Raw genomic sequence first — 288,358 nt, forward strand, 5'->3', positions numbered from 1 at the left:
ATGAGCAACAAATTCCTAAATATAGATGTATTCTTTCACGTAGTGATGAAAGATTCCTCTAGTATGGCATTCAAATACATCAGTGGAAATATAAAACAAACATCTCTGTATGGGGGACATAGTATCATAATATTTGGGTAGGCCACCGAAAAATTAGAGTAAAAACGATTGAAAGTGCTGGATGGGTGCAGATATCGCACACAATGACCTGCCGTTTACGATATTTGTTAAGACAACAATGAACAGAGCAGCATATCTGTGCATAGCCCGGAGTAATATCTTCCTAGATGAGATCTGATATTCGTCTGTATGCACTACTACGGAAGGGCATATTAGCTAAGGAAGACTTGGACTGTGGTCCAAGATAGTTGGTACAAAAATGATGACATATTCTCTGTAGCGTCAGTGTTAGTAAATCTTTGTTTTTACAGTCTCGATCAAAATTAATTAATTTTAACGATCATCGGTTTCAGCTTAATCTAGCCATCTAGCAATATTTTCCAAGAAAACAAAATGCGCTATGTTCTTTCATAAATGAAGCGACGTGTAGCACAATACCAATGAGAAAGGTAGTGCAGTAGTAACGCACTGGACTAGAATTCGGGAGAATCCAAATCGCTTAAGGAAAACACAGAGATGATTCCATTGAAAAGGACGAGGCCGATTTCCTACCCGATTCTTCTCCAAACCGATCTCTTAGTCCATCCCTGATGATCTCGATTAGACGGTTCTTCTTCCTGTTGTTTGATGACGCAAATAGAGATGGAAGGAAGGCTGGGGTCTACCGTTTCGTCGATGATAAAATTATTAGAGACGGAGCACTCACTCGGATTGGGAAAGTGTTTCTAACGAACCGTCTGTGTATCTACCTTAACGGATTTAGGGAAAGAACAGAAAACCTAAATCAACATGACCTGATGGGCATTTGAATCGTCGTCCTCCTGAGTGCCAGTCCAGTGTCATACCACTGGGACTGCCTCACTAGGTTAGTGGTACCATGTTGGTGATAGGCATTACATTATCTACCCATCCTTTTCGTAAAAACTATTTTGAATAGAGCAAGTGAATGCCATGTTTTTATAGTGACCCAAGGAAAGACAAAGTAGCGTTCGAGGTGATTTACAATGACGAACGTGTTCTACGTGTTTAGACATAACGACGGAGTGCATATATTCGGAATTGAATAGCTATGGCTTCACTTTAATTTTCTCTGTAAATCGTTTCATACTGTAGTACATGGTTTTAATCACGCTGAGACTGTATTATAGGAGAACTTCTTTTATGTAATTATTGGATAGTTAGCTACACGCTTTACACGTCTCTCTTCCTCGGTATATATCTGATAATGACTACAATAAGCCGAAATGGAAACACCCCGCGAAATAATTTACTATACTCTAGACTGCAAAAATAAAACAGATGTAAATCAGTACAAAGACAATGTCCACGATGTACAATATGGAAACACAACTTCATTCATTTGGAACTTTAGGTTTAGAGGGTTACTTTTCTTCATTATCAACTAAAGTAGTTGTAGGCGTTTTTCTGCCCATGTTAGTATTTCACGCACGCTTTCAAAACATTGATCATAAATCAAAATGTAAAATTTCTGCTTTCTTACCCTTTCCAAGATACACTTCACGCTTTTCCATGGCAAACTTTTACGTTTCCATCCGTTTTTGTGGAATGTTTGCATACCGATCGTCATTATTTTCTATCTTTCTGTATCTCACCCATCACCGTAACACTAGCATGAGTCACTGGGCCAAGGATAGATAACTTGACCGTGGCAAGACTATTCTGCGACACATTCTTTTTTCTTAAGCAGCTGTTGCTGCTCAATTTCGGAAACGCTAGAAATCGACAGAAAGGATTTCAACAGATGGAAGCTTTATCCTCAAAGCATACTCTCATAACTGACACTGAAGCGCTCGGCCTTCTGCTATGAGCAATGGCGTCTACTTTTGGTTTACTTGAAAATTCTTTTACATTATCATTCATCTGTAGTAAGGTGCTATGTAAACTGTGAATACAATTTGTGTAATTATAATTTCTTTCCTATGCTATTGTGAAAGTGGTGTACAGTTATATTTCATATATTTGATTGTGTCCTGCCCCTACGTGTTAATGATCACAGAATAGTGTACAATACTTAGCGTCTTACACAAATATTTTCTATGTGCCGTATCTGTTTGATGTTTCTATGAAAAAATATCAATTAAAATTCTTCCCACACGTAAAGATCAAATATATGATTGTCGAGAATAGTGCCCAATGTGTAGTCGAGAACCTACATAGTGTGTTTATTCTCCAACTGGATTCATTGCATATCTGCGGCGAAAAAAGTTCACCATCACCGTCGTGTTTAACGAGAGGAATGAACTATGTACTGTAAGTTAGAAACAAAAGTCTTCTACATAAAGTTACACTTAATATTAGAATAAACGATGTTACTGAAAATCAACAAAATAAAATTGCTTCTCTGTGGGGTCTCAATATTAGGCAAACGCTATTCTCCATTGAAGTATATGTGGGTTGAAAGAATGTTACATATTTAAAATGGGTCGTAGACAGTAGCTAGTAGTTAAGCAACGTACGATTAACTGTCTATTGTCATAAATATAGTTAAAAAATTAGTATCTGTTTTTTCCTACAGAACAACAGGTTGACGTGAGCAAAGAATGATAGAATTTCTTATCAGTTTATTTGGAGAATTGCTTATCCCTTTGTTTGCTTGCTTGAAATGAAAGTAGGTTCTGTTTTTGTCTTTGATTTAACGACAAAAGAAGCAATTTCAAAACACACTGGTTCTTTTGTATCCCCATTTCCACATCGATCAGGAATTTGCAGCAATTTTGCAAAGAACATACATTCACATGATACGTAATTCCAAGAGATATGTGATTTCAGGTAAGATCTTTTGAAGTTAATCTCAGAACTGAGTGTAGAATAAAAGTGTTCTCTACTGAGTCAGAATGAAAGTCGAGTGATAGGATGAGAAACACGTGGCAGAAAGCTCTGGCGGTCAGAGATACATTATCTTCTGTCAAAAATAAAGGATTCACAATTACTTTCAACAAAGACTTACCTTAGTTACGTCGCAAAAGAAAGAAGCTTTCTTCTTTATAGTGCAAGAAGCACAGGTAACATTTTTCAATGTACATGGCAATTCTGGGATAAAAATCGGTACCATCTCCTTACCACCTTCTAGGCACGTGTATGTGAGTGAAGCCAAAATCTCGTTTTTTAACAATACACATCTATTCTCTGCGAACATTTCATCTTATCAGAATGTTAAGGATGAAAATAGGAAAGGCAAAGAAAACAACAACGAATTTTCTTAATTAAAGATGATTATTCGACTCTTCTGTTTTACACAACTCAACACGAAACGAGCGCAGTAATACTTATCGAACCCTTAACCAATGTTCACAACACACTCAATTCCATTTCTAAATTGCACGGAGGGATAACAAGGCGCTCAGGTGTTTACCTTGAACGTCATGTGCATTAAATAATCTAAACAATTAGATACATATATCTATGTAAATCTTAGTAAGTAGTTATACTTTTACAAAATATATTCAACAATATTAAACTCTCAGAACAACGTCTTGATGCACCTGCAATAGATTAACACACACATACTGATTTTCATCTCTTAACTCATGGGTGGAGTATGTATACGAAATTTTGTCATGGCGTCTCCTTTCATTTTTCAACAAAATCAGCAGCTTACGTTAATTTTTTGACATTAAAGTCTGCTACATTAAGCATGATGGTCACGATGTTTGAGTGTGTGGTTTACCATTCCATTCACAAAATAATTTTCTGCAGGTAATATGGATGCTCCTGAACAGGGTATATTCCTCCAGAGACAAATACAGAAGAGAAAGATAGTTTCCACTTCGTATTTCCTTAGACTAAAACTGTTATTTCAAATTCACTCTTATATTTTGAAAAGCATGATGGGGTAATAGCAGTGGTATGTTACTTACAGGTAGATTTAAGAACAAAATTTCGAAATGAATAGTGGGACTCCTTCCTTCAGTTTGTACACTTGAGCTGGCAGTAAACCTGCAGCAGGAAATCACTTAGAAAAAGGAGTACTACTAATGAATCCCAATTTTCATAAACAGTGAAATGTCTTACGAACTGTAAACCCATAAATAATTTTGTTTCTGTATTTAGTTTCTTTGTAAATATTTCAACCAATTCATATATCTGAAGCAAGCTTTTTCCATATCCGCCTTTAATTAATGTGTACTGAATTTCATTCCGGAAATCGTTTCAGGGAATATTGGAGACACCAAGGCACGATTGGAGGGTATACATGACCAGTTGTGTCGCTGTTTAGCCATCCACGTAAGCGCAGACAACGTTGAAGATATTCTTATTTCAATACACCTATTGTATTTATAGCTCCCGTTTCGTCCCGTACCGTTCTCTTGCCGTGCAAGCAACTCGTGACTGTGACGTCATCAGTCTACTGAAGAAGAGCTCTTGTACTGGCAAAAATCAGTAGGTGGGCTCCTCCGCTTCTCTAAAAAAGAAGTGGACCTGATATGCAAACACGGTTCGATACGTTACGTACAGTCAAGTGAGCGAGCCGGTTTGCATGTGAGCGCCTGCCGTCTTGTACGAGTGGTTTGTTCTGCAAGTATAATCGCACCCAAATAATTCACCTGCATTAATACACAAAGCACGGGGGCGTCATTCTGACACATAAAGTGTTGTTCGACGTCTCAGGAGAAGGGCTAGTAAGCTTTTTTTTCTTTACAGTTACAAACTCCGGGATTTCTTTTTACCACTGTTCGTATTTCACCTACAGTATAATCTTCCGCTCGTGTAATGTACAGCAACAAATGTGAAAGTTCAATTTTCCGAATGTAAAATTACGTCTATACACCTAATCTGTTTTGTGTTGAAGGTATTTAGAGACATCGAAAAAGTACGATTTGCTTATGGAAATACGTTAACTGACTTAAAAATATTAGCAGATTTTGTAGGGTAAAATAGAAAAGAAAGTGTGGGTAATGGTAGATCTGTAAAATTTCGTGAAACTCGCAAATAGGTGGACTGAACGGTTTAATTAAGTTTCACGTTAGTTAAACCCACAACATTTATTATAAAAATAAATATCCAGAAATACTCAACAAGAAGTGGAATAATAATCGTTTCACCATTTTAAATCGTTGTTGATAGTATGTCGAAAGATAAGAGCAGGAAAGAACAATAATATATAACGACATGGAAAGAAGTTACATCAGAAACTCTCTCTCCGTGGAATGTATTTGGACTGGTAAACATAATGATAAGAGAAGTCTGCTTCCTTAGCAGGTGAGGTAAGCAGAAGCTGATAAGAGCGTGCAAAGTGATCGGCGTGCGAGAGTGGAAGCGCGGCCGCCTGCGACTGTACAGGGACGCAGCCTTGGAGCTATGTGCCCGGTAAATCACGGATCGAGACACAACAAAACGCCGCACCACAACTGCGGTGGGAACAATGCCGACATATATAACCATATTACACCGCATATGACATCACAGTAGCGGAGAATCTTCCCCGGTGGCCTGCACCCCATGGGGTCCCTCGGTTCGACTCTCGTCGACGAACGTTTCAAGGACAAGCGGGGTCGCCGGCCATCCTTTACATTTTTTTTATTACATATTTTCTGCGCGACCACCGGCATGTCGACCTGGAAGTGTTATTGTAACCACAGACCTGTCGTTTCGGTCCAGAATAAAAGTCGGGGGGTCACAGACTGGTGCATGTAGTTGGGAGAAATGTAGGAGCTCTTGTTCTCCTTTTTGAGTAGCAGGCACTGAGACTTATGCGATGCCCCATTTCTTTCGTTACGCGACTCGGTTGCAGGAAGCAAGAGAGAGAGAGAGAGAGAGAGAGAGAGAGAGAGAGAGAGGAGAGAGAGACAAGAAGGACGAGAAGCTGAGTCAGCGTTGGACTTTTATTTTTGTTTTATGGTGAAATACACATAATAATTTTAAACGGGTCTTCTACGAAGTCTGTAGGGAATAGTATTCTTTTCTCTCCAGATCTAAGGAAGCTAAAAGAAAAACTTCCTAATTAAGCGGATTGTACTCTTATATAACGGTTTACCTGCACCTGTAGCATTGAGGATGTTACTTGATTATAATATACACACCGAGAAGTTAAAAGAAATTCTACAAGGTCTCTCTGAACGTAAGATATTTTTTGGTGTCCAGAAAGGACATTTCTCTGAAAATGAGGTATGAATACATCATAAGCACCCTAGAGAGGTTAGCGGTATCTACCAGTCAGTTAAGTAGAAAATAGATACGCCTCTAGATGTTGACCTTTGAAATAAAAACAACGGGATATTACATCGACTTCCAACGAACCTTACAAACGTTCTGCAAGAGCACAAATTATCCGTTTTCGATACGCTTTCGCTTTTGTGTCGGTTTTAGATAAACAAGAAAAAATTCTCCAAGCCTGACGAAATCAGTAATTCAATCGTGTAAGGTGAAAACTGAGATAAACAGATACCTCCTTAATCCATTAATGACTACGTAAGAATACAAAAAGTTTCCTTATGGTTGCTAATAGTGAGTTGAAAATATATCTTCCACAGGTGTGATTATTTGGGTGGAATCAGAAAATTTCTAGCATTCTGTCATCATCACCTTCTTCTTTTTCGAGGGACCTAATTTCTAATTTAACATTAACTGAGCGTCTGAGCATGGATGGATGAAATATCCAAACAGAGTAACATATGAACGTTTCTCTGACTTTCAGAGAGGTGATAGACAGGAACAATGAGGATTGACGAGCTGGATATATTAGAAAGAGATTACTGGAAGTCTAACATGTCACGAATGTTTCGCAGCGTGGGGATGGGGCTTTGATTTTTTTTCTTTTTGTTTAGTACTTCACAGGACAGCTCTGAAACATCTCCCGTTTAGAAACATTCTTTATGTGTTTACTTTTTATGGTGAAATATGGGGATAGTAAGGCAGAAATTGAAAGCAGAAGCAAAAAACAGTTTTGTTCTTGAGAGACTGCGTACTGAAGCATCTCTCACTACACGTGTGACACACACTTCGAAAATTACAGAGACAAAAGGAGTGAAGAAATGTGACGGATTCGAAGGTTAAAATAACATGCCGTCAGTGGACACGCGCCGCTTTTTGACATTACAACGGAGCCAAGCCTCTTCGTTTCTGGTAAAAAACTTAAAACCTAGCGATCTTGTTCAGAAAACTGTAACTGTAGGAATCATTTGCGGTAGACATTGTATGTGCGCAGTTAGACGATAATGAGAGTGTATGTTCGGCGAAGGAGACGATGTTGAACACTATCTTCCGTATAACAAGCTACTGAAGCTCAAGAATTGTAAAATCGACACAATACGTCACGCTTATGAATCATACTCGAGCAATACACTAGATACTTGAAATGGTGCCAGCAGGAAGATGACCCCCGCGGGACTAAGAAAACTACGTGTTGACCCTACGCGTTAGCAATAACTGCCCACAAACAAAACTTAGCTGGCGGAAATGGGGCCAAAATTTACCTATATCGAAAGTTCGGGTTGATATTACATTTCGACGTGTTACGTGTTTCTTTATGTCATCTGGTAGCTGAGTAAGAAACTCGTCAATAAGAAGATGCTACTTGGTTGATAACTAGAGATTTTTCAGTGAGACTCGCCGTGAATAGCATAGCTTGAGAACAGATTCTAGTGTACCAGAGTTAGCAAATAAGCAAGTGGACAAGGTGAAAATGTCAAAGGTTTTTTCCGGTCGAATGAAGAGGGGTATCGAGGGAAAGGGGGGCCTCAGTGCTAGCCGAGGAGTGTTGGAAGCGCGGTAAACACGCAGCGACTAGCGCGCTCGGCCGACCGTGAACGAGACGCGAGCTACGAGCCGCGTCGATGACTTATTTCCTTATTTGCACAAAACAGTCGGCGCGGCCATTGTTCCGGAGTTAGTGCCCGGGCCGCTGTTGCCATTGTCCATTATTGAAGGTCGAGATAGTAAGTGCATCGCAGTTAGGCGTGAATACAAAGCGCGCGCCATCAGTATGGGCCCTCGCGCTCGCCTCCCGTTAGCCTGGCGACGTGCCGCCTCTCGGTTTCGCCGCACGCAGGCGCCACTGCCCGCCCCCGCCCACGCCCCCACACCGCCGACGCTGTTATTCTCGTCTGAGGACAGAGCCGGCCCGTGACAGACCTGACAGCTCGCCGGGCCAAGCATTTCCACCGTTAAACTTACCTCAGAAAACTGCGCCATCTTTCTCCGTACGCCAATTTGCTATTTACCCGTCTCATTAAAGATAAGGCGTTCCAGGAATGGTTGTACACGAGGCAGAATTCTCACAAATCAGCGGGGGCAACAATTTTAGACACAGTGCCTACGGAAAAAACGACTAATTATCCAAAATTTAAAGACACTTGTTGCCAGTTTTGGTTAAAACGGAACTTAAAACCATATTGCCAAGATCCACGTTGACATTGTTTTAAATTCCAGTAGAAATAATGCATCTTTCCAATGATGCGTTTACTAAGATGGTATCTGTTGTTTCGAACATGTCCGAAAGAACAGATACCATCGGTGACCAAGCAGCTCGTTAGAATGAAATTACAATGAAATGAACACCCTTAGCTGCTTACAGGCGTTGACATACGTCAACGGGGACAGATGAAATGTGTACCCCGACTTGGACTCGAAGCCGGGATCTCCTGCTTACATGGCAGACGCTCTATCCATCTGAGCCACCGAGGACACAGAGGATAGCGCGACTGCAGGGATTTATCTCGGGCACGCCTCCCGCGAAACCCACATTCTCAGCGTTTTGTCCCGCACTACATTGGTAGTGCCCCCGCCCTTTATACTCATTACTCGCGGCGCGTTGCCGATTCCCGTAAGGGTTCGGGCACTGTTTGTGCATTCGCACAGAAGAAGAAGATGGTCAAGTGGCCGGTGAGCCTTAACTATATATTTACTAAAATGGTATCTGGTCCGAAAGAGCAACCCTCATAGTAAATATATAGTTAAGGCTCACCGGCCACTTGACCATCTTCTTCTTCTGTGCGAATGCACAGTGCTCGAACTCTTACGGGAATGGGCAACGCGCCGCGAGTAATGAGTACAATGGGCGGGGGCACTACGAATATAGTGCGGGACAATACGTTGAAAATGTGGGTTTCGCGGGAGGCATGCCAGAGATAAATCCCTGCAATCGCGCTATTCTCTGTGTCCTCGGTGGCTCAGATGGATAGAGCGTCTGCCATGTAAGCAGGAGATCCCGGCTTCGAGTTCCGGTCGGGGAACACATTTTCATCTGTCCCCGTTGACGTATGTCAACGCCTATAAGCAACTAAGGGTGTTCATTTCATTGTAATTCCAATGATGCGTGTTCCCACATACTACGATACGGCGTTCAGCATATAAGATTCATAAGCGGGACCGTACGTTGTGTATAGGCAAACTTCGCCACCGGCTACTCAGATTAAAATAAACGTTAAGACAAATCTGTGTTGAGGGGTTTTAGAGTCCGACGATGATTATTTAACCGAAAACAGTCACCAAAAGTAAGTAAAAATATACAACTGTCCAGCCCAGCTACGTAAATATAGCTTGGCTTTTTCGAAAATAACTGTACAGAATTAGCACAACATATAAAAGAAAGCAAAGAAACACACGGCATCGCGTCACGGGTCCTGCAAAGTCTAAGGGACTGAAGTTGCGACATCTTTGTATTGCGAAAAACATCCAAATGAAACCGTGGGACTCAGTCACGCGATTCTGAGACGAGCGCGATACGGAAGGAAATGTTGCATATTTTACAAGTATCTTATAAGTCCTCAGCTATCTCAATCTTCATTTGATCTTTACTGTACCGCCCATTTTCACACCGTACCCTAAGTGAGAATCGATCGATTTTTGAGAAAAATTAAGTGAATCTAATGTTTAGCTCAATTGCAGCTATAAGCACAGAACCTTTCATAAAACTCTGGGTGCCCTACGCTCAGTAATGTGGGAAAAGAACAACGAAGCAAAACCACTGACATTAAAATATCGAGATGTACTAGAACTTCTATGCAAAAAAAGCTATTAATAAATGGTATTTACACTATAGATAAAATACAGAAAATCACTAAATCTTGATTCCAGCAGTTTGTGGCTAATTGAAAATTATTCTACTTAACAGTTCACGTTTTGTTATTTGGCAAACATGCAGTAATTGTCGCTTCAGTACGAGCAAGCAATAAAAATGTGTCCGCTTCACTTCACAATGAAATGTACTTTTATCAAGTTACATCCTATGACTACCACAGCCAGTCTTTCAGCGCAGGTTCATGTGAGATAGTCCACCTCAATTAAATTCTTTAAGGTGTGTTACCGCTTCATTATTTAAATATATCACACAACTGCAATTGCCGAACAAAGTTCTGAGTGTCTGCAGAGCTTCCCCACTGCGCAGAATAGAAAACTTTCTACAACTGGGAAAAGGAAGAACTGACAGGTTCCCGGAGCTAATCACAAATGTGCAAGCACATGAATTACAACGAAAAAAACTTCCATTTCATCTGTAGATGAGAACTAACAAAATGAAAACCAAAATCTTTAAAAAGAAACAGGCACTATATCTCTCCTCCTCCAAAGAGAATCCCAAAACGACCTTTTGGTGTCTCTACTGGAGGGATAGGGACGTGATATCACATTTACATCTGCAACAACGTATCACTGACCTATACACTCTTCCTTCCCACACGCATCCTAAACTAGCTTTCCCAGTTCCAAAACCTTCTGCGCTTCCTGGACCACTTTCGAAGTCAGTACATTAACTGGTAAATTCAATACCGGCACACAATAATCTACCTTCTAATCACCAATCCAGGCACCCTGTTGTTTCACTACATCCGTAATTACCGTCAATTGCCTCTTAGGGTGTTTCATGGAACCATTATACCAATCATCCTACCTGCACCACGAACGTGATAGTTGTAATACACCACCAGCATCCCATTTAGCACAAATCATCAGCACGTCATAGTAGCATCAACAGCCTCATTTTAACGGTTGAACTGAAAGATCTGACCTCTAAACCTTTTAATGACCCATTAACGTTACTGATTCAGGACTAAATCAATGTCATCTCTGTATAGTTTTGAACTCATTACTGCCACCTCATTTGTTTGCTTTTGTAATGTAAAGGAATAATGGGCAACGCTGATTAAAGAGTGAATTTTTTGTCACGCTGCAACAGCGCACCACAGTAACGGTGGTGACACATTGCAAGTAATTACGGATGAAGGCCACCTGAAAAAGTAGCGGAAACTGTAGCAGATTTATTTAGACCACACGCACAACTGAATTGTACTGATATGTCAGTTCTGTCTACCCTTCTATTTATCTCGTACATGATGGTGACTATGGTGAAAGTAGTTGGTAGTTCAACGCCAAACGTTCACGATTTATTGTCTTGAAATATTTATTCCCTTCTCGATATGAAGTCGACAGTGCGTATAGTGGACATTTTAGATTCGAGTCCTGCGTCTGGCATGGTTCTGGATCTTAAATATGACGTTACTGTAGTTATATAATCACCAGTTGCTCGAATATTGAGAGATGGTCATATGCAATGGATGAGACTTCATAAAAACTTACAAAGGCTGAACGGCTGCCTTCCAGAAAACAGGAGAAAAACAGTATCCCACAAGTCAACATTCAAGAGAATACACTATTATCCTGTGAGTTAGATTTCGAACTTATTGCTGCATCCTGGTTCGTCATTAGACAATGACTTCTACTAAAAGATCATTTGGTGAACTTTGTGCAGATTGTAGCCAAAGCTGTAAGAATACCGCAGACGCTGAATGAATTTTAAGATAATGAACAAAAATTCACTATGACAATTTCCGTTACAACACATCACGATTATAGTATGCTGTGCTGTGCTATCCTGAGTCACAAAAAATATTGTATCAAAGTATCTTTTCACTCGAGACCTCAGAATTGCTCATAACTCTCTGGATTCTACCACACCGCTGCAGCCCTGACGACGATATGAATTTGATTTTCCCGAAAAACTGTCATCTAATGATTGTGCAGAAGCTTGAAAGATAGTTCACAGGAAATCAAGTATTTCCAGATAGCTAATCGCGGCTGTTTGTTGTTTCAGCCAGAATCATCCTCTATTTCTGACAAGTACTTTATAGTCATTACCAGGGAGATCATTTTAATAAGGACTATCATCTCTGAAACGATTTCCATACTGCTTGAAACTATGTACAGATTGTAAGTCAATACATGCAGTGAAAAATCGTGCCTCAAATTGTTATTTAAAACCAAGATTGTTTTATACGTATATAGATTCTTCAGAAAAGCCTTCTGGAGTTTTCTTTGACAAACAGGCTAGGTTTTTCTTGCAGATCTGTACGTTTCCTATGTGGTCACCCACTTTCTTGGAATCAGCAACACTGCAATTTCTAGAAATATCAAAATATTAATTTGGAAATTTAAAAGATAAAAATATTATACCCCACACGGGGTTGGTTGGAGGATATTGTGGAGAGACACGGGGAAGATCAGTCGGAACTTATTACCGAATGTTTATTTTTTGTTGAACTATTGGCCCATTAAATATATGTTCCCTTTAGTCTGGTGCCAAGAAGTCTTTATTTCCACAGATTCCCGAATGACTACGGTGACTCCTGCGTTATGCATGTTTCCCAACAAACTGTCGAAGTCAACGACCGTTAAAAACTTGTAGTCGAGAGGGGCCACTACACTGTGTCGCTATTGTTCATCACAGTCAAACGCAGATTTATTAAGCTTAAATATATCAAATTAGCGCAATATTTTAAATTCATAACAGCAGTAGCCTAGGCCACCATGGCAAAGTTTCCCTATTTATGGGCAAGTTAGCAAAGCACTTCACATCGCTGAATGTTTGCATTTGTGAATAAAAAAATTGAAATAAAATTAAATTAACTTGGTCACTGTTTTAATTAATTCCATGAGGTACTATCACGAGTTACTAATCACGTGACATTACACAACAGATGATTGATCAATGATTTTAAGAGAAATGTGAGATTGAGAACTTGGAAACGATATCTCGTAGCCTTACCTGACGCTGCCAGGACATTGACTGGCTCGTGTGGACGAAAGTAGCGACACTCCCGTAGAGATTAAAACCTTTAACCTTTTCACGCTCTGTATTCGAGGCTGAAGCTTAATCTACGTATCCGATCCTTTTCTTTTATAAGCAGTTACAGTTTCACGTTATTATTATTTGAAATACGGCCATGTTACGCAGATGGCAATTTGCTGTCCAACGTATTTGGGTCGTGTCTAAAATATTCCCGTGTGCGGGAATAATGGGAAGTTGCTAATCATAGCCGGAGCTGTGTACTTAAGCTGGGTGTGACCCCGGCACGAGATTAACGGGATTTTATGGACGCTGTTGGAATAATCGCTGCTTCGCAGTTGCTGGCTGTCACAGCGACGACACAAACAAAATCACTTCTAACACACCGCGCTCTTTACAAAAGCAGAGCAACGGTTCTCAGACACTATCACATTGTTTTCTTATGACTGTAACAATAACTTTTCTCTTGAATTGTCTAAACGAGACAAGAGGAACATTCCCTGTTGCATTTCCTTTACATAGTCTCATATACATTGCATCTACAATACCTGTATTGCCAGTAGTTAAGCTGCTGATTCGTTGAAAGTCAAGCCACACAATACTTTGTATTTTACAGGGCTACAGTTTTATTTGGCACTTTGATCGCTTCATAAGAGATTCATCTGAACAACATCACAATACAGTTGTCAATCATATTTCCTAAGTAGCTGTTCTGATTGGTGAATAATTTAAGACTGGAACGAGAAAAGGGCATGGCAACATTATAAATAAACTATAATTATCTAACACTATTAGATCGATAAAATAATGGTTTTTGTAATAATTTAACAGATAGTGATTGCTATGCATAACAATTTAAACTGTGCATTTACTGTGAAATGTACTTGCAACAAAATATATTACAGTAAATAGCTTTTTTTATGCTTAATTACTTTTGAATGATACACGTCAACTAGAACATGACAACATGAAAACTAGAACCGCCGTCCCTATGTGTACCGTTTGAAACGTAAATTTCATTGAAATACTTATTATAGGCCTTTCGAAGCAAGTACAGTTCACAACCAAAACATGCAACAGTTATTGCGATAAAGTAATCTTAAGTTTTGTCACACAAATAATTTACACATTGCACATGATGGTATGACACACACTGACGATTCTCCAAATAACTTTCACACAAGATCCATGTACACTGTAGTTGGCGCTGACAGTACATACCCAATAGTTTATTGTATACGTAACTATCAATGCGTGGATGCAGTTGTCTAAACTGTACTGTTACAGTAACCTATGACTAACGACAGATTATTGCACAAAACACGTGAGGTCTTGTGAAAGGAATAATAGTATTTGTACGATAATATGACAAGGCTCTTAGCCGTTACGAGTTGCAGCAGCACGGAAGCCGTGCTGTGCTATGGATGCACATCACTCAGTCACTCCCCTTAGCTTTGGTAAGGCACTTAATGAAGGGCGGACGACGTGAACGGACGGCACAAACGTGTCCACAAGTCTTGATAATAAATATAATTCATCAGTTTACTCATATTTTTTGTCCACACGCTCTTTACTTTGTCAGTGTAGTAAGATTTATTTTAAAATGGCCAGAACAACGGCGATTTGCGTAGAACAGGACGACAAACAGCCGAATACTGTTCCGCGTTCATTTTATGACAAACTGTGTCATATTTTTTCATACTAATGCGTATATACAGTCTGAGCATTTCCCCGATATGTTTTTTGGAAATGCTTAGTTTCATAAAAGCTTCAGTGACGATAGCTGAGATGTCAGACGTATTCGGAGCTGTCTTTTAACGCAGTTGGCTGACTATATATATGCGGGTCGTCCGTAGTGAGATACGGACGGTGTCGGGCAAAGCACGCCAATAAATGAGAGGAATCTCGTGATGGGATCTAGCGGAGCAATCCTGTGGGACAAATCGGGCGGGAGGGAGCGTGCCATGGCAGATAATCTGACGCGATTATCTCGGGCCGGCTGGTTCACACTTAAGGACGGCCTTCGCCGTTGCCTCGAGCCGTGCATCAACTTCCCACAACCCATTCCGTCCAGTCGGGACTGCTTGCCTTGGAAGTCGCTCATCTCTGTTTCTGTAAAAGTTTAAAATAGACTGTTCGTGATTTCACCTTATTGGGAGAGTCCCAAGTAAAATGTGTAGATTAAGTTCTGGTCGCAGAAGTGGGAAGTCAAAAACACAATAACGAAAGCTTGCGAGAGCTAAGAGCTTTGATAACCTGCCAGCCAAACTAGATTTACGAGAAGTTCCCAGATCTTCTCTGTTTCGATGGTTGGTGTATTAATCACAAAGAAATGTATGAAATTAAAAACATACGTTGTATCAATGAGCGGAAACTTTGGACACAACGGAACCTAATATCACGACAAAGAATGTGGAAAGGCGCCTGAAAGTGAATTGATAGGTACTTTTTTTTAGTGAAAATCGCTCCAGTTGTACGTCCTCGCTTTCAATAACGTTAAAAAATGTCAGATCAAGACTTGTGGAGAGATGCAAGTTTCATTGCTTCCTAGGAAGTTGTGGGACTCTGGACACAGATATACGTATCTACATTAATAGTCTCAGATATACTTTTCCTGGATTCTGATCATTACAAAGTAGGAAATTTCAGAATTGCATATTAAAATACTGATCTTAAAGTAAATTTCGTTAATTGTAGTGTACATGTTTTGAGGTAACAAATGCAGCCGCGTTTCACGCCATTACACTCTGTAGAGGCTTTTGCAACCTTTTCTACTTCTCCGATGGTAGCCGATCACCGACGACTAAAAAAATGTTTTTACTTCGCTCAGAAACACAAGCGCCGTTTCTGCACGGCAGTACCCAGACACTTTGGTGAGGTTTAAGTACATCAACACTCGTCCATGCTGGTCTTTCTACTGTATAACTCGCTGTTACTGTTACGTGTCACAGGCCTAGGGAACACTTCGGAAGATGAGTTGGGGGGGGGGGGGGGGAGGGATTAGCGATGAGGGGTCTTCCTCCAAGGTCTTCCCTAGTATCACTTCATTAATAACTGGATTGATTTCTTGAGTCCTGCATGACCAGTTACACTGGGAAGTGCTCCAGGATTCGGTCAGACAGCCAGCTACACCACGGAGATGGCACCTGCGGCAGGAGAAGGTGGGTTGCGTCGCTCGGGCCAGCTTTCGCGTTTACATCACAGTCGTTGCTGACAATATGTCATACTTAAATAGACGATGTTCTCTTCTTCAGAGGCTACCCGTGGAATCCCGAACATCTGAAACAGACAGGAACACATTCCACATTAAGCACGGAAACGAGTCGCACAAACAGTGAAACACTCAAAACCATATACAGCAGCGGAGCTCTAAAATAGACATCCAACTTTCTCGGGAATTTATTTTCCTGCCACCAGTCTGGTGCACTTCACTGGACCATGCACATTTATATAAATGATAATCCCTCTAGTATTACGGGTAACTCTAACATATTTCTGTATGCTGATGACACTAGCTTAGAAGTAAAGGATGTGTTGTGGAACAATGGCTCGGTTCCAAATAGTGCAGTTAATGACATAAGTTCATGGCTTGTAGAAAATAACCAACGCTAAATCACAGTGAGACTCAGTTTTTACAGTTTGTAATACATAATTCAACAAAACCTGACGTTTTAACTTCATAGAATGGGCATATGATTAGTGAAACTGAACAGCTGAAATTTCTAGGTGTTCAGATAGATAGTAAACTGTCGTGGAAAGCCCACGTTCAGGATCTTGTTCAATGACTTACTATTCGGATGGTATCTGAACTGAGTGACACGTAACTTAGTCTACTTTGCTTATTGTCATTCACTTATGTCGTATAGTATTATACTTTGGGGTAAGTCTTCCCATTCTAAAAGGATATTTTTGGCTCAGAAACGGGCGGTTCGGGCAATAAGCGGTGTAAGTTCACCAACCTCTTGAACAGGATTCTGGGTATTTTGACATTAGCCTCTCAATACATATATTGCTTACGGTCACTTCTTGTTAACAGTGTTAGCTTATTCCCGAGAATAAGCAGCTTTCACTCAGTTACTACTTGGCATAAATTAAACCTGTATTTGGATCGGACTTACTTAACCCTTTTGCAGAAAGGTGTGCAGTATACTGCTGCATCCATTTTCAATAAGCCACCACTCGAATTCAAAAACCTTAGCAGTAATCCATGCGTTTTCAAATCGAAATTGAAGAATTTCCTCATGGGTCCCTCCTTCTATTCTGTCGAGGAGTTCCTTGAATAATTAAGCTGATTCTTGTTGCATTATTGATTGCGTTTACTTAAACTTATGGCTTGACTTTTTTCGGGTTCATAAGCATTTTATTTATATCTGTTATTACTTTTATGTTGTCACTTCATGTACTGACACGTTCCATGACCTTGGAGATTTGTTCGTCAATTTGGTCCTACGGTACTTGAGGTGTAAATAAAAAAAAATTAAAAATAAAAACTCAACATCCCATATAAAACTATTGGAGCCATGTTTACTCCCTCTATTCTTTTTCTCACTGTGTCCAGGACAAACTGTATGCAATTTGGGAAGCTACGGAGTGCAGTAGTACCAGATTCCACACGTTTGTAGTATAAGAAAACAGTTTTTAACCACAATTTTTTTCTTTATTTTATGACCACTGCCGTTCTCTGAGATCATCATGCGCCTCTTTTCCTAAGCTAATAATAATCCACAAAACCTTCTGGCAAAGACAGGCACCTTCAAAAATGGAAAGAACATAATAAAACTGTGATAAAACACAATTCACCCGTAGTATAGGGTCCTGGTCAGCACTCACACGTTTGCTGGTCGGAAATGCGTGCTCAGGGTCGCATAATGGATCAACTTTTAGAAAATATTACAACTGATTATGAATCAAGACACAGTACAGGAATTTCACTGAAAACAATATCAAAGAATTTTGCCCATCATTTTTTTTAAATTCATTCATCAAACATACAATTACTGCGCAAATAAGGAAAATGTTATTTCAATATACACCGGAAAATGTCAGTGTAGTAATTTTCTACGGACATGAGTAGATAAATAAAAAACCAAAACACAAACGATGATGTGGTTTTGAACACTGGTCGCAAAAGTGTGAAACAGCGACGCTAGCTAATGTGCCATCTCTTCGGTTTAACTATCTGCTCTTTAAAAGGCACATAAAGTGTCTCGAAAACTTTCACCATAGTTTCTCACAACGGTCGAGTATCGACGTATACACCGAGACACGAGTTCGCTTATTTTGACCCCTCTTCCACTGAGCGAAGTTTCTGGGAGATCGAGCTATGGCACTTACCATGCTCTCCTCGTCACATGCATTGGAGTTATTACACTAGACACATCACTGTCTCACCGAACGCACTACCTTAATATTAAACATAATGTGTCAGCCCGAAACAACACCATTCGAAAAGCTAACACTATTAATTGGGGTGCCCAGTAAAGGTGGTCCCAACCTCCGCTACGGCATTCTGTTTCTCGCCTGGACAATAGCCTGCCCAATATGGTATAAATCCTCCCATATGAAAGAAATAGACGTAGCCAATAATGACACTGCAAGGTAAATTATTAGCTGTCTGAAACCAGCTCTTTTTGATAAAATGTACTGCGTGGCAGACATTGCTTCTCCAGACATACGCTGGGAAGTACCCGCAAATTCTGAAAGGAAGAAAGACGAAGAAAATGAGTTATACCCAGTAACGGACATGCTCCACCAAGACCCAAGTTGAAGTCTAGGAAGATCTTTTTACAGTCGTTATCTGCACTAAACACGTCAGCAAAGAAAGCCAGAGAAAAATCGTAGTTAGCCAAAATGGTCATCTCCAAGCAGTGGTGAAGTCAGCAGAATGTTTAATAGTACTGTACCACAGTGAGATCACTAAATTGGTTACGAAGGAGCGTTTGCAAATCTACGGACAACCTGATGAAATGGTGATAACACTGCGTGAATGAGAAGTTCAGACAACGAAACATCTGTGTCAGCGTTATTGTTGCCCTGATGCTTGCAACGAGGAGTTGTTCGTGGCAGTAGAAAACGCCGTAGCAGTTGCTCGTTTGTGGGCAAAGAATGTTTGATTTCAATTTTGTGTGTGTGTACACGTACGAATTCCTTTTATTTCCTTATCTTACATTTTAAGTTCGTAGAATTCTATGAGTACGTTCCTGACTCGAGTAAATAAATCAATAATGGACAAAATATTAATGAGCCCCTTAAAAGTCCACGCTGGTCACTTTGGAACGGTATAGATGGTTTAGAACGGGTACTACATCTACATCTACATCTATACTCCGCGAGCCACTTTACGGTGTGTGGCGGAGGGTACTTATTGTACCACTATCTGATCCCCCCTTCCCTGTTCCATTCACGAATTGTGCGTGGGAAGAACGACTGCTTGTAAGTCTCCGTATTTGCTCTAATTTCTCGGATCTTTTCGTTGTGATCATTACGCGAGATATATGTGGGCGGTAGTAATATGTTGCCCATCTCTTCCCGGAATGTGCTCTCTCGTAATTTCGATAATAAACCTCTCCGTATTGCGTAACGCCTTTCTTGAAGTGTCCGCCACTGGAGCTTGTTCAGCATCTCCGTAACGCTCTCGCGCTGACTAAATGTCCCCATGACGAATCGCGCTGCTTTTCGCTGGATCATGTCTATCTCTTCTATACTAAATAAACATGTGACCCTGACCGCTGACGTAAGCTATGGCCGTTATACAACAAATTAGTCAAGTGCAGTGGCGGGAAGAACAGCATTTCAGGTCAGTTGATTACAAGCAATAATGCAGAAGTTTGTCTAGCAGTTAACAAAAAAGTAAAACTGCAGGTCACCTACCCTGAACATTTGACACTGTATGCGATTCTGCTGAACAATAAATGATTTTAAAATGAAATATTGTCATTTGTGAATGCTTATACTGAGGCGGAGATGGCCGCTTAGTTTTCTCGGCCAGCCGCAGCCCAAGCAAATACGCGAGCGCCGAGTAATGACAGCTGCGGAGATTGCTGCGGCGGCTATTTAGGGCTGATGACAAGAGCGCACATCCGGCCGCGTAATCACAGTGATTGGATGCGCGTAATTGGAGGACTCCGCGACAGCGCGACACCGGCCGCTCACCGCTTCTACTATTGTTGCCAGAGAGTCTCGGCGCTGATACACAAGTCGAAGGCGACGTAGATTACCCAACGGGCTCTCGTGAGCGTTGGATATCGCTACGGTGCCAAAATGGGACAATTTACCATTTTTTCCAACGGAATTAAATCCGCTGACATGAAATGAATGCAATTAATGGGGATGAAGTCACTGACACGGAATGATATAAGTACAATACGTTCAGAAATGCTGAACCTGCAATATCAGGAGTTTCAGCAGTGTGTCAAGACAGTCATTTGTTTATACTTTTACATCACCTAATACGATTACAGATTTTCTTACATATAACGGATATCCGTTCAGTGTTAATATGACACTGTCCACATTACACGAGATGTTCGTAGTAATACTAAATCTAATAATGATAATACTAATAATTGTAGTAGTAATAGTAATAGAACAAACTGGCTTCCAAATATCTTTTGGAAAACAGAAGTAATGTCAAACATAAAGGATAGTGCCACCCAGTTAACAAAAGATACGGAACATTAAACTACGTGAACAGCTTAAATCTGAGCGAATGGGTTACAGTCGATGGGCTGGATAGAATTTACAACAATAGATACTTTTCACTAAATACCAAAATTCATCATCATTCATCATAATGTGTATGTATTCTGAGTACTTTACTTTCTCTGAGTTCTGCAAGGTTCGCAAGAGATCTTCTGTGAAGTTTGGAAGGTAGGAGACGAGATACTGGCAGAAGTAAGGCTGTGAGGACGGAGTGTGAGTCGTCCTTCGGTAGCTCAGCTGGTAGAGCACTTGCCCGCGAAAGGCAAAGGCCCCGAGTTCGAGTCTCGGTCTGGCACACGGTTTTAATCTGCCAGGGAGTTTCATATCAGCGCACACTCCACTGCAGAGTGAAAATCTCATTCTGGAAACATCCCCCAGGCTGTGGCTAAGCCATGTCTCCGCAATATCCTTTCTTCCAGGCGTGCTAGTTCTGCAAGGTTCGCAGGAGAGCTTCCGTGAAGTTTGGAAGGTAGGAGGCGAGATACTGGCAGAAGTAAGGCTGTGAGGACGGGGCGTGAGTTGTGGTTGGGTAGCTCAGGTGGTAGAGCACTTGCCCGCGAAAGATAACGGTCCCGAGTTCGAGTCTCGGTCCGGCACACGGTTTTAATCTGCCAGGAAGTTTCATATCAGGCTACATTCCGTTGCAGAGTGAAAACCTCATTCGGGAATATATTCAGAAGTTGGTACAACTGTGTCCGCCTGCTTAGCTGCGTGGTAACGTCCTTGCCTCCCGTGTAGCGAGCCCGGATTCGGTTCCCGGCCAGATTGGAGATTTTGCCAACAGCCTTGCCGCAGTAGTAACGCCGGTTCCCGTCAGATCACCGAAGTTAAGCGCTGCCGGGCTGGGCTAGCACTTGGATGAGTGACCATCAGGTCTGCCGAGCGCTGTTGGCAAGTGGGAGACACTCAGCCCTTGTGAGGCAAACTGTGGAGCTACTTGATTGGAAAGTAGCGGCTCCGGTCTCGTAAACTGACATACGACCGGGAGAGCGGTGTGCTCGTCACATGCCTCTACATCCGCATCCAGTGACGCCTGTGGGCTGAGGATGACACGGCGGCCGGTACGTACCGTTGCTTCTTCCAAGGCCTTTTCGGAGGGAGTTTAGTTCAGTTTTGGTCCAACTTCACAAATAATGAAAATTTTTGTTCGACGCTACAGACACGATCTTCTCGAAATTTACTGGAACCGAAGATTGATAATCAATTCAGTAATCCGTTACAAATGACGTGACGTTACAATGACCAATAAAGCTCAGCAAGTCATATGCCTTATACACATCGCTGTACCGAACATCGGTAATTTGCAAACGATCTGCAGTGAGAAGATCTGTCAGATATAGCAAAGGCCATGTGAAAACATAAGTTTGTACACATAATTCGTCTGGCAATATGTGACATCGATATTATCTCAAAATGGACTGTTAAAGACCTTGCAGTACCCTAAAGCTGTGTCCTTCACTTGGCGACAGCTGCAGAAGACGGTTTTACTAAACACCCGCTGAACAGTTCGACGAGTTCACACAGAATATTTCTAAGTTAGAGAAAATGTTCTGTTTAAGCCGTTAGCATTATATTAGTACTGTCTAAAAATGAGTGAGCAAAAAGAAAAAGTTGTAGTAGTTACTATACAGGATTACAGAAATATCCGCCTTATTAAAAATGTAAAAATGAATCACCTCTGTAGACGACGTCGGTTCGTTTAGAGAAGAACGAGAAATAATGCGAAAAATTATGTTTTGAGATGGACGAAATGAATAACAGAATAGGAATAATGAATCTGGGATAGCGATGAACATGATATAGAAATACTCTTCTGCAGCTGGACAGAAATAAGACGACTGAAATATACTGACAGGGAAGCTACATTGATGACAACAGTGCACAGTGGTTCTGGATCAGAGACTGTTTAGTGGCAAGTTTGTCCCAGAGTGTAATGGCTGAAACGGTGAATTAGGGGGAGAAAATAGGTCACTGCGTTCCATATCCATCAGTTCCACTCATATGTTTTCAGATAATTTAATTTAATAGCCTATGACAGCGTAAGACACAATCCTCCGCCATATACGTTCTTCTATAAGAACTGTTACCACCTACCTGTCACAGAAACGCTTATTTTAGTTATCGAAGCAGAAACTCCAATTAAAATGAAAATTTAAGTGCTCAGATAGCCTCAATCGTGGTGGTGGTGGTGGTGGTGGTGGTGGTGGTGAAGGAGGAGTAGGAGAAGGAGTAGCTACTAATATTGCAACTTACGTGTAGTTCTGTAAGTTCAGTATCTAACAGATAAGAATGATACTTACGGGAACTGCTTTCGATAAGCTGCATATCTGGCCACGAACCTCAACCCGACACAAACTTTCATATGCTAAGAAACATTCAGAATAACTTTTCTTTAACGTTTATCCCACTTAGTGCATCAATAAGTCATTTGTGCCCACTTCGCTATTTTTGCAGGGTTTTCTAAAGAAGTGTGGGCTCTGGATACGAATATTTCATTCGCGAGCATGATTCGAGCTTACTGCATCCGGTTCAGGTATCACTACAATGGAATGTGTCAGCTATAACGGCTACGAAGGCACATAAAACCACAAAATTATCTGTACTTTTAAGTCAAGTGAATCTGACTTCTCATTATTTTGAAGTAAATTATTTCACAAAGCAATTCTCATTAAGCTCTATTTCTGTATCAACAACAAGTAATTCTTAAATACGTAGCTACACGGTTCTAAGAACTGCTAAGAATAACTAAATGTAAGACATTCATGTCGAACATACATTTTCATTATTGGCTGCTGTCATGTTTTAAGTGTTTTCTCTTTAAAGTATATTCGTTATGAAGATTTTAACCACAAATGGTTTAAAAAAATTATTGCAGTAGTTTAGTGCATCGATTTATAACTACCATTTTTGTTTTCGGAGTTCAAGCGAAACATCGATGCTGATTCTCAATCGAAAATATATCTAATATTAAAAAATTGAAAAAAATGTGCTTTTCTGCGAGCTGTGAGATAGAAAAAGTGATACATTTGTGGCGTATGCTACTGAAAACTTGGTCATTTTGGACTTGTTAGTAACAGAGACGAAGAAGAAGGGAAAGGAGTGATACCACCTAGCGTTTGCGAAAGTTAAGGCACTGGTGGCAGAGGAATTTCGAATTGCATCAGAGTAAAGCAATATGCCCAAGTATGTAGGTGAACGTGCATCCTTTGAAAAGAAGTAGGTAATGTCGGACTCGAATTCTTTACTAATGGATTTACTCAACTTGTTCTAATAACGAGATGTTTTTACAGCAAAGATCGCGAAGATGGATGTAGGATTGCAGGCCACACGAGATATATGCAGAGACAAACTCCCACAATTCCCCATTATTACAGCAATGAAGCTAATAACTCTGTGTTTACGCAAGTGCCTGAAATTACGCGAGGAATGTTTGGTTGTGTACTTTGAACGGAAAGCGAGAACGATGTTGTCCAAACTATGTGCCTAAAACTACGAGGAGTATCACATACAGAATAAAACATCAAGAAACGTACTCCAAGACAGAAATATCAAAGATACAATTCTACAGATTCCTCGTTCGTGAATAACAAAAATGGTATGTCAAAAAGGGGCATAATACCAAGTTTTCAATAACAAGCCGTTATGAGCTTTGGCAATTTCAGAAACGACAAACGGCCAACTGGAGTGAAATGAATAATTATGCTAGGCCCAGCGAAAGCCGAACTGAATTGAAAGAAAAATGAACACATGTCAGAATGTATATGACGTTGGTCTTGATCCGCAGTTGTCTAATCACCGAACTAAAATAAATAAAAAACCTACTATCTATTTTCGGAACAAGGAGTACGACTCGTCAGAAATACGGCACGGGAGAGTCAAAGTTTGTAGTCTAGCATAAATAATAGTAATAGCTAAAAGAGCAATGTGCCACATGTCCGCTGTGGCTGTGGCGCTATAATTAGAGTGGTGCGCGTGGGCGTTAGGCAGCTCATAAGTAGCGCAGGCAGACGTGTAACACGCACACGCCCGCAGTCTGGGTACGCAGCGGCCACAGACGAGTGTTTGCCGCCCTTCTATCTGAAATGAGGCGAGGGCGTTCACTCTGTGCTCTCGTATTACCGAGTTACGACGCAGTGAACAAGGGACACACTATCAGATGAAATGGCTGCTCTCGTGACGCACGATAGCTTACGAATAAATAATGGAAGAATTAATATCGAGCTCTCATTATTTAAGGGATCTACATTGCTGTGAACTGTAAGGGGCACAATGATAGACTGCGAGTGGTTGACGCTTACGCCTACACGTGGTGACGCGTGGCGTACGTTGACAGCGCGCTAGCCACACCCATTGTTTCTTAACTTGGGCGATCTTGCAGGAACCAGTGTTTCACCACAGCCGGGTGGTCGGGCTACAGACATTAAGCTCTCGTTTTCTTGTCAAGTCACTGACCTCTATTACCTCCGTTCGGACGTACAAGATTTTACTTCTCGGAATCTTGCACAAACAAGTGTGAGGAATTCGCGGAGCGGAAACAAAATAAGCGCGAATTACACGCTGTGCAGGACTGGGGTCTTATCTTTGTGAGGAGTGACGTAGAGACATGGCGTGGCAGAAGGCCTAATGCTGCCTCTTCCAAAAGTTGGTGGCGGGGGAGAGGGGAGGAGGAAACAAGGAAGTTCGTTTACAAGACATAAAATGGTGCGAGAAAAGGAGAAAACAAACTCAACCTTTGATGTACAGGCCTCACAGAAATAAAGAAAGACTCGTATGCCATTGTTGCCTGGGAGACCCCGAGGAGTATACTTGGACGTCTAATTAGAAAAGGTTTCATTCCTCCTAGCGGAATGGCTTTCCTCCCGGTGTATGAAACTTATGGTTCAAATGGCTCTGAGCACTATGGGACTTAACATCTTAGGTCATCAGTCCCCTAGAACTTAGAACTACTTAAACCTAACTAACCTAAGGACATCATATACATCCATGCCCGAGGTAGGATTCCGACTAAATGATGTCTCGTCTGTATTATGCGGTGCGGTGCGATAAAGAGCAAGGGATTTACAGTTTTTCGCAGATGTCAGGGAGTCGCTAAGAATGATATATATCAGGCTGAACTAGGCACGGTACATTTCCTAACTTGATGTGGCTAGTATCTCATGTATCTAACACGCATGAATATCATACAGGAATCGGACTGCTCGTGTGGAGAACTAGGATCCCCTGAAGAGACTGTCATTTAATGTGTACTGTGCAGGCACCTAGGACAAATGACATGACGCACTTCATGAAAGGGTAAAATATAAAAACAAATGGACTAACTTCAAGGCATTTGGAGTCAAAGTATCGACCACATTACACGAACATTACAGGCAAACACGCCTGCATAGAATAACACAGGTAAGAACCCAAAAAAATGTTCAAATATGTGTTCAATCTTATGAGACTTAACTGCTAAGGTCATCAGTCCCTAAGCTTATACACTACTTAACCTAAATTATCCTAAGGACAAACACACACATCCATGCCCGAGGGAGGACTCGAACCTCCGCCGGGACCAGCGGCACTGTTCATGACTGCAGGGCCCCATACCGCTCTGCTAATCCCGCACGGTGGTAAGAACCCAACCTGATGGTACCAACGCAGATAGTGACTCTGACTACAACACGTAAACATATGAAAACCCGAGAATAAAAGCACTCAGACACATTCAATTATTCACCACACGTACGTAGAATAGACCGTGACTAGTTAGTGTGATGGTGCTAGGTCATGTTGAATGTGTAAAAAGTAAACATAGACATCGACTGGTAATTTAACCACATAGTTATGTAAAAGTATGAATGGTATACACTAATAATAATATAGAATAACCACAAATACACCGTTGAGCTAGTAACAGCGATTAACTCTAACACAGAACAGCACATAAATTACAAAAACAGCAGGACGTTTCCAGAATGGATGAGAATCCTGGACAATTGTAAAATCGCCAGGAACATGAAGAGCAGCTAAATTAAAACAAGAGGCTAGCAATGAAAAGTGTTGAACTCCAACACTCCATTCCCTTGTTTCAGTTTCCGGTTTGCGTTGGTGGAGAGTTCATCCAACATTATCTCACGTTTCTGTATCCTATTTTTCTTTCCTGTGTCATGTACAGTTAACGTCTTCCATCTCCTTTAACTAAATTGATTTGTTCAAGTCCATTCCTGGCGAAACTCCATCATTGGGCACATGAGCAAGTGATCAGTTGTCTGTGATTCTCCTCATTACAAAGCCTCTGTTAGCTTCCTTTCTATCTCTTCAAATGTCCCCCCGCTGCATGGTAATGGCGACGTCGTCTGCACATACGAATCTTTTTATTTCCGGCTGGTGTGGCTGGTCATTTGTGTGCATATTTTGCAGAATAGGGGTAAGAACGCTCCCTTGTGGTAATCCATCCTTTTGGTTTCTTTATTTATTTTCCTTCCTTGGAGGGCTATGTAGCATCTTCGTTTCTGCAGCACGCCTCTTGACATGAAAGTTAGTTGTATGTCCTTTGTTATTTTACAGACTTTCGCGTAGAGTCGTTGGTGTTTACCGTATCATATCCCACAGAAAGGTCGACAAAGAAAGTAGTACTTATTAATTTCCTTTCCAAACCATCTTCAACGTGTTGAGTCAGATTTAGTATTAGACACTTCCAAGACGTTAGCAATTCAGTACAAGAAATTGACGCAAAGGCTGGTGATCACGAATTTTGAGCCACTGTCTCTCCTCACGTTGCCAGTCAAATACTGGGGCGTGAAAAATTATACACAAACAGGATTCAAATTTGCTACCTTCTAGTTGGCCGTCTCGACTACTGGGCGAGTACCTCACACTAGACGACAGCTATCTAATCAACGCTGTAATATGGCAGGTTACAACATGTGGAGTACTGAAACGATGAATAGTACATACGGTCGCTGAAACAGCTGAAGTAGTACGACAACTTTGACGTTCGGTTGTGGTGCTGTAGTGGATTCTGTGTATTGGATGGTCTACGCCAGATCTGCTACTCCAAAGCTAATGAAACATACACGGTGACGTTCATTTTGATCGATGGATCCCGGGAGATGTTAAAGTTCACTCACATGCCCGTAAAGGGAAAATGGAAGAAACATTAATATTAGTGTATCATCCACGTCACTAGAGGCGGACTGGACGGTTATGAGGGAGGAAAAGAAAAATCAGGATGGACGGAAGGGTATTTGAAATCCACCCCATTTCGCGTTTTAAGCACCACCTTGATCGGGAATAGTTTGCATTTCGGTACTTTATATGTTCCCTTCATTTTATTTGTAATAGATTCTTGCAGAGTAACAAAAGGACCAAGGCAATACCACAGAATTGCGCCCCACACAATCACGTTTTACAACATACACGTAAGAGAGAGAGAGAGAGAGAGAGAGAGAGAGAGAGAGAGAAAGAGAGAGATCTTTTCCCCAGGAATTGTTTCCGTAGTTTCCCTAAAGCACGTAAGCCGAAAAACTGGATAGTGGGTTTGAAAAGACTTTTGCCTTTCTCCTTGCTTATCCTTATCCAGTCCTACCCTGTGCTGTGTTACGTACGAGCTTGTCATCGATGAATAGTAAGACTCAATCTTCCTGCATTTCCTATGAGAGAATCAGCTCGAAAGACCATCGTAGTTTCAATTATCACCTCCTTAATCCTTATAAAGTACTGTTTGACGTAAGCAAATTTTTATAGACAGTTTGATCCATGTTGAAGAACATACTGACATAAGCGGAATCGAAATTAAAATAGATCGTGAACTGCTCTGCGGAAGCTCCATACCTTTTGTTCTCTGTGCTGTGTTCGTGATAAACATGCCAACAGGGAATGAAGCGTATGATATTTCTCTGCAATGTTCTACAGTGGCTACTAAAATTACAAAGAAAACATGGTTTTAAAATTGAGGACACTCGTTCTAGAAAATACTATTTTTTTTATTATACTGCAATGCATTTCCTTTCTCGTATTACGCGTCAACTGGGAATCGATATGGATTTTCTGGTCATATGATCCTGCTTTGAGTGTGGCTGCACAGTCCTTTAAGAGTAATTACTGTTTGCAACACACTTAGAAAGGTGTAAATGAGACAGGGATGAAGAAAAAATGTTAGAATTCGCATCCCATGGAGGACGAAATTGTCAGAGACGGAGTTCTTGAATTAGAGTAGGATGGGATAATAAATTACCAGTAAATATAGTTGAAGAAGTCATCCGAGAACTCGCCTGAAAGAAAGAAGGAAGAAAAATTATCCACTGCGCACCCGTGTCGGCTATTCGGTTGAATGGGTCAAGAAAAACCACGGGAAACTACACGATAACGTGTTCACATTCACATCCCTCTGTCAGTTTCCTCATTGTTGTATCTATTTTCAGATAGTTATAGCTGTAAAACTTTTATTTACATCTTTCGCACTGTTTCACACACCCTCTATGGATGTTCGAAACATAAATAAATTACTATAACATGGAAAGTTGATCAGGAGCGTTCAGTCAGTTAACGCACTGGAGACGTATTCGTGAGAACAGAATTCAGATTCCCATCTTGCAACTGTTAATTAAGTTTGCCGTTGAAGTCTAAATCACTTGAGGTGAATGCTGGAACTGGTCCTTTGATAATGCCATTACCGTCCCCACCCCCAATCCTTCATCGACAGTGCTAGTGCACCGTTTCCACTGACTTGGCTGTCAACAACACGTTAATCTGTAAGATTTCTATTTTTTCCACAATCATGCCATAGTATCTATTCTACTTACACGACAGCACCTGACTCTAGATGTTGCTCCAACAGATTCTTAAACAACTCCGCTTGACATTATAAACTGGAGCCATCACGTCGGTCGCGTGCTTCTGCACAAACCCCTTCACTGGTATTTGTATTACAGCGAGAGTATCGCAAGCCATTTGCCTATCGCACGCCACACTTGCTGTTTTAGTTGCCAGCGGGCGCACTGCATCACTCGACTCACTGCCGTATAACACGCACACCATTTGCAGGCATGTGCCTGTCACTCAGCGACTTCACAGCTCACATCTACGTGTTCATCTACACACGTAGCTTTCGAATCTTTGTAGACAGCATGACGAGGCTACTTTTTATTCCATCATATGTTAGGCTTTCTCTGTTTCTACTGACACATAAGAGAGGTTATTTGTTGTGTGAGTGTGTTTGTTTATTAATCTAATTTTATTACGTTGCTCTTTACATGAGTATACAAATGACTGTTCGTAGGCGCCACTCTAAAAACCGGTTCTTATGCATTTGAAGTAATTTTCTCTAAGTTATTGTCCTCTTTCTGCGACTCTGGATCAATTTAAATTATTCAGTATCGACGTCATCCCCTCTTATCACGCATACAAGCCTCTGACCAATCATGTTGCTTTTCTTCGTACACGATCCGTTTTAACTGTCAGCTCGACCCGATATGGGTACTGCAAAGGGGAGCAGTAGTCTCAGAAGAAAGCTTTGCCTGACTTACAACTGTGCCTATTTGAGTGATCACTAATAGCCTCCCATACTCTCCTTCCCAGCTATTCATATCACTTGGATGAGCGCAGTTGTGAATCATTAACATACCAGTCAAAAGCTAATCCATTTTTATGTTTCGCGAAGGACAAAACATTCCATTTATCTACATCAAGGGCAAGTTGCCAGTCTGAGCACCATGCCGGTATTTTACGAGGTTCGTCTTTGTATTTGCTATAATTTGCATCGAACAAAACTTAACCCCACCATCAAAAGTTTGTGGTTGCAATTAATATCATCCACCCGATTCACTGATATATGCGGAGTGAATCGCATAAGAAGTATTACTGCTTCAATTTGGTGATGATTCAAAATGTCGAACGAGGATTTCGCCAAATGGTAGTACACCGAGGGACACAGTTTTATCACATGTTTTATCCTCTTAACTCTTGTATTAAGTGAAATATTGAAGCAAATATGGGTTTCTTTTTAGTGGAACGATATACATTTTAATAGCATTCGAAAGCACTTAAAAAGATAAGTATAGTGATATATAGGTTGTGCTGTTGGCGCTGAGACTTTTCACAAAGATATCCGATAAATATGATTGAAACTAAATGAGGTCATATCTGGCTATTGAGGTGTAAACAGCACCAAATGGGGACTTCATTTCAGCAGATAGCATTTTAAGTATGCTATTAGTTGGAAGGTGTAAGACTCAGTAACTCGTGTACAACTGGAAATCATTCTTGTACCAGTATAGTTAGATTTCTTGTAAGACCCTAGGTTAAACTCTCCTCTGACCATCTCTCATGCCATGTGTCCCAGTTGGATGTTTAAATGACACGATTCTGAAATCGTTGTATGTCTGAGACAGAAGCACGTAGTCGCTAACGTGACCGTAAGTAGTAATGGTCATGTTGTTCAGAATATCATTTCATTATCAAATATTATTTTGTTATCAATAATTCTCATAGATGTAATCGATTATACACCGACGAGTGTGACGTCCGTGTTATAGTGCCACAAATGGCAGACACTTTTTGTGGCTATTCGCTGACTTAAATATGATAATTTCCTACCCAAATTTTATTCAAATCACATCAAAATCTTTCGTTTGTGGAACCAACTGCGTAGATCGGATGCAACAACCTGCTTTCGATATCAGGCTGAACACCACCTAAAATTTTTAAAGATTGCGGAATTTTGCCCCAGTAAGTTATAACCGGAAATTCTTGACTTTCCTAACAAAGTGAATATTTAGCAATGTGAATACCATATATTTACCATGATTCTATATATCTATTCACATTTTAGTACAATAGGATTTCTCATCCGACAAAAAGTAATCGATGCGATTACTATGCTTTTGCCAGGTGTTCTTTCGAACGTAACTACCCGTTACATCATCCATGAAGAGTCACATAGGACTGAGTCAATGCAGTGATGCATCGCAGATCCTGCTCATGTGGTCAGCGTGATTCAGGCGTTTAAGCCTTGCAGGTATCGTAGTGGAGGTCGCTGAAGAGAACATTGATGTTTATTTTGGTTCCTTTAACACTTTCTTAAGCTAAATGAAGTACTTCTTGCAGCATGTCACGCAGTAGTACCACTTAAGTGACTCACAAGTAGATGAAAGAACCGTCGAAGTCTGGCCTTCAACTGACAGCTCGAGTTAGATGCAGCTATGGTTAAGGAACTAGACTTGCAATTTGGAGAAAGGGGCTTCAGATCCACATCCGGACGTCTTGATATAGGCTGTACGTGGTTTCCTTAAATCGCTTAAGGAGAGTGCAAGGTTACTGACATTGAAAAGGGAAAGGCATATTTACATCATTATCCAAAATTGTTTTTCTTTCGTCGACGACGGGGCGTTATGAATGAATTTTCCTACCACTTCCAAGAGATGGAGCAAGCACGAAATTCCACTATTAATGCACGTTTAACATGGAAAATTCCTGTAAGGTATATGTAAATGCAGAAGACTTTTCCAGTTATATTAATATTCGTAATTCATAAATTATTCTAAGTTGTATGTAAGAGAGGTGCCATTACAGCTAGCGTCAAGGGCCCTTCCTGTTCTATTAACGGATAGTGCCTGGCATTAGTGGTTGACTACATGCCTCTCGGTGAGTCGTAATTAATCTAATGTTATCTTTACTATTCCTACTTTTGACGTTTGCGGAAGATAGAGATTATTCCTGGATTGCTAATCGAGAATTTCTGTGTTGCATTTTGATGAGTGATTGTGCATTCTACATTTCCCTGAATACGCTCATTACCATCTGTTAGTCTAAACTGATGCAAGAGTTACGCATTCTCTATCGTAGACAATATGAATTTTTATAGCATCCTTCTATACGGCAATCGGTTTCCCAATGACTGGACGTATAAGTTTATTACATTTCATATATAAATATTAAAGAATTTTGCTTTCGAAATAGTATAGCACTACTGACTCTAGCTAAACTTCGGTAATGTTATAGCGAAAGGTTTCTGGATGTATCTATGGATATGGCCGGCTCTCTACGATCTGAATTGTTCCCGCGTCGAGTCACCAGGTAATCTACACCTTTCAAAGGACCTATGATAATTTACCGTTAATAACTGAATTAACTCTGCAGAAAACTTCATATACGACAAAAATGAGAATATCAAATAAATACCGTAGACCGTAACTAGGTCCCTTGGCTCACTGACAGATATCATGAGAAGTAGACTACAAAGTTGTCAAGTTCCCGGTCCGGCAGTTAAGGTTTATTTTCAGGTCAAAAGTCAAGTTTAGGGCAGTGCCCTATATTTAATATTCCTTTCCAGTGAATTGATTCCATCCCTGAAGTGTGACTCTAAAAAGTAGGCAAAATTTCTTCAAAAGTTGTCAAAATCTCTTCTTTAGACTCGAAACATCTCTCATACATGATTTCTTTTAGATGACGAAAGGTGGAAGTCATAGGGTTCCAAATTTGGTAAAGAGTGTGAAGTCTTATTTTTAAAGACCGAGTTTTCCCATTGTTAAAGGAAAATCGTGGACAGGTAATTTTTTAAAGTCTTTGAAGCTGTAACGTTGTGTTTGTTGCGTATTTCATATTCTCAACAGGAATTAATTTGAAGTTGTTGAGGGTTTATAAGAAGAGAGGTCTTTCATCTTCACCGGTTACGAAACGGCCAGCCGAATTCAACTCAGCCAAACTTATTTTTAAGATGTAAATGACGTGTGACTAGGGCCTCCCATCGGGTAGACCGTTCGCCGGGAGCAAGTCTTTCGATTTGACGCCACATCGGCGACTTGCGAGTTGATAGGGATGAAATGATGGTGATTAGGACAACACAACACCCAGCCCCTGAGTGGAGAAAATCTCCGACCCAGCTGGGAATCGAACCCAGGCCATTAGGATTGACATTCTGTCGCGCTGACCACTCAGCTACCGGGGGCGGACATTTTTAAGATGACACATGTGAAGAACGTGCAGAAACTGAACCACAGACGAAAGCTTCGAGAAAGCGCTAAACACGGAACTGGAGTATCAGTGACAGAGTGTCTGAAAGATCTGACGTCGGGTGGGTGACATGTTTGTTGAACGCTGACCAAAAAATTACAAGAACAACTTTATCAACAAGCGTTTGAAGACTTTTAGAAGTAATTCTACGAACGTTATTCTCCGAATCGTTACTGTGGAGGAGAAGGAGGTCTCCCACTACACACCACAAGTAAAACAATGGGCGGACGCCGGTGTCCCTACACTAAAAAAGCGATGTTACTCTCATCTATTAGAAAGAATGGCCAACGGTTTGTGGTACCCAGTGGTAACTCTTATTACTGATATCCATGGAAAGAGGAAAACAGAGAAGTGATGTTTTCTTTTGCTTCGCAACAAGTGCTAGTGCTCTTTTCACATTCACTGGGAACCATCATGAATCGCAAAGACTACAGTTTAATTATTGTCTTTGAATAAAAGTGTCATTTCGGTTCGTCTCCTTGCGTATTTGTATCATTTACATTCTTTACTGTGCTATAGTAGTTCTTTCAATGTTAGGTTCAAGTTTCGTCGAGTTATGATACTTTGCAGTTACACATCATGCGAAAGTTAGTTTCGTCCTTAAGTTTTGCACACTGGTGTATTATTTTACTCGCTTAGTAAAGAAGAAAATAAGTACATGTATAGCTCGTAACCTATTTCAGGCACTGAAAGGTTTTCTAAGGGTAGGTGGTTATATCCATGAAGAGAAAATCGAAACTCTGGACCTGGAAGTTGAAGTATCAGCCCTGGAAGTAAGTGAGAAACAATTCAAGGATGTGCTGGTCAGGATTAATCCCGTACAAGAAACGAAAAGAAACTTTTTAGTAAGCAGAGCTGAAACTAAGAACTCATTAGTATTCAAACTTAATATACTTGCATTGTTTGTCTATAATGTGGTAACAAGAGTTCGCTTTTTATGGGTCAGATGGTAGAAGTTTCACACACAGAGAAAGCAGCCACTGGAAATGTATTGACAAGAAGAAGAATAACGCTACACATGTGGGACACACTGGAAGAAGACGAGAAGCAAGTTGGAAATTAACCAGCAAGTGGCTTTATTACAGAAGTCGGAACTATAAATAATACAGTAATGGCGAGTGAGACTAGTTTCTGTTCTGGATCTCTTACTGTAGCTACAGTAGTGTGTTTCTTGAAATGCAACTAGCGGTACATACGGGATAAAATGTATAATACAATTTTTTATTGCCTACCATTGTTCTGGTTGATAGCTTGTCGTGAATTTGATGTCGGAAACTGTTACCTGGATAAATGCAATGTATCCATTTTTTCTAAACGCAACCTCTAGTTAAATGCAGGCAACAAAGTGCTCATGAGACGGCCCATTTACTCTCGCATTCCACACATACTGCGTCATCGGGGCAGAGCTCTGTCTTAAGACCGCAATTAAGGCAACACGAAGAGAATGCAAACATCGGAATCTATCACAGTGAAATGTTTCAGCGCAAGTCTCCTGGCAGTTTTATTTGCTCAGAGGAGACCAACACGTCGTAATTTTTCATCAGTATGGCGGTTTGTGTTGCAGTCTATAGAGGTTTCTCAACAATAATTCTATTCTTAAGTGAATGATGATGTTGGTGTTCTGCGTTTCATCATATGTAATGTGGCCGACCGACAACTCACATATCGCAGAACAGTTACTGAAAGATAAGATTTATTCGAAAGGCAGCATTATACCGAAATAGTTCGAAAAACTTATGTTCTGAATAAATCCGAAATTAAATAACAATTTTGACAAAAAACTATCCACACTATAACACAGTATCATAGTAATATTACTTTTTTAAGAGAAGAAAAAGAAAGAAATGGAAAGAAAAGAAAAGAAACGAGTTCGCATTAGCTTTGGATCAAGGGAGCCACGTCATCCAGCTCTAATAACTGCTTATACTAGATTCGTAGGTTCCGAAGATACAGTAGAATAATTGATTAATTTACGTTAGCTAACACGTTTTTATTCATTTGTTCAGAGTTTCCCCGTTCAGGGCTGCTAGTGCTCCGTGGGCACCTCCCCAGGTGGCGAAAGGGCAAAGCCTTCCACGTGTGGGTGGCTCCGGGTAAATGAAACACCCGGGCGGACTAAAACTAGCAACATGGACGGCGTCTCTATTCCAGTGGAACAACCTGTCAGAGGCGTCTCTTACCCCTTGTTATTGGCAGCTTCGAAAATTACGTCGCTAATCCGTTTTGAAGCATGTGTGGCGATTATGCTCCTCACCTACGAAGTATGATGTGCGGCAGCAAGGTAAAATGTTTCGGATTTAAATTAGTCTCACATTCGGATTTCCAGTTGGGAGCTGCTTTAAGGTCACAAAATTTTAATTTTACAGAACGATAAAAACAGTTCTTTCAAACACGCACATACAGTTGTCGGTCACTAATGGGAAATGACAGTTTGGCAGGAACAGAAGAGTAATTAGAGGAAATAAACTGCAGCATTGTTGGCTTAAATGAAATACGTTCTAAAGGTGAAAACTGCCTTCGCCTAAATTCAGGGAACCTCTTCATTAGTGTGGTTAATCAAATGGAAAACTAAAGGCAGTCGGATTTTTAGTAAACAAACCATTATAGATAAGACAGCAGTACTAGAAGGTACTTCAAGAATAACAACACGTGCTGTCCCAAAAAATATCAAAAAGTATAAAGCCCAAAGAGTTCAAGCATATGCACCTAGTCATTCTGATCACGAGATGAAATCCTTCTAGGAATGCATGAAAGAGGACTTTGAAAAAGGGAGAAATTGATTTTATAGATTCATAACTGATGACTTTAATGCCAAAGTTAAAACCCAGAAAGAAGTTGATTCAGTTTTTGGCAAATACAGACTAGATGAAAGATGACGGAGATAAGAGATTATTCAGTTTGCAGAATGCATGATACCACATACTGTGAATATGTGAATATGAATTTTAAAGATATCTCCGTGCTGAACAGGTTCAATACAAACAGTGACCATCGACTAATAAGAGCAAGATTTGAAGTGGATACAAAAGATGAATGAATGCAACTAACTGAAGGAAAAATAAAAATATTTTATCTCAAAACCCTCGAATAACTATAACAAGACTTTCAATAAAAAATTAAGGGAAACTTAAAAGAATGTAAAGCAGAAGACGTAACAAAGATACTAACCACGGCAACCAGAGAAATGGTTGGCTTATGTAATTCTCAAAACTAACCCAAGAAACACACAAATAAAACGATAATTTGAGGGAAAAAGAGAAGAAAAATTAAAGTGGAAACAACCTAAGATAAGATAGAATACACATAACTGTACAAGTCCCTGAGAAAGAGCATGAAAGAAGACCCACAGAAGTATGAAAAAGGTACACTGAAAACAAGTTTTAAAACTAAATCTGATTTAAAGATGGCCAAGCGGAAGTTTACGATTAAAAAGAATTAGCTGACAGCGTTGGACACAGATAGGGGCCAAATTACAGATAACAAATGAACACTCAACTACGCTGGAAATATTACAGTAGCACCACAATCCCAGTGACTAGCTTTACATGATATACAATACAAATTTAGTGTAAAGACACACCATCTCATGAGCATGCAGTGTATCGAAAGCTTAATAATGGGACAATAAAAAGTTTTAAAGCAATATAGAGTATCTGTTGATGGTTTACACATAAATCATACGCAATTTTGTCGTAGTCACGGTTTTCTATTAACTTGTAATAATAGACACTTACACTGGAGTAAAGCGTTCCAAAACTGCCTTTCTCAGTTTTTATGAGGTTCCATCTACAATCAGCAAATTATTGATTTAAATAGTGACTACAAATAGAAGACAATGAAAGCAAAACTATACAGACTTTTTCATAAAACATTAATTTGTACTGTGCATCATTTGATGTTGCCAAATGTTGATGTAGATAGGAAAGATAGACGGTAAATAAAAGATATGCATGCAAAGCAGAAAGTGGCAGAGTAGAGAACGTGGAAACGGAAGAGCTGAGCATTGGAATGGGTATAAGTGTAAAGATGCTCATTGTCACCAGAGCTGGTCAGCCAATATGGAGAAGTACGATAACTGCAGTGCCTGTGTTGTTAAAAAGAACGATGCAACGTGGTGACCACAGCCGTTATGAAATACGTGAAATGCTTCTGCAGTTGCCAACTGAACAACGACCAGCTCCATAAGGGAATGACGACTGTGAAAATTTTTTCCGGACTGGAACACGAGCCAGGATTTCTCGCTTTACGCGAGCGGTTGCCTTAACGCTAAACCGCTTTGGCTATCTATGCACGTCTCACGGCCAGGTACAGACTTTCATACGTCGTCGTTTCTGTGTCACAACCCGTACTCTTATGCACATTATGTAATTCCCGTACACTGGAGAACATTATAATTGAAAGGTGCTGCCTGGTATCGGCGGATAAATAGGATAATTGGAACTTCCTGGCAGATTAAAACTGTGTGCCCGACCGAGACTCGAACAGGCAAAGGTCCCGAGTTAGAGTCTCGGTCGGGCACACAGTTTTAATCTGCCAGGAAGTTCAAATGGTTCAAATGGCTCTGAGAACTATGGGACTTAACTACTGAGGTCATCAGTCCCCTAGAACTTAGAACTACTTGAACCTAACTAACCTAAGGACATCACACACATCCATGCCCGAGGCAGGATTCGAACCTGCGACCGTAGCGGTCACGTGGTTCCAAACTGGCGCGCTTAGAACCGCACGGCCACACCGGTCGGCAATCTGCCAGGAAGTTTCATATCAGCGCACACTCCGCTGCAGAGTGAAAATCTCATTCTGGATACCTCCCCCAGGCTGTGGCTAAGCCATGTCTCCGCAATATCCTTTCTTTCAGGAGTGCTAGTCCTGCAAGGTTCGCAGGAGAGCTTCTGTAAAGTTTGGAAGGTAGGGGACGAGATACTGGCAGAAGTAAAGCTGTGAGTACCGGGCGTGAGTCGTGCTTCGGTAGCTCAGGTGGTAGAGCACTTGCCCGTGAAAGGCAAAGGTCCCGAGTTCGAGTCTCGGTCGGGCACCAGTTTTAATCTGCCAGGAAGTTTCATATCAGCGCACACTCCGCTGCAGACTGAAAATCTCATTCAGGATAATTGGAGTTCGTGTGTTGTTACGAAGAACGGAGCAATGTTCCTTCGGACATGTGTGCATGGAGTCGTGCACGGATAGCCAAAGTGGTTCAGGCGGCCGCTCGCATAAAGCGGGAAATCTGGGTTCGAAGCCCGGTCCGGCACAAATTTTCACAGTCGCCACTCCCTTGTACAATTTATGGTAGTTCGTATTCGCAACTGCGAATACGTTTCATGTATTATATAATATGGAGAAGAATTGTTAGGCTAGGCCATAGATGACTCAAGAGACATTGTAACAGCTAGAAAAGTTCCCATGGGGCTAACAGAAAGATTTGCTGAATGTTATGTCGGGAGTATAGTGTTACACAACAGTGAATCACGGGCAGTTAAAAAGAAAGAGGAAACATATTAACAAAGTTTTAAAGTGTGGCTATGGAGGACAATGATTAAGGTAGAGGAAGAGGTGGGAAGAGAACTGGACTGATGGGCGACATTAAAAATGGATGACTATACAGACAGGTGAAGGAAGTTGTTCAGAACAGGACTCGATAGAGAGTCTACAGTTCCAACTTGGCGTAAGTCAGGTACAATAAAGAAGAAAAAAGGAAGTAGAATGAAGAAGCGCGCATAGCAGTGGCCAGTCCTGCGTCATATTATGCGGAGCACGCTGTTTGACCGTCATTGTAACTAAAAAAAATGTTCAAATGTGTGTGGAATCTAATGGGACTTAACTGCTAAGGTCATCAGTCCCTAAGCTTACATACTACTTAACCCAAATTATCCTAAGGACAAACACACACACACCCATGCCCAAGGGAGGACTCGAACCTCCGCCGGGACCAACCGCACAGTCCATAACTGCAGCGCCATAGACCGTTCGGCTAATCCCGCCCGGCTCATTGTAACTGAAGGATTGAGTTTGCAGAGATAGGAAGTAAGTGTCACACCTTTGGCGGGTGTCGTGTCGTCTGGCGAGTGCGCCGGCCGCTGCGGGTGCGGGGGCGGCTGCAGAGGGAAGAGGCGGTGGTGGTGCAGCTGGTGCGGTTGGTGCAGCTGGTGCCAGGGCGGCGGCTCCTCGTGAGGGGGTGGCGCGGGGGCGGCGGCCAGCGGCGGAAGCGCTCCCGCCCCCACGCTCGGCACGTACTGCTCGCCCGCCGCCGACCACTCGAACGTGAACGCGCTCGCCGACGGGTGCGCCGGGGTGCCGCTCGGCGTCGGCGGCGTGCACGTCGTGTACGGGCTCAGCTCCTGCCACACACCGCCACACCGCGCTCACAGCTCTGCCTCCTCCGAGCTTACGCTAAAGCTATGTTGGATAGCACTGGAAGATCGGCGGTGGCGCGGAGCAGAGTCCTGCGTTGCGGCCATTGCTTAGCGTACTGCAACTTGTTAGCTACAGATGAATGTTGACATAAGCAAAGTGCATTCTGCTTTGGAGGATTTGTCCTCCGAATATGAGTCCGGTTACAGAACACGTCCTGAGGATAATGGAAAGTTTTATTCAAGGCTGTAATATTAGTAGCTGTTGTATCATTTTTTAGGATCAATTTTATTATGGTTTATGAGTTTCGACTAATTACTTTGTCATCTTAAAAAGCCTAAAAGTGGCCTTACTATCAATAAATACACTACAGTCCCATTTATAGGTGACATTTCATATCGTATAGCCAATTTATCTAAAAAAATATGACATCATTGTGCCCTTTACCATCAATAATGCCAGCAAGTTGCTCTTTATACGTAATGAGATACTTCCAACTGACAAATTTCTCAACTATGAAGTATATAAACTATAATCTAACATATGTCCGAATTTTTATATAGGATAGACAGGGAGGGCATTTAAGAACCGCATTCGTGAGTACTTACTCAACAAAGATGGTGCGAATTCATGTAAGTCAATTTCTGCATCCTTGCTGAACATGGAAATTTGACGTATGGTTGACAAGGGCTACAAAATGAACATTTTACAAGAATTTGAAATATACTGACATTCTCTCCTAAATTCAAGAAAAAATTTTGAATGATAAACTTGCATTAAAAAACAGACGAAATTCTAATTGCATATCATCTCTTGTAAAATGTCAAAATTAGCCCATTGTATATTAGAACTGTGTGTGATATTTTCAAATGAATTATACATCACTTAATTACATATCTTTCTTATATTTTTATATATGATTTTATATGTATATATTCCTTACTGTAAATTGTCAACCAGAGTTTAAAGTAATCGCATACAATATGGACATACCACGGCATTATGCTTCTATCAAGAAGATACTGACTTCTTCTAAACTAGGACTAAGTACGTTTCTGTAATATACTTTTTATGCTTCACATAAATGTATAACCAACATCTAAGGATTTATAATATCCCTAATTTTCTAAGCTTCTGAAGACGCGAAATTAATTTGTTGAAACTGGGCAAGCATAATAAAATCTATTTACAACTGATGACTTAATTTTATCCTAAAAATGTTAATGGAAAGTATTACACCATATACACTTTGACCGAGCGCGAGCAAAATGATAATACAGAATTTCCATCTTCTTTTCCTTCGCATTAACGACACTGGAACGGCGTGTTAGATCTCATTTTGGCACCGTTAGTTTAGTGGTAGAGGGCGGTCGATGGTCGTCCCCCTCCTCCGCCCCGCTCCACGAGACCGAATTTCTGTACCCCACATGACTGCGTCTAGTCCCACACGTGTAAAAGTATGAGAAATTTTCACGAATCATAGTGGGACACGGGTAAAAGCCCGGTATCCACCAAAGTGGACGTGAGAAACCGCCTAAAAACCACAGCCAGGCTGTCCGACACACCAGTCCGCGTCGTCAATCTATGGGCGTATTTGTTACAGATCCAGCGCTCCTCCCCCAATCACGGAAGCGGTGTGCTAAATCGGGCGGCTATATGGGAGGGGGGGGGGGGGGAGGGAGGTTAATCCTGTATATCCATGAACGTGGAATATATTGATTTAAATTTTATCCTAAGGCGAAATTATTTTCACTACAGGAAAAAGCCATTCCTACTGATGAAGATTCTTGGCTATTGAGTGCGTGTAATGTTACTGCACATTTTACAGATGGAGAGCGAAACAGTATGATCAGATGACGTACTAGTGCAGCTTGTCGCAATCTTCTTTATTCTGAGATAGGTCGAATTATTAGCATAAGGGAGATGGGAGCACAATACCCACAGATCACACAAAAGGCTATAGTGCAATGACTGCAGACGGGTAGTGGCGAGATCGACTGAAGGCAACAGTGTGACGAGAAAAGTAGGTGCGAATCCTTCCTGAAGAACTACACCACGAGAAGGTCATAAAATTGCACGAATGACTGACGAAAAGACGGATGACGACAGCTGAAACCGAAGATGGATTACAGCCACGTTTCACCACGAACTGTCGGGAACAGATTACTGGAAGACGGGATCAGACTTCGAGTTCTCATTTGTGACAATAAAGACTTGCATGGTGCAGAGTCAGCTGGGACGTCAAGTTACATTCTGTGGTGTTGAGCGATAAGTCTCGCTTCAGTCTCTGGCGGTCTGGTCGATATTAACTTGTCCGTAGACTATCGGGTGATAACACATACGAAGCTGCGATTGTAGAGACCTACACCTTTCCAACTTCGTGGTTACTGCAAGGGGGCTGAATGCTTGTCGGCACGTAGCAGTAATGGTAAACTTTGTTGTCGTATCCTCCATAACCAGAGTACCAATGGCATTTTCCAGCAGGATAATCCAAGACTCCACTCTGGAGTTCACACTACAAACTCATTGAGTCATGCATGGATCCTTGAGTGGTCTGCTCGTTTCACTGCTTAAAGACCAACAGGGGACGTCTGGCATGCAATGGGAAGATGTACATTTATGTACGAGTCTGTACCTTCACGAACTGACACGGTGTTTCAGGCGTGGCAAAACGTTCCTCAGCATGACTTCTGAAGGCTGTTTACTTCCATGCCCAACGATTATTAAAGTGTGTTCATGCCCGCAGGGGTCACACCTGATACTGACGTCGACACTGGGTATCAGTTGCGAATAAAACGATAATTTATTCAATAATACTCATGATGTGAAAACATGTCCACAAAGTTCAGCAAATATAGGAGTGGTGATTCATAGTGTAACGTTTCCGTTACCGTCGGTGTAAATTCCATGTTTCGTATGGCGAGGGGCGATCCCTAAAAGTTGGTTACGCTGTTGCCAGCTTTCAACTTCAAAGTACAATCCTTTATCGCGACACGATGGAAATTCGTAGCTCCATTATAATGTGGCAACACTCAGACGTTGCTGTAAAAACGTATATAAAATCGTATAACGTGATTGGTTGTGGTAGACATGCGAATCAGTTGCGCCAAGTCCACGTTAATTGTCAGGCATTGTGCACGACGGCCGAAAACTGCTGCTTGTCTTTGTGTAAGGTACCGTTACAGCACAGCGGTACTGCTGGGACTTTATTTTCGATGGTGTCCGTCTGTTTAGGGTTGCGATGGGTAGCAACCTTCTGTTTTTGGACGACAATTTCCGCCCATACAGGACGGACGAAGAGTCGTTCAAAGGAAAGTGAAGATATTCAACGTATTGTATGGCCTCCATACTCAAAGACTTAATCCCTATAGAAAAGGCCAGGGATGCTCTTATCAGACGTGTTTCTCAACTAACTGCCCTCCCTGAACCGTGCAATAACTGAAAACCGCCTTGAGAGAGGAGTAGGGCAATATCGCCAAAGGACCGCTAAACAATTTGGTAGCCAACACGAATAACAGCTGCAAAATGTGCATTGGTGCCAGAGGAGGACATATTCAATATTGCGAGTCCGATATCGACCTTTATGTTGGGAGGCTGACTTCTGTAAAATGTGAACGTTGTTTATGTCTCTTATCCTGCTTCCCCACGTGGTGAAATCTGTACCAATTTTCATTATGAATATACCACTGCACCTGTACTACGTAAGTACTGCATTTCATGGCTTCCATCATTACCTATGATAATTCCTATCCTACAGTCTTTCTGCTGCTTAGAATTTTTTTAATCAGTATAGTTAAACGTACGGATAACTAGACTTACATTTCTCACACTCATATTGAATATTATCTCTCTGCAGCCAGTTCATTATTGTTACTTCTTTCCTGCAGCAATTATTTCTTTGTTTACTGCTTCACAAATAAATTCAGACTACATTTCACGCAGTTAGTCTGTAATCCCTTGCTGATCAATAATCTGGTACTTCTGCCCATACACCACAGCAACCCACCGAAAGAAGCACCATATTCATATTCATATTTTTCACGGGGTCGAAGGCCAAGATCACTCAATCCCATGAGCATCACCGAGTAATTTTTCACAGCGGTTAAGGAACTTTATTGATTGTCGGGAAGAACGTCCAGATAACTGGTTGACCATCCTCGGCCAGATTTTCCGTGCTCTTCTTAACTCACTTCAAGCAAATGAAGCGTTAGATAGTGTTATCTGATACAGAAATATCCAGCGAGAATCTCAGTGATGGCACGCGTTTCTATCGCCAGGAAGAGGGGAGTAATTGACCGCACACACAGCTTCTCATCATAATAATGTACAACAATATAATTGCATTTTCTCAGTTGCCTATAAAAAGGCACACATTTAAGAAGCACTCGTCCAGCAAATCGTCCACAGGCCACAAAAGAGCATGACTTGCCTTGAGTGCAGTGTTGCTTATCCAACGCTATGATTATTCATGTCATTGGGTACATGCTTTCTTGAATTTCAAGTTAAGCATCCTGCTGTCTTCATAAAAACATTTTCGCTCGTCACAATAGACAGGTAATTGTGTACTGGTTGCATCGCAGAGAGAGCACATTGCGTGACGTCCCCAATTGGTGTGGGGAATATACTAATATCCACTGACGCTTCTTATATTGAGCTCACTAAAACCTACGATATGTCTTTCTTGCCTCCTGTATACACGTTTACTAATTGGTAATAGTAGACTAACGACATTTACATAATGTGCTCTGTTCAGGGGAACAGTAACGATTTGAGTAGTCTTCTTAACTGTTTCCATTGCCCCATTTTATTTTCCTCAAGTCTCATTATTAAGATAATGCGTAACTCTTTACGTCAACGGCCTTGCTGCAGTAATAGCACCGGTTACCGGCAGATCACCAAGTTAAGCTGTGTCGGCCTTGGTTAACACTTGGATGGTTGACCGTCCGGGTCTGCCGAACGCTGTTGACAACCAGGGAGCACTTAGCCCTTAGGAGGTCAACTGAGGAGCTACTTGACTGGAAAGTAGCAGCCCCTGTCACGTAGCAGCTCCTGTCACGAAATCCGACAAAGACCCGGAGAGCGGTGTGCTGACCTCATTCCCCTCCATATACGCATCCAGTGACGCCTGTCGGGTGAGGGTGACGCGACGATCTGTCGGTACCGCTAGGGCTTTCGAAGCCTGTTCAAACGCGGACTGACTCTTTAGAGGTGTATATTTAACTGTGTAGGAAATCCAAGAAGTTCCGAGACCGGTTTTATTCTTGGCGTATGAGCGATGTGAACGCAGTATCTACGGTGGCAGCTTAAAATGACAACTGTACACCACATACGTGCACTCGACCACAAATTTGTGAGTAGGTAAGGATAAGTAGTGGACGTGCGTCAACGTTGAGTCACAAGTGGAATTGGAGCAAAATGTCTAAGTTAGGTGTTCAAGACATCACCCAGAATGTTTTGAAGAAGAGAAAAAAAAAATAGTTCAAATGGCTCTGAGCACTATGGGACTTAACATCTTAGGTCATCAGTCCCCTAGAACCTAGAACTACTTAAACCTAACTAACCTAAGGACATCACACACATCCATGCCCGAGGCAGGATTCGAACCTGCGACCGTAGCAGTCCCGCGGTTCCGGACTGCAGCGCCAGAACCGCACGGCCACCGCGGCCGGCGAAGAAGAGAAAAGTGTGTGCAAAGTTTATCCCGCACATCTCTACTCCAGAACAAAAACAACAACGAGTGGACGCCCGTCGCGGCTTCATTGAAATGCAAACGCGGCCTTTTTTTTGTCTGTAAAAATCGTCACGGGTGACGAGACCTGATGTTATCAAGACGAATCTACCACAGAACGTCAAAATTCAGAAAGTCACATGAAAGGTCAACTCTTTGACTATGTAACCGATATTCAAAACACTGTGACGCGCGGGTTAAACAACATCCCAAAGAAGGACTTTTCTGACGGTTTCAAATGGTTGTATGAACGTACTGTGTGTTGCAGTCAAGTGGCGAGAGACTAAGTGGAACGCCTGAAACAGTAAAGAAAAAAAAAGAAAAAATAGAAAAAGCCTTAACTTTTCTCAACGTTTTATTAATCCAATCTCTACACTTGTTAGGCTGACGGGGTGATATATTTTCACTTTAATGATATTTAAGTTATGCCCTTGCTTCTTAGTTCCTGGTTAATGAAATGCATGATATGAGTGAATGTCTCAGAATATATCACTAAAACAAAGAAATACTGGGATTTAACGTCCCGTTGACGACAAGCTCATTAGAGACGGAGTACAAGCTCGGACTGCGCAAATAGTTAAGAGTGTTCTTTGCAAAGGAATCATCCCTGTATTTGCCTCGAGAAATTTTGAGGAACAGTAGAAAACCTAGATAGAACAGCCGGATGAGAATTTGAATATGCTACCCCAGTAGCTTGTCAGTGCATCATCTGGCCTGGTATTTTTTTAAAACGAGGACGAAACATTTTCGACTTTTATTAAGATATTTAAACCCTGTGAGACCGAATAGGAAGTTACGACAGCATGATGTATGACCATATACTGAAAAAAAAAATACTAGATCTGCTTTCGAGTTACGATCTTCGGCATTCAGCGCTCCTTTCTTTTTCTCGGATACTATGCATCATTAAAGCTAGAAGGGAAATGTGTCATAACCACTCGTTGATTTGCCTTGGACATTCTCTCGCATAACCACACATGCAAAAATAGCTACAAGGATGTGAAGCGCCGCTTCTGTCCATGTTTTAGTATTTCCATCTTCTCTTTTCTTATTATTAATCTGACACATCCGTGTATTCTCCCCACAGTTTTCAAATTGTATATTTATCTCTATCAACTCAATTAGATTTATTTTTCTCAGGCAGCTGCTGATGTAAGCACTCGTATCTTGGTCTTCATCTAACACAGAAGTACAATTGTATGTCCCTAGGAGTGTTTTTAATACTGCATCCTCGCATTTACTGTGTAAGGCTATGTTAATTCTGACATTCGACGAAAGGAAAACTGAGACAACAAGAAATCTTTTCATTCAAGGACATTGTAATGCTACTTAACATAGTCGAAAGACACCTGTGTTGGTGCTGCAGACGTTCTCAACGCAGCTGAGTGATATTACTGTTTTATGGAGCTTCCGGGGTCAATGTTCATGGTGTAAACGAAAGAATAAATGTCTGATGCGTGAAAAATCAGTTGTGTTACCTTAAAATTTTGACCCCCTTCCAGAAACGTTTAGTTACACTTGCAGTAACTGCGAAAATATTCTTATCTAGTGTTCGGATCGGGCTGAAAATACAGGGGCAGGTAAACTGGCTATATGAGTGGACTGTGAAGGTTGGGCCGAAATAGGCAAAAGTTACGTTTTCGTTAATAACAATGCTTTCTCGCAGACAGCTGGCTTACTTATGAACTTTGTGTTAAACTATGTTTCGGCTGCATGTCAGACCAAAATTCAACCAAAAATCCATGTACAACTAAATACCGTACTTCATGCAGAATGGAAACTTCCAGTGGCACAAGAATTTAGTTGACAGCTTTGCCCATGAGTAAAAGCGGTAATAATAAAAGAGTCATTTACTGTATTATTTTGTTGAATGACGTCTTTGGAATGGATAACACCGAGAAAAGTTCTAGATATAACCTATACCACATGATACACCAATATTTTTAATGTTTCAAAAGATACAACAGAAAAAACTTTTAGAGGTCCACTCTCTGCAGAAGACTTCGATAACGTTGCGAAAGCAAATCTCTTGACACCACTATCTCATTACGACTAATTCGTATACGAACAGAGTGAAGTAAAGCAAACTCGTATGACGTTGTTGGCTAATTGGGAGCAAGTTTCCTTTCTCAGTTCAAGTTGGCATCTTTCCATAGCGAAATGTAACTGTTGTGTTGCAAGTATAGCAGACTGAGACGGGTGAGTATGGAGCTTTAGTGTCTTGCTTGTGTTGCTGATGAGGATGATAGAGAAGCTAGAGGGTGGAACCAGCCTCGGGAACATATCCTACTCCTCTTAAATAGCTCCTGCTACGTAAGACACGCGATTTGCATTTTACGAGGACGGTAGTTCAAATTCAATCCTTGTCAATCCGGTTTAGGTTTTCCGTTGTTTTTATGAATGCTTGATCAAATGCTGACATGATTCACTGGAAAGAGCACAGCAGATTTCCTTTTCCTTTCTTCCCAGTCCAACTACATTCTACGTCGACAATGACAACGTTGTCTAGTTTTTCTTTCATTATTTCTTTGTGTCTGAGAAAATCGCCAAAGGGCCCACCGAAATTAGTGTTCACGTCCGCAAATGTTCATCAAAGATAAGGGTATCGTCAGGAGTGCCTCACGGAAGTTTGATAGGACTGATGTTGTTTTCTATATACATAAATGACCTGGCAGACAGTGTAAGCAGCTGTGCTGCATGGGAAGGTGTCGTGGTTGAGTGACTGTAGGACAACACAAGAAGATTCAGTCAAACTTTCTAGTTGGAGTGATGAATGGCAGCTAGCTCTAAACATAGAAAAATGTAAGTTAATCCAGATGAGTAGGAAAAAAAACCATAATGTTCGATAGCAGCTTTAGTAGTGGGCTGCTTGACACTGAAGATGGAAGACCATCACAGTGTCAAACGCTGAATAAGGAGAGCAGAGGTTAATAATTTAACCCGAGCTATTGGCGCAGATTGCGGTGATCAGGAACTGATATCCACCACCACAGAGACTGTATAATGGCTAGCCGACAGAGCTAGTGGGACTGCGGAGGACGCTGACCTGGTGGCTGATGTCGGGCACCTTCTGCAGCGCCGTGTCGGACCAGGGCGGGCTGGGGTTCCACTGCTCCATGAGGTCCGCCGGGTCGGCGGCGGCCGCCTTGACGTGAGCGCGGGCACGCCCCGCCGCCGCCGCCAGCAGCGCCGCCCCCGCGCCGCCCCCGCCGCCGCCCCCGCCGCCCCGATCCAGCTCGACGGCCACCTCCGGCGAGACGGGCTTCAGCAGGCGCGGCAGCTTCCGCCGGTGCACGTCGTCTGCGGGCGGCGGCTCGTGGTGGGCGTGTCGCGAGTAGTCCACGGGCACCGGGCTCTCCACTGCAACACGCGCACTTCACTATCACTGCTGCACGCCGCAACCTGATCCAACATGGACAACCTTGCTTCAGCGGTTAGTAAAACTCCTACGTCCCATATCTGATGAATAATACGTACAGACCGAATCATAAATCACAGATGGGCAGAAATGTTTCGGTGCCAGGAAGACAGCTACTGTACCGAAATTATACAGGGTGTTACAAAAAGGTACGGCCAAACTTTCAGGAAACATTCCTCACACACAAATAAAGAAAAAATGTTATGTGGACATGTGTCCGGAAACGCTTAATTTCCATGTTAGAGCTCATTTTAGTTTCGTCAGTGTGTACTGTACTTCCTCGATTCACCGCCATGATTTCATACGGGATACTCTACCTGTGCTGCTAGAACATGTGCCTTTACAAGTACGACACAACAAGTGGTTCATGCACGATGGAGCTCCTGCACATTTCAGTCGAAGTGTTCGTACGCTTCTCAACAACAGATTCGGTGACCGATGGATTGGTAGAGGCGGAGCAATTCCATGGCCTCCACGCTCTCCTGACCTCAACCCTCTTGACTTTCATTTATGAGGGCATTTGAAAGCTCTTGTCTACGCAACCCCGGTACCAAATGTAGAGACTCTTCGTGCTCGTATTGTGGACGGCTGTGATACAATACGCCATTCTCCAGGGCTGCATCAGCGCATCAGGGATTCCATGCGACAGAGGGTGGATGCATGTATCCTCGCTAACGGAGGACATATTGAACATTTCCTGTAACAAAGTGTTTGAAGGCACGCTGGTACGTTCTGTTGCTGTGAGTTTCCATTCCATGATTAATGTGATTTGAAGAGAAATAATAAAATGAGCTCTAACATGGTTCAAATGGCTCTGAGCACTATGGGACTCAACTGCTGAGGTCATTAGTCCCCTAGAACTTAGAACTAGTTAAACCTAACTAACCTAAGGACATCACAAACATCCATGCCCGAGGCAGGATTCGAACCTGCGACCGTAGCGGTCTTGCGGTTCCAGACTGCAGCGCCTTTAACCGCACGGCCACTTCGGCCGGCCAGCTCTAACATGGAAAGTAAGCGTTTCCGGACACATGTCCACATAACGTATTTTCTTTCTTCGTGTGTGAGGAATGTTTCCTGAAAGTTTGGCCGTACCTTTTTGTAACACCCTGTATAGCAAGAGCTTTTCAAAGTTCCTAAGAATTTTTGTTAAAATACAAGGCGTGTTTTTTTTTAATACAGTTTTTATTATAAAAGAGCACAAATGCATTTTTCAAACCTAATTTTGTTATTACACGAGAGCCTATACCATAATATACTTTCCAACAAAATTTCAACCAGTATTAATGCATTAAGCGTACAATCATCTTCTGAATTTTACTCTCATAAAACTCTGCCACCTGGTTGGGCAGCCGTTTTCACGGCACCTTCATTTTCATAGCGCTAACACGGAATTTTTTGGGGGAGGGGTGAGTGTGGGGGGTGGAGGGGAAGGGACACTAGATGAGGACTACATGGAGGCTGATGAAGCTGTTCCCGCACATATGATGCGATAAGATATTCATTGTGTTGAGCAGTGCGTGGACCAAAGGTGTAACTACAGTCGTTGAGGACCCGCGGCAGGTAAGAGGAGTATTCAATAAGTAATGCAACACACTTTTTTAAAAAGAAGTTTGGTTTTAGTCAGCATTCCAAACCATCAAATTATTTCCCAACCTATTGCCTACAAAACCCCACTTCTCAACCTAATCTCCGTTCAATGTCACAGCCTTACACCAGCTTACTGGGAGGGCCTGTATGCCCACATGGTACCACTCTACTGGTCGACGTCGGAGCCAACGTTTTCCTACATCAATAACCCTCCCATCACCCACGCACTGCTTCCCGCGGAGTGCATCCTTCACTGTGCCAAAGAGATGGAAGCTCTTTATGGTGTTCTGTTAGGCGGCGAGGAAAACAGTGGGCTCACAACTCTGAGTGTTCCAGCTGGTGGACGAGTGTGTCAGCACTACCAACAGATACATCCAGTTTTGAAGCAAGGTGATTGATTACGATCTGTCGATCGCCTTCAATGAGAGTATTCGCTGTATACGGCCGGCAGGTTGGCGGGCGATCGGACATGTTTGCTCTATCTTGTTACGATGATGACAGACGCCTCACCCAACGATTCACCGTGCTTTTGTCCACTACCAGGTCTCCGTAGACATTATGGGAGCGCTTATAAATATCTGAGATACTCTGGTATTCTGCAAATAGAAACTAAATGCTCTCTGCTTGGAACGCACCTCCGTTACAGACACCATCTTGAAGGTTACCCATAGCGTCGCCAGCTACCGGAACTTCGTGAAACTATATGGGCTAACGCGGGAATATTCAAGAATGTCCCACAACAAACTCCTAATTTTTTCAACTGAAATTTTTCGAGAAAAATAAATTTGTTCCATCATTTCTTGAACGCCCCTCATACCTAAAGTGAGCTCCTCTCCCTCTCCGTAGAGACTGCTCCCTTTCTCAGCTCATTTAAACGTTGGCCTCATTGCGTCTCCCAGTCGTACACTTCCTCTCGCCCCCAAATAACCAGTCCATCGTTGCTCTAATCTGTTTGGGTCAGAATGTAAAAAAAATAAGGAAAAAGTGCGGAATTTGTTGAGAGACATTTTTTAATATTCCCGCTTCAGCCCGTATCGTTTCATGAAGTTACGATGGGTGGCGGCGCTATGCGAAACCTTCAAGACGGTGTCTCTAACGGAGGTGCGTTCCAAGCAGAGAGCTGTCATTGAGTTTTAGTTCTGATATTTCAGCAAAAAGATATATAATCTTAACTTTACCGCCTCTAATATAACAGTACCTGGAACAATTATTTGTCTCCCTACAGCACTGTAAATTACACGATAATTCATTTTTTGGTGAACGTCCGCTTTGTCGAAACCGTTTGGACGACGGGCTTCCTACCAAAATTACCCTTCCGGATAGCCGTGCGCGTTAAAGTGTCCGTATCCGGGACGGGGAGGTGCCGATGACCTGGTTCCAAAAAACCCGACGCATTAACGACGAGGGCCGCTGTGCGGCTAGCCGGGAAGTGGTTCTTAGGCTGGTACCCACATCCCTGTGGTCCACTGATTCCGTCACGGAGGACAGTTTGGAGACAGATGACCTCAGATGTTAAGTCTCTATTAACCTATAATTAGTAGACGCCTACCAGATTTCAAGAAGAATATAATAATTCCAATCCCAAAGAAAACAGGTATTGACAGATATGAAAATTACCGAACTATCAGTTTAATAAGTCACAGCTGCAAAATACTAACACGAATTCTTTACAGACGAATGGAAAAACTAGTAGAAGCCAACCTCGGGGAAGATCAGTTTGGATTCCGCAGAAACACTGGAACACGTGAGGCAATACTGAACTTACAACTTATCTTAGAAGATAAATTAAGGAAAGGCAAACCTACGTTTCTAGCATTTGTAGACTTAGAGAAAGCTTTTGACAATGTTGACTGGAATACTCTCTTTCAAATTCTAAAGGTGGCAGGGGTAAAATACAGGGAGCAAAAGGCTATTTACAATTTGTACAGAAACCAGATGGCAGTTATAAGAGTCGAGGGACATGAAAGGGAAGCAGTGGTTGGGAAGGGAGTAAGACAGGGTTGTAGCCTCTCCCCGATGTTGTTCAATCTGTATATTGAGCAAGCAGTAAAGGAAACAAAAGAAAAATTCCGAGTAGGTATTAAAATCCATGGAGAAGAAATAAAAACTTTGAGGTTCGCCGATGACATTGTAATTCTGTCAGAGACAGCAAAGGACTTGGAAGAGCAGTTGAATGGAATGGACAGTGTCTTGAAAGGAGGATATAAGATGAACATCAACAAAAGCAAAACGAGGATAATGGAATGTAGTCGAATTGCTGAGGGAATCAGATTAGGAAATGAGACACTTAAAGTAGTAAAGGAGTTTTGCTATTTGGGGAGCAAAATAACTGATGATGGTCGAAGTAGAGAGGATATAAAATGTAGACTGGCAATGGCAAGGAAAGCGTTTCTGAAGAAGAGAAATCTGTTAACATCGAGTATAGATTTAAGCGTCAGGAAGTCATTTCTGAAAGTATTTGTATGGAGTGTAGCCATGTATGGAAGTGAAACATGGACGAAAAATAGTTTAGACAAGAAGAGAATAGAAGCATTCGAAATGTGGTGTTACAGAAGAAAGATGAAGATTAGATGGGTAGATCACATAACTAATGAGGAAGTATTGAATAGGATTGGGGAGAAGAGACGTTTGTGGCACAACTTGACCAGAAGACGGGATCGGTTGGTAGGACATGTTCTGAGGCATCAAGGGATCACCAATTTAGTATTGGAGGGCAGCGTGGAGGGTAAAAATCGTAGAGGGAGACCAAGAGATGAATACACTAAGCAGATTCAGAAGGATGTAGATTGCAGTAGGTACTGGTAGATGAAGAAGTTTGCACAGGATAGAGTAGCATGGAGAGCTGCATCAAACCAGTCTCAGGACTGAAGACCACAACAACAATACCAGAGGTATTAGGAATTGACCAACTGATTCAAAATGGCTATGAGCACTATGCGACTTAACTTCTGAGGTCATCAGTCGCCTAGAACTTAGATCTAATTAAACCTAACTAACCTAAGGACATCACACACATCCATGCCCGAGGCAGGATTCCAACCTGCGACCGTAGCGGTCGCTCGGCTCCAGAATGGAGCGCCTAGAACCGCACGGCCACGTCGGCCGGCACCAACTGATTCATTAAGCCATTCCGTAAATACATAAAACTAAATGATGCTAGCAACTAACATAACCAACTCATGAATCGCACACAAGTAGAATCTACGTACACTACTACGGAAATTTCAATGACCTAACCTCGATCGCCGATGGCACTTCAGTTTACAGACAGACTGTACCAGCCCTGTTCCTTCCGTAAAGGGGAGTGCTTGTTTCCTATGGAGTGCTGCACAGGCGCAAGTCAGTCGTTTCGGGTATCTGTGAGCTATTAACACAGTCTGAAAGAACCGAAGTCTATTCTGATATGACTGGTTCCGGAGCATAACTGTTGTCTATGAACACATTGTGGACAACTGTGAACACACATCTATGCATCTATGTATAACATATCTTCTATTTTTCTACGTTCCCTTCCTATTTTAATGTTTCCTTGATATCCGCTCCTTTTTTTTCCTCACTGGATACCCACCTGGCTCAGACGGGCATTGTCAAGAGAAAAAAAAACCTTTCCTTTTCTGAGATTTCCATGCCTTTGATTTGTGTTCATTGATAGAGATTAGTTGGGGGTCTCAGTATATGTTTCTGAACTAAAATTACGCGCTATCTCCTTCAGTGACGCGGCCTTCCAGCTAACAGCGTCATACACGCAGTTTCCTTTTACCTTTTTCCCAACGCGAAGGTGTTTCTGATGCAGCTTCGTTAAACTCAAGCGTTCTCGGACGACTGCACTTGTCCAGTTGGGATTTTACTTCTTAGATACGCATTCCACACGTCGATGTAGGAATTCTAGTTCAGAAATAGGGCAGGCATTCATTAGACGAAAGTGGTTTATCCAAGAATATGAGTTTCCCAAGAGCTACTTTTCCTAGCACACAATGCAAATCGTAATGGTTTTCTTAGGTATAAAACTGAGTAAATTATTTATCAACGTTATGTAACATGCTTCTTTCGCTTTTCTGCTAGCGAGGTGAAGTTCATACACAGCTTGTTGAGCGCCTTGTATTGAAATTCTGCCACTGCTAAAGAATTATGTAAACGGAATCTCGCTTTGCTTAGCTACAATAGTTTTGAAGATGAAAAAGTGGGAACTCAGTGGTGTCTCTGTGAGTTAATATTTACGTTCGTTTCTGATACCCTCTATTCGTCGACTAGGATATGCTGTTAATTTTGATCTTGCTGAGCGGTGCAGTATATTAATTTTAAATTTGGCAGTGATTGTACACACCAGTAAGATACTCATAGCACAGTCACAACAAATAATGCCCTCATAAAAACGACAAAAATAATCTAGCGTACACCGTCTACCCCGTGGGTAAAGCTCATTGTACCGTGTACGGTAAGGTGTAGTGAGGACTAGATTCACCTTTATTTCTGTTCCAAGGCGTGATCGATAATAGCATTTATGTCACTGCCTGCAGATCCACGAAACAAAAAGCTAGAAGGAGAAGGCCATTTCAGTCTATTTAATTATGTATACTGTCGGCTGCTTCACAATGGTGAAGTCTCCTGTTGTTAGTTCAAAATTATTATACGTTACGCTTGTACAGGGCTTTACTGTGTATGCCGGATTGCCGGAATCTGTTCACGACTTCGTTTCAAACCAATTACTGAGAATAAATGAAATGTGTGGTGTGAAACGAGTTGTGGAGCCCAAATGAATATTAACATTAAATAAAACAAAAATTCATCATATCTCCATGTGATTTGTATACCAGAGATCGGTGTACATTATAAGAATTTTCTCGTAAATAAGATAATAATTTTTCAAACTTTAGTTTCTTTATTTCCCTCTTTTAACTTCACAATGATTTAAACAAAGTCGGCTTAATAATTAGTCTATTATGTATCTTTAATCAAATTTCTCAGTGTATTTCGTACAGTGAAGTTGCTTCCGTTCCTAATAAAGTCATGTTAAAATTAATGTCACGTATACGGATGGCTTATTGAAATAAAAGAATTTCACATTTTCAAATACATGTGATTCGTTGATCTCTGATTCTGAGAGAGGCGTAGGTGTCAGAAACTAATTTGTACAAATTACGTTCAGGAAGGTTTTAACTACACTCCTGGAAATTGAAATAAGAACACCGTGAATTCATTGTCCCAGGAAGGGGAAACTTTATTGACACATTCCTGGGGTCAGATACATCACATGATCACACTGACAGAACCACAGGCACATAAGCACAGGCAACAGAGCATGCACAATGTCGGCACTAGTACAGTGTATATCCACGTTTCGCAGCAATGCAGGCTGCTATTCTCCCATGGAGACGATCGTAGAGATGCTGGATGTAGTCCTGTGGAACGGCTTGCCATGCCATATCCACCTGGCGCCTCAGTTGGACCAGCGTTCGTGCTGGACGTGCAGACCGCGTGAGACGACGCTTCATCCAGTCCCAAACATGCTCAATGGGGGACAGATCCGGAGATCTTGCTGGCCAGGGTAGTTGACTTACACCTTCTAGAGCACGTTGGGTGGCACGGGATACATGCGGACGTGCATTGTCCTGTCGGAACAGCAAGTTCCCTTGCCGGTCTAGGAATGGTAGAACGATGGGTTCGATGACGGTTTGGATGTACCGTGCACTATTCAGTGTCCCCTCGACGATCACCAGTGGTGTACGGCCAGTGTAGGAGATCGCTCCCCACACCATGATGCCGGGTGTTGGCCCTGTGTGCCTCGGTCGTATGCAGTCCTGATTGTGGCGCTCACCTGCACGGCGTCAAACACGCATACGACCATCATTGGCACCAAGGCAGAAGCGACTCTCATCGCTGAAGACGACACGTCTCCATTCGTCCCTCCATTCACGCCTGTCGCGACACCACTGGAGGCGGGCTGCACGATGTTGGGGCGTGAGTGGAAGACGGCTTAACGGTGTGCGGGACCGTAGCCCAGCTTCATGGAGACGGTTGCGAATGGTCCTCGCCGATACCCCAGGAGCAACAGTGTCCCTAATTTGCTGGGAAGTGGCGGTGCGGTCCCCTACGGCACTGCGTAGGATCCTACGGTCTTGGCGTGCATCCGTGCGTCGCTGCAGTCCGGTCCCAGGTCGACGGGCACGTGCACCTTCCGCCGACCACTGGCGACAACATCGATGTACTGTGGAGACCTCACGCCCCACGTGTTGAGCAATTCGGCGGTACGTCCACCCGGCCTCCCGCATGCCCCCTATACGCCCTCGCTCAAAGTCCGTCAACTACACATACGGTTCACGTCCACGCTGGCGCTGCATGCTACCAGTGTTAAAGACTGCGATGGAGCTCCGTATGCCACGGCAAACTGACTGACACTGACGGCGGCGGTGCACAAATGCTGCGCAGCTAGCGCCATTCGACGGCCAACACCGCGGTTCCTGGTGTGTCCGCTGTGCCGTGCGTGTGATCATTGCTTGTACAGCCCTCTCGCAGTGTCCGGAGCAAGTATGGCGGGTCTGACACACCGGTGTCAATGTGTTCTTTTTTCCATTTCCAGGAGTGTATTTAACTCAAGATCTGTCCGCCATAATCTTCCACTACAGTTACTAAAAGCAGAGGAGCACTGATCATAAAACATTCTCCCACACGCTATTTGAAGATGCGTAAATACTTATAATGATTGATGGAAATTATTGTGAACGGTTATCTACGTTCTGGAACGTGCAGCCATCAACAGTGGCTTATACATTGTGCACAGCTAGTAAAAAACGCTTATGAAATATTTTGCTTTCATTATAGATCATACACGGTCGTAGTTCCCGTTAAAAAATTTGCTTTCTGCGTAGAAAGATTATTTCGTATTAGAATTAATACTGCTTATGCGAACAAGCGAGGTTGGAAATAATTCCATGTTTTCAATAAGCTGCCTGTTCATAAAACTTGGTGGAGAATTTAAGGATTTATTCCCTCGGTGGTTTCCACACCAGATTAAGGGAGTGTAGATATTCGTGACTCTTAGCGTCCTTAAAGTTTTACCATTACAGTTACAGTATTAAGAAAATTATACGGTAAACGCTGTATTTCAATTTTGCTTGGAACAAAATATATCCAGTGGTGTAACCAGAAAAAAAAATTTAATGCAAAATTCTGATGAAATTTAATGAAATAATGAGTGTTGTTCTTTAAATGAGTTTCTCCTTCATTACCGCGGTAAGTGAAGTACTTATACGATGTCTGGAAGATGAAAACTCGTGGCTGCTTTCACGAAGCACTGTGAAAGCTTTAAAAAAACGTAACGTATGATATATATAATATACTAATAAACGAAAAAGTCTTTGAAGTTCTGCTAATATTTTTGCATTTTAGTATTAAACTCTGTGCTCCGGTTGCTCGTTGTGAATGAAGTGTAATTTGCTCAATATCACCTTCTGGCTGATTGAATTGGGACTGCTACAAAACTACACATTTTTAGCTGTTAAGCAACATAAAATGAATGCACTGTAGTCATATCTTGGGTATTCAGACCCCTCGGAACGCTGACATTAACAGCCGCATAAAACACGATTTTCATAACAGCTAGGCTGAGAAAAAGCCTTCATTAGATTCGTATCTCGTGCCCTGTGAGCATTCCAAGACTGCAACGGCCGGTACAGCAGGGTCAGAGCTCAGCGCGTTTCTGAATAATTTGAAGGCATTCGCTAATGACCTGGATATCGCCCCCGCACCCATCTTCACGACACCCGGCTCGTTGCAGAGGGAGGAGACCGCGCACCACAAGAAAGCCAACTACCGCTAATCTACTTTCGGGATGGGAACCCTTGAAAGACGTTCCGTTCGTTAAATATATCTCAAACGCCATCAACGGCGATCTATCGTGGGCGGCCATATCGGTAACGTCGTTTGAACGGCAAATAAAAGAGCGTGTTTCGTGGAGCGTGTCCGCTAAAACCCAAGAGAGAGAGCAGGGGACGGCACCGCTTTGATGAGACGTTGCATCTCGCGTCGGTGTCAGCACACCGGTAATTACAAAGCCAAGCACGGCCTGATTTAAGGCACCGCTCACCTTTAAATATGACCGCCAGACAACGACAAACGAGAGAGCCGATCGTATTCGATGTCTTGATGGCTAAAATCAGAAACAAAGGTTAGAAATTGCTGCCGAAGGTTAATCTAGTGGGTGCTCACCGATCTATAATCGCCACAAGTTGCTACGTTTCATTCGTTTGTTCTTCACGTAGAATAAAGTAGGACACGTCCTGGGGACTAAAATCAGCTCGCAACTGCTTTACTTCTGAAATGCTGATAGTGATTGTGGAAAGCAGTATGGAGGGTACTACAATAGCTATTGTAAAGCCGGAATGAGGAGAGATTGCCAGAAAAAACTTATCTAACGGGTAGAACACGTCAAGTACCATCACCTGATTTCCCAGAAACTTCGCCAAGTGGAAGAGGAGTCAAAATAAGCAAACACGTGTCTCAGATTATCCGCAGCTACTCGACCGTTTCTTAGAAAACGAGGCTCAAAACTTTCGCCGTAATTTATATGCTTCTTAGCACTCAGTAAGCTGAACCGAAGCGGAGGCACAAAAGGTAGCGACGCACCTTCGCACTTTTGCGCCCTGTGTTCAAAACCCCATTCTTTTTTATTTTATTTTATTTTATTTTATTTATCTACCCATGTTCGCAGAGGGTTACTAGATAAATGTTTCATATCAAATTAGGGAATACAAGGGCGTAATAATAATTGTAAAATTACAACTAGGTTTCAAAATGACTGTCACACATTTATTACGAGGGTTGGAACTTTTAATAGCGGCAACTATTTATTTACAGCTCGTTCAAAAGAGATACGTGTTTCAAAGTTTTACTGACCTTCAAATTATTTACCAGCATTGTATATAACCCGTTGCCAGCGATGTGGAAGTCGTAGAATACTCTTAGCAGTGCCAGTTTTGTTGACAGCTCGAGCGGCGCGGTCTTATTGCCCGACGGATTAGTAGCAGTTCTGAAGCGAATGCCGTGAAGTGTTTCTTTCAGTTTAGAAATAAAGTTGAGCTTACGAGGGCTTAAGTCAGGGGTGTGCAGTAGGTTCGAATCCCGCCTCGGGCACGGATGTGTGTGATGTCCTTAGGTTAGTTAGGTTTAAGTAGTTCTAAGTCTAGGGGACTGATGACCTCAGATGTTAAGTTCCATAGGGCTTAGAGCCATTTGAACCATTTTGCAGTAGGTGGTATAGCACTTAGCAGCCCCATCAGTCAAAAAAATCAGTAAGAACTTGCACTGTACGTGCTTGAGCATTGTCCTGCAAAATGATGGTCAGGTCCTGCAGAAAGTGTCATCACTTCTGTCTCTAAGCTGGTCGTAGGTCGTGTTCCAAAAATGAACAGCAATGAATGTTACAAGGAGACAATTAGACACGGTTGTCCAGAAACTTGACGACGAGTATGTCTGCCTTTACGTCCGGATACGGTCCAACATCGGACCACTGTCACATCTGAGTACCACACAAATCCGTATATTAGACGATTCGAACAACCGAAGAAGTGGAGATCCACAATGAGGGCCCTAAGGTGCTAATAAAGCTGTCTCACACGACTACACGGAATCTCCGTGACCCCCACAGTGATCACTCAACACCTGACTGTTCACTCCACTTATATACCCAAGCAGGCCTGGTAACAATACAACACGAACAATACTAACGCACTCCGGTGGTGGCCACTCCACCTGTCACTGACAACTGCAACTTTAATCATTTAGATACCCGCCGACGGTGTCCACTTCTACGAAGTTACATTGACACCCGACCTTGTCTTACGGCATTTCACATTTTTATCTGGCAATGTATGTCACGTGGACTAGATATTCACCACTTATCTTGTAATCGGACACTAACGGGTTCTTTGTCTTTGGTTATGAGCTTTTCTTAAGTTTCACTACATTCTCTCCTTAATTATAAGGAAAAATTTAAAAATGATTCCGGTTATGATGAGAGAAGGTCGGATAATACAAATTCGAAATCTGTCCAGAAATCAAATTCTCCACAGTGCCAAAATACAATGTGTGATCAAAAGTATCCAGACATCTTGTTGAAAATTACTTACAAATTCATGGCGCCCTCCATTGGTAATGCTGAAATTCAATATCGTGTTGGCCCACCCTTAACCTTGATGACAGCTTCCGCTCTCGCAGGCATACGTTCAATCAGGTGCTGGAAGTTTTCTTGGGAATTGGCAGCCCATTCTTCAATGAGTGCTGCACTGAGGAGAGGTATCGATGTCGGTCGGTGAGGCCTGGCACGAGGTAGCGTTCAAAAACATCCCAAAGGCGTTCTGTAGGATTCAGGTCAGGACTCTGTGCAGGCCAGTCCATTACAGGGATGATACTGTCATGTAACCACTCTGCCACAGGCCGTGCATTACGAACAGGTGCTCGATCGTTTTGAGAGATGCAGTCGCGATCCCCGAATTGCTCTTCAACAGTGGGAAGCAAGAAAGTGCTTAAAACATCAATGTAGGCCTGTGTTGTGATAGTGCAACGCAAAACAAAATGAGGTGCAAGCCCCATCCATGAAAAACACGGCCACACCACAACACCACCGCCTCCGAATTTTACTGTTAGCACTACACACGCTGGCAGATGACGTTCACCCAGCATTCGCCATACCCACACCCTGCCATCGGATCGCCACATTGTGTACCGTGATTCGTCACTCCACAAACGTTTTTCCACTGTTCAATCATCCAATGTTTACGATTCTTACACCAAGCGAGGCGTCGTTTGGCATTTACCGGCGTGATGTGTGACTTATGACCATGAAATCCAAGTTTTCTCACCTCCCGCCTGGCCGTCATAGTACTTGCAGTGGATCCTGCAGCAGTTCGGATTTCCTATGTAATGGCTTGGATAGAGGTTTGCCTATTACACATTACAACCCTCTTCAATTGTCGGTTGTCTCTGTCAGTCATCGGAAACAGTGGACCTAGGGACGTTTAGTAATGTGGAAATCTTGTTTAGAGACGTACGACGCAAATGACACTTAATCACCTGACCACGTTGTAAGCTCGTGTGTTCCGCGGAGCGCCCCATTCTGCTCTCTCACGATGTCTAATGACTACTGAGGCCGCTAATATGGAGCACCCGGCAGTAGGTGACAGGACAGTGCACCTAATATGAAAAACTTAAGTTTTTGGGGGGTGTTCGGATACTTTTCATCACATAGCGTATAACAGCACTGCAGAAGAGTGTCTGCACATGAGAGGTGTAGAAACGTGCAGGCCTGTATCCTGCTATAATTACGATAACGATTTCGAATAGCTTGCATTGAAGTTTGTGAGGCTTCCTACAGTAGATTAATATTCTCATACTTATTTAGACACGATTCTGCGAGATGCAACGTTTGATTCTGATTGTAGATGATCGTCGACAATCCTCTCTCCCTCATTTTTCGAATCCCTCTCATTCAGCGATGACACTCCAGTGGCATTTTCTAGTTCACGTTGTAACTGATCATCTTTTGTATCCCCATGTTTCGCTGTAGGGATGGTTACAGTTATGTTATTGGAACTTTACGTCCCAAGATTATGATTTAGTATCAGCCGACAACGAGTAGACTGGAAACGATGCACAAACTTGGACAGATCAAAGATTGGATAGGTAGTCAGCGCAGTACTTTTCGAGGGAGCCAATCTGGGCATTCTCCTTGAAAGAAACGAAAGAAAAACTAAAATGGATGATCGGACAGGGACTTGAACCTCGTTCCTGCCAAATGGGAGACCATTGCTTTAAACTCTGGTCATATCGTTCTGTAGAAACCACTGAGAACAAGAGGCTCGGAATGACCAGTACTGGTGTTACGTTGATTCTCAACGCTCCCTCACACACTGCTCATCGCAGTACACATTGTCTACTAGGACGTGTTTAACTACGATTCCCTGTGCATGAATTTCACAAACTGATCCTATCACAGACTTTTACGTCACAACAGTACTAAAGTTGGACCCTTGGTGAGACTAGTATATTCTTCTAGTGAATATATTGAAAAGAAACCTAACAACGGCTTTACTATGTGTTCCAGCAAATGTTTACAGGTGACTGCGTTTGCTTACACAATCTATGAAAATTGACACTACTTTCTCAAATAAACCGCACATTTTAGTTCGACACTATGAATGTCAACTCCGTGTTGTAAACGATGGAAAAGGGTTTTGGGCCACATTAGCATCCTTCTGCTCCGGTAATGGTAAGAGCCTCAAGAAGTGTCAACTATTATTTGTCTGGCACCTGATACAGCCTATATTACAATACTGTTCTGACAATGTTTGCTGAAGCGCGTACTACAGTAGCATGTCCACACTCGGCAACGAGTGAGGAAAGGATGTTTATTGAACCTCGCGCGGTTAGTGACCTGCATATAGCGTCCAGGGAAGAAACTGAACGGACGAGCAAAATAATTTTCGGTACGAGCAAACGCCAAGGAGAAAAGAAATGGACAGAAGTAGAGAAGGGAGCGAGTGGAGCAGGAGGTTCGGGGTTAAACGTGCTTTCAACAATGAAATCAGCATAGTTAGGCCACATAGTAGGAAGATGGATGAGGATACGTGTGTGGTGCGCAGCACGCTGGCTCACCCCTGGTATCGGCGGACAAGTGGTGGTGGTGGTGATGGTGGTGGTGATGGTGGTGCAGGTAGGCGGCGTGCGGATGCGGCGGCGCCACCCCTGCCTCGTGCTGCTGCGGCGGCGGCTGATGCTGCACTGGCTGCTGGTACGGCGACACAACCTGCGTAAGCACACCCTCCTCACCATAGCATTCTCCATCTGCATAAGCACTATCTCCTCACCAAGCTAAGCAACATTCTACCTTCGCAAGCGGAGCCTACCCACAACTTTGGCAACCACGGCACCTCTACCAGGGTCTCCCCATCTACATAAGAGCTCTCTCATCACCACGGGCCATTGTCACAGTGCAAGTGCAGCTTTGTCATCAAAAGATACACCACCTGTTCGAGCACATCATCCTCACCACGAGACACTCCACTCTGCCCTCCGTCTAGGTTTCTAGTGCCCACATAATGTGCCAGTATTCACTTGGCTGTCTGTTAGCTACTTCTCAACCACACCAGACACAAGCGGCCAAAAGTGGAAAGGAGGAAAAGTGAGTAAAAGGAAAGAGGAGCAATCACTGTAAATGACTGTCAACATTTATTGGTAAATCGTAATTGTGCTGTCTCTCTAGAGAAACAGAGTTCCTTGCTTTGAAGGCGTACGCGATCCATAGCTAAAACCACGGAATTTAGGAACGCCTTGAAGTAGGTTCAACAGAGACTGCAGTCTCAGAAGCGTAGAATGTAACATACAACTTATTTTCAAGTGTTTGACAATTGTTCTTAGATACAGGATATTTTCGTCGTAGGCAGCACCAAGAATTACCGACATTAATCAGTTTACAAAAGGGGCGACATCTTGCTTTACATGGACGATGAAATCCTACGAACCCTGGTAGACTTTCATTTGTAAAGGTTACAACTACATCAAGAATTGTACTATCTCGACGGAGATAAATTCTGCCGAAATTTTTACAAAGGTACAGACGGTGTTTAGAAAGGATAGATTGCATGCAACCGGTGGTGGAGTGTTCGTCGCTGTTAGTAGTAGTTCATCCTGTAGTGAAATAGAAGTGGATAGTTCCTGTGAATTATTATGGGTGGAGGTTACACTCAACAACCGAGCTAGGTTAATAATTGGCTCCTTTTACCGACCTCCCGACTCAGCAGCAATAGTGGCAGAACAACTGAGAGAAAATTCGGAATACATTTCACATAAATTTTCTCAGCATGTTATAGTCTTAGGTGGAGATTTCAATTTACCAGATATAGACTCGGACACTCAGATGTTTAGGACGGGTGGTAGGGAAAGAGCATCGAGTGACATTATACTGAGTGCACTATCCGAAAATTACCTCGAGCAATTAAACAGAGAACCGACTCGTGGAGATAACATCTTGGACCTACTGATAACAAACAGACCCGAACTTTTCGACTCTGTATGTACAGAACAGGGAATCAGTGATCATAAGGCCGTTGCAGCATCCCTGAATATGGAAGTTAGTAGGAATTAAAAAAAAGGGAGGAAGGTTTATCTGTTTAGCAAGAGTAATAGAAGGTAGATTTCAGACTACCTAACAGATCAAAACGAAAATTTCTATTCCGACACTGACAATGTTGAGTGTTTATGGAAAAAGCTCAAGGCAATCGTAAAATGCGTTTTAGACAGGTACGCGCTGAGTAAAACTGTGAGGGACGGGAAAAACCCACCGTGGTACAACAACAAAGTTAGGAAACTACTGCGAAAGCAAAGAGAGCTTCACTCTAAGTTTAAACACAGCCAAATCCTCTCAGACAAACAGAAGCTAAACGATGTCAAAGTTAGCGTAAGGAGGGCTATGCGTGAAGCGTTCAGTGAATTCGAAAGCAAAATTCTATGTACCGACTTGACAGAAAATCCTACGAAGTTCTGGTCTACGTTAAATCAGTAAGTGGCTCGAAACAGCATATCCAAACACTCCGGGATGATGATGGCATTGAAACAGAGGATGACACGCGTAAAGCTTAAATACTAAACACCTTTTTCCAAAGCTGTTTCACAGAGGAAGACCGCACTGCAGTTCCTTCTCTAAATCCTCGCACAAACGAAAAAATGGCTGACATAGAAATAAGTGTCCAAGGAATAGAAAAGCAACTGGAATCACTCAACAGAGGAAAGTCCACTGGACCTGACGGGATACCAATTCGATTCTACGCAGAGTACGCGAAAGAACTTGCCCCCCTTTTAACAGCCGTGTACCGCAAGTCTCTAGAGGAACGGAAGGTTCCAAATGATTGGAAAAGAGCACAGGCAGTCCCAGTCTTCAAGAAGGGTCGTCGAGCAGATGCGCAAAACTATAAACCTATACCTCTGACGTCGATCTGTTGTAGAATTTTAGAACATGTTTTATGCTCGAGTATCATGTCGTTTTTGGAAACCCAGAATCTACTATGTAGGAATCAACATGGATTCCGGAAACAGCGATCGTGTGAGACCCAACTCGCTTTATTTGTTCATGAGACCCAGAAAATATTAGATACAGGCTCCCAGGTAGATGCTATTTTTCTTGACTCCCGGAAGGCGTTCGATACAGTTCCGCACTGTCGCCTGATAAACAAAGTAAGAGCCTACGGAATATCAGACCAGCTGTGTGGCTGGATTGAAGAGTTTTTAGCAAACAGAACACAGCATGTTGTTATCAATGGAGAGACGTCTACAGACGTTAAAGTAACCTCTGGCGTGCCACGGGGGAGTGTTATGGGACCATTGCTTTTCACAATATATATATATGACCTAGTAGATAGTGTCGGAATTCCCATGCGGCTTTTCGCGGATGATGCTGTAGTATACAGAGAAGTTGCAGCATTAGAAAATTGTAGCGAAATGCAGGAAGATCTGCAGCGGATAGGCACTTGGTGCAGGGAGTGGCAACTGACCCTTAACATAGACAAATGTAATGTATTGCGAATACATAGAAAGAAGGATCCTTTATTGTATGATTATATGATAGCGGAACAAACACTGGTAGCAGTTACTTCTGTAAAATATCTGGGAGTATGCGTGCGGAACGATTTGAAGTGGAATGATCATATAAAATTTATTGTTGGTAAGGCGGGTACCAGGTTGAGATACATTGGGAGAGGCCATAGAAAATGTAGTCCATCAACAAAGGAGGTGGCTTACAAAACACTCGTTCGACCTATACTTGAGTATTGCTCATCAGTGTGGGATCCGTACCAGATCGGGTTGACGGAGGAGATAGAGAAGATCCAAAGAAGAGCGGCGCGTTTCGTCACAGGCTTATTTGGTAGCCGTGATAGCGTTACGGAGATGTTTAACAACCTCAAGTGGCAGACTCTGCAAGAGAGGCGCTCTGCATCGCGGTGTAGCTTGCTCGCCAGTTTTCAAGAGGGTGCGTTTCTGGATGAGGTATCGAATATATTGCTTCCCCCTACTTATACCTCCCGAGGAGATCAAGAATGTAAAATTAGAGAGATTAGAGCGCGCACGGAGGCTTTCAGACAGTCGTTCTTCCCGCGAACCATACGCGACTGGAACAGGAAACGGAGGTAATGACAGTGGCACGTAAAGTGCCCTCCGCCACACACCGTTGGGTGGCTTGCGGAGTATAAATGTAGATGTAGATGTAGACCGCGTTCCAGGGGCTCAGAGCCTTGGTCTGGATGCCTGACGTTAAGAAGTACAGCTGCAGGCTTGTTTAATCTAAAGTGTTCTTTACAGGAGGATTCCACTTCAGTTTCCAGAATGATTAGAGGAAGTCGGTGTAGCCACAGGACCATGGTATGAAGAAACCAGAGTAGTGATGGTTGGATCCCTAAGTCGAGTGGCCGGCCGGGTTGGCCGAGCGGTTCTAGGCACTACAACCTGGAACCGCGCGACCGCTACGGTCGCAGGTTGGAATCCTGCCTCGGGCATGGCTGTGCGTGATGTCTTTAGGTTAGTTAGGTTTGAGTAGTTCTAAGTTCTAGGGAACCGATGACCACAGAAGTTAAGTCCCATAGTGCTCAGAGCCATTTGAACAATTTTTTTGAGTCGGGTGGCATGAATTTTTATTACTTATGGTGTTCCACATCTTTGCTGTAGGTCACTGGACTGCTGTTAACAGCTGTATGCGTCTACCAGAGATGCAGTCAGTCAGAACTTCTTCTTCTTCTTCATGGACGATAATACACTGTCGAGTCACATTAATGTGACCACCTGTCAAAAGCATGAATAACCACCTTTCGCAGCGCGGACGGTTGCTCGACGTGCAGGAAGAGAGTCAATAATGTACCGTCAGGGATGTCGAACCATGTCAACTCCATTGTCGAGGCCAGTTACGCTAGATGTCTCGGTTGAAGATCCGTGGCGCATACATCCCAATAGAGGTGGTCTCACAGATTCTGGATTGAGATTAGATCTGGAGAGTTTGCTGGCCAAGGCGGTACAGTAAACTCATTCTGGTGCTGCATTGTCGTGGTGGTGGACGCCATAGTGTCGAGGAATAACAAACTGCAAGCAAGGCTGAACATGGTCCCCAAGGGTAGATGCTCATTTGTGTTGAACCATTGTGCCTCTCAGAATGACGAGATCATCCACAAAATGCCACCGAAACATTCTCCAGACCATAACGCTCTCTCCTCCGGCCTGGAAACTTGCGACGATTGTTGCAGAGTGTTTGCTTTCAGACGTTTCACACCGTGCATGGCGACGGTCATCAGCCTGATGCCTGTTGCCACTCCAATTGCAGTATGGGCTTACAAACTCCAACATTCGTCGCCGATTAACAACAGTCAGCACGGGTGCATGAATCAGGCGCCTGTTGTGGTGGCCCATATGCAGCAATGTTTGGTGAACGGTAGTTGAGAACTCACTGTTTGTAGCTCCTTGGTTGGTCTGGGCGGTCAGTTGCTCAACAGTTGCAAGTCTGTTCGTCAGTACCCATCTCCACAGCCATCGTTCACCCTTATCATCTATGGTCTGTGGTGCACCATGGTTGTTTCGGCGCCCGTTTTGGATAGCTTCATTTTGGAACGCGCTTTATACTTTAATGACGGCGGCAGGCAAACAGCTCACAGACTTAGCCGGTTCGGAAATGGTTGTAGCCTTCGTCCGAAAGTCAATGATCATGCCCTTGTGGACGTCAGATAAATCATTCTGTTTCCGCATTATGACAATGACAGCACTGTCTTCCGCGTTCCTCCGACAAGGTTTGTATAACACCCCCCCTCCTCCCTGCTAGCGCTCCCACCTGCCGTCTGTAAGTGGCTACTGCACGTTGATGTCGAACATAGGTGGTGGTCACATTAATGTGGCTGGACCGTGTATCTGTCCGCTTTGAGTGGTTCTCGTGGTTAATTTTTTGTATACACTATGACATCCATCGTATGGTCTGCCCAGAGACAGATATAAATTTTAATTCCATGGAATGTGCTCTCTGCATCTTTGAGCGATCATCTGCTGTCTGTTGGACATCACCAATAACGATTCTCCACTTCCTCACAACCACGTTAACAGTGTCACTGTCAAATGAACTATATTGTGCAGAACGTGTAATATCGGTTTCTGAGTGTTTCGAATTGCATATTTTGGGCATTGTTGCGTGCTAAATGTTTTGTGATGCAGCCTTATCTTGTTCAGTAAACCTTCTACAAAGATTTTCAGGAAATTTGCTCACCAAACTTCTTGACAGTTCTATGTCGTTCTTTTAGGAATAGTTTGTTTACATGATTTTCAGGAAATTTGCTCACTAAACTTCTTGACAGTGTTATGTCGTTGTTTTAGGAATAGTTTGTTCAAATATGTTATAGATGTCAGGGAGCCAGAAGTAGGCTACCATAAGATGCACGTGGCGTGTGACCCGTACATGACTTCACTGTGCTGCTCGGGATGTAAATCATTTCTAAATCTTGTCGTTGTGAAGGAGGAATGGCTCATCTACTATATGACTCTCATAAACTCTCTCCGATGACTTGGTGTAAGAGCGCTGTTATGATACTGTCAGAAGGACTGATAGCAACAGTGACACATGCTACTGTAGATAGCTCTTCTCGTTACGCACTTTAATCGGGGATATCGATTTTAAACCACAGACAGCAGAATTGCAAGGAAGAGTAGGGTTTATGCAAGAGCATGATCTATATCAACAGCCTTTCTTCCACAAGTCTTGTTTCAGCATACCAAATTAAGTACATATTCAATGAAGGGAAAAAGGAGAAACTCCTAGAATCGAAGATCTGGAATAGTTATCCTTACTCCACGTTCGATCTTAATGTAGCATTCCTCTACGTTTGATGTTAATGTTATGCTAACATTAAGACACTTATTGGCCTATCCTGAAATGAAATAGCTTAACTCTAGTACGACCAACGATCTAGTAAATTAATTTATTCAAGCGTAGTTTAAATCTGATATAGTTCATGTTGGGCAAAGTTATAGGACAAGTGATCTGCTATGGCTTGCTACACTCCTATCTCGAATGATGCAATTGAGCTCTTGCGAATGCAGATGCAATAACGAGAGATTGTGAAACCAGGTGCCGACACGTTATCTACTCCATTCGAATAGCAGCAACAGCACTGCGAGCTTAACGTTAGTATCTTATGCTCAAACTCCATGAAATACTTCTATCACTATCAGTATAGTAACAGGCTACATCTTGGTCGTTAACTGTCTCCTTGAAGTGGTTTAGCGACCTCTGTCCCGCAGATTGGTAGCAATTAACAACGCATCAGAGATGTTTCGACGATAGAAACAGTACCCAGTTATCGATGGCTTCCGTAGATACAAGGGCCCCATTTGATTGCTTCTGTCAGCAAAACATGTATATGATTTGATACCACCAACCTGGGACCCTTGTCTCAGGATAATACCCAGTCAGTGACTCGAAATGGCGAGGATCTTGTGTGATACTGCTCGAGAGACTGAAAACAGAGGTTTTTCACAAACTTTTCTGTGGTTATGAAAACGCTCAGTCTACTACAGTATATTTATCTCCATAGTGAGCAGAATTCCGACGCTGTTTTTACTAAGGATTTTTCTGGCGCTTATCTAACAAACGAAGCAATAGCTGAAATGTGAGTTACTGCAGCTCGGAGATACGCACAGAAGATTCCTTACAAGAGAAAACAGAGTGTTTTAGATCCCCATCCATCATGATGAATGTGCTGTAGGAAAAAATGTGGCAGAGTGTGAAACACATCTTAAAATCAGCTAGTCTAATAACACGCGTGGCGAAATTTGGTTAGAAGTAGACAATGACAGCAGTGAGATAGTCTGGACTCACCTACCTAAGTGCTTACTGAAGATGGACGGGAGGTGGGTTATTCGTAACATTAAGCGATACACTTAAATTCACACAGGTTGGACGGAGTCAGCATGTGAAAGATTTAAACCAAGATTTAACATCTACATGTACTGTATCTGTCGGGTACTACATAATATAAGGGGTGATCAAAATGTTCCCGTTCGAAGGCTGTACAGTTCAGAATCAATATGCCAGTCAGGCAAAATCACAGAGAGCATTGAGGCAATTGCCCCGCCTACGCACCGGCTTGAAGATATTCGCTTGGTAAAACACCGTGTCCTGCTGCGTGATGAACTCCGTTGTAAACAAATTTACCCGTAACAGATACTTCTGATAAATCACAAAACTAAACTGTGTGTATGTTAATTGGCGGCAAACAATCCTGGCTTTTTTAATGGTATTCGTATAGAGACTGCGAACAGCGATTGTGAATTAGCTGTAGCAACAAGCTCACTAAGATGCAAGGAACGACATAAACAAGCAGAAACTTCACCATGCTCAGTAAATTTTATGAGCAGTAGACTGCCTCACTTCTCAGACAAGAATAAGAGTTCATCGATTAAGACAATTAACATGTAGAGGTCTCTGGACCAATTTCTAGCGAATAGCCGCTGAACGTCTACAAAAATATGTACCTAGCAGAATACTTAAAGGTAGCAGAGATTTCTTGTACTATACAAATCATACCGGAAAGTTTCATAAGAAACAGCGCTGCTGCGCAATACGTGCAAAACGAATCATTGAAGTGTAGAGAGGCTCGAATCGTAATTGCCTATCAGACAATGAATGCACAAAACGTTCGATAACTACAGTAGTAAAATTCTATCGTAGGACCACTCAAAAATCTCCCTTGTGCTCGCTTGTTAAAAATATCAAAGACGAGAAAATAAGTTGTTTTCTGAATGAACTAGCGCTCCCTCTAAATTATTTAGCTTTTGTTAATGTGTTAACAGTTATTCTCATTTATGTGACTCCAGATGCTCCTCTGTCTTGTCGGTACTGTTACTTCATAAATTCGGAGCTCCGTCAGTTTCCAGTGACCTCGTCGACGCCTGGACGTTAAACCTTCATCTTGTTATGTCCATGTCTAGTACCTTGGCCTGTTATGAGTGCAGTTTACTGCCTGGCTGTACAGCTGAAAGGCGGGAAGAAAGAGAAAGAGAGAGACGGAGAGAGGAGGGGGGAGGGAGGAAGGACAGAGAGAGATAGAGACAGAGAAAGAAAGAAAGAAAGAGCAGCTGTCCTCCGCGCACCGCATGGAAGAGGCGGATGGAGACATTCCTGGAAATATAATGAGGCTCAACAGGTCAGACTGTGCTTCATTTCGTAAATAAATGGGTGAAATTTAATTTGGTTACATGCGGCTGGTATCGCTAGGCGAAACGTTTCGGCCGGCGACCACTTTTGACTAACTGCACTCGTTGCCCTTGGATCGAGCGCCAGAATCTTTGGCAAGCAACACGTATTCCACTTCAACAATACTCGAGTTGATCGTCGTGAACGCTGTCTCTGGCTATGATTTAGAATGAAAGACCGACAACAGAGAAAATTTTACCCTAGGGTCTCGCCAACGGCTCAAAACGAATCGCTCCTACGAATTAACCAAGCAGCCTCATTAGCAGTCTCGTTGCACGTCCTTGTGTGACGCCTCTAGTGTCCGTTGCTAGCCATTTAGAATCCTGGCAATGGAAAAATTTACACTACAAGCATTTGTCTGACAATGGGATATAATATAATGGCGTGAACTTCCTGATCACCAAACAATTTATCAATGTCTTGAGGTACATTTCAAACCACTCCACGTTGTTTCATATACTGGGGGCATGCAATAGTGTTGAGGTGACCCATTCCTCGGATGGGACCAGGAGTTCCACCATTACCTTTTCTTTTATTATCATCAACAACATTACATTCTGCGGAGGATCATCACAGTCACGTGTAAGAAAAGTTATGTTTAGGACGCTACCCTCACATTTCAATCGAATACGCTCCCAAATTTTGTAAAAGAATTTCTAATATATGATTTATAGCTCGTCGGATACTAGCCTCAAGCGGTCCCCACAACACAACCAACTAAGGCTGCTTGCCATGTAGGGCCATGAATACGATCCAAGTCCGCCGATCTACAATCGCCACTATCCTGGAAGCGATTACCGTTGTTCAGAGTCTTATTTGTACTCATTGTTACCCGCTCACCTACGGTCACTGTTACCTTCACATGCCTCGTACCCATGTACGGATTTTATCCCAAATTTTACAGGGTGTTTTACGTACGATCCCACCGATCCTCACAACGTGTCTGGCATTCCGCAGGAACCAAAACCCTCGTAGACAGGCCGTTGCTCGGACTTCATGCTAGGTAGTGTATGTGCTAGCCGAGGAGGAGGAGGAAGAGAAGGAGGAGAAAGAGTAGGAGTAGGAAGAGGAAGAGGAATAAGAAGAAGAAGAAGGAAAATAGTAGTAGTAGTAGTAGTAGTAGTAGTAGTAGTAGTAGTGCCAAAAAAGAAAAAAAAGCCCGAATGTGTTAGTTCGTTACAGGTGACATAATTCCTATACAGCATTATGATAGGATACTTCGTATAAAGAAAAACAACTGCCCAGCTGCTCGACAGACGATGGCTTGTCCAAGAGGGGTTTAAACGTGGCTGCTCCCAGCTGCCTTTGCGTAAGTAATTTTATTCGTGTGTCACGCGGAAATGTTCTGGAACACAGGCAATGATGGAATGGGCAACGGTAATGCAGCACTCGGTCAACTCGTGGAAGTTTCTTGAGGACTGGGTCCAGTGCATTGACAAGCAAAACTCTGACGATTCGGGAGCGACAACTTTTGCTGCTGAGGGATGCCGAGCAGGCAGAGGCATCGACCGGAGATGGTCGATGTCTGTTTCCTGGTGCGCTGTTCTTGGCTCCAAGCTCTGTTACAGTCCCAAGACTGCTTATTTCTTACTTGGGCCGTGTTTTTAAAATAAGACGCAGCAGGGTTGGGTTGGGTTGTTAGGGGGGAAGAGACCAAATAGCGAGGTCATCGGTCTCATCGGACTAGGGAAGGGCGAGGAAGGAAGTCGGCCGTGCCCTTTCAATGGAACCATCCCGGCACATGCCTGGAGGGATTTAGGAAAATCACGGAAAACCTAAATCAGGAGGGCCGGACGCGGGATTGAGCCGTCGTCCTTCCGAATGCGAATCTAGTGTGCTAACCACTGCACCACCTCGTTCGGTGACGCAGCTGGGTCTCTAGGCTTCACTTTAGTTGGTGTCATGGAGCAGTCAACACGTAGTGACCGTGTTGGTCGCACAAGACCTTGTGGACATCCGGCACCCGCCGTCAGCACAGCACGATCAGATTTGGGCCTACAAGCTACGTAATCAGCCATCATGCGCCATTGTTGTTCCTCATTGCTAGCATTTCTCTCTCTCGCTCATCTCTACCTTATAGGAGATTCACTGCTTACATTTTTGTAACCTTTAATTGATCTGATGCTTGATAACACGTGAATTTCTCATTAAACACTAGTGTAATCTTTCCTCCCGATTTCAGAGCTTAATATTCGTTTCCAGTTGCTTTGTAAATCTTAAATGCAGAATATATCACAGGGAAGGAGTCTAATTTGGGATCTTCCCTGCTCTTGAGGTACTCTCATTTCACCCACATAATCATCATTAACTTCGGTTACTCAACGTTTGTAATCAAACAGTAATGAAGAAGTACTTGTATCTGCGATCTATCTTCTCCTGCCGCAGCTGCATCCATATTCAGCAGACAACATCGGCTGACACTCAACCATCCCTGACATCCAGTTACAATTACCGTCAAAAGTGGGTCTCCACCTCGGCCCTTGTTATAAGACTGTCAGGTTAGGCACTATTTTCTGTTGTCACCATATATGGCCATGTCTACGAAAAGCTATGACTGTCTTACCAGCGTGTTCTGAGGTAATTCTCCATACCTGTGATGTAGCTATTACTTGTCTGGTCATATTCGTCAACTGCCTCCCAGGAATGTGCCCTGCCGGCCGGGGTGGCCGAGGGGTTCTAGGCGCTACAGTCTGGAACCGCGCGACCGCTACGGTTGCAGGTTCGAATCATGCCTCGGGCATGGATGTGTGTGATGTCCTTAGGTTAGTTAGATTTAAGTAGTTCTAAGTTCTAGGAGACTGATGACCTTAGAAGTTAAGTCTCATAGTGCTCAGAGCCATTTGAATGTGCCCCTACACCCCTGGCATCCTTCTTCAAACCAAGAAGACTTGCTGTCGCCGACATCTTAGTGACCAGCCACAACTACAGTTTGCAAGGCGTTGCCCTAAAATTAACCTGACCCAAAATTATTCCTGTACAGAAGGGATAATGTTAAGTGATTTCTGTCATATTCTCGCCTCTTGGACACAGAAATTCGGCAGGCAGGGTTTGTTTCATTATAATACGTATCTTAATTTCTTTATAACATACACGTAGTCTCACATTCTCTGATAAAAGATTGTAGTATATTGTTCTCACACCCATCAGAAGCTATGTTTTGGTGGGAAAAGATCGATACAGCAATTAGTGTTGCAGTAATTGCACGTCATACGCCTGATTTTCATATCATGCAGAAGCTCTTGCTGTAGCTCTTGATGAGTTCTGCGCGTTCATCTGACTCCATAAATGCAGCTACCACAGACTGAAGTAGCCCGTTGCAGTATTGACGTCAAAAAACAGTATCTAAGTTGTTTTTTAGAGAGATTGTTTTGTAAGGCTTCAGTTTGAGTTTTCTGTGCCCACACAAGTTGCTACTAATGTACCAGCATCAGATGTTAAAATTCGCAACGATTTCTCGAACTTATTTCGGATGCCACATTGAACAGCGATACGCCACATCCCACACAGCACGATTTGCTGGGGTCTTCGACAGTCAGACGTCTCCAGCCACCTAGCCACATTTTCTGCTTGGAACCTCATTGTCTAGAGTAGAAATCGCTTCAGTGACGAGACCCGCTTTGAACTGAGCCTGGCCGGCCGGAGTGGCCGAGTGGTTCCAGGCGCTTCAGTCTGGAACCGCGCGACCGCTATGGTCGCAGGTTCGAATCCTGCCCGGGCGTGGATGTATGTGATGTCCTTAGGTTAGATAGGTTTAAGTAGTTCTAAGCTCTAGGGGACTGATGACCTCAGATGTTAAGTCCCATAGTGTTTAGAGTCATTTTTTTAACTGAGCCCCGATGACCGGCGAAGATGTATCTGGAGACGCCGCGGACAGCTGTGGGATACCAACCTGACTATCACCCTCCATATGGCCCGACAATCAGGACTTATGGTCATTTCTTTTCATACCGTGACTCCTTTTGTAGTTATCCAAGGGTATCCTTACGGCACAGCGGTACGATAACGATATTCTACGCCCCATTTTTAGCCCGTCATGGCAAGCAGTCCTGGGCTTACATTTCAGCAAGATAATGCTCCCCCACACATGGCCAGAGTTTCTGCTGTTTGTCTTCGCGCAAAGTCGTCGCATCTCTCTCCAACTGAGAACGTTCGGAGTATTATGGGCAGGGTCCACCAAGTAGCTCACTTCGATATCTCTCCGGAGGACACATGGTGTAGAGCCAGAGTCCAGTGGGATATTGAGTGGCATTCTGTGGTGTTCAGCGATGAAACTCGCTTCATTCTGTAGCATTCACATCGACGCCAACATGTCTGCTGACGACCTGATGAAAGATCAGAGGAACTTGCGATTCTCGAAACCTATTCCTTTCCAATTCCTAATATCATGGCGTGGGGAGCTACTGAATATGACAACATGATTGATTATGTCACTGTTGGAGAGAGGCTAAACGCTTGCCAATATGTGGCAAGAATTATAAACCCTGTTGTTATACTCTTCATTACCAACGTGCCAAATGTCATAGGCCGACAGGATACTGCAACATCCCAGACTACAGTTCAGACCACAAACACCTTCAGGATTCTACGGTTCCTTGACTGACTTGACCGAGTCCCCGATTTATCGCCCATAGATCATGTTGGGATACAATAGGAAGGCATATACTTTCATTTCAGCCTATAACCAGTAATAGCCATGAGTTGATACAGCGCGTGCCCCAGGACTGGTAAGAAATACCTCCAATATGACATTCGGAGGCTTCACACATCCACGCCATAACAAATGCAAGTGTATATTTGTGTCCATCTGGATCTCATCTCATAGTTATGTTGAGGATGGATACCATTTTCAGATGGTATGCAAGTTTAATCATTCAGTACTCGTTACACAGGCTGTATTGGGAATAAGTGCAGGTATTTCGGTTGTTGATTGAGGACAGTTTACTGAACAACATTACGTCAGTATTTACGTCATTTGCCGACGAATAATTATAGCTATTACAATTCGCATGTTTTTAGACTGGGTAGTACCTTCAAGTACATGTGGCTCACGGAAGCCATTAATTCTTATTTTCCCCTGTGCAATATTCCAGGTGTTGAAGTGTAGACATGAGGATGGATGCAAAACGGTGAGTCTATTCTGCCAGGCAGTATTCACATCGCAGTCCAGGTACGGCTGTGCAGAAAACGTCACTTCGTAAGGCTTGTGACGTGTTTGTGTCAAGACTGTGTGTACATATTAAGGTGCCACATATAAAAATATCTCCACTTATACCAGTTACACCCTGTATGTTATAAACATCTCCACAAAGTTTCATAAATATCGACCTAATCCCGTCGGTGAATTTGTTATATACTGATAAAAAAATTCCTTAACTGTGCTTAGAGAGTATTAAGTAGTACAGGAAGTTACCTGTGGTCCCGGCGCGGGCGGCGGCTGCGGGGCGCCGTGGTGGTAGTAGGCTGCGGCCGCCATGCGCGAAGCGGCGTGAGCCTCCAGCGCGAGGCCGTACTGCAGCTTGCTCTGCACCATGTAGTAGTGGTACAGCCAGCCGTTCGCGCGCATCACCGCCGCCTCACGGTCGCTGCAACATCACAACACTTCCTGTTCTCTCATTCCACCAAAGTCACCTATTAAAAACTTCTTTCACAGTTGCTAAGTAGCAACATTTCCACATCTGTCGCTGAGTACTACACACACTGGCAACGAACCTGGAGCACCTACATGTAGAGGAGCAAGTGAAATTAAAAATCGCGCGTTGCCGGTAATGCGCATTTATTTCAAAGAAGGGAACACGTCAACATTATTCAGAAGTGTGTCAAACGGGCATTGTCCTATTGCATGGTGGTAGGAGGATACTGCCTCATAAGAGATAACATATGAGGACGCGAGATGTCTACGACATACCGCTGTACCGATAGAGTTGCTTGAATGGCTAGCTGTGATACGGACCACAAAACATGACATCAGCGTGTCTCTCCTAAGCGTTGACAAAATGGGTCCTCTGTCCTCGACGCCACCTGTCTAACGAACAATGATCATAGTATTTAGTACAGAGCCGATATTTATCGCTGAAAATGATGAGACTTCACTCGCTAACGGTCCATACCTTTCAGCCAATGCATCTGTCAGACATTTCCCTCTCTTTTACGGAGAGGGATGTACGGAGCGGAGAAAGTGAGCCCCGCCCACACAGACTATCGTGTGATAGGGGTGTTAGAGCGTGAACAAACTCCACCTATCTCACGCAGAGTTGAAAGTGCATTTGTGCTGTTTTCGTATTTATCATTGATACGAAAGTAGAAGTGAAACCGTGTAATAATGAATGCCTCACTGACATGTTCATTTTCAGTAAAGGTACTTACTGCTACATATTCTGTAACAACTACAAAAAACAGCGTCTAGTGATAATGTTAATTATTTTTTTGGCACACTCAATATTCCAAGAAATTTTCTTTGAGGAGTCGTAGGTAGCTTCCACATTGAGGCCAGAACTGCTTCTTTGCACATCTTGAAACTAATTACACGAACAGCGCAATTTCTACTGTGATGCTTACTTCATCGTTACACAAGGTACTTTATTTCTTAGATCAGTAACGTTGACAGAGCGGGACACAAAATGCGGGTAACCTGAAGTCTTCCAACTACTACCGATTCAGGACGGAGAGCGTAGTGACTACGGAAAGACTGATAAAATTTAACAGTTGTGTACATTTACATGAACAAAGTTCCAGATATCACACGAAATGCTTCCCCGATAACATCTGGGTACTTAAGCGTGGACTAAAAGCATAAAATCACACATACGTTTTTTATAGGAATAGGGCTATTGACAGAATATAGTTACCTCAAATAAGACTTGGCTGTTTATTCAATTTTGCACCTGTGTTTACCCTGACCAGATAAGGAGCTTCATGTCCTCTCTTACATCAAATCAGACGCCCTATATTTTACAATGTAAACATACTTATTGATTTGTGATAATGAAATGTAGCAGCAATGGTAAATATTGCAATAACTACCTTGATTTCAACTTCAAAATATAGACAGAAACAAGAAGAACAGAAGAAAACGAAAGGGGAAAACGGAAATAAAAAGTTACTAAGTCTTCGGGTAACAATAGTGAGACTGGAGATCATGCTGTTCATGAACGCTGCATGAAAATGGAAGATATACCCTTATAAAAAATAATGTTTTACACGAAAGGACAATACAGCGATGAGAACAACACCACGAATCAAAAATTAGGAAAGGGAAATACAAGATTCGTCCGAAAAGTTCAGTGAAGGATCTCAGAAAATAAAGGAAACAAGAGTTCCGAACAAAATACCTGCCCATCAAAGTACTCACCATTTGCTACAATACACTTCTTTAGACGGTAGTGCAGCTGCTAGAATCTTTCAGCAGACATTTCTCGTGGAATCGTTCGAAGCACTGTGGTCACGCATTGTTGGATACCGGCATCATTACAGGAGCTGAGACCTGCTGCTACCAGGACGATCCGGAGACCAAGTGACAGCCAATGACACTGTGTTCATCGTTTTCTCGCCTCCCATAACACTCATCTGACAAAATTCAAGATTAAGACGATGCTGACTGTCTTTTTCGACAGCAAAGACGTGATCCATCACGAATTTCTGTCCGAAGGAAGTGACTAAAGCCACCCCATTGTCTGTCGCTTGGTCTCTGGATCGTTTCTGTAGCACTAGATCTCATCCCCTGTAACGGTGCGGATATCCAAAAAGTATGAGCACAGTGCTGCAAGCGATTCCACAAGAAGCTTTTACGGACAGTTTCCAACAGTTTTACAGCCGACGTCAGAAGTGTGTTGTAGCTAGTAGTGGTAACTTCATAGGACAATAAAGGTATTATGTTGGTAACGCTTCTTTGCTTTACTTTCCGAGACCATTCACCGAACGCATGAGACACACTTTGTATTATAGACAAATACAGCCTAATAATCCTTCTAACTTCTGGTTCCACTTAGTTAATCGAAATTTTTTATGAGTTCCATATTTCGGACCTGATTTAATCACGCATCATTTTCCATCGAATACACGTAAGAAATATCGGTTACTGTAAACAGATAAAATATAAGGTCTGCTGTGTTCAAAGTGTGATCGTTGTTCTGACCTGAGTGCAGGAAGAGTGCAACTTTTCGATCGCCGCGACGTTACGAGGAGGAGGATGGCAGTCCATTGCCCCGATTGCCTTTTACTCCCGGCACTCAATTTCATAACAGGGCGAGTTGACCGGGGCTTCCAGGGCCCCTAGTGAAGCGCTTTACCCGCTTGTCCAAACGTACTTTCCCATATGGTTTGCATGTAAATCGGCGAACGGGATTTATAGAGCATTTAATCATATATAATCAACATTAGCCAATGATATGACAGGCATTTATCCAATTCCATAAAACCTGCTGGATTGTGATAGATACTGCGCGTACATGTGCGACAGTCTGTATCAAGAACACTACTGGACACGCTTGAAGCAATGTCGACCACAAAACAATCCTAATCTTAAAAGAAAGAAAGTTTTCCATCATCAATTCTTGTCGTTGCATTGTAATGAATTAGATATATTCCATTTATGTTCACGTCGTTTATTGATGCTCCATTACACATGTTGACAAATAATTTCAAAATATGATTGTTACTTGCCAAGCAATGAATAGAGAGAAAGTGGTCAGGAAGTCAAAAGCCGAGTCACTATTGAGAATAGCCGACGTTAATTAACAGCTCGGTCACTTTTATTGCAGAACTGATGTCAAGTTCAGTTCATAATTACCTCTAACATTCACAATTAAGTATTTGGCGAACCACCTTCAAACTATTTCTCTACCGAACAATGAGCAGGAAAAATCAACACCTAAATCACTCCTTGCGAGCTCAGATGATGATGATAATTTCTCCCTATTTAGGTAGGGGTCAACAAAATATTTTCACAGTCTGAGGAGAAAGATGGTGATTGAAATTTCATAACAAGGGCCTGCCGCAATGAAAATGCCTTAGTTTTAATGATTGCCACCCCACTTCGCATATCATATCCGTGACACTCTCTCCCCGTCTTTGAACTTCTTCGATGTCCTCCGTCAATCCTATCTGATACGTATCCCAAGCCGCACAACAATACACCGGAAGAGGGTGCACAAACGCTGGGTAAACAGTCTCTACACCAAACCTATTGCATTTTCTAAGTACTCTGACAATAACTCTAAGTCTTTGGTTTGCTTTCCCCTCAATATTATCAATGTGATCGTCACATTTTAAGTTATTCGTAATTTTAATCCCTAAGTATTTGGTTGAATTTACAGCCTTTAGATTTGAATGATTTACAGTGTAACTAAAATTAAACGGATTCCTTTTAATACTCAAGTGAATGACTTCATACCCTTCATTATTTGGTCAATTGCCACTTTTCGCACCATACAGTTATCTTGTCTAAATCATTTTGCAATTGGATTTGATGTTCTGATGACTCCACAAGACAGAAAATGACAGGATCCTCTGCAGACAATCCAAGGGGGCTTCTCAGGTTATCCCCTAAATCGTTTATGTAGATGAGGAAGATCGGAGGGCCTGTAACACTTCCTTGCCTTGTGGAACGGCAGTTATTACTTCTGTTTTACTCGACTACTTTCCGTCAATTACTATGAACTGAGACTTTTCTGACAGGGAGTGACGAATATAGTCGTTCAACTGAGACGATACTCCATAGACACGCAGGTTGATTTGATGTCACTTGTGAGGAAATCTAAAAATAGGAAATCTATTCCACATTCCCTGTCGATAGCACATATTTCTTCGCGTGAATAAAGAGCTAATTGTGATTTACCACAACGATATTTTCTGAATCCGAGTTGACTATTTGTCAATAAATACTTTCCTTCGAGATAATTCATAATGTTTGAACACAATACGTTCCAAAATCCCACTACAAATCGACGTTAGTGGTAGGGGTTTGTAAATCAGTGGATTACTCCTATTTCTTTTCCCGTGAATAGTGGCTTCATCACAAGGTTCCTTTTGCTTGATACATGACATTTGTTTACGTCACGGAATTTCCATTTTTCCCAGGATAGAGTGCGATTTTGTCGCTTGTGACTTAGGCTCACCATTATTGAAAAACACTTGGCCACGTTCTAGTACGAGGGGCCCAGGGCCATATCGGCGGATCTCTTTGGCAACGGGGAGAGTCCGTTACAGTTAGCTAGCCATTCCCGAGACGCTGCATCATGATTCACGCTGTGGGTCGAGGCGCAAAGTTGATTGACTGGTCCCATAAATACTGGCGAGCCCTCCTCCACATCCCTCGCTGAGTCCCTTCCCTTCTCTTTTTAACCATTCTCGGTCCACTGGGTAACGTCTAACAGTCGCTGTTTTCTTTCCCGCTTTCCGAGGATCAGCAGAAAGGTCGAGAATGTTCCTCGAGGCGACTGGTGGCCTTCACTAGCGAGCTAGACGGATGTATTATTTCACTTCATACTCTAATGAAACGTAGTTCTCTATTTTCATTTGCTTGCATTCGACGGGCCACCAATAGAAAGACAAGAGATATTTTACCGAACGTTAGAACGTGTCATCTTAAGCATCGCATCATTTCTCAGTAGAATTTTATTTTTCTCTTTATCTAACGGGTCCGTCTCCGCAGCAGTGCAGTAAGCATATCTGCCTGCTCACGTGCAGGAGCCTTGTTTGATTCCCGGGTGTTCTCAGCCTTGTGGGGTCACCGACCATCTACTTGAAGGAGAAGTGATGGCTGTGGTTTGTGAGAGAGGTGAGTTGACCACCTGATCCTCCAGACTGACTTTCAGTGGCGCCATACGAAGATGACGACGCAATAGACGATTGGCATCACTTGGGCATCTGGGCCTGATCGCAGAGCTTAATTTTAATTCTGGTGAAAGCTTTAGTTATAAACTTGTTCTTTGTTCGCAGATTCTTAAATCACCCCTTTCCCTTACATTCCCAATAAGATCCATGCGTGATACTGACGGAATCTGGTTTCCTGTGTCCTGTTAATACTAGCTGCCTTTACGTCGTTTGCGTTTCTGTCATGACATTATGGTACCTTGTGGGTGACCTTCACTTATACCCTTTCACTCAACAACCACATGCTCTCTCTTACACTGAGTAAATGCGAAGCGAGCCGGCCGGAGTGGCCGAGCGGTTAAAGGCGCTACAGTCTGGAACCGCACGACCGCTACGGTCGCAGGTTCGAATCCTGCCTCGGGCATGGATGTGTGTGATGTCCTTAGGTTAGTTAGGTTTAAGTAGTTCTAAGTTCTAGGGGACTGATGACCTCAGAGCCATTTGAAGCATTTTTTGAACCATCTCTAACTCTTTCCTTTCTCTGGCCATTTACCCTCTCTCTGTCCATCTCCTCCATGCACCTCTTTGTACATCCCCTACCCATTCTCTCACCACGTTATCATCCCTACCCCAAAGTAGTGCGTATACCATGTTAAGCTGAAATCGATGGGGGGTTTAGGAGGAGCTTTTTACCCTTGGCTTTTCCCGCGTACGCACACTCACATATATTTCACAAATATTTAATATATTTCACAGATATTTGTATACATAGTTAACCTACATCTCTAGCGAATTTCTCATTGCAGTTTCGTTTTCACGCATCTCACTGTTAATGACGTCATATCTCGTGACATATGTGTGGTACAATGATACAAATTTGCTATTACATTCAGTGGTATATTTGAATACCGTCTGCAAAGTACACTGCGAATCCAGTTATTAGTAAAGAAGAAATACTTTAAAACATAATGCATGAAGCGACAGTTTAACTGCATGAGCACTGAAAATGTAGTAAGCGATAGATTTTTTACACTTAACAATTTTGTGGGGGTTGCCAGCGCGAAAAAAATTTCATAAGGGTTTGAAATTATGCGTAAAGTTCGTTACAACCAATTATGTTCTCTCATTCTCAAACACCCCTTGCAGTCTCTGGGTATTTGCGCGTCGTGGGCTACACTTCTTTTTCACATTCACCACTTCGATAATAGGTGTTTCTTACCCCCGTAGCGAGTATTTCTAGACAGTAGGTGACAAGTGTATCAAGCTTCATTGAAATCAGTCCAGTGGTTTAGGAGGAAATGTGAAACATACGTACATACGTACCTCAATTTTTATAATATGTATGGATGTCATAGTTGTAGTCTAGTTAATAGCGGCTAGGTTGCCAGGAACCCTAACTCTTCAAGATTATCCTGACAGACAGACTGGAAAATAGTTGTCAAATCTCAGAGATTAGTATCAAAATTGTAAAAGATCACGGTGTTCGAGTAATGTACAGTACATAGTAAATTGTGCAGCATGAGGAAGGGCAATTTTTTGTAAACTAGGTGATGAGCCATTTGTATATACTGCAGTGAATCACAGTTCATAGTTAAATTTGACGCGGGTGATATATGACGGCTTACGATAATAATAGAAAGGGTTCGCCACAATATTTCATCGGCGCAGCAGAGCGACATGTTTAGGCGTGACAGACTCACACCTTAGGTGCCGAATGAATCCTCCTGTTTATGCCAGTGCAAGCAGACAACTAGCAGGAAAGCACGCGCTAAATTCGGTCGCCAATGATGAATATTTCCTAATCGGTAGCGGAAAACACTGCTACGCTACCTGTCGGACGATGAATCAATAGCTTTGGGGCAAGCGCAAAGCACTATTCCGTACCGTGCGTTGCCGGCGGCCCCTACAGCTCCCTCTGTTGGGAGCCGCTCGTATTTGTCCGCGCTGGAGTGTGACCACCCTCGACGTTGACATGCGAATATCTTTGTCGACACCGAAACGTCGTTCCCTGTGTGACCACTAGTTTCCTCTTGTGCTCACTAAGATTTTAAGATGGCCAGTGCTGGATCCAAGGCTATGTTAAGCTGGCACCCTGTGTATCTGTGCATCAGATTTGTCGAGTTTGTCCCAGTGAGAAGACGTCTAGTATTTTAGTAGCCCGTATTGTCTCCCACACTAAGACAATATTCAGTCACTGCAAATTTTACTGACGTGTGTGTCATCGATGAAAAACGACACACCATGAAGGGTATTATTCGAAATGGACGGAAATCGGTAGATGTGACGCATATGTGCAGACAAACAAATAATTATAATTTCAGAAAAATTGGATGATTTCTTCAAGAAAAAGAACTTCACAAATTGAGTAATTCAATAACGTGTTGGTCCACTTCTGGGCCTCAAGCTGTTATTCGGCTTGACATTTATTGATAAAGTTGTTGAATGTCCTCCTGAATGATATCGTGCCAAATCCCGTCCAATTTGCGCATTACGTCGTCAAAATCCAAAGATGGTTATGGATTATGTCCATAATGCTCCAAACGTTCTCAATTGGGGAGAGATCCGGCGATCTTGCTGGCCAAGGTAAGGTTTGGCAAGCACGAATACAAGCAATAGAAGCTCTCGCCGTGTGTGGTCGTACATTATCTTGCTAAAATATAAACCTAGTGTGGTTTCCCAGGAAAGGCAATAAAACGTGGCGTAAAATATCGTCGATGTGCCGCTGTGCTGCAAGAGTGCCGTGGATAACAAGCAAAGGTTGGTATTCCATCACTGCCCGGAGCACCTCGAAACACGTCTTCGCTGGCCATCGGGACTAATTACTGAAGACAATTATATTCCAGTCAAGGCGCCCAGTATATCGGTGCGATACCAATCTGACTGCAGCCCGCCATACGGCCTGGAAACCAGGAGGGATGGTCTGCGGTGCCATTTCTCTTCATAACAGGACCCCTTACAACTCAGTGGTACGTCAACGATATTCTACGCCCCGTCGTTGCCCTTCATGGCAAGCCATCCTGAGCTTATATTTGAGCAATATAACCGCCACTCGCCTACAGCGAGAGTTTCTGCTGTTTGTCTTCGTGCTTGCCAAATCCTACCTTGGCCAGCACGTTCGCCGGATCTCTCTTCGATCGTGTACTTTTTGAGCATTATGGCCAGGTCACTCCACTCCTCTCGGGATTTTCACTTTCTAACGCGCCAGTTGGGCAGAATTTGTTCCTCAAGAATAGATCCAACAACTCTCTCAGTCAATGCCAAGGCGAATAACTACTTGCGTAAGCACCAGACGTGTACCAACGGGTTATTGAGTTGCTCAATTTGTGAAGCACTTTCTCTTGAATGAATCATTCAGTTTTTCTAAAACTCTAATCATTTGTACGTCTGTGCATGTACATCAAATCTTTCGATTTCGATCCCATTCGCATAATTCCTTGGTGATGCGCCTTATTTTCTTCCTATGGTGTACATTCGGTTGACAACGGCGACGATGGCCACTCGCCAATGTGGACGCGTATACTGGCATGCGGCTCCCGCGACATGGCGCTGGGGCGGCCGAAGGCAGCGCACACTATGAATGACGGCCATTGTAAGTGCGCCGAAGCTCTTGGTTCACCGTCCAATGGATGGCGTAGCTGCCTTTCCCGCTGCCGATCAGGAAATCCTCGTTATTGGCCGACGAATTTGGCGCCTTTTCGCCAGCAAGTTTTAAACAGGAGGCTTCAGTCACAGCTCAGCAGTCAGATAAGAACAGCATTGACGGTCATCTGTAATTATACCACACTCCTACCCGGCGACTGGAGGAACAACCTGCAAATTAAACTTTCGTCACACTACAGGCAGCAGTTTCCCACCAAGTCATCTCAGCAGCAGCAGCATCTCACAATCGTATTCGTCGCACCTGAAGATGAAATTGTGGGACTTTCACGAATACATCAGACACTCCTCCTGAGAACCGTCCCTACAATTAGTTAATTGGGAAAACATCGAGCAACAATTACAGTAACACAGGCAAAAATTTTCCAGTTACCATGGGTCCGCAAGGAAGCCATTTGCGAGAACGTTTGCAATGGTTGGCTATAAACCACCACTGACTTTAGTATAACGTTTTGTTTATTTGAAATGTAAACTTTTCTAAGACATCTTCATCTAATGCGTCTTAATTTTCACCAATGCCCACTGAGAAATGTTGGGGAATATAGAACATACATGGTGGGGCGTTGGCACACATTTTGTTGCTGATGTAGGACGACAGCTAACGACCCTCTGGATTTAACCACAGACCCGCCAATACGCTGTTCAAAAGAAATAGGGGAAACACGTGTATCAACGTCCGGTACGCTGAATCTACACACATCAACAAAAGTTTTGCATCACCTCGGTTCCGAGACTTCCGAAACCTGTACAGAAAATTGGAATAGAGATCAACATAAACATCATTTCCGTCCGTTTTATTGCTCATGAAAACCACACATTGCATGTTGTACCACCATACAGTGAAACCTTCAGAGGTGGTGGTCCAGATTTCTGTACACAGCGGTACCTCTAATACCCAGTAGCACGTCCTCTTGCATTGATGCATGCCTGTATTCTTCGTGGCATACTATCTACAAGTTCATCAAGGCATTGTTGGTCCAGATTGTCAAAACTCCTTAATGGCGATTTGGCATAGATCCCTCACAGTGGTTGGTGGGTCACGTCCTCCATAAACAGCCCTTTTCAATGTATCCCAGGCATGTTCGACAGGGTTCATGTTTGGAGAACATGCTGGTCACTCTAGTTGAGCGATGTCGTTATCTTGAAGGAAGACACTCATAAGATGTGCACAATGGGTGCGCAAATTGTCGTACATGAAAACGAATGCCTCGCTAATATGCTGCTGATGTGGTTGCACCATCGGTCATAGGATGGCATTCACGTATCGTACAGCCGTTACGGCGCCTTCCATGACTACCAGCGACGTAAGTCGGCCCCACATAATGCCACCCCAAAACAGCAGGGAACCTTCACCTTCATACACTCGCTGGACAGTGTGTCTAAGGCGTTCAGCCTGACCGGGTTGCCCCCAAACACGTCTCCGACGATTGTCTGGTTGAAGTCATATGTGACACTCATCGGTGAAGAGAATGTGATGCCAGTTCTTATCGGTCCATTCGGCATGTTGTTGGGCCCGTCTGTACCGCGCTGCATGGTGTCGTGGTTGCAGAGATGGACCTCGCCATGGGCGTCGGGAGTGAAGTTGCGCATCATGCAGCCTATTGCGCACAGTTCGAGTCGTAACACGACGTCCTGTGGCTGCACGAAAAGCATTATTCCAAATGGTGGCGTTGCTGTCAGGGTTTCTCCAAGCCATGATATGTAGGTAGCAGTCATCCACTGCAGTAGTAGCCATTGGGTGGGCTGAGCGAGGCATCTCATCGACAGTTCCTGCTCTCTGTATCTCCTCCATGTCCGAACAACATCAGTTTGATTCACTCCGAGACGCCTGGTCACTTCCATTGTTGAGAGCCCTCCCTGGCACAAATTAACAATGCAGACGCGATCGAACCGCGGTATTGACCGTCTAGGCACGGTTGAACTACAGACAACACGAGCCGTGTACCTCCTTCCTGTTGGAATGACTGGAACTGATTGGCTGTCGGACCCCTTCCGTCTGATAGGCGCTGCTCATGCATGGTTGTTTACATCTTGGGCGGGTTTAGTGACATCTCTCAACAGTCAAAGTGAGTGTGTCTGTGATACAGTATCAACAGTCAACGCCTATCTTCAGGAGTTCTGGTAACTGGGGTGATGCAAAACTTTTTTTTGATCTGTGTATTTTGATACAGGCAGTACCTGTGATTTTATTTCGTATCTTGAGATCTTCGCTTTTAATGTAGGCAGCAATTAAAACCATCCGCTATCTATTGGCTGTGTAATGCCTTACAGTGTTGGAGGAAAGTGAGTACTGGTGTCCGAATGTTTTTTATTCAGTTACACAGATGGCAGTTGTCATTTATGGACGTTGTATTCAACCGACCACATGCAGTACGACATCTCAATGCAGTGCAAGTTGCAAGGGCGGTCTGATGATCCAGAAACGAAGGACTTTCCGCCGTGTTGCTATAGGTGCCAACGCCACTCTCTGTGTCATCCATAGGTTGTGGATACGCTTCTGGGAAACTGGTCATAGAGAAGATGAGTTGGACAAGGTCGTCGACGCATTACAGCACCACATGAAGACCGATATCTGGCCATCTCTGTATTGCGGCGTCGTACTGATACCGCCAGACTGTTGCAGGACGATCTCAGAAGGGCCACTTGGAGTTGTTGTGTCCGAGCAGTATGTAATGAACAGGTTATGAAAAGGACCTTATGATCCAGGCGTCCTGTTTGGGTACCCTGCTTGACACTACATCTTGCAACCCACCTTTAGGTCTGCCACTCCCATGTCAACCGGCAACCTCGTCGCTGACGAAACGCATTATTCACAGACGAGTCCAGATATCCTCTGAAGGAAGATGATGATGGTGTTCGCGTACAGAGATACATGGTGAGTGGTACCTGCCAATTGTTGTTCAGGAAATCGAGTGGTTTCGAAAGTTTTGTGATGGTGTGGGGAGGCTGCAGTATTGTGAGCCATGCTGGTCTTGTCGTTGGTCATGTCGGCTTTCCGCCAGGCTGTACACCGAACAGGTCATGTTGGACCATGCCATGGCTGCTACAAACGGTGGTGGCCCTGAATTCCTTCTAATCCCAGGGCCTATGTGGAAGTCGTCAGCAGGGGTAGAAGTGTCTTGCGAAGTGTGAACATCTGTACTACTGTAGAATGGCCGGCGGTGAGTCCCGACCTGAACCGCATCGTTCATATGTGGGTCATGTTTGACAGACATGTTCGTGGCCTTCCTGTCCACCGCAGACGCTTCTAGAAGTCTCATGAGCTCTCATGAAGAATGAGAAAGGATGCCGCGGGATACATCCGTAGACTCGCACGGACCAGGTCACGTAGGTGTCAGGCAGTGACAAATGCCCGCTTAGGACATACATGTTGAAACTCTGAAGTCCAATGAAAAGCATCTAGCATGACGGAAGGAAAGATAGCTTCCACTTTGATTTCGACACCTGTCGGAAATTTCAGTTCTTTTTATTTAAATTTTCAGGGATGTAAAGCGGCAACTAATTCGTGAAAGGTAAAGGTATAATCTGGTAACGTACCCAACTCTCAATTATTGCTCAATGGGATGTGGCAGATGCCCAAGTTCATATTCCCCTAATTCTTTTGAGCACTGCATCTGGCAGAAGGCTCGTTTGCGGACCCATGCTTACATGAGCGTTTGTGCTTTTATTATCTTATACATTCACCTGTGTCTATTTTAAAAATTAATGAAGTTAAACCTTGCACAAATGCATAAATAGTAAGATGATACACGAATGCGATATGAGCATCATATAATCGACGACTGGTTTCATTTCAGTCTCTAAGGCGCGGACGGTTGTAATAAGGCGAGCAAGTCGCGATTGTAGGTACAGGACGTGCCTCCTGCGTGCGCAGCTAGGCGCTGCGAGCCAGGTCTGTGTAACAAGCCGGCCGGTGGAGCAGTACTCGGCAGATGTGTAATTATTTGTTCCGCGAGGTGGGTGGCGGGCTGCATGAACGCGTTTCGCGGGATTCCACAGCCAGCCTGTCAGACACAGCGCGCGCGCGGTCACACACACACACACACACACACGCACACACACACACATACACACTGCGCCACTTCTGTCTTGTCGGTATTTGGTATTTACGTTAAAACACATGCTTGTAGAATATTAGACCAGGCATAATACTAGATGGATAACCTCCTATACCACAGGTAGTATGTCGTTCTCACTAGGGAGACATCAGAAGAGAATAAGTGTCGGGATCACTATAGAGAAATACTAGTATTAGTCTCTCTACTCTGTTCGTCTAAGGATTACTTTACAAACAATGTTTGTCAGCTAAATACAAGGACAATCGCAACTCAAAAAAAAAAAAAAATGGTTCAAATGGCTCTGAGCACTATGGGACTTAACTGCTGTGGTCATCAGTCCCCTAGAACTTACAACTACTTAAACCTAACTAACCTAAGGACATCACAAACATCCATGCCCGAGGCAGGATTCGAACCTGCGACCGTAGCGGTAGCGCGGTTCCAGACTGTAGCGCCTAGAACCGCTCGGCCACCCCGGCCGGCCATCGCAACTCATCTATATACGGACATATGAATACTCACACTTGTTTAATGGGGAGAGGACAGCTGATAGGCCGTGACCTTGTTGATGGAAACATCCCTACGTTTGCTAGAAGTGATATCGGAAAACCACGGAAAACCTGAAGAGAATGACCGGACAGAGCACGAACATCCATCCTCCCGAAACTGAGACGAGTGTCTTAGCAAATGCACTACCACATTGCTTTCTACAGTACACTACCACTTCCGGTGTGATAGCACCATTCGTGTACGCCATATACAGAATGAGGTACCTATATTTCTCACTTCTAATAACCTTTGATTCGTTAACAATATTTGCAATCTTATTTTTAACATGACGAGTAGAGATCAAAGGCTCACGAAAGAGAAACTCATACCTTTCCGTAACTTTATTACCTAGGCTCATCCGCGCGGAGTGGCCGCGCGGTTAGAGGCTCCATGTCACGAAATGTGCGGCCCCTCGCGCCGGAGGTTCGAGACCTCCATCGGGCATGGGTGTGTGTGTTGTTCTTAGCATAAGGTAGTTTAAGTGGTGTGTAAGTCTAGGGACCGATGACCTCAGCAGTTTGGTCCCTTAGGAATTCACACACATTCGAACATTTTGAACTTAGGCTCAGACAATTACGATACTGTAAATGAAAAGCACAGTATTGTTTATTATATACAGAATTAATTTACACTAATGGTAAAAGATCGCGACACCGAAAAATAATTAATGTAGAATGATGAAATTCTGGGGATGCATTTGTCTAGGTAACATATTTAAATGATTAACAATGGGAGATCACAGGTTAATGTAAGCGCGGAATAAGCCATTGCATATGTTAACTGCTGGCGCATTTAATAACTAGTGTAGCCGCCAGAATGTTGAACGCAAGCGTGCAAACGTGCATGCATTGTGTTGTACAGGTGCCGGATATCAGTTTGTGGTGTAGTGTTCCACGCCGTTCCACTTGGTCAGTTAATACAGGGACAGTTAATCCTGATTTTGGAAGACACTGGATTTGTCGTCCGATCGTGCGCCAAATGTTCTCGATTGGAGACAGATCTGGTGATCGAGCAGGCTAAGGCAACAACTCGACACTCGGTAGATCATGTTGGGGTACAGCAGCGGTATAGGGGCGACTGTTATCCTGTTGCAGACCCTCGTCTGGTCTCCGTCTAACAAACACATGGCCATAAGTTGCACAGAGGCCGAACTAGCTTTCATCAGAAAACACAACACACCTCCACCCTGCTCTCCAATGAGCTCTCGCTTGTTATCACTGAAGTCACAAATGGCAGGGCTTCTGCATCGGTGCTGTCGTTGAAATAACCGATTTGCAACAGGTCTTTGCGTCACTGTGGTGTAAACTGCTGCTCAAATTGCTGCTGCAGATGCAGGACGACGCGCCAGAGTTATACGCCAAATATGATGGTCTTCCCTCTCGGTCGTCCCACATGGCCGTTCGGAGCCCAGTCTTCTTGCCACCGTACATTTCCGTGACCATCACTGCCAGCCGACATGTACAGTGACTACTTTCCTGCCAAGTCTTTCTGCCTTATCGCAGAAGGAATATATAGCTTCTCGTAGCCGCTATTACATGACCTCTTTCAAACTCAGTGAGGAGTTGATAACAGAGTACATCGAATACGAGATCTAGCATGATTTATTTTTGGCTGTTCAGATTTTTGCTCTACGGTTTTTTACGCCGGTCGCCAGGGAAACTAACCCCTCCGAGGCATGCGATATGCGATAATTACAGCACTCTCGGAAGAGAGCGATGTAAATTCCCGGGCGGCGCGTCATTCAAGTTGTCGAAGCTACAATCAATACATATTCTATGTATTTTACTCCAGAACTTTCAGTCAGACCTACAAAAGAATTATATCTTTGAATTTGTCTCATACCAATCTGCTATCCTCGCTCAAAAAGAAGTTGATGCACTTATCTCGGTGATTAATTTTGATGCACTAATCTCGGTGATTAACAAGGTTACGAAATAAACTAGTCTTTGTTTGATGAGCCCGAGGTCAGTATTCACCGAGGTGAAAAGAGGTTGTAAAATATTTTTAACGACTCAAAGGTGATTTGAGATGAGAAAGTTAGCCACTTCACCCAGTATACAGCGTTCGTCTAGAATCTTCGAATAATGGATAGATACGTACACACCAACGTAAGTTAAAAACGGACACGTGCACATAAAGAGGCATGTCGAAAAGCGTCTCATAGTGTTGTATACTGAGCTGAAACAGTTTTGTTTACCAGAACATCGAGTATAGTGATAGAGTAACCTCGTACCTCAGTGCATATCAATTAACGTTTGTTAAAAGTCATGCAAAATGGGTAAGGAGGTGTACGTCATACAGGTACAAGTGTACAGGATAGTAGCCGTGATTTGAAACTGGGTTTATGTCTTTTTCAAACAGTCTCGGGGTGGGAAGGATGTTGTTGATTTTTAGCTATCAGTATTATTCACGACAGACAACGTCGAGCAAATGCCACAGATGTTAGCACAAAAACTTGTAAATAGTGTAAAAACAGTATGGCAATATTGGCTGGTATCTCACCGAGCGCTTCATACGATTAAGTCTGAAAAGTTAACTTTATTGTCGCCCTAGTACCGTCTTTCCTCTGAGGAGCGTGAGTTTTGTGTTGTAAGTATAACTGTTTGGTGTAGGGGCCTTTGATGGGTGTGCATAGAGAATAGAGTGTTATATTTGTGTTATCTATGACGATAAAAGAGGAGATCAAGGGTAGATGCCTGTAGTGGTACAAAACCGATTCCTTTCGAGTAGCACAACTAGCTTAACGCCTGGATCATATCAACAGTGAGCAAACACGTGTCATTGCGGAAAAGCTTGGAAATTATTTGGAGACATTAACAGAAAGTCTGGCGACCAAAACTTTAAGGAACCGTCTCGTACTGACAGTGAAACTTTCGTCCGCGACTAGGGTTCATACCCATTACATCCCATCCCCCCTCCCCCCCGGCTCCAACAGGTTTCCCAGGCCTGCATTAACCACCCCCGTTACAGGGACGAGGATTCCCTCCAATATTTTACAAAAGAAATGGTGTCGTTAGACAAATATTCACAGCTTTTCCTTGTGTGTTTCGAAAATTATTGCGTGAAATAGCATTCAACTTATTCCAGTTCACAAAAAATATTAGTAATTTTGTCCTGTGTCATCAGGAGTTGAAGGAGTCCTTCCCGTGAAATTACCGTCGCTGAGAGACGTTAAGCAATGTCAGGATTCATTAGCGCTACTATTCTTATTTGTGTACGTGCTGACATGTATCGCACTTGTTTTTAAGACGCTCGGCACGCCATAAGTTTTCACTTTAATAGTTACACTAACATATTTTAATGTCTTATCCATACAGGCAGAATGGTAAAATTCGCATAACGGTTGCGGTTTTTCCATAATTCATACGGAAAACGTGTTTCGAATTGTTGTCCGTAACAGCTATTAAGGACACCATCACAGATGTGCGGAATATATAATGCTATACACATAACGAATTTTTGTTGTAATTTAGCTTGATAATGCTCAAGGGGGTAAAATTAGCTGATTTCGAACTAATGAAATAAACTCTTTATTTCAAAATAATGGAACACCTTATGCAGGAAAATGACTACCTTCAACTATTGCTACTACCCACAAAAAGGAAGTTCACATCGGTGTCCCAGCAGTTAATAAAGCAATGGTAGTAATCTCAACGTCCTTTGATGAAAACTTCGTTACTGTTCATCGAGGTAAAAACCACAAAATGATATCTTCAATGAGGCAGTAATGATTTGAGGTGAGCAGCGAAGATAAGTGACCGGTATACGGTGCCACGTACGTCGGCGCGGTAGTGTTGTGTAATGTGGCCCCAGCGCGTGGAGCAATGAACCGGTCGCTCATTGATATGCAGTGTCTTATCCAGTCCACGCTCTACGCACACGTGGAATGATTGACTAATTAATTGTCTCCGTACAGAGCCTACGGCTTGGCGTCCCGATGAGAGCAAAAGCTGAAAAACCGCAACTGTTTAGTTCAACACATGACTTACGCGAGACAGTACACGCGAATCCATGTTAATCGGATGGCGAACAGTCAGTGATATAAGTGATTCGGCTTCGACAAGTTGTTTCGGCCCTCCAGGCCACTGGGATTTGTACACACTACAGTTTCCTAAATGAACCCATGCACCAAAAAATTTGCACTTCTTTTGTAAATGTGTTACTCTGTAGAGTGCATTCCGCTTTTAAAATTTTCCTGCGTGTCCGTGCTTAGTAGATCACGTTCGTAACCACTTAAACGGGCTCTCAAATTAAGTTATTTCTGGTATCTCTAAGTTCACGAAATGTAATATTTTATATATAAAGTATTTTGGTTTTAAAGGAGCGTGAAAGAAACGAACGCTGGAAACCTTGGGGCGTTGCACCACATTTTAAAGTCTATTAATACTACTTTTTTCTTACTGTATTGCCTTCAGATTTTTTCCAGTTAAACAGAAACAGAAACTTAACCATACAACGCAGGCTCTCGCGGGCGAACGTCCTTGAACCACAGCCGGAAGCCAATAAAACAAAAATCCACCAGTGCGTAGAAATTTAAGATGTCCATATAATCTAATTCAGTTCATAAAGTTTTCCTTTCTGTACACGAGCCGTTTTACTCCTACCATGGAATATTTGTGACAATGATCTTATGAAAAATTAGTTTTTGTAGAAACGCAGCAATTGATTGTTATCTTCTTAAAACTGATCACCGAATTAAGAATCCCGAAGTTTCATTAAATACTGAGCGACAGATGTTTTGAAAAGGCTTCAAAACAGCTCTGTGACGTGGAATGCTGCTTTCATTTAATTATGTAACTTTCCTGAATTGAAATTACTTTCATGTACAGAGAGTAGACTTGTCCGAAAAATGGCTGACATTTGTAAAAAAAAAAGGAAAAACGACAAGTAGAAGAAATACGAGCTTTCTAAATAGTAAATTGTTGACAACTGTAGTACTAATTCTTTCATTTTTACGACTACGTGCTAACGAATCAATTTTTATAGCAATAGTGGTAGAACTGGAATAATATTGCAAATTAGTATTTCAAAGACAATAATACCGAAATCATTAAACTGTAATGTAATCAATTAGGTGTTGAATAGTGCGCTCCATTATTCTTGGCTTATTATGGATCTCTGTTGTAAAGAGATTATGTTTTGACCGAGTAAATTTTTACGGAAATTTTCTTATATAGTGCAGCACATGCAATTATTGTTAGTGTAACCACACTGCCACAGGCCGTGCATTATGAACAGATCGTGTTGAAAGATGCAATCGCCATCCCTGAATTGCTCTTCAACAGTGAGAAGCAAGAAGGTGCTTAAAACATCAAAGTAGTGTGCGGGGTGGGGGTGGGTCCACTGGGGGCCGAACCGCACAATAACCCTGGGTTCGGTGTGGGGTGGTTGTGGGGTGAGTGGACTGGTGCAGCCTGTTGTGGGGTAGTGTACCACTGAAGGCTACGGCGGGGACGAAGCCTCTCCGTCGTTTCTAGGTCCCCAGTTCAATACAAGACAATACAATGGTGTAGCCGGCCGAAGTGGCCGTGCGGTTAAAGGCGCTGCAGTCTGGAACCGCAAGACCGCTACGGTCGCAGGTTCGAATCCTGCCTCGGGCATGGATGTTTGTGATGTCCTTAGGTTAGTTAGGTTTAACTAGTTCTAAGTTCTAGGGGACTAATGACCTCAGCAGTTGAGTCCCATATTGCTCAGAGCCAATCATCTTTTAATACAATGGTGTCTGTTCACTAGGTGGCAATGGCATCGTTTTCACATCTTAACTTGAATTCATCATAATTCAGGCAATATGTACGATATATTTATAATGTTAATTATATGCAAAAATCTTCCGTGTGAATCAGTGTATCTATTATTTAGAACCAGATCAAAATCCCCACAAAAGTTTCTGACATTAGCCTTTATGTACAGTCCGACACAAGTAAGCGACCTCAATTTATTTAGATAAGTGATAGAGAAGATATGTAAAAGTAAGCCCTAGAACAGCTTAAACTACAACTATGTGAGACTGGGTACAGAAATGAGTCTTTGAGAATAGCGAGGAAGATTAGGATTTATTCATCCATGAATTATCGTAGCATTTGAGATGGAGCACTACTCGGTCTGGGATAAATGAGAGAGGAATTCGAACGTGTTCTTTCTCCTCACATATACGTTAATCGTGTTTTGGAGATCTCGGAAATCCTAAATCTGTAGACTTCGTAAAAGTTAGTAGACTTCTCGAAAGCGCTGCAGGCGCGAGATATTTTGAACCTGCGGCTGCACGTCATCATACTGGTAAAAGTCTGGTAAGTTGAAATGTATTGTGGCCTTTAAGGAGTCAGATCGGACCATACTGGTGCATACATACAGTATGTAACTGTGTTGTCTACACATTACAGTGAACATGAAGAACAATGGTGCAAATCTGTGCAGCATTTATTGACACGAATAATGCTTCAGTGATAGCACTTTCATTTTCAGAAGGGATACTGAACTGACTTTTTGCTTGTACTGGTGGACATGACACTCAAAACGTTTCATTCTGTGGTGCTGTGAAATACAGTAGCTCAGATGTTGGTGAGGACACCAAATTGTCATGTCATAGAATTCACCTGCATACTGCACATGGTACGAAACGGTAATAAAATAGTGTACCAATTATCGGAAAATCATTTGATCCTAAATACATTTCACTTAAAAAATTTGAAGCACTAAATAACAAATACACTCTCGTGCTAACGTAGTAAGCTGCATTTAGCTGTGAATGAACTGTTGTGGAAAATTTCACGCAGTACGTCAAAGAAACAAAACAAAAAATCGGTGTACAGTGACTGCTTGCCACTGATTCATAAATGAAATTGCTATCTTGTGGTTACGTGCTTAAATGAGACATTATTTTTGTGACAGAACTCAAAGGAAGCTGTGTTATAATCGATAGCACCTAAGTTTAACACCACAGTGGCCACCGAGGCGCTTTTCAAACTGTACGCTGTTCTCAGTAGCCACTTACGGGGTTATGGGGCCTTGGTACGGTCGCAGAGACGAGTGACGAATGTAGCTGCGATCCGCTGAGGCGACACATCCAGCTTTTAACGACACATTTACGTCTTTTTCAGTTGTTCTGTAAGAAGATTTCTACTTACGTCCAGTTGGAGATGTAGCTGTCCTCGTTAATTACTTGTAAGTGTGAAGACGGGCGAAGAGCGCTAAGCTCGCTTTGGCGGCAGTTGCCGAGATGTCAGATAGCGTCAGCGCTGATGGAAGCCTCCAGCTGCGGACGGCCGCCGTAATTATGCTGTAGGCGCTCAGGGCGTGACTTGGGCCACGCGCATCCAAATTGCCCGCATTAACGCAACAATACGTTGTTGATACAACAATTAAAAGCGGTAGAATTATTAACATAACTCCGATCGCTGCGGCCCATTATGCTGACTAGACGTGGTAATCGATTCGTCTCCGCATGCTCGTGCGGAGAGCAGGCCCGCCCAAGATGATCTACAATGGAGCGGCGGCAGGTGCATTTCTGCATTAGGCCTGCAACGGTCCAAGGGCCGGTCCCTCTAGCAGCGTCCCGATGCAGCAGACATCAGAAGCAACCAGCTGTTTGATTTTGAGGCCTGGACGATGGAAATGGAACTAACTTTTGTATTTGCTAAAAATTGAGGAGATAGTTTTCAGCACTGTTGAACAACCAGGATCCTATTCCCAGATTGGACAACGGGAGAAATATCTGAGGTCTAGTGGGAGAGGGTGTTGTACCTGGAAGATAGTGTACCTAGAAACACGTAATGATTTTTTATCGCTATTTCAGTCTACTTACACACACAAAGGAACGCGCACTAAAGATTGCCATAAGCAGTTTCCGATATTTTATACAGTTTTTGTTATTGCTAATCATGAGGTTGTGATTTGTGCAGCGTTTGTTAATTAATACTTCGAGTTCTAATATTTAAGTGCTGTATAATATATTAAAGCTACTTAGAATATATTTTTTATCCCTCAGTTACAGAATTTTATGGCAAGTAAAAGTCTATACAGTTTCAAAACTAGTTGTGTTACTGATATAATGCCTAAAAACCTCGTTGCAGCGTGAGAATTAAATACTCAACTTCTCAGCATCCAACCAATTTTTTGAACGATCCAGAAACGTGTATCATGCAATAGAGTGTGTGCAGAAACACAAACGAAGAGTAGTATTCCAAAATATTTTACTTCATATTTTTAACATGACGTGGCTTGCCGGTAATGTATAAGTTTCTTCTGCTTGAGATCGTTTACTTCTATGAGTACGAGTTTATTTCACTTTCCGGTAAAAATTTACAAGCTGTAACTTAAACATGATCGAGAAGTCTAAGGATAAGGAAGCAGGTCCCTTTTGACATAGTTATAACCAAATGATCTGATCTGCAGGCTTCCCTTCAGAAGAACAATGTTTTGTATGTTGGGGCTCCTTTCGGATATTTTGCTAATAACCTCTATGCAGGTTACATTAAGTTGTGATAATATCCCGAGACACTTTTTTGGATGGTTATATTTTGACTACCTCTTCCACAAACAATAATCTGACATTTTCTCTTATGTAAGTTACCATATAGTTGAGTGAGTATTTTAGGCACAACATACGAAATTTAGGCTGGTGAATCGGTACCATTCATCACAAACTGTACGCAGCTGCTGTGTGCGTGGACTGTTTATTATAATTCAAAATTTTACGAAATAACAACGTACTAGAACTTTGCAGAGCCGAGATTGAAGTAAACCTCGAAAATTGCTTCATTGTTTTTTGCAGTGTCCTGCGCGAACGTTACATTTTTATGCCGTGATGCGTAATGAGGCAGCCGTGAAATGGTACAAAACAAGGCCTAATGTACAACTGCCGCATCTGTCTCAGCCCGAGCGGGGAATACAATTTCAGCAATTACAAAGTCGACGCCCTTAACCCCAAAACAAATCGTGCCCACAGCGTGCTTAGCTTCTGCGGTTACCATTTCACACTCGGCTTGGCACACGTTGATGGAAATTCGCATTTTAATCTCTGTGGGACATTGTGGAGTGCAGCAGATGGAGAATGCCGTGTCATAATGAGCAGCTGGGCCGCAAGCTTTCGAGCCTGATTACATACACTCAAACAGCCCGCCACCTACTGTGCACTCGGTAATTACTGCTTTTAGTTTTGGCTCCAAATTGGTCCGAAGTTATTATCAGCACGGGGGAGGGGAACAGCACCATTTCCAAGTCGGAAACGACGGAGTGCTGGATGAAACCGGCACAACTCAAATTATATGGCCGGTCTTCCCGTCACGGAATGGAATCGTTGGCAGTCATTTGGCTTCCGCAGCCGGTGGCAACCTTGCCTAAGGTCGCGAGCTGCGTGCTACTAACACTGCTTTCGGGTACTCTCGGCTCCGTCATTCTGTGTTTATACCATCGCGAGTATCGATTCTTAAGATTTTCATTAAACATACAAACGGAAGATATCCATCCAATACTCCGCAATATACAGGGTGGTCCATTGATAGTGTCCGGGCCAAATATCTCATGAAATAAGCATCAAACGAAAAATCTACAACGAACGAAACTCGTCTAGCTTGTAGGGGGAAACCAGATGGCGCTATGGTTGGCCCGCTAGATGGCGCTGCCATTGGTCAAACGGATATCAACTGCGTTTTTTTTTAAATAGGTACCCCTATTTTTATTACATATTCGTGTAGTACGTAAAGAAACATGAATGTTTTAGTTGGACCACTTTTTTTCGCTTTGTGATAGATGGCGCTGTAATAATCACAAACGTATAAGTACGTGGTATCACGTAACATTCCGCCAATACGGACGGTATTTGCTTCGTGATACATTACCCGTGTTAAAATGGACTGTTTACCAACTGCGGAAAAGGTCGATATCTTGTTGATGTATGGCTATTGTGATCAAAATGCCCAACGCTCGTGTGCTATGTATGCTGCTTGGTATCCTGGACGACATCATCCAAGTGTCCGAATCGTTCACCGGATAGTTACATTATTTAAGGAAACAGGAAGTGTTCAGTAACATGTGAAACGTCAACCACGACGTGCAACAAATGATGATGCCCAAGTAGGTGTTTTAGCTGCTGTCAAGGCTAATCCACACATCAGTAGCAGGCAAATTGCGCGAGAATCGGGAACGTCAAAAACGTCGGTGTTGAGACTGCTACATCAACATCGATTGCACCCGTACAATATTTCTGTGCATCAGGAATTGCATGGCGACGACTTTTAACGTCGTGTACAGTTCTGCCACTGGGCACAAGAGAAATTACGGGACGATGACAGATTTTTTGCACGCGTTCTATTTAGCAACGAAGCGTCATTCACCAACAGCGGTAACATAACCGGCATAATATGCACTATTGGGCAATGGAAAATCCACGATGGCTGCGACATGTGGAACATCAGCGACTTTGGCGGGTTAATGTATGGTGCGGCATTATGGGAGGAAGGATAATTGGCCCCCATTTTATCGATGGAAATCTAAATGGTACAATATGTGCTGATTTCCTATGTAGTGTTCTACCGATGTTACTACAAGACGTTGCACTGCATGACAGAATGGCGATGTACTTCCAAGACGATGGATGTCCGGCACATAGCTCGCGTGCGGTTGAAGCGGTGTTGAATAGCATATTTCATGACAGGTGGATTAGTCATCGAAACACCATACCATGGCCCGAACGTTCACCGGATCTGACGTCCCCGGATTTCTTTCTGTGGGAAAATTTCAAGGATATTTGCTATCGTGATCCACCGACAACGCCTGACAGCATGCGTCAGCAAATTGTCAATGCATGTGCGAACATTACGGAAGGCGAACTACTCGCTGTTGAGAGGAATGTCGTTACACGTATTGCCAAATGCACTGAGGTTGACGGACATAATTTTGAGCATTTATTGCATTAATGTGGTATTTACAGGTAATCACGCTGTAACAGCATGCGTTCTCAGAAATGATAAGTTCACAAAGGTACATTTATCACATTGGAACAACCGAAATAAAATGTTTAAATGTACCTACGTTCTGTATTTTAATTTAAAAAACCTACCTGTTACCAACTGTTCGTCTAAAATTGTGAGCCATATGTTTGTGACTATTACAGCGCTATCTATCACAAAGCGAAAAAAGTGGTCCAACTAAAGCATTGACATTTCCTTAAGTACTAACGAATATGCAATAAAAAATGGGGGTTCCTATTTACAAAAAGCGCTGTTGATACCAGTTTTACCTAAGGCAGCGCCATCTAGCGGGCCAACCATAGCGCCATCTGGTTTCCCCCTTCAAGCTAGACAAGTTTCGTTCTTTGCAGTTTTTTGTTTGACGCTTATTTAGTGAGATATTTGGCCCGGTGACGATCAATGGACCACCCTGTATATATTTTTTCCCTTTCATTTACGCTAACATTTCTTTTCCTCTGGCCAGTAAAAAGAGGAGGCATTATTGACTTTTGCAAGGCCGAGTTTTTTTATATCACTCATCAGTCAACTACGGGAATTTTTACCTACCATGATACGAGCTTCTGTACTGTGGATGTACAATTTTTAATAAGTGTCAACGTGTCCCTAGTCTAAACTATCTTCAAGCGTCTGTTCAAAAAAATACATATTCTACCTACATATATCTATCTATTCTATAAACATATAAACGATAGCCGGCCGCTGTGGCCGAGCGGTTCTAGGTGCTTCAGTCCAGAACCGCGCTGCTGATACGATCGCAGGTTTGAATCCTGTCTTGGGCATGGATGTGTGTGACGTACTTAGGTTAGTCAGGTTTAAGTAGTTCTAAGACTAGGGGACTGATGACCTCAAATGTTAAGTCCCTTTGTGCTTAGAGCCATTTGAACCATTTTATATAAATGATAGTCCCCCGCTGCTTTTCTGTCTTTATGTTCACGCTAATCTCAGGAACTACCATATTGATTTTGAAGCGGTTTTCACTAATAGGCAGATTTCTTTACGAGAAGGTATGTGTATATAATTTACAAATATTTAGTGCAAACTGGCTGCACTATGATGAAATAAATTTCCCAGTCGCTGTGAAAATGGTGACAATGTTATCTGTCGGAGAACTATGTGTAATCGCAGTAGCTCGTGCGGCCTGGCGCTTCTGTCTCTCTTGGCAAAATGTTGTGTGGCGGGTTACCTCACGCTGTTCTCTGAATTTTTATCATAACTCTACTGTGCCGTGTTCAACATGATGATTTAGGCTGGCACTGGCTATTTGGGTTGGCCGGACTGCCCTGCCTGTGTACATGGAACTTCTCTGAGGTTGGAAGGGGTTTATTTGTGGAATGGGCAGGTTTCGAAAGGAGGAAGATCAATTGATGTGAGAAGAGAGGGTGGACCCTCGGAGACGGAAGGAAGCTGAGTTTGTGCGGAAAACGGGCGCCAAGCGAGTGCGCCGGTTTTACTTGATGGATGCTACGCTGCCAAGGGTGGTTAACTTCGTGCAGTCTATTTAGTTATGATTATTCTTGCCTCGTGAGTAAGTGTGGAAATAGGCTGCTGATTATTGGTTTATTTAAGAGTAACTGAAATTACTAAGGAAGAACCATAATTGAGAGACTTGCATAAAACGTCCAATTTCCTAAATTTTTTATTGTAAATATTATTATCGGAATTGGTATAGCAGTAATATGGTATTTAAGTATTGGTGTCCTTAAGGAAACAATTTCATTGAGATTGTTTACGCTTTATAGGATAACTGAATTGAGTACAGGTGTCGAGTTATCAGTGAGTAAGTTTAGTGCGTCTTCGTGATTTTAAATAAATGTTTAAAGTGTTAGGGTGGTACCTACTCAATCACTCTTTTCCATTCTGGCCCAGGTACCTGTAACGCTACGGACTGGTCCCTAAACATAATTACTGCTACAAAGGACACGTCGTCCGGCAGTAGTTATTTAGTGGTATCCGTGCGAGGTCCGAGCATGTTCCTAGTATAGCCAAATTAGCAGACTAAATTTGGGAAATTACTGATGATAACGACTTTGCTTGTGCGTCATTGAAATATTTGTCTTCGACACGACAATATGTTTAAAGAATAAATCTGGGAGCACTAATGCTGCATTATTAGTACGACGAGGGACGTCCAAAAAGTAATATGTAACACATTTTTTTTCTGAAACCAGGTTGGTTTTATTCACGATTCCAATAGACCACACTATTCTCCACTATTTTCGCTATAAAACCCTATTTTTGAACATAATCTCCTTCAATGCGACGGCCTTACGCCACCTTACACAGAGGGCCTGTATGCCCACATGGTACCGCCCCACTGGCCGACGACCGATATTGGTGGTAAGTTCCTATGGGACCAAACTGCTGAGGACGTCGGCCCTTAGGCTTACACACTACTTAATCTAACTTAAACTAACTTACGCCAAAGACAATACACACACCCATGCCCGAGCGAGGACTTGAACCTCCGACGGGGGGAGAGCCGCGCGAACCGTGGCAAGGCGCCTAAGACCGCGCTACTACAGCGCGCGGTCCGACGTCCAAGCCAACGTCTTGCTGCATCTACAACCCCCCCCCCCCCCCCTCCATCATCCATGTACTGCTTCCCACGGAGTGCATCCTTCATTGGGCCAAACGGAAGTCGGAGAGTGCGAGATTCAGGCTCTAGGGGGGAAGAGGAAGAACAGTCCAGTGAGGTTTTGTGGGCTCCTCTCGGGCGCGCAAACCTGTGTGAGGACTTGCGTTGTGATGGAGAAGGAGAAGTTTGTTTGGATTTTTGTGGCGACGAACACTCTGAACTCGTTTCTTCAAAGTTGATAAGACCTTTGATATGACTTTACCAGCTGAGGTTGCAGCTTTCCACATTTTGCTCGGAGAAGTGGTGTGGCGCCACCCCATCGACTGCCGGTCTGTCTCCGGTTGGAAGTAAAGAACCCACGCTTCCTGTGACGATGATCGACAAAAACTTGTCACAGTCAGCCTCATAAAGCTCAAGCAGTTCCACACAGATGGTCCGTTGTTGCTCTTTATGGTCTTCCGTTAGGCAACGCGGAATCCAGTGGACACACATCTTTGAGTATCCCAGCTGGTGAATGAGTATGTCAGTAGTACCAATAGAGATATCTAGTTGTGCAGCGAGGTGTTTGTCTGTGATCCGTCGAGCACCTCGAATTAGTATTTCCGCACGTTCCAGCACTGCAGAAGCCACACCTGAGTGAGGCCGGCCGGCACGAGAGAGATGGGACAGGTTTGCGTGATCTTGTTGCGATGATGACAGACAGCTTACCTTGCTTTTGTTCACTACCAGGCCTCCGAGACATTCTTTCAAAAAAATGGTTCAAATGGCTCTGAGCACTATGAGACTTAACATCCATGGTCATCAGTCCCCTAGAACTTAGAACTACTTAAACCTAACTAACCTAAGAGCATCACACAGCGCCCAGTCATCACGAGGCAGAGAAAATCCCTGACCCCGCCGGGAATCGAAACCGGGAACCTGGGCGTGGGAAGCGAGAACGCTACCGCACGACCACGAGCTGCGGAGCGAGACATTCTCCAAGCCCCTATGAATATATGTGACGCTCTATATTTCCGCTGAAAGAAACTTAATAACAGCTCTCTGCTTGGAACGCACCTCCATTACAGACGCCATTTTGACGGCAATGCATAGGGACGCCACCGATCAGAACTTCATGAAACTGCAGGACCTGAAGTAAGAATATTCCATGACGTCCCACAACAAATTCTGCATTTATTTTTTTTACCGACATTGGTCGAGACAAAAACGTGTTGCATTACTTATTGAACGCCCCTAGTATTTTCTCGATCATGAAGGAGCCAGTAGTTTCGTTCTTCACTGTGAGTGCGAGCTGTACGGTCATGTGGCTACAGGTTGCAATATATTCGAAAAGTACCAAATTCTGAATACGAACTGCCGATGCTGATTTGTACTGAGGGTCCTTTGTATTGTATTCTTGGTATCATTGAAATTGTGTTTGTAGGCATTTGGGCTCGAGAGAAAATATGCCGAAAGAGGATGTTCTATAGGACAAAATTCATATAAGTGTGGATAGAATAAACTTCCTACTCATATACACAATTTGATAACATTTCACTATCTATCTCGATACAGAATGTCAAGAGCTGCTCATAGACTTAAAAGGACAGCAGTGTTTGCTTTAAACTGAGTGCCCAAAGCCACGGAAAGTATTTTCCCGTTTGCACGTGTGCCGTTTTCGAGACCCGAATACCGCGACTAGTATCTCGATATCTGAGCAGGCTGTTACAGGCGACAGGTATTGAACAAGGCAGCATATCACAAGTTAACCGAGACTGAAAGTGAGATGATAACAGGAGAAGCATGGGTCAAAGTACAGTATGTCCGAGATTGCACTCTACTGCGTGCTTCCGAGGTCAACGGTGTCTAGGGTGTCACTTCAGTGTCGCACAGGACCACCACTAGTGTCTGACGAAGGGCTGTAACATCGCCTCCGCAGAGACGCACGGGACGATGACCGGTCCACTCAGAGACAGGTCGCCATCGATTTGAATATACGGCGTCAGGAACCCATTTCTACCAGAAGTGTACAGAATTAAGTATACCACATGAACTTCAGCAGCCAACATCCGACACCATATCCAGTGCTTTCCCTTGATTTTTAACCATCCAGCGTAATAGAAATGAACTCCGCCATTCTGGTCTCAGACAGGCCATTTGGAACCGATCGACCGCCGAGTCGTCCTCAGTCAATGGCGTCATTTGGATACCGTATGTAGGCGCATGGGGTCACCACAAGGCTCTCCAGGTCTTTGTCAGTTTTGGTAACGTTGGAGCCGCTGCTTCTTATTCAGGTAGCTCCTCTACTGGCATCACGAAGCTGAGTGGGCCCCGTTCGAGTCCTCCCACCGAGGAAAGTTCCCTGGCAGTACCGGGAACTAGTTCCGGGTCCTCCGCACAGTAGTAAGCTGTGCTGGCCACTCAGAAACAGAGGCGGAAGTTCTACGAATGAAATAAACTATTATTCACATGTCAGTGCCGTCCAAAAGAGAATTTCTTAAACAAGTGTCTATACAGGATGTCTGAAATTCCCGTTACAAACTTCTAGGACTTGTAGAGAGGAGTGACTACGTAATAATTTGTATAGAAATCCATGTCCGGAAACGTGCCGTTTCCGTTCTACGATGGTTCCAGTTCGGATGTGTAACGCGTCCACGTCTGTTGAGAGAAAGAGAAAAGTCTCAGAGCTGCTTGTCCTGATATCCTGATATGCAGTAGAGTAAACAGGGTGACGTGCACTACGTCAGACGGTCACCTGGTGTCATTTAAAGTATGCGAAATTTAATTTACCAGACTTCAGCAGAGACTGAGGAAGATTTGCTGGCACGAGTTCTGGCCGCTGCACAAGAAATTGGAGAGACACCAGGCGGCGATGGAGAGTGCGTACCAGCACATGCTTCTTAGGTACAATTTCTGTAACGACGTTAATGGTCGATCATCGAGCAGGTGTTGTACTGCATCTGTACTGTCCTGTACGTACAGTATGCTGGCTTTTCTATCGTTTTGGAATAATGTAAACACGTGATGTTTTAAGTGTTAATACAAACAAATTTGCTTAAGTGGTAAATGGATGTTTCGTTATGTTTCCTTTCGAATTGTTACCTAATAATTGTACTGCGACACGCCTACTTCAATTTCTCAAGTAGAAGTGGACGAGTTAAACATCTGAAATGAAACAGTCGTAGAACGGCACCGGTACGTTTCCGGACATGGGTCCCCATTCAAAATATTATGTACTCACATCCCTCTACAAGTTCTAGAAATTTGTAACGGGAATTTCCGGACACCGTGAATGACGACCAAGTGCGAAGCTAAAACTGATGTCTCTGCTGAACGTATATTGCAATTATATTTTAAGTGGTGAAAATTCTCTTTTCGTTTTGTCTGTGTATAATCAGGCCTCGTCTTGTGACCATGAGGGCTTCATTCTCTCCAGCGCAGTGAGACATAAATTTCAAGGTTTAGTTTCACTGGAGGACAGCTAACACTTATCTCCTAATGCGAATGTGTGGTAAGGGAGTGTTTGAGGCTACTTCTTGTGGTGCTCTGTTAACTGCATGGGATGAAAGTGCGCTCCTACCTGAGACGTTTTTCACACACTTTATTGCAAGAATACTGTTAGTACAAGTAAAATCCATCTGCCTGAATTACAAACAAATAAATTTTTGCTTAGACAGAAGCTATCTCGCTCCACTAAAGTGTTCAAGGTACACACATTTTTATTAACTAAAACTGATGTACAGACAGAAGTATATAGTGCTGTCAGTTATGTTTCACAAGAGTTTGAACTGATTTAAACGTAGAGAAAATTATATTTAAACACCTAGTTTTTATTCAATGCGATACTCTCTTAATAATGGTGTGGTATCCACCTTCATTTTTTTTACGTGCGTTGAAGAGGAAAATTAAACACATTGTCCTATCAACCGCGTAATTACAGACAGAGAACGCACTCGGATTTGTGAAGGACTCAGAAGGAAATTGACCGAATCCTTCCCAAAGGAAGCATCCTGGGATTTACCTCAAGCTTCTTGATGAACCACATATAACCTTAAGCTCGATGGCCGGATGGGGATTTGAACCGTTGTCCTCCTGAATGCGAGTTCATTATCTGAACACTGTGCCACCTCAATCAGTAAAATGATGAATTAGTAGCATATTACTCGTCTCTATTTGGTCACTGATTCACTTATTCTGCAATTAAACACAACAGAGCAGCACTAGTTACATAAATTCTGAAAAAGGCCTATAGCTTGCGTCTAATAAGAGAAATTCAATTTAATAACCTAGTTTTCTTTTCAAGTGGGCTCAGTCACGTTTAGTACGTGACTGTTGTAGATCTGAAGCTAGGTATGTACCCCACAGTTTCTGGTCACAGTATGTCGTAAGTTAATTTCTACCATTGCTTGTCATTTCCCTACTCACAAACGCAGCGAGGAAGAAATTATTGCATGTAAGCCTCTGTACTTGCCCCTCACACCCATATTACGCCATTATGGTCCTCAGGCTGCATGAAGGCTAGAGGCTGCAGAATCGTTCTGCAGTCTGCGACAAATGTAGAGTCTGGTAGTGGTACAAGGTACTTTCCGCCATGCACCATACGGTGGCTGTCGGAGTATGTATGTAGATATGTGTGTGCAGGGAGTGGAGAAAAATATGTAAACACCACGAACACAAAACATTACCATGCATGATACGGTATAGGGAAACCGTTGGCGTTCAAAACAGATTCCAGTCGTCTGGGACTGGATAAGTACACGTCCTATAGGGTTTTCAAGGGAATCTTATACCATACTTTCTGCAAAATAGTGGCAGGTTCACGTAACGATCATACTGGTGGATAGCAATCACGAACCATTCTCTCCAAAGCAGATCACAAAGGCCCAATAATATTGAGATCTGATGACTATGGCGGCCTGGGAGATGCGACGATTAATCCTCATTCTCACAAACCCAGTAATGGAAAAAGCAAACTGTGTTATTGGGGGCCGGCCGGAGTGGCCGTGCGGTTCTAGGCGCTACAGTCTGGAACCACGAGACCACTACGGTCGCAGGTTCCAATCCTGCCTCCGGCATGGATGTGTGTGATGTCCTTAGGTTAGTTAGGTTTAAGAAGTTCTAAGCTCTAGGGGACTGATGACCTCAGAAGTTGAGTCCCATAGTGCTCAGAGCCATTTGAACGACTTTGTAATTGGGGGCCCTGTAGTCTTGGAACAAAGCCTTGCCATCGGGGGACAAACACTGTACCACAGGATGGACCCGAACAATACAGTGGTCACATAATCCTTTGGTAGTAATGCGAACTTGCAGATTAACCATGCGCTCATGGAATGGCACGATACGGCCACCAGAATCATCACAGAACTGCCGCCATGTTTCACTCTTGGGACGTGGACTCTGGCAGAAACAGTGTGATAAAAAGACACGTCCGACCAAAGGACATTCTTCCTTTGGTCGACAGTCCAGGTTTTATGACTTCGTCACCACGTTTTCCTGTTACGAGCGTTTGCGTCACTGATGACCAGTTTTGTAATTCCAGCTCGCCCTGCAATTCCCTGCTTTTGGAGCTGCCTTTGTGCTGTTTTTGGTGTTGTCAGCGTTCGCAAGTGTGACATTCAGTTCTACAGTGACTATTCTTCGTCACAATCCTCTTCAATGACCACCCATCACTATCACTCTGCACACACTTTCGTGCTCGATGTGACTTACAAGGCAACGGTCGAATCTTTACTCTGGAAGTATACACTGAAAGAAACACAGTGTCAAAATTTTAGCTGTTAAGACGCAGTACAAGTATTTTTTGAAAAAGTTAAAATCGCCAAATTCGTAGCTATCCAGGCGGCCGGCGTAATGTACACCCCTATTGTAGCTGCAGCACGCGGTGCATGCGGAACACGTCAGGGACACATCGGTGATTGACGGCACATTGGTAAACAGATAACACGCCACAACGTGATCGTTATTTGTAAAAGAAATTTCAGTTTACATTGATAGTTTAATTGACACAGTTGTTAACAGATATTATTTGCTCGAATTTGCAGCTCATTTAATATCCACATCAACAGTTGTCTCTCCAATATCGCTAAGTTTTAAAAATGGACGAAAAACTGAATTAATTTCCATTGTAGTTTCTTTGTATATTCTTTCTAAATGGTTCAAATGGCTCTAAGCTGTATGATAATTAACAACTGAGGTCATCAGTCCCTGAGACTTAGATATACTTAAACCCAACTAACCTAAAGACATCACACACATCCATGCCCGAGACAGGATTCGAACCTGCGACCGTAGCAGCAGCGCGGTTCCGGACTGAGGCCCCTAGAACCGCTCGGTCACAGAGGCCGGCTATGTTTTCTAAAAGCATCTTTCTTTGCGTAGGTTCCTGAGTTTCACAGTATTAAGGTATCCAATTAATGTTGTCATCTTCGTATGAAAAAATGAGAAAAACGTAGTATGCATCTGAAATCACCTACTTCGCCTGAAGACCTTCATATATGCAATTTATTTGTTAATTTCTTGGACATTTATTCGAATAATGTCGACATATCGTTAGAAATTGCGGAAACATTGGAAGAAAGAGGAAGTAACTCTGACGAATCTACGAATTGTGGTTCGAACAGTCATTATTGTGCTAATCAAAGTACGGGGCAGAAATACAGTACCTTTCTAGCCCATAGAATACATGGAGAGCAGGAGTTTTCAGTAACAAAGAAAAGCCTGTAAATTTTTTTGGTCAAACGATGGAGGGAGAACGTGCGTAATGTTAAGCTGTCTGCAAAGCCGGTTACGTTCCGAAAAATCTGAACGTGAATTGTATATATGGGAGAAAGACTTGAACGCAGTACGAAATAGGCACAAAATGAAACTCCCGAAAGTGTGAAAGAAAAACTATTCGAAAGACTTAGAACTGCTCTTGAGAGTCAATGCACCATTACGGAGGGAAATCTACGACACTAGGGCCTCTGAATTGCAAAGGAGCTGAACATTACTGATTTCCTGGTTCTTCGACCTGGTGAAACATGTTCAGGAAATTTCGTAAAACTGCAACGTTTACTTCAAATAAAGGAGTATCATTAATAGCTAGGACTCTGGTCCAGTCTCCAGCGTCTTGTTATCTGTTAAAATTCTGTGTAGAAAGCCAGCCTGACAGGTTTTGAGCAAGAGCTGCATGCAAACCGCATTATATCATTTTGAGCGAAATAGGCAGTTGCTTGTGTAGTCGATGATTGCTGTGATATATTCGTATACAACAATGCCACTGGTAAGTATCAGTCGATAACGATTACCGCTACCTTATATCTGTCTTCAGAAACACCAAGGCAGATTAGAGCTAAAAATTAAAAAAAGGACCGTCTAATCTCAAAAATGTTGTAATCGACGTAGCAAAATCTGAAATAATGGGAGAGAATATTTTTCAGTACTACATCCGAAATGTCTTCTTACGAGTTGCAGAAAATAATGTTTGCTTTTACTGGACTCTCGGCCTGAACATAAAAACACCTCTGTCTTTAGGAGAAGACTGACTGATTGTTAATATAATTTGGATTTCACCAAGAATTAATAGTGTGTATCAGCCAGTCAATGAAGAAACTTTTCAACAGTGTGAAGCAGTTTCCAGCAATCTATCAGAGAAAAAAATTTGCGAAAGCTCTTTTTCATTTCAAGTTTATCAACGTAACAATATTGTTAAACTTCAGTCATTTGTGCATCGTCAGTTTGCATCATAACTTCCTCCGAATTTGATCATGTATGACTGGTATGCAACACAATATTTAGATGAACGGTCACGACCATTTCTTACCCCCATCCAAATTCTGTCTGAATAAAACTAGAACTTATTGTGAAACGCCTGAATGCACAAATCTTTATATCAAGTGTACCTTGTGTAAGGAAAACGTTTGTTTTCGTCATCCAATACACACGTCGCATTTTTGTGATGACTACGATAAATAAGCAAGGAAATGTTCCATTGTCAGTAAAAAACGCATTATTCAAAAATTATTGTAAGAACCACGCTAAAAGAATTTTTACAAAATGTTTCACTCTATCAAATGAAAGGCCCAATTGATGGAAGACGTGTGTAATGTAATATGATATACGCCTTGATTTTGTTTCCTCTTCCAGTCATTTGTGTAACAATTACATCGGCAACAGTTTAGCTGTCTATATGAACTGCAAGTCATTCAAAATATTAACGATTTGAGACATTTCTGGTATGGTTTAAGTACGTACAATTAGCATGTGCGCACTCTCGATTTCGCGTTATGCCGTGCAATGTTCTCTTGTCATCGCTCTGTCTTCTTATTCGGCGGGTCGCGCGCTAGGCAAGAATGGCTGTACAAACCATTGTTATATGGGAAGACTGAGTAACTTTAAATTTCTTATAAAAATACTTACCGCGCGCCTTGAAATCTAAAATTTTTACAGAGTATTTGTTTCTGTGCATTCTTCCTGAGCGAAAAATTTCAGAGTAGGCTTCGACATGTCAAACTGGACCACTCCCTGGTTAGGTAATGATATTCTTCCGCTATCCCTGTTCACAACATAAATACTCCATGTGATGCCTCTTGAAACACCAGACACTTCGGCTATCTCGGTTACGGAAGCACCCACCACACTAGTACCATCGATCTGCCCACATTCGAATTCACTTGGCTCCAACATAACGCACTCGTGACTACACATAACACTGTTCTGACCGAGGCGTCACCAAGTGTCACTTGGAGCGTATTGAAGACGCCATGCGTGGTCAAATACAACGGCATAACCTGCAGGCTTGGCTAGCATCCGCGTTTATGTTCAAGCGTGCATTTCTCGCGGTGTTTCCATATTATTGAGCAACCTCTGTAAATGAATGGCGTTTTCAAGTGGCGGAAGGCTGATGCTAGGACTAAAGCTAGTGCTGGCTTTACCTGAGGACCTGGTTGGTGCAGACGATGACGGGCTGCTGGCTGCTGTCGACGCTGTCCTTCACCTGCAGCACGCAGTGCACCCACAGCCAGTCGCCGGCGCGCCGCTGCAGCCGCAGCAGCAGGATGCACGACCGGTCCTGCTCCGACTGCGTGACTGCCGACACAACGCCACGCGTCACACACCACCACTCCCACCCTCCGTCCATACTTAGCTATTTGTGTCAGGCCCAAAGTCATATCTTCGTAAACCGATTTTACACTTATTAAAACACTACACATTAACTGAAAACATGTTATGTGTTTTACACATACCGACATAAGATGCTCAATAGAGTGAACTTCATATATTTTACTTTATTGATGGAATAATATAGAGCACAGGCTCATCTCTAACCGCATCCTATACATGTAGTTTATTTAGCACATGTCGAAGACATTTGCTGCTAACATTCATGTAATTATCCAAATGGCAATGGCAATCAGCATTATTCGTAAGTTGGTAATGACGATGTGCTTTACATCCATATATTATTACTATTAATATTACTATTTTAACACACGCGCCAAAGACCTTTGCCGATAACATATTTTGTGTTACTATACAACTGCACAACACCAAAATTTATATGCCGAGTACTATTGCCATACAATAGGATCATTACATGAATGTTATTAATAAATGTCTTTGCCATCACCTAAAATAACCATATATACGATTTTAAAAATATGTATAAGGTGTAATATGTTGAATACACAGGGTGTTCGTTTTAACTTGAGACAGTAAATATCTCCAAAACGATGCATCGAACGCAAAAAAATAAAAGGTTTAGGTGTAAAGTTAATATTAGTAAGGGGAACATCTGCCTGTTGTACAACTGGGCCCATCCTTACAACCTCAACCGTGCGGGGGGGAGCCAACTCTGTATTTTCAAACGGGAACCTACCCATTGTTATTGCATATTCGGATTCTACGCCACAAAATACGTACGTTTTACTGAAACAATTGTTTTCCATTAGTGGTACATAGCGCTGTTACTGACAAACGTCAAATGTGCCTGTTTTTGCAATCAAGAACCGACATATTTGATTGTACATTTCATTATGATGTAAATGTAAACGTTTGTTTTCTAACGGTTTATATTTGTGTTCGAAATTTACTTTAGTGTTGCAAATTTGATTGTACATTACAATATGATTAACCATTTCGGTGGTTCGTTAGAAACTATGTGAACTGAGAACAACGACGTGGATGTAGCAGTTTTCTCCTGCCGTCGGAATGCCTCTCACGATTGAAGTGTTTGATTTCGGTGGGTCCCCTTGCGTCTCCATATGGCGGGGCTAGATTTCGCCGAGTGTCCTTGACTGGTGCCCCTGTCACTATCACTTCATGGCTATTTCGCATTACTACAATGCATTACAGTGCTAGTGATTCGTATTCCGCCGGTAGCCATGCAGCGGCCAGCGCCAGCGTTACAGCGATTAGATACACCGAAATCAGTCAACTCGATGACGGGGTTCAAGGACGGCCATCGAAATCAAGTATTCCGATAATTTGGGGACCCATCACAATCAATCCAGCAGGGGACAGAAAACTATGTGTATTGTACAGGTGGCTTTTTGCCAGAAATGTTAATGTGTAGCCATATTATTTCCACTGTACAGTCATATTTATAACACTCAAGTAACGTTTGAACATCCATATGAGCCGTGAGAGCACAAAGGCTTACATTTACATCTTAAACGAAGTATCAAATTCGTCCGTTCTTAATTTCAAAAGCAGGCACACTTGTATTTGTCGATTACATCGCCATCTACCACGAATGGGAAAAATTGGTTAGAGTAAACAGAACGCATTTTTGGTGTAGGAACTGAATATGCAATAAAAAGAGGGGGGGCCTTCCTATTTGAAAATACAAAATTGACTCTTCCCACGCAGGAGGGATGTTTAGGAGGCGGCTAGTTGTAGCATAGACAGATGTCCCCTTTACCAATTTCAAATTTTCACCTACGACATTTTTCGTCTAATGCGTCGTTTCCAAGGCAGTTAGTTGCCTCAAGTTAAAACAAGCACCCTGTACATGGGATGCTGCTGAAGATAGTTATTTGTCCAACACTAGTCCAGCAATAACATAAAAACCAATGAATACGCACTACTGGGCAGTTTGCTTTATTGCATACAAAATAACAGGACATGTTTTCAATATCTGCAGTCTGCAGAGAAACACAGGAACAAGCTTACACATTAATGTGAAAACTATAAGCTATAACCCGTCTGATGATTATTTAACACGGAACAGTGACAGCAGCCATTGTTGATAATGGCTTAAAAATGCTGGTTAGGCGTTAACACGGTGGTATTTTTTCCCAGCAGTCCTTAGTAAATACTACATACATTCTTATATTTCTCTGTAACTGTTAATTTTGAAACAGTGTTCCCAGTGTGTCATATTCAATCTTGCAGTACATACAGACTATACTATTTGTCAAACTTATGTTGACTGCTAACAGGAGACAGCGCGTTATGTGGAGGAAGTTGGCTGCGCCCAGTGCATAGACTTCCATAAGGAGACGATATAACATTCTCTGCCTTCTTAACGGAATTCTGGAACTACCCCTGAAAACATGTGCTTCGTAACGAACAAACTGAGATAACGACACCCGAGGCGTCTGAGGAAGAAACTGACACCACAGTACAGCATTCACTACATCGAAGCTACTACAGTCCTTCGAACAATTTTGTTATTGTTGGATCTGTAAGATTGTTAGGCGCAAGAGATTATCTATCCCAAGCCTTCCAACTTCTATGAGCTCAGTTCTTGAGAACCAAGCGACCTACAAAAGTTCAACAAATAGTACCTACCACTCTCGGTACGTTGCCATTAGTAACGATTCGTCAGACGAATTATATTTGTTTAAAATCACCAGTAATAGTAACACCAACAGCGACAGAACTAAGATATAATGCAGACAAAAACCAACAAAAACGAAACTGGGGAAGAAGAGAATTTTAAAAACGTTTGATGGTTGCTTAACGAGTAAAGGAGAGATGCATGCTGGTAGTGGTTATCAGAGACAGAAAATCAAACAAATTGGTCAGCAACAATCTGGAGCGCCAGACGTAATGAAACCGAACTGAATGTGGGTAGGACGTGTAGGTAAGCAGAATGATGGTATACTGGCACCTGAGGACACTTACAGGGTGTTTCAAAAATGACCGGTATATTTGAAACGGCAGTAAAAACTAAACGAGCAGCGATATAAATACACCGTTTGTTGCAATATGCTTGGGACAACAGTACATTTTCAGGCAGACAAACTTTCGAAATTACAGTAGTTACAATTTTCAACAACAGATGGCGCTGCAAGAGATGTGAAAGATATAGAAGACAACACAGTCTGTGGGTGCGCCATTCTGTACGTCGTCTTTCTGCTGTAAGCGTGTGCTGTTCACAACGTGCAAGTGTGCTGTAGACAACATGGTTTATTCCTTAGAACAGAGGATTTTTCTGGTGTTGGAATTCCACCGCCTAGAACACAGTGTTGTTGCAACAAGACGAAGTTTTCAACGGAGGTTTAATGTAACCAAAGGACCGAAAAGCGATACAATAAAGGATCTGTTTGAAAAATTTCAACGGACTGGGAACGTGACGGATGAACGTGCTGGAAAGGTAGGGCGACCGCGTACGGCAACCACAGAGGGCAACGCGCAGCTAGTGGAGCAGGTGATCCAACAGCTGCCTCGGGTTTCCGTTCGTCGTGTTGCAGCTGCGGTCCAAATGACGCCAACGTCCACGTATCGTCTCATGCGCCAGAGTTTACACCTCTATCCATACAAAATTCAAACGCGGCAACCCCTCAGCGCCGCTACCATTGCTGCACGAGAGACATTCGCTAACGATATAGTGCACAGGATTGATGACGGCGATATGCATGTGGGCAGCATTTGGTTAACTGACGAAGCTTATTTTTACCTGGACGGCTTCGTCAATAAACAGAACTGGTGCATATGGGGAACCGAAAAGCCCCATGTTGCAGTCCCATCGTCCCTGCATCCTCAAAAAGTACTGGTCTGGGCCGCCATTTCTTCCAAAGGAATCATTGGCCCATTTTTCAGATCAGAAACGATTACTGCATCACGCTATCTGGACATTCTTCGTGAATTTGTGGCGGTACAAACTGCCTTAGACGACACTGCGAACACCTCGTGGTTTATGCAAGATGGTGCCCGGCCACATCGCACGGCCGACGTCTTTAATTTCCTGAATGAATATTTCGATGATCGTGTGATTGCTTTGGGCTATCCGAAACATACAGGAGGCGGCGTGGATTGGCCTCCCTATTCGCCAGACATGAACCCCTGTGACTTCTTTCTGTGGGGACACTTGAAAGACCAGGTGTACCGCCAGAATCCAGAAACAATTGAACAGCTGAAGCAGTACATCTCATCTGCATGTGAAGCCATTCCGCCAGACACGTTGTCAAAGGTTTCGGGTAATTTCATTCAGAGACTACGCCATATTATTGCTATACTATAGAGTTTCCCAGACCGCAGCGCCATCTGTTGTTGAAAATTGTAACTACTGTAATTTCGAAAGTTTGTCTGCCTGAAAATGTACTGTTGTCCCAAGCATATTGCAACAAACGGTGTATTTCTATCGCTGCTCGTTTAGTTTTTATTGCCGTTTCAAATATACCGGTCATTTGTGAAACACCCTGTAGATAGGTTCATAAATTTCTTAACAGAATTCCTAAATGCTCTTTATAAGGATACTGTAACAGAAGCAACTATTTTAGAATTAACAGGAGAAGGTGAGTCTGTTCGACCTCGAGATTAAGAGTTTACAGTTATTGTTGCGACTTCCATTCCCGATCATGATCCACAAGCGATGGGGGCAATCTATAAAGTGCTGCTGAGTGGGTATGAGATAGTCAAGTCTTCGATATAGAACAAAGTTGCTAACTAAGAGGCCTGTGCACCAACATTTTGTTTACATTTACTCCTGCAGGGAAAACAAAAAGTTGTTAACAATCAACTACTATGTAAAATTATATTAGAATAGGTTTTTAAATATTGTCTTATATAATTGGTATATTGTACAAATAATGTAGAAATGTTACTGTTTTATGCCGCAGAAAGGTTTATTTCAATTCCTTGTACAAGAAAAGACTCCAGTTGATAATGTGGGAACACGAGAAAATTAGCCAGTATTGAATAAAACGTGTATGTACGAGAAAAAACAAATGCTTCGTCTTGTCACGGCCCACACATTGCTACATCAATAACAGTAACGAAAACTCTCAGTGTAGTTTGCAGCAGTATTTTACATGATCGTATTTTCAGATACGTTTTTTATTGTATTTTCAGTAACTATTACTGCCAGTAGTATTTTCAAATGGGATTACTACATCTTTATTAATGTTTTGAGACATTTTAATTTTTTAATGTTATCCGGATGACGTATTTGGTATGCCCTATATCTATGATATTCGCTTTTACCCAAAGATTGAAACTCAGCTTGATGTAATCATATGATAACAGCTGTAACAGTAGCAGAAAACACAGTCATAACAACTGAAGAAAATTTACATGAAGTATTAACACAGTTTGCTTCCACCAAAAGGTAACCTGAGCCCCATTGATTGTATTCCTTTCAAAGATTTCTCATATCACCAAAGTGAAGAATTACATGTATTTCCTGCAACCGATAATACGAATCACTATAAATAATATCTTTGTTAACAGCGTGTTCCAAGCTACAATTCGTTACATTAATATTTAAAACATTCGTATTCGCGTAATCTGATATATCTCATTAAAACTGCACCACAGTTATCACAACAACCACAATTTATTTTAATATATTTCATGTTTTTATAATCACGTAAATGTATTTATACCTGTTGTATGGATAAGCTGTTGTTTCTTGAAACGCATTACTTTATTTTTCTGATTGTTGTCTATATTTGCAATTATTTTTTCAGGAAATATATTTTAACACATACTATCCGTAATGTTTTAAAGGGAAAACAAGTGGTAACATTAAAGTACGTCCAGCATATTCGAAAGTCTGCTGTAACTATAATATGAAGTCTACATCAAACGATAAATATAGAGGTGTTAAGCTGTAAGTGCGTTTAGTAGACCAGAATCTCTTTGGTTTTCTGGACTCTTCACGCGAACGTCTTGGCACGCTCTCTTAAGAAAGATGGAGACATTTACTTCGGCAATTTTTTTCAAGCCTGTGCAATCAAATATTGCGAAATTTGTCGTGTCTGAGAATAAACAGGAATAACCGGACATATAAGAAGACATCAAATAGCATTGCCATTGAACAGTCAGGCCTGTAGTGTCTAGTAATTGTTTGAATTTTTACTCTACCTATATTGCTCCACAAATGAAGAATGAGAACAAAGAATGAGTGTGCACTGATCCCGGATGCGTTCGCTGTACGCCAGTCTTCGCGTATTATCAAGAAAGGACATAGGAAGGCAACCCATCTAGGTGCGTGGTTGCATGCAGTAATAAGGCTTACTGTTTTACATTAAGATGTGTCATTGCGCCGAGAGGTGACTATTTTAGTTCGCAGTCATTCAGTTGTTGGTTTTAGAGAACTGTCTGTCAGCTTAGTTTTTTATACTTAGATCCTTTGTTAGGCAATCTGCGTGTAATTACTCCTTCAACAGCATCCCAGTTCCGCCAACTAGCTGGAACTAGTTGGTACATTCCGTAACCTATGGTTACATCTTCGATTAGGATCGACAACGGTGGTATTTAGTATTTTACAACGTAACATTTAAAGCAATTACTACTTGCAAATAATAGTATCGCTCTGACGGCACTGCAGAACCCACTCGTCACAACTTGTCGAAGGTGTAAGATGCTTTGGTGTCTTGCTTCCAGGTAGCCGCGATTTTTGTGAAAGAGTGTGCGCGCGCAAATAGGTACCCTTTGCTATAACTGGGTCACAGTCTGATTCACGCCGATCAATTTCATGGGCCAATGCTTCCCGTTGAATGGCTCAGTGTTTCTATTAAAGGAGTGCAGGCACACGCCATTCAAGCTTGTGAGCCAGTGAGATTAATTCGCGACCATAACTGTAACCAGAATCCCTTCAAAACATTTAGCTGCGTCCATTTCTTCTGAGGAATGTTTATTTACCCCGAAAACGTATATCCATAGATCACGATTCACGCATTACACTGCGGATACAATCCCAATGAGAATCAAGTACAACCGGGTGCTGCGATATCGTTTCAAATTTAATAAATAGTTTTTGCTGTCTTGCTATCAACACGCGCATTTCTTTCTTTCGTAATGGTAATTGGAGAAAAGGCCGACGCTTAGAGTTTCTCTCTACATTGACGTGATTCATACGACATTTACATCAGAAATACTGTTACAGCGAATAACGCAGCACTCTAGTTTGTGAGACTGGAGGTTAAACGGATCCGGCTTGAAGCAGAGCGCCAGACAACCAGGGTGGGGTTCTAAGGTCCACGGCAAGACAAATGCCATAAACATTCCCGATCTTAGACTCAGAAAACACGATGTAGACAGATGACACACACAACATACCACCATTTGGTCAACAGACTACTGTGGAAAAAGGAAGGGCGTCCAACTGCTGAATGACATAAAACGCTTACCAAAACGAATAGGCACTGTCTCGGCAAGGCAAGATCTGAATAAACAGAAGAGCAATTTGATATTTACAATTATAAGCAGAGGAGATGGCTTGTGATTCTTGCTATACAAACTCCATGTTTCTTATTTCTTTTTTTCTGGTTTATTGTCCGATAACCTTATACCCCTAGTAAGAACACATGGGTTATTTACATTTTCTGGAGTGGACAGCTGTTAATGTTGCCTCTTTGGTGTTTTTAATCACCCCTGAGGCTGCAAATACATGGAGTCCACTCCAGTGGATACTTCCTACTGGTGCTGTGCTTCCATGCATTTGCAGCCTCAGGACTGATTAAAAGCGCCAAAGAAGCGACATTAAGAGCTGTCGACTGTAGTGGACAACTACACTACATGGTTAATGAGCATTCGACGTAATTCATGTTCTGAACCGTCTGCGATCCGGTGTGCTCTTTGAGCACGTTTTTTAACGTATTCTTTGATGACTACTGAATCTTTACCATTATTCACGCTTGTAATTATTGGAAAGGAAACATTTTCAACATCAGGGTAAGTTTCCTGCTAGTATCTGCAGGAGTCACGTTGACACTCATGCCCGTACTATCCTCAGGACACTGGAGCGAACGAAATGTGATATTCGGACAAATCTTCTCAACTGCTCCGTTTCTTTCAGTGCCTTTGTGGTTCGGCATGGACTCAACAGAATAGACGCTGCATAAAAACAAAAAACCTCTCCACATACAAAACCGGCAAGGGAAGAAAGTATCATTCTGTTGAGTAACAATTCAATGAGCAAGCAGACCCAACCGAAAGGGGTTACCGGAATGGACAAAATGTACTACCATGTATTGGCCGTTTGAGGTTATCAGTTAGCTGTTGAGGAGAAATCTACTTGTCAGTGGGTGAATGAGTCGCTGGAGGCTCAAAATCAGCAACAGCAGTTTATTCCTACGTTCTGCCACAGTCGGCGTCTTTCCACTTACGCAGCTGGAGGGAGGCCGCTTTTTCATTTAAAGTACAGGTTTATAACACATGAATTGCTCAGGGTGCGTTACTTGTGGCGTACTAAATTCAGTACGTCAGCTTTTATTTCAGCCTAGTTCCTATTCCAAAACGACAGTAGCCTTAGGTCTAGCTACAGATACAGCCTCTGTTTGAGTTGACAAAGAGGCAATATGAAGTTCGTTAACTGAAACTGCACTTTGTTTTGATGGTCGTTTTCGGAGTTCTGAATATTATTTATGAATGAACATTGTTGCTCCAAAATATAATTCTGTCAAATATGATAGAAAGGATATAGGCAAAGGAAGCTTTTGCGATTCAGTGTCGGTGACAACGGGTATTATTTTTATAGTGAAGACACTGAATATAATAGTGTCAAGAAAGCTCATTAAGTAATATTCAGTAACATGAATTCAAAATCTTCGACTATGCTGGCTATGGGATCATTCTGTGACAGTGAAATGTCGTTTTTGGGAATGTTTTGAGTCGATATTTTGCGCATTGCGTTTTGTTACAGTTAAGCGATATCTTTCTCTCTGTGTGCTGAGATTACCAACTACCCTACTGCGCAAATCATTTAGATTACAATCTAATCCTTTCACAACGGCACCTCTTCTCCTAAAAAAAGATAAAATTTAGAATCATCTGTCACATTTCGCAATAGATCAATCACAGATATCAAGAAAACTAGTGGACCGAGAACAGGACCCAGTGGCACAACCCACTTTACAACACCTATTCACTTTCAAATTTGTTTCCTCTTTCTTGCCACAGAGGAGAAAAGTTCTGTTTCCTATTTTCAGCACGAGAAGTAGCTACGCTTTTCGTCCTATTATTTGACATAAAAGTTATGTTGTGTATCCATATAGTTCGGCCAATTTTGCCTACTATCTGAGCACAATACAGAACGATTTTATTATCCTTTGAAATCTCATTCAGTTTCCCTTCGTTTAAGGCACGATCTCTCATGTAAGTTCTCTTGTAAGGTCGACAGTAACGTTAACATCATTTTCGAAAAGGTTTACATATAACAAATGTTATCATGCTTTGAAGATTTTATCGCACGAAAAGTAGCCGCAGTTGGCAGTATCGTGGATCGGAGAACAAAGCGAGACTACCAACTGAGAGCTCTCAGCAGGCGTATCAATTTGTGCATGGCCGATACTTTAAGAGCCCTGTCGACGTAAGTCAGTTATTCTGGTCTTCCTGGACACTTAGAACCGTGGCTTCAGGTGTCTTTACAGTCTTCTTACGAGTTTCCCAGCGCCTTCCTTTTGTTTGTGAGGGACTTCTCGACAAGTTAGGGTCTACGTAGCCCATATCATCGTAATAGCGGGTGAGCTTCCGCTGTGGGGATATTTGTCGCCTTTGCAAGGGGACAGCACCGCTCTGTCGCAAGATTCACGCTTTATGGTCACCAGAGCTCTAAAACTCAGCGGAATTTCGCTTCTGATCCTTTTTCACCAGTTTATGAGCACTTACCGCATATGTTATTTACATGTTTCCGTCAGAAGACTGAACATAAACAGAAGTGATGCCCGTGAGACGGAGCCATGTTTGTCTTCCTTCCCACTTCACCGCTCTCAGCAGAGTTTATTGCCTTTTATAACTGGTCACTTGTTCGGTTTCACTGCCCCATTAGTAGTATATGATGCGTTCTTTGGAACAACTCGAAGCTTTAGGTAACGGATGGCTCCTTGTTTACACTTCAGGTCACTCACCCATGACCGTCCACGTGTGACAACATTTGATGATTGACCTTAGTCAGGTAGCTGAATTTCCATTATACTGAAACACCACTGCTACGACTGGAGAAGGGGATTGTTGCCCCCCCCCCCCTCCCTCTGATGTGTACTTCAACGGTCCCTGGGAAGAAGGAAGAATGGCGTAATCACAGACCAAGGGTTGTTTCCAGAGAGAAACCTTCATTCATATTTTCGTCATATTACTGGCATTGTTTATTGGAAACACTGAATGATATTACACGAAAACCCTGCTTCTCCAATAGATAACGGCAAGTATGGGTAACTATTTTTCCCAAAGCTCATAAACTACTCAAATAAAGGATATTTCTGTTGCAAAAGATGCCCCATTATCTCCATTTAAACTTAGCGCTACCCCTTAATAACTGTGGAAACTGTCCTTTTATTTATTCTTTACAAAATATTTTTCCTTCAAAATTTGTAACAGATCAGAGAAAGTGTTCATCAGTAATGACGTTACTCGGAATGAACGTGATTTTTTTTCTTTTTTCAGTTCTTAATCTCATCCAACTCAATCCTCCGAGCGATGTTAAAAAAATAAGTCGCTTCAAAACAATCGTGCAGCCGAAGATTCAAAGTGCCACAGACGGATCCTGTGCACGCTCCACTCCAAGACATGCAATGCATGGTCGTCCTTGAGCTAGTTGTTTGTTTCCACCCATCATATCTTGTGGAATGGAACAGCTGCGTGCCGTCATTTTTTTACCGGGTTTGTGTGTGTGTGTGTGTGTGTGTGTGTGTGTGTGTGTGTGTGTGTGTGTGAGAGAGAGAGAGAGAGAGAGAGACAGGTGCCTTGAGCTTTCCACCTAGGATATGGAATGGAACAGAGAATGAGCTGAGATTAATAACTGTATATTCATACGAACGGGAACCAACTCACGACGCCAGTAATAAAGAAGTGAAACACACATACTCGAAGACAGAAGCTACTTAGAGTGTGAATACTCACTGAGGCGGTGCTTGGTCTGCGCCTCCCGCATGCAGTCCCAGTGCAGCAGCTGATACCACGACGCTCCCTGCAGCTCGGCGCGTGGGTACCCCAGGTGGAACTCTCCGCTGCAAACCAACAAACCACTAATCGTTACAGGGTCAGAAACGCTTTACTCTTTATCATGTCAGAATCTTACTACTTCACCGACAGCATTAAGTTTGGCGACTGCATGATCTATACGAACAGTATGACAATTTGCATCCCTTCACGAAATACTGCACTATTAAATGGTCACATGGTGAAGCGCAAAATTCTGTCCGGTTGGTCGTAGTTTAATATGACGTCGGTACAGAAATTTCGAAAATGTTAACTGAAATTCAACTTTCAGCAGTTAATTTACTAAGAAAGATCTTGACATGCCTTTTCTGTTTTCCCACAAACGAGTGTAAGAAAGGTTTCTTGTCCCCACTGCAACTAAGCTAATGTTTATTATCTAATGAAATTAATATCTAAGGGACTTAGAATCGTTATATATTCTTTCTTCGTGATGATTACTGATTTCTATATCGTACAACGTCTCCTCAATCAGTTGTCATCGCCGGCCGGTGTGGCCGAGCGGTTCTAGGGGCTTCAGTCTGGAACCGCGCGACCACTACGGTCGCAGGTTCGAATCCTGCCTCTGGCATGGATGTGTGTGACGTCCTTAGGTTAGGTTCTAAGTTGTAGGAGACTGATGACCTCAGATGTTAAGTCCCATAGCGCTCAGAGCCATTTGGACAATTTTTTTTTCAATCGTCAACAAGCAGTAGCTGGTCCTTGTGTCCATGGCCCCATGTAATTACGCAGTTGGGCATAAAAATTCGTGTTTGGAGTGATATCACGACTCCTAGTCGTGAACTGCTAGAAAGTGGCATTACATAGCCCCGAATAAAGTCATTAATCCTGGAAATGCAGAATTAGTTTCTTTAATTTCATTCAGTGTCGTCGAAGTATCGATTTCGGTCCATAATGAGCGTCTTCATATCTGAATAATGTCCCGTTTCCTAAGAATTCAAGATACTAATCCATTTAATATTCGTATAAAATATAAAAGAGTCGTATTTAATTGTCCATGTGGCATATTTAGAGCGAAAATATATATTTACAATATTGTGCCAAGTATGCTTCTAGGACAATCAACTATGATTGTTTTGTATTTCTTATGAATATACAGGGTGACAATTATTGAACTATATGAAATAAAATCGTCACAACTTCTGAACGGTTTGCGCTAGGACTTTCAAACTGCAAGGTTGGCCGCTGGTTATGATGGCAATTAGTATGAGCAAGTGTGGTTTGGTTTAGCGAACCAGCCCACTATCATTTGGTGGGTTGGTCAATAAGCAAAATTTTCGCATTTGGGGGACTGAGAATCCCTATTTCGCGATCGGGAAGTCTCTTCATCCTCAACAGGTCACTGTGTGGTGTGCAATGTCCCTTCATGGAATAATCGGTGCGATATTCCTTAATGGTGCGGTGACTACCGAACGGTACGAGAAGGTTTTGGAAGATGATTTCATCCCCACTATCCAAAGTGACCCTAATTTCGACAAGATGTGGTTCATGCAAGACGGAGCTCGACCCCATCGAAGCAGGAGAGTGTTTGATGTCCTGGAGGAGCACTTTTGGGACTGCATTCTGGCTACGGGGTACCCAGAGGTCAGTGCATGGGCCTCGATTGGCCGCCATGTTTTCTGGATCTGAACACATGAGACTCCTTTTTGTGGGGCCATATTAAAGAAATGGTGTACAGCAATAATCCAAAAACCATTGCTGAGATGAAAACATCCATTCAGGAGGCCATCGACAGCATCGATGTTCCGATACTTCAGCGGGTCATGCAGAATTTCGCTATTCGTCTGCGCCACATCATTGCTAATGATGGCAGGCATATCGAACATGTCTTAACCTAAATTCGAATATCTGTAAAGACATTTAAATGTTGAATAAAGTGTGTGCATTCCGTAGTTTGCAACTAATTTACCTTTCTTTTCGTGTAGTTCAAAAATTGTCACCCTGTAGAATGTACCGGAAATCTAAATTCCTAGGAAACAGAACAGTATACTTTTGTTAATAATTTTGTATGGTTTTTACGATTAATGCATACTTGAGCTTCAACTGTTACAGACTTTATTACATTTTATACGTACACCAGTGTTCTCGTTTTATATATAAGCTTGTCCAATGCCATTCATGTCACCAGCATGTTAGTTGACTTTCGTAGCACATACTGTGTACGACTGGCTATTTGACAGTTCGTTGTTTGTAACTCATCGTACATATCATATACTTCTAGCAACGTCACTCAGTTTTATTGATTCTGTACCAAAGGTATGTTGTGGCTCTTAAGCTTAACTATTTCACTTTTATTTTAACAAACTTGTTTTATTTCTGCTGTTCAGTCCTTGTTAATTTGTTAGACTCGCAGTACGATTATGGGGAGGAAAACATTTCTATTCATCTCTTGTAGAGCTGTCTTTATCAGTATTCGTGCACAGTGTTGGAAACGGAACTGACTAAAAGCTATGGTTTCGATGTAGTCAAATACTTGTCACAACTAGTATAAGTATTGTGTATAGGGTAAATAGTTAATTATTTACATTTATGTCCTGTACAATAGTTTATATCTTTCTGTTTTAATTTCTTTGTTTATGAATATTCAGTTGGTTAATTTGTCCATGTATATTTTTCTATAGCCGGCCGGAGTGGCCGAGCTGTTCCAGGAGCTACAGTCTGGAACCGCAAGACCGCTACGATCGCAGGTTCGAATCCTGCCTCGGTCATGGATGTGTGTGATGTCCTTAGGTTAGTTAGGTTTAAGTAGTTCTCAGTTCTAGGGGACTGATGACCTCAGAAGTTAAGTCCCGTAGTGCTCAGAGTCATTTTTTTCTATACTTTATTCTCAACATCTATTTTGTTTGGTACTTCTGACATGAATAAAGAAAGAAGGCCGGAATCCATGTTTCAGAATGAGCCAGAAATATATTACTTCGTCTAACAAACAACTTGGATACATACTACGGCACTAGGATTAGAGAAATTCAGGCCTATAGGGTGATACAGAAAGTCATTCTTTCCCGGGTACCATTCGTGAATGGAATAGAAATGGGCAGTGGGGCTTGGGAAGGGAATGAGACTGATATACTGTATACCCTCCGCTCCACACGGTACGGTGTACAATCTACAGTTACCACATAGGACAGTGGTCGAATTATTATGCGCAAAAATGGAATCGGCCGGTACACTGGAAGCCAAAAATTTAATCTTCGGTAGGTTACGACGAAAAACACTAAAAAATGGCGTGATGAGCATTGTCATCCTTGCAGAGGGAACAATAAATACGGAAAAGTGGATCTGAAGAACTTCAGAAGCGGACCAGGCTAATGTGAACAAAACTCAGAATATTAATTAAAACCAAGGTGCATTTGGAAGGCGAATGGTTTGTTTACTGCAGCGAAATCGTATTTTAAGGGCAAGCCACATCATCGACGGCACAGAAGCTGTCCTCCGCCACGTCTGCAGCGGTACCGCACGCACTGTTGTGACGCCGAGTACCGCCCCGGCCCGACGGAGCGAACCATCTGCCACATACCGAAAACGGCCTCTCTGCATTATTCAAGGCGCCATTTGCCACGTGTACGTGCCGGACGGTTACAAACAGTTCGTCATGTTAAGCTGTCGCATGACTCACGGCCTGCGCAGCGCCACCGAGAGCCGCTATGTGCTATTTCACGAATTCCGTGATTAATACATACGGCCGGAGCTGCCGAGAATAAAAATTGCGACAGGGAGAGGAAGCTTACCAAAAAGGGGCAGTCCGCAGCCCGGCTCCGATATACAATGAGCTTCCCGCTCCACATAAGCGGTATTTGCATCGGAATTATGCGCATACCATTAAAGCTACTTCTGGCCGGTGGAAACGTATCCAGGAAAAATCTTAATTTTCGGAGCGGAGGAATTTACGATTAGCGCGAGCGCCCGGTGACAAGACAATGTGACGCGGGCTGTGAGGTAGTCTCTAATCGTGAGGGCGGGTGACTTATTCGGCTGTCATTGCGCTGGCAATTAGGTCGTTTGTAGCCGCAGCCCTCCACGCTTCATTAACTCCCATTGTTCTGCATCTCCCTGAGCACACTTCGCGTAAATCAAGCGTTATTCCTCAAATATTTCGCTGGCGTCATCTTCGGCGTTTGACTGAACGCCCAAAGTGAGCAAGATCGACTCGATGAGCCATCAGAGATGCACATCGTACGTCCAAAAGTTCCGAGACTGAATTTCTTCCTGGCGTGTAAGAGACGTAAGAGCAGTAACCACGGTGGCAATCTGAACTAACAACTGCAAACAATGTCCATTCCCCAGTATGCTGTGATCATGCAGTGTTAAGTAGCGCACAATTTCAGTGGAGCGACGTCTCTAAATCAAGTGTTAAAGACGTTCTCCAGGCTGTTTTCAAGACGAGAAAAGTGTATGCGAAGTTTTCCCCGCACACCTTGACGCTCGAAAAAAAAAAAAAAAAAAAAAAAAAAAATGACGCGTGGACGTGAACGGCGACTTTTCTGGAAAAAATTATCACGGATGACAAGACTTGGTGTTATCAATACGAACCTACCACAAAACAAAAATGTTCAGAACTTCACATAAATTGTCAACGTTTTGACGCCATTCAAGCCAACGTGATGCACGAGTTGAAAAATCTACCAAACAAGGACTTTTCTCACAGGTTAGATTGGATGGACATTCTGTCCATTTTACTCCAGCGGTGGCAGACTATGTAGAATACTTGAAACTTTAAAACTACCATCACAACTTTTCTGTCTCGCCGGCCGGTGTGGCCGTGCGGTTAAAGGCGCTTCAGTCTGGAACCGCGTGACCGCTACGGTCGCAGGTTCGAATCCTGCCTCGGGCATGGATGTGTGTGATGTCCTTAGGTTAGTTAGGTTTTATTAGTTCTAAGTTCTAGGCGACTGATGACCTCAGAAGTTAAGTCGCATAGTGCTCAGAGCCATTTGAACCATTTTCTGTCGCCTTTATTAGTCCAGTTTCGAAATTGTTTGGACTGACGGGTAAATTTTACACGGCAAAAGCTTGTCACAAATTTTATTCCTTCAGAGCAGCAGTAGTTTAAAATTTCACCTTAGCCGTCACTTTAATCTAAGCATGACCAGTTTTTAACGCATGGACTGAACGAACGAAGTCTTTTAATTAATTTAGTCTGTCTCTGGCATTTTTGAATACACGTCAGAAATAAACATTTTCTTGTTTTCACCAATACGTCTTGTTTGTCATAGGTCTGGAGGAACTGATTCAACATTCAGAAGATGGTTCAAATGGCTCTGAGTGCTATGGGGCTTAACATCTGAGGTCATCAGTCCCCTACAACTTAGAACTACTTAAACCTAACTAACCTAAGGACATCACACACATCCATGCCCGAGGCAAGACTCGAACCTGCGACCGTAGCGGTCGCGCGGTTCCAGACTGTAGCGCCTAGAACCGCTTGGCCACAAAGGCCTACCAACGAGAAGAAAGTAGGGACACAGTGCTACAATACAACCGCACCTTGTAAGACACTGTGATGAAGTTCAGCCCAACCTTCCCGGGTTTTTTCTTGACAGAATAACTTGTTTTTAAGAGTAAACATATTAATGGCTGTAAAACTGAATCGGGTTGAAATAATGACCAGAATGCGTAATAAACGGAGAATGACTACTACTGTCTATGAGTAATGAATTATTACAATCGCAGACTGATGGCATAGACAAAGAAACGTCTTCGCTCGACTAGCACCAGCCAAGGCGGTGCAGTGGTAAACAACGGGACATATTTGGGTGGATGGCTGTTGAAATCCACATTTGACAGTTCGGTTTCCCTTAATTTCCTGGAATCGCTTAACATAAATGCTGGGATGAAAGGGCACTGACGATTTCCGTTGCGCTGGGTTAGCCGAGCGGTCTATGGCGCTGCAGTCCTGGACTGTGCAGCTAGTCCCGGCGGAGGTTCAAGTCCTCCCTCTGGCATGGGAGTGTATATTGGTCTTTAGGATAATTTAGGTTAAGTAGTGTGTAAGCTTAGGGACTGATGACCTTAGCAGTTAAGTCCCATAAGTTTTCACACACATTTGAACATTTTTTTGACGATTTCCTTCCTCATCCTCCCGTTATGCCACTCTAACGCACCGAAGAGCTTTCAAAAACGATGTGGAAATGCCATATAACCTTCCTTGGCGTGAGTTTGATGGAGTTACAGTGGGACAAGAGTGTACTAGGCCATGCAGCATTATCACAATGCGATTTGACCGCCATCACGTACGAACGGACTTAAGGATCTCCAAACTTGGTGCACAGTAGTGGCCACTGTCCGCTGCGAGCTGGGCTGGTGGCTCACACGGCGTTGCGTCGGCTCCCACTGTTCAGGCAGTGACGGCTAGGAGGTCAAATGTGATGTTGTCTTACATATCCTCATTATCGTGCTAATGCCATCCAGGTAGTTTGTAACTGCTGAGCAACGTAGTGAATAAAAGAAAAGTGCGGAAATGAGGGGAAGAACTGAACAAGTTGCAACATGACGTGCCCGAGGTACAACCTTCCCTTCAAGCACCTCCAAGACCGTATTTCATCAGCATTTCTTTTTCTTTCCTATATTGTAATTTGGGCTGACAGTGTGTAAGGCTACCATTACCGATATCCTTATCAACGATTTACGAGGGGCGTTCGATAAGAAATGCAACACTTTTTTCTGAAAGCATGTTGGTTTTATTCTGGATTCCACTACGTCATGTTATTCCTCACTCTTTTGGCTACAAAACACTATTTTTCAACATACCCTCCGTTCAATGCGAGAGCCTTACGCCATGTTACAGGGAGGGCCTGTACCCCACATGGTACCATTCTACTGGTCGATGTCCGAGCCGACGTCTCGCTGTATAAATAACTTCCCCATCTTCCACGTACTGCTTCCCACGGACTGCATCCTTCATTAGGGCACAGAAATGGAAGTCGGGAAGTGGGTGATCCGGGATGTAGGGTGGATGATGAAGAGCATTTTGTGAGTTTCTCTCGGTTGCATGGACTTGTGTGAGACCAAGCGTTGCCATGGAGAAGGAGCAGTTAGTATTTCCTTTTTTTTATTTTTTTATTTATTTTTTATTTTTTTACGACAAACACGCTGATGTCCTTTCTTCAGTTTCCTGAGGATAGCACAGTAGAGTTTATGGTTGCACCATAAGGGAGTACATCAAACAGAAAAACCCCTTTGGAGCCCCAGAAGACTGGCGCCGTAACTTTACCGGCAGAGCGTGCGGCTTTTGACATTTTCTTCCGAGGAGAGATGGTGTGAGGCCACTCCGTGGATTGCCCTTTTTTCGGTTCGAAGTGACGAACCTATGTTTCATAGCACGTGGCGATCTTCGATAGAAAAACAGTCACGATCAGCCTCGTAACACGCAAGCAATTCCGCAAAGATGGCCCTTCGTTGCTCTTTATGGACTTCGTTAGGCGGAGAGGAACCAGCAGGCACACAATTTCGAGTACTCCAACTGGTGAACGAGTGTGTCAGCACTACCAAGAGAGACTTCCAGTCGTGCAGCGAAGTGTTTGATTGTGATCCGTTGATTACCTCGAGTAAGATTTTTTTTTTTTTTTTGTGGTTTTAGGGCGCACAACTTCAACGGTCATTAGCGCCCAGACTACGTTAGGAATGCACCGCGAGGCACAAGTTTAAAATAGCGACTAAAAGGGAAAACACGATAAAAGATCGACAGGCATAGGATTAAAAAAAAACAGCGTAATTAAATGTCCTTAGACAGGTTGATCAATTCGATAAAACGAAGAACGCGAGCAGCTGCTCCTGGGTCATCTGCTAAAATGGCATCGAGAGTACATGGCAGGCCAAGATCAAGACGCAGTGTAGTAAAATCCGGACAGGACGTTAAAATGTGGCGGACCGTCAGCAAGTGCCCACATGGGCAGAACGGCGCCGGCGCAGCCGTCAGCAGATGGCGATGGCTGAACCGGCAGTGTCGAATTCGTAACCGGGCCAAAACTACCTCCTCCCGCCGAGAGGGGTCCCTCGAGTAAGAGTGTCCGCACGTTCCAATATTGCAGAAGTCACAACTGTGTGCCGGCGGCCGGCACGCAGATAATCGGACATGTTTGCACGACCTTGTTGCAATGATGACAGACGCCTCGGCCAACGAGTCATGGTGGTTTTGTTCACTGCTAGATCTCCCTAGATATTCTGAAAGTAGCTACGAATAGCTGCGATGCTCTGGTTGTCCTTAGAAAGAAACTGAATGACGGCTGTCTGCTTGGAACGCACCTCGGTTACAGACCCCACTTTAAAGACTATTAGAGCGCCGTCACCTAACGGAACTTCAAGAAACTATAGGGACTGAAACTAAAATATTCCACGATGTCAAATGTGGTGTCACCGCCAGACACCACACTTGCTAGGTGGTAGCCTTTAAATCGGCCGCGGTCCGTTAGTATACGTCGGACCCGCGTGTCGCCACTATCAGTGATTGCAGACCGAGCGCCGCCACACGGTAGGTCTAGAGAGACTTCCTAGCACTCGCCCCAGTTGTACAGCCGACTTTGCTAGCGATGGTTCACTGACAAATTACGCTCTCATTTACCGAGACGATAGTTAGCATAGCCTTCAGCTACGTCATTTGCTACGACCTAGCAAAGCGCCATTACCAGTTACTATTGATGCTGTAAAACATGTACCGTCAAGAGCGATGTTCACCATTTACGGATTAAAGTTAAGTATTCCAACAGCTACGTCCTTTTTTGCTAAAGTCTAACTTCCTTATCCTGTTCCAGACCTCACGCCAGCCTGCGTGAGCTAAAACGCGTGCCTTTCGGCTTCCTCTCATAGTGGGTTGGCTCTCTTGCCAATCCACAACATCAAACTAAAAATTCCACCTTTTTCAACCGAAACTGGCTGAGAAAAAATATATTGTATTACTTATTGAACAGTGCTTATACCTAGCAGCATGTGCTTGCCGGTGATCCTTACTTTCCAGAATTTTCTGTCATTATGCGCCTTTTACTGGCGGGCGGTGGATTGTCGTGTCACTTCGACAATGTTTGCAGTAGCGTACGTGAGTCAGAAGTCGTTTCCGATCGAAATCTGCGTAAAGAGTCGCCGAAAATGTGCACGTGAAATTAAAGTGGGAAGTACTTAACAGTAGTGGCGAGGACTATATTTAGACGATATGTAAAGATGAATGAGGAGACGTGACTTACAGAGTGTTTCGAGTCGAACAAAAGTGGATTTACGGGACCAGATGTGACCTTACAAGATTCATGTGAACAGTCAATGTTAACGTACACATCGCCGCGCGGAATAAATTATAGACGAGCTAACGAGACTTATTATCAGGTTTGTGCTTCGCTAACACGAATGGACTGTGGCTTCTTCTGAATAAATGTACATTACAAGTGAATTATATCAGTGTGAATGAGTAGAACAGAGGCGTGTTGTATTGTTTGAAGTTCAATTAACCAAGTAAACGGACATCGTCTTCTGTTACAGAAGATTATCTCATCCTTTCTTTTATGTGACATTTAATTATGGACACGTCACGAACAGTTACGCGCTCTGTTTATTTTCTTTTTCAAAAGCCGTCTGTTGTAAGTAGTTCCTTTCGAAGGTCCGATCGTCAAACATGAAAAATACCATAATTTTAGCTACAACTTCTAAGGGACAGCCTATAAGTGTTACAGTTACTACTTTTCAGTTGAAATCATTTGTCAAATACACAAGAATAGTTTTAAAATTTTGAACGACCCAATAATTACATGTGTACTAAATTATTAAAATTGCAATTGTGCAACGAAGGTTTTTAAAACTGGTTGTTGTTTTTTAAAAACACAAATACTGAGGGCATTTTCTCGCTGAAATTCACTACACTGTAAGGTCCGCATTATAAAATAATAAACTGGGAGTAAGAAGGAATATTAGGGTTTTATTATTAGGTCCCATTGACCACCAAGTCATTAGAGGCGGAGCACCAACTGGGGAAGGGTAGGGAAGGAAATCAGTCGTCTTCTTTTCGAAGGAACCGTCCTGGAATATACCGTAGATGATTTGCGAAATCTCAGAAAACTAAACTTGGATGAATGTACTGGAATTGGAACCACCGTTCTCTCGAAAACGAGTCCAGTGTGTTACCACTGCACCTCGTTCGGTTTGAACGGGAGGATTAAGTTTTACTGAGGGAAGTAGGGTGATAATTGAGTTGATACTCAGGGGTGTGTAGTGTGAGTAAATAGGTGGATAGAGACATAGAATTCGAAATAAAGTTTTCTAGGATGATCATTTATACGTTTATGACCTATCCCTTTTTATCGTGTACCTAATCTTTGGCATTAAGTTCAATTCAGTTACACATATGTTTCCTAAAATTGAAATTTACACGTATGTTGATGTAGTAATACATATTTACCGAGGTCTTGTTCGTTAGTTCAGTGGAATTCAAGCTACGGGAAGTGCGCAGTATGGTCAAAATTTTATTTAAAGATGGATCGTCTAAATTTTGCAGAGAAGTTCAAGTCAGCTGAAGACAAGTTACTTACTACACTTCAGAAAGGCAAAACTCTCGCGCTACAGGTTGTGAAGCAAAACCTTTCCTTAGTCCAAACTATTTCCACGTGCAAACATTGTAGCAGGAACCATAATTTTGACAAATCTATCTCATGTCTCTGATATTTAATGCCCTTTAAAACGAAATTTTAGAGTTCTTAGAACAAGCACTACAATACCTTTCTCAATCTGCAATGAGGCCATATGTAGTGAATAGGAGTTACTACAATAATCTACTTCTTGCGTAATGCAAATAGTTTGGAAGGTAACTACGATACTGTCCAGATAGCATAATTTACAAAGCCATCATACACGAAATAGCATGGAACATATGTTAAGCATTTACATTTAAGACGTAACTAAGAATGACGAAGATATATGTCGTGTTTTAGTGTTTCAGGAGAATAAATAGTGGTACTGGAAATCATGGAATCACAAGTTGATACTACTTCTTTTCTTGTCTAATACTTGACGTGGCATTCGCCTGGACTAGAACTTTAATCACATGAAGAATTTCAAATCACACAGTGGCTGCAATTACTCTGTTAAGTGCATTTATAATAATTGGTTGACTGAGACTGTCCACACAGCGCGGAAAGCCAAGCCTATGACGCAGCTACAGCTACCCCGAGACTGTGTTAAATAAACAAAATTTCCAGTTAATAAGTGTTTTTTCTTACTCAAATGGCTCTAAGCACTATGGGACTTAACTTCTGAGGTCATCAGTCCCCTAGAACTTAGAACTACTTAAACCTAACTAACCTAAGGACATCACACACATCCATGCCCGAGGCAGGATTCCAACCTGCGACCGTAGCGGTCGAGCGGTTCCAGACTAGCGCCTAGAACGGCTCGGCCACTCCAGCCGGCTTTACTTACTCATGAAACGAAAATCAAATAACATCAAAGATGATCTTTCTCCATCACTCAGTTATATTTTACAAACAAATGTATTTTACTGTATTTTCGGGAAAATAAGTTATGAAAGCTCATTGTTATGCTATGTTATTCCATTGCTCAAGAAGAATAAGCCATAAAATATAAGGTTCCTACATACACACATAACAAACAAATAAATAAATTGTCCTACATAACAATACAAAACGTGTTAAAGCAATAAGAGCACCAATAATTACTGACAGAACGCAACAGAAATGGAGAAGGAAGAGACACTGAAAGCAAATGATTACTACGGAGTAGTAATCTAGTGTCTTGAAAAACACTTAACAACAAGACGCAAAGTGTGAGCGTGAGAGAATTTGTCACAGCAAACAAAAAAAAAATTTATTGAAACATTTTCAGCATCTATAGCGAACATAACGAAAATTATGATATATTAATCAGAACCAAGATGCAAGAACTATTATCTCCATTAGTCCAACAAGACAAGCTCAAATACTACGCTGTGAGAAGCAAAATTACATATTTGATGTGACCTACCTCACGAGAGGCCATATAGCTGGAACTTCCTCAAAGGAGGCACAAAAGAAAATAGGAAATACTTGAAAGTAAGGAACATAAAAAGTATCAGTATATCATATACAGATTTGAGTTAACATTTATTTGCATACATCGACAATATATTTAATCTCTGTATGTTAAACTGTGAAAAATATGCTTATCTCAAACTGTCTACAGACACACGGCAGAATACAAAAAGTATATATTAAATATTATCAGAAAAGAAGTAACGGAAGGTCAACTATTTTTTCCAAGTGAGAGCCTCATGCTGCGAATTGTATAGTAATTTCATAACTATAGAAAAGCACAATTTTCTGTATGTGCTACAGAATTAATTAATTTTGTTAAACGTTTTTCGACATACAAGGCCATCATTAGATTTTAACTACACTCCTGGAAATGGAAAAAAGAACACATTGACACCGGTGTGTCAGACCCACCATACTTGCTCCGGACACTGCGAGAGGGCTGTACAAGCAATGATCACACGCACGGCACAGCGGACACACCAGGAACCGCGGTGTTGGCCGTCGAATGGCGCTAGCTGCGCAGCATTTGTGCACCGCCGCCGTCAGTGTCAGCCAGTTTGCCGTGGCATACGGAGCTCCATCGCAGTCTTTAACACTGGTAGCATGCCGCGACAGCGTGGACGTGAACCGTATGTGCAGTTGATGGACTTTGAGCGAGGGCGTATAGTGGGCATGCGGGAGGCCGGGTGGACGTACCGCCGAATTGCTCAACACGTGGGGCGTGAGGTCTCCACAGTACATCGATGTTGTCGCCAGTGGTCGGCGGAAGGTGCACGTGTCCGTCGACCTGGGACCGGACCGCAGCGACGCACGGATGCACGCCAAGACCGTAGGATCCTACGCAGTGCCGTAGGGGACCGCACCGCCACTTCCCAGCAAATTAGGGACACTGTTGCTCCTGGGGTATCGGCGAGGACCATTCGCAACCGTCTCCATGAAGCTGGGCTACGGTCCCGCACACCGTTAGGCCGTCTTCCGCTAACGCCCCAACATCGTGCAGCCCGCCTCCAGTGGTGTCGCGACAGGCGTGAATGGAGGGACGAATGGAGACGTGTCGTCTTCAGCGATGAGAGTCGCTTCTGCCTTGGTGCCAATGATGGTCGTATGCGTGTTTGGCGCCGTGCAGGTGAGCGCCACAATCAGTACTGCATACGACCGAGGCACACAGGGCCAACACCCGGCATCATGGTGTGGGGAGCGATCTCCTACACTGGCCGTACACCACTGGTGATCGTCGAGGGGACACTGAATAGTGCACGGTACATCCAAACCGTCATCGAACCCATCGTTCTACCATTCCTAGACCGGCAAGGGAACTTGCTGTTCCAACAGGACAATGCACGTCCGCATGTATCCCGTGCCACCCAACGTGCTCTAGAAGGTGTAAGTCAACTACCCTGGCCAGCAAAACCTCCGGATCTGTCCCCCATTGATCATGTTTGGGACTGGATGAAGCGTCGTCTCACGCGGTCTGCACGTCCAGCACGAACGCTGGTCCAACTGAGGCGCCAGGTGGAAATGGCATGGCAAGCCGTTCCTCAGGACTACATCCAGCATCTCTACGATCGTCTCCATGGGAGAATAGCAGCCTGCATTGCTGCGAAAGGTGGATATACACTGTACTAGTGCCGACATTGTGCATGCTCTGCTGCCTGTGTCTATGTGCCTGTGGTTCTGTCAGTATGATCATGTGATGTATCTGACCCCAGGAATGTGTCAATAAAGTTTCCCCTTCCTGGAACAATGAATTCACGGTGATCTTATTTCAATTTCCAGGAGTGTATTATCGTCAAATAAAGTGCAATGTTGGTGAACAGCATTGAGAAAGATGGTACACATCAAGAGTGAGGTTCAAGCAAAGAGTAAATGTCACTTTTAACAATGCAGTGGTAATGAAATTAAAAACTTTAAAGTTAAACAGCAAATAAATATAAAGAGACCAACCATAAAAATATTAACACTAGACTCGAAAGAAAGTGCCTCTATAGTAAGTTAAATTAACACTCATAACAAAATAAATTTAATATCTGAGAACAGTTCTGAAGAGTAGCTTGAACTGGTATTACATTTACTGACATTTGTAACATTAGACTATATGGAGTATATAGACGATCACAACAAAATGTATAAATACAGGAGAAATGAGGAATAAACTGGAAGCGACATGGTGGGAAGAGAGTGAAGATTAGAATAGCGAGATATTGAGCTATGTTTGGTCATTTAATGTTAAATCAGAAGTGTGGGCCACATGCTTGCTGATTTCCAGGGCTTACAACAAATTAAGTTTTTGGTCTTTGTTTGCTATGTTGGAAACACTGGATTGTGGCTCAACACATGCTTAGCATATAAGTAATCATAATTCTGTAACCTCCAGCTACGTTCATGATCAGCAAACCTAGTTGTATGTGTGTGACTCATCAAAATAAACCTTATGACAAGCATGACAAGTAATTTAGTATACACCACTGCTGGCTACTAATTGGGTCTTATCCTTCTATTGAAAATGTGGTGTCACCGCGAGACACCACACTTGCTAGGTGGTAGCCTTTAAATCCGCCGCGGTCCGTCAGTATACGTCGGACCCGCGTGCCGCCACTATCAGTGATTGCAGACCGAGCGCCGCCACACGGCAGGTCTAGTCTAAAGAGACTCCCTAGCACTCGCCCAGTTGTACAGCCAACTTTGTTAACGATGGTTCACTGTCTACATACGCTCTCATTTGCAGAGACGACAGTTTAGCATAGACTTCAGCTACGTCATTTGCTACGACCTAGCAAGGCGCCATATTTAGTTACTATAATTACTATTGTCAAGAATGTATTCTGAACAGATAATATTGTGAATCATGTACCGTCAAGAGCGACGTTCATCATTAATGGGTTAAAGTTAAGTATCAAACTAATTACGTCCGCTTTCTGAATTCTCATTCCTTGTCATGTTCCAGACTCACGTCAGTATAGTTCTTCCCTGCGTGAGCTAAAACGCGTGCATTTCGGCCTCCACTCGTAGCACGGTGTTGGCACTTCTGCTAACACAAAAGAAAATACACTAAGCTATGATGTTACTGACATAGTAGGAAATCCTACAGTTTTAGAATTTCATTGTTTTGGATACACTCTCTGACACCTGTTCTTGGATTGTTTATTACTTCCTGTAGCATTGGAGGGAACAGTAGAGAGAGCATAGACGAGGGTATAATTCCAATTTTTGTTTCCTGTGTAACATACGGCCAGTCTGAACAAGATTATAGCTACTGGTTGAGGCAATAAATTTTATTACTTCAAAAAGTTTTTTCAAATCTTCGGACATGTGAACAGATTAAATATGTTAAGCCATTTAGAAGAATGTTGCATGTTTGTGGGTTACTGGGCGTTGTGAGCAAGAAGGCATTGCTGTGTATGTAGTTTCAGTTTGTCTATAAATTTAGAAACAACGTTTCTGTGTACTGGTTACAATGGTTAGATCTCCATTGTGGACAGGTATGTAGACGTTGTGTGTGAACGTGCATATGTGGACAGGCACTACAAGACAGCTCAACATTCTTTTTAATAACTTCAACAATCAACATGTTTATTGTTGCAGTTATTAAAAAGGATGTTGAGCTGTCTTTTAGTGCCTGTTCACATATACACATACACACTCAATATCTACATACCTGAAACAGTTTCTTAATGTTTATACTCAAAGATTATTTATTCAAGAAATGTTGCTCAAAACTCTTTATGAATATTTAAGCCAAAAGAACAATAAGAGGAGACCCCATAACTAAATCGAACTGTTTATATAGAGTTCCTTCGAGCTGAGAACAGTTTAGTGCCAAGCATGTCTGAGTGGCCAATCTCAAGTCATCCACTTTCAGATGGCTGATATTAGACCTGTACATCAGTATTGTTAGAAAATCAACACATTCTCCTTCTGGTATGCTGGAAAACAAGCTGTAGATGCCAGAAGATAGTAATTTAGTGCCGTGTGAGTTAATTAAACCTATTTTATTTTCAGTGTCAACTGAGTTTTAAACACATACTTTGGTTTCAGTTTTGTCTGATTTTTAATTAAAAGTCCAATTTACTTACTGGTTTGTAGGGTGGAGCCTTGAATGAGTATATAAATTGACAGATGGGTACACCTTGCTTACGTTGTTTTGGAAGCCCTAGGAGGCAGAGGGTTCATATTTGTTCATAGCGTTGTTTCAAAGTTTAAAAAAAACTATTATTTTGCCAGAATTAGTTAAAAATTTAGTCTCATCTTTGAAAAAATTAGCAGAGTCCTTCGGAAGGACTTGGAAGCAATTGGGAGTCAGAAAATCATTGACTTTTTTCAAATTATCAATCTTGTACAAAAGCATAACATTGCTCCCTTTATCTGATTTTGTCGCAAATGCATCTTACTGCTGATGTTGCTTTTTAAAGACCTTGAGGATCTGGAAATCCATACTCTTTAAGATGTAGCGCTCACCAAAACAATAAAATGAAAATTGTACTACATATCCATGTAATACGTACCTATGCATGTACCAGAAAGTGTAGCCAAATTAGTGAAATCCTAAAATTGTAGTATTTCCTATTATGTGAGAAACGCACAGTGCAGTGTATTTTCAATAGTAAAAGTAAGTCCCAACACAAGGCAATAGTTCGGTATACAAAATGACTTGCCCTTGTTGTAGTAAGTTTTATGTTGGTCAATCAGTCAAATACATAGCAACTAGGCTGCCTGAACATGAACGTAACTGGAGGTTTCAGAATTATGACCACCGAGCGTATTCTGAGCCACAGTCTCATGTCCTCTACACAGCAAACAAAGGCCAAAAATTTAATTTCTTGGAAGCCCTGAATATCGAAAATCATCTGGCCCACAGTCCCAATTTAGCATTAAATCACCAAATACATCTAAATAGTTCACCTCTCCTTAACTTCATATAATCCTCGAGGTTTTCAAATGCTTCCCACACTGACTGTTCCACTCTATTCCTCCATTTATCCTATATTTATACATTTTGTGGCGACTGTCTATGTACTCCATATATTCTGTTGATACAAGTGTCAATTCTTTTAATCTGTTTCTGTATCACCTTCCATATATAATGTCTCTTCTAGCTACTCTTCGATACTCTTCTCACATAGTAATTTTATTTTATCAGCACTGTTAATTTAGTTTAAATTGTTACATAGGCACTGTTTTTTCGAGTTTAGTGTTGATGCTTTCTGATTTGTTCGCTTTATATTTACTTAATATTTAATTTTTACACTTTTGGTAGCCTTATCACGTTAATGTCAAAGATGACATTTACCCTGTGTTTGAATCTCATTCTTAATGTGTACCGTCTTATCAATGCTGTTCACAAATATTGTACCTTCTTTGACGATGACAGTCAGTTAAAGTGTAATGATCATTGGTATGTCGAAAATCGGTTAACAAAATACATTAATTATGTAGGAGATACACAGTACTGTGCTTTTCCATTTGTAATTATGAAGTTGTTCTAGAAACAATCGATGGGAGAATCAGTTAACGTAACTTCTTAATATCTGGTTTCAGGACACCTACACATTTAATTTATTTACTTACAATGAAATATTGCGATAAGGCAGTGTCCGAAAATATTGCGTTAATGTCTGCAGTCAATGGCGTAGCACTGATGTTACGTCAGTACCATATAAAGGTGGATCGCACCCGCGGAAATGAGACCAGAGCGTAAAATTGAAAACGAAAGTCGCTTGCCTTCGTTAAATGACAAGGTATAAGATTTTTCACAAAGCGGAGGTTCCACTGCATCATCTGTTCATAGCCAATGATAAATAGGGAAGACCCGTGTGAATAACTGACGCTTAACATGGGCTTACTTTCATCGAGAAATCCGCACTGAATGAAAGAAATTTTTACATACTGAGTGATACAAATACTTCTGGCTACATTTTAATGTTTCTGGACCTTCTTATAAATTAGATATCTGTTGTTTTAATAAAACCGAGTAATATTTAAAACCAGGGTTGTGTCGACCAAAGAGTTATCTCTGTTGTGTTGCACAATGAATTGCTTAACCTGGACTGATCTATGAGAAAAACAGGAAATATAACTAAAAAATCCGTAACTGGTACTGGAATCCGGATTCCCGCCACAGTCATTAACTTCCGTTCACAGTTTGGTAACATAAATTACGAGCAGTTTGAGCGCATAAGTAAATACAGAGAACAAGTAGAATATTTACATTGTGCAATAGTGACGGGGAGATTTAAAATAATAAATGGATTACCATTACGAGTACTTTTCTCCACAAGAAATCGTTGACAAATGTGCTTGAACATATTTTGCAAAAGGCAGATGCTTGAAATGCAGCGTTCGCTGTCTGGCAGCGGCTCTGGGCAAGTTCCTTGAAAGCCGCTCCTGGTCGGCACGGGCTTATATCAAAACTCGCGCAGAAGCGCTACATTCGAATAACAATGAACGCGGGCCATTTCGCAGCGCTGTTTAAATTTCTACCGGCACTGAGTGGGCGGTGGCGACTTCTCGGAATTCCACTGCGCATCAATGTGCGCACGCTAAACTTCACCATAGATATATGCGTCCTTTCCGAATTCCCTAGAGTGCAAAACTATAAAAAGTCTTTCTTGAGCTGCTACAGTATTTTGGAACTTAAAATCGGTGGATTCTAAACAAAACAAAAAACTGTCTAGTTTGTTACGCTCATTTCCTCCTTCCAGTCTATGTATGAACAGTTCTCGGAACAATTTCCTGCAGTTCATTTCCAAAATTTTCCGAATGCTGGCCAAGTGAGCTGTGCTTGCTTACACACTCGTCCATAAAAAAGAGATAGTGCACACTTCTACCAATACTACGGTATATTTTTGGGAATAAAATTCCTAAGACGGTACTGACTCAATCCACTTTTTATTACTTAGTTTTACAAACAATGTTTTAATCTATCCAGAAATACACCACTCTTGGATGACAGAGAAAACATGTGACGAAGAACAGCATTATTATATGGCACACTGATCTTCATAAGCCAACTTACTAATTTATCATACCTATGCGAATCTTTGCTCATTAGCGACTCATTAATTAATTAAGTTTCCTTCTTGGTTCTTCGTGTGACGTAACTGTCTCGCGACAAAAGCTTACTAAGTTGTGAATACTAAATTTTGGTTCAGTTTGCCTAAAGTTTACAGGAAGTGACAGCAAAATATTTTGCTGCGCGGGATTAGCCGAGCGGTCTAGGGCGCTGCAGTCATGGACTGTGCAGCTGGTCCAGGCGGAGGTTCGAGATCTCCCTCGAGCATGGGTGTGTGTGTTTGTCCTTAGGATAATTTAAGTTAAGTACTGTGTAAGCTTAGGGACTGATGACCTTAGCAGTTAAGTCCCATAAGATTTCACACACATTTTAACATTTTTATCTACACACGAATGTTTTTCACTGTATACTGCAATATTGTTGTCATATTCGTCTACTAATTGTATGTCTGATGAATGGTTTTTTTAAATCGATAAATGAGTTAGAAAATTATTCGAAATTGCTTTCGGTATAAAGTCTTTAGTGTACCTCCCGGGTTTGCACCCCATGTTCTAAACCCGATTATTGAATTTATTTTTTTAATGTTTTATTGTGTTATTTATCTACTCCTGTCCGTAGAAGGTTACTACACGAATGTTTCACATCAAGTTAAGGGTTTCAAGGGCGTGGAATTACAACAAGATTTCACAGTGTTATACATTTATTATACTCATATACGACTGTATTGGTTCAAATAGCTCTGAGCACTATGGGACTTAACATCTATGGTCATCAGTCCCCTAGTACTTAGAACTACTTAAACCTAACTAACCTAAGGACATCACCCAACACCCAGTCATCACGAGGCAGAGAAAATCCCTGACCCCGCCGGGAATCGAACCCGGGAACCGACTGTATTGTATTTTGGGGATACAATCTTCTGAAATTCTCATATTCTTATATTTCACTCGTGTGTCATTTCTTATATTATTGCTCACGTTTTATTCTTATGTTCATTCTTCAGGAAGATTTGGTGCATTCCCTTGGACAATACCGATCGAACAAACATTGGAATCACAGAAATTCCGAATGACCACGAGCATCACGTGAAGACAGGTTTGTCACTGTGACATTTCTTCGAATGAATCTCACACGAAAAAGAAACGTTGTTAATATTGCTAAAAGAGTCAGATGTTGGCAAAAATCGAGGGGAACTGCGCATAACGGATCATTTTACCGAAAACTGGCGCTTGCAGTGGATTGTGTTCGAAAGGGCAACTAAATTACGCCGAAAATTTTCACCGCCATTTTTCTCAGAATCGGTCGAGTATCTATGGAGCAGCCGACACAAGTGTTTGCTTAGTTTGACTCCTCTTCCACTTGAAGTTTCTGGGAAATCGTGTTGTGGCACTTGCTGTGCTCTCCTCATGAGACAAATATCTGGATGTAACACTTGGTAGGAATATAAAATGGAATGGGATGATAGTATAAGAGGCGATCAGACAGTTTCCGTCCGAAGTCCACACGAATCCCTTTCCTACACGTCGTTGCTAATATACCCCCATCGGAGTCGCAGTAGGTTGCATGTACGCTGCAGCAACCCAGTTACCGCTCTCCCACCCCCCCTCCCCCCTACCAAACGGAAACTTTTTGATCGCCAGTTATATTATATGTACTCAGAGTCGTCGATAAAGCAAATTTCAGACTCTGATGAGGTAAGATACTCGGAAAATGCAGTTAGTCAACAAAGGAGATTTTTTTTACAAAACACTCGTGCGACACATCCTAGAATATTTCTCAAGTGGATGGCGCTCATAGCAGAGGGGAGATACTGGACGTATACAAAGAATGGCACAGATTTTTTTGCGCTGTTTGAGAGTGTAACGGCGATGCTGAAAAACCTGAAGTGGCAGACACTTGAAGATAGACGTCAACAATCTCATGACAGATTACTTAAAAGGATTCAGGAACTACTGTCAAGTTAGGAAACTACAGATATACTACAGTCCCCAACGAATGACTCCCGTATGATCCGTGAAGACGAGACTAGACTGATTACACTTGTCACAGAGGCGCTTAAGCCATCATTCTGTACGCGCTCCATGTTCGAATGGATTGGGAGAAGCCCTAAAAAGTGGTACAGGGAGAAGTTGCAACTGTCACAGTCTTCACAGTGGTTTGGAGAGCATATACACTACCGGGAAAAGAAATTAGAACACCATTTTAGAGATTTACAATTCAATCAAGGTTCATTCTCGCAACAGTGCATGTGGAGTACATGAGATGATTGTATTTAGAGATCAATAGCACATGTTCTGAGGTACTATGTATCTTGCCATGCTGAAACACGTGTAGTGTGACGTAGCCTCCATGTGCGCCAATGCTGCCGCTGCCTCTGACATCCAGTCGATCGGCGAGTATTGTCCTGGACACATTATTCATCTCTTGCGCGACCTATTCACGTAGATCTGTAACAGTTGTTGATTGATGAGTCGCATGAGTACTTTCTCAACCAGTCACATCCAACACGTGCTCGATTGGAGACAAGCCTGAAGATCGTGCAGGCCAGGGAAGTTCCTGCACCTCTTGCAGAGCACGTTGAGTTTCACATGAAGTGTGTGGGCGAGCGTTATCGTGTCGGAACAACACATCACCTTCCTGTTTCAAGAACGGCAAAAGAAAGAGTCAGACAGCATTCTGCAAGTACCGAGCGCTGGTTGGCGTCCTCTCCAGAAACACCAAAGGTGAACGAGAGCTGTAGCTTATCTCACCTCAGACCATGAAATCTGGAGTGGGGCAAGTGTGTCTCGGACGATTGCACTCTACGAGACAGCGCTCACCAGGTCTACACTACTGGCCATTAAAATTGCTACATCAAGAAGAAATGCAGATGATAAACGGGTATTCATTGGACAAATATATTATACTAGAACTGACATGTGGTTACATTTTCACGCAATTGGGGTGCACAGATCCTGAGAAATCAGTACCCAGAACAACCACCTCTGGCCGTGATAACGGCCTTGATACGCCTGGGCATTGAGTCAAACAAAGCTTGGATGGCGTGTAAAGGTACAGCTGCCCATGCAGCTTCAACACGATACCACAGTTCATCAACAGTAGTGACTGGCGTATTGTGACGAGCCAGTTGCTCGGCCACCATTGACCAGACGTTTTTAATTGTTGAGAGATCTGGAGAATGTGCTGGCCAGGGCAGCAGTCGAACATTTTCTGTATCCAGAAAGGCCCGTACAGGACCTGCAACATGCGGTCGTGCATTATCCTGCTTAAATGTAGGGTTTCGCAGGGATCGAATGAAGGGTAGAGCCACGGGTCGTAACATCTGAAATGTAACGTCCACTGTTCAAAGTGCTGTTAATGCGAACAAGAGGTGACCGAGACGTGTAACCAATGGCACCCTATACCATCAGGCAGGGTGATACGCCAGCATGGCGATGACGATTACACGCTTCCAATGTGCGTTCACCGCGATGTCGCCAAACACGGATGCGATCATCATGATGCTGTAAACAGAACCTGGATTCACACGAAAAAATGACGTTTTGCCATTCGTGCACCCAGGTTCGTCGTTGAGTACACTATCGCAGGCGCTCCTGTCTGAGATGCAGCGTCAAAGGTAACAGCAGCCATGGTCTCCGAGCTGATAGTCCATGCTGCTGCAACCGTCGCCGAACTGTTCGTGCAGATGGTTGTTGTCTTGCAAACGTCCCCATCTGTTGACTCAGGGATCGAGACGTGGCTCCACGATCCGATACAGCCTTGTGGATAAGATGCCTGTTATCTCGACTGCTAGTGATACGAGGCCGTTGGGATCCAGCACGGCGTTCCGTATTACCCTCCTGAACCCACCGATTCCATATTCTGCTAACAGGTACTGGATATCGACCAACGCGAGCAGCAATGTCGCGATACGATAAACGGCAATCGCGATAGACTACAGTCTGACCTTTATCAAAGTCGGAAACGTGATGGTATGCATTTCTCCTTCTTACACGAGGCATCACAACAACGTTTCACCAGGCAACGCCGGTCAACTGCTGTTTGTGTATGAGAAATCGGTTGGAAACTTTCCTCGTGTCAGCACGTTGTAGGTGTCGCCATCGGCGCCAAACTTGTGTGAATGGTCTGAAAAGCTAATCATTGCATATCACAGCATCTTCTTCCGGTCGGTTAAATTTCGAGGCTGTAGCACGCCATAATCGTGGTGTAGCAATTTTAATGGCCAGTAGTGCACATCACACATGACAATGACCATCACTTGCCTGAAGGCACAATCTGCTTTCATCGCTACAGACCGCAACGCGCTATTCCATTTTCCAAGTGATCCTCTGACGGCACCAGTCGAGCCGTGCACGTGGATGGTGGGTGTGAGTGCAGGACGGGCTAGACGTGTGCCTGTCTGTAAGCCCAATGCTAGAAACCATTTCGCAACAGTTCGTGCTGACACGACTAGGCTCACAAGCCCTCTTATCCGTGCTGTGTTAGCTGCCACTGCAGCCCTTACAGTACGACGATCCTGGTGGGCGTCCGTGCTGCGTGGACGTCCAGAACCTCTTGTACAGGTGTGAGAATGTTCACATGACCACTGATACCAGCATCGTTGCACAGCTGATGCAGCACGTCCGACTTGTGTGTAAATTCTCCGAAAGGATCATTCAGCCACTCGGAAGGCCACAATTTGATCTTTTCAAACTCGCTCAGTAGCCTCTAGGAAGCACGAGTACATCTCCATGCCATGGTTGCCCGCTTGCTTCACACGTTTCCACCACACTGAGCCTTCTGGCTGTGGGCATTCCAATCCACAGTAAAGGGTAGACACAGACGGCGCTCTGGTAGCTATGCCACTACACTAAAAGTTGGCGGACGACGTTTAAACCATTATCAGTACATCTACTATCCCCCAGGTATCACAAGCCATCATCGGGTCAAAATCGATATCGTCTTTCCAGGTGTACTATTTTTTTTCCGGCAGTGTATGTAGATATAGGTTGGCCTAATGTTCTCTAGTGCTACTTCCGTGGACCACAGAGGGTATCTGGTATTTGGTTCCGTCGCATTACCGCCCCTAAACATGCGACCGCACGCTGCCTTCGAGGCCTGATTACCTTCCTTGTAAGGACTTCAAATCGGCTCTCTCGTCTCCCTCGAGAATTGCTTAACTCGCGGCTAGATTCTACGGAATGTAAATATATAAGCGCGTGTGCGCTTCTCCGTGGCCTCGCGGTACTACCTTCACACATGTTACCACCGGCATCGTGTTGATCTGAAACGTTGTCTTTTATGATGTCAGAGCTTGTTAGTATCATGATTACGCGTAATGTGACCTCAGACCCTCGCTAATACACGGAATTTGGATAACTGGAGAGAATTTCTAAATATATTTTAAATAAAGCGCGATACAATCATTCAGGGTTACTAGTGTGTGTTTTTGAAGAATGCGTAACTTCACGGATAGAACCGAGGGCGAAGAAAAAGTTGGCTGGTTCAAATGGTTCAAATGGCTCTGAGCACTATGGGACTCAACTTCTGAGGTCATTAGTCCCCTATAACTTAGAACTAGTTAAACCTAACTAACCTAAGGACACCACACACATCCATGCGCAAGGCAGGATTCGAACCTGCGACCGTAGCGGTCTCGCGGTTCCAGACTGCAGTGATTGTTGCCTTTAAGATTTTGATGTTTCTAAAGGTCAGCGTTGCACTTGACTTCTACTCACTGTATAGTTTTTAGTGCTTCAGACGATTCCATCTGAAGTCAGGTGGTTTTAGAGGGGCTACATGCTACTAAGCCTACGCTCATTGCCTCCCTTACTTGAACGTCGCCTCTAGCCATGTGACCAACGTTATACCAACAGCCGCGCACTATTTTCCCACACTACATACCAGCGCGAATCTTGTAGGAGTGAAACTGATCAATGTTTGAATCGTAAACGTCTGTATTCTCTAGCAGAAAGCCACCTAATTAGTGGCGAGATGGCCATCTCCGCCTGCAGCTCATCAGCCCATTGACGAGGCTGTCCGCAGGCGGAGGGAAAATATGCCAGGACGAGCACGGCGCTGTGCGTTGCCGGTAGTCTTAACGGGACCGGCTGATAGCATCGCGCGAGCAGGCATACGCAGCCTGCCGCGCATCATTAGGCAACATTTTCTGCAGGCGGCGAAAATAAAGGCGCTCATACGCGGCTGGAGAATATCGACGAGGGGCGAAGAAGCCGGCAGCGAAGGTGATTTGAGGAAGAGAGAGTCCACTTCTGAAGGCCGGCGCGGCCCACGCTAACGAAGCGCCCTCAAGCGATGGGTGCCCAGATTCGCGGCCAGACACTTTATGTGGTTCCGTCGCATTACCGCCCCTAAACATGCGACCGCACGCTGCCTTCGAGGCCTGATTACCTTCCTTGTAAGGACTTCAAATCGGCTCTCTCGTCTCCCTCGAGAATTGCTTAACTCGCGGCTAGATTCTACGGAACGTAAATATATAGGCGCGTGTGCGCTTCTCCGTGGCCTCGCGGTACTACCTTCACACATGTTACCACCGGCATCGTGTTGATCTGAAACGATGTCTTTTATGATGTCAGAGCTTGTTAGTATCATGATTACGCGTAATGTGACCTCAGACCCTCGCTAATACACAGAATTTGGATAACTGGAGAGTCTTTCTAAATATATTTTAAATAAAGCGCGATACAATCATTCACGGTTACTAGTGTGTGTTTTTGAAGAATGCGTAACTTCACGGATAGAACCGAGGGCGAAGAAAAAGTTGGCTGGTTCAAATGGTTCAAATGGCTCTGAGCACTATGGGACTCAACTTCTGAGGTCATTAGTCCCCTATAACTTAGAACTAGTTAAACCTAACTAACCTAAGGACACCACACACATCCATGCCCAAGTCAGGATTCGAACCTGCGACCGTAGCGGTCTCGCGGTTCCAGACTGCAGCGCCTAGAACCACACGGCCACTTCGGCCGGCGAAGAAAAAGTGCTAATTCGTACTGGCACATTGCCCACATTTTCGAAGTAAAGAAGGGACATTATGGTTAATTGTCCTGTCGACTGCAAGGTCATTAGAGATGGTAAACAAGTTTGGACTGCGAAGGACGAGGGAATAATATTGGCCATATCCTTTCAGAAGGACCATTGTGGCATTTGCCTTAAGCAATTCTGAGAAATCACGAAAAACCTAAATGTGGATGGGACGGTGATTGAACCGCCATCCTGCTGGATGCGAGTCCAATGTCTCACCACTTCACCACCTGGCTCGGTCACTTATTGGAGGTACATCTTAAAATTATATACTGACTGCTGCCATAAACTGTCCTGCTAAAACACTGGTGGGCCGTGTGACTCTACAGTTGACGTGTTGATTAATTAAACGGCGTAAATAAAGGAGAATACTTGATGCTGTTCGATTACATCATTACCGATGTATCGCTAGATCTACGGAAAACCGCCAGATGTCCGGCTACATCCGTCCGGAGTTGTTTGATGTGGAACAACAGTATTATTAAAATTGTGGCGATGATAAATGATATATAGATTCACTGGAAGAATCCAGAGAAGATTACATACAAAACTGTCCACCGACCGATTCTAGAGCATTATGGTCAGTGGGGGAACCTTACCAGATCTGATTAACCTGAAAGATAGAGAGCAGTCACAAAAGAATTTCCCGTGTTTCGTCGGATTTGTTTAGTCAGTACGTCATAAAAATGCTCAACAGACTCCAGTCAGATACGTTACAAAAAAAAGAGTTATGTTTGTCGAGAATGTTTCTTCTTAAAATTTCCTGACGAAGACGGGAATATTTTGACGATTCAGGCTTATATCATAGGGTAAAGACAGTCATCCTCAACCTCTTGACGATTGTGACACAGGAGTATAAAATATAAAATGCGTCCGTCATACACGGTGGACTGTGATGTAAAATTGTACACGTTGAAGAAATAAGGAAGATTAACACTAACCACAGTGCCACCTAGGTGGGTGATATTGATCAGCATTTAAAAGTCACTGTTATTTCTACATTAAATTTATTCCCCCAAGTTAAAGAGGTTCCTTGTCTCGGAACTAAACGTTTTACAAGATAGCCCATTAACCATTTTGTTCCTCACTCTGATTTAGCTAAGATTTTGGAAGTACGAGAGTATTTGCACGAACTGTTTGAGTTTCCAAATATACCTGCTTCTTATTTTTAGTAGCAACCCCAGCAATACTAGAATATGTACTTGCATTCTCGCCATGAAAGAATCTGTTCATGTTTTAGTAGGTGCTGTACTAGAAAATTAGCTATATCTTTACGTCATTATGTACTGCAAATGCTGGTATACAGTCGGCTTTGTCGCGACCGTCTCATCATCACTTGGTCACACATTCTCTCCACTCTCGGTAGACATCTTGTTTGGTGATGCTCTCCGTACATATCGCACTATTTCCGAATGGCTGTTTGTCCTTGCATGTACGAGCATGTTAAATAAAAATGAAACAGGAAGGTATGAAAATACCTAATGCTCTCTAGACAAAAACATCACACACGGCCGACGTCTATCGTCTATTAGATTTCGAGTAATTTTAACGAAGACAGTGTAAGAGGAACGAATGAAAACCTTAACATGCAAAATGATATATAAACACCAAAAAAAAAAAAAGTTTGGCATCACCTCGGTCCCGAGAGTTCCGGAACCTGTACAGAAAATTAGAATAGAGATCAACACAAACATCATTTCCACCCTTTTTATTCCTCATGAAAACCAAACATTGCATGTTGTGCCACCACACAGCGAGACCTTCAGATGTGGTGGTCCAGATTGCTGTACACACCGGTACCTCTAATACCCAGTAGCACGTCCTCTGGCATTGCTGCATGTCTGTATTCGTCGTACCATACTATCCACAAGTTCATCAAGGCACTGTGGGTCCAGATTGTCCGACTCCTCAACGGCGATTCGGCGTAGATAACTCAGAGTGGTTGGTGGGTCTCGTCGTCCATAAACAGCCATTTTCAATCCAGGGTTCATGTCTGGAGAAAATGCTGGCCACTCTAGTTGAGCGATGTCGTTATCCTGAAGGAAGTCATTCATAAGATGTGCGCGATTGGGGAGCGAATTGTCGTCAATGAAGACTAATACCTGACCAATATGCTGCCGATATGGTATCACTATCGGTCGAAAGATGGTATTCACGTATCGTACAGCCGTTACGGCGCCTTCCATGATCACCAGCAGCGTACGTCGGCCCCACATAATGCCAACCCAAAACAGCAGGGACTTCCACCTTGCTGCACTCGCAGGACAGTGTGTCTAAGGAGTTTAGCCTCACTGGGTTGCCTCCAGACATGTCTGCGACGATTGTCTGGTTGAAGGCATATGCGACACTCATCAGTGTAGAGAACGTGATGCCAATCCTAAGTGGTCCAGTCGGCAAGTTGTTGGGCCCATATGTACCGCGCTGCATGGTGTCGTGGCTGCAAAGGTGGACTTCGCCATGGACGTCGGGAGTGAAGTTACGCATCATGCAGCCTATTGCGCACAGCTTGAGTCGTAACACGACGTCCTGTGGCTGCATGAAAAGTATTATTCAACATAGTGGCATTGCTGTCAGGGTTCCTGCGAGCCATAATCCGTAGGTAGCGGTCATCCACTGCAGTAGTAGCCCTTGAGCGGCCTGAGCGAGGAATGTCATCGACAGTTCCTGTCTCTCTGTATCTCCCTCATGTCCGAACAACATCGCTTTGGTTCATTCAGAGACACCTGGACGCTTCCCTTGTTGAGAGCCCTTCCTGACACAAAGTAACAATGCGGACGCGATTGAACCGTGGTATTGACCGTACAGACAGCACGAGCCGTGTACCTCCTTCCTGGTGGAATGACTGCAACTGATCGGCTTTCGGACCCCCTACGTCTAATAGGAGCTGCTCATGCGTGGTTGTTTACATCTTTGGGCAGGTTTAGCGGCACCTCTGAACCGTCAAAGGGACTGTGTCTGTGATACAATATCCACAGTCAACCTCTGTCTGCAGGAGTTCTGGGAACCGGAATGAAGCAAACCTTTTTTTGATGTGTGTATTATTTAGGGTACATTTACAATTCATTCACACAAGAAGTAAGTGGATGGAAGAAAAGTTGTTTGGCAAAACTGTTACTTTACCCACTACTGTGATGACTACTTACTGTTGGTATTCCACTATCTACTTCTTGAGCTCCTCTGTTTGTATAGTACTTTTGTTGGTCGTTCATCTGGATTAATTCCGTTGAATAACTTACTAGGAAGGGTTCTCTACTGAGTTATCACCTAATTCGTTTCCTAATGTTTGGAGGTTTTCTTTAGTGCTTATAAACTAGGATATCGTGGTTTTGGAGTTTTCTCTACAAACCTGACATCCCTTTAGTTAACTTGCTGCCGCCCATTTGTTTCAAACGACAGTGAAATTGTGTCCTTCTGTTGTGGATATTATTGTTGTGTTCTCTCTTTTATGCTGTCGCTACGGTATCTGTTGGTTAATCAGAAACTCATTGTAATTACTTCAGAGACTTTTTATCTCAAGTTAATCAGTTCTTGTTTTCATAATGAAAGAAATGGTCATCAGTTGGGGGTGTAGAAAACAGAATCCCACATCTACGATGATCAAAATATGTAGATGATCAAACGATATTTCAGTCATTACATGTAAACAAAGGGCGCAACAGGTGTAATTGCAGATATTTCTGTATGTAATACCTTAATATGTACACATATCGGTGTGTTGGTTGTTTCTTCTGTGCATCGAACAGTCTTCCCAAAAACATGCTACAAGCTTTACGATTTGACGTTTTCTGCACTGTCTTAACCGCACGACTAGGTGTACTATGCCTTTCAGTTTAGACTTACCGCTTTGCGCCCACGTGTCCACTTTTCAACATCTTACCTACTGCCAAGTGGAAAATAAGCATTGATGGCTTGTTCTTGCCACATGTACTTGGAGGTACTAACTAATCTGAAAACATACGACTTCTAATAGCTATAGTTACTAGTCTGCAAATGACGTAGGTAGTGTTGTAAAGTTGTTCATTACACTGTCCTCAGTCACCAGCAGAAATATCTGTACTCATACCTATTACACCTTGCATATGTTTAATCACTCCGAAAACATACCTGACAAGATGCCATTTCAGAGATAGTACAGTGTATTGGATTTAGCGATTTAGGAGTTCATTAATTACAGTGTAAATGGTCGAAGATAGGACGGGATAACTTTTGCACCAGTAAAGCTGTCATTACGATCGTTCCTCGATTAGATCAACGGTACTACAAGCAGTTACATCGTTTCTCCCCTTTGATTCTTTCATTCTTCTCAAACTGTCCTGCATTATATTACTCCATTTTTTTCTTGGACTGCCAGGCGGTCTCCTTCCATGTGGCATGAAAACTAGTACAGTAGAGCGTCGATTATCCGAACGTCGGTCAACCGAAGACCGCTTAACCGAACTGTGTACTCGCTCGCACCTGTTACTCTCTCACCTTTCCGTCCATCATCCCCCTCACTCCAAAACCAAGTTTCCCACAGTAGTCGCCGCACTGGGCCATAGCTGGCGGAACATTGCTTCTAAAGAGGCCTTCACAAGGCGCTGCTGACCGGCTAGGCCGCCAGTCGCTGTGTGTCAACAATCAGCACACTTCTGTCTGCTTGGCACTGGCAGTAGAAGTAGCGGCTGTATCAAAGCTGTTCACAGCAACAGCTGCGCCAGCTAGAGTTGAGGCGTGCCGCTCCGCGCAGTTTGCAGGATTGCGCGCCCCCAAGAAGAGCTTCTCACTGTGCAGTCACCTGTTCTCTGTTACTACCACTTGTGTGCTGCTGCGTGAAGAAGTGAACTTGACGATACAAAATGTTTAAACGTAAACGTGATGTCCTTTCTATGAAGGACAAGTACGAGATTATTAAAAGGTTAAAAGAAGGTGAATCTGCAACCACTTTATTAATTTTTATTTAATAAACTGTGCCACATACTATATGTGCCTTTGTATGTTACTTTGTAATACTAAAAGAGATGCCTATTTTTATGAATAAATTTACTGTACAGTACTTCTTTTTGGCAAATAAACATGTACGGTTCGATTAGCCGAACAAACCAGTTTTCCGAACACCCATGTCCTCCAATTACTTCGGATAATCGACGCTCTACTAGAGGCCAATGCAAGACAGTGATTGTAACGACATGACATGGCTACCTACAGCGTTTACTCCTCATTGGATCCACTGTGTCTGGTTCTTCATCTTGTTTCTCAAGTTCTTAATTATGCCCGATATACCATTCGGCCGTAATTATGTCCTGCACTGGTTCGAGTATTTGCTTTGAAATCTCCCGTTCAAATGTGAGTAGACGTTTATAGTCCAGTTTCAAATACATATAACACTACAGGTTGGATTATAGGCTTTCTAGTCGGAATTTGAATTGTCTCGTCACCCTGTGTCACTTTAGAATTTAGTTGAGAATGCAGTAACTATGGTTTCCTCATGGATCCTCACTTCTGTCTCTGTTGCGCATGAGACATCGTCACTGAAGCCTGTTCTTTTACGTCTCCCCGACTGACAACATCAGGAGCCACCCCACATCATTGTTTCGTCGGCGACTGACTGGGCGATACTCAGCCTTGGCTTCGTTAACAAGTAGCCAAATCTGGTCTTTCACACTCCCCTTTACTTCTCGCAGTTGTATTAACTTTACCTCCTTCTGCAAAGTAAGGTTACATCGTCAATATACGCCAAATGTACGACGTTTTCGTCTCCAATTTCCCTTCCAGCAAAATTTACATTATAGTTTTCTAGTATAATCTCCTTCATTGTATCATACGTGATACATGTCCTTGTCTCAGACCAGAAATTGTGACCAGTATGAACTTTAATTTATTTCCAAGTTTCATTTTACCCTTCGTCTGTATCACGCTGTCTTTCAGCTGGATGATCTGTTTCTTAGGCAATCCAAACTCATTTAGATAGTCTAAAAGGCTTCCCCGATGAATACTATCACTTACGTTTTTGTAACCTAATAACAAGTAGGAGTAAGTGATCTGTAAAGCAAAGCAGCCCTGAAAGCAAGGAGACAACGACGGCAAGTGTACCGTATTACAGTTTTTGGTCATTGTGTGTGTGTGTGTGTGTGTGTGTGTATAAGAGAGAGAGAGAGAGAGAGAGAGAGAGAGAGAGAGAGAGAGAGAGCAGATTTACACTCTACTGGTGTTATGGAAAGTATTGGCCCAGGTGCAGTGCGTCTCTCGAGCGAATCCCGAACGTGTTTCATGGGATTAAAGTTCAAAGGCAGTGTTTAGTCATTCCAGATTAGTATGTCTAAACTGAGCTCGATGGTAAATAAAGTTAATGAGTCACCAAAGTTCCTAGCATGAGGCACACTAGTAGATAGCAGGATCTCGTCACTATTCGTTCAAACAGTGTAGACCTATTTTAGACGACGTCGAAGACTGCACATTTGGCCGGCCGTAGTGGCCGAGCGGTTCTAGGCGCTACAGTCTGGAACCGCGCGACCACTACGGTCGCAGGTTCGAATCCTGCCTCGGGCATGGATGTGTGTGATGTCCTTAGGTTAGTTAGGTTTAAGTAGTTCTAAGTTCTAGGGGACTGATGACCTCAGTAGTTAAGTCCCATAGTGCTCAGAGCCATTTGAACCATTTGAACTGCACATTTGTCTGTACTTAATCCCGGTTTTCGAGTTAGATGCTCCTTCCAGATACAAACAAGAGGAATGTTAGACTTTATATTAATCACGACACGTCAGAGAACTAAATAGCAGTTGATGCATTTTGCGCCGTCCATGATATTCCTCCACTCCGCGTCTTCTTAATGGTCCCTTGTCAAAGGACCTTGCGGGTGACACCGCCTCACGAAGACGACTGCGGACAGTTTGCGTTGATGTTATGCACCCTGCTGCTGTTTTACGGCTCGCTACAGCTTTGTTGTATTCTGCCACCTACTTAGACTGTTTATGTGCAAATAATAGCAGTCCTGTATTGGTGTATATGCCCACACACGATCCTCCCTATCTTTTGAATGTCTATCATTGTCTGAAAGCTACGCCGCAGTTCACACACTTCACTGTTATTTGAAACACATTCGCATTTGTGAGAATGGACAACCATCGGCTGTATAATGGAATAACGACAGTGACAATTCGTAGCGGACAGGAAATCGAATCCGGATCTCCCGCTCGTGATAAGCGGTAAATCTGGGTTCGGGACCCTGTCCGGCACAAATTTTCGCTGTCGTCATTCTGTTATATAGTCTATGGTTGTCCATATACGGTACTAAGAGTACATTTCATGTATTTCATAACGGCTGGAATCGATGCAGTGCATGTATCTTCAGACATGCACGCACGTCCGAACGAAATTTGCATCGTCCATCTGAACACAACAGGCTCTGCAATTTTGTATCATTAGTATTTGCTACTTCACGCCGTGACTGACCACTTACAGTCACCTATGACTCGCTATACGCCGGATTACAATAACATTACCAAGAAAATGCAACCCTTTCACTCAAATTCGTACTGTTGAACACCGAAGAATCGTAGATCTCCATCGATTAATAGATTCTCTGCCGTCTAGTGGATTGCTATAGGCGAGCACGATTTTTCTCTTGTCGCTGCGATACTGAAGCGCTGCAGTGCATCTGCCTGTAAACGAGACTGTCCTCATTACGTATTATGGGATTTGGATTGATCTAACTCTACTTCCCAATGCAGTTCCTTCGCTGTCTCCGTTATTTACTGCATCGTCGTTGCAGAAAATTATAATGAACCCGTGGTAAACATCCCACAAAGCGCAACGGCTACACGCATTCCAATGCTAATCCGGTTCCAGTACAGGATTACGGAATACAAAAAATTATAAAACGTATTAAAACATAAGACTCCTGGTTTTCTGCTACGCCAGAGAGATTTTTGTCAGCGATAAATGCTCGTTTATGAATATTTTCCATCCGTGGTGCTATTCCGGCGCTATAATGGGTTATTTCTGAAGGGCATATTCTGTATATCTCTAAATTAACCAAAGTTGTTGACAGTGGACCGCTGTCGTAAGTGTTTTTTCCACGTTAAGCATACTTTTGAACTTGGTCATCATATCTTAGATATTTTCTCAGTGAATAAATTTTAACTTATTAACATATATTGCTTACGGCACGTACTTGAAATTCAAGGGTACTTGCAAGAAGGGTTTTATGAGCACTAAATTCTGTTTGCTGTGACATACTATAACAGAGTTCTGGTGCTAAACTTTGTTGAGTATCTCGTACAACATAAAATTTATGCTTTGGTAATAGTATCTAGCAGTTAAGGGGAAGAACGTACCTTACGCAACACGGTGTTCGTTTTCTGCGTTATGATTCGTTAGTCGATTGCGACTAGATTTGTGACGCAAAGCAAAATACGTGGGACGTCTTGTGTAAAAAGATGGCACGAATTTCAGGATGTAGATTTTATTAAGAGCTGCCGTTTATGAAGGGATGTTCCCCAAACGGTCACAGATATTTCGTTCAAGGATATTTCATTATTGACAGAGACAAGAAAAAAATTCTCAAGCTATAGGAGTCAGCAAATGTGGTTACAGATCTCATGACATTTGTAGACAAGTGGCAGTAAGTTTACCATCTTAGAGAACGAGAGGTACAGACCTCCTTGAACATTTATACTGTGAAATGACAATATGTGCTAGTAAACAAATTAATTTTCTGTGACATGATGGTTTATTTTGCCACACCGCTTCGGGATAAATCACAGCCTCAGATAGTATCATAAACGCTAAGATGTTTTAAGTGTGCCTTCTATCAAATGGAGCAAAGTAAAGAAGAATGTTTCAGCACATAATATTACAATTTATAAACGCTGGAAAAATTTTCCACGTTATACAACAGTACTGCATTACTGATTTCAATTCACTCATTCGTTTTTTAGTACTATGGGCTGTCTCCAGTGTTTCTTGTATGATTCTGCGTTACACACCCATATTAGCTATTTTGTGCAGCAATGTCACATTAAACATAATACCTTAAACAAGTTGCCATAATTTCTGACGCTATCGGCTTGTTTACTGTATTAGTAGATGTATTAATGATCCTACTTCGTTAACTATCGATTTTTTAATTATTACACCCACATTATTTTTCCTTGTATATGATGGCAGTTTTGTCCATTTTTCATGCAAGCATGTAAATTAAGAAGAACTACAATGTCAAAAGGTGATCATTAAGTATAGAATACATCTAAGAAAATGGTTCAAATGGCTCTGACAAGGGAACCTCCCCATCGCACCCCCCTCAGATTTAGTTATAAGTTGGCACAGTGGATAGGCCTTGAAAAACTGAACACAGATCAATTGAGAAAACAGGAAGAAGTTGTGTGGAACTGTGAAAAAATAAGCAAAATATACAAACCGAGTAGTTCATGGCAAGATAGGCAACATTAAGGGCACTGGGACCGCAGGAGCGCCGTGGTCTCGTGGTACCGTGAGCAGCTGCGGAACGAAAAGTCCTTGGTTCAAATCTTCCATCGAGTGAAAACTTTAATTTTTTATTTTCAGTTTATGTGACAAACTCTTATGTTTTCATCACTTTTTTGGGAGTGATTATCACATCCACAAGAAAACCTAAATCGGGCAAGGTAGAAGAATCTTTTTACCCATTCGCCAAGTGTACAAGTTAGGTGGGTCGACTACATATTCCTGTCATATGACGCACATGCCGTCACCAGTGTCGTATAGAATATATCAGATGTGTTTTCCTGTGGAGGAATCGGTTAACCTATGATCTTGCGATCAAATGTTTTCGGTTCCGATTGGAGAGGCACGTCCTTTCGTCTACTAATCGCACGGTTTTGCGATGCGGTCGCAAAAAACAGACACTAAACTTATTACAGTAAACAGAGACGTCAATGAACGAACGGACAGATAATAACTATGCAAAAATAAAGAAAGTAAAATTTTCGCTCGTGGGAAGACTTGAACCAAGGACCTCTCCTTCTACAGATGCTCACTCTACCACGGGACCACGGCGCGCCTGAGCTCACGTTCTCCTTTATGTTGCCTATGTGGCCAAGACTGATGACCAGTTTGTATATTTTGCTTATTTTTTCACAGTTCCACACAACTTCTTCCTGTTTTCTCAATTGATCTGTGTTAAGTTTATTAAGGCCTATTCACTGTGCCAAGTTATAACTAAATCTGAGGGGGGTGCGATGGGGAGGTTCCCTTGTGAGCACTATGGGACGTAACAGCTGAGGTCATCAGTCCCCTAGAACTTAGAACTACGTAAACCTAACTAACCTAAGGACATCACACACATCCATTTCCGAGGCAGGATTCGAACCTGTGACCGTAGCAATAGCGTGTTTCCGGGCTGAAGCGCCTAGAACCGCTAGGTCACCACGGCCGGAAATACATCTAAGAAACGAGGTAAGTAATCATATAGGAAAGTCTGCGTCCTATGTTAAACTCGTAATTTATATCTTCCGCCAACGAACTCAAATTAATATTGGTTAAAGAGAAATAAATCGATGCATCGAAGGAAAGTGACTGGTTCGATCCTTTCACAGCAAACGTATCGCTTATATCACTCCTGCATCGTAAAGGTAACTAGATAAACGACTAACGATCCGAAAGAGTAAATTCCTGCGCGAACTTCGCTCGTTTGCCATTAAAAAGTCATGAAACTGTGTGTTGGTATATTAAGAGAATATCATCAGTTCAGCTCCATTCTTAAGTTCCTTAAATGCCAAGATGTTAAGTTCCACAGCTTCGACTGAAGGGATTAACCGTCCCCAAATGTCAATGCCACAAGGACGTACATGTACTTTAGAGGTATGAACAGGCCGGCCGCGGTGGTCTCGCGGTTCAGGCGCTCAGTCCGGAACCGCGCGACTGCTACGGTCGCAGGTTCGAATCCTGCCTCAGGCATGGATGTGTGTGATGTCCTTAGGTTAGTTAGGTTTAAGTAGTTCTAAGTTCTAGGGGACTGATGACCATAGATGTTAAGTCCCATAGTGTTCAGAGCCATTTGAACCATTTTACCGATTAATATTCCAACCTATACAGTAACTTCCTTTACATCTGACGATATAGTTGTTCATATGATATAAACTGTAATCACTAACACGATAAATAAGAAAAGGAAGGACTGAGGGAGAATGGAGAAGCTCTTCGTCAGCATCCTTCTGAAAAGCTATCATCCTGGCACTTGTCTCAAACGATGTACGCATACAATGTCACCCAAATCTGGATAGCCGGACGGGTATTTGAAACGTCCTCCCGACTGCAAGTCTAGTGTTTTAGCAATGCGCCAACTCGTTTGCTGGTACAAATATTCGTCATCTTCGCTCAAAGATTAGGTTAGTTAACATGCTGCGTTGTCCATTATTTCTTCAGTTTTCTAAGTTCCAGCTGGTAGTTCCATTTCTTTACGTCCTCAAAATGAACTTGGCTTGACGCTCCGTGTTCTCTTTTACTTTACTCAGTACGTTGCAGACTTGAATTCCTTGCATACGTCTTCATTTGGGATCATTACTTCCCAAGTGTATCACTTTAAACCTCGAAAGAAACTAATTTCAGTGGACTGCAGTGTCGACGTTTATCTTTTTGTGAGATTCCACTTTCGCTTCCGTACTGCAGGATCTAAATAGCCATTGTTTTGTAAACCTTGATCTTTGTTTACTTTCTTGTCTTACTCCTACATAATTTTTATTTTTATTGACCTTAGAGCTTTAATGGTGCTAGTATGTCTATTAACAACTTTCCTAAATATTTGATGATGGTATTGTCTGAACTTGTGGTCTTCTAGTAGTAATTTTATTATACAGCGTCTGTACACAGGATCGCAAAACTTTCGTTTTACTTTAAGAAGTTGATTGTCCATAAGCTTGCCAGAGTAAATGTAATGTGTACACTTGGCTTTGCATGTCATTTTCAATTCCTTGTAAATTATGTCGTCGGCATGTAAAGCATAATTTAGGGTTCTGTCTGTATTCAAATAGAATCCGGTCGTTATTCGTTTCTTCGTCTCCCTGAAGGTCGCCATCATAAATATTAAAATGTGTGAGAGATAAATAACAACCTTGTCTCACTCTTTTGTTCGGCACGGTTTCGTTAGTCAACATCTATAGGTATTGATGTATTGTGGTAGACACGCCGATTTGTTTGTGTCCTTGTTTCTTCATTACCGCACATGAAGATCAAACAGTTTTATATGATTTCTCAGTGTAGTCGTAGGCTTCAACGAGTGCATTATATCAAGGGAAGACATCTGAGTGCAATTATGGGTCATTACAGAACGGAGCAACTATCAGAACACATCGTTGCCAAGTTCGATAATTAACAAGGATACACAGAGTTGCCCTTTAGGAGCGCGTGCTCATAGAGCTGACGAACTTTAGCATTTACACGATAGCTGCAAGTAATGCACTGTTCTGCAATTAGAGAGCTTAGCAAGAGCTAAACTAAACGTACGGCACTATATTGCTGAGATACTGACATGTCGCACATGAAACTTGTTCGTGTATTTTAATGTCTGTCTCTTAATGTTTCGCGATAGTTCATGGTTACGCATAGATGGTTAGTCAATAGAAGATATGTTACGAGACGCATCGCATTTTCATTCTGGATATCCCGTAACTCCTGATACGGCGCGCTCATTGCACAAACGTATTAAAGTAAAAAGTTATGACCTGGGCGAGAGAGATACAGAGTCAGGTAGCGTGTGTGGAGCAGAGTAAACAGAAAATAATATCAGTCGACATGAGAAAAATGTTTCTAGAACAATGCCACTAAATTATACCTTCGTCTCTCGCTCTCTCTTTCTCTCTTTCTGGCTTACTACAAGTTCACGAGTGAGTCATGAAACTGTATCAAATGGTACAACTGTGCTCTTGCCTCACATAAATCTCAGAATTTCAATGTCTCGGAACGTGAGATCCAGTTCCATTGTTAATTCGCCTTTGTGCCCGGTTCTAGTATCTGTAATTTTAACGCTACATAAGGAGGTGGAAATAAAAATTAATATCTGCCAGTGGTAGCTAGTTTCCACTTACGACTGGCAGTTACTTCAAGGGCCGTGCTGCTTGCGAGGTTACGCAACGGTCCAATTAAATTAACGGGTTGAGTAACACATGGGTCTAGAACTGAGTGTTAGGTTGCACAGTGGGAATTATATATTTGTAGTCGTGTTATGTATGTTGACACAAGGCATAAATGTTGCGTGAAGCGAGGAAAGAGAGTGCGGTTTACGTAATACGCGAAGATGCATCGCTTTTAATCCGAACAGATGATATCGCTCGTTATAAATGTAGTTTCGCTCTCTCTTTGCCGGGAACCTAACATATTGGACGAGTACGAATCGTGGCACTTCGTTGCCCTTCTTACACCGACTTCAACCCATTGCATCTCTGATCTGTTATCTCAATTCTGTCCTTCGCAAATCGTAGATATATTTTAAGCACAGGTCGGCAGTTAAACTACAATAGGAGCAGTCCGGTTTGAGGATAACCATTAATATTTCACTACACGGCGAGAGCGTATAGCGGGAGGGTAATTATAAAAAATAACAAATATGAGAGGCCGCAGAGCACCAGATTGAGGTGGAAGAAACGTATCCCAAGCAGTCTATAAAGCTGGCTATTATAAAAGTAGTGGAACAAAAAATCGTAAATCCGTGTTTTCTCAGATGGAAATGTTACTACGCAGATCTACGCTGGTTAGAGTAGCACGCTGCGAGGTGTAATAAATATTTGTGACTATTAATACTGCTAGAGATCAAGCTCAGCGGATGTGCCTGTAGTTATTACACAGAAGAAAAGCTGGCGTTGGTCCGACGTTTTCTGAAAACCTGGAATATTTGATCTAAGATAGCAAGAAGGATCTATAAGTTATTAGTTACGACAAAAATCTTCTGTGTGTTTTAACAAGATAATTATTGAGCTGGCACTTGGTGGTATAAAATGTCCTGATAATGGTCGAACCTGAGACACGATATCACTTTAAATTCGCCATTTTATCGCGCAAACTAATGAAGCATGATTTCTTGTGTGTTTCGTGGCCTATTATGCTTTGGAAGTTGTCGTGTCCGATACAGATTATATTGGTCATTTAGTCCTCGTTATCAGTAGTAGATTGGTGTCTTATATAACGCGCGCAATCCTCAGGAAGCGCCAAAGGGATACCAGTGGCTCGGAGAAGAGTAAGATAAAAATGAATATCAGAACGCCACTGCCCCAACCTTTTATAAACAACAAATCCTGAGGGACGTAAATCGTTATCCGTGTAATAGCATTGAAAAATATGCACCGATACACGTTCGTTTTACACTGGTGGATGAAAACCAACAACGTGGTGTGAAGAAGGAAGAGATATTGGTGTGCCGACCTTTAATTCGTTACTAAAACTTAAAAGAAATGGATAAAGCGATTGGAACTAGTTTCCTATTAATAGTATATATCGATTAGCGTTAAGTTTCATATCACATGTGAATTTATATACAGGAAAATTACGGTAAAATGTGAAGAGCACATTACGTGAAATTTAATTATAGAACTCTAAACAAATTACGTGACAAATTCATTCTCAGTCTATCTTTTTTATAAGATTAACATTCAAGAACTATTGCAACATAGAGAATCTAATGCACTTACGCAGGTAGTTCCTGTAATGTTTGAATAAGCGAAGGCACTTAAATCCCAGAGAAAGAAATCTATCTCCGCAAAAATAGTGTACAATATTTTCTTGAGGGAAAATTTAATTAAATCGTTGGAATTAATGCATCTTAATACTGTTAAATTACTGTAGGTTAAAAATAAAGGTACTTCCAGCTTTATTTCAAATGCCTTTCGTGAATAGTGTAGTCAGCATTGCCGTGACATGTCTTGCCTTGAAAACCAGGTAGGAGAATGCGGCAAAATATTTTGCTCATATTTTCGTCTGACTATGATTCCCAAAAATGTTTCTTGCGTTTGTGTAAAAACTCTCACTATTCAAGCTTCTGTAAATAATCGGAATGAAAATTTTAGCATGAAACCTACCTTTCTCTGGTACCATTATAACCACTACAGGTACTTTTCACGGGTTGCGAAGGAATTGGTTATAATGAAGTTGGCAACGCCATTCGCGACAGCCCTCACAGTTCTTGTAACTAGAATAAATCCTATTGCTATGTATATTATCATATATTACCTATTATAATACTGGAATGAGGATTCCAGAAGGACTGTACGTCTTAATTGCAATAATTTTTTTCCGGAAAAGGAATGGTTGGCTGAGGTCGAAACATTTCCTACTACACACAGTCCTTGAAATTATTTATCGGAGCTATAGTGGTATCACGTAATTTTGAAACCAGAAACCAATTTACTTATTTATTGGGCACTTGAATTCTCGTTGTTAGCTGCACACAAAACATATGATTGTTTTAATAACATTATGTAAAATAATTTACTGAAACTGGTGTCCGCCGGCAGCTATAGCTTTTTCCCACTTTTCGGGCAACGAATGGATCCGCGATAAAAATATTCAGGTTCTTTTCATGTGATCAAGTCATGGAACCAGTTTTCGCCATGGTGAAAAAATGTGACGTGTTGTTCAGAAAGGTCATATTGCATGGACTGAAACAAATGGTAACCGGAAGGGGCAATGTCTGGTGAACATGATGTGGGTGGTAATAGTATCCCATAGAAGTCCTTTCACGGTTTACGTCACTCATTTTGCAACATGTTGTTTGGCCCTGTCATAAAGCAGAACGGGTTTGTCATGTCTCTAGCATATTGCGGGCATTTGTCTTTAAGTGGGCGATTCAGATTTAGTAATAGTGCTTCACAGCGTTCAGTACTCACCGTCTGCAGCAGCTCATGGGACACCATATCGACCAGGACGCATTTTGTCACTCATCTCAAACTCTTTGTCTTTGAATTGTCAAAACCAAGCTGTGCACGTTGTTCAGACACAGCACGTTCTCACCATAACGGTGACTTTCCGCAGCAGATTTCTTGAGATGAAAGCAGTAGAGTAACACTTCCTGCAAATGCTGTTTCGTACTTGCAAAACTCGACATATTCAAGACACTAAATAGGTACTTTCGTTTAACTCCACTCGAAACTCATACACAGATCTGAAAGGGTAGTATTTTTACTGTTAAATATGTCTCGTGTCGCTATCCACTATGCTGAACTAGTACAACTACTGCCTCTCTTCGTCAATTGCAGGAATAAATTCACGCTTCCAATTATATATGCTGCAGCTGCCCAAGAAATAAGTATCCCCGCAAACATCCAACTTTTTATGTTGTGTGAAAAGTACAATTATTTTGTGACTATCCTCTCTGCTCCGAAAGGTACCAGTTTGATACTATAACTTTCACTCTTCCTAAATATCATTCAGATCGTGTACGTTTACGCTTATGATTACAGCCTTCATCTAGGTGGAGTCACGTGCTAAAACAAAGTACCGTACCCCGCAGTTTTCCTTTTTGTGTCGTTTGAAGTATTGTCGATAGGCAAATGGTATGACATGGAGCGTTAGTGCCATTTGAACAAGTTATTGGTCCGGAATTTGGCTAGGCTGTTGTAATGGCAGTAGAATAGAGTGGAGTGATTTAGCTGGTCCCCATGACAGTGAAAAATCCAAGGCTTCATATTCTCCGAACAGAATGTTCTGTGCCATACAGCTCAACATGATAGATACTCCTCGAATCCCATTGCGCAAGAGAGTACCAGTAAGTTATTCTGACTGTCCAATGAAACGCGTATTTTTAAGACAGTATTCAACAGAAGTCATGGTTCAATTCAACTATAAATATCCGCTTTTGTGCTGAATGTGCTTTCACGGACCCTACAATTGTGAATTGGGCAATATTTTACTTTCAAGACGAAAGCATTGCCTTTCGCCAATTTATCACTTTAAACGTGTTCGCCATCTGCTTGCGAACCGTATACATGCAGTGTTTCCGTACTTCTTCTGACCATGTTTTGAGTTTTTGAGACAGCGAGTGGTAAGCAGGCCGCAATTTCTTAAACGGTCGTGGAAACTGGCCTATACCACCCACACAGCTATTCGGGATACCAAACCAACGGTCGTTCAGCCGGCTCGATCATTCGAACCGGATACGGCTCATCTCCCTATTTCTCGCAGTAGAATTCTACGACCTAACCTATAGGAGTGGGCCAGCAACATTCGCTTACAACAGTTGAGAGAATGCTACTTCGTGGACTGACACTGAACCTCAATGATGCGGCAGCTATCAGCGTTTCCCTTTCACTAGTTGGTTCTGCATTTCTCTCCATACTCTCGGTTCGGGCCGTGTTTTGTACTTTGGGCAATGTGTCTGGGCCGCGCGGTGGACGCGTCGGCTCGGAATGCAGAGCGCAGGGTGCTGGGAAAGGGCGCACACGTGTGCGAGCGGGTTCATTACCCGGGCAGGCCGTGCGTACGTCAGGTTCCGGTAAGGCATCGGGAAGTGGAGCAGAGCTGCCTGCCGCGTGACCCGCCGCAAAAGGAAGTCAACCCTGACCCGCGCAACCAGAGCGCTGATGAGCTCACCTAATGTTTATTTAATTCGCCGTTTATCTTGACAGCGAGACGCTATTTACTGGCGGCGCATACGCGGAAGGGAAACACAGAGGCCTGGCGAGCAGACGAGCTGCGGCCTATCTGCGCGCCTGTATCGCCGACAGCTAGCCGAGCCTCGGACTATATTCTCAGCCGCTCTCTCAGCTCCCAGGCAGAGCCCGGCTCTGCATACGTCTCCCTCGCCCGCGTCTCTGCAGATAGTACTATTCTCACTGCAGTGGAAATTTATACTATCAAACAAATACCGAGGGTACCTAGACATACCCTGTATCCAGAAGGCTATAATACATTTTTGTGTGTCCCTGGGACACACCAAGAAATATTAACACATTCGCCACCGTAACTGAGTGGTAAGCGTGGGTGACTGAAAAATGGATGGCCCATAGAGGTAGAAAAAGTAGGATACGGCTTAACACTATTGACAACGAAATCATTAGATGGAACTATAAATTCGAAATGGACGAGGATGGAAAATAAATCATCTTGTCTAGGAAGGTATCAGCATATATACACCGTAGGAAATGTGATTCTGTTATTAACTATCTTGGGCAGGTTTAATTTCCTCACTTGTAGCGATTAGCGTCTGCATTTCACATTTTTATTGTGTTTAGAAGTTTTCTGTTTGACTTTATGTACATTGGATTTCGAAAAAGTATGACATGTAATATTGGTTTCATAAGCACCTATCTGACTATCGCGAACGTGGTCCTGGACCGAAACAGGTCGATAAATAAGCCGCATTAAAGTCAATATTTGTGATATTCCTTTCCTATAGGGAAAAAGATCCTCCACAAGGATCGCCGGACAGTGATTTAAACCCCACTCCTTCCGAATGCGAGTCCAGTGTCTCATACGCTACACCACTACCAACTATCTGGGTTAGCTCCCAGATAATTTTGTTTCTTCCATTTACCTTTTCTTCGATCTTACAATGTCTCGTACATCGCGGATCCATCTTGTTTTATATAACAAGACTGCGAACCTGAAGTATCAGTACACAGAAAGTTTGAATAAAAAGGCTTTAAGTCACAATTTTTTCATGTTTTATTAAATTTCATTATTTAATTTATGCACGGCGGAAATTGCAACTGGAGGCGTTTTTATTTAAACTTTCTGTGTTTTGAATACGATCACATTCATAGCTGCAAAGTATGTATAAAATTAAGTGGAGGTGTCAGTGCTTTTATAAGAACTAGTTATTAGCCACGATTTAGAGTGGGAATTTCTATCAAGGTTTCTCCCCAGACTTTTCGATTAGATCCCTACTGCGCAAGGCTGTTGTTCCTGGTTCTTTAAGTCCCACTGTTGTTGTCAATAGGACCCTCGACAGGTTGTCCTCTGTTGAGGAACATGTAAGAAAAGGGCATGATACTGAACAGTAGGGACAAATAAATGTTTGTTAAGAATAATAGTTAGATCATGATTCATCTCTAACGTAGGAGATGGGACAGTCCCAAATGTCACGTCGCCCAGTGGCTAAGTCCTTGACATTGGACTATCCTTCATCATAATTAGAATGGAGTTCCTATTCTCAAGTATTTTCCACGATGGAAGGCTTGAAAAGGAGTCCATTCAGTAAAGGTAATAGCAACTGATGGCCCACTTGAACGACAAGGAAAGGCAGCGGTTTGAAAGCTAACATCAACGGGCGCGAGATCGATGTACTCAGCACTTGCCCCTCTTTAATGTCAGGCAGAGGACGAAGCAGTGTCTTGACCTCTGGAGGCTAATAAAGCAGAAGTAACGGCTTCGAGTCCCGCTTCGAACACGAATGAGGATTTAACATGTGCCCTTTATTATTTGTCCCACATTCGTATGGGATACGAAAAACAATGAAATTAGTTGCAGTAAGAAATTACAATGTGTGTATGCATGAGCGGGTGTGTGAGTGTATTTAAAGATGGCTGCGTTCCAAACCCTATGAGATACCTGTTACGTTTAAGAAAAAGAAAATCTTGGACTTCTTTTTCCTCTTTTAAGTAGTGTGTATCTTTCTCGTGCACAATCTATTGCCTTGGAGCTGTAAATGATTTGAAAGATTGTGAAACCCTGTGCTGGCACATAGGTTCCACATCTGAAATTGAAACACGACGATTGACAAGTTTTAAGACTCATCTGATATACACAATAGTTACCTTAAATTATTTCAGGGTTATGTCCGGATTCTCTTTCAACAAGGACGCAAACATTTTCTTCTACCATTATTTACGTATTTTTGGCTCTGGTGTGTCTGTAATGAGCCTTGATGTCGATGTGAGGGTAAAATCAAGACTACTCTGCTTTCTTACTTTGACATTTGCGACCTATCTATCGAATAATCATCATCAGTCGTCGCTCATGTACACACTCTGCTGTTCTTTTTATCCGGTTATTAGTAAATGATATCAAACAAATACCGAAAAATACAATTTATCCAGAACTAAAATACCGGTATCGGTTTTAGCCGGTCGATTTTTCCCATCCCTACATGACGTTGCACTGAGTTCGTAGACGGCAACGGGGTGGATTCGAAAATTTTTTCATCCTGTTTTTCAATCAAAATAAGGAAATTATTCTATTCTCAGTGGACATTTTAAGAAGGGCATTTTCCACTAGGCTGTATTTTAAGTTAGATTATTGTGCGCTACCGGTTTCTCTCAAGTGCATCTGAGCCCTCGTCTCATCAAAAAGACACATGTCGTGTATCTGTGCATCGCACGATCGTCAACGTTCAGCATCTAAAACATAATAAGTATAATAAAAATTTCTAAGAATTTCTTTGTGTTATACTTCTTGGTACTTCTGGTTGCACTGCCACTGTTGTCGTAAGCACTGTCGTGGTATGCACCTTATATTTTAGATGATGAACACTGACGGAAATGCTATGTACGCATGGTACGTGATTTTTTGACGAGGCAAGGACGATGTAACCACATCTGTTGCAATACTTATTACTATGTGCGTAGCGCTATATCCAATATATTTGTGCTGTTTTTGATGCTATTACCCTCTTCTTTCACTATGGTGTGTTTTTATGTTTAAGACGTACTTGAGAATGAGTCGTGCTCAATAACGGTACTGCACAATAAAATAGTTTGAAATTCAGCTTGGTAGAACAACGTCCTTCTTCAAAATAAGGGAAGAAATAGATTTTCCCGTCAAACAACACAGAGGCGGACAATATGTTATTAGAAGCGTGTATATTGGTCCGATGAGTCGCGATATTGCCTCTTTTCAAACGATGCAAGCCCTCGAGTACACCGTTGACACAATGAAGCTTTTAACTTGCAATTTGTGGAGGTTGTTGGTCAAGCGGTAGGTGGTTCTACGATGTTTTTGGAGTGCTTTTCGTACGACATCTTTGATTACTCAGTCAGTTTTCCGTTAACATAAACCATACGTTTATATGGACATTCTCAGTGACAAAGTCCTGCCCTTTCTTCTATATTTTCATGACGAATGTGCTGTGGACATTCCCAATGTGCTGTGGACATTTACGTTAACATAAACCATACGTTTATATGGACATTCTCAGTGACAAAGTCCCGCCCTTTCTTCTATATTTTCATGACGAATGTGCTGTGGACATTCCCATCTTGTACGAAGACAAACAACCGCGTTGACAGGGCTGCCTGCATACGAGGCGTGGCTACAAAATAATAGGACTGATGCTGTCACAAAGTAAGTAGGCAAGCGTCAAAGATGAACGACCAGCAGCTGTGAAGCGTGAAGCCTCCTAAGTCGAATGCTGCATCGCTGATTTTGTAGTAAAGTCAATGTGGCCATGGCCTTCGTTTGTGTAAGAGCTGTTATTTTGTTTTGCCAGACAAATTGTAAGTTGTAACAATAGAGCAACGAACTGTCGTGGATTTTCACATGAAACTTGGAAAAGCGGTTACTGAAACCTATATTTTACTAAAAGAAGAAAATGGCTAAGACTGTTTACCTCGCACACGAGTTTTTGTGTGGTTCAAGCGTTTCCGAGATGGCCGAGAAGACGTTGAAGGTGACTCACGCCCGGGACGCCCTTTAATACCAAAAACGGATGAAAAATGTTTAAAAAGTAGGTAATCTGATTCGATTTGACCGTCGGTTGAGTATTCGATCCACTGCTGAAACTGTAAAAATTGACAAATAAAGCGTAAGGCAAATTTTACTTAAATAGTTTAACATGAGATCAGTGTGTGCGCAAATGGAGCAGAAAATTCTCAAGATCGAATAAAAAGAATCTTGTGAAAATGTTTATACGACACTTCGAATACCATTCGAAATCATCCTAATTTGCATTGCTTGACTATTCCGTCGGTTCTTGGTAGAATATTTTATGCATTATGAATGAAAACACACAATACTGGTATAATATTCTACAGTATTTATTATTTGTTACACAAAGCGATTTTCGGCTTTTATGACATCAACAGGTACAAAGATAAGTATGTGGTGCCGTGAAATTTTGTTGGCTCAAAGATTTTAAACTCGTACGTGTACAGAGTATCTCAATTTCCATTCATGAAAAATGATAATGTTAAAATTATGAATAAAACAAGAAGGTTCATTTCAGTATAAATGCGTTGTAAGATCATTTAACTAGTATAAAATACATGACACATTAACTAATGAACTCTGGACAAATTAAAACAGTTGAATGCAGAACATAATTGAACAATAAACTTTCACGACTTATTCCATAGATGTAGCTCAAGAAAATAATCATGTCTTTAATAGATACTAAGTTACAAACAGATAAGATATAATAGGGATATTAAGGAGGTGAGTGTAGCACCTGTGATTATACAAAATATAAATTTTTAATAAAACGAAAGCAATTACAATAACTTATACAGAGGAAATGAGGCATGTGAATAAGTGGGGTCTTTTACAACATGGCCTGGATGGGATCATGACTAATATCTACAGTCGTAAGTGGTGAGTAAGGGAATTGTGTCTAGTCGTTCAATGTTAATCTTGGGTTGATGGACATGTGTTTCTTAATTTCCGCTATTTCAAGACAGTTCACCTTTCTTTCTTTGTGGATGTGACTTAATTCTTCACATTCCTCCTTCTAACTATGGCCTTCTTTAATCAGCTGGTCTGCAAAAGTAGAGCCTCCTGCTCAAGGTTTCCATCTTCTGTAGTGTTCCTTCAAGTTCGTATATATTGCCCTGCAAGACTGATCTATATAGAATATTTTATAGTTACAAGTAATTTTATATATTCCATTGATTTCAGAAGTTGGAGTGTAGTCTTTACCATTGGGCAAAAAGTTCCCAACACTGTTGTGCACATAAAATGATTTTTACGTGGTTTGATTAAAGCGTTTTGGCTACATCCAGTGAGACTTTTCCTATTTATGGCATTGTGCACCATTTATTGCATTCTTGAGGTGGTGTGTCAAGGACTGGGTAAAGAAGAGAGTACACCTGTTGTTTCTGCCGCTTCTGCATTATGGAGTCCGCTAAGGTAGGAGGATAGCCATTGTTTGATGACATTTAATTCTAGTTGGAAATTATCTTCACTCATGGGAACGGATATTAGATGAAGAATCATAGAATTAAAGGCAGCATGTTTATGGGTCACTTGGTGTTAATAATTGGTCGGTATAACTATATCTGTGTTGGTAGGTTTCCTACAAATCTTGGAAGAATGAATACAGTTACTGATGTCTATGGTTAGATCTCAATAATGTATGCAGTTACCCCCAAACTCTACTGTGAATTTTACACTTGTGTTTAGAATTTAGTAGCTTGAAGAACTTTTGAAGTTTCTGGTCGTACCTGTCTCACTGGATGTAGCCAAAAAGCTTAAATCCACGAATGTAAAAACATCATTTTACGCGCAAAATATTGATGGACACTTTTTCCCAATGGTAATGACAACATTTCAGCCTTGCGAAAGAGTGGAATACATAAAATTGCTTGTAACAACGACAAATTCTGTATAGGTCAGTCTGGCAGGGCAATATGTACTCACTTGAAGGAACGCCACAAATGTTGGAAACTTAGAAAAGAAGACTCTACTTTTGTAGAATACCTGCTTGAAGAAAGCCATAGTTAAACGGTGATTCATGAAGTATTACATCACATCCACAAAGGATGGAAGATGTACTACCTTAAAAAATAGTGAAAATTAATAAATGCATGTCCATCAACCAAAGCTTAGTACTGAATGACCAGACAGTTCCCTTACTCACCACTTCCAACTGTAGATAGTAGTCATAATCACATCCAGGCTATGTTGTAAATTACCCCTCTTACTGACATGCCTTATCTGCTTTATTTCGTTTACTATAATTTCTTTCGTTGTGTTACAAAAATTTTACATTGTTTAATCACAGATTCATCTCTGACCTGCTTAATATCACTCTTATATCTTATCTGTTTGTAATTTAGGATATATTAAAACATGATTTTTTTTCAGCCACGTCTATGGAATATGTCGTGGAAGTTTATTGCTCAATTATGTTCTATGAACAACTGTCGTAATTTTCTATAGTTCATTAGTTAATGCGTCACGTATTTTATCTTAGTTAAATAATCTTACATCGCAAATATGAAACTTCCTGGCAGATTAAAACTGTGTGCCCGACCGAGACTCGAACTCGCGACCTTTGCCTTCCGCGGGCAAGTGCTCTACCAACTGAGCTACCGAAGCACGACTCACGGCCGGTGCTATCAGCTTTACTTCTGCCAGTATCTCGTCTCCTACTTTCCAAACTTTACAGAAGCTCTCCTGCGAAACTTGCAGGCAAAGGTCCCGAGCTCGAGTCTCGGTCGGGCACACAGTTTTAATCTGCCAGGAAGTTTCATATCAGCGCACACTCCGCTGCAGAGTGAAAATCTCATTCTGGAACCTTACATCGCATTTACACTGAAATAATCCCACTTGTTTTATTCCTAATTCTAACATTAACATTTTTCATCTCTGGAAATGGAGATACTCTGTACATGCACTAGTTTAAAATCTTTGATCCAACAAAATTTCACTGCACAGCATATTTACTTTTGTACCTGATGATGGCGTAACAGCCTAAAATCGGTTCATGTAACAAATATTGTGTAATACTAGACCAGAGCTTTGAGTGTTTCATTCATAATTATTCTAATCTCTTGGAAAGAGTGATAACATGTGACGTATCTTGGTTTCTCACCTATGGTCCAGAAACAAAGAGCCCATCCAGGCACTGGAAAAGTCCTAGAGCGAAAAATCTGGAATGAGCAAGTTTCAAAGCGATGATGTTTCGTTTTTTTTTTTTTTTTTTTTTTAATATTCATGCAGTTGTGTATTTTCACTGGGCTCGTGAAGGTCAAACTAATAATCAGCGTTACTGCCTTGAGATTTTTGCCCAACTCCATGACAAAATAAGAAAAAGAACTAACCGAATTTGGTTCTGCAACAAGACAACGCACTGACTCATACCGCATTGTCTGTTATGAGTTTTCTAGCAAAGTACAACCCCAGGTTTAGACCACCTACCTTTATCGCCTTACCTATCATGTTTTGGGCACAGCATTGTATGATAGTGAAACATGGACTGTGGGAAAACCGGAAAAGACGATAATCAAAGCATTTGAGATGTGGTGCTACAGAAAAATGTTGAAAATTTGATGGACTGATAAGGTAGGAAACGAGGAAATTCTCCAAAGAATCGGCGAGGACAGAAATAGAGTGTGTAAAATCTGTAGAGTAAGACAGAGACTCGAATAAATCCAGCAAATATTTGAGGACGTAGGTTGCAATTGCTACTCCGAGACGAAAACGTTGGCATAGGAGAGGAATTCTTGGCAGGCCACATCAAACAGTCTGAAGACACAACTCAAAAGACGAGGGGGAGTATGTTGAGGTTAACAAAACCTAAATATGTATGTTATTAAAGAAAAGGTTTTATGGCAATAGTCCCGTTATTTTATAGCTACACCTCGTACGTTACTGATTGACGAGCACTGAGGCTCCCTGTCACACCTCAAGTTGTCACTAAACCACTCAATCTTACTCTCACAGAAAATCTCAGGAACTAGTGGGAACAGCGGGGGAAATGTAGCAACATTCCCGCAGTTCGGCATCTCTGTCAGATTTAATCATTAATGAGTGGCTTCTGTTGGATAGGAAATACCTTAAGAAATTTGTGGACTCTCCTTTCTCGCCGAATTGAGCCCGTTGTCAAGTTCACAGGTGTGTTGCACGATATAAGAATTTTAGGAAAGAGCGGTTCACCTGTAAAGGAGTCCCCATGTAGGACACTGGTGTGACCTATTGTTGAGTACTGCTCCAGTGTTTGGGATCCGTAACAGGTTGGATTGAAAGAAGACATCGAAGCAATTCAGAGGCGGGATACTAGATTTGTTACCGGTAGGGTTGAAGAACACATAAGTGTTACAGAGGCGGTTCGGGAACTCAGATGTGAATCACTGCAGGGAAGGAGACGTTTCTTTTTATTTTTTATTTTTATTTATTTATTTATTTTTAGAAACACTTTCTAGAAAATTTAGACTATCGAACGATTCTACTGCCGCCAACATCCAATGTGCGTGAGGACCACGAAGATAAGGTACGAGAAATTAGGACTCATAAGGAGGAACATAAAGAGTCGTTTTTACCTCGCTCTATTTGCCAGTGGAACAGGAAAGGAAACGACTAGTAGAGGTACCCTCCGCCACGCACCGTATTGTGGCTATCGGAGTATCTATGTAGATGTAGATAACCGCCTTGGCTCCTGAGAGTGATTAATTTTGTGCCCTGAGTGCTTGGTTCATCACTCCGAACCAACGGTCAAGTTAACTGCAGCTGGACTTTATTCTTGGCGTCCGAGTTGACGGATGGGGGTGCAGAAACTGGAGGGGGGTGAGTGCGGACGGTGTGTGCAGTGATACAGGAAGCGGCAGCGTGCGGTGAAAGTTGCGGGAGCAACGGCGCTGACCTTTGAGAACAAGAGCCGGCGGACTGATGGAACTTTAACCCGCGGCCGCGGATGGCCGCCATTTACATTCCTCCGTGGGAATCGTATCGAGATCTCCCAGCTGCCGTTACCAGCCTATCATTACACTTATTATCATCTGTAATATTTATTTATTATCTCGGCCGATGCGGTAGGTTTATGAGCTAGAAAGCCAATCGCAAATTACCCTCTACGGCTGCATAATGACATTCTGCTCCATCTTGCCTCCTGCATTATTATATCTAAGAACATGAATAAAACATACTGCAATAGTAGAAGCCATATTTCGAACAGCAGAAAGTCTCTTATTACGTTAGCAAACCAATGGGCCAGTACCACCACGCGATGTCGTTTGTTGGTAATAGTTACTTTCGTAACAATTATTGGTCTTGAGCAGCCGGACTGTTAATAGACCCTTCTGCGCAATTGCACATAGGATAATGTGCTCTGAATGCTAGCGATCAGTTCTCGTAATTTGTTGACTCCCTTTAGAGGAGGCCGTAACGTTTATATAGAAGACAATGCGCTGCTCCGCGGTGTCATTCCAAGCGCATACTCTGCCGTCTGAATCTCCATTGCTCTTATCGAGACGTGACGCGGTAGATGTTTCGTTTTAAAAGCGGAGAGATCAATATGTAATTATTTAATGTAGTCTATTACTCCATCAGGATTTGGGCTTACTGCAACGTCGTCGAATTTAGCCACAAGTATCCAGACATCTACACAGAGGTGCTGATGACGTTTCTATTAGATAAAGCCAGAGATAATCAGTGACGTGCAGAAAGAGTGAGAATATTAGAGGAAAAAGAAATGACGATTAAAGGTGGGCTGCCGTCCTGCACGAACACAATATTTTAATTTGTTTAATACTCAAACATGTTTCATCACAGCTGTGGCATTTTCAGTGTTCTCTTTTTTTTGTCCATTTATTGTTTCTGAAATATTACCGTACAGATTTTATGTAGGTTGGAGATATTTTGGCATCAGATTTGTTGTTGATTAGCTAACGTACGTACTTAATCTTTATTCACAGTAACTGTGACCTGCGGCTGCCAACAGAAATCAGCCACAGGTCTAAATTAATACAGCGTGTTATCTACAAACCAGTGATGTTAGGGCGACGTCTGAATTCTATTTTTGTTTAAGAGATAACTTCTGAACCATTTATTTCCATAAAATAGTGGCATATGCACCATTTTGTCGCCAACCAATTCTGTAATTCTGAGCTGTACTTGGCTATAATTTGCCTGCTAAAGGAGTTACTGTATTTTTATTTTTAAAGTGACCTGTGGGCTTTGGTAGAATTTCGTGAGGTATGATTTGGAAAACTATTTTCTGTTGTTTGCTATTTATAGATAGTTTTGTTAATTTATAATAGCTATTACTGGCGTTTTCTCGTGCCCAGTAGCGAATTCTGAATGTCAATATGGCGGTGTGTCTTACTAGCACTTAACGTTACTTTTTTATGTTTCACGGTCACTGTTTTATTTTCAGTATGTGGACATGAAGTTTAAATTTCTTTAGATACGTTTTAAATTTTTTTTGTGTGTGTGTGTGTGTGTGTGTGTGTGTGTGAGAGAGAGAGAGAGAGAGAGAGAGAGAGAGAGAGCGAGCGTGAACGCGACAGCGACGTTATTGCGTCTTGTTTGGTAGTTCGCTTAGGACGTTGAAGTGCTGATGCTGCTGGATATGGGTTTAAAGACTATATATCTAAGGTCATTGGTCTCCTTTTCAGCCCCTCCCCCCCCCCCCCCCCCCCCCACCACAGGACGGAATCAGTGCAACCAGTCTGTTTGCTTTTAGAGGAAAACTTATGTGCAAGGGTTCTGTTGCTGAGTACTGTCTCATGATTGATGACCTTTTTTCCTATATGCAGGTGCAGTGAAAAATCTATGTAAGCCACATCAGCATAGTAATATCCACAATTAGGCAATGAGTACGATAAAAAGTAAGTAATCGCTGTTACAAATCCACAACAGAAACTCTGAATAACAGACCGCACCAATTAGTTCAGCATATGAAATTACACCGATGCAACTGGTAACTTTTAAAGTAAAAACAATAACAACACATTCAGACTGGAAGTAATAACTACGTACAGTTCAGGACAGGTCAACTACAGCAATGGTAGGCATCAAAATGGTACATATGCTACTATTTTATCGGAATACATTGTTTAGAGATTATGTTCTAAACAAAACTTGAATTCAGGCGTTGTTCCATCACTGCAGTGTTGCAAATTTCACGCTGTATTAATAGAGACTTGCGCTAAGGACAACACACACACCCACGCCTGAGGCAGGAATCGAACCTCCGACGGGGAGAGCCGCGCGAACCGTGGCAAGGCACCCTGGACCGCGCGGCTACCCCACGCGGCATTTCTGTTGGGCATATTGTTAAAGAAGGTGTAGTAAATATGCAATCTAAGCAACAAGAAAACCTGATATCAACATATTCCTAAACTACACAAAATTTGTGTGTACATATTCCAGAAATAATAAAAGACACAACCCAATGAAGCTGCCAGAACTGTGGTGAAACATGTTTAGAATCACACGAAATATAATACTGTGTTCTTGCAAGAAAACAGATACTTCTTGAATCATTGCTGTTTTATGAAAGCACATGAAAAAGCTTACAATTCCATTGTGAAAAAATAAAGATGTTACGTTTTATCGCAGATATATCAGCTCTCGTTGTAAGTGAAAGAAACCTAACAGGAACGTTGAGTGCAACGTACCTGATGTCAGCACTAATTACAACATGAAAACATGACGAAAGTTACATTTTACTTGTAGGGAGTAATTTTGACAAAAGACTGATACAGCTGTAGACTTAGAGCAGCTGGATAATGCAGAGGGTTTCTCCTTTTTCGGAAGGAGAGCAATTTTAAAATCGAGTCATAGGCGTGGTAGCGTTGCCGTGTAACTGAAATAATTTGCAGGTGAGTGTGCGGTATATATGGTGTGTGCTGTCATATGTCTTCAGAGACGTAGCGAAGAATATTTAATTATTTTTCATGTTATCAAGCCACCTTGTGCAAATGATGTTTAAACAAAAGAGTATCGTACACTAGACATAAACCAAATGGGCAATTCATTTGTTAGAACACTGAACTCAAATTAAGAAATGTGAAGGTTTACGCTCTGTTAGGCCATCCTGATTTAGTTTTTTCGTGATTTTCGTAAATCATTTCAGGCAATATATATATATATATATATTAAATCGAGGATAGAGCTCGTGGTCTCCAGTGGCAATGTTGAAGCAACTAACGCGGCGTTTGCCTGAAACGATTTACGAAAATCACGAAAAATCTAAATTATATATATATATATATATATAATATATATATGACTACGTTTTTCCTTGTATTAACCTGAGAAATCCCAGATCAATGTAAAACTGATGCCTGGACGATTACTTTATCATAACATTCTCTACTAAAGATGAACGCAGTCTGAAATCCGAACTACAGATTAAACAATTAAACAAGGTGAAGACAGCTTTCAACACAAGGACGAGTATGTTGAACTCAAACAACATTAATATGGAGTTAAGGAAACAGCTTATTATAAATTGTGTATAAACTGTTTTGGTTATCGGAGGCGAAACATGAAAAATAATGCAAGAGTGATAAAGAAGAACGGATCATTTTGCCATGTTGTATTTTTGCCGAATAGTTAACATTAATAGCGAAAAGAACGAATAAAAAGATCCTTCAGCGAACAGAGAGCTGCTAATTCACATGGAACATTGGTAAGTGGATTTTGGTATGGGGGTCTATTAAAGGCAGTATTAGAGAGGTTTTCAAATGTCAACAATGCAACAGGAAGGCTGGAAACGACGCATACTAGCCTAGTTAAGGGAGACGGTGTCCAAAACGGAACTCAAAAGAATAAAGTAGGGTACGGGATGGAAAAAGTATGCTGCAAACACTTTCAAATTGAAAACGACATAAAAAATGTAGAGATCGAGGACGAGAGTACAGAAGCTCAGTTTGATAAGAATCCGGTATGAAACTGGCTATGGGCATTTGGAAGGAACCATTGGCCTAAACTTTCATATGGTACCGGCGAAAAACCCGAATCAGATAGTTAGGACAGGGATTAGTATTCCATTCTGATTTATGACGACTTCATTGTATTAAACTTATCCGTACATGATTTGTGGGGCACTTAACAGAATTTCAGTCCCCCTTTTCCTTAATTTCAGCTTCCATAGTCGAAAACATTAAAACTACCACTTTGAAAAATAATTTTTGTTTGGCAGGTGTTCATAATTAGCAGCGTTCTGGTGTAAAGGCAGACGCTAATGAGACACTTTGCTATCTGGTGTGAATTTGGAGTTTATAACTGTTCGATAAGTATTTCATCGGTTTCAAATCGGTCTTGAAACTATTCCGATTCATATAATGCATAAAGGAAAAATGAGTGTGCTAATGTTGATTTCGGAAAAGTTCGATGTTAGCCAATGAGGAAGTGGTCAGGTATAAAATTAAACCTCGTCATGCAGAAATGGGTGTTTCAACTGTTCCACGATGATGTAGGACACAGTCATATTACACTGCTGGCTTTGAGACACCGAACAGTTATCAGCGCCATGTTGACAACTACTACTTCCTTCGCACGTACCGTGTGAGAGCAGCTATGAAGTATAGGCAACTGTGATAACTATGTGCAGATTATACCATTTTAATAATGTGGAGAGAATGGAAACCCAAGTGTCAGACTTAGTGGCAAGGGATTCGTAAAGTCTGACGTACGTTCGTGAAGTACGAGTTACCCTAAAGTGCAACATGCCCTCTCTTCCAGAGACACTGATGCGACCGTTGCAATTTAGCCACGCTAACCGCGCTGCTGCTACTGTCGCAGGTTCGAGTCCTGCCTCGGGAATGGATGTGTGTGATGTCCTTAGGTTAGTTAGGTTTAAGTAGTTCTAAGTCTAGGGGACTGATGACCTCAGATGTTAAGTCCCATAGTGCTTAGAGCCATTTGAACCATTTAGCCCCGCATAGCGTACAATCTGGTGCTCACGACCTAACCGCCACAAAGTATTCTGCCTTTACTGAGGTCTTCCATCAGGGCCATTTGAGCCAGCTACTTCTTTGTCGACCGCCACCAATCAAGGTTAGATTGCAGGAGTGAACACAATTGCGGAGGCGGACAACGGTCCAGTACCATTGCATCGTATCTCACGTACGGCATGGCTTGGAGTTTGTCAGCATTGAATTGTTACGTTGACATGAGACACAGCTTCCGGGTCACGAAAACCGAATTTTGGAAACCGTTTTTGGCGGTCGTATTTAGATGTTAAGACACGAAGCGGTTTTGCTAGGCAGGTGAAAGATCAGTTTTCTGATCGTCAGTTGTTTTGCACAAATGGCGTCTGGAAATTAGTTGTAGCCGTTTCCGATTTAATCAGCGCAATGGTTGTTTCTCTTCAGTCAAACATCGGAGGTAGACAACTTCGTCCTCAGTTTAATATTTCTACTTCTTGTTCACAGCACAAATGGTTTTAAAAACAAGACGTAATCTGATAACTCACGTACGTTTCAAAACCCGTTGTGCGTTATTATGGGCCGTAGTCGAGTGTGGAAGAATAAACCCGGAAGGTACAAGCACATTTCCAGAATCGATATTGGAATGTTTACACGACAAACCAGAAGCGGTATTAGGAAATTGGGTTAAGAAATCCACTTTAGGGAGCCCCACGTAAGGGTTATGTCGTGAATAATGAAAATTTGAGTCACATCAGGACGAAAGGTGGAACTGGCTGATTTTCACGAGCAGTCAGTTTAACGATTCGGCTATATTAGTTTCGTATCCAGGCCTGACTCAACTCAGTTTTATTAATGATGTTTGCACCACTGATTTCTGAACAATACTACCAGAGGTTCTTCCACGAATGGTGCGGGAACGGCGTCGGTTGAGGATCTTGTATAGCCTTGCCACAAGGGATGTTTATCAACGCAATTAGAGCCGCTGAAATGAACTGAACACATTATGGGGATTACATCAGTGAAGATGCATTAACATGAAATAATATCAACAGAAACCGGTCAGGCCTGGAGGTATGCTCAGATGGTGTAACAAATAATGCGACCATTCACGGAAACCAGCAAATCAAGACCTGCTGGGGCACACATCCAATAAATCGAGGTTCGAGTCCTGCTATGGTACACATTTTCATTTCTCTTGACGTTCTTCGCAATACATAGCATTTCTGTTCGGTTTTCGCTAACACCATGTCATGACACTGCGTCTTTACTGATTTCATTCCCATCATCAGTTCGTTTAATTTCAACGAATTTATTGCCATGCTTTTATCAGTAGGATGTGACTCCTGCGAACAGCTTCCATGGCACAAAGCAGACAAATTTTCAACTCCCGACAATCTCTTGAAATAAGCATGCGGGTGCCTCCCGATTTCTGTACTGTTTTTTTTTATTTCCATTTGGTGTACGTTTTGGTATCTAATCGCAGTTCGGGAGAGAGGTCGAATACAATGAAATGCATGCCTACTGGGAAAAGTAATATTAATTATATCGGTGTACGCTGTACGTAACTGAGAAATGCAGCAATTGTCAGACAAAGACTATATTATTTCCAACATCCTTCAATTAATATTCTGAAGCTATTTCTGGGAAGGAATTCGACGACAATGCAGTTGAATCAGATTAGATGACAGGCTTTTAAGCAACATCTATTACGCAAAGGCTGATAACATAGAATATCTTCAGCCCATTCTAAACCGTAATAGCATCGCTAGTAATGAGTTTGACCCTAATATCAACTTCCAAAAGCATTAACAAGAAGAGAACAGTCAACATGATTGTCGACTTGGGTCGGATATAATTGCTAGAAAGAGTAAAATCAAATACCTAGGATACTGCCTAACAGGGAAATTGTATTGCAATGAAGAGATAGAAAATAGAAATCACACTGTACGGACAGTACTTCAAACCCTTAAACATATGACACGTAACTGCGTTCTTAGATGTAGTACACGATGGTGAATTCAAAATGCGGTGTGTTACCAGTAGTGATGTATGGAGAGAATCCTAAATTTCCCATCGATAAACCATCTTGCGAATGATGAGGTACATTACTGCGCAGCTATTGCTAGTATAGCAACTATCCTGCTCTGATGTCCCTTCTTTATGTGTATTTTGATTTAGTTTCTTTATAGGATATTCATTGCCATATTTTCAATAGTTTAGGGAGTAATTATATCTTTTCTATCTTTGCTGGGTATGAGAAATAAAATACTCTTTTCTTTTTGGCCGGGAACTCTTAATACTACTTCTACAGCCCTAGAGCTTTTTCCGCGGTACTCAGTTCGTTTTCTTTCCGATAACTAATGAAAATTATTCTTCTGATAACCATTCCGATTTCCTCCTATTGCGCAAATCCGTAACTGCGTATCGCAGCCTCCACCTGAAAAGTATGTCTAAAGTGTACTTTGCGATGCTGGTTTCGATTTACTTAGCACGTATTTTTTTTTAGTGCGTGTGTCATGGTACCCATTACAGATGTAGAGCTCTTTGTACAGCACTCGATTTGTTTTCTTCCCGATAATGTATCTCTTATTAATGTGCTACTTAGCATCGCATTTCTAAATGGAAATATTTCTTTACCTGATGCAATAAATTCTCGTAAGCAAAAGTGCCACGTTTTAGTTAGGTTTCAAAATGTGGCCAATGATATAACGTTATAGTTGCTATGTTGTTTACGTCGTTTGACGAATGTTTACCACGTTACGTGTCAAAGCCAGCGCCTAGTATCACTATTTTCACTTTATCCAAAAATACTGAAATCGTAACCTCAGTCAAAGACAGGAAAGCATCGTATTTTGCTTAAAACTTCTGAATCGAGAACTACAGCTTTGTGGAAGGAACTACTGATGGAAAACGAGGACTTGGATAGAGGAGACTTTCATGATCGTATATTCTGTAGGATTAGTCAGACTTCTCAGATATTGGCTCATAGGTTAGAATAGAAGATGCTCCATGATAGTCACTATCCTATTTATGGAGATCGCACTTAAAGAAGAATAGGTGCTACTAGAGATAACATGCATAAGACTGGAATCTCTCAGGATGTTGTCATACGTTCTCATAAATTGGACATTGTTGAACATGAATCTGGCATCGTCGTAGATAAACAGATATACATTTCGAAAATAAATGATAGTGAAAAGTATTTTTTTCTCGATTTATTATGTTTAATTATAAAACAACAATTATTTTAAAATCAATTCTTTCCATGGATGGGAAAGATGCAATCAGTAAAACTACCTTCCTAATGTGGGAAGGCTCTCAAGTCTTCCGATATAGGAAGCAGAAAGAAAGGTGCAATTCGCAGCTGAAAAAGCTGACTTTATTGATAATACTAATTATTGAACTGCCAATAAGCAGGTCACGGTACCTAGTGGTGGCAGGCCCATCACGTGACTTAACCTGCGCAGTGCTCGTGACGCAGCCGATGGATTGTGAAATTACTGGCAAACTCACACACAACCTTGGATACAGGGCTAGATGAAATGGTAACAATTGGTAAATCTTAAATAATAAACGATTTGGCATTGCAGATTATATACCTTTGGCAACGTGGAACGTTCGTTGACTCACAAACGTTGAGAGCGAGTTACAATTAAGTACTCAAAGAAGGGAAAGTAGACGAAGGTAGACAGACATTGATCTATAATAAAAGAAAATTAGCCAAGACTAAAATGAACAAAGGATTTGCGGGCTACTGGATGATAAATGGATAGGAAATGCTGGTGAACACACCATCATAAATGAAAGATGACAGTCATATTTAAAATTTCAAGAGGTTATCAAAAAGTTAGAGCTGTATACGGAACAGATGTGTGAAAGGAGGGTGATATTTGTACTTTCTAGGACGATATCCAGAAAAGCGTGAACAAAATTAACAAGATAGACCTTGTTGTTACCGCCGGTGGCTTTAATGCGTAAGTTTGAAATCTATCTGTGCCAGGAATAGTAGCGTCATTTGGAGAAACGACGAGCCATGTTAGTTTCCCTCTTTTAATAACTTTAAACTGAATAACACGTTTTACAAAAAGAAAGACATTTAAAAGTTCACAAGTTTACAATGAATGCAGTAAGATCGAGGTCTGTGATTTGTTTTGCAGTAATTACTGAAAAAGTGAAGAATCTTATGAAAGGTGTAAGTGTTTAATGAGTAAGTGACATTGGTAGCGACCATTTCCTTTAGTAGGTAAGATAGAGCTACTATTAAAAGAGAAGAAAACAAAGAAGCTTCAAAAGAAGTCACAACGTGAATAGTTCAACGTACGTCTCTTTTTGAGACATGATATTAGAAACTTTAAATGCACAGAATGCAAGAGAAGCTTGCATCACAACCAGTATATCAAGACATCGATATAGAATGGAATAATATTAAAACCTGCATCATCGAAGTAGCCTCAAAAGCTCTTGGTAAAAGGTAGAAAACCGATGGGAAAATATGATTCATAATGTGGAATAATGAAATTAAAGAGGCCATTAAGGAAACAAAGCACGTACTTTATTTGAAGTTTTTATAGACAGTAACATCGGAGAAATGGGAAACGTGCAAAGTAAAACGGAATCTTCGAAACAAACAGCGCGCAAGGCACACCAAGTTTCACGAGATACGTTCATATGTGTCCTAAAATACGATGTATTCTCATACAAATTCATGAAAGCGCTAAACAAGGAAGAAAAAGATACTGCCCCACTGAACATTATACCCAATGAACAATGGACATATCATTATACGAAATTACGGAGCACACAGAATGCCGAAGATTAATGCTGGCGAAAACATGATCCATTTACTCTGTACGAGCTACAAGAGGCTTTGAAAGGTATGAAGAACAGGATAGCTTTCGGGCTGAATCTATTAAATGCAGAACTAATTGCACATGGAGGATTATCAGTTAATAAGTGAATGTTGGAGGAGTTGCAAGTTCCCAAGATCTTGGTACACAGCAGAAGTAAGCTCTTCAAGGAAGAGAAACGCAATGATCGTACAAAATGTCTCGGCTTGTCTTCTAAGCACTGGCTACAAACTATACTCAAAGACAGTCACTAACTGCATGGAGCATATTATCAAAGAAGCTATTACTTTGGAGGAACAAAACTGATTTAGATCATGTCGTGAGCAGGCTATGTGTTTGTAATTAAGAACATTATAGAAAAAAAACAAAGAATTTCATCTTGAAAACCATATGGTCTTTATCGGCCTTGAGAAGGTTTTCTATCGTGTTAGCCATGATGTCATTTGGCAGACTATGCCTGAATGCGAATATTCTTACCACCTAATAGAGGCAGTGAAAAGTGTTTATAAAAATGCACGCATTGTAATAAACACAGTTAGGAATCAATTATAAGAAATAGTTATCAATCAAGGTGTAAGGCTATGGTCTACTCTCTTTAATATTTACGTTGACGTCATACTTCGCAAATAAAAATATAAAGCAAACAAACGAATTAAGACAGCAAATGATGAGTGTTTCTACCTGCAAATGATATCGTTATGATTCAAAAGAATAAAAATTACTTCCAAAAATTGGAGTACCAGCAGAACGAAGTATGAAAGGAATACAATTTAAAAGTTTCTAGTGATAAAACGAAACTAACTGCATTCCGAGATAAATATTCAGTCAAATAAAAACTGTTTTAAATGTTTCATATTCAAGGTTTCTTGCAGCCTTCATGTAGCCGATAAACGACATTTTTATTTGCATATAAAAACAAGGCTGCTTGCTTTCTTTATTTTTTAATTTACCGCACCGGTATAAAGCACATGCTCATCATCAGTGGTCTTATATTTTATTTTTAAGCCTTCATAGAGTTTTTCGGAGATTCTTTGTTTCTTCAGATGGTTTCTAGCACATTCTTAATTTAGGATAAATTTAACTGATCGTGCTTCATAATATCGGTGTATCAAGTACGATAAGCCTTATCGATACTAATATGATAATGTGCTGCCAACCAGATGAAATTAACAGAACATCTTCAAAACTTCTCTGAATGCTTAAAAGTAAAACATATGGTCGTATATCAATAGGGGTCCAGTAAATTAAAAAATATAAAAAGTGAGCATACTTGTCTTTATAGGCAAACAAAATGTCGTTCACCAGTTGTTTTAGTCAATTCCGTTTTAGAACAAGTCTCTCGAATCTCTTACTTCGGCTGCGATATAAGTTTTAATTTTTACTCCGACACTGAAAAAATATACACACATTCCAAGCTGTCTTTGGTGCCATTGGCAGAACATTGGACCATAAAGTACAGAAAGAGACAACCATGAAATTCGATAAAGTGATGGCCCTTCCTGTCTTATCCTATTGAAGTGAAAACACAAATAAAAACACAAATAAAAAAATAATAATAATCTAACCGTATACATGAGGTTCTTGAGGAGGATACGGGTCTGCACAAGAACAGTCATGATTAGAGACGACGATATATGACCAGAATTAAATATTTTCAACGCGAACGCAAAAATTCTAAGGAGTCGTGAAAACTAGAGACAACACCTCATGAAAATACCAGGTCATAGAATTCTCCAGACGATACTGAACTACAAGCGGAGTTGGAAAAGAGATATTGGAAGGCAGCAGAAAAATGGAAATGATTCTTTTTGTGAGTTCTGAACAGGCAATGACCTAATCCTTGAAAGGAAGACCACGACGACTGAAATGCCAGTAGCATAGGTGGTGGGTAGTTCTTAAGGTGTAGCACATAAATTCTCTTCTTTGAGTGCTGTGGTTTTGCCATGTACGTATTTAAAACGGATATAAGAAACCAGCCTAAAATTCATCCAGTGTATAATAATTTGCCTAACGAGTGGCCGAAACCTACAGCCACAGAAGCTAAATAACAGATATAAAGAGTTTTGTATGTATATTTGTAAACTACGTACGACTCGTCATGTCACAGTAAACTACAGAACACAGAAATCTTTTAACATACACTGAGGCGACAAAGCTCATAGGACAGCGACATGCACATATACAGATGGCGGTACTATCGGGTTCACAAGGTATAAAAGGACAGTACATTGGCGGAGCTGTCGATTGTACTCACGTGATTGATATGAAAAGGTTTCTGATGTGGTTAGAGCTGCACGAGGGGAATTAACAGACTTTGAACGCGGAATGGTTGTAGGAGATAGACGCAAGGGATATTCCACTTCGGAAACCGTTAGTGAATTCAACATTCAGAGATCCATAGTGTCAATTGTGCCAAGAATATCAAATTTCAGGCATTACCTCCAACCACGGACAACTGGCCAACGGCCTTCACTTGATGACCGAGAGCAGTGCTTCACTGCTAATAGGATAGCATCACTGCGAGACATAACCGCAGTGATCAATGTGGCACGTACGACGAGCGTATCCGTTGGAAAAATGCTGAAAATTTTTGCTTTAACGTTCTGTGGCAGCAGACGACCGACACGAGTGCCTTTGCTGAAAGCATGACATCGCCGGCAGCGCCTCTCCTGATCTCGTGACATTTGTTGGATGGTAGACGACCGTGGGCTGGTCTGACAAGTCCCGATATCAGTTGGTGAGAGCTGATGTGGCACAAACCACACGAAGCCACAGACCCAAGTTGCAACAAGGCTTTGTGCAAGCTAGTGGTGGCTCCATAATGGTGTAGTCTGTGTTTAAATGGGGTGGCTGGGTCCTTTGGTCCATCTGACCCGACCACTGACTGGGAATGGTTATGTTCCGCCACCTGCAGACCAACTGCAGCCATTCATGGACTTCCTTTTCCCAAACAATGATGGAATTTTTATGGATGGCAACGTGCCATGTCACTGAGCCACAAAGTTCGCGATTGATTTGAAGAACATTCTCGGCAAATTCAAGACAATGATTTGGCCATACAAATTACCCGACGTGAAAGCCATCAAACATTTATAGAACAGAATCGAAATTTCAGTTCGTGAACAAAATACTTTACCGGCAGCACTTTCGCTATTATGGATGGCTGTAGAGAGAGCACGACTCAATATTTGTGCAGGGGACTTTCAACGACTTAAGGAGTCCATACCACGTCGAGTAGCTGCACTATGCCGAGCAAAAGGAGGTCCGACACGATATTAGGAGGCATTCTATGACTTTTGTCACATCAGTGTACATTAGGAGAAAGTCGGTACTAGAGCCCGGCAACAAAAATCTCTGATTTGGCCTTTCTTTACTGCAGTCGTCATAAATTAGAACTGCTGCTTCTGCGACTGACTCGCCTGATTGCTGATCAAAGTAGTGAAGCCGCTGGTGTAGAAACAATCGTAGCAGTGTGGAGTGTTGCTGGAAGGCCTCGCAGCGCGTGAGCGCGCAGGCGCCAGCAGCGGCCAGCGGTATTTCCAAAGCGTCCGAGCCGGACAACGGCTCCAGGATTTGGCAGCGGCCGTGGCCTACGAGTGAGTAAAGCCGCAAAAAGCCCCGCGAGCCCATTGTCAAATCCGGAGACGGATTCGGAGGCCTTCCAGCAGCAAGGCCGGCGTGCGTGGGCGGGCGGCCACGGCTTGCAATCGTCCGCCTGTAGTCGCCTTAAACGCCCCCCCCCCCCCCCCCCCAAAGATAATGCAAAGGTGTGTCCATAGTCATCTACTTTTTCTATGCGCTGTGCAACCAAAGCGTTAAGGACGAATTTCCTTCGAAGACGCAGCTGGTGCAGCCAACGATGACATCGCGATAGGAAAGACATCGAAGCAAAAAAGTGCAATATCAAGAAGCAGTTATGTGACATACACGAAAGTTGGTAGGCGTATTTCTACATCTGATGGATGATGTATGTTCAAATTTAGCACCAGCTGCATACGAGTAGCGCTGATAGCGCTACTATGAGGATGAAAATCAATGTTGCTTTAAACACACACTGTAACGATCGTGGACGTTCGTTGCCTTTGTGATTCGACGTGGTAAGTTGATGTTACTCAATAATGCCTTTAAGGCGACATAGACGCCATTATTAACATCCCACTTTGTCTGAACGAGGTCATGTAATAGGACTACGAGAAGGTGGATGTTCCTTCTGCGGTACTACAGTAAGACTTGGCAGGAATGTACATGACTGCTGGCAGCGGTAGTCACGGGAATCTACGGTCGAAAGAAGACCGGGCTGTTGACGACCACGCGACACTACCGAGAGGCAAGACCATTGTGTTCGGCGTACGGCTCTGGTGCGTCGTACTGCAAGTGCGGCAGCGATATGAGCAGAAGCTGCCACGACAGTGACACAACAAATTGTTACAAATCTGTTACTGCAAGGACAGCTCCTGTCAAATGAGAGCTCACTGGCGGGCAGGGTGAAGGTCTCTTGTGTTTTCTGATGAAACAGGAGCTGGTTCTGCTTCGGTGCTAACGATGGCCGTGTGTTGGTTAGGAGGGGTCCAGCTGACAGCCTGCAGCCAACCTGTCTGCGTGCTACACACACTTCACCTACACCTGCAGTTTCGGTCTGGGTGCGATTTTTGGTGATGTCATTTTTTCCAGTCATTGTAACTCCCTACTAATGTGAGTTGGGTAATCCTAGTTTGTGGTTTCCTTACGTTTCCCTACATCATTGCCAGTATACGATATGGTAGTACTTCAGCATGGTTTAATTGGGTAACTCCCACACATGTGTCACTTAGCATCCAACTATTCCGATTCCGCGGTCGACAGAACGACATTTACCTATTTGTTCATTTGTTTACGTAAGAGTACATCCTTTAGCACTTCCCTCACAAGAAAAGTAAATGGAGTTAAAAAGTTTCTAAGACTTTGAGGCAGTATTGGCAAACTACAAGTTGTGGTGTATTTTTGCAATCAGACGTAGACAATGAGGTCACATTATTTCGACAGAAATAGTAATAGTTAATTTTTTAGTCTGGGGAAATCTGTGTCTCTTCTGAAGTCACAGGCCAAGCTATCCAATAGTTTAGTAATTAGTCGATCTGTCATCAACCAGATCTTGTCTTTTACTTTCGTTATTTTAACTTGTAGCCCCACAGTGCTTTATTAGCCTATTGCCTTCGTCCGGGCTATAATTTACTTCGCAAGTTGTATGGGCGTGTGTAGTTTATTTCAGAAGTCACATCGCGATCCACTTGACATTTTCATAGGCACAAAGCACTCTCAAAGATGAATCCAAATAAGTCACGGAAAGTAAAATTGACGGACTGGTGATGAAATCCTAAATATTTCTACACTCCTGGAAATTGAAATAAGATCACCGTGAATTCATTGTCCCAGGAAGGGGAAACTTTATTGACACATTCCTGGGGTCAGATACATCACATGATCACACTGACAGAACCACAGGCACATAGACACAGGCAACAGAGCATGCACAATGTCGGCACTAGTACAGTGTATATCCACCTTTCGCAGCAATGCAGGCTGCTATTCTCCCATGGAGACGATCGTAGAGATGCTGGATGTAGTCCTGTGGAACGGCTTGCCATGCCATTTCCACCTGGCGCCTCAGTTGGACCAGCGTTCGTGCTGGACGTGCAGACCGCGTGAGACGACGCTTCATCCAGTCCCAAACATGCTCAATGGGGGACAGATCCGGAGATCTTGCTGGCCAGGGTAGTTGACTTACACCTTCTAGAGCACGTTGGGTGGCACGGGATACATGCGGACGTGCATTGTCCTGTTGGAACAGCAAGTTCCCTTGCCGGTCTAGGAATGGTAGAACGATGGGTTCGATGACGGTTTGGATGTACCGTGCACTATTCAGTGTCCACTCGACGATCACCAGTGGTGTACGGCCAGTGTAGGAGATCGCTCCCCACACCATGATGCCGGGTGTTGGCCCTGTGTGCCTCGGTCGTATGCAGTCCTGATTGTGGCGCTCACCTGCACGGCGCCAAACACGCATACGACCATCATTGGCACCAAGGCAGAAGCGACTCTCATCGCTGAAGACGCCACGTCTCCATTCGTCCCTCCATTCACGCCTGTCGCGACACCACTGGAGGCGGGCTGCACGATGTTGGGGCGTGAGCGGAAGACGGCCTAACGGTGTGCGGGACCGTAGCCCAGCTTCATGGAGACGGTTGCGAATGGTCCTCGCCGATACCCCAGGAGCAACAGTGTCCCTAATTTGCTGGGAAGTGGCGGTGCGGTCCCCTACGGCACTGCGTAGGATCCTACGGTCTTGGCGTGCATCCGTGCGTCGCTGCGGTCCGGTCCCAGGTCGACGGACACGTGCACCTTCCGCCGACCACTGGCGACAACATCGATGTACTGTGGAGACCTCACGCCCCACGTGTTGAGCAATTCGGCGGTACGTCCACCCGGCCTCCCGCATGCCCACTATACACCCTCGCTCAAAGTCCGTCAACTGCACATACGGTTCACGTCCACGCTGTCGCGGCATGCTACCGGTGTTAAAGACTGCGATGGATCTCCGTATGCCACGGCAAACTGGCTGACACTGACGGCGGCGGTGCACAAATGCTGCGCAGCTAGCGCCATTCGACGGCCAACACCGCGGTTCCTGGTGTGTCCGCTGTGCCGCGCGTGTGATCATTGCTTGTACAGCCCTCTCGCAGTGTCCGGAGCAAGTATGGTGGGTCTGACACACCGGTGTCAATGTGTTCTTTTTTCCATTTCCAGGAGTGTATATGTACGTATTTTAAGACCTGCTCACTCAGTCAGCACACGCCTTAGAGAGTGAAACTAGTTTGTTGGTTAGATGAACGGCGTCAGCGACCAATATACTTTAGTCCCGTGCTCCATACATGTATCTAATAGTCCTACAAATTATCATTATCGATTTGGATGCTGGATGTGAAGTTCGTAGCTTTTGTTGTCTGCAACTCCTTGATAGTAAAACAAAAAGAAATTTATCAAGTAATTGTCGTTAAAATAATGTCTCTGGTGAGCCACAGACAACAGATGTACAAACCTTCAAAATCATTAACATCTGCAAAAAACGCTTTGCAGTTTTTTTCATTAATACATTCAATTAAGGAGGAGTAAAATCCTTTGTTTTGTTCACGAGACACCATGAGATTTCTCGTATCAACCACTTGTCATCTCACCATTTCTTAAAAGTACTAATTACATCTACATTGCTCTGGTGCCTCATCCCTATAATCTATGTCCAGCGTTAAGACCATTTTATTCCATAGATGAATATGTCACAGCACCGTTAAGGTTCATCAACGGCACTTATTTTTTGGCTGAAAAGAAACAAGAAATTTTGAGATATAATAGAATAAAGAAGGCGTTCGGCGAACTCCTGCTGGTATCAATGACTACAGTGCCATCTGGGAAACAAATTCTGCTATTCTACATCTGAAACAGAAGTATACAGGAAATTCTAATACTATGGCTGGCTGTAACAGTAAGAAAGGAGTGCTTGGTAAATCGTAGAAAAATGTGGGGACATCGAACATAAAACAGAGCAGATGAGAATGCAACTCAAAGGAAAGCTTCTGCTGTAAAATTTCTGCAGAAATGACTAACATTCGTGAAAGCTACAGCGCCAAGAAAGAATAGCCCACCCTCAGGGGACGTGCAGAAACAGTGCCTCGTTATCAGCAATAAGTAACTAAAACTGCAGGAACCTGGTATACACATATTTCCAATCGTTGCCTTTTTTATGTCATCGTGAATCTAGGCGTTACAAGTCAATTCAACGAATCCCCAGAAAATGAGGTGGCAACGTGCCAGTATCTTTCGTCGATGTCAAAAGGCGCAATAAGCGCCTGTGATTATTTCGAGTGGGACAGAAGAGTTGGTCTCCGGGAAATGGATACGTCATTCGGAGACATTCCGGGTAATACTGGACATACTGCTACATGATGCATTTACAGAGCCACTTAAAAGACGCGGGTCGTAGACAACACCGAGTCGCTACTACATCACGCATCTGATCACAACATGAGATGACCACAATCTGGCCTAAATGACCATGAAGTTACGTGCAGATTACTGAACGGGATGGTGCATTGGTTAAGACTGAATTCGCCTTTAGGAGGATGGAGGTTCAAATCCCTGGCCAGTCATCCAGCTTTAAATTTTCCACGCTTTCCTTAAAGTACTTAAGGCGATTTCGGGATATTTACTGTGAAAAGGACATAGCTAATTTCCTTCCATACCCTTCCCCGATTCGAGCGTGTGCTCCGTCTCTCAGACCTCGTCGTTGAGTAAGCGTTAAATGTTAATTTTCTTTCCAAACATTTCTTCGTTCACTCTGCTGACTAAACACGGATATACGGCAAAAAGTGTCAACTTGTCGGTTTTCATTTTCATAATGTAATGGACACGTAGATGACGTTGGATTTCTAAGCCGTGATTTCACATGACTCCCATTCGAAAATGATCTAAGATGATGTTTGCATGCGTGTTAGACGCTAACGTTACGACTACCATTAGGAAACTTCGTTTGTTGAGTGGAATAGCGGGAAAACGCCGAATTTGATAATTTGGAGCGTGTTCAGATGCAATGTGTAATCTCGGTTTGTGAGAACTGACAACAATCAGAAGATTAAACGCTGTATCAAGGGACTTCGTCCAGCTAGCAACTCCCGAGTTTATAGTTCAGCAAGGGAACGTTCTGTCTCACGTGACGAGGGACGAACAAACCTTCGAAGAATTACGGTATCACAACTTGCCTATGGTTGCACTTTCGAATATATCTTAGTTATTGACAGGCAACGTTTTCATCATAGTTCTTCAGCAATCACTTTTGATGCTCTGAACACCTACATACAGGTCACGCGGGGGACGTTCCTCAGGAACGTATGTAGGTCATTGCAGTTACATGTCACAAGGCTTAGAGTCTCAGATTACATAATGAAGGTGTTTCTGGTCTAGTAAATAACGCCAACCATTGCCCTATTCTTTGACGCGTAATGTCATATTTTATGCAGATGGCGTACACAATGTTTGTATCTGCATGCTTTAGTTGTAGATATTCGTACGTTTTGTTTGAAACATTTTGTTTATTCGTCGTTGGTTGTGGTTTGAAATGTGTTGTTCACTAAACCAATACTGGTCTAGCGGAGATGACGATCCACTGAGGGGTCGATAATTTGGATCGTTTTGCTTACTAAACCTACGTAGGCCTAGTGGAGATGTCGCGTATATTTGAGATCGTGATACGACCAACGGTTGTGGTAACGGACAGATCTGTAGCGTAGCCCAAGGCTTACTCTAGGTTGGAAGCTGACAGTCTGGCTGTGAATAAGTAAAACCAACGAATGTATCACCACACCAACTTTTTTTTTCTTTTTAATGAGGGTTTTTCTGAGGGATTGGTCTATAGTGCAGCTCGAGGTTCAGGTTAATGGACAGTTTGGCTGTCAACTGTCGAATCCAACGGTCAGCAAACATATCATTACAATCTTATTTTTGTACACATTGCCTATTCCATACTTACAAATGCCTCCCCAATGGAAGTCCTTTCTTTTCCCACTATGGTCTGATATTGTCACGTTTTTAATATGTTTGAAAGAGTTAGTAAAAAGAGCATCCCTGCCAAAAATTCCCTATATCCGTGGACGTCCAGCTAATTTGTTGGCTTTTGTTGTGTCAGAGTTGACATGTTGTTAAAGATGTCATCTGTTGGTCTTTTCTCGTGGGTCGTGTCTCCTCCATGTCGATGACGTCATCTGCCTATTGGTAGCGACTGCGTAGTCTACTGATATCGTCTTGACTTCTCAAAGGCTGAGATAATGCACAGTACTGTAAAGCTAATTTTTTGTGTGTTGCAGCGTACCTAATCTGCGATGTGAAGTTAGTTTCATTCACGTGTATCTTCCTCAGTGTGGCAGTTGTCAGAAATCGTAAAATATCTTTGAACACCTCGTGCAGTGCTGTCAGATACTACATAGAATCGAGCCAAATTTCTTCCCTCTTGATGAAGAAAACGGCGAATGCCTACGCCTTCCGGGAAGTGCCTGCTTCAGCCGCACAGAGCGGTCACTGCCAACACTCTCCACTACGGACCTGTGTTCGCTGGCGCTGCACAAATCAGCTGGATTTCCATTCGAACTATAACTTCAGCGCGCGTGCAAGCTTTTTCCGTGACGAATGAGGGTTTTCAGCCAGCCTGCTAAATCTACAACTACAGTTACCTAGAAACTGAAATGTTCCCACCATATTCTCTAATAAACATTCCCAGAGCGACAGCGCAGTTGATAAGTTGTCCGTCTTGTATTTGGGAGATGTGGAGTGCAAACCCGTCCGGCCGTCTCTGTTAATCTTTTTGCGAGATTTCTCTAAACTGCTTCAGACGAAAGTTGGGATAGTTCCATTAGCATTCCATTGTTGCTTTGTATCCAGACACTCCTCGTACTTGGAAAGTAAAGCCTTGAACGTTAACTATATTTTTTCCTGCCAAATTACTCTCTTTTAGGCTGCAGAACTTTTAAAGATGCGAAAGTTGTATTGGTTCACCTTCCATGTCACAATGGTACGTCTCTAACAGACAAAGACACGTTATATTCATCTGCAAAATGACCCGTTCTAAATAAACTGATGACGTCAATCTTTCGCATAATAACTGATATGCACGGCCTCTCAAGATGCTACTTTTTACACCACATCGGAATCAAAGACTGTTCGGAAATCTTTTTCTTCTAACCTAAAATCAAAGGCAATATCTAAAAATACATGCTTTGTTGAAAGTTTAAATCAGCAAGGGTCGGAAATCGTGAGAATTAAGATCTATGAAGTGCACATTCAATGCGTGCTTTTGAATAACATATTGTCCTCATATGTTCTTCGGAGTGTGATACGCTATTAATAATCATATTGCTTGCTGGAGTCCAGAAAATGAACAAACAACCAAATTTCTCGCATCAAGCTCGAAAACAAAAAGGATAGCTGTTGAAATATTGTCCTAAAACGTATTTGAGAAGAAGTCTGTAAAACTGTTTTTTAATATATATGATTTTAGTTTTCGTTAAATGCTGGAACTGTCCTGTAATTTTGGAATTATGCTAAACTTTCCTTTTCAAAAGAATTTGATTTCCCAAAGATCGCTTGTAATTAATACTGGCTATAGGTCAGAGCTAGAAAATCTGAATGTGGAAGCTCATATTGTGCTAAGGAGAGAACTGGGTGCTTTTAGAATCCGGTTATTCCACGCTGTTGTGCAAGTGGATGTTTCGTTACAGCCCAATCACTCGCTAGAAATAGTGGTTCATTGTAAGTCATTAAAATGAGTTCCACCTCACACGTAAGTACTAATAAAAATCCCGATGCAGGTTTTTCATAGATATTTCAGTAGCAAATTCCATGCAGTTGTTGTATCTGCAGAGTTTAGAAAGGTAGACAATGAACAATGAAAAAGAAATAGAGAGATGAAAGTGACTTGTTGCTTGCTTACTCTTTATTCTAGGTTTATTGGAAAATCCTAAAGAGTCCGGAGAGCTTACTGACTGAAATTACTCAGACCTGACACAACAGCACAATTGAAATACCGATCACTGCGTTTACGGAGGCATCCTGATTATTTCTGAACACGATCCAACTACGCTGTCGCTCGTGAAGTTGGTTGGGCAGTGTTAAATGATAGTTCTCTTTGTGTATTGCACAGCCGGATCTGAGTTCTGATTCTCTAATCAGCATTTTCTGCATTTCCGTTAGAACAGTGCGAAGAAATTCTGGATCATTCCTTCCTGTATAGGGTGATTACCACGGACAGAATTTCGGAGATTGTCCATGGACATTTCATGTGTATTCTGGTACAAGGAACTTTTGGCCTCTGGTGGCTCGTTGCACAGTAATCAGATATCGTTAAATTTCGTAACCCCATTTATCTTTACTCTACTGGAAACATGAACAAAATGGTGCAAATATCGAAGGTGTGTGACGTGTGTCCGGTATGGAAAGAAGTTTGTTCCATTTACTTGACGTATTGCACCGGGCGAGATGGTGCAGTGGTAACACACTGGGCTCGCATTCGGAAGGATGACGTGAAATCCGCGTCTGGCCATCCAGCATTAAGTTTCCCACGATTTTCCTAAATCGCTCCAGGCAACACATGGGATGATTTCTTTGAAATGGCAAGGCCGATATCCTTCCCCATTCATGAAACTATCTGAACTTGTGCTCCGTCCGTAATGACCCGACGACGACGGGACGTTAAATCCTAACCTTCCTTTTAACCTCCTTGTTGTTGACAATAGTAACGGACGCTTTACAAATATGTATTCAGTATTGATTGTTTCTATCTCGGTTTTCTTTTTCCGTCATTGTTAGTTTTACATATACAGCAGTATGGTTAGGTTTATTAGCCGATATGGTCCTTATGTACTGCTTCACCGAAAAGGAGTGTGTTTCAGAAACTTCGCTCAGTCGATGAAGAGTGAAATTAAGCGAACACTTGTCTCGGCTTATCTTAGATAACCGACCGTTTTTGAGAAAACGACAGTAACATTCTTCGAGACACTTTATGCGTCCGATCAACCGAAGAGCTGGTACTATACCTTGTCTCACGGTTTCGCACTTTTGCGCCCTATGTTCGAAACAAGATTATTATTTTTACTTTTTTTCATTTATTTACCCATGACCCTAGAAGATTACTACACAAGTGTTTCCCCAGTGTATACCGAATCAACGTTGTCGTTATCCGTGTACCATTTGTATGTCTGGTGAATGAATTTAAAAAAATGAATGAGAAAATTATTAAAATTACTATCTTCGGTGAAATTCCTGCAGTGTATCTTCATTTATAAGCAGTTTCAAACGACAGTTTTCGGTAAAGTCATCCATTATGCGTTGTTTTCCGCGAAATTATTGCCTACGCGTGAAATTTTCAGCAGTGTTACCGACATTTCTTTTCCGAGTGAGATTCATACGAAGAAACGTAGCTGTGGTAACCATGCCTTCACGCGATGCTCGTAGTGCTCGGAATTTCTGTTTCGAATGTTTCTATGATCGGTATGGACCAAAGGAATGTATCAAGTCTTCCTGAAGCATAAACTTAAGACTAAAATATAATAATTGATATAAATATGAAATATAAGAGTAAAGTAATTTTGAAAGATCGTAATCCCTGAAAATACCAAGCACACATTTATTGTGTAATATATGTATTATACTTTTGTGAAACCCAGTTGCAGTTTTACAAGTAATATAAGACCTAACTTGATGAGAAACATTCGTTTAGTAAGCTTCTACGGGCATGAGTAGATAACGAAAAAAATAAATAAAATAATAGGGTTTCAACACGGGGCGCAAAACTGATGGGATACGACGCTACCCACTGTGCCACCATGTCGGCTGAGACTACCTAGCGCTAAAAGCCATCTAAAGTTCGTCGCAAACTTTGACGGTCGTTTTCTCAGAAATTGTCGCGCATCTATAGATAAGCCGAGGCACGTTTTCGCTTATTTTGACTCGTCCTCCACTGAGCGAATTTTCCGGTGAATCGAGTTAGGATACTTGCCGTGTTCTCCTCGTGAATGTAATGGAAGAGTGGCACGACGCCGATATGTTGAGCTGTTTTCCTAGCGACGGCATCACTGCACTTTTGCATACGTGCGCTGTTTTTTGTGTTGTTAGTTTTTGGTAATTGTATGTTACAGGCTTATTAATTGTTGGGAAGGTATATTCACAGAAACAATAGTACTTGGGATAACCATTGATCACGAATTCTTTATACCAAAACTGTCAGGAAATATCCCTGAAGGCCCTTCAACATTTTTTAGGTGGAGATCGGGTGCACGCTGTATACTCGTAAAGCCTCGATGAACAGCCTCACCATAATACCAATACTCGAAGCGCTGGGAATACTCTTAGCCTAGCGGTGCCGGCGTAGAGGTAGTTCAAATGGTTCAAATGGCTCTGAGCACTATGCGACTTAACTTCTGAGGTCATCAATCGCCTAGAACTTAGAACTAATTAAACCTAACTAACAAAGACATCACACACATCCATGCCCGAGGCAGGATTCGAACCTGCAACCGTAGCGGTCGCTCGGCTCCAGACTGTAGCGCCTAGAACCGCACGGCCGTGGAGGTAGTATTCGGTCGTGTATTAACCACCAGCCTGAAGCACACAACTGTTAAAGTGGGCGCGGTGTGTTACCTGCTGTGACTGTTAGAATATTTCGTCAGGCTGGCGGGCACAGCCTCCACAACTTCTGGCGCGCAGAATCCGGCTCGTGGGAGTTACGACCTACATTGGCTTAAGTCCATAAAGGCGCTGGAACCTAGCCACACCAGAGGTGCAGTTATCTGTGAATCCGTATGCTACACTGTTGTGCCGCAGGACAAACTTAACATGTAAACGAGGCCAGTGCCGTGCAGAAAATACGAAAACTCTTTCCCGATATCCGGAGAATGGTAAAAGGATCGAATAACACTGGATTCGTGAAACTGATCCGCTTCACCAGCCGCTGAGTCTGGGAAACATGGACTCTCCGGGAATATGTTCTTATTGGCATGTATTATCCAAAAGAACTCTCTTCATGTGTAAATACATCTTCCTGTTCATTAGTATTTCAGATCTATTATCGTGGGACAGTATTCCTACAATAAGTATTATTAATAACAGTTTATTATTAAACCATTAAAACACTTAATACTTTTGCATAACAGTGATATAAGGCGTGTATCAACAACAGGTGATCGTTATAGTTCGAGTAAACTATCGACACTCTGCTCGAGCTTCCAAGAGGTCTGTTGCTGCATCTCCAAAGAAAAGATATCAAAACTCGTCTGATTCAATGTTATGCGATGCAAGTAACGAAAACTCACGCTCATCAGAGTGGCGAACTTATCTCGCATATCGTACCCGATTCCAAAATTTCCCATGTCTGGTTCCACAGATCCTTATGGATTCTTGGTTTGGGGTGAAAAAAAACTGAAACTCATATTTTATGCAGAATCAATAATGTGTATTTTTAGGCGAAATGATATTATAGTGTGTGTTAAACTGTACAGTACTAAATCCCGCCGAAGTAAATAAGATGAACTAAAAATTTTGGCTGATCGTACTTCCGATGCCAATTTATACTCACAGAAAATTACCAGGTTCCTGGTCGGATTAACAGTCTTAAAGATAAATCAGTTATGAATTCTGACTCATGCCTGTGTCGATCAGAACTGATTGTTGCAGAAGAGTATCCAAGCTGTATTTTGCCCGTAGGCTGTCGCATTGCACGAGCTAGTTTTTTCATGATATGAAATACAGGGTGACAGTTACTGTACTATGTGAAAAAAATGTAAATTACTTACAAATTACGGCGTGCACACACTTTATTCGCCATGTAAACGTCATTAAAGATATTTGGACTTAGGTTATGACATGTTCGATATGTCTGCCACCACTGGCGACGATGTGGCGCAGATGAATAGCAAGTGTCGGAACATCGACGCTGTCGATGACTTCCTGAATGGCTGTTTTCAGATCAGCAATGGTCTGAGGTTATTGCTGTACACCTTGACTTTAATATAGCCACACAAAAAGGAGTCGCATGTCTTCAGATCCGGAGAATATGGTATTCAATCGAGCCCCTTGCAAGTGGCCTCTGAGTACACCAGAGCCAGAATGAGGTCCCCAAAGTGCTCCTCCAGGACATCAAACACTCTCCTGCTTCGATGGGATCGATCTACGTCTTGCATGAACCACATCTAGTCGAAATAAGGATCACTTGGGACAGTGGGGATGAAATCATCTTCCAAAACCTTCACATACCGTTCGGTAGACACCGTAACGTCAAGGAATATCGCTGCGATTATTCCGTGACTGAACACTGAGGGTAAGGAGACTTCTCGGTTGCGAAATGCGGATTCTCAGTCCCCCAAATGCGCCAATTTCGCTTATTGACCAACGCATACAAATAAAAAGTGGGCTTCGTCGCTAAACCAAACCATACTAATTGCCATCATGCCCCGCGGCCAACCTTGCAGTTTGAACGTCCTAACGCAAACCATTCAGAAGTGATAACGGTTTTATTTCCTGTAGTTCAATAATTGTCACCCCCTACCTCACTTAAGAAGAAACCTGTAAGGAAACATAAAAAGTAAAATTAATATTTCGTACTCGTTTTGTTGCAATGACAGTGACCTTTATCGCGTTTTCTGTGCAAATTCCTAACCAGAAATCAATTAATTTTAATCAACATTCAAAAGAAATGTGAGCCACGGATGACCCCAACATAAAACGTACTCGAGGCAAAATCTGAAAAGCTACGTTTCATTCGCACTGTTCGATTTATCGACAAAATTTCAACATCACTAAAAGCTAATCTACATTAGAAACGGAACTCGAAAACGATACTGCGTCTTAGAAGTCGCTATGCATGCAGAACATGCAGCCCAGTGGTGAGCTCCACACCCACCTGGGATTTTCGACAGGGTATCCTTGTCCTTCCATCGTTTATTGCTGGAGGAGGAATGCATCATAATATGCGGCCTTCATTTCTGAAGAGTCTTATGACTCATGCAGAGCGCCAAGGTGACGGTCCGGAGCGCATCTTCCTGAATGAAACTTCCTTCAGATTCATTGCACGTCGTGAGGATAGCTGCTAACTCATGACTCTGAAACAACAGTGACTAATCTACGTACCTCAGTACTATTACGAAGCACGCTCTCCTTGCGCCTCCTGAGTAATTCTAGACGAGCTATAGACGACCCTTTAGCTTGGCTAATGGCACCTATTACCGGATCTTAATTGTTTTACTTCACACCACAAAATTTCAAAATCTTATTTGAGCGCGGCAGGGATATTAATTTTTTGGGGTTTTGGAAAAAGGTCGAAATCCTTGTGCAGTGACGTAATTGTTGCGGAACTGACTATTGACCCCATCCTGTGAACTTCCGTATTCTTAAAATATGTAAACGAATGTTTTACGTATGACACAATTTTAGTTAACGGGCTCAGCCAGTAGCCTTTAGACTGAATATTATGAAATTAAAATGAGTGTTGGTAATTGTTATGTATTTGCTGGTCTGAGTGTATACGATTACTGCCCTGATTATGGAAGAGAAGAGAGGTTAAAAGGTATCTATGCTGGCAAGAGTACATTTGTAGATTAACTGAAATGAGGATAAAACAATGAATTTTGAGAATTCATGTCGAGTGGAAAGCAAAAACAGGGTCACTTGACCATGGCAGTGGAAGAGGATGTTAAGAAGAAGAAGATTTTGTAACAAATTATGTACATGGTGATCTCGAAACACTATTGTTTATTTTCCTTCGCATCTGCAGCATGGTAACAGGAGTTAGGTACTTACAGATTTCAGTATTCAATTCCGCTATACTGACAGTGCACAAGCAACGGAAGATAACCACAGTTGCATGCTGAAATAGGTCACGTACTTGATTTTGCTATATTCTCAATCATTCAGATCAATTTTTGAATGTTATTACTCAGTGCAAATATATACATTTTCTGCTCTGTACTCTTACCGCTGACAAGAAATTTCTAACTTGCTACAACACTGTTTTTATCTATCCAACTTAATCCCCATGGTAGAAGAAGTCTTACTGTTTGTTATTAGGCCACCACTGACAAGAGACTTTTTGGTGAAAAGTTCCGTTGGTCTGCATTAAACGCCAAAATTGTTCGTAGTGACACATCGACTAAAGCCACGGTGACTGTGCATTGCGATCCGTCCGTCGGATGGGAACGTTACTCTCGGAAAACCGTTTTGTGCTAAGAGAGTCCACTAAGCTATGTAACGCGGTCTTGTTACAGACTCATATTTCGGCATCGAAAAAAATGCTAATGTCTGTACACACTAGTCACATTGAGCTTCCCTAACAAGTACATGCATATAGAAAATAAGAACTACTAATGTGTAGAACGGACGTAATATTTTTTTGTTCCTCTGTGTCGCCCAGTCAAGAATGCCACATACCGAACGAGGTGTCACAGCGGTAAAACACTAGACCCTTATTCGAATCGCTGTCTGACAGCCGGGATTTAAGTTTTCCGTGATTACCCTAAATCACTTAAGGCAAATGCTTGGAGGGTTCCTTTGGATGGGCACGGCAGATTACTTTCCCAGTTTTCCCCAATCTGAGTTAGTGCACCGTCTCTAATAACCTCATTGACGACGAGAATTTTTAGTTTACCCTTCTTAGGCGTTTAACACTAGCAGGGGCTATATACCTGCAATAGTTAAACACAGAAAATGAATAGGCGCGAGCTAAAAGTCAAACAGCTCTCGATATTCGACTGCCTATGACAACGACGAGAATGAAGATGCACGCTATTTGATAGGTGGATAACTCAAATTTAATCGATCGATCAGGTACCAGGGGACACGAAAAATTGTATACTGCATTATTATAGTAGGCTAAGTAACTTTTATTGAATGCTGCATTACACTTCAAAGTGACACGGATACGTGACACTATTTTTCAATATAGTCACCAAGACTCTGCAAACAATGGTAGGAACGTCCCCCTAGTCGTTCAGTTCCTCGATTGTAGAAATCCGTTTCTTGGTCACGAAGCCATTCAAGAAGCGCTATGTGAAATCCTCATCGGTGGAAAATCCCCCCCCTCCCCCCCAAGACAAAATTGCAGCTTGCTGAAAAGACGGAAATCGCATGATGCTAAATCAGGACTGTATGGCGGATCTGTATCACCCATGTCACTGTGGCTTTTGCCAAATTTTTTGCACCACTGAAATACGGCTTGACGTGACATTGCATTTGGTCCACAAATCGCCAGAATTTTGTGGTGCATTTGTATGCAATTTAAACGTTTCGCCCAACAGAATCATCCTGTCCTGCGTACTTCAACGTTGCAATACGTTTCCAGTTGTCGGGCCATTTCAGGCGCCCACTGTGATACACGTATAGCCTTACCACAGCAGAACTGCCTCTGCAGGAAACCAGGAACATGTAATCTCTCCTGACAATGCACCACTGTTGTTACGCGGTGGTCTTAGCGTGGGATAATAGGTGTAACTCACTTTCTGAAGTCCCTACGTATTTAAGGAACGACGTTTACAGTTTAACGTTTAATTTATCTTCACGTCATTTCAGTCGAAGCGCTAGTTAACTTTAGACAGCAACGGGGAACAAAGTGACAGTCGTGTTGAACGATTTACCACGACATTTACACAAACTGATTAAGGAAGGCACAGTAAGAGTCATTCCAAATAGCTGGGTGAATTATTGAACTGAACGTAGTGGCACAGTGGCCATGATGCTTCACTTGTATTCCAGAGGAGTGACGTTCAAACCTCCATCCGGGAGATGTAATAAAGTTTCTCGTGATTCCTGCAGAAGGTGTCTCAATCCTGTAGGATCAGACTTATACAGTGCTTTGAGACGTGGAACCAACCTCGGAAATAAATATTTCAAAACGTATGACGCCTTAAATGAGCAAGTCGTGAGAAGTGCGGCTTTGTAAATCAGTTACGTACGTATCATGTAGATGAAGATGATAACAAACAATTCACTACCACATCGACCCTAGAGTCTTTACGTTAATAAAATTACATAATCGTCTGAGATGCGTCTACAGTGGAATTCACCACTGTTTAGGCACCTATAGTTCACGATCAGCTATCAGAAGATGAGGCATTAATCGTTATGATAACTAGCAAGCATGCATTTTAAGTATAGCACTGTACGATTTGGTTCCCGAATAGCTGAACTAATACAGAGAAGCGTCTCGCAACAGAGATCATGCTAACTGAAACAAATTTATCACCGTCGTTAGAAATACGAGAAACTGGGTCGTTTGTGTTACAGAGTGCTAGTCAAGGCTCTAAATAAAGAACTGTCCACACAGTGGACTCCAGGACGATGTTTTGGATCCTGTAGGAACATACAGAAACTCGCGCGTAAAATTACTTTAGGCACAGAACGCAGACTTGTTACTAAGTTATGTTTTAATACATACAGTGAAACTGACGGGCGTCGCTTTGAACAGATGGTAATTTTTGTGGACTGGCAAGACAGCCAATCCACTAGGACGGGAGGCCGAAAGGCACGCGTTTAAGCTCACGCAGGCTGGCGTGAGGTCTGGAACAGGTCAAGGTCTTATAGTAGCAAAAATAGTACGTAGCTTCTGGAATACTTAACTTTAATCCATAATTGGTGAACATCGGTCTGACGGTACATGCATCACAAGATAAATAGCAATTGATAATGGCGCTTTGCTAGGTCGTAGCAAATGACGTAGCTGAAGGCTATGCTAACTATCGTCTCGGCAAATGAGAGCGTAATTTGTCAGTGAACCATCGCTAGCAAAGTCGGCTGTACAACTGGGGCGAGTGCTAGGAAGTCTCTCTAGACCTGCCGTGTGGCGGCGCTCGGTCTGCAATCACTGACAGTGGCGACACGCGGGTCCGACGTATACTACCGGACCGCGGCCGATTTAACGGCTACCATCTAGCAAGTGTGGTGTCTGGCGGTGACACCACAGTAATACCTGGGTTTGCAATGTACGGTGTACGTCTTTTTGATTCAAATAAAAAACTTAACATGAAATTCCAAATAGTAGCTCTTTGCCGCGAAGAACTCAATTTAGGAACCTCTACCATCTTTACAACTTAGACCTCTAGGCTCTAGACACACTATATATCACTACAGGAGGAAATCAGTTGCGTCTTCTCAGTTGTAATGACGTTTACAAGCTGACGACGGCGGTAGCAACAGTCTTTCTGTATCTTTGGTCACTTCGTACATTTAAGTACTTTTCTCTCCTATGGAATATTATGAATAGCTTAGATAAAAGAGAATAACTAATGTTTTTATTTCTCTTTATTCTAGTTTTAAATTTGAAGATGGTGTAATTCAGCCGAAATCTGTCACAACAGTAAATAAAACTCTGATCTAGACTGTCTTGTTCATAAAATAAGAAGTTTAAGTATCAGAACAGATACTCTGAAATAGTCAAAGTCGTCTCATCCCCATCCAATCCTAGCTCGTGTTGCGGTTCTGATGCTATCTTTGTCGAAAAGACGTCTGGAACCCGTTTCCCTCAATTTCGGGTTCAGCGTGTTATCCACGGCACCACCTTGCTCTGTAACAAAGCTCAGACGGATCACCACTGCGGTCCTAAGCGTAAATAAATCTTTCTGGTCGCGAACTAATGGTGTAACAAATAAAACGTGGAATACCACTTTTCGGTTGTCTGACGGAACTGTGGCGCGAGTCACGCCCACGGTGTCTGCGACGTGATATAACGCGTCGGATTACGCTTCTTTATGAATGCATAGCGACGCTTGAAGGGGAGTACGCGCAGACTATAATTAATATTTAAGTAAGAAGGCGAAACCTCTATAAATAGTCCCGGTACCGGGGCGACCTTAAGGCAGCCGGAAACGTCGTGGGTTTGGCGGTGAACCCGGCCAGCCTTGGTTCAGCCTCGCGTTACTGAGCAACCGGGAGGCGCGCTGCATTTGAATCAGTGACATAACACACGTAATACCGGATCTGGTCAGCCCTCCCTCGTTGCCACGCATCCCGCGACTGCTGCCTTATACTTGTCCCGTCGCCTCATGAGCTGACCAACGCTGTGTGCCGTGCCGATTAAATGCCTGCCTCCGTCTTCTCTCTTCGTCTCCCTGTAGGTTTCAGTTGCCAGTTGGTTAAAGACTGAACGCTTAATCAAATCATATATTTATTTCATCCTGAACGGATCTCGAAACACTCAAAGTCGTTCTACAACCGTTATTCGAAGCTGGTTTCAGATGAACAACCACGTCAAAAAAAAGTTCATGGTGAGGTGGCACCACTGGCAGCATTTATAAAGTTATTTCTATCTGTCTCTGTTAATGCAACAAAATCGATAAATGTAAAGATAATTTCCAGAGTGTCTGAAGGAAGTGTGATAGGACCGTTACTGTTTACAATGTATACAAATGATTCAGTGAAAAGCGTCAGAAATAATTCAAAACTGTTCGTAGATGATACCGTTGTCTGTAATAAAGTAGTAACGCCAGAAGACAATATCGAGTTGCAGAATGATCTGCAGAGGATTACTGAGTGGTGCAGGCTTTTTACAGTTGACCCTGAACGTTAATAAAAGCAACATATTGCGCATACATAGGAAAAGGAACCCAATACTGTTCAACTACATTATTGATGACAAATTACTGGAAACAGTATCTACCGGAAAATATCTAGGAGTAACAATTCAGAGCGACCTTACGTGGACTGACGATATAAAACAAAGAATAGCAAAAGTAGGTAACAGACTGAGATTCAAGGGAAGCATCTTAAGGAAGTGTAACTTATCCACGAAAGAAGTGGGTTATAAGGCGCTTGTTCGACCGATTTTTGAGTATTGTTCATCAGTCTGAGATCCCTCCCAGGTAGGACTGAGGTGTGTGTGTGTGTGTGTGTGTGTGTGTGTGTGTGTGTGTGTGTGTGTGTGAGAGAGAGAGAGAGAGAGAGAGAGAGAGAGAGAAGAGCCAAAGAAGAGCGACACATTTCGTCACAAGATCGTTTAGTCCGGAGAGAGCGTTACAGAGACGCTCAACAAACTCCAGTGGCAGACGTTACAAGAGAGGCGTTGTGTATCACGAAGAGGTTTGCTATTCACATTTCGAGAGAGCGTTTTCCGGGAAGAGTCGGACAACATACTACTTCCTCCTACATGCCTCTCGCGAAATGACCACGACGAGAAAATCTGAGACGTTAGAGCTAACACCGAGTCTTAACAACCATCATTCTTGCCATTCGCAGTTTACGAGTGGAAAATGGATGGGAGATCAGTCAGTAGTACCAGAAGTAGCCTCCACCACACATTGCTCGGTGGCATGCCATCTTAAACAGCACGCACACTGTACACTGTGCAGACACCCATCATAGTCATCCACACGACAGAGATACTCCATTCATCGGTGTATTTTAATTACGTACAACATTTTACTTGGTATCTACTGATCCTTATTTACATGCATAAACACACAGAAAAAAATACAGATGATCTTCATACAGCTAAAGAGACTATGACTTCCTTTTATGTAAGCACGCAGTATCTTCATGCAACTATGTTCGGGCTTATTTTATTGTATATAGTCACTTGGTAATTTAATATACGAATTTGAAACAACTATGACTAACCGACTTTAAATAATTACATTTATATGAACACGGTACACAAGAATTACTACCAAATACTGACACAGCCGAATATATACGATAGCATAAACAAACGTTCAAACGAACATGGGCTCTGAAACGAGGTATTTGAGAGATAATTATGCGAATACGTGTTACAAACCGCCACTGTGCTCAGTATGAAGTATTAACCTAGTTAGTACAAAGGTATTTCATATGTACTATTTCTACCAAGTCTTCATCTAATTGGACTCACGCTTCACCATCTCCGACCATATAGCCGCATTAGATGTGCCGGTGCCTTATCATGCATTTACCACATTCCCCAGCCATGGTTCCTAGATGAAACTTGACCCCAATTCTATGGGGGCTTGATGGGAATGACTAAATTAAAAAAAAAATAAGTTAGTGGCGTTTGCGGATCCACATTTGCTGCAAAGTTTTTACTTCTGTTAATGCATACTTACACCCGTGTCCGTTTTTTCTGTTCATTATGATCCACACTATGTATCTCGCAAAGCATACAATGAAACGTACGATCAACAAGTATTGTTCCACTCCTGGATGCCTCATGGAAAAGAGTGCTTTTATTATTCCGAACACACATTAAATCCTACTACGTCTCTAAACATAGGAAGTTCTAAAGTATCAGCAGAATCATACACTTTTCATTTTCACTACAGCTTTCCGGTGTCTTCCAAATGCAAGCGCTACAAAAATCGCTCAACTTTTCATGCAACATTTTCAATTTCGTCTATCATTTCGACATGATATATATTCCAGAGAGCCTCTAATCAACCATGGACCCCACTAGCATTTTATAAACTATATTTCTTACAAGTAAAAAACATTGCTTCGGAATCGTCCGAATACCCCAACTTCTGAATTTGTCCCATCTTATATGGCTTTCAAAAGCCCCTTTAAAGGTACTAACGAAACAACTGACTATGGTTAAAATACAAGTGTAAAATAGAGTGTGCACAGAGGGATACATCGTTTGAAGTTTACAGTTAATGGAATTTGTTCTGCTCTACAGGACAGGGCGTACAGAGGTTGGACAAAAATATGGAGATACCACGCGAAATGCATTCTTGAACATAAATGCGGACACTAACCTAGTCTGTAGCTTACACTGTTGTAATTGGCCACGAACGGCATCTGCAGGATGTCCTAGGTATGTTGCACGTGTCACTCGTGGTCAGAACAGTGTTCAGTGTAGTTGTGAGTGCATCATGTCGGGGCTAAATGACTTAAAAAGTGGGCAAATTGTTGGCGCTCGTATGTTGGGTGCTTCCATAATCAAGGCAGCCGAAGTTTTGGGCCATCGTGTCGAAGATTTATACCGCATACAAGGAAAGAGGAAAACGTTCGTTCACTAAGTCACAACTTGGAAGTAAGTGTGCGTTAAGTGTTCGTGTCAGAGAGTGATTGAAGATAATTGTGACGAAATATAAGGCGACGACAGCTACAAAAGTCACTGCAGATCTGAATGTCGCACTCGCGGACTCCGTCAGCATGTAAACAACACGAAGACATAGACTTGCAGGGCGAAATACAATTCCAAAACTACTAATCAGTGATTCAAATGTTCGTGACAGAGAAACAAGGTGCCAAAGCCAGAAAACGTGCGCTATAGAGAAATCTAACAACGTCAGTTTGTCCGCTGAGTCTTGTTACACACTCTTTCCAACTTCTGGCATAGTGAAACATAGCGGGGGATAGGTGATGGCTCTGAGCACTATGGGACTTAACATCTGAGGTCGTCAGTCCCCTATAACTTAGAACTACTTAAACCTAACTAACCTAAGGACATCACACACATCCATACCCGAGACAGGATTCGAACCTGCGACTGTAGCAGTCGCGCGGTTCCGGACTGAAGTGCCTAGAACCGCTCGACCATAAGGGCCGGCGGATAGGTGATGATTTGGGCAGCTACCATATATCCTGGTATTCCATGGGCTCTATGTTGCTCCCCAAGTCCGCATTACTACTAAGGATTATGTTACCATTTTGGTTGATCAGATCCGTCCGAAGGTACAATGTTTGTTGTCCAATTGTGATGCTGTATTACAAGACGGCAGGGTCCTGGTTGACACTGCTTGCATCGTCCAGGACTGGCTTTGTGAATACGAGATAGAAATGATGTTTCTTCCATGGCACCAGATCTCAGTATTATTGAGACTTTGTGGTCTGCTTTATAGGGAAGGATATGTGATCGCTGACCACCTCCAACCCTGTTACTTGAACTTGTCGCTATTTTGCAGGAATAATTGCATAAGATTCCCTTTAAAACCATACAGGACTTGAATTAATCCATTCCGAGGGGATTGGAAGCTTTGTTGAATGTCAACCCGAAGTTCATTTTTGTGTTCCCATCCTTCTGTCAGCCTCCTGTATATACTAGGATGCGAGACAGGATTCGCATTGGTTTAACCACCGTTTGATCAGATATAGCGGTCTGTTTTGGTGTGATGTACATGAAGTTTACGTTTCAGCTAGTTTTCCACCTCTGTATTTGACACAAAATTCACCAACAGTTAAAACATAAAAACATGACAGTATGCGCGACATATCTTGCCTTACACTAAACAGCCTTCCTGACACTTGGACAGACGCACATCGACTGAAACTAACACCAGATTCACAATGAAGACACTCATCAGATGCAGACGTCGTAAAGAAAGACACCGCCAGTAAGGAAAAACACAAGGCGATTTTTTCTTAGTTAGGGACCACACATATAATGTACTTCTTAAATGAAATCATTGCCGCCTCTCGACTGTAAGTTTTTATTACTTATTTATTTATTTTATTAACGTGATTTCGGCTATAGAAACATTTTCAAGTGCAAGGTGGTGACAAAATGCCATTCAGAAATTTCTGTTACTGGCTTTTTTTCATCCTGCCCTTGAAACTGGCTTTACAGCCTGAATCGCGATAGTGAAATAAATTAGAAATAAGAAAGGTCAAATGACGGTAATGATATCATTTAAAAAACCACAACAGATGTTTGCAGTTTAAAAGTTTAAATAGTTTTGTTGCGTCTTTCCCATACGTGTGTTTTCGTTGTCATTAAGTATCTTGGGGAAGACAATAAAATTTTCTAACCATTTTTCTGCTTAAGACTCTATACTGTGGCCATAGTGACTTAGGAACTAGCAGTACTTAATTTCTAACTGTCTGCTTTTGGTTTCTCAGTTACTTTCAATAACTTTATTAACCGCGTGGATCGCAATGATAAAGTATCAGTGATACAATAGAAAGAAGAAGGAAAGAAGATTTACAGGCTGTCGACATCAAGGTCATTAGAGACGGAACACAAGCTCGGATTGTCCGTTTCCTTTCAAAGAAACCACCCCAGCATTCACCTGGAGCGATTTACGGATATCATGGTGAAATCTAAATCCGGATGGCCTGACACGGATTTAAACTATCGTCCTCCGGAATATGAGTTCAGACTGTTAACCGCTGCTTCACCTCTCCTGGTAATACGGCCTAGACAGTTAATAAAATTACTGGAAAACTTAACAGTCAGAAAAGCTGACAATGGCAAGGGGATAGGTCTGCTGACCAAAGGCCCCTCCACACCCACATCCAGTGGCGCTTATGGGCTGAGAATGACACGGCGGTCGGTACCGTTGCGCCTTCATGGCCCGTTCGGACGGAGTTAGTTAACAATTAATCATTACTGTCTCCAACAGAAATTATGACATTGTTCGTGAAGCTTAATTGGGAAAAACTGACAACTGAGACGAGTTTATTTCTAAACAGAATATTGGCACCGCATTGTAATAAAAATGTATGCATCGTAGGTAAGTCGAAAGTCTCCTTATAAAAGCCCAAAGAAAGTATGTGCCTACAATGTGCAAAATGAGAAAGACTGGAACACCTACATTGGAAACGTTCAGTGTCACGTTGCTGCATTTAAAAGCGGAAAAATCCCGGATGCAAGATACTCATTACTCAAAGCAACTTGTCGACTACAACGGGAACAGCTTAACATACAAAGGGTATCTGAAAGCGTATTTGGAGACGTAATTTAGCGGACTGATCAATAAGCAGCCATAACACGTTAGTGGTGGGTTTCTCCAGGCACAGTGAGCGGTGCTGTGGCCAGGTTCCTGTTCCTGCAAACTGCAAGCTTCCGTGCGCTCAGTAGCGGTCTACATGAGATACTCTAAACTAAGCTGCGCTATCGTGCTGTAGCATATTCCGTCCCTCTCATGCCCTCACTGGATGAACACGTAGAGATCTCATCACTCTCTCCACTACTTCTTTTTGAAGCGGCTCCTCTGGTATTCTCAAGAGGTTGAATGATTCTTGTTCCAATCCCCACATCGATGGAAAATTCTTGACTGTACTGAGATCGAATCTAGGAAAAATTAAAAAAGCTATTTCCGTCAGTCACATTTTTAGTAACATCCAGGACGCGTCTCAAAGGTTTTAGCCTTAATCGTCAGGTGAAAAATGAGTTTACATACACATTTTTGCGTTTTGTCACCAGTCATCTGCTTTGCATTGTACTTTGATATTGTTCCAGTAACATCACATACGTAGATTTTTCTATGTGTGGATAACACCCTACTGTCTGCAGGTTACAGAAACAGTTCCAGAATAAAACACAAAGACGACGATTGGTTACAGCAAGTGAAAATACACACGTAAACCCTTTTTTCGATTGAAGATGAGGGTCAAAACTGTAGAAAGGCGTCGTTGATGCTAATAAAAATGTGAATGAAGCAGATAAATTTTTAAATTTGTTTTGTACTGTATCATGTCATTACAGACGTCCTTAAAATATTTACCGCTCTTTACTTTCAAGCGACTTTCTGACAGATACGATATATTGTTTTTGGACGGTTTCTCCAGATAGAACTGTACGATCTGCACGCATTTTTAATAACGAGACTTTCAGACATCTTCAAACGACTGCTGGTGAATGATGGTCTGTTCCACTGATAGTATCTGTTTCTCGTAATCATAATTAGGATCAGCAACACGTCATGCGACAAGTTGTTTACCCAACTAGACAGTAGCTAAGGCTACAAAGAAGATCCTAGAAGATCTGTTCTGAGTGTTCAGGCGCTACCGGAACAAGCATGAAACATTCTTACTATAGATGGTAGATTCGGCTATTTTAGTAGCAAGTACACACGAATGTTCTGGGGAACATGGTACCTCCAAGATTCGGAGGATATTTAATGATCATTTTAGTTAGCGAAAAAGTCTGCCGCTGGGTCTTTAATTGGAAGGTCCACTACGTGCTTTACATGGGTGGAAATAATACAGAGTGGTTGCAAAAAGAAAGCATTAATGCTGTAGACAATGCTAATACGCGGATGAAACGGAAAATATTTTTGATAGTAATATAACTTTAGATACATTCCTTAAGCCTTCTTCCCAACCCTATACTGTACAAGGTGGAAACTAGGCTACCTCTGATGTAAATTGAGAAATTTACAGTTCAGATGGGAAATGTCTTCAATTCAGACTTTTTCTGTGCTTGTCAGAGCCACCCGGAGTACATCACAGATTACTGAAAACGCAAAAAGTTATTTTAGCATTGCCAAGAATACATTGTGCAGGTCTCGCGTGCTATAACTTCCGGCCAGTAACTGCGAAAATATCTCCATCCACGGAACTAGCTTTCCACTTGAAGTCGCGGCACAGCTGCTTACAGAGGGCACGGGAGCCACTAAACAGGCTGACATTCTAATCAGCCGGCCAGAAATAACATCTTCTTCGCCAAATTTCATTGCTGAGCAGCTGTGTCTGGCGACGAGCAGGTAAAAACCAAAGAGCGTCGTAAAGTTTGAGAGTAAAGTTCCGTAACGTGAGTTGGCGCTCCGGTTCCTCCGCTACGGTAGTCAAGGGTAGCCACAATCCTTGCCTAAACTACATCCTGAAGCATTTATTTGCCAATTAACTTGTGTACGGGAACCGTGCCAACCTCAGCTGGCGCCAGACGCAACTCGTTCCCCACTGCCTTCGCCCAGTAGGTTAGCTGACCAACACATTTCGAAATTTTCTCCTTTCTCAGGCTGTTACTATAACGGTGACTTTATTTACATGGAACACGCGGCAGTTCTCTGGACAATGAGCCTTCTTGATGTGCCTATAACCGCGTCTTTCACCCATGTAAAACAAGTTGCCTCGAAACATTCCAGAATCTACGATCTTCATTTAGTTATGTGTTGTGTGGAGGAGAGTTTCAACGCTACTATCAGTAAGTTTTATATCTAGTTTACGTCTAACGAATTCTTGTCGAAGTAGAAATATATTTATCAGTTTTTATAGCGAACTCTAGCGTTGTTGCTTACGAATTATTTTGCAGGTTCGGCTACACGAAGAAAACATTATTGCAAATTGGAAATCGTAGTGAGAGAAAATAGTTCTTGTGACATAATGTTGGAAACAATTAACCAACACACGTTCTGTACAGCTCTTATTGTCGACACGACACAATAAAAGCAGATATCAGAACGGCACTGTACTTTTAGTGATATAGCAGCAAAAGATCTTGGAGGTACAAGGGACACACAAACTGGTATCAACGTCCGTCCACACATGCTTCAAATATTCTGCCTGAAAAGGATTCAGAATGCCCCAAAGCTCAGACGTTTGCCCGGTAACATTATCTTTTTACTAAATATCGTTTTTTAATGAATTGTATGGCTATAGTTCAAAAAGCAGCCAAAATACTGATACTACGAGGGATCTACTAGACGTCAATTTCTTAACAGTCATTATCAACATTGTATATTACATTACGATTTTGCCAGCCTACCAGTTCTCATTATTAAGCCTCTGATGCAAGTGTCAACAGTCATGATAAAATTGCAGAACGGCTAGTGCATAATGCATAATGCTACTTAAACAAAACTGAATAAATTGGTAATTTTCGCAGGATGTGTAAGATGTAGCCTCTGCTTTCAGTGTGAATTACTCGTGATTTGCCGGTCGGAGTGGCCGAGCGGTTCTAGGCGCTTCAGTCTGGAACCACGCCACCGCTACGGTCCCAGGTTCGATTCCTGCCTCGGACATGGATTTGTTCAATATGGTTCAAATGGCTCTGAGCACTATGCGACTTAACTTCTGAGATCATCAGTCGCCTAGAACTTAGAACTAATTAAACCTAACTAACCTAAGGACATCACGCACATCCATGCCCGAGACAGGATTCGAACCTGCGACCGTAGCGGTCGCTCGGTTCCAGACTCTAGCGCCTAGAACCGCATGGCCACTCCGGCCGGCCATGGATGTGTGTGATGTCCTTAGGTTAGTTAGGTTTAAGTAGTTCTAAGTTCTATGGGACTGATGACCTCAGCCGCTAAGTCCCATAGTGCTCAGAGCCATTTGAACCATTTTTTTAACTCGTGATTTACTGTGCTGCACAATGCCCTTCAGTGCCTGTGGCCTTATTGTGAAGTGAAATTTTGTTCTTATGAAACTTACTTTGCTCTCGAGGGAAGGGATGTAGGGAAGTACGCTCCAGAAAAGCTATGAAGAGTTATTCACGTTAATCGTTACACAATGTAAACCTACTTCCCAATTGCGCATCAGTACGATCATGACGCACATGTGTATGTACGGACCAAAACTATTTCCTACATCATCTGTCTCAAAATCAAGGGAACTAATGAGAGACACAGAGGGACAGAAAAATCTTGTGTACTATAATAAAAGACAAATATTTGTAAGAAATGTTTGTTCTATGGAAACGACTGCAATTATTATCTTTCTTTAATAATTTTTGTTTTTATTGGTATATAAACACTAAAGTTAATTTTATTTCCACAAAAATTATGTTTATACTTTAGAATAAAACTGTGACTCTGTGTGGAAATAATTATTATGAATATTTGGGAATGAAAGAATGCACTATTCGCGTATATTGAATACAGTAACATCCTTAACTGCGAATTATAGATAAAATTAAATATTTGTCCCCCTTGGAAGCCTTATAAAATAATAACAAGTCAAACAAGGAGAAAGAGATACTTCCGGCGTCACAGTAGCATCCAGTGACGTGGGCTTCCACACTGTTTACTTCCAGGTACTGGTGTGTATTCCTATTGCTTTATCTGTGTCATTATCACGAGGCGCAGAATATCTGTATGAATGTTACGGTCGAACAAGTAGCGAGCGCTAGTAAGGAAGCAGCATTGCCTCTGGCTCTTAATGAGTTTGCAGTGAAGGCTTAGCGCGAGAGTGTTGAGAATAGGAATCGAACTATGTTTCTCCGAAAAGGTGCCCGGTTGGTTAGCTACATTGCGTCATCTATTCCTGAATCTGGAAGGAATCATTGTACATATTCAGGCGACAGAATGGCTATAACTTCATTTTTTTCCGTGTGACACATTCCAATCGTTCAGATCGGAAATTTCACTTTCGAACTTCGCTAAAAAATAGCGCATTCATTCTGCTCCGGTCAATTTTTATTCTTCAGATAAGTTGGTAGGATGCATTTCACTAGCACGCTACTGTCCTGGGGATAAAATATGTGCATATGTCACCATATTATATAGGGTGTTCGAAAATTCTCGTTACAACTTCTAGGACTAGTGGAGGGGACTGAGTGCATAACATATTGAATTGGAACCCACGTCCGGAAACGTAACGTTTCCGTTCTGCGAAGGTTTCATTTAAGATGTGTTACGGGTCCACGTTTTCTGAAGGTAAGAGAAAGGTTTCAGAGTTACTTGTCCTGGTATGCAGCAGAGCAGACAGGATGACGTGTATTACGTCATACGGTTACCTGATGTTGCAATGCGTCAGTACCGTTCCGTACTTACAGTATGCTGATTTCTTTTTTGTTTTGTAATAACATGTAATGTTTAAGTGTCAATACAAACAAATGTTCTTAAGTGATGAACGGATGTTTCGTTATGTTTCCTTTAGAACTGTTATCTAATAGCTGCACTACATCACGCCTAATTCAATTTTAGATGCAGAAGTGGATGATTTAAACATCTGCATTGAAACTGTCGTAGAACGGAAACCATACGTCTCTGGACATGGGTTTTCAATTCAAAATATTTTATACTCACTCTCCTCAACAAATCACAGAAGTTTGTAACGGGAATTTCCGAACATTTCTTGTACCTGCACTATTCAAGTTTTTTAGCGAAGATCTATGTAGCTGTACTTTTTTCATGATTGTCTGGTTAAATAACTTGTACTTCTGCACTGTACAATGTTACAGATTATCAGATCCATGTAACTGAATGTAACATAATATCAGGAGCTCAATAGAAAGTAGTCCGCATTTTTCAACTCGCACATCACGTTTCTTTCAGTGAGATCAGTGAGCGGCAAACACAGGGAAAAAAAACAAATTTAAATGATGAAATAGGATCCGCAGAAACCTTTTGGATGTCAGCATGCTGCCGAAACGCCTCATGCCAATAACTATATGTATCACAAAGGACTACAGCACAAAATATGCTTTAGCGGCATCAGCTAATTACACGCTTGCGTTTGCAAGGCACCGCCTGTTACCAAACTACTGTACAAAATAAACAGATTCATTCCAGTTCCCCAATAAGACCAGCAGGAAAACTGAATTGGCTGATGAGATACAAATTCCCTAAAATTATGACCTAGTTAGTAGTCTCGTCTTTTAGCACACGTGCGAGAATAATTCAATGCATAAATTGTCCTGGAAACCTCAGACGCTCGTCGCTACCGGACTTGTTTTGATCGTGAAAAACGACAAGTATCTGAGATACTGGACAAGAACATACGTATTGCTACTAGGTGCATAAGACTGAGGCTACGTTGCAACTTGCGCGATCATTAATATTAAGAGCAATAAAAAAACGCCGAAAGACGCGGATGCGCGTCCGTTAATTGCGTTAGCGCGTGCGATCAGTGTACGGGAACAAACAAACGAGCCAGATAAAAAGAATATTAGCAGCTGCTTTAGAAAGTTGATAAAGTCTACTGTTTGTGACGTGATTCTATTTTGCTGGAGCTGCCGGGTATTAAATTGGAGTGGCGCGTCGCCCTGATTTAAGTTTGGCGCAGCGCGCGTCCGGAGCAGCGTGTGGTAGCGCGTTATTAGCGGCCAGTCGTGCCGGCGTGCGCGGCGTAACCTTATATTTAAGGTTTCGCATGAACGCGCAGTTTATCACTGTTAATGAATATTCTCGTAGGAAAGGCCGCTTCGCTGACAGAAACAAATTTGGGCAGTCCGAGCTGCAGTTGCCCGCCCGCCAGATGGACACAGCGGATGTGGCTACCAGGATCCAGTGTCCTGTGGTACTGAAGTAAGGAATTCACATAACTGTGCGGGAAAATATGTCCTTTTCATTACACTACTTTCACTGTAAATTACCTTTGTTTGTTGGACGATATACACACACACCTAAAGACCCGTGACGTACCTATGTGTGAAGTGGCATCTTGTTCAGTAATTACCAGATTTAACGTCATAATCTACATATATTATAAATTAAGGGGCTCTAGACAGGTAGGAAAGCTCTACCTTAACCAATGTAATATTTACTTCTCAGAAAACATTGGGAATAAAAATTTGAAAAATGTGCCTTATAGGCTACACATTTGTAACTACTTTAACAGAGGGATTTCAGAAGTTTAAAGATAATCCTTATCATTGTAAAAAGTAGTCCTACAAATAAAAAACTGTCTACACTTTTCTTTGTATGTATGGCTCTAACTTCTGTGAGATTTACAACACAAGAAAACCCCTGTGTTAAAATAATCGTAATACTCGAAAGCGTATTCCCTGTAAGTGCCAACATATTGTAGCAAACAGGAGCAGAGAAAAAGTGTAGTTTATCCTTAAAAAATAATATTTTCGGGAAACAACTATTAAAGTGGTCTCTGCACATCTCCTCTATATGATCGGCAGTCTACTGCCTCTTCCATCTCATCTTCCAATTTCCTTTTTCCTGTTCATCTGCGCTGTCTTCATTTTGTTCCGCGGTCTCCAAAAGCTTCCTCTGACTGCCTAAATCTTTCTTTACCAAAATTTACCTTTTGTTTCACTGCTAAACAACCAATAGTTTGTATCAGTTTTTTTCAGACTTCACACCTTGCAGCATTTCCCTCAATGAACGTTACTACTGCATCGAGGACACAAAAATTCAGTTTACTAATTGACACAAACACTGTCTTGAGAATTACGATCCAGATTATGCTGTTGATGGACTTAGGAGTCTGGGTGTGGCCGTGAAGAGAGTTTTTCAATAGCCTGTCATCTGACAAATCTTTGAAAGTTTCTTTCAAGACCCCCACTATGGCAAAAGACGTAACTGGTTTGTGAACAAATTTTTCAACATTTTGCTGTGCTCTGTTGTATTTGTACTAGAAATTCCTTCCTGGAGGGCACAGGCGATGAACAGGTGTATCGTCTGTTGAAGAGAGGTGAAACAAAACTGCCAATATAACTGTTCTCATATCTTCTACACTACTAACATTTTTCCTGATGATTATGCTACAATAATTTTTGATTTTATCCTGAAAAATTCTGTGAGTCTGTTCCTATCATCTTATCGTCTCCCATCTTCCAGTTTCTTACCCTTGTTTGCAGTTTTCAGTCATTGCAGTCTCGTGTCCATTCGCTTTTGTATATGATCTTTGCACTCCAATTTAGTGATAGTTACATTTTCTGTATACGGTTTCTCTTCCTCAACTGATATGAAAGCTTTTGAGTCTCCATCTCCTAAGTAATTGCCCTCGGAGGCGGGTGATTCAAAAAATCAAATTCCGGTCTGAAAACTGACAAACGTTCGTCGTCACGTCAGCACAGTGGTTTGTTTAAACGAATTCATAAACAAGAAATAAGGCAGTAATGTATATGTATTTTATATCATTTCAGAGGAGAAATTCCGTAGATTAAGGTCAATAAAAAGAACAAGAACTGAAAAACTCAAGACTTCAACCTGTCTGGAGCTACTTGAGGTCCCGCGACGCCTTTTTGTGGCTGTATTTGAAGGGTAATGTCAGGAACTACTGTAGCAATGGTTCACTAGCAGTCTGATTCACGAGGAATGTTTGAGTGTATAGTTTACTACCACTATGCCATACAAGTCGTCTTACAAGGGAAACCTCCCATCGCACCCAACTAAGATTTATTTCTAAAATGGCCCAGTGGATAGCCCGCCAAAAACTGAACACAGATCCAGGATGAAAACGGGCAGCAGATGTATTGAACTGTGAAAAAAGAAGCAAAATAGAAACAGTGAACGGTCCAGCTTACGATGTGTAACATAGAGCGTGTTGCCACAACCACGGTGTAGTGGTTGTGTGGTCACGGTGTTGGACTGCAGAGCGGGAGATCCACGTTCGGGTCTCCCTCGTGCCCCTTTTCTTCGTAAATTTATGAACTGTGCGCCCGGCCATTGACCTGCCTGTTCTCCTTCTGTCTTCTTGGAAATTGTCATAGTACACACTGGTTAATGTGAGTCACATAATAAGAACATATTACTGTCACAAGTAAATGTGATGAATAGTGAGAGCAGGCGGGACGCCGCATAGACCCTTCACAGAAATGAAAACAGCAAGTAAACGGGTGTGAACTATGATACAACAAGTGAATTTAAGAATCAAAATTCCAAAACTAAACGCAAGAGTCATAATGTGTGGCACTTCTGTAGAACAAATAGGAGGTTTGTACGTCTGGAGGTCCCTTCGTTGTACCTTATTACTGGAAACGAACGTTACATCACGACACAGACAAAAATTTGAATACAGCGAACAGACACGTTAATGACCGGACGGACAGTTCTTAATTTTATGAAGACAAAAATATGGGGCACGAGAGAAATCTGGACACGGATATCCCACATCGCAGTCCAACACCGCGACGACATAACAACGATGCCGTGGTTGTTGCAGTTCGCTCTATGTCGCACATCTTAACGCCTGGACCGTTCACTGTTTCCATTTTGTTTCTTTTTTCACTGTTCAGAACACATTCTTCCTGTTTTAATGCTTGATCTGTGTTCGGTTTTGGACGAGCTATCCACTGAGCCATCTTACAACCAAATCTAAGGGGGATGCGATGGGGAGTTCCCCATGCAAAGCCGGGGCAGATCGCTCGTGATACACAAAAATAAAACAAGCGTAATGGAATGTTGTCAAATTACATCAAGTGTTGCTGAGGGATGTATATTAGTAAATGAGACACTAAAAATGGCAAATGAGTTTTACTACTGGGGCAGAAACATAGTTAATGATGGCGAAAGTTGAGAGGACATGAAATGCAGATTCGCTATAGCAGGAAAGGGATGCTTTAAAAAAAGAGGAATCTGTTAACATCCAATATCAGCTGAAGCGTTAAGAAATCATTTACGATGGTATATGTCTGGAACGTAGCCTTGTATGGAAGTGAAACGTGAACGATAAGCAGTCCATACAAGAAGAGAATGGAAGTTTTAGAAATGTGGTACTATAGAAGAACGTTGAAGATTAGATGCGTATCTCGAATAACAAATGAGGAGGTACTGCAACGAATTAAGGAGAAAAAGAAACTTATGGCACAATCTGACTAAAAGATGACATCCTCAGGTATCAAGGGCTTTGGTAGAGGAAGGGACTGTACGGGGTACAGTTGTAGAGGGAGACCTAGGCATCGATACAATAATATGTTAACATACGATATTTTCTGAAAATATTTGTTTGGGGTGTACTCTTACATGGAAGTGAGACACGTATGATGAACACTGCAGACAAAAAAGGTGATAGAAGATTTTGAAAAGTATTGCTTTAGAGGAATATTTAATATGAGTAGACCGGGCCGGCCGCGGTGGTCTCGCGGTTCTAGGCGCGCAGTCCGGAACCGCGGGACTGCTACGGTCGCAGGTTCGAATCCTGCCTCGGGCATGGATGTGTGTGATGTCCTTAGGTTAGTTAGGTTTAAGTAGTTCTAAGTTCTAGGGGACTGATGACCACAGCTGTTAAGTCCCATAGTGCTCAGAGCCATTTGAACCATTTTGAGTAGACCGGGTAACTGATAAACTACTGAACTGAGTTAGAGAGAAGAGAGCTTTTGCTTCCATGTGACGAAAAAGAAGGATTTTTTTTTTTTTTTTTTTTTTGGCGGAAGGGAGACCGAAGCGTGAATATAGTAAGCAGGATCAAATACATGAAGTTTCCAGTAGTTATACAGAGACCAAGAGACTTACACAGAAGAGATCAGCATTAAGAGCTGCATTACACACAGTTCTCAAATTAAGGATCGCAACAACAATGAAGGACTTGTTAAATCCAAAACATCATCACCGTTTTCAGGATTCTGTTTATTACCGGCTAATCTGTACTGTGCTGAGAAATGATAGTTAAGGAAAAAATTCGACGCGTTGCGCCGTTTCCGAGTAAATTAGCATTTAGGTTAGCCAATCAGGCGGTTGCGCGTGCAAATTCAAGCGCCCCGATGGTGTCGCTAAACGTGTTCTTCGTTTGGTTTCCTAAAATTGAACAAGAGGGTGATACAAAAATTGGGATTGGGACGGTAGTGAGGATCGAACCCGAGCCAAAGGCTGAGTCTCGTGCGCTATCATCTACGCTATGGGGACATGACACTAATTTGTATCCAACGGGTCGCTTGAATTTGCGCACCCAATTAATTAATTCAGTCGGAAACGACGCAACGTACTGAATTTTTTCCTTAACAATTATTTCTTATCGCAACATATCCAGCAACACATTAACAAGCTTTTCAAAGTGTTTCGGACTACCCTGCATATAAGTATCCGTTGATGATCGGCTTGTGCCCAATACTACTCCCGTAGCTTTCTTCAGTGTCATAATAATGTGACATATTTTCTAGTGACATTTTATATGCGAAGATAATAACACCTCGAATCTTATGGTGACCACAGGCCGAATCTAGCTATTCGGGAGGTTGCGCAATATAATTGTTGCCTTGGATATGAATTATTATAAAGTGCTATAAGAATGACCACGTTCTCTTATTCAAACTTTGTGTCTTCGACTTATATTAAAAGCAAGCAATTACTATATTAACTAAGATGTTTCAGCTATTTATAAGTACATTAATATGAGACAAATTTCGAGGTCCTATCACGTGCCCCAAAACATTGCGCTGTAGGAGTCGCTTCTTCGTGTTAAGTCTCGAAATTGAATGCCCCTAAACCCTATACAGGGTGATTTTTCTGAATGGGAACAAACAGCAGGAAACGGTCCTTGACAGTATAATAAGCTGAAAACGTGATCTGGGTGTATATCCAGAAATAAATTAGAAGGGAGATACACCCACCTGTAGGTGGGAACAAAAGATTGTGACAATAAAGGTTTCAATGATTGAAAGCACACATGAAAACACACTAGGCACGTGGGTATGTTCTGTCTGCATAAGTGTTTTAGTGGTATGGTTGCAGCGAACCATCAGCACAGGTTCTCTCTCAATGTGTGGCCATCGAAGATGGTATCGAGATGTCTCCGCGCGGAAATGCGGAAGAGAACCGGAGCTCTACCATGTAGTAGCCACTTTACCCTTCCTAAAACCAAAGGCACGTCTTCCAGCATGGGAGACAAGTTCAACCACAGGTAGTGGAAGGCTCAGTCCCCCAACGACGCGGTCACACATTGAGGCTCAATCGATTCTGATGGTTCGCTGCCTCCATACCATTAAAGCACTATCAAAGACAGAAAATTTGCACTTGGCTGCGTGAACTTTCAATCACTGAAACCTACACTGTCAGCGATCTTTTATCTTCACCTTCAAGTGGGTGAAATTACCATGGAACGCTTTTCTAGCCTTATATCCATATGACCTTTTGGCTTCTTATCAACTCAGGAATCGTTTCCTGCTGTGTGTCCCCATTTAGCTATATCACCCTGTATAGTCAGAATCCAGCATCTCTGTATCGTCAAGCAGCACGTCGTTTGCCGAACAGCGTTGTGGAGAGATCCTACGTGAAGAGGTGGTGAGGGTACTCACTTCTTATCGATGTGCATGAACTTCATGTCCATGGCGTGGATGGAGGTGAAGACGTTGGTGGCACCCTGGACGACGCACTCGCGCGTCTCGGGCATGGCGACTGGCGTACACGTGGCCAGGAAGACGGGCTCGTTGCGAGAGCACAGCGGCAGGAACGACAGGTAGTGCCCCTGCACCAGCACCACCTGGAACACCACGACATTGGCTTCATACGCTGCTGGTCATCGAATCTGCTACACCGGTAAGTGTAGCAAACAACGAAATGTTACTCATAGTGAGTGAAAAACACAGTCCTAAAAACACATGACGAAACTAGTAGATGATTTGAGGATTTAGGCCTAGAGGGTGCGAACTTAAGTACACAGAGCTGCCAACTCTGGCAGCAGCAATGGTTCTAATCCAACTGAGTATCGAGTCGAACTGAGCCTACATGACAGAAAAGTAAGTCATTCTGTGCTGTTTCAGTTCTCTGCCGGAGTTCATCAGCCGTAGTGGCTGACGATTACTGGTGAACCCTACTCGCGGCAACGCATGATCAAATTTTTCAGTGGGTGGGAGGTCTCGAGAACGTGCTAGCCAGAGCAACATTCAATTACTCTCTGTATCCAAGTAGATTAGGACAGGAAGGGCAACATCCGGTCTTGCATTATCTCGTTGAAAGATGACGCCATAATGACTCCGAAAATAGAAAAGACAGCAGTCTTAACACGTCATAAATGTAACGGCTACGTCCTAATTGCCAGCTACGAGAACCAGATTTGATCTTTTTGTGTACCCAATGGCAAACCATGCCAGGCGCCGAGCCCGTATGAAGATGACTAATGTATAGGGAGCAATCAAAATGTCTCTGTTGAAGAGCGTTGCTGCAGTGTATATGCAACGCAGAGCGACTCCGTAGCAGGTATATAAGCACCGACATGCAGGCAAGGGATCAGTGCGGAAATCGTGGCTTTCCGACGTGCTTGTTGTAAATGCGGAAACGTGAATTGTTGCGACGTCATTATCAAATGCAGCCAAACAGGACAGATGTGCAGTTATGCTTTTCTTGGCTGCCGAAAGAAAAACATCGGTAGACAACCATCAGAGAATGAAGACTGTGTATGGGGCAGTGGTCTGTCGAAAACTGTTCTGGAATGGTGTGCCAAGTTCAGTGCTGCTCACGATTCGATACATGACACAGATCGATCTGGGAGGCCAGCCTCATCCATTACGTACCGACTCCTGTGGGAGACACTCTAGCAACAGTCCTATAATCCGTATCTCTTCCCATGCGATTATCACGTCTTCGGTCGCTTGGGAAAAACCTCGAAGGGTCAACGATTCCCATCTAACTAGTATGTGCACCAGGCAGTGGCGGACTCCTTCACACAGCAGGTCTGGTAATTTATCAAACGGGTATCTTCCGTCTGGTGCGTTGGTAGGATGGTTGCCTCAATGGTCACGGTGATTTTGCCTGAGTCGCATAGCGATTCTGGCCTGCACGGAGTTCGAACGGAAACTTTTTGATTGTCCATTATAATCTCGCAACGTTCGTTCTACTCGGAGCCTTCACAACCTAATAAGACCATCTCGATTCTGTATGCAGAACGAGTAATTGTCTGAAAAGATGACCTGGTACCACCTACGTGTTCAATGCTGTCGTTTCGCTGGCGCGCCTCTCTGCTGTCGCGTCAAGGGAAACCGCGACAGTGCCCGCCCTGCAAAAAGTACAAACTGCTCCTTACGTTGTCATACTCTCCGTGCGGATGCTTCTTGTGCTGCAAACAAGCCCATTTCCTATCTCAAGGTATGAGGCGTAGCTCTACGATCCCGCATGGTCGAGCGAACTGTGTGTTCGCCCTTCTTGGCGGTAGTCGCAAGGGACCGTTGAGATCCTGCACATTGTTGATAATAGCCCTCCTGATATTATCTATTCCATAGTGGCATGTAAATCGCGGGATCTCGGCCAGTGCGAACAGCGACATCGTGGAACGATGAATCGCAGTCTCGGAAGGCCACGACACTGCCGCCGCTGCCAAATTCTGACATATGCTGGTAGACGTTCCTGTTCTCACACGAGACACAACACAATCTTCTCAAACCGATCAATATACAAATGCTATTGTATGAACGAGAAACCCGTTGCGTAATCTTTCCTTATATACGGAATGTAGTAGGCGTTATCCTATCCACTTTGTGCTGTTGCGCCGAAATGATGACCATTTGCTCATCCAAGCTTGTATGCAGTTCACGCCAGTTAGGCGTTTTTTGCATCCTGCGTTCATGGTGTTGCAACTATATTGGCCAGCAGTGTACATCATCAATCTTCATAGTAGCGTGTAGAAACCTTCATCTATTGGCATGGGCTGCAAGAGACACCAAAAGCGCTAGGAAGTTATCGTGATCTCTCACCGCTCAGTGTCCCCAAACAAATTCCGGAGGACGGCCTGAGCTGTGTCCAACGCGCACACATCTCCCTCTATGACTTACGAGGCAAAGTTGCTTACAAATATCTCGTACGGTTGATTCCTGAATATTGCTGGTCAGTCTGGGACCCTTATCAGGCACAATCAGTAGAACAGATAGGAAAGATGCGAAGAAAATCGTTACGTTTTGTCGCGGGGCGTTTAGTAAGCCCAAGAGCATTACACAAATGCTCGTCAACTCCAGTGGCAGAAGTTAGAGAGGCGTTGTGAATAACGCAGAGGATAAATGTTAAAATTTCGAGTGCCTACGTTCCAAGGAAAGTAAATATGTATTGCTCCCACTCACATATTGTGAAATGACCACGAAGAACGTATCAGATAAATTAGAAACCATACAGAGACTGATCTATAGTCGTTCCTCTCAAGCACCATTTGCGAATAGAATTGGAAAGGAAAAAATGATAGTGGTTCTAATAGTACCCTCTGGCATGCATTGTAAAATGGCATGTGGAATAAAGATGCACGTCAAACTATTCAGATAAAATCCGGGAGCAATGAGATGGGACCATTGTCTTCCTGTACACAGAGTCCTGTTTCATCACATGCAGGCTATACATCCCCTACTCGAGAATAGCTCCACAACCTAAGCAAGAATCACCCCTTCATGTGGTTTTGGGTGTATTATTAGTCTGCAATTAGCACGTACCAACGTGTACGGTATCTCAGCGCTCCAGATGAACATTATGAATCATTTGGAAGTCCAACAGTAGTGTTCTGTGGCCCAGTCCAATCTCCGTGCCCCACGACGCGCAGACGTATACGAAAGACGGCTTTATACCCGGAAACGAGGAGGTAGCTATTTTTAATATGTCACTGGCTGTTAATGTCCTTGAATTTTTAAGTTACTTGCTACACTGTTGCCCATATATCTTCTCTCACAGACCTCGCTAGTACACGGTAACCACCTTATTGCCAACACTTTGTTTACCGCATCGTTTCAAACTGGCGGGTGCGGATTTCGTCGAATCGAGGTATTCGCGGCACACCATTCACAAAGCGGCACACAAAAAGCACAGTGTCTTTGATACCTTGGAGATGGAAGGTACCATGTGTAGGGCACACACGACGCTCTGCTGACTATCCTTTCGCCTGGTTGCCACGCCTGGCACCAGTACAAAGTGTGACAACATTTCAGTTACCTGGCACGCTGAACTATTCTGTTCGCCTTGGTATTAGCTTCGTTTGCCCTGCAGCTCAATAATTATACGTCATGTACATCATTTGAAGCGATCTTTCTCGTCGTGCTGATCTGGTGAGAAGTGCTAAAATTACGAAATATATTTAAGTGAAACATCAACTATTTATTTATGGTTCTTCAGTTTCTCGCAGCGTATTAGCTGATCGAACAGTTCACCAGTGCAGTGCCGAGTCATTGTCGCCATCGGCAGATGGGCTGACATGGGACATGTCTGATTGCCGAAGTATTATACCTGCTGCCCACTATGAACCGGCAATACACCAATGGAATTTTCGATCACTAACCGTATATTTATTTTTGTTTTGTAAGAGATCGGTGTCTATGTTGCTTGATCATGGAACATGTCATTACGTTTACAGTAATAATAATAATTACTATTAATGTGCCGCCGTTGTGACCGAGCGGTTCTAGGCGCTTCAGTCCGGAACCGCGCTGCTGTTACGGTCGCAGGTTCGAATCTTGGGTCGGACATGGAAGTGTGTGATGCCCTTAGGTTAGTTAGGTTTAAGTAATTCTAAGTCTAGGGGACTGATGACCTGAGCCATTTGAACCATTTTTATTATTGTTGTTGTTGTTGTTATAGTGACAGCAAACGCTTGATATAACAGTTCATATCATTTTATAAAGCTTAATAATGTGCAAGAGCAAATTGACGTCTTTGCTCGAAATCATCCGGCCAAGGCAAAGAAATGCTTCATCTATAATCACTATCCACCGTACACTTGTGCGTTGCACTTGCACCCCTCAGTCAGAATGTCTTCGAGTCACATTATCTCTACGTGTCCTCGCTTGACCAAAAGACGCTAGTCGATAGTTCCGCGCTTATCCAAGTTCGAAATTTCTCGTTAGATCTCTTTCTTATATCTCAATAAATCTTTCTTGCGTATGGAGACAAACTCGTATCTACTTCTTGTAACGCCTTGGCAAATGAACATCGAGCTTCCGCCATTTTCGTTTAGTTTCTCACGCTACATGTTTACAAGACAAGGTTTAGCATATTCATACTCACTTGTCGAGGGTTGCACTTGGTCTGCAACTAATTGACACAAATTTGGTAAACAGTTTTCCACAACTATGATAGACATAAATTACCTGAAATGGCTAGAAAAACTGCATTTAACCATAAACAGTAAATAAAATATGGAACGCATATCTAATCGTGAGCCAATATCTTAGGTCATTAATAAGTTCTGAAATTCATATTCTATTAATTTCCTTGTCTAAATATTCTTTACTTGCTCGTTCGCCAATTCACGATGCTCTAACCATGGCAACAGCGCAAAAGGGGCTCAAAGCTCCCTATAATTGCGGCACTGTAAACGATAGGCCACTGGAACTACGAAAACGTTCCGGAAACATATATGAGGACATCGGGGATACCGACACGAAGAATGCTGATTGAACTAGGCTCTCAGAGAGCCTCCTGGAGTATATCGGCGTTGTGTCCAACCTTGGAAATAACAGCCATCGTGGTATGAAACGTATGTCTCTTCGTGGCAGAAAACACTGGAGTACGTGGGGCACCATGAAGAATGCACATCCTAAATTGACGCACAAAGGCCTGAAGGTATCTCCTTACATTTTCCTTCATCGATACATTAGTTCAGTGTCTGATTTCAAATGAGTTACAGATTTTAAATTTCGACCTCGCAATAACGAGAAACCTTTCGCTCTAAACGGCCGCCCATTGACACTGCCATGTAGTTGAGTGCAGCGCTATAAAGTGCGCTGTTAACGGAATTGATTACAGCTCGCCGAGTCGTTTCTCTTACCACTCGTTCCATAGAGTCTAGCAATTAATACCGTACAAGTACCTATTCAGTACCGATAGGCGGAGCATATGGGCAACGAAGAACGATTCAACGGAGACATCCAGTGCGGAACTGGCATTCACAATAAAAACACTGTTAATACCACATTTATAGCCAAATATATGGTTACGGCTAAATTTTGATGCTCGTACCGGTGACCTTTAGCAGTCTCTGGAATGTATTCGGGAAGATATTCAAACTCGACCTTTTCTCCTTCGAATCGAGTGCTCAGTGCTGCAGCTGAAGTGATACCACATGTACTGCATTGAATCATCAATTGCCTGTTGTAAAATAAAAAGGGCTACTGTTACACTTACTGTATTTTTAACTAGATTTGCTCTTCGTGTGACAGTTTACTTAGTTATCGTTAAGTGATTTATTTCATGCACTGCATTTAAAATTTCGCATCGGTTTGCCAGTATCCACTAATTCTTACGTCATGTGAGTTAACTTGTGACACGAGGCCTCTGCTGATGTGATGTTAACATGTGTGTTATCGTAGCTATGCGAAAGTAAGAGCCGGCTTGAGTGGCCGAGCGGTTCTAGGCGCTACAGTCTGGAACCGCGCGACCGCTACGGTCGCAGGTTTGAATCCTGCCTCGGGCATGGATGTGTGTGATGTCCTTAGGTTAGTTAGGTTTAATTAGTTCTAAGTTCTAGCGGACTGATGACCTCAGCAGTTAAGTCCCATAGTGCTCAGAGCCATTTGAACCATTTTTTTTAAGCGAGAAACGAAGGAAGGAACATGGCGACGTAGTCATTTGAGATGGGACACAAACTCGAATACGAACAGGACAGAGCAGAAAACGGCTGTGTCCTTCTGAAAAGAACACTTCCGGTGTTCGACTTAGATAACTCAGTCTCAAGGCGTCGTGTGATCGTGTTACTTCCCTTGGCGTGTTAAATTTATATCTGTAGCGTTTCTTTATACAGGAAGGCCCTGAGATGATACAGTGATGTGGCAAAAGTCATAGATTAGCAGTTCTCAACATGCGACTCACATGCATGCAACAGACACCAAAGAAACGGTTTTTTTTTCTGTTTCCCTCACTAATGCGTTTGGATACGTCTTCGACTGTGTTTGCCACTCAAAGACGAGAAAAGAAACCTGTTGCAAAATAATGCCCCATAAATATCAAGGTAATTAGGAGATGGAACCATCATTCGGAGAGGATGATTAAGGTAGGAATAGACCGTGGCCCTCCCTTTAAACAACCGCCTCGCATTCACTTGAAACGAATATCTCGAAATTCTAAACTGGGTTGTCAGATGGAGCTTTGGCAACATTCTTCCATAAAAGTTCAATATTTCAAACAGTGCACCACTTCACTGAATGGCATCGCGAAATACTAGAGCTCGAGCGCGGAATATTATTTATTGGGAGACACACGAAACTCTACAGTTCGAAGCTTCTTCGAAAATGCAGCGTTTTTCGAACTGGGAGTACATCCAGAATAATTCGTCACAGCATCACTTCCGCTATGTGCCCATCACGGTGTCCACTTCGTTCGCTGCAGAATTACAGAGTATTCTGAAACCTAGAAACGTACACAATCGGTAGCCTTCGTGATATCACTGAAGATGGCAACGATAACGACAGAGCTGCCCAGTGATGGGTGACAGGACCTCTAGCTGTACATAAACGATCTGCTGGATAGGGTGAGCAGCAATCAGAGGCTACTGACGACACTGTTGTGTACCGGCAAATGTCGTTGGGCGACTATAGGGAGGGACTGAGGATGACCTGGCCAAAATTTCTATTTGATACGGTTAATGACTGTTTGCTTTAAATATGGATTAAATGTGAGTTAATAGGAGAGTGTTTAACAAAAATTCCTATAATTTAGGAATATAATCTTACTATTCATCGCGTGTTGCTTGGCTGAGTCATGGCGATTGTATATCCATGCTTAACATTGCGAAACGCGACGCAACAGAACGAGTAGACCACCTGCAGTGAAGGCGAGTGGTCGACTAGGTTTTATCGGGAGACCTTTGGAAAAGTGTAACGTACCTATAAAGCAGATCCGATACAGGACGCCTCTGTGACACATTCTTGTGTATTTCTCGGGTGTTTGAGATCTTCAGCAAACCGCATTAAAAGAAAACATTGGTGCAATTTAGGAGCGTGCCGCCAGACTTTTTATCGGTAGTGTCGATCAGTATAACGGTTTTACAGTAATATTTTGTAACGGGAATAGTTGGAGGGAAGAGGACGATTTTTTTGCGAAAAACTACTAAGGGGCCTTTTTAAAATTTTGTTCCTATCAACTTCAATACGTTGTACGAAAGTCATTTTCATACTAAAAAGGCTATTATTAATTTGTAGTTTATTCTGCTGTTCCTAGTTTCGTTATAGTCAGCGGGATGATGACACTACGTCAATACTTGTCACAGAAAAATAAATTATTAATAGCAGCTTTTGGTGGCACAAGGAAGTTTAGAGAAGCAGTATTTGCGACAGAGTGCAGAACGATTCTACTGCTTTCACCATTCATCTCGAGTAGGATTAGCAAGGACTAACTAAAGGGGATTAGGGGTCGTTCAGAGGCTTAAGGCCCGTCATCTTTCCGTCTCTCCATTTGCGAGTCGAAATGGGAGAGGAATAACGAGCTATGCTACAAAGTTCTCTCGTTCATGTACTGTACAGTAGCTTGCGGAGTATACATGCTACTGTATAATTTCCTCAAATACTCGCCCTTCAACGACCACACAGTTATTCTGATAAGGCTGCGCTAAACGACAATGGACTTTTAATAATTTGTGTAGTTCGTACTATACTAATTTCCTGACCTCCGCCAGGCGCTAGAAGGTTACCACCGACTTTCGGTACTTTAGTTTTGCAATATGCTATTGATTCATATTTGCGTTACTTAAAAAACAAAACTGGCATTCTGATTTCCTTTTGTAACCCGTCGTAATATCATGTACAAAAACCATGTTTAGGAGAATGCATGCGCCGTTTTGCACGTCACTGAGGTGTTCAGCAGTAAGCAAAATTGTAAGTAGGCGCCCGCTGGTCCGGGTGCAGACAGACACACGTGTAGAGAGATAGCGCGGTCTGGGCGCCTGCAACCGGTTGGCCTCAGAGCGGCCGGCTAGCAGCCAGCAGCTAGCGTGAATGAGCGCCGGCCACTCGTATAACGCGCCAAGTCACCAGTAGGCGCCGCGTGTCGCTAGCGGATGTAGCCCATTTCTCTGCGCCAGCATTTAATTCCACGGTCAATGCCGACTTCGCCGCCCGCGCGTGCCCTCGGTCGGTTCTACTGGCCGTCCAACAGCTTCTCTCTCGCTCGTACTAACACGAAACTCGTAGAAAATTCCGAGCAGAAGGAAATAGAGAAACAATGAGGGAAGTCGTCACAGATGCGATGAGCAAAATAAACGCTAGAGAACAGCGTGACAGTACACCGCGGTGACAAGTCATGGGCTAGCGATATGTACACACAAGTTGGTGGAAGTATCATTTGTAGTGAGGTAATTCATATGAAAAGGTTTCCGACGTGGCTATGGCCGCACGACGGGAACTAACAGACTTTGAACGCGTAGTGGTAGCTATGATAGTTGGAGCCAGATGTGCGGCATATTCCATTTTAAAAATCGGTAGGGAATTCAAATTCATAGATCCACCGAGGAAGAATGTGCTGGGAATGCCAAATTTCGTGGATTACCTTTCCCTATGGACAACGCAGTGGCCGAGTGCTTTCACTTAACGACCTAGAGCGGCGGCATGGAGTTGTCAGCGCCGATAGACGAGCAACACTGCGTGAAATTACAGCAGAAAACAATTTGGGATGTAAAACCGTTCGACAGCTGCTGCCCAGTCTGGCATTAACACTTTCGCTGCCATGCGGCTTATGGGGCTGTTGTCGCCCCTGGCTAAAAAAGCAAACAATTTTTTTTCTGACCACGTATTGAATAAGTTCTTATGTTGTGAAGTGCGTCCCGAATGTATGAAAGGTCTAAATGCTTCAACAGAGGTGAAACCATCTTCAAAAAGGTTGTTATTGTGAGCCGTGAGGACTACCTCACTTTCTTACAGGAGATGATAAAGAAACACTGAAAATTATATAAAAACTCATCCAACTGACTTATTTATTAAGTGTATGTATACAAACATAGGAACAAAAATTGTTTTTCTTACAATTTGCGTGTTTTTGAAAAATAGGAATTGCAAACAAATTCATGACATTTCTTACAGATTGTGGTTCTTATTGCTACAAGTTTCTGTGCTTCATTTCCCTGAAGGGTCTGTGCTATAGTAGGGAAGATAATGCTGAAAATACCGTCTAACAATGGAATGGAAAAGCTTTATAATGAAGGCTAGGGAGACTTAGATTAATAAGAAATCCACTAGTAGGTTTAAGATGGCACAGAGTACAGGGTACAGTGCAGGCTGTCGTGCCTCGGCTGCGACATGATGAGTACTTTATCTAACTCCGTGCTGGCCATCATTTGCTGCTTCTCAAGCTACGCATTATAGTTAGTGCAGTTTTAAGTTTGTTTTATTTATTGAATTATGTTTCTCCCTTCGCTGTTCCTGACTTCTTTGTTTAACCTGTTATAGGTATATCCGTCCATCCTTCACTGGCGAAACTTATCTGTGATTAATCTTGTGAAATGTTCGTTTGAGCAGGTAACAGCCCAATATTGCGCACGTGGTAGTTGAAACCTTCTTGAATCTTTCCAGAGGACATTTCACATCATCTGTTGTCGCTGGTATGGTTTACTTTTTCAGTCAGGAATCTTAGCACTATGCTGTTTTATTGTGTCTCGCAAAAAACGATTGAAAATTGTCGTATATCGTATTTACAGATACGAAGTGACAGAAGCCAAACACATGATACACGGTGAGTTGTCATCTAATCGCTTGGTGACTGTGGCAATGGAGGCCTGTGGTATCAAGAATTTCTCTTATTCCACTTTTCTCGTCATTCCTCAACTTTCGTGCTTTATAAATGAGGCTGCGTATTGTCTTTAAACTATTGGCTTGAAGAGCTTTGAAACTGTTCTGTGGATGGATCTAAGCACTATGGGACTTAACATAGGAGGTCATCCGTCCCCTAGACTTAGACCTACTTAAATCTAAGTAACCTAAGGACATCACACACACCCATGCCCGAGGAAGTATTCGAACCTGCGACCGTAGCAGCAGCGCGGTTCCGGACTGAAGCACTCAGAACCGCTCGGCCACAGCGGCCGGCTAAATTGTTACGTCAGTGGCTAGAAGGGATTATTGTTATAACAACTGAATTCCAATAGCTGCAATGTAATTTTTTATTTGCTTGTATTTGGAGATTTGTGCACTACTTCAGATAAAACGAATAAAAAAATTACATTGCAGCTACTGGAATTAACTTCTTATGAAATATCGTATTTCGACTAATTCATGCTACAGGCCCGACTGACAAGAAACTGGATTATTGTTGCCCGCGACGTTTGCCCTTCTCCTTCATGGTGCATATTTCTAGTGCAGCTGCCGAACGTCGACGAACGAGGAATGCATCCCGTCTATAGTATTACTTTCGTACTGGTGCAGAGGGTGCAATAGAGTATATTAAATCTATCATTGAAATGTACCTTCACCGTTCAACACGTGAAGTATGAAGAGGACTGCCACTCTCAATGCTCGCAACTGAGTATGAACTGAATTTTACGTATAATCCCTTAGCTATGCCGAGACACAATATGATGATAAGCCAAACCTCTCATCTAATTTCTGGCCAACTTTTGGAGAAAAAGTTTCCTTCAAGGCGTAGAGTGGAAACAGCTTCCTCCAAATCAGAAGCTACCTTCACATAGCGCCACGGTGGTCCTGGACACATACATGGGCTATGTGTTCGTTACCTAGGCGATGCTTGTACTTGATCTGTTACCCGCACTATTTGTTAATATTTCCTAGCAACAGTGAAAAATAATCCAGTCTGTATCTGATTCCACGAACACACATCACTAGACTGTACAGATATTGTACGAAATGCACCCTCCAATTAATCTTTAGGCGACATTTGCAGGTCTTGAGAGAACTCTGACACGGTAAGTCCTCTCGCACGGGAGCTCATATAGTCACCATTGTGTTCTCGCAGTCACTTAATATCTCACGTGGCGCAGCGTGTAGCACGCTATCGTACGTTTGCCACTTGGCAGGAAGCACTGTGTTTCAGGGATGGGACGGATGCCAAATCGTGAGCCAGGAAAATTTCCCATCGTAGTAGCTGCTCGTATCTCTCACAAATCCTTTCGTCGTGTGACTCACACACTCTGCTATCTCCCTCTCTCTCTCTCTCTTTCATTACACTCTCTTGGAGCTTCCCTTTCCTTAAAGGTGTGGAAACATGAACATAAATACACTGGAAAGTCGTACTGTTTACTAACATCTAGCAAACAGTATCTTTGTCGTAAGATGTCATGAGTAAACTAAGAACGTACGGTGTATTCTCCCCACTGAGTGATGCTTAGGTGAAGAGTGAGGTAGTCCAGTAGTTCAAGCAAAAGATAATTACTCTGGAGAAGCGGAATTTTAACAGCACCTAGACACCTTTCTGTAGCTTCTTCTAATTTTCTTAAAGACTTTAGCCAAATTTCTGAACTATTTTCCCAGCGAAGCCAATACCAATTACCGCAGACAGCCTTCTCAACTGAGTATTTCTTTTGATTCTAGCATATACTGATAGAGTAGTCCTCCCCATCTCTCCTAAGACAGATTGAAAGTTGCCTGTTCATTCGGCACTTTCATTTCTTCCCACTGAATTTGTTTCTAGTATATTGCGATATTTATTTATTTTCATTTGTTTTTACTTTACACGTCTAGATCCGTAGGACCATATTGAGGAGAAAATCTTCCAGGTCATGGAATGTGTCAGTACATGAAATTACAACACAAAAGTAATAACAGATAAAATAAAATGTTATGAACCACAAAATGACAAGCCATAAGCTTACGTAAATGCAACCAACAATATAACACACGAATCTGCTTAATTTTTCAAGGACTCCTCAACAGAATAGAAGAAGAGACCCATGAGGAAACTCTTCAGTTTCGATTTGAAATCACGTGGATTATTGCTAAGAATTTTGAATTTTGTGGTAGACTGCTGAAAATGGATGCAGCAGTATACTGCACACGTTTCTGCACAAGAGTCAAGGAAGTGCTATCCAAATGCAGATTTGATTTCTGCCGAGTATTAACTGAGTGAAAGCTCATGATTCTTGGGAATAAGCTGATATTGTTAACAAGAGGTCAATGTCAGAAAACCCAGACTAGTGAACAGGGGTCGACATGAAGTTCGCGAAATTACACCACTTTTTGTCCGAACTCCCCGTTTCTGAGCCAAAAATATCCTTTTAGAATGGGAAGAGTTACCCCAAAACATAATACCACACGTCATAAGCGAATGAAAATAAGCGAAGAACATTACTTTTCGTGTCGAACTATCAATCACTTCAGATACCGTTTGAATAGTAAAAATGACAGCATGAAGTCTTCGAACAAGATTCTGAATGTGGGCTTTCGCCCGCATCTGGTGGTCGTGCGGTAGCGTACTCGCTTCCCACGCCCGGGTTCGAATCCCGGCGGGGTCAGGGATTTTCTCTGCCTCGTGATGGCTGGGTGTTGTGTGCTGTCCTTAGGTTAGTTAGGTTTAAGTAGTTCTAAGTTCTAGGGGACTGATGACCATAGATATTAAGTCCCATAGTGCTCAGAGCCATTTGAACCATTTTTGTGGGCTTTCCACGACAGTTTACTATCTATCTGAACACCTAGAAATTTGAACTGTTCAGTTTCACTAATCAGATGCCCATTCCGTGAAATTAAAACGTTGAGATTTGTTGAATTGTGGTTTAGAACCTGTAAAAAGTGAGTGTTACTGTGATTTGGCGTTAGTTTATTTTCTACAAGCCATGAATTTGTGTCATGAAATGCAGTATTTGAAACAGTGCCAGTGTTAAACACAACATCCTTTACTACCAAGCCAGTGTCATCAGCAAACAGAAATATTTTAGGATCGCCTGTAATATTAGAGGGCATATCATTTATATAAATAAGGACCAGGAGTGGCCCCAGCACTGATCCCTGCCCCCCCCCCCCCCCCCCCCCCCCCCCCCGCCTCCGCTCTCCCATTTGACTGCGCTACACTCAGATTTCACATCACAACCATTCTCAACACTGTAGATAATGACCTTTTGCAGTCTGTTGTTAAAGTAAGAGGTGAACCAACTGTGAGCTACTCCCTGTACTCCACAATGGTCCAAGTTCTGGAGCAATACTTTGTGATCAAGACAGTCAGACGCTTTAGTTAAATCAAAAAAGATGCCTAGCTTTCGAAACCTTTTGTTTAATACATCCAGTACATCACAGGAAAAGATAATATGGCATTTTCAGTTGTTAAACCACCTCTGCATTTGATACCAAGTTATGTGAAATAAAATGATTAACTATCCTTACATACACAATCTTTTCAATAACTTTAGCAAACACTGATGGCGTAGAAATAGGTCTAAACTTGTCCACATTATCTCTTTCTTACTTTCTATAAAGCGGATTTACTACTGAATACTTTAATCGTTCAGAAAACTGACCATTCTTAAAGGAATAATTACAAATGTGGCTAAGTACAGGGCTAACATGTGCAGCACAGTACTTTAATATTCTGCTAGGTACTCCATTATATCCATGAGAGTTCTTAGTCTTCAGTGATTTAATTATTGGCTCAATTTCCCCCTTGTCAGTATCACAGAAGGGTATTAAAGACATCGGTCTCGGAAAGGTATTTTCCAAGAGAGTTGCATGATTCCCTGTAGGAAAAAAGTTTTTAGTTAATTTCAAGCAATACTCAGAAAGTGATTGTTAAATACTGTACATATATCTGACGTATCAGTAACACAAATATTTTTACTTTATATCGTTGACCTTGTACTGCTGACCAGACACGTCCTTCACGACCGACCATATGATTTAATTTTATACTGTAAATTATCTATTCCATCTGCGTACCAGACACTCTTTGCCTTCCTAATAACATTTTTAAGAACCTTACAATACTATTTGTAATGGGCTAGTGTAACTAGATTGTGACTACTTCTAACATTTTAACATAATTCCCACTTTTTTCTATCTACATGGTATCCTTATCCCACTAGTCAGCCAAACAGGCTGCCTTTTACTGCTGCTACCCTGTTTAGAACGTTCTAATGGAAAGCAACATTCAAAGAGCATGAGAAATGTGTTAACGGAAAGCATTATATTTGTCATCCATGTTATCGGCACGATAAAAATCATGCCATTCTTGTTCATTAACGAGGCTTAAAAAACTGTCAATTGCTGTTGGATTAGCTTTTCTACATAGTTTGGAATTATATATAACATTTGTTTGAGTACAAAAACCTTTTAGCGTTAAAATTTGCGTGACATAGTCTGAAAGCCCATTCACCCTTTCACTAACAGAATGCCCATCTAGTAATGAAGAATGAATAAAAATATTGTCTATGGCTGTGCTACCGTTCCCCTGTACCCTGGTTGGATTAAACACTATCTCAATCAGATCAAATGAATTTAGGAGATCTTCCAGCATCCTTTTTCTTGAGCAGTCACATACAAAATTAATACTGAAGTAACCACATACAACTAATTTTTGGTACTTCCTATAAAGAGAACTGAGAACCTTCTATAGCTTGAGCACAAATGCTCTGAAGTCAGAGTTATGGAACCTACAAACAACAACAATTAGAAGTTAAGTTTCACCAAATTCAACTGCCCCTGCACAACATTCAAATACCCGTTCAGTGCAGTGCTTTGATACGTCTACGGACTCAAATGAAATACTATTTTTTACGTACATGGCCACTCCCCCATTCCGCAAAGAACTCCTTGAAAAGCAGCCAGCTAATCTGTATCCTGGTAAAGAAAGCCTCTGCATTGTCAAATTATTTAAGTGGTGCTCCGATGCACCAACAATATCAGACTCAACATCTATAACCAGTTCACTAACTTTATCTCTAATAACTTTTATTTTTTGATGAAATATTCTAATTCCTTCACTAGTTCGATACCTGACCTTTGAAGGTGATTTTTTTGTTAGTGGGACATCCCTTACGCAGGGATACTTTTCAACTGAATTCAGTCCATAAAAAGGTGCAGCTCTAACACCAACTACCTCAGTAATTTTACCGTGAGTGATCACTATACTGCCATCGATCTACTAACAGGCTCAACTGGTACCACTGCAACGTGAGCCATGCCCTCCGCCATCAGCGCCTCCTCCTGCCCGTGTTAACACGCCTAACAGCAGCATTAAGATGAGGCCGATCGTGACGCTGAAACATTAGTGCCACCAGTTTGCTTTCGGAAATCTGTTTGCCTGCCACCACGATTCACAATATATCGCACATGATGAGAGCAAACTGCTTCAATCAAATGCTTCTTCCTAAATCCGTAAGGTCATTTTGGATTTACTTTTATCGAACCACTTGCAGTGTTCTTCCAAAGGTCTATTACTCATAGTAGCTAAGTACCTCAGTATGTTGTATAAATGGTTCGTATGACGTTATGAGCAGATTAGGTTTTAAAACAGGAACACAGATGCGCCTTTCATAATTTGGAATTTCATACTGATGAATCTAATAGTAAACCTCTGAGCTGCATTCTGTGAGCTACAACGAATCTCAGATTGTGTAGACACTCACCGAAAATAATCATTTCGTGAATTGCAGCACGTAAACGTAAAAAATCACGAAGTATTAAATTATAACATTTGTTACGCATGTGAGCAGGCTCCACCTCGTCTATTAAAAGGTACGTGGGTTGCAACTGTCACGTAAGGAATCGTGTATCTACGCACACAAGTGTCTTGCAAGCTTGAGCACTTCTAGAGGGTGTTGGATTCTCACAAAGGCGGTCTGAAGGAGGAGGTAATGTACTTCAGAAAAGCACCGCTAGAATGTAGGAGGCCCAGCAAAAGCGCTGATTATTTCAGACGTGTTGAAAACCCGTTGCACAGACGCCATTTTCCAGGTCCCTGAAGACAAGGTAAGAGTGACTGAGAAGCGTCTAATAGTCGTTATTACCTCGGCCCCCGTAGGAAAAAAGAAGGGAAGCGGCTGATACTGACGAAAAATACTCTTGGCTTGCATTGTATTTTCTGTTAGATTGATTCTGTATTTACAGTGACGGAGGATATAAGTACCGCTTGTTAACAGCTTTGACTCATACGAAATACTGAATTACTCTTTCCTATATACAGCAGACAGCCCAATTGCCATTCGTACCGTAATTTTGAGAATCATTCCATTTCTATTTTTCCTGTTGTGCTTACATAGGAAAATAAATTTATTTAATGGTTGAAATGGCTCTGAGCACTACGGGACTTAACATCTGAGGTCATCAGTCCCCTAGAACTTAGAACTACTTAAACCTAATCAACCAAAGGACATCACACACATCCATGCCCGAGGCAGAATTCGAACCTGTGACCATAGCGGTCGCGCGGTTCCGGACTGAAGCGCCTAGAACCGCTCGGCCACGTCGGCCGGCAAATTTATTTAATGGAAGTGGCTTAATCCTCTGTTTTTAATGTACTTAACCTTATATTATACAGGGAAGTCTTTTCACTCACACTTTTATACAATTAACGCTGAACATTTAAAAAAAGGCATTTTAAATATTTTAATTAAATGTATTTCGCATTGTATTTTAATAATAATAGTAATATGAAGTTACAATTTCGTTGTCAGTGATTGTACTGTTTAGTACAGATACACGTTGTAGCTACTGTGATAAGCTCTTTGGCTCCTCTTCCTTATTTCCCAAGAACCTAGTTGCATCCGAAAAAATTCTATAAGCAGCTACACACATTTAGTCCTAATAAAATACTTTCTGAATGCCCTATCCAAAGATGGATAATGTTTCAAGCACCTTTACAAGATGTTCTCTCACCTGTCAAAAGCGGAATTAAAAATAAAAAAAATAAAAAAACGTTATTGTTGGATTAGATATTCGATAAATGACGTTCGATTACGGCTCTGAATCAAAAGTAACTGCGAGTGTGGTGGTGAACTGAGTGCAGAGCTGGGGGGAGGGGGTGGCGGGGGGGGATAGTGTGTCTAGGGGTTTTAGGCAACAAAAGACATCCACGTTATGTTACCGTTGCAGCCATCGTGCAGGAAAAGTTAAAGAAGTTAGGTCCCTTAATGAACCTCAAGATACTTTTTCAACAGTTGCAGTGATTTTTTTCCTAAACAAATGACGAATAAGGCGAGCGCTTTCATATAGACATCCAAATGAAGGACAGACAGTATCAGGATCGCTGGAAAATCTATATGATAGGAGACTACTGTAGCTTCAAAGTCACATACAGCATGTGATCCACTGGAGAAAACCAATATTAGATGCTTTGAATAAAAGAGAAAAACAAAATTAATTCAATGGGAAAATTATTCCTATGTAATGGATGGGTGTTTTCGTGTTTCTTCGTCAGTTGATACTGAAAAATTAAATGACTTTTCATTAAGTTACAGCCATTTTCCTAATATTCTGCATTTTAACGAAGTCGTATTGCTGAAAAACTATATGGGACACAGGAAACATAAGTCAGATATGGATCCATTACCAAAAAGCCCATAATATTATGCTGTTATGAAACAAAAAGCTTAATTTTTTCGTTGCCCTTCGTTATTATTAACTTCGTGCAAGTGAGCCGCAGTATAATATGGATATTTAAGTGATTACAGTCGTTGGGTGAAGGAAATTAATGGTACAGAAGCAGCATCTACTCGTAAACGGGAGTGAAATTTGAGTTCCACGGACAGTGGTGGCGGCGTCCACTTCCTCTCGTCGGGAGCATCTGTGCAGAAGCGAGCTTTGCGACAAAGACGCAGCGGCAGCAGCGTGCATGTTAAGGGCATGCGCGGGAGTGCATTAGGCACTCATTGGCGATGCGGAGTGCAGCCAGTCATGTTTTACTGCCCGGATGTCCGTTGCAGCTTCGTGATCGGCCCGAAATACCTGCGCAGCCCGCGTCCGTCGTGACCGGCGCGCCGCCCCTGCCACTGAACCCGCGACTCGTGAAATATGGCGGCGCGCTTCTGCTGCCCCAAACCGTAACATTTCTCCCGCTCATGTGGTGCAAACTTCTCAGTGCTTGCGTGCATCTACCGAGTTAAAGATGGCTGAAATGTAGATTCACAAGACGCATCGACAGATTACAGCTTGGACCGAGTCTTGGAAATTTACATCCCCAAGAGTCATCACGGAAAAACGTGTAATACAGCCTCTAGCCTTGATACTGCACTTAGTTTGATGAGGAACTGAGTCAAAAGATTTTAAGGTAACCCACATCCATCTCAAACCACTGATTGATCATTACATCCCATACAACGACCAAGTTCTAAGGATACTGACTGCTGCGTTTCACTCGATGTTACAAATAATCCTAAACATTATCTACGAGATTTAGATGGATTAATTTAGCGGGCCAGTTGAGGTCTTCAAACTTGGGGCGTTTGCATGCAGCCCTGTGAAAGCGACTGTTGTAACTTTGGAAGAATGGAGTGCCCACAGCACACTCGTGATGAAGACGACGAAGGAAGGACAACATTTCGTCCCTGAGAATTGCTAAATAAACGTCGTGTTTCACTTTCACGTAAGTGGAATATTTGGGCCCAAATCGTCGTACGCGAAACACCCCGCCACCACCCACCCCACCACCACCACCACAAAAAAATAAGAATATAGAGAACCATCTCCGACTTGAACTGCATTCGCCACACACACTACAGGTTAAACGCCCACAGTGCCGTCGGTGAACTCCATACCTCGCATCATTTGAAATGTGGCGTAATTTCTGCTTTTCCGAGCACCATACAAGCCTTCATTCAGCTGCTGTACATTTCCTTTGTTGTTTGATCCACTGAATACGAACGGTTTTGTATGTCGCCGTGAGCAACGGTCTTTTGTGAGGTCGATTTTCTCCGGTCTCCTGTCAATTAGGACACTCTTGAGACAACTTTTATTACGCCGTGTAACCTGGCTGAGAGCAGCAAAGTGTTTCTGGAAGGTATGCTGGGCAGACCACGTTCATTCACCAGCAAATCGGGCAACTTCATTCACAGTGCCGTCATAGACAGGTCGAACCACGATAACTCTTCTGTACCGATCTCTCACGTCTCTACGCCTACCCGTCTCTTTGTATTGATTTTACAGTGTGTTTTACAGGGGCGATAGATCAAGTTATGGAGAACAACTTTTGTTAAATGCTTCCCCGCAGCACTTGGCGTCTCTTTATTGAGTTCGGCAGCCCTGGGTCGAGGATATTTCATAAGACTAGCAGCGTTTACTAACCAGGTGTGCTGCATACTATCTACCCAGTAAATATACAGTGTGATTCTCAACAAGAAAACCTTGACAATGAGTTTCTCAAAGAAAAGACAGATATTTAGAAGTGAAACTTAAGTTTGCTCGGCCTACCACCTTTCACGCGGATCAGATGACTGGATTATAGGCAACACGCATTGCATACGCGCGCTTCAAAGTGTGTCTGCCCCGCCGCCTCACAAGAGAGTAACCAATAACTAAAGACGCCCACCGTCAACGGGAAGCGTCAGCGAAAATTTTGTCTCAAGCAAAAGCCGCTCCCTAAACATTTGACGCAAAGACCTTGAAAAAATGTGTACGTAACCGACTGGCGCATTCACATCATTTCGCTGTTATGGTGGAGGATCACATGGTAGCCTGGTGCCAGTACTACTGGTAAAGCACCTACAGCAGCGATTGTCAACCTGTGGGACGTGCCCCCCTATGAGGGTATGATAACACTAAATGGGGGCGCGAGCTCATTGAAAAGAAAGATATGAATTCAAAATTTGATTAATTTAGTGAAAGCGGAGCAAAAAAGATACATTGTAACATAATCACACATAGAAATTCGCATTTGCACTGATATGATGCACTTATAAATAGAACAGTGTCAGTACTGCAGAATACACTTGATCATTAGCTTTTCAATAATAAATTACTAAGTTTAATATTTAATAATGATTTCCTTGGGCGTGACTTGCAGTGCAAAGTTTTTCGATGACAGTGGGCGTTCTACTTTCCCTCTGCAGTCGGCACTCCCATGACGTATTCATCAACTTCACGCGCGCTACCTCTAAGACAGAGAGGAATAGAGAGCCATCGATGTTGCAAAATAGTAAAAATGTACTTATTCTTGATTACTGATAATTTGTAAGGTTTGCAACTTTCTGGATTTAGCATCAAAATACATTATTATGTCAATTCTGTTAACGTATGAGGAAGCAGTGAAGGGGGGAGGGAGGGAGCGGCGCGACGAGGTTATAATCGACATCCAGGTCGCGAATACTTAAAGGCTTAGAAACGCTGATCAACAGAGTTTATTACCGATCGGTGTGCTCTTTTAACGCGGTGGCCAGAATTTTTCACTTTCCAGTGAGCTTATAATTGCCCACAACTACCCTTTTTCAGTAACACAGGAGACGTCTACTCGAATGGTAAGATCCTCGGGGCTCAAAGTCTTTCTTTCTGATTTTCTTCTTTCGTATCTCAGAACTCCTGGTTTCTTCATCCACTATGCCATCTATCTTCTTTGATTCACCCCTAGAGCTTCTCAGTCTCATCCGTCATCTCTTGGGACGTAGCAAGGTCACTGGATTCGGGATCACGGGGATCTCGGCAGTTCTGATCCCCTGTGGCCATACATGTTTACGCTTTTTGTTTTCAATTTTGGTAGATTCTGGTATGGTTGCTTTTAAATTGATACATTCGATTTCCTTCCTCATTCTTTCCCTATCTGAAACTGTGCCCCGTCTGTAACGACTTATTTAACAGATGATATGGCAGTATTTACTTAAGATCTGGTAAACACAGAACATTTGTGGTTCATGCAGAAAGACGTTAAAAACTACAGTCTGATAAGTACATTCCAAGTGAAATAAAAAAGGCAGTAAAGAGCCACCCCAGTTTAAAGGTACTTTTCGTAGAATGTTGCTAAAACAGAGTCTACTACAGTCACGTAATAAAAGGCACTGCATGGAAACAGACAGAGAAAAACTAATAGCAACTCGGTCATCCACAAGAAAGGATGAGCGTGTAGCTTACAATAATTTTCGTAGCCAAATCCATATGGGAGACCGATTCAAAAAACCTAGGAAGTTTTGGTCACACTTACAGTCAATGAACATATCAAAAACTTCTGTTCACTCTCTCACGGATCCGTCTAGTTTTAAAACTGAAGAAAGCAGACAGAACCCAAAAATTTTAAATTCCTCATCTAGTCACGCAAGAGGATACTGTGGTTACAACGTTTGATCGCGCCTTAGACTAAAAATGAGATATATCGATATTAGATACCCCATTTCTGAAAAACAATAAAGTCTACATAAAGTGATCAAGGCAACAAGCCATGATAAATTCCAGTTAAAGTTTACATATGCGTGATTTCTGAGTTATGACATTTGCGATCTCGGGACGTGCGTTATCATGAGGCAGCAGCACTCTTTGTCGTAGTTTTCCCGGACGTTTCGACTTAATTACACGCATTCTTCACTCTCCGATGAATGTCTACCGGTGTGTGTCCTTCGGCTGCCAAGTACAGAATAACAGCATGTTGGTCCTGTATGGACCCATTTAGTAATAACGTCTCCATAGTTCAAGTTTGCGCTTTTACCGCATGCACGTCGGAAGGACACGAATGCTAATTCCTTGCCTACAAGTCGGTGACTACGTACCTGCGTCGAATTCGCGCTACATTGCATATATCCCTCAGCAACGCCTTCGGATGAAAACTTTTTGATCCCCACTTATATTAACAGAAATACTCTGGCGCATCAAATAGTCCCTTGTGACCGGAAAAGAGCGCAGGACACTTCCGTTTTAAAAACAAGGGACGCATAGAACTACAGATCAATATTGCTGGCGTCCGCCTGTTGTAGAATCCTTGAAAGTATTCTAGGCTTGAACGTTATAGCATTCCTGGAGGAAAATTAGCTTCTCTGACAGGACCAGTACGGATTCAGGAGAAACCGGTCGTGTGAAACACAGCTTCCATACGCGACATCTTGCAAACAAAAGATGCAGATGAATGCGTAGATTCCGTCTTCCTAGATTTCCGACGCTGTATCATATATTCGACTACTAACGAAGAAACAAAAATATTGAGTATCTTCGCAAATATGTGTCTCGAGAAATATTTGACTACCAGAATCCAGTACCTTACTTCAATCGGCGAATGTCCCATAGAAACGAAAGTAACATCGGAAAGCCTTTTACTCTGTACCAGATCGACGTTTTCGTAAGGAAAAATGTTCCAGCGACCCTTTTTACCAAGTTTGCGAATGGGCAGATTCCGTTCAAGGACGAAGTTGCGCGTTATTCTGCATGGAGAGTCATCCAAGGACACTCGTGTAATACCGCTGCAGCCCAAGTTCTACGTTAACGACTTTACAGTTTGTGTTAAGTTGTGTCGCTGGCTTTTCGAATATGATTCACTTACGTATTTCGAAATTCTTTGTGGTAAAAATTCAGTAATATCCAGTGTGATCCTTTCAAAATATCATACTGGAGGAAAGACTAGTAACTGAGTCTTATTGTAGAGAAATGAAAAGTTGTGCACTAAACGAAACGAAAACTGTTGGTATCATAAAAGTGTCAATATGTGACAGCTGTAACTAGTCATGTCATACATTATTTGCGAGTAACAGTCTGTGGAGCTGTGAAGTGCGACGACCACGTGTACACAGTTGTGAGTAAAGCAAATGCCGGGCTACAATTTACTGGTAGGAAACTGGAAAACTGCAGTTTATCAACAAAAGAAATTCCATACGAAACGTAGGAAGGTGGCGCACAGTCACAGGGTTGTTTGAGTGGAAACTAAATGTTGAAATACCTTAACTGGCCGATACTCGAAGAAAAATGCCGTGCCGGCCGCGGTGGTCTCGCGGTTAAGGCGCTCAGTCCGGAACCGCGCGACTGCTACGGTCGCAGGTTCGAATCCTGCCTCGGGCATGGATGTGTGTGCTGTCCTTAGGTTAGTTAGGTTTAAGTAGTTCTAAGTTCTAGGGGACTGATGACCACAGATTTTAAGTCCCATAGTGCTCAGAGCCAAAAATGCCGTCCATGTCGCGAAAAAGTACTCAGAAATTTTCAAGAACTGTCTCCTTGAGGAGGAACTACGAATATTCTACAGCCAACTAAATATCTACACTGTCTGATCAAAAATACACGTAAACCCTAATGTAATGAGGAAATAACCGCTGTATGGCACGACAGTCGAACCCCCCCCACCCCCCCGTATAAAAGCAGGTAGAAACAGTAACAGGAGACTGGGTCGGTCAGCAACCGAACGTGGACCAGTTACTGGCTGTGACCCGTGTAACTGATACATACGGGACATTTCAGTCTCTTTAAAGCTGTCCAAGTTAATCATTAGTGACGTGATTGCGAAGTGGAAATGGACTGTGCAGCTGATCTCGGCGCAGGTTCGATTTCTCCATCGGGCATGGGTGTGTGTGTTTGTCCTTAGGCTAATTTAGGTTAAGTAGTGTGTAAGCTTAGGGACTGATGACCTTAACAATTAAGTTCCATAAGATTTCACACCCATTTGAACTTTTTTTTTTGAGTGGAAATGCGAAGGGACAAATACAGCTAAGTTCGTGCAGACTTCATGTACGGACGAACTACAGCTGTTGAGCATTGTGGAGAGTGGTTGTAAAAACTGACATGAAATCAGTGGTAGGAGTCATTTGTGGGGCCCTTAGTGCTACCAACAGTTGAGTTGTCACAAAGACTGTGCGCAAAGAGTTAAAAAGAAAAGGGTACAGCGGTAGAGCACCTCATCATAAGCGATACACTACTACAGTTAATGCTAAACGACGGTTTAGATGGTGTCATGGGCGACGCCACTGGACTCTGTATGACTGGAAACGAGTGATTTGGAATGATAAATCACGCTGTACCCCCTGGCAACCCGATGGAAGGGTTTGGGTTTGGAGAAAGCCTGGAGGTCGCTATCAGCCCTCATGTATAGTGCATACACAGAAGTACGAAGGAGATGATGTTACGGTATGGTTTTTTTTTCGTGGTTAGGGTGTGGCTTTCTTATTGTGTTTAAGAAAACGCTAAATGCGGAAGGATATGAACACATTTTACAGCATTGTGTACTTCGTAAAGTCTAGGAACAGTTCGCAAACGAAGACTATATTAGCACGACAATACACCCTTTTACAAAGCAGCATCGGGGAGTCAGCGGTTTATGGACATCACTTCCGAAATGGACTTTCCTGCCTAGAGTCCCTCTTGAACCCAATGGAACAACTTTCAGATTGGCTGGAACGTCGGCATCACTCCAGATTCCAGTGTCTAACGTCATCACCTTCTCTGGTGTCGGTTTCTGGGGAAGAATGGAATCCAGTTCATCCACAAACATTCAGAAATCTCATATAAGGAATCCCCAGTTTAAACAGTCAGAATCGCATAGGATGGACACATCCAGTATTATAATTCATTAGAAGATGTCTGGATACTTTTTGATTAGGTAATGTATCCCACAGAGATCACACAGACCAAAATAGAGGTAAATAATAGCTTGGACACAAGCGTAAAAGGGAAGACGCCGTAAAATGTAATATCACGAACAGTATCCTCTACCACACACTTCTCAGTGATTCGCAGTATATAGATGTAGAGGTAGATGTAGAAAACATTGAGACTGTAACAGCGGTATTTGACTCGCTGAAACAGACATCTGTTGTTTCAGGCATCATGTGATTCGATGAACTCCCTGCAGGCACCTAGGTGTGATTTGCAGAGTAGCCTTGTTAATGTACTTTCCAAAAACGAGCCCAATTCACGCGATGAATTGAATTTCAGTGATATCATGTCGTGGGCTTGTAGTTTTCCCGATGATCCTTGTTGAATTACTCAGCACAGTGGATACAATGTGTTAGTCGTGTATCTGCGTTGGGGCCAGGCACTACAGATCGCACGACGCCGTCGAAACACATTAACGACAACATTTCACGCTGAGCGTCAGCTAGGACCCTCAAATTTTTAGCTGTAAACTGGGACATCAACAGTGGTGCTTCTCGCTGGACTACCACACATGCCTTATTACCGTGCAGCCCAACTACAATGGAGCAGCGAAAAAGGGACCTGATGGTATGAAATACGCATGGGTGTATATCACGCTGAGAGTAGATTCTGCCTTTGCTCCGGTGACGCTCGTTTGCAAGTTCATCGGCTGTCAACGCAGTGGCAACTACAACAGTGCATTAGGCGGAGACAGACAGAGCCCAACTTCGGACTACATGGTATGGCAAACCATCGTTGTAGTCAGTGTCGAGGAAACAATGAATATTAGAAGATACACCCATTCTTCTGTCAATCCAATGTTGTCAGGGAGATATACTCTACTTGCAGGACAATTTCCACACACGCTTCATGAGTAAACTACTTTTTCAAGACATTCTGCAAGTCCGTTATCTAACACGATGTGTCTGCAGCTTGTGGTCTAGTGGCTTTGGATCATGGGGGTGCCGGGGTCGATTCCCGGGTGGGTAGGAGATTTTCTCCGCCCGGGGACTGGGTGTTTGTGTTGTCCTCACCATATCATCATCAGTCGGGAAAGTGGCGAAACTGGACAGCGAAAAGATTGGGAATTCGTACGGGCGCTGATAATTACTGACAACATTTCTTGATCAATTAGACACATCAGCAGAAGGTGAAATCTGAACCTTCTGTGTTTGTCTCTGTGCAGGATTGAAGGATCACATTGTAATTAGAGAACATTGTGCGACAATTTGTACATGTTCTCCATGACATGTCCGTGTCCCCCTCAGATCAAAAAGTTTAGAGTCTGGTTCAACAAAGAACAAAAGAAAGTTAAGATGGTAGTTTCAGTGCTTCAAGTGTTCTACCCTGTCTCCCACCCAACACGACGATGTCCAACTCGAGCCTCATATTGTCTTGAATGTCGATTATAACTTCAAAGCGTTGACATTTCATGTGAATTTCTGCAATTTTTTGTTTTGTGGTAGGTTCGTATTGATAACACAAAGTCTCGTCACTCGTGATGATGATTTCCAGAAAAGAATTGTCCGTGTTTTGTATTTAAATTAAGTCGTGGCAGGCGTCCATGCGTCGTTGTTTTTCTTCGCGAGTCAACGTGTGCCGGACAAACCTTGCACTCATCTTTCTCTTCTCTAAGGCACACTGGAAAAAGTCTTGTACACTTGACTTAGAGCTGTTGCTCAATCACGATACGTAACAACGACGTTTACGCACTACTGTTACACGTTCACTACTTAACGTTGCCGGCCTGCCGTTTCAATGAACGTCTGTTGTTTACAATTCATGCTTCAAGCTACCATCGGAGTTGCTGTGCTATGTCGCTTACAGGCCAAAAAATAAAATCAGTCTTGACAGTTTCTGAAAGAACAGTGTAGGTAGGTGACCCTTTGATAATAATAGGTGAAAATAAATTAATTAATCAATTTTTCACTTTTCACCAGTTTAGAGCTCATTTTCGTAGCGTCCGGAATAAAAATCCTAGAACTAATCGGGCATTATATAGAAGACTTTGTATGTGTTGCATGACATTTATGTAGTGATTTACTCACAAAATTCGCAATACACACACAGACACAGTAAAACAGCAAATGCGATTGGTACTAGGAAAAAACTTTTTCTAAGTAAATCAAAGTTTTAAATTTCTGGAATTATGTTTGTGCCGTCAGCAGAGAGGTTCGGCCTTGAGGTCCGTAAGAAGCAGTCTGCAGACGGCCCCGCCCCTGCAGCACACATCTTCCCGATCTCGGCCGTTGTCCACTCGCGGGGTACTTTCTCTGCTCTGTTGCTGATCACATCTCGTCCGCTATTAAAATGCGTGCAGCCGAGCGGATCTGAACACGCGACCTTTGCGTTCCGTCCTCCCAGCCGATGAGCTAACAGGCATTGCGCTCCTGCTTAACGGCGTGTAGCGTGTACGATGGCGCAACTACGGACCCTTCGTTCAGATAGCTCCTCAGTGAAGCTGTTGACGCTGAAGTGCCTGCCGATAGGCACCCGACGCCGGACAAGAGGAACGGAAAGTTACGAGCTTCAATCTGATACCGAAGGAATTTCACCTCTTCTGCTCCATCCGGTGGCAAAGGCTGTAGCCGTCCTTCTACATGATATACTGGGCAATTTACTATTTTTAGTTCTACGTTGGAAGTGGAGAAAAACTTTACCATAGGACATCGAAGTTTCCTGTGGCATTCTCAAAAGCACATGATGAAAGATGAGCGTTCTGGGCTACAACTGGCATAAGTATTTGTAATATGATCAAAAGACAGCTATTATTAGTTCACATTAAATATTTGTTCCCCCTACAATTAGCAAGATACGTCACTTGGAATGTCAGAGAAAAGCGAAGGCATACGACTTCCTTAAGTACAAAGTACTGCGGTATTGAAACTAACCTTCGGGTTGAGGATGGCTTAAAATTACTTTAATTTCAAACCTGAGGATCAAAGCAAAGAAAAAACGCATTAATTTGCAAATTTTCTGAGAATAAGCCACGCTGTGAATAAAACATGTCATTATTTTTCTTAAAGATATCAGTTCAATTGCTGCGACGCGTTCTAAATTGAGGACGTCTACACTGGAAAATTTCACACCTCACTCAAGAGTTTTATGAAGGATATGTAAATAAAGGTATCGCACGAAAATAAGTGTTACAATTTTCTCTAGAGACATAGAAAAAGTAAATATATACTACATTTTCTGTAAACAGCAACAATTAAGCGCATGCGATCCACTGATTGCAGAGCAAACAAACCACATATTCGTATTGAGAACAGTGTGTTAGAAACTTCATGAAGCAGGTTCGTGATCCATTCTTGACCTGAAACTTAACGTATCGTAACATTTTTATCACGCACACTTCTTTCTTTCAATATCTGAAGCACCACCGACAGCGCGGTTGCCAAAGACTCTCAATGTAAGGTGGTATCACAGGACTCGCCTCCTGCTGTTGCAACTGAATGTTACAATAAATACCAAAGTTACTGTGTCACACTGTAAAAATGAAACTGAGATCTTCGTTACCAATGGTATTGTTTTTCGAATATACTCTCTGTGAAAAATACGTCAGTATTTACTACATTACACGATGTATGAAGCGCAAGCAGGCTAGAATGTCGTTAAATAAGTAATAAAAAGCAAAATACATGTTGGAAAACTGTTTAAGGCAACTTGTTCTCGAAGATGAGGTGGCATTAAACCGTTAACTCTTGCGCCGTTTTATCGATTTATGTTCAGTTGCCCCGGCAAAGAAAGTAATCTTTTAGACCATCCGCATGTTTCTTGTAATCTATGTAACTTTAATTTTGCTGTATAGCTAGCGATAATGTTATGGACATCTGCAAAGACCGATATGCGCTCTGTGTGGCCAAATATGATGTTAAAAGTCTTTGACAATGAGTGGGACGACTTGACCTAGGCTTGGAAACATTTTATGTAATATCCAGAGACGACAATTTCTAATTGAACCCGACAAAATCTATAGAAATTTTGTTCTTGCAGGAGGAACGCGTGTATAACGGTAACAACGGTTATAATGAGAATAAAAACGGAAAAAAGATGCGGGTATACTAGCGATAGTATCACCGCGATTAGGGAAAAGTTACATTTCGTTAGAGCCAAGAAAACAGTATGAAGTATCAGTGTGTATTTGGATTGTGGGGACTACAGTCGACACGAAGGAAGAGAGAAAAACTGGGGGGAAAGGAGAAAAAATAGGAAAACAGATGAGACGAGTGATTAAAATCTATAAATACACAAACCAGGGCAAAGAAAAAGGAGAATGGACCGGGAGAAATAGTCGCTATGCGATTTTCGCCTGAAAAGCCACCGTGCTTATATGGGAGCCTGTTTCAGACCCTATGTAAATGCTAGGTCTCACGTAGACTGGTTTGTGGTTTGCCCCTGAAAGGAATAGCAGTAATCGAGTAGGAGATCCGGCACGTTTTTATTTCACACGTAAACAAACTCAGAAAATCATGAGGCTATGACCTTTTTTTTCTAATTGATGTTTGGTTACAGGTGTTGAATCCATAAAGCGCAGTACCAAGGCTCTGAGCACTATGGGACTTAACATCTATGGTCATCAGTCCCCTAGAACTTAGAACTACTTAAACCTAACTAACCTAAGGACAGCACACAACACCCAGCCATCACGAGGCAGAGAAAATCCCTGACCCCGCCGGGAATCGAACCCGGAAACCCGGGCGTGGGAAGCGAGAACGCTACCGCACGACCACGAGATGCGGGCGCAGTACCAAGCGACGTACATATAATAAACCTGGGAAAGAGGATGTAGGGCCTCCCATTCACGTGGCTTACCTAGTCATGACACCCTAAACGAGCAGACATCGGATAAAAGCAGTATCCACTCGCACATCTAGCCTCCAGGTACTACAATACGCAATGTGGTAGATGACACTAAGATCCAGTTTTGTTGATTTTTTCCGTATGCCGATTTCTCTTTTTTCAGTTTCTGCATAGTGTTTAATTAACTATAAGCTCGCTATTCTAGGGGGTTCTCAAAACTCAATGCAACCTGTGGTACGATTTAAGTGGTGCAGTATCGGCATTCGCTAAGATCGATTGCATGCATATGGCTGATTAATGACAGAAATCTGCAAACCAGAATCACCGTACTTCTACCTATATGTACTACACATTTAGACTTTATTTTCACGGTACAGACCGTATCCTTAATACTCAGCATATTATTACCCATGAAGTTCTGAGCTCTTTAACACCATACACCCTAAATGCATTTGCATGTATAGATATTAGCGAATGAATCGAAACTAAGTATGTTTGATCTCTGTTTGGCGTTCAAACTAGATTTTCGAATCATAAATTAGAAAGCAGACTAATACAACAATCACAGAGAGCTAATGAACTGTTTGGAGGATTGCTTCATTAAGGTACTTAATCACTTCTGAGATATGGCGATTTGCATGACTCAGGTCATAATTTTTACATATCGCGCATCAGAAGCGTGTCAAAACATCCCATCTGAATATAATCAAATGCGTGCATTTTAATTGATGCTAAATTAATTAAATTAACGTGATAAACCCACTAATAATGTCTGCTAATTTAAATCGAGCTATTTTAAACATGAGGAACGATCTTTCCATTATTAAAATGGGAAACACTTCCTAATGCTTTGCAAAATTATATTTATTTGGTTACGAACCAGCTTTCGGCTTCTCAGGCTATCTTCCTGTGACAAATGAATGTCGCAACACCTGAAGATGGCCTGAGAAGCAGAAAACCGGCTCGTGACGAAATAAATATAATTTTGCCGAACATTAGGAAGTGCAGTGGTTTTTAATATTATTATCATGTTCTGCCAAGCACCGACCATTCTCAACGCTAAATTTTACATGCTGCTAACATCTGCACCGCTTCTATTTCGTGAACGGTTCAGCATATCGAAATGAGGTTTTCGGTTTCGTTGCGTGAGTAGTACTCTTAACACTTTTATCAACCGAAAGGAAGTATGGTTTTTATAAATAAACATTTTTGAACGACATTCGAAAGCTCTTGAAAACGAGTACAGTGATGTTGTAGTTGAAAATTTCCGCATAATATCCGCGAAATATGCTAAAATTGAAAGGCTAGGAGACCAAAATCGGCTGTTGCGGTGTAAAGAACGCCAAGTTGGGCTGTCCTGCAAACTCCCCAACAATATTAAGTCTTTGAGTTGTTTACTTTTTTCCACGAAAGCTGTTTATGTAAGCAACATCATGTACAAACATTTAAAATAGAAGTTAGCAAATAGTTCCAGTTACAGTAATTGTAGTTGCCACTGTGTCTACACCATCAGTCCAAAAAGTTTCAAGACAGGAGTAATAGAAAACCTAGTGTGTCTCCCCCACCACCACCCCTTGAGTACAACTCCCAGAAAGTTCGTACAACCATGTGAAACTTTCACAAAAGTTCTTTTCTGGGAAGTTGCTCAACTCGCTTGCCGCAATGGCTTCACTGTCGGTTATGTCAAAGCGTTGGCTTTTATGTGACCTCCTGCACTTTCTAGGTTTGTGGCAGGTTACTATTGGTAACACCAAGTCTCGTCACCCATGATTATTATTTTTAGAAAATAACTGTCTGCATCTTGTACTTCAATCATGTCGCAATAGTCGTCTACGCGTCATTGCTTTTGTTCGGGAGTCAAGATGTGCAGGACAAATTCTGCACCCACTTTTACCTTCTTCAAAACATTATGAAGAATGTCTTGACCATGAGAAGTGGCATCATTGCGGTCTGTGACACAACAATGCTTACATACCATAGCCGCACGTCGACTGCATAACACTGCCTGTTGTTTACAGTTGTTGTTAGTTCAAGTTGCCGCCGTAGTAACTGCACTGACGTCACTTATACTCCAAGAATAAAATCAGTCTCGGACATTATATCTCATATAAATTAGGACCAAGAAGGAATACGTTTTATTTTAGTAATGCTGGCCTAGCTTCTTGCTGCGTATAACGACGGATCCTTGAATGAGAGCCACATTCAGCAGGGTTTACAAGGCAATAACCGGTTCCGACTAACATGCTTTTTAAATTTTAGCGCATTTCTCAGATATTTTAATGAAAATTGTCACCGCCAACGTCTTTTCAAGAGTCTTAAAATGCCATTAAATAATGTATCGTTCAAGTTTCAAACACATGCCTGCGCCAATATCGCATTTGATCCAAGAGTTAAGAAGTATTACTCACGCATCAGACTACGAGGCCTTTTCCGTACCATCATTTGGCGAAAAACTCGTCTCGATATCTTGAACCATTCACAAAATAAAAAAGATGAAAGTTTCTGGCGATTCATCCCGTTTACACTAGAAAATTTTGGAGATAAATTTTTTACCTTTCTTGCAATGTTTCCCATGATGCCCAGTGTATGCCACCTGCCCTGCCTTTGCACGGATAGCACTTAGTATCTACGGCCAGGTGACTTGTCTGGTATTGCGGTAATTTTGTTTACGGGCCACTGCGTGCAGTTCTGATCAAAATTCAGAGAACAACGTTAGGTAACTGAATATTAAATCTAAATTCTAGTATAACTTGAACTATTCAAGCAGCTCACACCATGAACGTTCTCAGGACGCACAACTTATTCGAAAATCACCATTGGAGACGGCGCACTGACCAGGAATATACAACGGTGGGACAGGACATTCATCGTGACCGTTTAAGTAGAATCGTCCTTGTATTCGTCTATCAATAATTTAGAGAAAGAATGGAAAATCTGAATTACTATTGCTGCATTAGAATAAATATCACGGCATCACAGACCTTATTCGCAACTTGTTCTCATCCTATGTTACTAAAACGATGAATAATGTTACATTAAGAAATTCAATGAAGCAGCATCTTCAGAATGAGAAATATTCACTACAGATACACTGCAGGGATCTATGGTGGGTCTGCTCTTCTTGTTATATATAAATGATTTTCCATCACATATCCAAAAAGCAGACGTAGTTCTCTTTGATGATGATGCAAGTATTATAATCAAGCCTAATGACGTAACTTTCATGCATAAAAATCACTAACAACTTCTTTAAAATTAATAACTGGTTCATTGCAAATGGACTACCACTGAATTTCGATAAAACACAATACATACAATCCAATACCGCACAAAGCCTGACCACACCATTATAAGTCATGCACGAGGGTAAAACAATAAATGAAACAGAATATTGTAAACCATTAGGTGTTTATGTTGATAAAAACCTGAACTGAGAGACAGATGGTACAAATCACCTTAAACTTCTAAGCTCTGCGATATTTGCGTTACGGATGATATCGGAATTTGGAGACGAAAATGCCAGAAAGCTGATTTACTTTTACTATTTTCAGTCATTAAAGTCTTGTGGCATCATATTCTGTGATAACTCGTCACTGAGGAAAAAAGTGTTTCCTAAGCAGAATAAGGTTAATATGTGTTGTCCACTGTCGAACCTCTTGTAGAGACCACTTTAAATTTTGGGCACAATGACAATGGCCTTGGTACATTTAATCGCTTATGAACTTCCTTGTGAACGAGCAGAACTAAGTTGAAAATTATATATATATATATATATATATATATATATATATATATATATATATATAGAACTAAACTACTTCCGAACATGCTATGAAGGCCCAACGGTACCGACCGGCCGCCGTGTCATCTTCAGCCCACAGGCGTCACTGATGCGGATATGGAGGGGCACATGGTCAGCAAACCGCTCTCCCGGCCGTATGTCAGTTTACGAGACCGGAGCCGCTACTTCTCAATCAAGTAGCTCCTCAGTTAGCCTCACAAGTGCTGAGTGCACCCCGCTTGCCAACAGTACTCGACAGACCTGATTGTCACACAACCGAATGCTAGCATGGCCCGACAGCGCTTAACTTCAGTGATCTAACAGGAACCGGTGTTACCACTGCGGCAAAGCCGTTGGTTATATATAATAAATAATAAATTATTTATACTCCATCAGTTAGCCCTAGTGCGGTATTTGACAAACGTCTCACGTTGTAAACGCACAGTGGAAATTATGTGGTGGGGCGACATGAATTCTACAGCAATTATTGCATGAAGTGCTACGTTCCGTTATATAAATTATGACCTCTATCTTTTTATAAAAATGGCACATTTAAATGTGGTTGACACAAGGACAGTTTCCAACGAACGATACTTTGACTCGCTTTATAGTGAGCTATCAATTCAAAATGGCAAAACAAAACGAAATCGCGATCGCGGTGAATAAACGCTTTCAGTAAAAGTCCAGGCGTAAAACGTCCTTTCTATGATATTGCTGGTCTGTGGACACAGGTAAACAGAAAAAACGTAAAAAGTAACACGAGATTATTAGCTTTGTATTGTCGAATAAAAATTCGAGCTCTTTGGTAACGGTTACCAAAGAGCTCGAATATGTTTCTTATGTCCATCAGAGATGAGATATGGAAGAGGAAGTATAGTCCCAACGTAATGGCTCATACAGATATAGCATGAAGTCGAAAAGTATGATATAAGACAGGTGTCTACTATTCTCGGTTATCTCAAATTTGATCCTCTCCCTCCAGTATTCGTATATAGCCATTTCTCCTGTCTATACTGAAATGTGGTTTGAAGGCCACCATAGATATTCTACATAGACGTATCTACAATCATGAACTCCCCCGAAGGAAGTAAAGAGGCATTAAATGCAACAGAAGAAAAGAATTCTCGACTCGGAAGGCTGTCTCAAAATAAAGAAATTTCTTCTGCAGTCGAGAGAGACTATGTGTTTTTAGGGTATCGTAAACATCAGACTGCGCGCACGTATTTCTTCCCGCCGTTTTATATTTAGTTAGATCACTCTTGAAAATCAATTTCACTTCATAACCATATTTATTGTATTATAACTTTCGACACGGACTTTTATATAGAGCTGTATGGCAGAAGACACGCTCGACGGTGCATCCTAAATTTATAGAGCAATCGGCGGGAGACCGCGAGATCGTAAAGTACGCCGGCCAAAACGAATTTATGGGCGCGTCCGCGGGATCATCAATAACGGCGCCAGGACGCAGCAACTGATGGTTAATCTGCGCCGCATGCAGTATGCACCGAGGCCCCCCCGGTTTCCGCGGCTAAAGGTGAGATCAAATATACGAGGCGCTGTCGAAGCGTGCTTCCCACGCGCGCGCTGCGCCACGCAGTCCACAATGCGCCACTGCAGCCGGGGCTCATGGAAATGAGAATCGCGCTCGCAATAGTCGCCTTTCCGGAACTGCCTCATCTCGTACGCAGGAAACCGCGTTACCATAATGCAATCCTGATTAAGACGTTGCGCAAACGCATAAATTTAAGGACGAGGCTGCATATGCTAACACTAGTGTCCTGCAAAGAGCGCATCTGGCCACTAAACGTTGCTTTAGTCCTGCGTGTATCATAAAGCTGCGACTCACGTCGCGTAGCTGAAGCAGCTTCATTTTGCTGACGACATACACTGTTTATATCCAGCTCCGATAAATTGCAACTCACGTACGACTATAACAGAGCAAGTCTGACAATAGACCTTAAAATCAAATATAATAAGACTACAGTAACTTATAAGCAATATAAGCAAAAAGTAAAACTGCCATCAACTCGAAGTTGGTTTGAACATCACAGTGCTCTATTAGGCATGGTCCCATAAGAGGTTAGATGCTGTTGCTTTCCTCCGACTTTTGGATGAAATTACCTGGCCAGTTGTTCGGTAACTTACAGTTTAATGTGAGCTCCCAACCATGGTCCAGCTTGGCATTTTTCACAAATATTGTCAGACCTGAAATAAGTGAAAAGTGACTCATAAAATTTTTACAGCTAATTGGTGCTAGAACCCGAGACCTTTGGATTCTCAGTCTGGCATTTTACCGCCTTTTATCGTTTTATAGTCCTCTCATCTCCTTTTATAGTTCATACTGCCTCTTTACGAATATTCCCTGTATAGCTAGTTTCTCACGCTTGACGGGTAGTACACATTTGTAACGTAAGATAACAACCGCGATTTACTTTCGAAATATCAAACAGGATAATTTTTTTCAAAAAACAAACGGGATTCTTTTTCCAAAGCAAATTTTAAGATTTTTATCCATTATGAATGTAGAACACTGCGACTGTGATGAATAAAGGGTTCCAGAAATTTCCAGTAGCCCACAACAATGTTTATGACCCATCCAAAGTTGGCAAATTAGATGAAGAAATAAAAACCAAGCAAACAGCATCAACAACACAGTCCTCACTAGTAGAAGAATCTAAATGTATCTCCATGCCTTTTCTCGGTAACATCTCATATCAACATCCAGAACTATTTAAACCACACAAAGACAAAATAAGTTTCAACATAAGAAACAACATAGTACAACAAATAGTTCATAGTACTAAAACAGCCAACCGACCTTTCCACAAATCTGGGTTATATAAATTAGCTTGTGGCAGCTGCTCCTGCTACTGCATAGGGCAAACAGGAAGAAACTTTGCAATTTGATACAAAGAGCACACAAACACACTCCGTTTAAAAAATTTAAATAAATGAAGTTTTGCAGTCCACCTAGCACAAAACAGTCATTCAATTACAAACATAAAAACAAACCTAAATTTCCTACACACTACAGACAAAGAATTAAAGACGTATCTCCTTGAACAGTTACAGATTTTCACCCATAACAATAAATCACCTCACACCATCTTAAATGAACAAAGTGACTTAGCAAACAACCCACTGCTTTTAAAATTTCAAAGAATCTTTAAACTTGAAAAACTAGACGACCCAGAAACCCCCCCCCCCCCCCCCCCCACACACACACACACAAACTTCATGCAGAGCTCTAATGTTTATTTCATAAGTGATGATCAATATTCGTTAAACAGAAAGATAAATGTCAACCGTAATTTAAGCACTAAAACTGTAGGTCAGATACCATCCAAACTCGTAGTTCAATACATTTTTAAACAGTACATATCACGTCTGGAATGTAAATACGAGTTTTTGTTACTTTTGCAATAATGAATATAATATAAGTAGGTATATCCTTACTGTCGCCAATATGCAATGTAAGTCCTGAACAAAGAAATTCTCTGCTCCAGCACAGACTCTAAGAATATTATTTTAATGTAAAGCACATGGAAGTTGCTACCTGTGGCTAAATTTGTGAAGTGGTGTAAAATTAATGCCCCTAGAAATCATACGTTACGTTTACAAAACAACGTGTGCACCAAGAGCAAACCAACAGATACTAATAAATGTAAGTTACGCAACGAAATCGATCTCATACGGTGAATAATTCTTGCCATATTCAGTGCTTAAAAGTTACCGTTCACAAGTTTTGCCACAGCTTCACGACCCCCACAATGCTGCAAACATGCAATAAATATGTACCACCTGATGATGAATCGCTAGACGATACGAAACCGGTGATGGAAAATAAAAATTGAAGAGTAAAATAAAAGTCGTCTGGTTGCAGTAATTCCTGGAAATTCTTCTTCTAGAGCAAACAAGTCTCGTCTTTTGTAACAAAGAAGACTCCTCTTTTAAAAAGAAGCATCATACTTGTCCTAAAACGAACATTAATCTTTGTCCAATAAAATAGCACCAAGCGACAAGGGAAAATAGTACAGATTAACAATGAAGCCATACAAGCAATTGAGGAGTTTTTGGATTTATGGCAGTTTAGTGCGACGACTCGATACACAGTAAGAGAAATAAACTCAAGAGTAAAAACTTCCTGTGACGCAAAACCAAGATACTTCCTAAGAGTGAGAAGAACACAAAGAAATGCAATAGTGAAGAGACTGGAATGCTAGGCGTGTTTGTGACTGTAATGAAAATGAATGGATTCCCAGATATAATACCGATACGACGAGCCAACTGAATATAAGTGTATAACACTAGAAAACGCAAAGGAGCGGCATGAAGGCACATGGCAGAAGTACGTAATGCATGGAGACATCTGGAAGAGACCTGGCAGTGTGAAATAGGAGGAGATGATGTTACGTGGAACAGCGATTAATCAGTTTCCTAAATTTGACTTTTTATACGACGGTCCTCAACAGTGTTAGTGTCGGCACCGATGACAACAGTGGGGAGGGAGTTGATTTTCAATCGAATGTGTAATGTTTCCTTCGGTTTTCGTTCTTAATGAAGTTTCCGTTGGGAAAGTTGGTTACTTTTTCATTGTAATCATGGTTCAGCGTCATATGTTATGACATATCGTCAGTGGCGTCAACTAGTTAGAACGGTATTAGTCTATAGTAAAAAAGAGTACGACCTGGATTCAACCACGCCATTATTTCCTTTCTATAATACACAAGCATTGATCATGTCGTCACACACGGTATGGATCCTTTAAACCGTTTAAAAGGATGGAAGATTAGGGTTTACAGCCCGTCTACGCAGATCTCACCAGAATAATACATAGCGAAAATTGGACGACACTCTACAACGTCTAACGACATTATTTTTGAGAAATATGTTCACAAGCTAAAAATCTATATTTGTCTCGTGTAGACGAAGAAGTTACTCCGAAACTCACCGTTATTAACAAATATAAATTTTAGTGAATGTATTTACGCTATTACGTTGAAACTTGCAAATACGGGAATGGCTTTCACAAATATGGTTACGTATAAAATAGGTAACGGTGAGCGTTTTGTGGGATGGACATGGTGCATACGGAATGTCATGGTTAGAACTAGTGTGGATATCCACCATCAAATCTCCGGAAGTCCGCAATGATAATTACTCTGCGGTTAAAACTTAAGAGTCGGTGTTAATACAACAATTTTCATCTACTCACCTTACAAATGATCAACAATAACGATTATTATTGAATATATCAATATTATTACCTATTCTAAGTGTCATTATATTTGCTTGAGAGTGCAGTGTTCTGGACGCCATAGGTGTAATGCTGCCGTACACTATTGGACCAAAAGTATCCGGATACCTATTAGTGAACGTTAATATGGAGTATGTCCACCCTTCGCCTTTTTGATGGTTTCAGCTCTGTTTGGGATGTTTACAACCATGTTTCTGAATGTCTGTGGAGGAATGGCAGCCCATGCTTCCCCAGGAGCCGAAACCAGAGAAGGTAGTAATGTTGGACACTGGGTTCTGGAATGAAGTCGACGTTCTAACGTATCCCCAAGTGTTCCATTGGGTTCAGGTCGGAATTTTGGGCAGGTCAGACCACATCAGGAATGTTACTGTCTACAAACATTACCTCCCACGTGCTGTTTTATTAAAGGGTGCATTGTCGTGCTGATACAATCAATATTTCGGAACTGTTCCTCTACTGTTCACAGTACACAAAGCTGTAAGATGCGTTCGTATCCTTCCGCATTTCTGATCTCTAGCGTTTTAAGCCCAATAAGGGGACTACATCCTAACCACGAAAAACACCGCCTTATCGTAACAGCACCACCTCCGTACTTCACTGTTGGCACTACCCATAATGGAAGGTAAAGTTCTCCAGGAATTCATGAAACCCAAACCTTTCCATCGGATTGCTAAGGGGTATAGCATGATTCAGCGTTACAAATAACTCGTTTAGAGTCATCCACTGTCCAGTGTCGTTGCTCTTTACCCTACTTCAAGTGTGACTTAGCAGTGACTATGAAATTTGCGGCTTATGGGGAACTGTTATTCTACTCCATCGTTTTTAATTCCCTATCGCACAGTCATTGTGCTACCCGTACTGCTGGTAGCACTCAGGAACTCGCAATTGCTTCCTTTCACTGACTTTATACGACATTTTACAACTTCCCTCAACAATGCTCGACGCTTGTTTGCCGTCAGTACATACGTATGCCTGGTCTTGGGTTAGCTGTGATTGTTCCTTCGCGTTTCCAGTTCATAGTCACAACACCAACAGTGGACTTGTACAGCTTTGGAAGAGTTTTGAAAAGACTCTGACGGATTTGATACTCATATGGCATTAAGTAACCAGGCCACGTTCGATGTCACTGAGGTCTCCTGACCGACCCATTCTGCTGTACCTGGTTTTTTACCCCCTTTATTGAGATTCTATTCCCCCGAGGATGGCGGGCTGGCAGCAGCTTCGTACGCCGCTCTTCAGCCTGCTGTTCCTGTTTTTTTTCTTTTCTTTATTGTGATTTCATTCCCCTGCCCCATATGGGCAGGGGAGGGCTGTCAGCAGCACAATCTGCCGCTCTTCAGCCGAGTGACACGACAACTAAAATAAGAATAAAATAATACATACATAAGGAGATAAAAAAGGGGAACATAAAACAGAGTAAGGGGAGAAAATGGAGGTAAAAATACACTGACATGTAGATGTTCATTGGGGACAGTTAAAAAAGTCACCAGAAACTTAAAAAACACAGTTGGCGATTCTTAAAACACAGAGAAGACACTGGATGCGCATGCACAGGTTAAAAGTTGGCCACAGTATTAAAAACACTCCGAAACAACTCACTTAAAACCCACTTGGAGCACACACGACGAAGAATAAAACTACCAGGTGGGACCTGCCGAGGGAAAGGTCAGAGAGGATGGAAAATGAGGGGAGAGCATGGGGCAGCTGGGGAAGCGGCGGGATGAAGAGAGGAGGGGCAACCGTGGGTTCACGAAGAGGCAGGAGACACATGGGGCGGGAGAGGAAAAGGGAAGACAGGGCAGGAGGGAGCGCAGAGACACTGAAAGAAGGCACAAGAGATGGAGGGGGAGTAGGAGGGGAAATCCGCTCAGAAGGAGGGAGGGGGAGGAGAGGGAGCCCTGAGGAGGAGGCAGGAGCTGTTCCTGCTTCTGTACTGACATATAACACAGTACTCCCCACATCTTTTATACTGGCGGGTCCGCCTCTAGTGACATCTAGTGGTCAGTTTCGTATTACGTAGGGGTGTCTGGATACATTTGGTCGGATAGCGTATGTAATGGCTAAAGATGGCGACGAGCCCATCTTTCTGGTTTCTTGCAAAATTACGGGTACATCCTTGATACCAGCTGCTGCCTTACGTCTGAACCATTTCTGTTTCACTAACGTAATTATCGAAAGTTGCCACACAGTGAGAGAAAAGCTGTTTTAAGACACTCCATCCACTGGAATAGCTGCATCATAGCAGGAACCCAGTTTGTGTGTCACATACGATGTTAATCAGGTTCAGTGTAAAATAAGTCAGTCTATCAACTTTTTTCTTAAACATATTTACAAGTACGCAATGGAATGCTTAACACACTGGGAAGCGTAACAAGTTAACATGATTTAACATTATGGTCAATTTCATAAACAGAACATTTGAATAACTAATAAAACTACGAAAAAATTGATAGCTTGTAACAAGACTTCATTTGACTTCCCAAGTATTTTACAAAACACTTCACAAACTCTTTTTCAGTAATCACGGAAGAAAGTAGTAGCTTAAAGAACGCATCAAGAATATGAGATCATTATCGCCCTTTTTTCTTCTTAGTCAGTGAAATATACACTGCGCAACAGAATTAAACTGACATTTTGTTTAAATCCCCTCATTTTCCTGCTTTGCGACGCTGAAGTTTAAAATTTGGCTCAAAGGCATCTGCAACCCCCCTTTGTACGAGCAAATGTGCACAAACGTGGCGTGCTTCACGTCACCCTCGGGCTCGGCGGTGCTTCAAATAAAGAGATTCCCACTCATGCGAAAAAAAAGAAGCCAGAGTTCTGAAGTTCATGTGATATGTAAGGTGTGTTAATGACGATACGAACGATCGGCAAATTTAACCACAATTGTGCCCAACGTCACCTCGGACGTGTCACCCGATGGGAATGTCGTCACACACCCCTTTCCCGCATCACTCCCCTTCTCTTAACTCCTCGGTGATCCATTTCAGAACCACGACCCCCAGCAGTGAAATCATAAGGCTTTCCTATGGCTGGCCGAAAGAAAAACATCAGTCACACCGCCGTTCAGAATAGATACGGACAAGGCCTCAGACGGTACCTTAAAGGGTGCCAATAAAACAACTTATTCCCTTGGGGCTTTCATTTACACACATTTCTGGGCCGAAAATGACAGTTTGCAATGAGATGTGCAGCAGGAAGACGTTCTTGATAGCCTTTGACCCTACTGACATCTCACAGACGTTTCAACCCTACTTTTAAGGGCATCGTGGGGCTGCAACTCCACTGTACGTAATCTGACTCCTTTGGAGTGTAGCATGACCATAATTTTTGCTCAGGTATACAGCGTGGAACCGCTAGGAACTGTTGAAAACAATTCGACTAAATCTGAAAGTGATCCGGAGCAGCTAATTGTGTTTGCTTTTTCAGCGCTCCTGTTTTGCGCCGTCCTTTTGCGTGTTGAAGGGGAGAGGCGACAGTGGCACGTGTGAAAAAATAAATTGCGAAAGGATCCTTCTAATACCCCAACTTTGACAACACCATCGGTGCCACCCACAGACTTATGTTAAGCACTCTAAAAATGCGTCTATAGAAGGACAACCCTTGACTGGTTCCTAGATGTCTGCAGGCAACCCCTTCGAAATCTTTCAGCTGAGTGGCGCTAGGCCATTCCTCTAGTGCTTGCTCCTGGGCACGCAGAATCTGAGGGTGCTCGAAAGGGTTACCTGCACGTAGGCGCCTAGGAATCGGTCAAGGTTTGCCTCTGTACAGGTAGATTTTTCCAGGGCTCAATAAAGGTGAATGGGTGGCACCAAGGTATGTTGTCGAACTGGAAAGGGCCGGAGGGACGAGGTGTCTTTCCTTTTTTATTCACACATGGGTCTGTCGCATCCTCCCCTCTCCCCTCCCCTCCCCCCAACCCCCACCGCCTTGTCCTCACCACAAGAGAGTGCGTAACAGCAGGGCTGAGAAAGCACAAACACCATTTTCTGCTTTGAATGACGTTCAGATTTCGTCATACGGTCTTGAACGGTCCCCAGTGGTTCCACCTTTTACACCAGAGCAAAAATTACTGTCGCACTACACCAAAAAGGGGTCGGACCACGTTCAATGAACCTGCAGCCCCACAATGTCCTTAGAGAAAAGTTGAATCGCCCGGGGGGTGGCGGCAGTGTCAAAGTTTGTCAAGAACGCCTTTCTGTTGCACATCGCACTACAAGCCGTCGTTTTCGGCCGCGAAAGGTGTGAAATGAACGCCCCAAGGTAAGGGGTTTTTCGTTGACGCCCATTATGCCAATTTCTGAGGCCTTTTCGTGTCGATTCTGAGTGTCGGCGTGTTTCATGTGTTTCTCTCAGCCACGTATATGAAAACCGTGTGATTTCACCACTGTGCGTCGCGTTTCTGACCTTCACCACACAGGAATCAAAAGAAGAGGTAAGATGTGGCTAAAACTGTGTGACGACCTTCTCATCATGTAACACGTCCACGTAGGCGTTGGGGGGAATGTGGTGAAATTTGGTACCAATGTATCATCATTAACCCTCCTTACATGACAAATGAATTTCTGATCTCTAGCGTTTCTTTTTTTTTCGCATGTGTAGATACCTTACTATTTATAACATATCTGAGCTCGAGGGGGACGCCGTAGGGCGCCACGCTTTTGCGCCTTTGCAGAGAATGGTTGTAGGCACCTCTGAGCCAAAGTTCAACTTTCTGTGTCGCAATGGGGAAATGCCGTGATTTCAAGAAGCGACCCTTTAACCCTTTTGCGCACTGTAAATTACGGGGTCCGAATCCAGCTGACGAAAACTCAAGCCGGGGGTAATCAAATCGTCAGAGATATAGCGGTCCTAACGGGTAAAGGTGGGTTACAAGATTTTAACATCTGCAGTTGCGGATAAGGGACTCGTGGGTGCTGGCAGGAGCTTGAGGATGAGATGTGTATAATAATTCCCACATCCACGCGTTCACTTGGCTGGCGCCCACACCGACCGTGGGCGTGGTGCGTTCTCTGCCGACTACCGTGGCGGAGGACGGAGGGCGGAGGCACAAATGAGCGAACAAAGAGCAATTTCTCTTGCACAGGTGCGATGTGTCCGGAGGAGCTGCATTCATAATGGCCTGTCGTTGTCAAGCTATGCGCGAGCACTTACTGTCTGCAGGCCGAACAGAACGAATGATTGCCAATTAATTTCTGGCAAAAACAGTTATTTCATTCAATTCATTATTTTCCCACATTACGTGTGTGGACGATGTCCAGTGTACCGGGGAATAACGAAAATACTTAGTCTAGGAGCTGAAAAATTGACCTTCACGTACACTTTTGGTATTTGTTCCGTGCTAGTAAGAGTCTTGCTGTGTTGATGGCTTGGTGATAGAGGGAGGAAAGAGAACACATTAATTAAAAATGTCGCTGAGATTACAGATTTTTAAACAAATAAAATTTTGCGCAGAGGCTGGTGTATCGCTTTGGAAACAAGCAAACTCGGCAAATGTCGACTTCAAAGGTTAATCAGCTTCACAGAACTGTATGAAGGGACCAATAACTGTTAAGAAGAATGAAAAGAAATAATTTATTATTTCACAGATAATCGATGATTCGTCAAAGTACGGCAATTTATGGAGAACACTTCGTGTCGAAGTGACTGTGCTAAAAAATAAAAAAAATAAAAACATGTCCGTTTAAAATATCTGCTCATATTGGATTGCTAGTCTACTGGCAAAGAAGTGAATAAAAATGGAAAATAAGGGTGGCAATCTTCCAAAACAAAGTTAATTATAAAGGTCAGATCACGGTGCTTTCATCCCTCGCGATGTAACCACATTCGTACTTTATGCGATTCAAACAAATAGTATTTTGTGCTATTGGTTGCCTGGGAATAAATCTGTGGTGTCAGAAAATCCGAAATGGGATGCTGTGCTGCACCAAACTGTGGCAAGTACTCGTCAGAAAAGATCACACTGTTGCGGTCATTTTGTTGCCCCTGCGTACATGAAACCTATGTATGTACACGAAAAGCCATCGCTTGGTAGATATTGTGTTACTAATAATATTCACATGACACATTTTCCATATGGATATGACATGTATTCTGTGTTGCTCTAAAATGGTTCAAATGGCTCTGTGCACTATGCGACTTAACTTCTGAGGTCATCAGTCGCCTAGATCTTAGAACTAATTTAATCTAACTAACCTAAGGACATCACACACATCCATGCCCAAGGCAGGATTCGAACCTGCGACCGTAGCGTTCGCTCGGTTCCAGACTGTAGCGCCTAGAACCGCACGGCCACGCCGGCCGGCTACTGTGTTGCTCTGGAAACTGTCAAGACTGAAATCAAAATTACACTAAAATCTCGTTTTCTAACAGCAGTTTGGAAACTAATAGTTCTCATGCAGTCTCATTTTCGAATACACGTATGCAAAGTTCTTTTACAATAAGACAATACTAGTAATATGTACCACGTATGTAACGGTTCATCTGAGCGCTCTACTGGGAAAAGGATCAATCCACGCCTTGATGATGGTACTGCTGCATTACATTTTTTGACGCGATTGTATATTGAACAGATTGTGTTTGTCAAGGTATTTAAAACTCAAATATTCTGCTTAAAATACAAAACTTCCTCCACAGCGACCTGTGTTGTTGAGAGAGACTACTTTCATCTTTAGTGACGTCACACCATGTTGTCCTCTTTTGTCCCAATGTGGGAGTTCCTTAAGGAACACTGATGTCCAGATCTCTCAGCGTTGCTCAAATAAATCGATAAATTGTAATGAAACCTCCAAGATTTTGAAGCACAAAATACGTCTCATTTGACGAAATTTACCACAACCAGTGTACAGTCCTGACATAGAACCGTCAGATGCTTATTTATTTGATAGTTTTAAGGACCATATATTTGGGAGAGCGTTACTAATTCCGATCTTGGTATTTTAAGAAGAACGCTATCAAAACTCCAGAACTTGTCACCGCTGTTTTACATATTGCTCAGAAAAAAAGCTGTAGTTTAGTGAAATCTCTGAACTTTCGATCGAGTGGCGTTTACAAACTCTAACTGGTCAGAAATCCGCCCCCCATCTCTCCATCCCTGGCTAACAAATATTGTTTCTCTAACATATGACAACGAAATCCTATAGTAGATAGTGGATCATTTATTGACTGATCTTCATAATAAGGTATTTTACCTGATACTGACATCTGATTTCTGTCAATAATCTCGAGGTTGGTCCACCTCCGTCGCCGAGTGGTCAGCACGCCTGAACAGGGTTGAATTCCCGGTACTTCCAGGAATTTTTCCTTGTTGGGAGGACTGGAATGGGATGATGCCAACCTGGTGATGCCAGATGACGACACAATTGAACGAAAAGCGGCGACTCCGGGGTTTCAAAATTTTACAGCGGGTGGGAGAACGATATGCTGACTCGATGTCCATCTACGAGTATTACGCATTCGCATGAAGCTACATGTCAGAGAACGACGCGGCGGCCGGTCGATGTCGCTTTACGTTCGGGGCCTGATCGTGGAATTCAGTATGTTTTTCATCCCATGGTTGGTTTTGCGCAGTTCTTCGTTCGTTTCATTTCCCAGCTATCCTATTCATTTCAGTATCAGTAGAATTCATGTACATGTACATGAATGAAAATTTGTACCAAGGTCGGGATCCGAACCCTGCGATGCCACCCTGACACGATGGTATTGCGCAACTGCACAGACTACCCTAGCATATCTCCCTCCTGGATCCAAGTTCCCATTCACGCATCAGCCTAGTTGGTATTTTCCCAGCCCCACTTGGTATTAGGGGGAGTACCAAGTGGGTTGAGATGTGAATGGGAATTTGGATCGAGAACGGAGGCGTGTTACGGTACACCGTGCAGCTGTAGGGTGGTATAGTGCTTAGCGCATCTGCCTACTGAGTGGCTGATTCATTCATTGATTTAGTTTCCGTATATACACCATAGATGTCTGAGACTTGAAATCGTCTCTGTAACCATATAGTTTCATTTGATCAGCAGAATTGGCTTATGATGCATCATTAACGATCTCCCTTACATGCTCTGCCTTTCTGAATCTTCCCTTTCACAACCCCTTCAGCTACAATTTTTAGCAGTTACTCATGTCGTAATATGTGTGTCAGTCCATGTTCTTTGTTAGGCGCATTTTCTCACTCAGTCATTGCAAGGCTTTTGTATTTCTTACTTGAGCAATCCATCTGATCGTGAACTGTCTCCTGTACTGCCACGTCCCAAAGACTTCAGACTGATCCATTTATGTCTTCTCCACTGTCCCTGTTTCGCACCTATACTGGGCTGAGCTCCAAACACGCACAATCATAAATCTTCTTCCGGTCTCAAGATTCATGTTTCTGGATACATCATCTTCCAACGATGTCTATTCATAGATAGCTAAATACTTCCACCTATTCAGGAGTCTATTACCAAAGATTAACTAGTGTCATATTATTCACATTCATGTTCTGCTGTCTGCGATCTGTTTTTCTATCTGATATATTGTGATGTACATCTTTCTATGTATTTGGACGAGAGGTGCATGTTGCAAACACCGACTTATTTTACTAGTAACAGAAACGTGCGAATAGAACACACTTGCGGAACAGCTGGTATAGCGTAACGGGAACAGAAAATGAACGCCTCGAGTCGGTCGGCTCCCAAAGAACAGCGCATGCAAATGAGAGCGACGCGTGTGTTTATCTAGGAAAGGCGAAATTAGCATTGTCAATGAATTCAGTTCCCTAGTACGTCCTGCTTCACGGAAATGAAAGTCATGCATAGCAGCTGCGCCAGTTCCGTAAACGCGACGCACTCCATGTACACAGGTGACATTTCGCGCGTCGCATGTCACGAGCACATGGTTTAAAATAAATATCGCTCGTTCTTCCTTGTAAGGCATACTTTCCAACAAACTAACAGTATAGATAATTAGAAAAAGCTCGAAAGCCATCTTTTTCTAATGATTATTGTTGAAGATTATTATTTTCTAGGATCAGATTCCGAAAAGTAACGTACGAAATATTCTTTATAGGCTACATAATTTTAAGATTTTAAACATGGCTGCAGCAGCAACTGTTGAAATTCTTCACGATAATGGATGACAGCCTCAATACGTTTTAAGTGTCAACAGTGTTTAGAACACTGTTGTGTGTAGTCGTGAGTGCATTACATCAGAGCTGAGTAAATTCGACCGTGTTTCCGTAGTTTTACGAATGTCCAGAAATGATGGAGCCTAATTGCACAGAGAAAATTATGTAGCAGGAAATATATGAAAACATCGTCAGAAATGCATGTTCCAACATAAATGCAGATGCTAGCCTAGCCTGTGGGTTGCATTATTGTATCTGACCTCGAAGAGTACCTGCGCAATTTCCTCAATACGTTTCAAGTGTCAACTGTGTTTAGAACACTGTTGTGTGTAGTCGTGAGTGCATTACATCAGAGCTGATTAAATTCGACCGTGTTTCCGTAGCTAAGGTAGCCGAGGTGTTTGGTATCTCGAGAGACACTGTATCGAAGATTTATACCACATGCAGGGAAAGTGAACAAACATCACCCACTAAGTCACAACGTCAACGAAAGTGTTTGTTGAGTGATCGTGACGGGCGGTCGTTGAAGAGGATAGCGACGAAAAATAAGAGATCGACAGCTGCAAAAATCACTGCAGAAATGAATGTAACACTCACGGATCCTGTCAGCACCAAACCAACACGACGGGAGTCCCTAAGCATGGAATCGCAGGGCGAGCTGGAATTCGAAAAATCACTGATCAGCGAGGCAAATGCCGATAACAGAACGTGTACCGATGTCATAAAACATGGACTACGGAGCAATGGAAGAATGTAATTAGGTCGTACGAGTCTTGTTTCACGATGTTTACAACTTCTGGCCGAGTTTACTTCCAAGAGTGAAACATGGCGTGGGTTCGGCGATTATTTGGGCAGCAGTATCGTGGTATTCAATAGATCCCATGGTTACTCTGCAATGTCGCATTACTGTCAAGAATTTTGTGACCATTTTGGCTGATCAGGTCCATCCCATGATACAGTGATTGTTTCCCAATGGTGATGCTGTGATTCAAGATGACATAGCTCCTGTTCACGCAGCTCGCATCGTCCAGAACTCGTTTTATGAGCAATAGGATGAATTGTCGCATCTCTACTGGTTACCACAGTCACCAGATCTCAATATTATGGTGTCTATGTGGTCTGCCTCTGAGAGAAGAATGCGTGATTGCTATCCACCCCCAACACCGTTACCAGAACTCGCAGGAGGAATGCTACAAGACTCGCTTGAAAACCATACAGGACGTGTTTTTATCCATTCCGAGACGACTGGAAGCTGTTTTGTAAACCAGCGGATGTTCTACACTGAATTGGGCATGGTAATATGTTGCGTTTGTGGTGTTTCCATATTTCTGTCCACTATATGTAAATCTGCGTCTTATCCGATAGCATTAGTTGTAATCTCGGACTTCTCACGGATGGTGCTATTAGCTTTCAGCAAACATTAAGAGACAACAATTATATTAACAGCCAATTGGATCCTGATAAGCTGTCGGTCTAGTACACAGAGTGGCCGTTAGCTCTTAATGCATAGAAATTTAAAGTGGCTTACTACACAAAACTTAAGATTTCAGCAGCGTCTGGCTTAAGGGTTACTAAGTCACAATAAAAGTCAGCCGTTCCATACAGATACCTGGAAATAAGTGTGTGCGAATACAAAGTTCAATGATTAAACATGCTCAGTTATAACTAAACCGAATGGAAAGCTTCAATTCTTCGATAGGATACTGGATAACAGCAAATGAGCTACGTGTGTGTAGGATTCATACTCAGTCAAATGTTAAGGTAATATCATTATTTACAAACTAAGTCCTCGCAAATCGTCCCACGCTAGTTCGACTCGCGACAGAGCGCAACAGAAACGCTAGAGAACTGTAAATGGCTGACACTCGAAGAAATATGCCTAATCTTTCACAAATGCCGGATTATTAAATTCTAAGAGCCGGTTCTGAGAGCCGATACTCTGAAAATTCATATTCTTTTGCCGCTTCGTATCACTACCGTGCAGACCGTGAACATTAAACTAGACCAGTAAGAGCTCGCACAGAAATGAATAAGGAATCCTTCATCCTGCACTCCGTCTGTGGATGAAAGGGAAGAAACGATAACATACGGTACAGCGAAAAGTACCTTCTGCCACACGCGTTACAAAGGACAGGTGTATATGTCCAAAAAAACTTAACGCGGTCTTTTCGTGCCGGAGAGGGAAGATTCGAATGCCGGTGCTAAACGCAATTTCATCTGCAAAATTTCACCGAATGCACAAATAAATCCGGTTTCTGATAATCAAACTGTGCGTCGACATCTCGAAACGTCATATTAAATTTGGTTGTTAAATACTGCTGATGTCTCCATAGAGGCGACTAGAGATAAGCTCAGCAGCTCAATCACTGCTTCTTGTTTCCTGGTAACTAACGAATCGCGTCTACCTATCGCACATCCGTGTTTTCGCCTTTTAAACCAAACTCGCTGCAGTCTGGAACCGCAAGACCGCTACGGTCGCAGGTTCGAATCCTGCCTCGGGCATGGATGTTTGTGATGTCCTTAGGTTAGTTAGGTTTAACTAGTTCTAAGTTCTAGGGGACTAATGACCTCAGCAGTTGAGTCCCATAGTGCTCAGAGCCATTTGAACCATTTTGAACCAAACTATTCTGAGGCAAAATAATTTATATAGGGTAACAGGAAAGAAAAGTGCAAATTCTAATGGAAATGTCGCAAAGTTTCAAGATAGCGCCTCTGCTCCGTCCATGGGGGTCGTAGGCTCGTATTCAGCCTGCAATGTCGTGCAGAGTCAACGCTCCTATTGCCACGTGTGAATAGTTCGGCGGATCACGTGGCCGTGATATCGTCAGTCGCTGTCCGGCCATCGGCGTGACAGTCGAACGCAAGATGGACAAGGCGCACGATAGCAGACCATTCGATCGAATCAAAAACGTGCGTGCCTCAAGCATAGAACGCTCCATTTATGTTACGACGCTCCATTTATGTGGTCGTGAAGGCAATGGGCATTTCATGTGTCACCGTCTGAGTGAGCACCGCTATTCGGCAAATGCCCCCTCCGCCAGAGTCAATTACCGCAGGCAGCAATGTGTTGATAAGAAGGACCACCGTTTACTTCCATGGATCACAACGGCGGATAAAAGTAGATTGATACTTTACCGAACGTGACGTCAAAACATACTTCGATGCATCTCAAATGGCGGTATTTACACATGTTGTCAACGGAACGGAATGGGAACTACAACGTCACGGTTTCTCGGGAAGAAAGTTTTGACTTTGACGTTGCGAAGGGGGTGGGATGGGATGGGTAGAGCGGGAATGGCGTCATCTACTAACATCGGAACGGAAACTATTCTCACCACATTCATTCGCGTAATGTTTGTGAATTTCATGCTTTTGTTGCTTCTTAATACCTGTTCCATTGCTTGATTTGTTTTTGTGATATATAACAGTGGATTTTAAAAGGAAAAAGAATTCGTTAAGTCTGATGCAGAGATTCGATAGAAATACGGAAACACTGCGAGAAATGCATGCTTGAACATAAATGGCGATGAGAGTCAAGCCTACAGTTTGCCCTATTGTATTTGACCACGAGCGGCACGTGTGCAATGTCCTCACTACAGTGCAAGTGTCAGTCTTGGTCAGCATAGTGCTCTGTGTGCTTGTGAGTGCATTATGTAGGAGCTAAGGGACTTCGAACGTGGGCAAAATGTTGGTGCTGTTGCTGTGGGTACTCCCATACTCAAAGTAGCACATGTACATGGTGTTTCAACAGGCACCGTATCGAAGATTTTTACCGCGTATAGGGAAGGCGAAAAAACATCACCCACTAAGTCAGAATGCTGCTGAAAGTGTGTGTTGAGTGTTCGTGACAGCCAGTCAATGAAAAGGATTGTGACGAGAACGACACATGCAAAAGTCGCTGCAAAAGTAGATGTCGCACTCGCGGAACCTCCGAGCACCTAAAAAACACAAAGGGAGCCCCAGAAGCAGGGAACTGCAGCACGAGCCGGAATTATAAAACCACTCATCAATACTGCAAATACCCGTAACATGAAAACATAGTACCGAAGGAAGAAAACCTGGGCTGTGGAACAATATAAGAGTGTCATTTGATGGGATTAGTCTTGTTTCACAGTTTTTCCAACTTCCGGCGAGTTTAGACCCAAAAAAATGAAACTTGGCAGGGGATCGGTGATGGCATGGGCGGCCATATTGCCGTATTCCATGGGCCCCATGGTTACTCAGCAAGGTCACATTACTGCCAAGGACTGTGTGACTATTTTGGCTGATCGGATCCATCCCGTGGTACAATGTTCGTTCCCCAATTGTGATGCTGTGTTCCAAGACGACAGGGCCCAGTTTACGCAGCTTGGATCGTCCAGGATTGGTTTTGTGAGCACGAGTATGAATTGTCGCATCTACCCAGGTTACCATAGTCACCGATCTCAATATTAGTACGACTTAGTGGTTCATTTGGGAGAGAAAGGCGCGTGATCGCTATCTGCCTCCAAAGCCGTAAACTGATCTGATGAACCATACAGGACCTGTACTGTTTTATTTCGAGACGACTGAAAGCTGTTTTCAATGCCAACGAGTTTCCTACGTCACATTTGGCATGCTTATGTGTTGTGTTTTTCGTATTTTGACCTCTGTACATTTAATCCTGAATTTTCATTCCGTCCGAGACTATCGTAATTTAGATTTCGTTTTAAGTAATCAGAAATGAAAAATGCGTCTCAGACATGATCCACGAACAAACGAGTGTTAAAAATGACATTTACGGGGAAGAAGTGTACAGGTAATCTGTCAGTTCCTATTTCGCCAGAATAGATCGTGGACATACGTTATTAGGTACGACAGCCGCCGTCACGCATGGGAAACGGTTCTAATAAAGTGAATCACCAGTGCTTTGAAGATGGATAAGCGCCTTATTGACCCTCCGATTTAACGCAAGTGAAGCTGGGATATGCTCGGGGCGTGCAGGTCGTGTTCCCTACCGTTCTAGAGTGCAAACTCTGACACGGACGAGCAGTCACCGCCAGTGCCAACATCTACACCAAATAAGCCAAAAAGGCGTTGCAGCTTTCCCTCCGAGCAGCATTCGCAACACCTAACTGCAGCAATGCTCTCAATAGCCTCATTTGCAACGAACATGCGTGGCACTGATAATTAGATTACGTTCCTCCCAGTTACAATGAATATAAATTGGATGTACCGCTTCCGCGATGTAGAAGTACAATTCCAGTACGGTCAGGGCTCGTTACTGATCACTAAACGAAAAAAGAAACCTGTGCCCTCTGATCGCGAAAGCCTGGCTTGAATACCAGCACAATGATCCGCATCTAAATTTTCTGTGCCACCTTCTTAAATTTATCCACAACAATGCTGTAAATTTTATTCAAAATGCCACTACCTGCTACTGTCCATACTTGTCATAAATTAAAGGTTGTCGTGTCTTAAGTAAACTCAATGTCAAAGGAAAAAATTGCGGTAACAGGATATATTGGCCAAGTGGTAAAGTGTATTACAGTTTTGTAGCAGGTACGGTAACATTTCAAATCCAAAGCAATTAAGACCATACATCACGAGAAACGTGAGAATTTTGTCATCGATGGAAACACGAAAATCGACAGGATCCTTGGTAAGCGCGATTCTGGTACTGGGTTTTTCAAAATTTCAAATGGATCTAAAACGTCAATTTTCAGCAATCGGCATTAGTCTTTCGCAGTAATGGATAAAAACAAGTGTTAGGCGGCGTGTAAAGTTACCGGTGTCGCAAACCATTCCGTTATAAATATGTGTATAGGTACCTTTGCAGGCAGTAGCTAGAGCTACTTACGAGGACAAATAATTAAGACTGCCACTCTGCAGTTAACAACCGTTTTGTTGACATAGTGTTCGAACACATCGACCATGAAATTTGGTTTTTAGCAACGTTAGTGGGCGTATATTAAAATGTAGACTCTTGTTCAATTATTCTAAACCTCGTACAATAACTGAAAAAAGTCACAAATCAATGAACATAGCTAATTGCGATTTAGTTAAGTACGGGAATTTTTGCCGATATCAATTTTGTTCTAAAGGTAAAGTTTCAAAATTACTGATGAATTTAGCGGATTCTTCTTTTATATAATAGAAATGCATTTTCTTATTACTATTTGTTGTACTTTAAAACCGTTTTTGTTAAATTAGGTAACTGAAATTAATGGATCTCAATCGTTTCGTTTTTCTCTATACATTTTGTATTGTAATTTGCCCCACACAACCCTCAAAGTAAGATGTCTGCATTCGTAAAAGGTTTTTTGATTGTGTGAGTACTTTCGCTCTACCAGAAAAGTTTTTGGTTGAAAGGACAAGGAAGACGTACATTGATGTACGACACTGATTTTGTCTGCATATTCTTCCTTATACGGGCGTAAAATCGACAAAAAATCCGGAATTCTACGATCCCAAGACAACACCTCCATCTTCTTATCAATGCATGCAACAGTTAATAACAGTGAAATTTTAATTTTATACAACGGCGCATTTTACCAGATGTGAGGTGTGAAATGTGTGAGATCATCAAGAGGACAGTAATATAAATTTAGAAGTAAGGATATCACACTATCTTAGCAGTTGGATGGAGCATAAAGGTTTGACAAGAGATAATGACCAACAGCTTCAAGGGACAAACTGCATTAAGATTAACGACACACAATGATACGTGATATTTTCGATGCTGTTTATACTCGTAACTTGGAAATATAGTGAGACATCGAAGAATTGAAGAAATAGTAGATATTTGTGACTAGAAATTGATTGCTGACGAGCCGAAAGCACTTTGCACGTATCATTATGAAGAGAAGGAACTTTCATACAAAGATGAGGGTGGCTTTTGGAATATAAATAGTTTGAAAAATTAGGGGTAAGCTCAGTTTGTATCTATCAAAAGGCATCCAAACAAACATAAAGTTATCAGACTTGCAGATGTGTTTAATAGAAACTTCACACAGTTTTACAGAAATACTTTAAAGAAGAAACAAATTGAAGAGAAGTCAGATGAACTGATAAACACTGAGACCTAAAAACTGTCGTCATGAACAATACATTTTATTAATTTCCTATTTTGTACAAATATACTAGATAAATTATATTTAACACATATTAAGGAAATGTGGTTCTGTCTTGAACAACAGTTTTTCTTGTTTCACTAGCCATACATGTTTCAGAGAAGTTTCTCGATCTTCGGTGGTTTGAAAAATATGCAAAGAATTTATGCATTATGATATTTACTATTTTTTTCAGATTTGCATTTCTGTAAGTATGGACAGAAATGCTAACATGAAGAATAAATATATACCTTATTATTACATATTGATGTTCACAAGTCTGTCTGGTATTTACAACACAGCTATAATTATTCCCTTCCAGTAAGTCACGTGCAAGAAATAAGTGTTTGTCATTGTTTTGTTACGTAATTTCTCATAACTTTTATTTATTTTATTTTTTAGGTCTGATATATGATCGCATTTTTTCGTTTCTGTAGTACTATTGTCGTTATATTACGTTATTATGTAAACAAAGATTGGCTTTTTTTACTCTTTACTTACAAAAGGTAAGCACACACTTTTACATATATAGTCTGCTTCCCCTCCCCAATCAACGTTTCATACAGCCTAATCACAGTTTGCATACATTTCAAGAGAATTTTCGAAAAATAATACTGTAACCTAAAAAATACTAATCAGAGAGTAAATCAGCGGACCTTTGTTTACAAAACAACGTAATATAACGACAGTAGTGCTACAGAAAGAAAAAGACAAAGATATCATATTAGGCCTAAAAGTTAAAATAACTAAATAAATAAAATATAGTGAGAAATTACATAACAAAACAATAACAAACGTTTATTAATTTGCAGATGACACACTGGAAGGCAATAATTGTAGCTCTGCTGTGAATACTTAACAGACTTGTGAACATGAATATGTAATACTGAGTATATATTTATTCTTCATGTTAATATTTCCGTCAATAGTTATAGTAATGTAAATGTAATCTCAAGAACCGGAAAATATCGTAATGCCCAAATTCTTTGTACACTGTTCAACAGTTAACAAATAAGATCCACTGAAGATAGAGAAACTTCTCCGAGACACGTAGGGGTGGTAAAAGAAGAAAATTTGTGTTTGTTTAACGCAAAACCACATTTGTTGTTTACGTATTAGGTAGCAAGCGCGGCCAAGGAAATAACTTCGACCACAAAATGATTATGTTTAACGTATTTGCAAGAGATTTTAAATGAGTTTTATCCAGTATTTTTACACATAGTGCGGATAATAAGAGGAAGCTGGGAAAAACTGGACTACGATAATTTTGGTTAGTTAAAGTAATTCTGAAAGAGATGGTAGTCGCTAACCGATGTACTACTGTATTCCTGGCTGTTCTACCTACCTTGGAGAAAAATACAAATAAGAATCAAAGCGTTCCGAAGAACAGTGATCAAGCTCGCCTTATAGCTGGATTATTTCTTTTTCGCGAGCGCTTCTCTGACAAACGTAGATATCTTTTCAAATACGTAGCCAATGGACTGTTCATAAATCACGGCACGTCGGAAGTAGAATACTTTCTTGAGACAGTGTCTGAAACTTCGGTGCGCTCTTATATATCCGTTGATTTATGGACTTCCTTTGAAACGTTTGTCAATATCTGACACAGTTATCTCTTAATAATGGCTTTCTAGAGATCTCCTGGGTGCCGAGTGGCCTACATGACTTGCAACCGGAGCTCGGAAGACGGAATGCGCGATGGATACAAGCCCATCCGCTTCTCTCGACCTGACTTCGCTGCAGATAACACTTCTTATTCAGCCTTCAAACTTAGCGCGAGGGTGTTATGTCTGCTCAAAATAACACGTGTGCTGGAGCTCCGTAGGCATTTTATGTGGATATGTATGTGCAGAATAGAAACAAAACTGCACCCGCGATTCGATTCAAAGGAGCAGTGGAGATTTATAGCTTTCCTCGTGGTTCCCAGGTCGAACCGCCAAATTACCTTACGGCGACTGGTCCCATTCCTTTACTGGTAACGCGTAAGCCTGAAACTTTGTCAACAGAAGAGAGTGATGTGAGATCTCAAGTAAATTTTTGCGGAAATAGTATAATGTTGTCTAAATAACCATTATAAGTGGTAAGAGCGTACTTGGTAAATTGGTTTTGTTCAAAATTTCAAACGGATCCCAAATATCAATTTTCAGTTGTCGATGTCAGGCTTTTCATAGGAATGAATAAAGACAAGTACTATGCAATGTGTAAACTTGGTGTTGTCTCACTTCTCTCAATTATCAGTGCGTGTGTGGGAGGCTCTTCACGCAACGGCGTCAGCGAGTTAAGATAACAACGAAAACTGCCGCTCTGGACTCAACAAAGGGTTTTGTGCGCATAGTGTTGAGGCTCAGTCGAGTACGAGATTTCATTTCTAGCAGCAATCGTGGACAGACGCTAAGATGGATGCACTCGTGGAACTATTCTAAGAAATACTGGAATGAGTATTAATTTCATCATAGGGAGTAGGGCTTTAAAATGCAAAGTCCTAGATAGTCAGTAGTTTACTTAAAAGTTATGGCATACGAAAATGAACAGTTTGTTGGCCTATGAAAAAAGGACAGATAACATGGACATTAAATGGGGTTATTAATAGTATTTTCTGTCCCGTTAATAAACTTTACCATCACGTAGAGCATATCCTAAATTACACGCAATTGCCATTCTAGAAAGAAGGAGTGTGAGCAAGAAGAATCACGGCGCTTAAAGCAATAAAACATCAATAATCTTTATCAAAAGGGGATGGCGACCCAAATAATACCTGATTTGAGTGCATATGAAGAGGACTCTCATTGAGCACTCAGATCAGTTTCTAAATTAAATTTTTGTGTTGTCGTATGTGCACTAAATATTTGGCACTTTGTGGATATTCGAGTGAAGGTCTTCTGAAGAATCGGTTAATAAAATCCTTGGCAAAGGGATATAAAATACGATGCATGACATTTTTGAAATTGTAAGCATTTGAGGAATGTAGGTACATATTACACTGGGTATAATCTACTCATTTTGAAGTTGAGTGAGGTATGGGCCAGATTACTGGAAGGATCACATTACAAAATTGTGTCCATAAAAGTGTAAGCAAATTCTTCATGAGGTCTGCCTTGTTATGACGCAGTAGATGAATCACGGATCCGACGTAGCACCAAAAAAAAAAAAAAAAAAGAAAAAAAAAAAACTGTAGCCAAAAGGGTTGGTTCGTGAAGGTTTCATTGTCCCAAAATAAGTGGAAATTACGGTATGGGCTGGAGACGTCAAGACGACTGGTATCAGCTCGACGGAATATTTGGAAAAGGAAATGACGCTTATCATACAATATTTTTGGAACGTTTGGATTGTGAATTGTAAAAGAAGTTATTAATACTTAAGTGTAGACAAGGCCTTTGGTAAGGACTCATTCTTGTTAATTGGAAGTCACGCGATACACAAATTCTTCAGTAAAAGAAATAAGTATTTACCTAGTGGCACTAATTATTGTAATTAACGTTTTGCTGATGTCATCAAAACGTTGCCATCGACAGATGTGTTATTGATAGTCGCAAAAATTTTAGTCCAAGGCTAAAAATATTTCTGTATATGTTGACAACATCGACACTGTCGCATGCAAGTTTACTTGTGAAACATGTGTTCACCATTGCCGACGTTATATGTGCTTACAGTACTATTTTCTTTAGGTTTAGAAGAAATTTTTAAGAATATTCATACCACGTTTGTTGATGACAACCACTTGCTAAAACCGATAATGTGGTCATTTTAATTAATAATTAGTGACTATCTTAATAAAAAAAATTACTGTTGTGCTCTTGGGCCAGTACAATGCGGTTGCTCGTATGTCGACCATCACGATGTCAAAAAGAAAAATAAACATGAAATGAACTTATAATTAGGTGCCTATCATGCTTTGTTCCACATATTTGGTCTTATACGACTTTTTTCTGCCACATTATTCCAAGTCGTGATTCGAAAGGAGGTAATTTTTGCCGAGTAAAGACGGTATCTGTGCTGTAAATAAGCATTTCACAGAATTAAAAAATCCCACGTAAGCGAACAGAAAAATACATTAAATAGTGGCACAAATGCACAGAACTGAATGGACATTACATAGATATATTTTTTCCTGTCAACTTTATGCGCTGTATCCTCGTACATACACTCCTGGAAATTGAAATAAGAACACCGTGAATTCATTGTCCCAGGAAGGGGAAACTTTATTGACACATTCCTGGGGTCAGATACATCACATGATCACACTGACAGAACCACAGGCACATAGACACAGGCAACAGAGCATGCACAATGTCGGCACTAGTACAGTGTATATCCACCTTTCGCAGCAATGCAGGCTGCTATTCTCCCATGGAGACGATCGTAGAGATGCTGGATGTAGTCCTGTGGAACGGCTTGCCATGCCATTTCCACCTGGCGCCTCAGTTGGACCAGCGTTCGTGCTGGACGTGCAGACCGCGTGAGACGACTCTTCATCCAGTCCCAAACATGCTCAATGGGGGACAGATCCGGAGATCTTGCTGGCCAGGGTAGTTGACTTACACCTTCTAGAGCACGTTGGGTGGCACGGGATACATGCGGACGTGCATTGTCCTGTTGGAACAGCAAGTTCCCTTGCCGGTCTAGGAATGGTAGAACGATGGGTTCGATGACGGTTTGGATGTACCGTGCACTATTCAGTGTCCCCTCGACGATCACCAGTGGTGTACGGCCAGTGTAGGAGATCGCTCCCCACACCATGATGCCGGGTGTTGGCCCTGTGTGCCTCGGTCTCATGCAGTCCTGATTGTGGCGCTCACCTGCACGGCGCCAAACACGCATACGACCATCATTGGCACCAAGGCAGAAGCGACTCTCATCGCTGAAGACGACACGTCTCCATTCGTCCCTCCATTCACGCCTGTCGCGACACCACTGGAGGCGGGCTGCACGATGTTGGGGCGTGAGCGGAAGACGGCCTAACGGTGTGCGGGACCGTAGCCCAGCTTCATGGAGACGGTTGCGAATGGTCCTCGCCGATACCCCAGGAGCAACAGTGTCCCTAATTTGCTGGGAAGTGGCGGTGCGGTCCCCTACGGCACTGCGTAGGATCCTACGGTCTTGGCGTGCACCCGTGCGTCGCTGCGGTCCGGTCCCAGGTCGACGGGCACGTGCACCTTCCGCCGACCACTGGCGACAACATCGATGTACTGTGGAGACCTCACGCCCCACGTGTTGAGCAATTCGGCGGTACGTCCACCCGGCCTCCCGCATGCCCACTATACGCCCTCGCTCAAAGTCCGTCAACTGCACATACGGTTCACGTCCACGCTGTCGCGGCATGCTACCAGTGTTAAAGACTGCGATGGAGCTCCGTATGCCACGGCAAACTGGCTGACACTGACGGCGGCGGTGCACAAATGCTGCGCAGCTAGCGCCATTCGACGGCCAACACCGCGGTTCCTGGTGTGTCCGCTGTGCCGTGCGTGTGATCATTGCTTGTACAGCCCTCTCGCAGTGTCCGGAGCAAGTATGGTGGGTCTGACACACCGGTGTCAATGTGTTCTTTTTTCCATTTCCAGGAGTGTATTTGTTCCACAGAATTGATGACAATTATTGTTTATTTTCTTTTTGAGGCTGGAATGAGTGAGAACTGCAAGTTTCTGCATCCATTCTTCCACATGTTGTCGCCAGTGTTGTTATATGAAACAGTGATAAAGCCAGCAAAAGTCTGTTACAGTATAAATTTTCCAGCATGATGCAAAGATCAACTTTTCTCAAAGGTTCTCATGGAAATTTTCGAATAACCGTCGTAAAAAATTGGCCGATGCATCCGTAGACGCAGTCTAGGATAAGTTCTTAATGTCGGTTACTGAATGCATACCCCGCCGTAGAGTACCCAAATGATTTTTGGAAGGAAATAGTTCAGTCGCGTAACTCTTTTTCTCTTTCTTGATTTACTTTCGAATGATTTTGTTACTGATATGTTGGTTATCGTTATTGCAGCTCAGAGAGGAGAGACGAGTAAATTAATTACCTGACTATTAGCGGGTGATAAGTACAAAAAATATATACTGTAGGGGTTGAAACTGCGTTACGTGGAAAATATGGACTAATTAACTGCCTTGAACAAAGGTTACTAAGTTTCCATAGAAATGAGGTCCAGAGCAGACCAGGTTCGAATCTGAAGGATAACATGTCAGACTTCCTGCATTCCCACGTCCGCCTACATTTACATTTACATCTACTTTACATGGCTACTCTGCAAATAACACCTAAGTGTCTGGCAGAGAGGTAAACGAACCACGTTCGCACTAATTCTCTGTTATTTCACTCTCGAACAGCGCAAACACCTACATCTTCCCGTGCGAACTCCGTTTTCCCTTATTTTGTTATGATGATCGTATCTCACTGTGTAGGTCAGCGTCAACAAAATATGTTCGCATTCGGGGGAGAAAGTTTGTGATTGAAATTTCGTGAGGAGATACCAAATCCTGTATCATGTCCGTGACACTCTCTCCTCTGTTTCTCAGTGATACAAACCCTGTTGCCCTTCTTTGAACTTTCTCAATGTACTTGGTCAGTTCTATCTGAGTCCCACGCCGCGCATCAGTACTTCAAATAGAGGACGGATAAGCGTAGTAAGCGTAGCGTAGGCCGTCTCTTCCTAGATTTGTTGCATCTTCTAAGTTTTTTGCCAATAAAACACAGCTTCTGGTTCGCCTT

At 42.3% G+C, this 288,358-nt stretch overlaps 1 protein-coding gene and 1 pseudogene across 1 annotated transcript; one reads left to right on the top strand and one right to left on the bottom strand.

Moving 5' to 3' along the window:
* Positions 1 to 21,615: 21,615 nt before the first annotated feature.
* LOC124556927 lies at positions 21,616 to 21,733 on the top strand (annotated as a pseudogene).
* A 1,266-nt stretch (positions 21,734 to 22,999) lies between these two features.
* On the bottom strand, positions 23,000 to 226,706 carry LOC124556108 (neuronal PAS domain-containing protein 4-like). Its single transcript, XM_047130131.1, has 10 exons — positions 226,590 to 226,706; positions 125,044 to 125,150; positions 113,688 to 113,841; positions 77,592 to 77,763; positions 63,659 to 63,715; positions 56,078 to 56,081; positions 49,156 to 49,268; positions 48,955 to 49,053; positions 39,867 to 40,167; positions 23,000 to 23,115 (listed from the first exon to the last, which is right to left on the bottom strand). The coding sequence occupies exons 1-10, from the start codon at positions 226,682 to 226,684 to the stop codon at positions 23,000 to 23,002; spliced, it is 1,218 nt and encodes a 405-aa protein (XP_046986087.1). The 5' UTR covers positions 226,685 to 226,706.
* Between the last annotated feature and the right edge of the window lie 61,652 nt (positions 226,707 to 288,358).

Source organism: Schistocerca americana, chromosome X (assembly GCF_021461395.2).
Source record: "Schistocerca americana isolate TAMUIC-IGC-003095 chromosome X, iqSchAmer2.1, whole genome shotgun sequence".
Taxonomy (NCBI): Eukaryota; Metazoa; Arthropoda; class Insecta; order Orthoptera; family Acrididae; genus Schistocerca; species Schistocerca americana.

Bases quoted from the DNA above. Each gene is read 5' to 3' on its own strand.
- LOC124556108 (XM_047130131.1), bottom strand. From the start codon at position 226,684: ATGCCCGAGACGCGCGAGTGCGTCGTCCAGGGTGCCACCAACGTCTTC. The intron at 125,151-226,589 runs GTGAGTACCCTC...GTTGGTTTGCAG, and splicing joins TTCATGCACATCGATAAGAA to CGGAGAGTTCCACCTGGGGT. The intron at 77,764-113,687 runs GTAAAGCCAGCA...GTGATGTTGCAG, and splicing joins TGCACCAACCAGGTCCTCAG to CGACCGTGAGGCGGCGGTGA.